This window comes from Pholcus phalangioides, unplaced genomic scaffold, assembly GCF_987345545.1.
Source record: "Pholcus phalangioides strain wild (caught in Gottingen) unplaced genomic scaffold, Ppha-v1.0 ptg000013l_1, whole genome shotgun sequence".
NCBI lineage: Eukaryota > Metazoa > Arthropoda > Arachnida > Araneae > Pholcidae > Pholcus > Pholcus phalangioides.
The window spans coordinates 22,835,355-23,067,204 of record NW_028301606.1 but is presented as its reverse complement, the minus strand read 5'-3'; the positions used below and the strand labels follow the sequence as shown (position 1 = coordinate 23,067,204).

The 231,850-nt window shown below is 38.8% G+C and overlaps 3 protein-coding genes across 11 annotated transcripts; 1 reads left to right on the top strand and 2 right to left on the bottom strand.

Annotated features, from left to right (window-relative positions):
• Window positions 1-42,311: 42,311 nt before the first annotated feature.
• On the bottom strand, window positions 42,312-141,657 carry LOC149078793 (uncharacterized). Of its 8 annotated transcripts, none has more exons than XM_089240907.1 (11): window positions 141,427-141,600; window positions 68,591-68,769; window positions 63,466-63,597; window positions 62,897-63,002; window positions 62,649-62,760; window positions 59,360-59,538; window positions 58,051-58,196; window positions 56,378-56,441; window positions 56,194-56,268; window positions 54,187-54,326; window positions 42,312-47,361 (listed from the first exon to the last, which is right to left on the bottom strand). In XM_089240907.1, the coding sequence occupies exons 2-11, from the start codon at window positions 68,756-68,758 to the stop codon at window positions 47,215-47,217; spliced, it is 1,269 nt and encodes a 422-aa protein (XP_089097033.1). In that variant the 5' UTR covers window positions 68,759-68,769; window positions 141,427-141,600; the 3' UTR covers window positions 42,312-47,214. The 8 variants fall into 8 exon arrangements, with proteins under 8 accessions (XP_089097033.1, XP_089097032.1, XP_089097035.1 ...); XM_089240906.1 differs by lacking the exon at window positions 141,427-141,600 and adding an exon at window positions 70,088-70,313; XM_089240909.1 differs by having other exon boundaries at window positions 46,134-47,361; window positions 62,897-62,999; window positions 141,427-141,657.
• Window positions 141,658-151,403: 9,746 nt separating this feature from the next.
• Window positions 151,404-180,168, top strand: LOC149078792 (uncharacterized). Of its 2 annotated transcripts, none has more exons than XM_089240904.1 (16): window positions 151,404-151,516; window positions 153,382-153,464; window positions 154,885-154,956; window positions 157,127-157,215; window positions 158,125-158,302; window positions 158,677-158,926; window positions 161,573-162,248; window positions 165,218-166,432; window positions 167,996-168,134; window positions 170,613-170,647; window positions 171,101-171,205; window positions 171,424-171,557; window positions 174,597-174,853; window positions 175,105-175,381; window positions 177,822-178,314; window positions 179,614-180,168. In XM_089240904.1, exons 2-16 carry the CDS (start codon window positions 153,395-153,397, stop codon window positions 179,737-179,739), a joined length of 4,116 nt encoding a protein of 1,371 aa, XP_089097030.1. In that variant the 5' UTR covers window positions 151,404-151,516; window positions 153,382-153,394; the 3' UTR covers window positions 179,740-180,168. The 2 variants fall into 2 exon arrangements, with proteins under 2 accessions (XP_089097030.1, XP_089097029.1); XM_089240903.1 differs by having other exon boundaries at window positions 177,819-178,314.
• Window positions 180,169-182,141: 1,973 nt separating this feature from the next.
• On the bottom strand, window positions 182,142-185,629 carry Dim1 (thioredoxin-like protein Dim1). Its single transcript, XM_089240512.1, has 2 exons — window positions 185,489-185,629; window positions 182,142-182,711 (listed from the first exon to the last, which is right to left on the bottom strand). The coding sequence occupies exon 2, from the start codon at window positions 182,693-182,695 to the stop codon at window positions 182,267-182,269; it is 429 nt and encodes a 142-aa protein (XP_089096638.1). The 5' UTR covers window positions 182,696-182,711; window positions 185,489-185,629; the 3' UTR covers window positions 182,142-182,266.
• Window positions 185,630-231,850: the final 46,221 nt, after the last annotated feature.

Here is a 231,850-nt window from a genome sequence, read left to right as displayed (position 1 = left end):
TTGGGTGACGTTGGACATCAGCGTATAAATCCGTTTTTTCAAACTCGCCATGTTTGAACTTCGTGACTTCGTTCGATTCGATTCCGGGGAAATAAGCGTTGTTCACAACAAAATTTTTCGAAAACGAATGGCCTTCGCTGGTGACTTTCTCGGATCTTCCTTGTTCGATAAATTTTGCTTCTGCCTCGGGGCCTCGATGATCTTCGCTGGTGACTTTCCCGGATCTTCCTTGTTCGGTACCTTGTGCTTCTGGCTCGATGATCTTCACTGGTGACTTTCCCGGATCTTCCTTGTTCGGAACCTTGTGCTTCTGGCTCGATGATCTTCACTGGTGACATTCCCGGATCTTCCTTGTTCGGAACCTTGTGCTTCTGCCTCGACGATCTTCGCTGGTGACATTCCCGGATCTTCCTTGTTTGGTACCTTGTGCTTCTGCCTCGATGATATTCGCTGGTGACTTTCCCGGATCTTCCTTGTTCGGTGCCTTGTGCTTCTGCCTCGATGATCTTTGCTGGTGACTTTCCCGGATCTTCCTTGTTCGGTACCTTGTGTTTCTGCCTCGGGGCCTCGATGATCTTCGCTGGTGACTTTCCCGGATCTTCCTTGTTCGGTACCTTGTGTTTCTGCCTCGGGGCCTCGATGATCTTCGCTGGTGACTTTCCCGGACCTTTCTTGTTCGGTACCTTGTGCTTCCGCCTCGGGGAGTCGATGATCTTTGCTGGTGACTTTCCCGGACCTTTCTTGTCCGGTACCTTGTGCTTCCGCCTCAGGGCCTCGATGATCTTCGCTGGTGACTTTCCCGGATCTTCCTTGTCCGGTACCTTGTGCTTCTGCCTCGGGGCCTCGATGATCTTCGCTGGTGACTTATTCGGATCTTTCTTCTTCGGTACCTTGTGTTTCTGCCTCGGGGCCTCGATAATCTTCGCTGGTGATTTTCCCGGATCTTCCTTGTCCGGTACCTTGTGCTTCTGACTCGGGGCCTCGATGATCTTCGCTGGTGACTTATTCGGATCTTTCTTCTTCGGTATCTTGTGTTTCTGCCTCGGGGCCTCGATAATCTTCGCTGGTGACTTTCCCGGATCTTCCTTGTTCGGTACCTTGTGCTTCTGCCTCGGGGCCTCGATGATCTTCGCTGGTGACTTTCCCGGATCTTCCTTGTCCGGTACCTTGTGCTTCTGCCTCGGGGCCTCGATGATCTTCGCTAGTGACTTTTCCGGATCTTCCTTGTTCGGTACCTTTTGCTTCTGCCTCGGGGCCTCGATGATCTTCGCTAGTGACTTTTCCGGATCTTCCTTGTTCGGTACCTTGTGCTTCTGCCTCGGGGCCTCGATGATCTTCGCGGCTTTGCGTAGAATTCTATAGCTTCCGCTAGTGCATCTCTCGTATACGCCATCGGCTACTCCCTCTTCGAGATAACTTTCTATCAGACTCCCAACGGCGACCGACCCATACCTGCTGAAAAGTTTTAGCTTCATCTTGTCGACGGTAATTCCTTTTTCTTGGGTGACGTTGGACATCAGCGTATAAATCCGTTTTTTCAAACTCGCCATGTTTGCACTTCCTGACTTCGTTCGATTCGATTCCGGGGAAATAAGCGTTGTTCACAACAAACTTTTTCGAAAACGAATGGCCTTCGCTGGTGACTTTCTCGGATCTTCCTTGTTCGGTACCTTTTGCTTCTGCCTCGGGGCCTCGATGATCTTCGCTGGTGACTTTCCCGGATCTTCCTTGTTCGGTACCTTGTGCTTCTGGCTCGATGATCTTCACTGGTGACTTTCCCGGATCTTCCTTGTTCGGAACCTTGTGCTTCTGCCTCGATGATCTTCGCTGGTGACTTTCCCGGATCTTCCTTGTTCGGTGCCTTGTGCTTCTGCCTCGATGATCTTCGCTGGTGACTTTCCCGGATCTTCCTTGTTCGGTACCTTGTGTTTCTGCCTCGGGGCCTCGATGATCTTCGCTGGTGACTTTCCCGGATCTTCCTTGTTCGGAGCTTGTGTTTCAGCCTCGGGGCCTCGATGATCTTCGCTGGTGACTTTCCCGGACCTTTCTTGTTCGGTACCTTGTGCTTCCGCCTCGGGGCCTCGATGATCTTCGCTGGTGACTTTCCCGGACCTTTCTCGTCCGGTACCTTGTGCTTCCGCCTCAGGGCCTCGATGATCTTCGCAGGTGACTTTCCCGGATCTTCCTTGTTCGGAGCCTGTGTTTCTGCCTCGGGGCCTCGATGATCTTCGCTGGTGACTTTCCCGGATCTTTCTTGTTCGGTACCTTGTGGTTCCGCCTCGGGGCCTCGATGATCTTCGCTGGTGACTTTCCCGGACCTTTCTTGTCCAGTACCTTGTGCTTCCGCCTCAGGGCCTCGATGATCTTCGCTGGTGACTTTCTCGGATCTTCCTTGTCCGGTACCTTGTGCTTCTGATTCGGGGCCTCGATGATCTTCGCTGGTGACTTATTCGGATCTTTCTTCTTCGGTACCTTGTGTTTCTGCCTCGGGGCCTCGATAATCTTCGCTGGTGACTTTCCCGGATCTTCCTTGTCCGGTACCTTGTGCTTCTGCCTCGGGGCCTCGATGATCTTCGCTGGTGACTTTGCCGGACCTTTCTTGTTCGGTACCTTGTGCTTCTGCCTCTGGGCCTCGATGATCTTCGCTGGTGACTTTTCCGGATCTTCCTTGTTCGGTACCTTGTGCTTCTGCCTCGGGGCCTCGATGATCTTCGCTAGTGACTTTTCCGGATCTTCCTTGTTCGGTACCTTGTGCTCCTGCCTCGGGGCCTCGATGATCTTCGCTAGTGACTTTTCCGGATCTTCCTTGTTCGGTACCTTGTGCTTCTGCCTCGGGGCCTCGATGATCTTCGCGGCTTTGCGTAGAATTCTATAGCTTCCGCTAGCGCATCTCTCGTATACGCCATCGGCTACTCCCTCTTCGAGATAACTTTCTATCAGACTCCCAACTGCGACCGACCCATACCTGCTGAAATGTTTTAGCTTCATCTTGTCGACGGTAATTCCTTTTTCTTGGGTGACGTTGGACATCAGCGTATAAATCCGTTTTTTCAAACTCGCCATGTTTGCACTTCGTGACTTCGTTCGATTCGATTCCGGGGAAATAAGCGTTGTTGACAACAAACTTTTTCCAAAACGAATGGCCTTCGCTGGTGACTTTCTCGGATCTTCCTTGTTCGGTACCTTTTGCTTCTGCCTCGGGGCCTCGATGATCTTCGCTGGTGACTTTCCCGGATCTTCCTTGTCCGGTACCTTGTGCTTCTGCCTCGGGGCCTCGATGATCTTCGCTGGTGACTTATTCGGATCTTTCTTCTTCGGTACCTTGTGTTTCTGCCTCGGGGCCTCGATAATCTTCGCTGGTGACTTTCCCGGATCTTCCTTGTCCGGTACCTTGTGCTTCTGCCTCGGGGCCTCGATGATCTTCGCTGGTGACTTATTCGGATCTTTCTTCTTCGGTACCTTGTGTTTCTGCCTCGGGGCCTCGATAAGCTTCGCTGGTGACTTTGCCGGACCTTTCTTGTTCGGTACCTTGTCCTTCCGCCTCGGGGCCTCGATGATCTTCGCTGGTGACTTTCCCGGACCTTTCTCGTCCGGTACCTTGTGCTTCCGCCTCAGGGCCTCGATGATCTTCGCTGGTGACTTTCCCGGATCTTCCTTGTCCGGTACCTTGTGCTTCTGCCTCGGGGCCTCGATGATCTTCGCTGGTGACTTATTCGGACCTTTCTTGTTCGGTACCTTGTGCTTCTGCCTCGGGGCCTCGATGATCTTCGCTGGTGACTTTTCCGGATCTTCCTTGTTCGGTACCTTTTGCTTCTGCCTCGGGGCCTCGATGATCTTCGCTAGTGACTTTTCCGGATCTTCCTTGTTCGGTACCTTGTGCTTCTGCCTCGGGGCCTCGATGATCTTCGCGGCTTTGCGTAGAATTCTATAGCTTCCGCTAGCGCATCTCTTGTATACGCCATCGGCTACTCCCTCTTCGAGATAACTTTCTATCAGACTCCCAAGGGCGACCGACATATACCTGCTGAAAAGTTTTAGCTTCATCTTGTCGACGGTAATTCCTTTTTCTTGGGTGACGTTGGACATCAGCGTATAAATCCGTTTTTTCAAACTCGCCATGTTTGCACTTCGTGACTTCGTTCGATTCGATTCCGGGGAAATAAGCGTTGTTCACAACAAACTTTTTCCAAAACGAATGGCCTTCGCTGGTGACTTTCTCGGATCTTCCTTGTTCGGTACCTTTTGCTTCTGCCTCGGGGCCTCGATGATCTTCGCTGGTGACTTATTCGGATCTTTCTTCTTCGGTACCTTGTGTTTCTGCCTCGGGGCCTCGATAATCTTCGCTGGTGACTTTCCCGGATCTTCCTTGTCCGGTACCTTGTGCTTCTGCCTCGGGGCCTCGATGATCTTCGCTGGTGACTTATTCGGATCTTTCTTCTTCGGTACCTTGTGTTTCTGCCTCGGGGCCTCGATAATCTTCGCTGGTGACTTTGCCGGACCTTTCTTGTTCGGTACCTTGTCCTTCCGCCTCGGGGCCTCGATGATCTTCGCTGGTGACTTTCCCGGACCTTTCTCGTCCGGTACCTTGTGCTTCCGCCTCAGGGCCTCGATGATCTTCGCTGGTGACTTTCCCGGATCTTCCTTGTCCGGTACCTTGTGCTTCTGCCTCGGGGCCTCGATGATCTTCGCTGGTGACTTATTCGGACCTTTCTTGTTCGGTACCTTGTGCTTCTGCCTCGGGGCCTCGATGATCTTCGCTGGTGACTTTTCCGGATCTTCCTTGTTCGGTACCTTTTGCTTCTGCCTCGGGGCCTCGATGATCTTCGCTAGTGACTTTTCCGGATCTTCCTTGTTCGGTACCTTGTGCTTCTGCCTCGGGGCCTCGATGATCTTCGCGGCTTTGCGTAGAATTCTATAGCTTCCGCTAGCGCATCTCTTGTATACGCCATCGGCTACTCCCTCTTCGAGATAACTTTCTATCAGACTCCCAAGGGCGACCGACCCATACCTGCTGAAAAGTTTTAGCTTCATCTTGTCGACGGTAATTCCTTTTTCTTGGGTGACGTTGGACATCAGCGTATAAATCCGTTTTTTCAAACTCGCCATGTTTGCACTTCGTGACTTCGTTCGATTCGATTCCGGGGAAATAAGCGTTGTTCACAACAAACTTTTTCCAAAACGAATGGCCTTCGCTGGTGACTTTCCCGGATCTTCCTTGTCCGGTACCTTGTGCTTCTGCCTAGGGGCCTCGATGATCTTCGCTGGTGACTTATTCGGATCTTTCTTCTTCGGTACCTTGTGTTTCTGCCTCGGGGCCTCGATAATCTTCGCTGGTGACTTTCCCGGATCTTCCTTGTTCGGTACCTTGTGCTTCTGCCTCGGGGCCTCGATGATCTTCGCTGGTGACTTTGCCGGACCTTTCTTGTTCGGTACCTTGTGCTTCTGCCTCGATGATCTTCGCTGGTGACTTTCCCGGATCTTCCTTGTTCGGTACCTTGTGCTTCTGCCTCGATGATCTTCGCTGGTGACTTTCCCGGATCTTCCTTGTTCGGTACCTTGTGCTTCTGCCTCGGGGCCTCGATGATCTTCACTGGTGACTTTCCCGGATCTTCCTTGTTCGGTACCTTGTGCTTCCGCCTCGGGGCCTCGATGATCTTCGCTGGTGACTTTCCCGGACCTTTCTTGTCCGGTACCTTGTGCTTCCGCCTCCGGGCCTCGATGATCTTCGCTGGTGACTTTCCCGGATCTTCCTTGTCCGGTACCTTGTGCTTCTGCCTCGGGGCCTCCATGATCTTCGCTGGTGACTTATTCGGATCTTTCTTCTTCGGTACCTTGTGTTTCTGCCTCGGGGCCTCGATAATCTTCGCTGGTGACTTTTCCGGATCTTCCTTGTTCGGTACCTTTTGCTTCTGCCTCGGGGCCTCGATGATCTTCGCTAGTGACTTTTCCGGATCTTCCTTGTTCGGTACCATGTGCTTCTGCCTCGGGGCCTCGATGATCTTCGCGGCTTTGCGTAGAATTCTATAGCTTCCGCTAGCGCATCTCTCGTATACGCCATCGGCTACTCCCTCTTCGAGATAACTTTCTATCAGACTCCCAAGGGCGACCGACCCATACCTGCTGAAAAGTTTTAGCTTCATCTTGTCGACGGTTATTCCTTTTTCTTGGGTGACGTTGGACATCAGCGTATAAATCCGTTTTTTCAAACTCGCCATGTTTGCACTTCGTGACTTCGTTCGATTCGATTCCGGGGAAATAAGCGTTGTTGACAACAAACTTTTTCCAAAACGAATGGCCTTCGCTGGTGACTTTCTCGGATCTTCCTTGTTCGGTACCTTTTGCTTCTGCCTCGGGGCCTCGATGATCTTCGCTGGTGACTTTCCCGGATCTTCCTTGTCCGGTACCTTGTGCTTCTGCCTCGGGGCCTCGATGATCTTCGCTGGTGACTTATTCGGATCTTTCTTCTTCGGTACCTTGTGTTTCTGCCTCGGGGCCTCGATAATCTTCGCTGGTGACTTTCCCGGATCTTCCTTGTCCGGTACCTTGTGCTTCTGCCTCGGGGCCTCGATGATCTTCGCTGGTGACTTATTCGGATCTTTCTTCTTCGGTACCTTGTGTTTCTGCCTCGGGGCCTCGATAATCTTCGCTGGTGACTTTGCCGGACCTTTCTTGTTCGGTACCTTGTCCTTCCGCCTCGGGGCCTCGATGATCTTCGCTGGTGACTTTCCCGGACCTTTCTCGTCCGGTACCTTGTGCTTCCGCCTCAGGGCCTCGATGATCTTCGCTGGTGACTTTCCCGGATCTTCCTTGTCCGGTACCTTGTGCTTCTGCCTCGGGGCCTCGATGATCTTCGCTGGTGACTTATTCGGACCTTTCTTGTTCGGTACCTTGTGCTTCTGCCTCGGGGCCTCGATGATCTTCGCTGGTGACTTTTCCGGATCTTCCTTGTTCGGTACCTTTTGCTTCTGCCTCGGGGCCTCGATGATCTTCGCTAGTGACTTTTCCGGATCTTCCTTGTTCGGTACCTTGTGCTTCTGCCTCGGGGCCTCGATGATCTTCGCGGCTTTGCGTAGAATTCTATAGCTTCCGCTAGCGCATCTCTTGTATACGCCATCGGCTACTCCCTCTTCGAGATAACTTTCTATCAGACTCCCAAGGGCGACCGACATATACCTGCTGAAAAGTTTTAGCTTCATCTTGTCGACGGTAATTCCTTTTTCTTGGGTGACGTTGGACATCAGCGTATAAATCCGTTTTTTCAAACTCGCCATGTTTGCACTTCGTGACTTCGTTCGATTCGATTCCGGGGAAATAAGCGTTGTTCACAACAAACTTTTTCCAAAACGAATGGCCTTCGCTGGTGACTTTCTCGGATCTTCCTTGTCCGGTACCTTGTGCTTCTGCCTAGGGGCCTCGATGATCTTCGCTGGTGACTTATTCGGATCTTTCTTCTTCGGTACCTTGTGTTTCTGCCTCGGGGCCTCGATAATCTTCGCTGGTGACTTTCCCGGATCTTCCTTGTTCGGTACCTTGTGCTTCTGCCTCGGGGCCTCGATGATCTTCGCTGGTGACTTTGCCGGACCTTTCTTGTTCGGTACCTTGTGCTTCTGCCTCGATGATCTTCGCTGGTGACTTTCCCGGATCTTCCTTGTTTGGTACCTTGTGCTTCTGCCTCGATGATCTTCGCTGGTGACTTTCCCGGATCTTCCTTGTTCGGTACCTTGTGCTTCTGCCTCGATGATCTTCGCTGGTGACTTTCCCGGATCTTCCTTGTTCGGTACCTTGTGCTTCTGCCTCGGGGCCTCGATGATCTTCGCTGGTGACTTTCCCGGATCTTCCTTGTTCGGTACCTTGTGCTTCCGCCTCGGGGCCTCGATGATCTTCGCTGGTGACTTTCCCGGACCTTTCTTGTCCGGTACCTTGTGCTTCCGCCTCCGGGCCTCGATGATCTTCGCTGGTGACTTTCCCGGATCTTCCTTGTCCGGTACCTTGTGCTTCTGCCTCGGGGCCTCGATGATCTTCGCTGGTGACTTATTCGGATCTTTCTTCTTCGGTACCTTGTGTTTCTGCCTCGGGTCCTCGATAATCTTCGCTGGTGACTTTCCCGGATCTTCCTTGTCCGGTACCTTGTGCTTCTGCCTCGGGGCCTCCATGATCTTCGCTGGTGACTTATTCGGATCTTTCTTCTTCGGTACCTTGTGTTTCTGCCTCGGGGCCTCGATAATCTTCGCTGGTGACTTTCCCGGATCTTCCTTGTTCGGTACCTTGTGCTTCTGCCTCGGGGACTCGATGATCTTCGCTGGTGACTTTTCCGGATCTTCCTTGTTCGGTACCTTTTGCTTCTGCCTCGGGGCCTCGATGATCTTCGCTAGTGACTTTTCCGGATCTTCCTTGTTCGGTACCTTGTGCTTCTGCCTCGGGGCCTCGATGATCTTCGCGGCTTTGCGTAGAATTCTATAGCTTCCGCTAGCGCATCTCTCGTATACGCCATCGGCTACTCCCTCTTCGAGATAACTTTCTATCAGACTCCCAAGGGCGACCGACCCATACCTGCTGAAAAGTTTTAGCTTCATCTTGTCGACGGTAATTCCTTTTTCTTGGGTGACGTTGGACATCAGCGTATAAATCCGTTTTTTCAAACTCGCCATGTTTGCACTTCGTGACTTCGTTCGATTCGATTCCGGGGAAATAAGCGTTGTTGACAACAAACTTTTTCCAAAACGAATGGCCTTCGCTGGTGATTTTCTCGGATCTTCCTTGTTCGGTACCTTTTGCTTCTGCCTCGGGGCCTCGATGATCTTCGCTGGTGACTTTCCCGGATCTTCCTTGTCCGGTACCTTGTGCTTCTGCCTCGGGGCCTCGATGATCTTCGCTGGTGACTTATTCGGATCTTTCTTCTTCGGTACCTTGTGTTTCTGCCTCGGGGCCTCGATAATCTTCGCTGGTGACTTTCCCGGATCTTCCTTGTCCGGTACCTTGTGCTTCTGCCTCGGGGCCTCGATGATCTTCGCTGGTGACTTATTCGGATCTTTCTTCTTCGGTACCTTGTGTTTCTGCCTCGGGGCCTCGATAATCTTCGCTGGTGACTTTGCCGGACCTTTCTTGTTCGGTACCTTGTCCTTCCGCCTCGGGGCCTCGATGATCTTCGCTGGTGACTTTCCCGGACCTTTCTCGTCCGGTACCTTGTGCTTCCGCCTCAGGGCCTCGATGATCTTCGCTGGTGACTTTCCCGGATCTTCCTTGTCCGGTACCTTGTGCTTCTGCCTCGGGGCCTCGATGATCTTCGCTGGTGACTTATTCGGACCTTTCTTGTTCGGTACCTTGTGCTTCTGCCTCGGGGCCTCGATGATCTTCGCTGGTGACTTTTCCGGATCTTCCTTGTTCGGTACCTTTTGCTTCTGCCTCGGGGCCTCGATGATCTTCGCTAGTGACTTTTCCGGATCTTCCTTGTTCGGTACCTTGTGCTTCTGCCTCGGGGCCTCGATGATCTTCGCGGCTTTGCGTAGAATTCTATAGCTTCCGCTAGCGCATCTCTTGTATACGCCATCGGCTACTCCCTCTTCGAGATAACTTTCTATCAGACTCCCAAGGGCGACCGACATATACCTGCTGAAAAGTTTTAGCTTCATCTTGTCGACGGTAATTCCTTTTTCTTGGGTGACGTTGGACATCAGCGTATAAATCCGTTTTTTCAAACTCGCCATGTTTGCACTTCGTGACTTCGTTCGATTCGATTCCGGGGAAATAAGCGTTGTTCACAACAAACTTTTTCCAAAACGAATGGCCTTCGCTGGTGACTTTCTCGGATCTTCCTTGTTCGGTACCTTTTGCTTCTGCCTCGGGGCCTCGATGATCTTCGCTGGTGACTTATTCGGATCTTTCTTCTTCGGTACCTTGTGTTTCTGCCTCGGGGCCTCGATAATCTTCGCTGGTGACTTTCCCGGATCTTCCTTGTCCGGTACCTTGTGCTTCTGCCTCGGGGCCTCGATGATCTTCGCTGGTGACTTATTCGGATCTTTCTTCTTCGGTACCTTGTGTTTCTGCCTCGGGGCCTCGATAATCTTCGCTGGTGACTTTGCCGGACCTTTCTTGTTCGGTACCTTGTCCTTCCGCCTCGGGGCCTCGATGATCTTCGCTGGTGACTTTCCCAGACCTTTCTCGTCCGGTACCTTGTGCTTCCGCCTCAGGGCCTCGATGATCTTCGCTGGTGACTTTCCCGGATCTTCCTTGTCCGGTACCTTGTGCTTCTGCCTCGGGGCCTCGATGATCTTCGCTGGTGACTTATTCGGACCTTTCTTGTTCGGTACCTTGTGCTTCTGCCTCGGGGCCTCGATGATCTTCGCTGGTGACTTTTCCGGATCTTCCTTGTTCGGTACCTTTTGCTTCTGCCTCGGGGCCTCGATGATCTTCGCTAGTGACTTTTCCGGATCTTCCTTGTTCGGTACCTTGTGCTTCTGCCTCGGGGCCTCGATGATCTTCGCGGCTTTGCGTAGAATTCTATAGCTTCCGCTAGCGCATCTCTTGTATACGCCATCGGCTACTCCCTCTTCGAGATAACTTTCTATCAGACTCCCAAGGGCGACCGACCCATACCTGCTGAAAAGTTTTAGCTTCATCTTGTCGACGGTAATTCCTTTTTCTTGGGTGACGTTGGACATCAGCGTATAAATCCGTTTTTTCAAACTCGCCATGTTTGCACTTCGTGACTTCGTTCGATTCGATTCCGGGGAAATAAGCGTTGTTCACAACAAACTTTTTCCAAAACGAATGGCCTTCGCTGGTGACTTTCCCGGATCTTCCTTGTCCGGTACCTTGTGCTTCTGCCTAGGGGCCTCGATGATCTTCGCTGGTGACTTATTCGGATCTTTCTTCTTCGGTACCTTGTGTTTCTGCCTCGGGGCCTCGATAATCTTCGCTGGTGACTTTCCCGGATCTTCCTTGTTCGGTACCTTGTGCTTCTGCCTCGGGTCCTCGATGATCTTCGCTGGTGACTTTGCCGGACCTTTCTTGTTCGGTACCTTGTGCTTCTGCCTCGATGATCTTCGCTGGTGACTTTCCCGGATCTTCCTTGTTTGGTACCTTGTGCTTCTGCCTCGATGATCTTCGCTGGTGACTTTCCCGGATCTTCCTTGTTCGGTACCTTGTGCTTCTGCCTCGATGATCTTCGCTGGTGACTTTCCCGGATCTTCCTTGTTCGGTACCTTGTGCTTCTGCCTCGGGGCCTCGATGATCTTCGCTGGTGACTTTCCCGGATCTTCCTTGTTCGGTACCTTGTGCTTCCGCCTCGGGGCCTCGATGATCTTCGCTGGTGACTTTCCCGGACCTTTCTTGTCCGGTACCTTGTGCTTCCGCCTCCGGGCCTCGATGATCTTCGCTGGTGACTTTCCCGGATCTTCCTTGTCCGGTACCTTGTGCTTCTGCCTCGGGGCCTCGATGATCTTCGCTGGTGACTTATTCGGATCTTTCTTCTTCGGTACCTTGTGTTTCTGCCTCGGGTCCTCGATAATCTTCGCTGGTGACTTTCCCGGATCTTCCTTGTCCGGTACCTTGTGCTTCTGCCTCGGGGCCTCCATGATCTTCGCTGGTGACTTATTCGGATCTTTCTTCTTCGGTACCTTGTGTTTCTGCCTCGGGGCCTCGATAATCTTCGCTGGTGACTTTCCCGGATCTTCCTTGTTCGGTACCTTGGGCTTCTGCCTCGGGGACTCGATGATCTTCGCTGGTGACTTTTCCGGATCTTCCTTGTTCGGTACCTTTTGCTTCTGCCTCGGGGCCTCGATGATCTTCGCTAGTGACTTTTCCGGATCTTCCTTGTTCGGTACCTTGTGCTTCTGCCTCGGGGCCTCGATGATCTTCGCGGCTTTGCGTAGAATTCTATAGCTTCCGCTAGCGCATCTCTCGTATACGCCATCGGCTACTCCCTCTTCGAGATAACTTTCTATCAGACTCCCAAGGGCGACCGACCCATACCTGCTGAAAAGTTTTAGCTTCATCTTGTCGACGGTAATTCCTTTTTCTTGGGTGACGTTGGACATCAGCGTATAAATCCGTTTTTTCAAACTCGCCATGTTTGCACTTCGTGACTTCGTTCGATTCGATTCCGGGGAAATAAGCGTTGTTGACAACAAACTTTTTCCAAAACGAATGGCCTTCGCTGGTGACTTTCTCGGATCTTCTTTGTTCGGTACCTTTTGCTTCTGCCTCGGGGCCTCGATGATCTTCGCTGGTGACATTCCCGGATCTTCCTTGTCCGGTACCTTGTGCTTCTGCCTCGGGGCCTCGATGATCTTCGCTGGTGACTTATTCGGATCTTTCTTCTTCGGTACCTTGTGTTTCCGCCTCGGGGCCTCGATAATCTTCGCTGGTGACTTTCCCGGATCTTCCTTGTTCGGTACCTTGTGCTTCTGCCTCGGGGCCTCGATGATCTTCGCTGGTGACTTTGCCGGACCTTTCTTGTTCGGTACCTTGTGCTTCTGCCTCGATGATCTTCGCTGGTGACTTTCCCGGATCTTCCTTGTTTGGTACCTTGTGCTTCTGCCTCGATGATCTTCGCTGGTGACTTTCCCGGATCTTCCTTGTTCGGTACCTTGTGCTTCTGCCTCGATGATCTTCGCTGGTGACTTTCCCGGATCTTCCTTGTTCGGTACCTTGTGCTTCTGCGTCGGGGCCTCGATGATCTTCGCTGGTGACTTTCCCGAACCTTTCTTGTTCGGTACCTTGTGCTTCTGCCTCGATGATCTTCGCTGGTGACTTTCCCGGATCTTCCTTGTTTGGTACCTTGTGCTTCTGCCTCGATGATCTTCGCTGGTGACTTTCCCGGATCTTCCTTGTTCGGTACCTTGTGCTTCTGCCTCGATGATCTTCGCTGGTGACTTTCCCGGATCTTCCTTGTTCGGTACCTTGTGCTTCTGCGTCGGGGCCTCGATGATCTTCGCTGGTGACTTTCCCGGACCTTTCTTGTCCGGTACCTTGTGCTTCCGCCTCCGGGCGTCGATGATCTTCGCTGGTGACTTTCCCGGATCTTCCTTGTCCGGTACCTTGTGCTTCTGCCTCGGGGCCTCGATGATCTTCGCTGGTGACTTATTCGGATCTTTCTTCTTCGGTACCTTGTGTTTCTGCCTCGGGGCCTCGATAATCTTCGCTGGTGACTTTCCCGGATCTTCCTTGTCCGGTACCTTGTGCTTCTGCCTCGGGGCCTCGATGATCTTCGCTGGTGACTTATTCGGATCTTTCTTCTTCGGTACCTTGTGTTTCTGCCTCGGGGCCTCGATAATCTTCGCTGGTGACTTTCCCGGATCTTCCTTGTTCGGTACCTTGTGCTTCTGCCTCGGGGACTCGATGATCTTCGCTGGTGACTTTCCCGGACCTTTCTTGTTCGGTACCTTGTGCTTCTGCCTCGGGGCCTCGATGATCTTCGCTGGTGACTTTTCCGGATCTTCCTTGTTCGGTACCTTTTGCTTCTGCCTCGGGGCCTCGATGATCTTCGCTAGTGACTTTTCCGGATCTTCCTTGTTCGGTACCTTGTGCTTCTGTCTCGGGGCCTCGATGATCTTCGCGGCTTTGCGTAGAATTCTATAGCTTCCGCTAGCGCATCTCTCGTATACGCCATCGGCTACTCCCTCTTCGAGATAACTTTCTATCAGACTCCCAAGGGCGACCGACCCATACCTGCTGAAAAGTTTTACTTCATCTTGTCGACGGTAATTCCTTTTTCTTGGGTGACGTTGGACATCAGCGTATAAATCCGTTTTTTCAAACTCGCCATGTTTGCACTTCGTGACTTCGTTCGATTCGATTCCGGGGAAATAAGCGTTGTTGACAACAAACTTTTTCCAAAACGAATGGCCTTCGCTGGTGACTTTCTCGGATCTTCCTTGTTCGGTACCTTTTGCTTCTGCCTCGGGGCCTCGATGATCTTCGCTGGTGACTTTCCCGGATCTTCCTTGTCCGGTACCTTGTGCTTCTGCCTCGGGGCCTCGATGATCTTCGCTGGTGACTTATTCGGATCTTTCTTCTTCGGTACCTTGTGTTTCTGCCTCGGGGCCTCGATAATCTTCGCTGGTGACTTTCCCGGATCTTCCTTGTTCGGTACCTTGTGCTTCTGCCTCGGGGCCTCGATGATCTTCGCTGGTGACTTTGCCGGACCTTTCTTGTTCGGTACCTTGTGCTTCTGCCTCGATGATCTTCGCTGGTGACTTTCCCGGATCTTCCTTGTTTGGTACCTTGTGCATCTGCCTCGATGATCTTCGCTGGTGACTTTCCCGGATCTTCCTTGTTCGGTACCTTGTGCTTCTGCCTCGATGATCTTCGCTGGTGACTTTCCCGGATCTTCCTTGTTCGGTACCTTGTGCTTCTGCCTCGGGGCCTCGATGATCTTCGCTGGTGACTTTCCCGAACCTTTCTTGTTCGGTACCTTGTGCTTCGGCCTCGGGGCCTCGATGATCTTCGCTGGTGACTTTCCCGGACCTTTCTTGCCTCGGGGCCTCGATGATCTTCGCTGGTGACTTTCCCGGATCTTTCTTGTTCGGTACCTTGTGCTTCTGCCTCGGGGCCTTGACTTTTCCGGATCTTCCTTGTTCGGTACCTTGTGCTTCTGCCTCGGGGGCCTCGATGATCTTTGCTGGTGACTTTCCCGGACCTTTCTTGTTCGGTACCTTGTGCTTCTGCCTCCTGGCCTCGATGATCTTCGCTGGTGACTTTTCCGGATCTTCCTTGTTCGGTACCTTGTGCTTCTGCCTCGGGGTCTCGATGATCTTTGCTGGTGACTTTCCCGGACCTTTCTTGTTCGGTACCTTGTGCTTCTGCCTCGGGGCCTCGATGATCTTCGCGGCTTTGCGTAGAATTCTATAGCTTCCGCTAGCGCATCTCTCGTATACGCCATCGGCTACTCCCTCTTCGAGATAACTTTCTATCAGACTCCCAACGGCGACCGACCCATACCTGTGGAAAAGTTTTAGCTTCATCTTGTCGACGGTAATTCCTTTTTCTTGGGTGACGTTGGACATCAGCGTATAAATCCGTTTTTTCAAACTCGCCATGTTTGCACTTCTTGACTTCTTTCGATTCGATTCCGAGGAAATAAGCGTTGTTCACAACAAACTTTTTCGAAAGCGAATGGCCTTTGTAACGGATGGTCGCAAACTACTAGAGTGTTGAGATATATATAGAGTGACCATGCGTCCCGTATTTCCCGCGATAGTGCCGGTATTTTCTGTCTTTTTGGCCGTCCCGACTTTTTAGGAAATGTATCCCGGTTTTTCCCGTATTTTACACGAAGCCCACTTGAAATTTATTCTTTGTTGAAGTCAAAGATTGAAATTATTTTTCAACTTATAAATTATATTATGATAATTACATAATTACAACTATAAATAAGAATATTAATCTCCCACATCTGTCTTGGTGAACGTTTTTTTCGTGGAATTTATTTTAATCCACTGCAATTCGCAGTAATGCTTCATTTCTGGGCATTGTGATTTTTGCGTAATTTCAACAATATTTGGCAACTTTGTTCGTTGGCGTCATTTTTGGAGACAATTGGCAATGTCCCGTATTTTCTCGTATTTCGCTCTCTCGAGGAAATATGGTCAACCTAGATATATATATATATATTTGATTTGAAACGTTTCTTTTGTAAATGGGGATAACACAGCACCACACAAATTTGAGAATGGAACTGAGAAGTCAATATCTACTCTATAATATAAAATCACAAACTCGAAAAGGGCCTGTTTCTAAGCAACCGAAATTAGTGACGAATTTATTTTATGGAAATGGGTGACGTTTTTGAGTGACGGAAGTCGGTTACGATTTTGGGTCAAGTATTCATTTACGTGTAGTGCATATCGGGGCCCATTTGGTCCATCGGGACCATGTTATGTGCATGTACCGAGAGGCTCCTACATCCTACAGCAGAGCCCTTAGGCTGGAATTTAGATAGCGAGCCCCCAAACCAGCTTTTCAGGGGCCCCTCTGTGATTAATTTATAGTGGGAAAAATCAAAAAAGTGATAAGAATCGTTGTGGCCCCTGTCAGCCCTGCCCTTGGGGGGGGGGGGTCATGCCGAGAGGTATGTATATGTATAATATACATGCAACAGCAGTGCTCCCAACACACAGGGTCGGAGTACCCGTGGGGAGGGGGGGAATTGCACGTATAAGTTAAAAGTTTTTATTTCCAGGGGCCCTTGATGGATCTCATTGTTTTCTTTCTGCTTTAACGTTGAAAAATTTGCGATAGCGGAAGCAAAAGATATATCCAGTCTGGGGGCCCCATAAAATTTGTGAATTCGGTCACGGGTAGTTGCGTGGGTGGGCCTGGATTTTATTCGTTGGAGGAACGAATACAAATGAAAATTTTTCATGGCACTCGCACCGGGGGATGACCGACAAGCTTCCAAGTCGATGGCCCCATGTTTACGGGTTTCATTTTGGGGGTCCTGGATGAATCTCATTCTTTTCTGTTGTAGAATTTGCAACAGCGGATATATCATCCCTCGATCTGCATACTGCTCTAGAAATGTAATCGCACCGTTGATACGACCAGTGTTAGAACTGGTTGTGTCAGAACAGAGAATTTGAGCCTTATCTTCCAATCTCCAATTTTTTAGAACATTCCATACAGCCATAGCTTGCTCCTACACCGAGTAATCTTTCTTGATCTTTATATGTAACAATGATAGGTAGCCCCTCTTTCACTTTATAAATCTCTCACATTTAAAGCAGGTAACAATTTACCATCCCAATGAACGGATACAATACTGGGTTCATTTTGCTGACTAATGTGGCATCGATCGAGTACAACCATTAATTTTGGAGTTAAAAAATATTTCCTCCCATGTATATTTTTCATCCCTAAACCCATCCACACATCCATGTTTTCCTCAAGAGACGTCTGGGTAATGTTTGATGAAGGCCCAGGCTGATCAGAAATATCCTCAATGCCTAACGATTCTTCTGATGAATCCATGAAATTGCCAGCGATCTCAGAACTACAATGAGCCTTTGCCCGTGTGTTTTCATGTTTCCTGACTCTCAATAATGACCTTTCTTCACGGTTTGCTAGCTTCATATCGTCCCTCCAAGTCATCCCCCCTTCACCCCGGCTCTCTTTGACTCAGAGAGTAAAATTTTTTTTGTCTCTCTTCAATTTTTATAATTTCCAAAGCATTAGCATGTGAGCAATGTCAAATAAGTTATTCAAATTTGATACAAACTTACGTTCATGTTCCTTCTGCGTGTCTGATATATGGCGGACATTTCTTTGAAGATTGCGCCAATAAGAGTACATCTTAATAATTTTTTCTACACAATGAGGTATCATTCTTGTAGGAATCCTTGCCTTCTTCCAAAAAATGGGGCATTCGAGCACTACTAAGTTGATACTTTCACTAAGGGACAGTTTAACCTCCCGTAAATTATAAAATAGCACCGATAGTACTGGCCTGTTAGATGGAAGTTCGCTTCCGGTAATTTGGTGACACTCACTGCGAATTAAATAAATATCTCGATTATCACTTCTCAAATTACAAGCCATAATTACACTTGTAGTTGGCTCGGACAGCAACTAGAGCAGACTGAAGCGTCGACCAGCTCTTTTCGCAAGCTACGGACCTCCTCTCTTACGCTTTGTGGTTGATTGGTCACGGAATCTCATCGGACCCGGGTTCGAAACCCACCGTCACCACGGTGATGGTCGGCTGAAGCTGGTTTTCTATGGTTCCCAAGTTTGAGGTGCGAATGCTAGCCGATCTCCCCATTCAAAAGTTTCGCAACTGAGAGCAACAGGCCTACTACGTCACATTCATTAATACATGAAACATCACTCACTTCACTTCTGAAATATAGATGGCAGCACTGAAAAATCAAACACAACGCTACATATGCACTCAGACTGTTTGTTAGGTACAAACACAGCTACACCTCCGGCACAACTCACTAGGTAGTAAATCGCCGATAAATGGTCATAGACCCGAGTTGTGCTCGGTTTGAAAGAAAATAAAGTGTTATTTTGCAGGAAAGAACGTAAACCCCCCTCCCCCCGCAGAAGGGAAAAAATTCTGAGACCCCCCCCTCGAGAAAATTCTGCGTACACCTATGGCTAAGGTAACCTAGGAACTGTCCCAGGGCCCCGAGCAGGATGGACTTCTCCACAAAAAACCTCCCCCGCCCCCCCCCCCATTTGGCATAAAAACCGTTTCGGGGTGCTTCGAAAAAGTCTGCCCTTTGGCTTAAACAAGGCACGCTACTTCCCTGTTTTGGCAACTGATAGTTTTAACAATGAAGAGGCGCTTTTAATACTAATGTCATTTTCAGAAAATTGACTTACACCGATTGGTTTAGGGCCCTCCATAGAGATGAATGTAAAATATAATAAAACTTCTCTGAAGGGCAACCTTTTCAAAGAAGTCACTTTTTTTTAAAGCTCTATACCGTTCGGCAGAATTTCATTCGGTGATTTTTGCATAAAAAATCTACAGAGATGCAAATTTCTCTATTTTGAAAATAGAAGTCAGCATATAATTCTCTTATCTAAATCTCATTTCACAGTAGTGAAATCTTAACGGGTGGATAGGGTTGTTGTGCATTTTAATTTAAAAAAATGTCGATTCTTTTTACTTGCTTCTTTGCTTACTTGCTACACCTATTAGGGCTGGGAATCGATTAAAATTCGTGATCAGAGAAACGGACCCGGGATTAAATTCCACCATGTCGCCACTGTGGTGGTCGGCTGATTCTATTCTGTGGTTCCCAACTTTGAGGCCCGAATGCGAGCTTATCTCCCCGTTAAACAGGCTCGCCAAAGAGAGCGGCAGGCTTACAACGGTACACATATTCAAAAACATCACACTGCATTCGGAATTTATAATATAGATGGCACCACGAAAAATGCACACAACGCTATATATGCACTCAGACTGTTAAGTACACGTACTCACACTTCCCGCACTTCAATCAGTAGTAAATTTCCTATGGCGATGGACCGGAGTTGTGTTTGATTTGAAAGAAAGAAAGTTTAAGTTTAAAATTTTTAACTGATTAGTCAAAAATTTGTAATCGATTAATCGAATACTTTTAAGTAGCTCTTATATGGCGTGTATAGCTGACATTGAAAAATCTTTTTGTCAGCCTCATGTCCATGGCATTTCAATTAATAACTCCACTGAACTCAACATCCTCCTGTACGCAGATGATATTGTAATACTGGGTGATTCAAAAATACAGTTGCAAAAAAAAATTCAATCTTCTTGACTCATACTTTAAATCTAGCCACCTCAGTATTATTTTAAACAAAACAAAAATTATTGTATTTAGAAAGTCTGGCCGTCTCGCAAAAAATACTAACTTTTTTTGAGGTAACATTGAACTCAAAATAGCCAGTAGCTATGTCTACCTTGGCCTCCCTTTTTCATCTTCAGGAAAATTTTCATTAGCAGCCAATTTCATGATTAAAAAGGTTTTCGCGGCCATGAACCAACTACTTGACTTACTGCGTGGCTCCAGAAACCCCTCGCTGTGTGTGGCATTCAAATTATTCGATAGCCTTGTACGATCTACTCTATGTTATGCTGCACCAGTTTGGGGTTTCTTCTATGCTAATATGCTGGAAAGGGTCCATACGAGTTTTCTGAAAAAGTTATTAAATCTAAGCAAATATTGTCCTGGTTATCTTGTTAGACTTGAGCTTGGTCGCCGCCCCATTGCCACTCAAATGTTCAACCAACTTATCACGTATTGGCTTAGGCTTCAAAAAATAGACGAAAATCGTCTACCAAAAATTTGCTTTCTTGAACTCTGCCGGCACGCAGATTCGGAAAACTGGGCAAATTTAGTCAAGACCCTTCTGAATAACTGCGGTCGATCTGATATCTGGTGCACACCCACTCCTTACCTCACTCCAGTAGTTCTAACATCCCTTACTAATAATTATACTGATATCTCTCTCTCCAAGAAGACAGATCTCGACTGTCTGCTTCAATATTATCCCATTTTGCCGATAATTTTGAATTTTCGCTGTCCCTACAGTCTTACCTTCTCTTCAACCTCCCCTTGGCGGTCCGTAAGAACATGGCCAGGCTTCGCCTTTACCCTTTTATACTTTATACTAACAAAGGTATATTGCACAAATTTAACCCTGTTGAACCTTGTCAGTATTGCAATCAACTAAATAGCCGACAAAAAGTCGGGACAGCCAAAAAAACAGAAAATACCGGGACTGTCCCGGGAAATACGGCACGTATGGTCACCCTAGGTGTAAGTCAGTTTTCTGAAAATGACATTAGTATTAAAAGTGCCTCTTCATTGTTAAAACTGTCAGTTGCCAAAGCAGGGAAGTAGCGTGCCCTGTTGAAGAAGCCAAAGGGCAAACCTTTTTTGAAGCACCCTGAAACGGTTTTTATGCCAAATGGGGGGAAAGTATTTTGTGGAGAAGCCCATCCTGCTCGGGGCCCTGGGACAGTTCCCAGGTTACCTTAGCCATAGGCGTACGCAGAATTTTCTCGAGGGGTGTTTCAAAATTTTTCCCCTTCTGCGGGGGGGGGGGGTTACGTTCTTTCCTGCAAAATAACACAATTTTCTTTCAAACCGAGTACAACTCAGGTCTATCACCATTTATGCGCGATTTACTACCTAGTGAGTTGTGCCGGAGGTGTAACTGTGTTTGTACCTAACAGTCTGAGTGCATATGTAGTGTTGTGTTTGATTTTTCAGTGCTGCCATCTATATTTAAGAAGTGAAGTGAGTGATGTTTTATGATTGAATTTGTGCTGTTTGTAGGTCTGTTGCTCTCTGTGGCGAGACTTTTTAACGGGGGATCCACTCGCATTCGTGCCTTGAAGTTGGGAACCACGGAAAACCCTAACTTCAGCCGACCACCACTATATCGACGGTGGGGGCCCGTGAAAAATCTGGTTCGGGGGGGGGGCCCGCCAAAGATCCCAGCCTAGGAACCCTGTACCAAGATGTGGGGGGGGGGGCCATGCTTCTCATGATCAAACGCCACGAAACTTTTAAAAGTCCCATAACCAGAAGAGATTTCAAATAAAAAATAAAAATTTTTGGGGGGTGACCGAAATGAAACACATCATTTGACGAGATATCTCGGGATTGCCGCTGTAAGGATTGAAATGGTGCGGTTTGTACCAAAATACTCAAGGCGTTGAATTTTTCTTGTCACGCAAATCGCAATAAACGCTAATCATGCACTGTTTGTGTCACATTTTATGTGATACGTCAAATTTTACGTGATGAAGCGCCATCTGTGAGTGAAATTTTGACATTTTTTTAAATTAATTCTTAAGAAGAACTACGTCTTGATGATCATTTTGGCTCAAACCACAAGTTTTTATGATCGATTGATTTTTTTAATAAATTTTTTTTAAATGTGTAAAGGGCTTCTCGTCCACGTTGTAGATGGAATAACAGGGTTAAGCTGATTGTTCTCTCCGCCTCTTTTTAGCAATAACATACATATTTGCTTGCAAACATTCACAAATCATAGTAACAGATATCATCGTGTAGGCCCCCGATATGATGTCGCGAGTCATGCCCCCATGGGTTGAGATGACCCCCTTTTCTATGGACAGCTTTGCTGGATTGTGAAAGTGACAGTTACATTTTTTCCAACGCATTATTTCACATGAAAGCTTTATTTCTTCGCCGCTCTCTGTCGCCTCTCTTGACCGCTGGTCGTGGCCTTCCTTCAATATGATTTTCACCGGTGGTGCCCCACCTGCAATATCTTAGGACGCAAGAAGGCCCTATGGCCCCTAGGTTGAGAACCACTGCTCTATACAAGGCCGTAGCAAGAGGGTTGAGGGTCCAGTTCCCCCTCCCCAGAAATTTGTCGAAATGACCTTTCTGGTTATTACAAGATGGACGAAAATTTCTGGGCACATTTTGAAAATTAATAAAAAAAATTTCTTTTTCCAAGTAATAAAAAAAATATATATATATATATATTTCATTCACAGATGGTGCTACTTCTCGATAAGCTTAACACATAAAATGCCACACAAACAGTGCGTAAGGTAATGTTTATGACGATTTGCGTTACACATATAACTATCACATTTCAATATGAGCGCTCTTTTTAACCAAGGATACATCGAAACGAGTGAAATGGTTCTTTTATTTATATGTGGCAGTTCTATTGTAACGCGAATTGCAATAAACCTTTATCATGCACTGTTTGCGTCACATTTTATGTGCTATGTCAAGTTTTACGTGAAAGGACCACCTGTGTGTGCGCGAGTGTGGAATTTTTACATTTTTCTATTATTTCTCCAAAAAAAAAAGAAGGAAACCTTGACGTCTTTATCAGCATTTTGGTGAAAACCGCATCTTTTTTACGTGCGGAGTGATTTTTTGAAACAATTTTTCAAAAGTGTCCAGGATATTTCGCCTACCTTGTATATGGAATATCATGGTGAAGTTTACTGGTCTCTCCCCAATACTCCAAAATACCCGTAGTCCCCCCCCCCCCGAAATACATTTCTGGCTACCAGGGCCGTCTTAACAGCATTATTTAGACCCCGGGCAGAGGGAGGTTGTGGGGGCCCTACCTACATGTAGAATAATTTTCCTTCCTATTTAAAGACTGGAAATCGTAGAACTAAATATTATTATGAGGCTTCCCTATGCATTTTAGGCCCCCGGGCGGTGCCAAGGTGAGCCCATACGTCAAGACGGCTCAGCTGGCTTTCTCACTGTATACAAACGTGATAATTATGTTCAATGAAGGGATTGTTATACACGGTATAATTTATTTGTAGCATACAAACTTTATTAGTTAAAAGAAAAAAAACAGGAGCTCGATTCTTTCTTTTTTTTTGCATTGAAAAAAAAATTCAGTTATACATTGTTAACATTAGCGGTTGTGAGCGTTTATTATCTGAAAAACCTGTAAACACCGGGCAGTTATAATCTGAGCAACCCGGATCAAGTTTTTTCGTTGATAACTGTCGAGCACATCCAACTCAGGGATTCGGACAAGGAATGACGGAAACTTGTAGTGTGCGGCAGAGTTGGGCTTCGTGTTCAAATAAGGAGGAATATTTGGAACATAGCTCGCCACGATATTTAGACAGAACTTCCCGATTACAGAGATGATCGCAACAGCTGGCCATTCCATTTGTAGGATAGTTTCCTTCACCCTCTTGTTATGAGATTTCTTCATCTATGGAGGCAATTATTTCGCGATGAAGGATTCACGATATGTGCATTTCACATCCTGTTGAAGGTTCGTGAGCAATTGAGAGCGATTTCAACGCCGTGCCCTGGTAGATATAGACGACGCGCATTATATTGCAAGATTTCCGACAAAGATCGCTGCGGCTTGGGGATGGCGTAAACCAAATGATCCGGAACATATCGTAAACGTGTCCCCGTCCGAAGGACGTTCATGCAGATTTCTGGAATTTTCGTAAATCCCGGCATTTTGTTACAGATGTTCATGAAGATTTTTAATTACTATATTTCTGAAATTTATTCCGGTATGGTATCCAATAATCTAGGAGCAAAGTAGCTCATAGTACTGGTCGATGAGTTTTGGACGAAACTTCGCAAACAAGTCTATCAATTGTACTGCTGATTTACGAACGTTGATGGACTCGTCGAGTAGTCTGCTCTGTGCAGCCCTGCGTACCGGTAGCTTCTCAAGCGTACTTGGATCAGCGTGGACTAGAAGAGACAGGCATTTAATTGCTTTCGCACGGACCGACACAGAATCATCACCCACAAAACTCAGAATATGCAACACGCTCGGCTCAAGATCACGCCAAAGACTTCTATTAGACACAAGGAATCCAGATAAAACTTGCATGTTTTTGTTTACAACGTCAACATCATTGTCATCTTGAAGGATCACTCGCCAGTTACACATCCGAATAAGAGACTCCATACTGTTTTCGACCTGGGATAATATTCTTGCTCTCTTCAACAGTTTTCTCCCCATCCCCGGAATCACTGATGGACTGGATCTGGTTCACCAGATTCTAGTTTGATTCCGTTTGACATGTTAGACTGTCCCTTCGCGGTGCCGTGGTGCTACGAAGTTTTCGAACAGGGATTCATAGTCTATATCGTCAACATCAGCGCAGCAGCACTTCTTTGAATAAGTGAGCAAGAAAACTTACTGATGCAGTTACAGCTTCTGATACGATGCTCTATACGTAGCAGACTTTTTTAGTCTTATGGTGTGTCTGCTATTTTGTTTGAATTTGATACTTTGAGATGGAGCAATACTACGGATTAATTGGAGCATCAGTGCAGTGAACACCTGTATGTTTTCTCCAGAGGCAAGTTTGTAGACCTGCTAATGCCATTTCGTATGTGGAGGGCCAAGATATCGAACATGTAATCGAACTTTAAGTGATATGAGTAGTTGGCATACACAGTACCTTCCTGAATAGATGTAGATGAGTTTGAAAACGGAGGAATCGAGTCCTTGTAAAAAAAAATATATACTTCACCACACATAAACAAGCATAACGAATGACTACATATCAAAAACGGCCGTGAAAGAGCCTATTCCCTTTCCTTCATTGGATACTTCGAAGTCGTTTCTTGGCTAAAGCCGTAGGATATTGCGTCCCTCAATCTGTATGTGCTGGTCCCGGCCCCACGATTCGTATTCGTTCCCACGTTTTTCTTATCTGTACAAGCAGATCGTAAAGTCATGTGATGATAGGAAGGCTTCCTTTTCGAGGGCCTGTTGGGTTGATTGCCGTTGTCTTTCTTCGGCGGGTCGATCATTATTACTCCTTTCTTTTCTTTCATCATGTACCCTCCGCTAGGACATTCGATGTACTCACCATTTGCCACGCCGTCTAGGACGACTGCTTCGATCTCCTCTTCAGTAGCGATATGGTTGAACAATGACTCCACCAATGACTTGATTTTCCTAATACTTAGGCCTTTCTTCTTTTTCACATTCGATATTATCTTCCTAACTCGTTCGTCAAGCGGCATGCTTCAAAATAATCAAGGATACGAGGTATTCCAAACGAAAAAAAACCAAAACAAAAGCGGTCTGTTTACACACAACGTTTTACTATAAGAAAAAGAAAAACGAATGTCCTTTATAAAGGATTGCGATTAGCTATTATGGTATCGAGAATTTATCTTGTATTGTTAATCGGAAAACATGAATCTGTACGTTCAACAGATTTTGATTCATAGCGCCACTATATCCCGTCTCAGCGCTTTATAAATTCAATGCCCGAATAATTTCAAAATTATTATGAGTTTTTTGCAGTTTGAAGCAATTGTTTGCTTTGTGGACACTGAAACATTAATAATATACAGACGAGTCATATTTTTGCGCAGTGCCGTCTGGCACTGGCATGTGACATGGTTTGCGCATGGGCCACCGGACACGGCCCGGAATCCTTAACTGCCTGGGGGGGGGGGGGACTTGTGATAATGCATCTGTCCGAGGACGCACGGTGCTACTAAAACAACGCTGTGGTCGTCGAGTGGCCATAGTGACGGACTCGTAACCCCACTGTCACCACAGCGGCGGTCGGCTGAAGATGGTTTTCTATGGTTCCCAACGTCGAGGCGTGAATGCGAACCGATCTCTCCGTTGAAAAGTCTCGCCACTGAGAGCAACAGGCCTGCAAGTGCTACAAATATTCAATCATTACACTATTTCATTCAATCATTACTTCACTTCTGAAATATAGATGGCGGCACTGAGAAAAATCAGACACAACACTAGATAGATACGCACTCAAACTGGTAGGTACACACACTTACACTTCCGGCACAACTCACTAAGTAGTAAATTGCCCATAGATGGCGATAGACCAGAGCTCGTTTTTTTTTTTTCACTAATTCTGAAATTATTTGTTTCTAAAATACAAAAATTATTTCTTTCATTAATTCTGAGTTTTCTTAATTTGTTCTAGAATTATTGTTTTTATTTATTCTAGATTATGATTAATTTCATTAATTCCAAAATTATTTTTAGAATTAATCGTTTTTCAAACATTTTTTTTGAAAATAATCGGCGGGTTATACATTGAAGATCCCCTGGTGTAGAGGCAATGGTCCAACATTGAAATCTGTAGTTATTTGAGGCAGCGTTGTGTGTGCACATCTATCTCATAGAACGATTCTTGTCAGCCGTCGGTGGTCCCGTTCCTTCAGGGTCTTTTTCCGCTGGTCAGGTACCGTTTCGTCCTTTCCCGATTCATCCTTATAGGTCAAAATAGCCCCGTTTCGTCCAATCTCTTTTTTCTCTCCCCCCCCCCCCACACACACACACACTTATTCCACACACCCTGGATTACTGTCAATCAAGATAAAACACCCAGTGGTCCCACACTGAGAAGAAAGGCGAGTGATTAACGTAATAGCAAAATGTCTTAAACAATTCACATTTGACCATATTACACAGGAATGTCCCGTATTTTTAGTCATATTCCCGTGTTTTCGGTCATTCTCACATTTTTATACGCTTTTCCAGTTTTTTTTTTTTTAACGAAGCATATTTGAATTGGCAATCTCTACTGAAATTATGAATGAAAATAATTTTTATCACTTGCAAATTATATTATGATATATGTATAATTATACGTATAACTAAAAATATTCATTTAAACATATTTGTTGTGTTCTAAGTTTTTTTTCCCCGTGGACTAAATTGCGATTTCCAGTAAATTCTTCATTACCCTCTAATTAATAATTTATAAGCAATAACTGGTAATTTCACCGTCTTTCGACCAAGTCTTTGATGAAAATTGCCGATATTCCGCATTCTACTATATTTAAGTTCCGAATTTCCTGTATTTTCCAAATGAAATATGTTGGGTGTATAATAAAATATTCACCCAAGTGTCATGTTGAAATATATTCTATTGAAATATATCTACTAAAATATTATTATTATTTTTTAATTGCGATTTGTAGCAGCTGTGTCCTTCGGGAATTTCAACAATAATTAGGAAATTCGTCGTGAATTGCAGTTTTGTTATTACAATTATGTCTCGTATTACGGATCGCAATTTCCCGCATTTTTCTCGTTGAGATATGTTCACCCTTAGAACGAAAATGTCTGATTTCCCATTTTAAATCATAAGGGGGGCATCATTACTGTAATTATATCAGGAAAATGTCCAGAACCAGTCTTGCAACCGGCGGAGCCGCACGGGTCGAATAGACGCTCACGGAATTGCTTCATTCACCACGAGTTTTTGGAAAACACCATAGTGGGATTCACCGCATATGAGCACTTCAATGTTATTACTTCTTTAAAACCAAGTTTTGTCACAAATAAAAGCCGCTGTGGTGGTCGAGTGGTCATAGTGACGGACTCGCATCGCGAGGATCAGGGTTCGAACCTCACCGGCGCCACAGTGGTGGTCGGCTGAAGTTGGTTTTCTGTGGTTTCCAACTTCAAGGCGCGAATGAAAAAGTATCGCCACAGAGAGCAACAGGCTACAACGTAAATATTCAATCATTACACCTCACTCACAATTTGAAGTATAGATGGCAGCACTGAAATATCAAGCACAACACTAGCTACACACTCAGACTGTTAGGTGCACTCACTTTGTTCCAGACTCTGCCACGAAGCTGGGCTGGAAGAGATCGCGGCAACGGGATAAGTCCGGTGGCAGAGCCACTGGCGTTCATTCATTCATGTCACAAATAAAATACAAGATTGTAATCTCAATATTTGAGTGTTCAAATTCGAAATTCAAAAAATTCCTGGTACAGATTGTTGAATATTAACAACACTAGCTACAATAAGCCTAAATCTCAGATATAATTTATTCAACAGTAGGCAAACACATTGTCTTATCAGAGAATTAACTACCGGGGCTGCAAGCAACGTAGCGTACTTACTATATGAGAATGATTCACAACTGATGCTTTTCATGACTGAAAATTTCGAAGTTCTGGAGCTTCCCCTAGGAAAACATCATGGCACGACACTTCAGAGGTTCTCAGGAGGTTCATTTAACACTCCAAAAGACAGTCGAAGTTGCCTTGCTCTGGGGCAGTCGTCATCTAGACATGTCCATGCTATAGGATACTATGAAACATCAATAGTCGAAGCACCACCGGATAAAACTACAAGCACTCGCCTTGTGCGCACTATTGGTACTTCCAGACCAGATGATGTACTGTAACGAGAGGGGAAGGTTTTCAAAGGAAAATAATTACTAGATTTCTTTTGTGGTGTCCCTTTTCGTTATTTACTAAATCCAAAATAGCGGTACCCTTAGTGTTCGGCCAACGTAAACAACAATACCTTATAATCTTTTGTATTCTACAGAAATGAATCACTGTATAGGTATTGTTGAGGTGGACTTATTGTAACAGTGGACTTCTCTCATTCCATTGTTTCCTTACACAAAAGTGTATATATTTCACAAAAGATTTTGTTTCACAATAATGGTTGCTTTTCTACTCGGAAAAATATGCTGTATAAAAGAGTGTTGTTGATTTACCTAGTCAGTATGCATGTAGACTGCTGACGATTCCGGTTTAACGCTCATTTTGGAGAGCAGCAAACCACTTAACCGACGAGCCGCGGGTTCGCGTGAATTGCACAAACATTTTTTGACATTGAAAGCAAGGGAGTTAACCCATGGCGGTTGGTCTGCCTGCCTGGCCGGTGGGCATTAATGGGGCGTTAACTAACTTGTTTGTGCTGTCCGAGTGCCAAGTTCTTTCTCTAGCATATAGATGTTGGAATAATGGATATGCAGACACTCTGGTGATCTTTCGATTGCCACAGACCGTAATCACGCGTGAAGTATGGAATCGCGGCCCCTGACTTTTAAAGGTGTCTCTACGTCCGAACGCGGGATCTAATAACATAGAAATCATTCGAATCGCCTTTTATTCGGAAACGAATAAAAGGAACTAATTCGACGTCGACCGCGTTAGTTGGTCCGGGCGTAGTAGCAAGATATAGGCTGCTGGTCAAATAGGTTGGGGAAACACTACGCTTGAGGAGCCTAAATGTGTGATGCTGGTGGGATATTAGGTGGCCATTCCCGAAGGTGCATTCGAGGAGCCTCGTTTTCTCTAGGACTATACGTTATCAAGCAAGCGGATGTCAACGTAATATATTCCATAGACTATACATCTGTGTATACGTGTATTCTAGTTATTCGGTGCCCTAAGAAGTCAGGGATACGTGTATACAATTCGAGGATGCAGAGCTCGAATTTTCAACTGGGAAAACCAGTCTTTTTCTGATACAGCGATATCAAGATATGAGGAAGGAAAAATTGATACGCCTTAATTAATTAATTAATATTCTAGTTCGTTTAAAAATAGTTTCATCATCAGTTTAGAAAAAAATGTTTCTTGCTTGCGTTTAAAATACGCCCGAACAATTTGTACGCATTTTTTAATCCCTATCCTCTTCGTTCCAGAGGTACACATGTAAATGTGCATACACATATGTTTACCTCTCTAGTGAATAAGATATCAATTTTAATGAGCAATTAGGAATATAATGAAAATTATGAGGAAATAAGGAATATAGTTAAATGAGAACCTCATTTTTTCATGGTATTAAATGGTTTCTAATGAATGTTTTTTTCAAGTTAAGACCTAAGATACACATATAGGTACCTAACTCAAATGGTCTGAATAAAGATATTTACAAAAATTAATTAACTAATGACTAATTTAATTTTTTAAAGGAATTTTGACATACAATAAGCAAAAATCATTCGAAAACAGCTTTTTTTTTTCAATATTCTGCTACGGTGACGGAAGTGCATCTGACTCCGTATTGATGAGATATAATTTGAGATACATTGTATTTAATTATGAGGTTATTAAAAACATTTACAGATACATATTTACGTGAGATTAAGAGAGAGAAAGACGACGTTGTGGATGTATCTCGTGTGAGAGCTGGAGCTGATCTGGTGTTCTCACATACATGGCCCTCCGGATGGTCCGAAGGGGCATCCGGTCACGTGATCATCCCGTGCTTTAGTAAAAAATGTACTGAGATTCTCTTAGGTGACCAGAGCCTGATTGATAGGAGAGTCAATGTGCAAAGTATAATGATAGAGATAAGAATATATTGAGGCACTACAACAAGTCAGTTTTGGGTCAGGTGCGAAGAGAGAGATCAGATATACCTATACTGTCCTCATATTTTTTGTACGTAAATGAGACATATTGAGAAAAACTTCCCAGCGGCATCAAATTTCCTTCAAGATACCGTATTTTCATTTGGTTAAGGTCGCTACACTCGTTAGAAAACACTCGGAAGTTGTTATTGTTGATTATACGCCGCTGCGTAATATCTACAATTTTTCCCCCCAAGGAGGTTGGAATGGGAATAAATAAATATATATGCGAATACCCATTTCCAGTTTCAAGAGGAAATATGAAAAGCTGGGTGGGAGTAATCAAGAAGCTATCCATATTCAAATCAAAGACAACCATATTTCTGTGGGCAGATTGTTCAGTTGTTTCAGTTGCCGCTGTGGTAGTTGAGTGGCCATAGTGGCGGACTCGCATCGCGAGATCCCGGGTTCGAACACCACCAGCGCCACAGTGGTGGTCGACTGATGTTGGTTTTTTGTGGTTCCCAACTTCAAGGTGCGAATGCGAGCCGATCTCCCCCCCCCCCCTCCCGTTAAAAAGTCTCGCCGCAGAGAGCAACAGGCCTAGAAAAAAAAAACGATACAAATATTCAATCATTACACTTCACTTCTGAAGTATAGATGCCATCCCTAAAAAATCAGACACAACACTAGATACGCACTCAGACTGTTAAGTATACACACACTTACACTTTTGGCGCTACTCACTAGGTAGTAAATTGCCCATGGCGATAGACCTGAGTTGAGCTCGATTTGAAAGAAAGAAAGTTGTTTCAGTTACTTTTTTCTGGCTTATTTTCATTTCCCCCGTCCGTCCCTCTGATCACGAATTTTAATCGATTACGAGCCCTAATAGGTGCAGTAAGTAAGCAAAGAAGCAAGTAAAAAATAATCGATATTTAAAAAAAAATTAAAATGCCCAACAACCCTATCCATCCGTTAAGATTTCATTAGTGTGAAATGAGATTTAGATAAGAGAATTATATGTTGACTTCTTTTTTTTCCAAATAAGGAATTTGCATCTGTAAATTTTTTTATGCAAAATTCACGGAATAAAATGCTGCCGAACGGTATGGAGCTTTAAAGAAAAGTGACTCCTTTGAACAGGTTGCCCTTTAGTTGTACTTTACATTCATCTATGGATGGCTCTAAATCAATCGGTGTAAGTCAATTTTCTGAAAATGACATTAGTATTGAAAGTGCCTCTCCATTGTTAAAACTGTCAGGGAAGTAGCGTGACTTGTTGAAGCCAAAGGGCAGACTTTTCCCAAGCCCCCCCCCCCTCCTTATTATGCCAAATGAGGGAAAGTTTTTTTGGAGGGGAAGGGCCCATCCGGCTCGAGCCCCGGGACAGTGCCTAGGTTGCCCCAGCCTAGTTGCGAACCTGTGACAAAGCATTGAAGTCGTTTTCTTTTTTCTTTGTATTCCAACAGCAGATAGCGCCACTTATCCCTTTCAGACCCTGATGCCACGAATGTGTGGGCTGCCTTTTCTCACTGTAGAATTTTTTTTCTTTTGACATCAGGGAGTTAATCCCGGACTTAAAGGATTGTGTAAGTTTTGAGTTAGAATTATCGTGAATATGAAATTTGGGGGCGGGTGGCTTTCATCAGAGTACAGCATTTAAAGTTGAATTTATGAGTGCTTTTTGAGATTGCTTCCAGGAGAAAGTGACTCCGGGAAAAGGGAGATTTATTACAAAAAAATTAGCTATAAAATTCTTGGAAAAAGTTGTATGTAAAGATGAATGTCTTGCATTTTGCTGAAAAAATTTAAACGAAATGAATTATTTCTCCGCATTTTTTGAGTATCGAAAATGCAAAAAAACATTTTGAAAATTCCAAAAAACCACAATGCTCATTTCTGAAAGGTTTGCACTAGGGACAGAATAAGAATCCTTATATGTCTCATTTTTAATATTTATTGACTTACACTGATTGTATTCTGAGCCCCTCACATGACGGATTCCAATACTCCCGAAAATTTCTGGACTTCGCCACCAACACATAGAAGGGAAAATTTATGCTTCAAAAAAAAAAGACAAGGAAAAAAATATATGACTATATCCATCTTCGATCCGACGGCAGACATGCGCGCTCACAACTTTCATTTTTTCCCACCGATCCACAAACAAAGGTTTGCTCGAAGGACCGACCTTAGTCCAGACGGAGCCACGATTTACTTACTATTCCGTTCGTTTCGGTATCTTCTCTTTTCCCCCCTACCAAAAAATAAAATAAATTCAAAAATAAATTGGATTTTATAGGAACAGAAAAGAAAGAGAAGATAAAACAAGTCAGACGTATGAATATGATGGTAAAGGATGCAGCCGCGGAGTTAAAATTACGACCTTTTCATTTCGAATGTTATACAGAGAAGCGAATCTTTGAAGGAAATCTCTCTCTCGCTATAGTAAATCACCATAGTACTGTAAGAAACAGAAAAAGATAGCGAATCTCTCAAATAGAGCCCATTGTCACCTGACTGTAATGGAATGTCATACTATGCGCCATTTGGTTTTATAAGTACTTGTTCTGGGAGAGTGAATGCTTGCGGGAACGAGTCCTTCATCAAGTCCCCTTTGTTCTTGACTTCAAAAGTGATATTTATTTTATTTTAGCACGGAAAATTTTCAAGACCCCGACGCCACTGAAGTTTCGTAACCGCTTGACAACCCCGTTTTTCTATAAATAGTTTTGTGAATAAATGAAATAACTTACCCTCCGGGGGTCGTGAACTCTAACCCAGTGTTTCTTAACTTTTTTTTTTGCCCGTGGCCCCCTTTGAACCATATGTTTTTTCTCGTAGCTCCCCTGTCTTACCCAGAGTCTTCAACCCTCATCTAGAAGCAAGATCCTTTATACGTATTGAATTGATTTTTTTCAGTGAATTTATACTGAACGAAAGTTTTGCAAAGAATATTGGCCTCCAGACCACTAGCCTAGAATTTATTGAGCTCCCCAATAGTCCGAGTTCTATTCAGCACCGTCTCAACATCATGCCCCCCCCCCCCAGGCAAAGTAATGCCATGGTAGTCCCATACTTATAAGAACAATACTTAAAGAAACAGCCTGCATATTTCCCACTTATTTTCAAAATTTATTGTACTATACAAAATACCATAAGATGGGGTCACTTATGGACATGAGACCCCCCCCCCCCCATCCCGGGTATGAACCCTCACAAGAGTGGGACTGACAGAGTTGCAACTCGGGACCTGATATGGTTTTCATCATTTTTGTTTTTCATACTATAAATTTTATATAGAAGGGGGGGGGGGGGGGGTCTGTGAAAATCTAGCCGGGGACCTGCGAAAAACCCCCATCTAGGGAAACTGCTGCAAAATGTAGGCGTGAGGCCCTGCTGGGTCTTTGCTATAAGACGGCTCTGGTTTTCTGGGTAGTTTTATTGGATTCTGTAATTGTATAGCCACTAATATAAAAGATTTATTTCTTCACACCTTAATTTTTCTTCTCAGCTCTCTGCATTCCCCCAAACCACCTGTCACGGCCCCTTTCTCCATTTTCTTCCATGGCCCCCCTTGAAATATCCCAATACTACTATGGCCCCGGTTGAGAACCACTGCTCTAACCCAAAAATTCTAGCACTTCAAAAAGAAATACGATAAACGTGTTAGGATAAATCAAAAGCTATAAGTACTTAGATAAGACAACACCACAAGTTTTCATGGGCAGTGTTATTTTATCATAATCATTTGTTTGTGTTAGTTTTATTTTAGAGTATGTATTTGTTTTCTCGTGATACTTGCTTTTATTTTGGGTTGATGTATTTCGGTTACATTCGACATCCCGTCTTCTTCTGGGCATCTCTTTTCAACCACGTCGTTGGGCTTTTTGTCTGTTGTAGCCTTTGTACAGGGTGGTTATAAATAAACTGACACTACTCAGACATATGTAGTGCCCATTCTGATGGAGGTATTTCGATGAAACTTGGTATATGGGATATACCGTATGTTTGTGTAGCTCATTGGGGAAAATAAAGATTCGATAAAAAATAGTTCAATTTTGAACCACCAGGTGAAAAAGACGCTTCTCTTTATCGCAATATCTTTTTCCCACGGTTTCTAAACAACTTATATACTAAGTTTCAATGGAATACGTCCGCTACAACGGACGCTACATAAATTGGAGTAGTGTCAGTATAATTCAACTGTCACTACTCGGCTTATTTGGGAGTCAATAATTCAGCTTGATAAGAATTGGCTGTTTCCGCTACTTTGTCCCTCTTTTTTTTTTAGGGAAAAAGTAACACTTTTTTTGGAGTTACAGTACTATTTTTTGATCTATGCATTTTACCAAAAAACCTTGTAGTTTAAAAAAAAAGCATTTTATACATTCTTAATCAGGGTGATATTGGCTTTAAAATTTAGTACTTACCTAGACTAAAACATGCACTGGATTCCAAGGAAACAGTTATTTTCCGGATATTATGCCAAGGCGAGCTCGGAAAGAAAAGTCATCACGTCTCCGCTGGGACTCGAACCCAGGCCCTCTTGCATACCGGGCGGTATGCAAGAAGGCCTGGACTCCCTAAGCAGGAGGACTGTTTCCTTGATATCTCTGGCTGAGAAAGAAGCCATCTATATCTCTCATGCACTGGATTCTTTGCACAAACGAAAATTTGTCAACAACAAAGCACGTGTATTTAACAGGGTTATGAAAACAGCACTGCTGTAACCTAGCGGTGAATATTAGAATTCTATCGAAGGTGGGCTTGCCTAACTAGTGCTACGCCCTGGCGGAATCTTCAGCTGCTATGCGAACCTTGTAGCAATCAGCTTGTGGCACGCCTGTTTTAATCTTTTTTTTTTTTTTTTCGTTTTCGGATAAAGTAACACCCCAGGGCAAAAGTAGCCCGTGTTTAAGGTAATTTAAAGGGGACGTTCTACGATTCCAGCGTCGTCACGCGGGCTAAGGAAAGGCAACGAAATGTCTCTGTCCGACACAAACCGCAAAATGCTTCAGACAACAGCCTCTGTCAGATCCCATCAATGACAGATGTTTCGCCGCTGTGGTGTTCATAGTGACGGACTCGCATCGCGAGGTCCCCGGTTTGAACCCAATCGCTCCACAGTGGTGGTTGGTTGAAGTAGGTTTTCTATGGTTCTCAACTACAAGGCGCGAATGCGAGCCGATTTCTCCGTTAAAAAGTTTCGCCATAGAGAGAGAGCAACAATTCTACAAAGGGTACAAATATTCAATCATTACACTTTACTCACTTTACTTCTGAAATATAGATAGCAGCACTGAAAAATCTAATACAACACTAGATACACTCTCAGACGGTTAGTTACGCACACTTACACTTCCGCATAACTCACTAGGTAGTAAATTGCCCATGGCTATAGAACTGAGTTGTGCTCGGTTTGAAAAAAAGAAAGAAAAGCAACAGCAAGACAATCTCTGAATTTTTTCTGCCCACCAAGCCTATTTGGTTTGAATACTTCCGATATTTGTGGTTGCTTCAAGGATTCTGCGGTTTGTGTCGGATAGAAACATTTCATTACCTTTCCCTACCCCGCGTTACGACGCTGGAATCGTAGAACGTCCCCTTAAAATGCTTTTTCATGCTGAGCATTTCAAAGTATCTCTGAAAGACTCTCGTTTGACCCTCTCGAAAGTTCTAATCCAGCGGTTCTCAACCTTTTCTGACTCGCAGAGCCCTTTTCAGTGTATAATTTCTATGGCGGAGCCCTGTTTAAGTCGAGGAGCCCTTTTTAGTATATTATTTATATGGCGGTACCCTTTAGGCCCCTTTTCTTTTGTTTGTTTATCAAACTTATTGTATTGTTTTATTATCCTCGAGTGGCCACGGAGCCCCTGGGAAGTGCATATGGAGCCCAAAGGGCTCCGCTGCTCTAATCAATGTGTCCCCCCCCCCTCCACCGAAAGGTAGATTCTACGTACGCTCCTGAGTACAGACGATATGTCATTGCAAATGACAGTCATCCAATTTATCCTTCCTGAATCAGATCTACACCGAGATTCGAAGTCGTTTTCCTAGAGTGAAGACGTTTTCAACGCATCAGCAAAAATGACACAGTCAAAATAAACCATTTTCTTCCGTTCGCAGCTCATGCGTCCCTTTTTAATGTGAATGTTCTCTTTCTCTGTCCCGAAGAATAAAATAAAACGCGTACAAGACACACACACACACACACACACACTCAAGTGTCCTGGCAAGTGTCCCAATAATTCCCTTCTCATCAGTTCCAGAATTTATTTTTGACTTTATGCTCTTGTCATCTGAACTGTGGCTGTCACAATTGCTTTCTTGACAAAATCTGAAATTTTCTATTTCATATATTTTCCTTTTTATTCTAGAGCAATTCACCATACACTGGTATGATGACTTGCACCGTAAGAACATAACGCCACCATTTACTGTAGGGGGGTGCACAACCTTTTCACAGTCTTCGGGCCTGATATTCAGTATTTCTGCCATTCGCGGGCCGGAAACTGGTACATACAGTGAAACCTCGCTACAGCGATATTCGATATAGCGATAAACCCCTCTACAATGATATTTTTTTTAATCTTGTTTGGAATTGCCTATAGTCTAGTGTTAAATGCCTATCGATACATCGATATCCTTTACTACGATATATCCCCCCCCCCCCCATGCCCTCATGACGATATTTTTTGAGGAGATGGTAAAACTGTTGCAAATAATTTTTATTATTTCACACTCAAAATCACCTTCAATATATTTTTAAACTCCTCATTAGTTTTTGTTCTTTTGAGGCTGCTTGATAACATGGGTACCTACCCTCCGAAAGTGTTAATGAAGTTTCTGTGAAACTATTTTCTGTGTATTGTGCAAAGTGTTGTGAAAGAAGCTACTTTACAGGGTGAAACAGCCAACTAAATTTTATTCATCATCTAATCAATTGGAATTTTTTGCTGCCGAATAAATGCTTGTAAATGCATTTCATATGGTGATATTAATAACGCCAATTCAAAAGTGATACCGACATTGTTCAAGTTGGGGTGTTTTAAGCCGTCAAAAAGTTTTAACTGCCAGTTAGAAAATTTTTAAATTTTAGGAACTTCTTATTAAGGGAATTTTCGAGAATTTTAAGAAGTTTTCTTTTCTAACTTATACCCGCATTGCTAGCTTATCATTGTGTGTGTGTTCGTCTCTCTCTCTATCTCTCTCAACCTTTTCTTCACTGCAGTCGAACTTGGTTAATTCGAGGTCCAAAGTCTCTGGTAAAAAGTTCGAATTATCTTAATTTAAGATATTTTTAGTGTGGTGGTGCCTAGATCCGCATAATGACTACTGCAGTCAAATCCCGTTTTAACGAATACCGTTATATCGAAAATCTCGTTTTAACGAACACTTTTCTAATCCCCTCCCCCAGATAAGTTTACGTAGGAACAGGGTCGTCTTAAGAGCATCGTGGGTCCCCGGCCAAGTGATTTTACTGAGGCCCTACAAGGCAAATTCTCCAATATTTCAACCACATTTCATTTTTGTGAGGTCCCCGGGTGAGCCCATGCGTTAAGACGGCACTGCGTAGGAATAATGCTAAAACCCACAGGATTCCTTTATAACGAAATTTCATTATTATGAAGTGATTTCTCCGGTCTCTTGGAGTTCGTTATAAATGAGATTCGACAGTACTACTTAGCCGTACATGCATGCACCTAGTACACATTCCTCTACGGAATTTCTAACGAATTGGCTCATGCCGGAATGCGTGTTCCGAGTGTATGTGCGGCCCCTAACGTAGGGTTACCAACTGTCCCCCTTTTTGATGTCATTTCAAGCGTCCTCCTACGTTTCGGAAAATTCGTTTTTTTTTGTCCTCCGCTTTTCAGGTTTCCAGAATTATTTTCGTTTTTTTTTCTGGGGAAAATTTTTCTCCCACTTTGAAACACATATTTCTTCATTGATATGAGTGTTTTTGTTTTTTTTCCTCCCACCACACATATTCGCCAATAGCCGTTGAAATTCCCAGAATTTTTTTTTTTTGTCTCTGCTTTTTTTAGCAGTTCTTGTTTTTGAGTTGGGAAAAATGATTGTCGTGGCTGGTTTTATTGGTTGGAACAGTGGTCAGTGCCGTCTTAAGGCCCATCCGGGCGCGGCCCGGGGGCCTCAAGCGAAGAGGAGCCTCACAAAAATGAGATCTGGTTGAAATTTTCGAGAATTCGTTCGGTAGGGCCTCAGAAAAATCAATTGGCCCGGGGGCCCATGATACTCTTAAGACGGCCCGGACAGTGGTGTCATCTATTGTGAAAATTGACATAAGTGACGGTTAAAAAAAGAATACAAGATAGAGTTTATACGAGAGTGAAATATAGAACCTATGCAGTGGGTCGTCGTTAAGGGGGGGGGACCCCCCCCCCCCCATGCATGGTTCGAAAAGAGTAGGCGTTTCTGAAAAGTGGCTTTGCCTGATTGCATTGAAAATGCCAACCCTTGTTCCTCGCCTTCTCAAAAACATGTTGGACGAAAAAAATGGAATGAAAAATGAGTAAAAAAATACATTGAAGAAATACAATATTTGAAAATATACAGAGCTCCAGGTTTTAGCCAAAATGAAGCATGAGAAAAATACATACAAAATTAAAAAAATTACAGGGAATTTTTAAAAAAATGACAAATAATAAATTAAAACATCCTATACATGAACAACACAATTCTTACCCAGTGGTCCACACCACATTCTCGATGCACTCCAGCTAAACAGTGTTAAAATGGACATTAAATTATCATAAAAAAACAACACCAAAACAAAATTTCAACTTTACAAATTAATATTTTGGTATTTTCCTATACTAACAATTCAAATTTGAGAAAAAGGTAGCTCACTCTTTCGCTTTTCTTTTGAAATAGCTCACTCATGACAACTTTTTTTTTTTCGAATTGAGTTACAATAATGCGAAAAGCAAATTGAATCTTGGCGTACGTTTTAGCGTACAGGGGGTGCCGTTTTCGAAGAAAAGATTACTCGATTTTTATCGAAAGTCTGTCATAAAACCTGGGTTTCTCTCCAGGACCGGCTCCACATTTCTTTACACGTTGCTCAGCAAACAGAATGTTAATATGGCAGTTCGAATCAAAAGTCAAGATCGAAAATACAGCATCCATAGTACGCCGAAATTTCGTCGGAATCATATTTTTAAACAATATGATGTATTTGTCTTTAAAGATTTGTTGTTTAAAAACTTGGTCGAAAGAAGCAAAGTCTGACTTTTTATAGAAATTATCCAAAACTAAACTTTCTCATACAAAAATCATGATTTATTCCCCTCCAACTTCGAATTATCTAAAACATTTGAAAAAAAATTCGAATTAAACAAGAAATTTTAACATTAAATTTGGTAGAAAACTCCTCAAAGTGGGTTCATAAAAGTGTGAATTATCGAAAATTCGAATCAACCAAGTTCCACTGTATATTGTGTTGAGTCGAAAATTTCGATATCTGTTATCATTTGGCGATTTTCTACACACGATGGCTGTGATAACGGGACCTACAATTTATTGCCGATTCCGAACGGCAGCGTTCGACATTTTGCCTTTTTGTATCTGTTATCACTATTTCAATATTATAAGCTCTAATCACGAAAAAGAATATTGATTTTTGCTGTCAGTATGCATGAAACAGTAAAACCGCATACGGTTTCGTATTAATTAAAGGATGTTTAGCAATGTTTTAATTGATTTTTTTTCTCTAAATAGCTTATTTCTTTTCGTAATGGAAAGAAAGTCCTGGAATTTACCACCAGCGGTCGCTATAAAACATCTCATCATGCAGCACGCGGTTGATTTGGTATATATAGAAGTTCACCCCGTAGTATAACGTTCTAAACACAGTAGTTCACGAGTTATGAGCACTTTAAAGACTTCACAGCCTCTCACAATCAATTCCAACCTCTTGGAATCATTTCGGGATACCCGGGAGCAAAAGCGTAAATATTTAAAGAAGAATTTAAAGAAACGAACATGATAATTTTCATGTTAACGGCTGTAGTTTTTCAGGGAGAATAGCTAGAGCCACAAAAATAGCATAATAAATTGACTACGCGCTACAAGATGAGACGTGTTATAGCGCTATCTGGTCATAAATTCTGGAAGTTTTTTATCACAACTATGGAAGTAAGAAAGACAGAAAACTTTTGAATCATAAAATTTTAGAAAGTTCACTACTGTTCATGTTCGCATCATTTCGAAATAAATTTGCATTCAATTCAAATTAGTCGCGTACATACGTACATTGGAAGAATAACCCTTTTTTTTACAAATACGTTTGTATGAATATACATCTACTCGTACATAAACTCCACCCAGGCTAAAATAAAAAGTACTTTAGCTTGAAAATTGCCAGTCGACCCGTATATATGGGATGACCACAGAAAAAGGTTACTACCGCAAGGAGTCCCACATCAAGGGGTTAGCGCACCTACCTCTCGACGAGTATAAAAATAATGCTGCCGTGCGGAATCGGCAATAAATTGTAGGTCCCGGTCTAATTAGTTGCCGTGTGCAGAAAATGACCGCGGTGCGACAAAAATGATCAAACTGGGGATTTTTTTTAATCAGTGTATCACAATAACGGTACCATCTGTTGTGAAAAATTGGAAAAGCGACATTACCAAGGGAAGCGCGTAGGCGTTCTCCTTTCTTAATTTTCAAACCTGGTAACCCTACTAGTGGGCAACTTGAACCCCACCGTTTCTGCAATGGTGGTCGGCTGAAGATGGTTTTCTGTGGTTCCTGACTTCAAGGCACGAATCCGAGCCTATCTCCCCGTTAAAAAGTCTCGCCACAGAGAGCAAGAGACCTACAACGATATCATTGTTCAATCATCATACTTCAGTCATAGAAAAATTGACGGCAGTTGACAGCACTGCACATAACAAGCATTACACAAAAACAAACTTTCACGTCAAGTTCACAACACATATATGAACTCCCAATATGGCCCAGGTTTTCCTCGAGCACCTGCTAAAATCTTTTCATTGAGAGAGTGGCGGGCCATGATCTGGTTAGGAGGGGGTGGGCAATCAGGTCCGCAACTAGTTGCTTGGTTAGCCCATTACCTTCTAGAACCTTTAGGAGGTAATGGTTAACCGAGGCAAGCACGGATTTTGGCGCGCCCCCTTGTAATGTTTAATAAGAGGTTAAAGGGCGAAATTTGTGCCCTTTAGTCCGGTGCCTGCGGGCACTATACCCGCTTGCTCCCCCCCCCCCCCCCAGTTGTGGGCCTGCAGGCAATTCACAAATCTTCTATAGGAATGAGGTCAAAAGTGGTCTGAAATCTCACGTTACGATGCTTAAATAAAATAACTAGTCGGTGGTGGATTTGAAATTGATTGTAGCCAATAATTGGCTTCATTATTGGCGTTTCTATTACGTTCCACTTCTTGTTTTTCCTTCTCCCATTAACTGGGCAAGCGAAAACAAAAAATTTCGGACAGTAACGGTCTTTTATTTAGAACGAACAAAACACGGTAAGTTCGCCTGCTGCTACCCCAGCTGAGATAAAATGACTCAAACTTGTTTTAAAAAGCGGGGGTTTCCTACTGGAGTTCCACTGAACCCTAGGGTTTCGTGACATCTTTTTTGGGGTTCCATATGATCAAACGCCATGGAACTCTTAAACCTTTTAAAAACGAAAACTTTCTTGTTACTGATACTCGCAAAGCTGTTTTTTGTTTTTAATTATAACGAGATAGTGTCGTTTAAAAGAAATCCAGGCCCTCTTGGGTGACTAACCTACAGAGTGGGCAAGAATTTGACCAAAGGAATGACCTGGTGAGCGAAGGATGAAAACAGTGACCTAGATTGAGTGAACGATCGGAAGAGTGACTCGGAGAAAAGTTGGGAAAAAACTTTAAATGCAGAAAAGAAAAATGATTTTACCCGCATTTAACGCTGTTTTTTCCTCAACTTCCGAATTTCTCAGTGAATATTTCATTCAGAAAGTGAATTTTTTGTTGTTGGCATCAAGAGACGGGCAACACCTTTCTAACTGGTTTTTTTGGGTGCACGGAATAAAAAGTTAATTTTTGTATTTTAATAACTATGCAATCCTTTGAAACAAGAATGGCACATCTGAGTACTATACTGGGTATTTGGAAACTTTTTTTAATTGAAAGTATACCTCTAGGACCAACGGTTCGTCATTAAAATTCCATACCCCCATTTGTTATGCACACTGTGTAATAGAGAAAAAAAAACCAGACAAAGTAGATATATCACATGAAAATTTTATTCGATAACCACAGTAAAAACAGTTAATCGGTCGAACTTGCAAATGTACAAAAAACACTGGTCTTCTATGAAAATTATCGTACCATATTGGGTTTATTTGAAAACTAGAACAAATTATTTTGTTCTTACAGTGTATGGAAGAACCTAAGCAGGAAAACAGAAGGGAAAATTTGGCTCACGATTTGTTTGTTTGTGCGTTGTAAATACAAGTTCCAATATCAAATGGATTCGACGTTATAGAAGACAAGATTTCATTTACATTTTCGTACACTGGCTTGGACAAGGAGAGGGGGGAAGGTTTAAATTTTCAGGTACTTTGTATACAAATATCCAAAACAATTCCAACAATTTGAATTATTAATAAATGAACAATAATCGAGGATAATAAGATCTATTGCAAAGCAAAAAAAATATATACACACATATGCTAATACATGAAACGCTCACACTCAAAGCGCTTAATAATCACTCACTAGAACATTTTTTTTAAGACCTCATCTTATTGTTTTGAAGTAATTTTTTTTAACATGTTTCAAATATGGACAGAAATTTGGAAACATCAAGCAATTTTCTATCAAACATTTTTTATATATAAAACAAAGGTTATTACAATCTTACAAATTGGTCTTGATTGGAATGTTTTATTTAAAGGGGATTTACAATTCAAATGCTATAGAAAATCTACTGCTAAATAAAATTTACTTCAAGAAAATATCATGGCACGATAACAAGACTTCTTTGAAGATTAAATTTCAGTTAAAGAAAAAATATTAATGACAAGATTTCAATAATAAAATCGAGGAAAAAAATCTATGATTTTAAGAAATTTTCATTGAAGCTCATATATAAAGTTTTGATACAGAATTACTAGAGAGTATACATGGACTTCTTTCACAGAAATCACTGGACTAGAATATGTAACTGGTTTCTTACGTTTTTTGGACGGTGTACTCATTAATTAACAAGGGGAAAATGAATTTCTGTGACACAATTTAAAGAAATCAGATTTTTTTTTTTTTTACAATGGGATAGATAACTATCGTTGAATCTTTTCCAATTGCCTAATTTTTGTAAATAAAAGAACTTGTAGTAGAAAAGTAATTTTACATTACATACCGTTTTTCCCATAAGTGTCTGTAAAGTAATTTTACTTGAAAAAAAATGTTACCTCTAAAAAGTATAGATTATCCAGAATTGCTCCAAAAATATTATACACCATCTCATAAAATTTTTCTTATTAAATTTCCCCAACTAGATGCAAATGTATCACATTTCTTGTTGTATAGTAAAGTGCTATTTAATTTTGATATTTATTATGATACTGGGAATGACTAAAATTATATCAATACAGTGGAAGAAATTGATTTTAAACTGATATGAAGTTTTCGGAAACGAAACTGGGAGAATTGATGCTTTCTCAAAGCAGGTGGAAGACATTAGGCAATAAGGTTTCACACACACTGCCTCTAATCCTGATTAGAATCTCATTTTTTGAAGAGAAAAATGAAGGCATAAAATGCGAAAATACAATAAGTCTTTCAAAGCCTCCATCACAACTGATCTCTTGACCAGTTATACAATACCCCAAGAATGATTTCTCATATTGATCAATCGAACCTTGTCATTTGATCCATCATTAAGCATTTGCACCATTGAAAGTTGCATATAATCACAAAATCCTACTATATATAAGTTGCGTGTAATCACAAACAAAAAGGAGTGAAAAAAAGAAACGCTCACAAAACAAGAACACGTTAAAAACAAACTAAACAATTAATCACTCGCATGCAACAAAATTAAATTTGTGTACTTTGGCTTTGAAAAAAAAATTAATCATTTGAGATTTAAAATTACAAAGAGATTGTTCTTTTGTTTCTTGTGTAATTTGTCAAAAAGAATGCCCAGGGGTATCGACAGTGGTGGACTGGCCTATTTTAATAATCTGAAAATTTCTAATGAAAAAAAATAATCATTGGGTATTATCTTCCTCTCGTTTCTCCGCTGACATTTTTTAAAAAGCAGTCTTATAAAGAATAATTACCATTTAATAATTCAGACGACAGACTTTCTTATATTTGGATTACCATATTAACACTCAAATGCTCAGTTTGCACATCCCAGCTTTTGATACAGATTTTAAGTAGCCCCAGTCAATTTAGCTTCAATGCTCAACTGTCCATAATTCTTAAGGATAGTTAAGAATCTATTTACAATACCCCATCCTGAGTTAGTTTTGATTCGAATAATAAAAAAATCCATTAATATCTCAATCAGTGACCATCATATATACACCAGTGTTTCTCAACTTATTGTCTGTGGACCAGAGCTGGGCTGTGAAGATGGTCAAGTGGTTTGCAGGCAGACTTGCTAGTTCAATTGCAATTGAATGAAAAATTAGTTAATTGCATGTAATTCATATTGGGGGTGCTATCCTTATTTGGCCAAATCAAAAAGTTAAACTTACACACTTGGGGTGACCATATATTTCATCTGGAAAATGCAGAAAATTGTGATCTTAAATACTGGATATCACTGATTGTCACCAAAAAATTAAATTTTTGACAAAATTTCAAATTATTGCTGAAGGTTGGAGGGAGGGGGGGGGGATATACAGGGCTACTGCAATTCACACAGTAAACAAAAATATTTTTTCACAAAAAAAATTTATCATTGCTAGGGTGGTAATATTTTATTGGAAAAATGCAGAAAATTAGCTTAAATACAGCAAAATATGGAAAGACATTCAGCCAAAAATACAAGAACGTCCCGTAAAATATGGGTCATATGGTCAAGCTATTCATGCTGTAAGTTAGTAGTCATCCACATTGTTTCAGCCATTTTACTGGTCCTTGTATTCAGAAAAGTTAAGAAACACTGATCCAATAACAGTTTCTACAAAGCATTAAACTTTGTTTTTCTTTCTCATGAAATTTACTTTTGAATATTTAGAAAAAAAAGTTATTGTCAAAAGCTTGGTCAAGTTCAAGTATATTTCTTTCCATGATCAATGTACAGGCCAGTCCACCACCGAATAACACACAATTTTAAATCGCAATTCATGCATTGCTACTTGAGTTTTCAAGTGGAGATCATATATACTGGACTGCTGTACCAGCCAATTTTGGTGATTAAGCAGAATAAGACTAGACAACTCTCACTCCCTTGGTCGGAAAAAAAAGAAGATAAAAATACTGCCAAGCATGAAAGTTGGAATTTTCTTTTTTCTTTTTTTTGCTTTGCACATTTATACCATTAGCATGATTCAATAAACAATACACAAAAGAAATCCATTAAGCTATAGATAAGCACATGAAAGGCATAATCCAAGCTATACATGATGATATGCATATCCAATATGAAATTACGAAAAACCATTTCAAAGATTCATATACGGTAAAAGACCTCCCAAATCTGTACACTTAGTCCATTTTTTTTTTCCTTTTTGCAAATGGGAACTTCTATGATACAATTTTCCTTCACTTAAATTCTCCTTCAGATTTTTATAACGCATCGGCCCTTTTATTTCTTTTTTGTACCACTTATTGTTAGTGTCAACACTGAGCGAGTATATTTCCAAACATGCCGAAAACATCAAGTGACATGGCTGGCACAAGGTGGAAATGGAAACACAGTGTTTTATGTATATTTGAGAAAGAGTTGAACTTTTGAAAAAACTTTAATGTGGAATACCAGCGCGAATATTGCGTGGAGAACATGGAATTAGCGAATCTATCATTTAGGATCTTCAGAAACAAGAATGTTTTTGAATCCAAGCAATGACTACAAATTTTTTTTGAAAAATAAGGATTTTTTTCCCATGAATAACAAGTAATGGTATGCAAATTAGAAATTATGATTTTAATTAAATTTACTACACATTACTAAACTGTTACTACGTGCAAATTGCTTTATTAATTTTTTTAAAGGAAAATATGAATCAAATTATTGCTTTAGATATGAAAACTTTGGATATAAACAACACCCAATCCATAATTCTATAATCCGGAATTACCTAGGTCACGAAGAGGCCGAGTTTGAGGTCTTACCGTACTAGTTATTCACGCATGATATTGAATCCAATCAAGTAAAACATATTGAGGATTAAATTTTAAACAAAATTGACATATAGCAGCATAACCATCAACCTTTATACAATGGAAAAAAAAGCTATTAGATTGTTAATGAAAAATCTGGTATACTAGCAGCCAAAATAGAGAAAAAAATGTAGCTATACAGTAAGTAAATAGAAAGCAGCCTAATTTTTCAAAAATTATTTCAAAGATATGCATTTCAGCATTTCCTGCTTTTGAAATGCAATCATAAAACAACGAAACAGAAAGAGAAGCATAGAATTTTACAAATAAAAAAACATTATTATAGAGAACAAGTTCTATTATTGCAATCACAAAGAGAACACAAGGTTAATAGCGATAAATATATTAAAATACCATTTCATGTGCTAATATCTATATAATAACCGGTACTATCTGATAAAAAAAAAAAGAAGATAAAAGCATTCAAGTATGGTACTGAACAAAAAAACACCATTTCACCATTCGGGAAAAGAAAAAGGACACATATACCACAACAACAAAAAGCAATTTTCCCCAATTTTTTGTGTTTCCTCTTTTCCGACAGATTACTGACATCAGTCATTAGTCTGTGAAAATCCATCAGAAATGATATAGAAAACAAGTAACAATGGCTAATCAGCTGTTACACTTATCCATTACGATGGCACAGAAGAAAAAAAAACCATTTCCATACAAACATTCACACACAGCCCAAGACTATAATACACCTTACACAGCAGCTATCGCCATATCACCATATCATATATTTTCTTTATGAAGTGAGGTCTGTAAACTCTGCATCTTGTCATCTCAAATGGGTCGAGATTTGACAAGGTCCCCAGTATTAAGTCTTCTCCTTGGTAGATCTCCAAAGATTTCTGTACCATCATGCACACTCGCACCTTCAGCAAGAGCTCGGAAACTTGCAGCAAGATGTTCCGTATCACGATGAACAACCTGAGAAGAGGGGAAAATTGAGAAATCAGTCAGTTCAGCATATTAAATTCAGCAAATATTAACTTTATGAATTATTTTCCTGAATATAGTAGAAGTCTGTTATAACGAGAGCAAATAATCACGAGGAAAATTGTTATAACAAACTTCTCATCATACACCAACTTCAAATTCTTTGCTCTGTCAGGTTATCAGTTGCAGAAAATTGCTGCTTTATCTGCATTAAAATGGTTTTTATATCATTTCATTCTAATATAAAACTGTCCCAGAAGTACAGTTGAACCCCGATGTAATGCCTCCATTTTTCTCGCAGATTACTGGCACTATAACAAGTTTGGAATTATATAGAATAAAAAATTAACGTGTATATGGAAGATTTGTTCACCGAAAAATTTGATGCTAAGCAAGGTTAGCAATAAAGTGGAGGTCGCTACGACGACGTTTATAGATAATCATTTTTCTTGAATAAAACAAACCTTTCCACACAACGATCTCAAATTTATTTATAAATGAACCCCCATGCTGCTGAAGTCATTTCACAACAGCTGAACAGATTTTTTTTCAAGAAATCAATTAACAAAAATTAAAAACAGCCTGTCTTAAAAGTATATAGACGTAAGAATAATTTTAATATTTATAGCTGCGCTATTGCCACAGATAGTTTGAAACACTTGATCAGGCATGCTGAAAAATTATTTGTGACATCCGAGCTGTTGGTAAAAAACTGACCTTTGGCCAGGCCTGTCATTTAGGGGGGGGGGGGGGGACTGGAAAAATTTGAAATGACGGCTCTGCCTTTGGCTTTCCTTGGACTCATAAGAGCGTAATCCAGAGAAAAATCAGCTTCACATAACTTGCTACTTCAAAATTGATAACATTGGGAATAAATATGAAGGGACCCCCAAAGGTTTCTATTAGACTTAGGTCTGGGCTTATAGCTGACCATTCCAACTCCCGCCACTTCCTTACACTGGTGGATGTAGATGTAGGAATAGGGAGCATTGACCTGTTGAAACTACCAACTATGACCCTTATTTCTGCTCCTGGTTGGAATTAGAGAGGTTCAGGGAATGTTCCGATAATCTTTGGACTTTTGCTGACCTCACAAAAAACTAATATCAATCGTTCCATTGATCCTATTCACATGACATATTCCCCCCCTCCCCTCGGCAATATGCAAATATTGTGATCTCTTGCTTTGCAAGTATTTTCAAGTAAAGTATATATACTTTTGAGACAGGCTGTTTTTAATTTTTGTTAATTCATTTCTTGAGAAAAATTACATTCAACTAAAGAATATTGTGAAATAACTTCACTGCATGGGGTTCATACATAAAAAATTTGAGATAGAAACGTGGAACGGTTGGCTTGTCATTCAAAAAAAGTGATTGCCATATACTTTTGCGACAGACTATATAAGCAACTGAACAGAATTGCAGTTGTGAAATTGGTTTTTGGTCCCACAACAATTGATTCTCAAGATCATTTGGTATAGAATTTCGTATTCTCAAAGTAATTTAGCCAACGAATTGAAAAATTTGCAATTATCAATTATTATAATCATTGCTCACTTCTATGTATGCATGAACATTTTTCTCTCGAAAAGTTAAATTTTTTCAAATTACCTCTAGCAGTGATTATGATCTTTTAGTCATTGGGAGAAATGAAAGTTGAACTATAAGGGGACGTCGAGTCGGAGGTGCGTCTCTTTTCCGTGAGGTGGCGGAATATCCCCAATCCCTTGATATAGGAGGGATGTCCAATTGGTACACGAAACTACGGAGCTTAACGAAGAAGACTTTATTTCGAAGCACACTCAAAACAGACAACTGTACAGAATGGAAGCCACATTCCAACTCACGTTCTCTTCTCTTGGAAGATAGATTTTCTCTTCTCAACTTCTTTTAATAACGTATAAACAAACAAAACGCATTAGGTGCTGTAAGGCCACAAGAGAGTTAGTAAAAATATCCATACTGGGAAAATAGATTCGTTACAATCTCCCCCTCTGGCTCCGACGACGTCTCGGCGAGGAGCCAGTAAGAGCCATCTCTTATTTGGGAGTAGTTCCTGACGAACAGAACGGGAAGCTCCAGGCAACTGCTGACACTCTTGTCTCAGGTCGAAGTTCAGTTTTCGAGTCACACCGGTTCTGGGGACGTCGACTAGGGTTCGGATGCACTTTTGAAGAACGCCACTCTCTTGGGGTCCGGGTAACCACGGTTGTGGTCTCAGCATCTCGTAATGGAGTCAACTCCCTTTGGAATCGGTACTGCTTCACGGGATTCAAGACGAGTTCTTGTTTCCTCCCGTTCAGGAAATCTTCAGCTTCCTGAGTAGATTCAACGGTTTCACTGATCTTATCCAAAACATCATTCCCACTTTGGGACTCGCGGAGAGTCCGTGAACTCTTCTCCACTACAGTGAAGTTCAGCAGCTCACACTGCTTGGCTCCTTTACCAATCGGGCTGGATAACTTATCAGCGTGGCTGCCTGGACAGTAACGGGCAATATGACCACGATTTTTACACTGGTAGCACACTATCAGATCCCAACATCTTCGGGAAACGTGTCCACGTCGACCGCAGTTATAGCAAGCATGCCTTCCTCGCGAGGTCGAGTGAGAATTTGAAACACGACACTTTTCGTAGCCTTCTCCAGGGCCACCTTTACAGCGGTATACCCTGTCATCACCACTCTTGTTGATCTGGTGCTTGAGGAAAGGTCTTCCTCCCCCTAACTTGGAACATCTATGAGATTCTTCTGAGAAGGAATAAAGTTCTCGCTGCTCGATGAAAGGTATCGGTCCTCCCCCTGGCTTGAAGCATCGCTTGAACTCCGCCGGGGATGAATCAAGTTCTCGTTGCTGAGAAGTAAGGTGGGTACCTTTATCTTCACGAAGTCGACACGATTGTGACTCAGCAGGTAGTGCCAGGAGGGCACTGCTTTCAGATGGGCCTTCGACGAATGGATGTCGCTTCTCAGGAGCTTCAGAGAAGTACCACTTTCCTTGCTGAACATCCAGGACGATACCAGCATCACTGAGAAAGTCGGTACCGAGAAGGGTTCGGTTTTCTCTGGCCTGTGGTAGCACCATCATCTCGGTGGGAATCACTTTACCTTGGACGTTAATGTCCACAGTCGTAGTTAGGACTTCGGCTCTACGAGCATATCCATCGGCTAGTCTCATAACGATAGTCTTGCGGGAAAAGGGCAAACCATGTTCTTGTAGGAGATGATATAGCTTCTCCCCTGCCACCGAATGTGTGGCACCCGTGTCAGCACACACTGCTCCGCGCCTGTTACAAATCATCACTTCGATAGCATTTTTTTGACGTCTCTCAGTTGAGAAACTGTAAAAGTCCAACTCGTCGGCACTAACTTCTGGGGTGTTCGTGGCAGGATTGCACGTTCGACATCGGGACTTGACGACACCAGGTTCTCCGCACCCGTAACATCTTAGGATATGACTGCTACTGTCATCTTTCGATTCCGTATTAGGATGGGATGATAAACTATATAAGTCCAAAGCGTTGACACTGGGTCCTGGTCTATCCGTTGGAGGATTACACGTTCGGCATCGGGACTTGGTAACACCAGGTTCCCCACAACCATAACATCTTAAGACAGGATGACGTCCTGCATCTTCCGATTCCGGATTCGCACGTTGATTAGAATGAAAGTCTCTTTGTCGCACTGGGGACCTAAGGGGTTCATGTTGCTTTGACTGCAACCTCTTCCTCTCATATTGGATCTCGCTCTTTTTGTTTCGAAGGTTATCATAAGCATCCAGCTTCTCCACGATCTCTTCAGGGGTAGTCCACTCGCTCCAAACATCCAGAAAATGTTCTTTAACTTCAGGTGGGATCCTCTTCTTCATCTGATCCGAAATCATCAGATCTTTCAGCTCGTCAAAGTTTCCAATGTTCAGTTCGGACAGCCAGCCTTCAAAGTAACTTTGGATCTCAAAGTGATAGTCCTTCCAGGTACTTCCAGGTGCTTTTCTGTGAGTAGAAAAGAGCTGCCGAAACCTTTCCGCACTCAGCTTGAAACGGCGTAAGAGAACCTCCCGGATGTGGTCGTAATCATGAGCCTTATCTTCAGGTTCTCGAGCAATGAGTTTAGCAACTTCATTCGGCAAAACTCCCAGCAGATATGCAACCCAGTTCACCTTCTCCACTTTCAAGAATTTTAGTTGTCTTTCAAACAACTTTAGGAATAGCGACATATCATCTTCACTCGGATTGAAATTCGGGATCAACCTCTTCACGTCGAACTTGGGCTGATCGATGAGAGCGACGGATGGCTCTTCTGCCGGTTGCGAGAGACGTTGAAACTCAAGCTGCAACCGCATCTTTTCAAGTTCAAACGAACGTTCTCGTTCCTTTTCTTCGGCGATCCTAGATTGTTCCTTTTCTTCGGCGATCCTAGATTGTTCCTTTTCTCTTTCCTCAGCTATTCTAGCTCGTTCTTCTTCTCCCTCTCTTTCTCCGATAATAGTAGCCAGCAGGGCTTTCACGAATTCTTCCTCATAACCGGAGGACTTTGTTATTATATGCTTGAGATCTACTACACGCGAATCATTCGGAACTTCCTCTCCTAATTCTAGAGCGAGTAGGATCAAATCACGTTTCTTACCTTTGGCCAAGTACGCCATTTCGATTTTAGGAGCTACCAGGAACCTCACAGTTGAGATCGAATGTCCATTTCGTACTGCCTTGAGTTCGAGCCACGACGTTGGGCGCCAGTTTTATAAGGGGACGTCGAGTCGGAGGTGCGTCTCTTTTCCGTGAGGTGGCGGAATATCCCCAATCCCTTGATATAGGAGGGATGTCCAATTGGTACACGAAACTACGGAGCTTAACGAAGAAGACTTTATTTCGAAGCACACTCAAAACAGACAACCGTACAGAATGGAAGCCACATTCCAACTCACGTTCTCTTCTCTTGGAAGATAGATTTTCTCTTCTCAACTTCTTTTAACAACGTATAAACAAACAAAACGCATTAGGTGCTGTAAGGCCACAGAGAGTTAGTAAAAATATCCATACTGGGAAAATAGATTCGTTACAGAACAAAATTTCCACTATATCCTGTGTGTATATATAAAGCTTAAAAACAAGAAAAGGTGGGGGGGGGGTAAAATATGACATTTCTGCATAGATTCCTTGCAAGAAATACAGCAGAATATATATAGAGAATGATATGGTTTTTTCTCAGCCAAATACATCAAGGAAATAGACATTTTTGCAGATATTACGCAGAGGTGAACTCAGAAAGAAACGCCATCTGGTCTCTGGCTGGAATCGAATTCAGATTCTCGCACAAACTGAGGAAGTGTGCCACCTTATACACCACTGGAGACATGACCCTGCCTTCCTTATTTCATACACTGTGGTGCAAGGTGCTGAATTAGTAGCCTTCCTTAACTTCAGCAAATGACACCACAGGTGGGGCGGTAGAGAAAGTGAGATAACTTTTCCTCAGCCCAATACATCAAGGAAAAAAACATTTTCTGCATATTACGCCGAGATGAAATCGGAAAGAAACACCTTGTCTCTGCATAATATTCACCTTATAATATACAGAAAATGTCCATTTACTTGATCCCTTAAGCACAGAGTATGTTTACAAAGAGTGTGTAATAAATAGGGCTGGTCCTATCAATTGGGTTGGTTAATCGATCAATTGTTAATCACAGTTAAAAATTTTAGTTTAATTAATCAACTCAATTAAAATTCAATTGAAATTTTTAATAAAATTTTGTGACTTAACTTGATTTCTTTTGAAAAAACCAATTAGATGTCATAAAAATCATGTTATATACAGAACATTTTGGATAAGCGACCATATTTAAAAATATTTGAATCAATGTTTTGATCAATTGCAATAAAAACTGATGATTTCAGTTTCAAATTGAGTGATAGGAGTGTAGGTGTCGCTGTGAAAGTTCTATATCAAAAGAGTTTTAAAAGAAGACAAAAATGTATTGTCTCCACTACTACTAAACCAGACATGCACCTCATCCATATTCCTCTGCGGAACTTCTAACGAATTGGTACATGTTGGAATGCGTGTGTATGTATAGTGAACCTTTCGTGAAGTTTGTTTCTGTGTAATGCTTGTTATGTGTAGTGGTACCATCTGCAATCAATTTTTTAAACTATGAGTTATGAACATATTATTGAAAGCATCAGCTCAAATACAATTTGAGAGGAGTTTATAGGAAAACAAGCAAAACAGCAACCATTCCAAAAAACGGCAAGATTAAAATAAAGAAATTACAGGTTTAGGCAATTATGTTCAGCATATTAAATTGCTTGAAGTGGGAAGCCTTAATTTTTTAACCTATTCCTATATTTGTTTACATCTACCAAATAGGCGAGCGCAATGAAAGATGCTATAAAAATATATTTCAATTTTTAATATTTTTTGGTCACAAAAACATTAGATTAAAATTTGATTAATCAGTCAAGTAAGCGATTAAAAATTTGATTAACTAGTTGAAAAGTTTAATCAGTTCCCAGCCCTAATAATAAGCGATAATAATCCGATCCTTTTAGTTTATTTCTTGAAATGAGAGAAAAGAAGCATCATTTTCAAAAAAAATTTACAATGCTATAACTGAATGCTTTTTTATATCTTTAACATTAGGCCTTTGACAATCACTTGTTATAAGCGAGATTCTCATTATAAGCTGTACTCATTATATCAGATTTTTTACTGTAATTACTTTCAAATATTGAAATTAGTAGTATACCTCCGATACCTCATTCAATATCCCTGACCTACAATATTGAAAACGTATTTCAATTCTTTGAAACTTACATGATCTTCTTCATCCTCATCTATAGAATATCTCGAGTAACTTGACCAAGCAGGAACACTTATAGGCAAAGATCCAGCACATACATGTTTGCTTGGAGGTCCGTCCCTTTTCAGCGGCACATTATCTTCAGTACTACTACCTGGATGTAGAGAACAAAAAGTTTCACATAAATTTTGTAGATAGCATTATCTAAAATGTGCATAATTTTTTTGGATAGATTTATATAAATACAGGTGAACTTGGCTAATTCAAACTTGGTTAATTCAAATTTAAGGAATTTCCCTTGAGGTTCTTATTCAATTTAATCTTAAAATTACCTGTTTAGTTCAATCGTTTCCCCTAATGTTTTGGATAATTCAAAGTTTGATTCAGATATGTCCTTTGCAAATTGTGCTTTCTCAGAATCATGTTTAAATGTTGGTCACTTTTCTTTATTCCATGGTTCACTGATGTTTTCTCATAATATAACATTTAGCCAACATTAAAAATTAGAAACAAAATTTAAACTTTTTTTATTGCGGCTTTTAGCAATAAGTAAGAAGCAATGTTTTCACATCACCAATTCCATACACTAACTTTTGTCTACCTGTGGGTAGCTGGAGCTTAATCTGTTCTTAAATGACTTCATTAGCACCTGCCAAAAAAGCAAATGCCACTACTGAGAACATACGAAAGTGTGTGTGTGAGAGCAGCAATCTCTACATAAATGGAATGTTTAAAAGCTGGAGTGCTGAAATCCCAGTCACTTATATGGTAAAATGTGTTGAAGATTCGTATCTCTCAATTGTTAATTTATTTTGAACATCCATGTAGCTTGGCATCATTTTTGCCATTTTCAAATCAATGCCCATACACCTGTTCAACTTGAGGGAAATCTGGTTGCCTTATGGTTGTGCACATTAGTGAAGAAGCAGAGAATATAAAGTCACGTAGAATAAACTCATGAACAGGAATATTCATAAACATAAGAAAGCAAATAGAGTTACCTATTCTAACACTTGCAGAAGCGACGGGACATGTTGGGAAAAAACAGGTTTATTTGAGCTTGAAAATTGCATCTTTTAGTCTCTAAAATAAATCAACTGAAAGATTTTGCCCAATATAGCTGCCAACTTTGGAGAATTATAATTAGGGAGGTCTTTACACAGATCCAAATTCTGTATAAAAATGAATTTAAAAAGGATTTTTTGGAAAACACTGTAGGGATTTTTCATTATTAAAAGTAAAATGGTAGAGATTTTCCCCTTTTGCAAAAACGTGACATAGTGCAAAGGCATCGCACAAAGTCGGAAATAATCACCAACCAGTAGGTAAAATTACCTGTTATTACTGCTTTCCAAATCATGGCAACAAAAAAATTGCCATCAACTCCAAATGGGACATACAGACTCAATGGGAAATGTGGTCAAAGCATATACAAGCCAATTTTGGATGTCACAAGGCCGAATTGATGCTGGCTGTTTGGTGAATTTTGTCGCCCCCCAAAAAGGAAATACTTTTTTTAATATTTGATGCAATGGTGAGAATTTGCATTACGCTTCCGACACAGTTTCAAAGGATTAAAACGGAAAGCATGTCTTTCTTCCAAGTAAATTTTTGGGAATACTTTTTTCCCTAAAAGTTGGGATTTCTTACAATCATGGTCAAATTTTGGGAGATAAAAGAATTTTTTGAGAGTCCGGGAGATGGAGTAAGAAGTTCAGGAGACCCCCCCCCCTGAAAATCCGGGAGACTTGGCAGCTATGCAATATTGAAGAGCATTCAAAAGAAAGAAAATTAAAATTGCAAATGAAATATTTTTTAAGTGGTCATTTATATTTTTTTAGGCACAGTAAGTGATAGCATTGAATACCTTTTCATAATTATTGAGAGTTTATTTTTTGGGAAAGTATTGTCCTATATATTGATGAATTGAATAATTCAAACTGTTTTCTGCCCCCTTCAGCTTCGAATTAACTAAGTTCGACTTTGTATTATACAGTAGAAAAAGTAAATAATACACTTACCATCAGTTTCATCATCAGAATTATAAAATGGAGGATGCATATCACCAGTTTCGAATCCTTCCATGCAAAATACATCTGCAAAAAATTATTTTTAATTTCAACTTAATGAAGTAATTATTAGGCATGTCAAATAATCAATACATAAAGATTGTGCTTTAAATCTACATGCTAAAATTTCACTCACCTCCGACATCAATAGTAGCATGCCTAGAATGCATACTTCCTTTAGATCTGGTACGAGGTGGGTTCTAAAAAAGATATTTAATGACAATTTTCAAATTCAGTTCCAGAAGTAAAAAATTATCACAGAAGATGGGGAAATAAGAAATTTTTATCTCTATCTGATATTATTAATTACAGACAGCTATTATTTTCATGTATTTTCATAAAGCAAGAAACAATTTTATATTCATTACATAAAGAAATGTTCTAAAGAATTTTGGAAACACCTTAACCTCTTAATCAAGATTCACAAAATAATGAATTCAATTTTGTTCAGTAAAGAATTGCACTGCAACAGAGAACACCTAATCCTATAGATAACTACTACTACTTAACCGTACATGCACCTTGTACACATTCCTTTACAGAATTTCTGTGTAATGCTTGTTATGTGTAGATCTGCCACCAATTTTTCTAACTGTGAGTGAAGTGTAATGATTGAATAATTGTACCGTTGTTGGTACAATGGATAACTGCAGAACTTTCCCAGGACATGCAGCACTCTAACTGTATTACTACTCAATTTTAAATGCACCTCATAAACATTTCTCTGAGGAATTTCTAACAAATTGATACATACTGGAATGCATGTTGCGAATGTATGTTTGTAGACCTAATCACATAAGTTATATAATTATTTCATGCTACACTGGTGCTACTATCCTCCTTCTATATTTTGAAGCAAAAATGACAAATGTCTGAATTTTTGTGTTACATGTTACATAAGCATCATGTTAAATGTCTGCCTGCGGAGAGACTTTTACACATAAGAGCAGCAGATTGCGTTCGGACCTCAGAGTTGGAAACCATTGACACTCCAACTGCAAGCAACACCAGGGAGCATAAATAGGTTGCTATATATATTTTCAGCTGAACAGCACTTGTGAATATGAGAGGTACAAAATTTAACCCTTTGCAACCTCTTGCATAAGTTGCATTAAAACGTAAGCAAAATAGCAGGAAACTTTGACCTACAAGGGTATGTAGAAGGTGGCAACATAATACAAGAATATAAACTATGCTAAAAAAGCAAAACAAATACATGATGCACCATTACTGCCCTGAAATTATGGTATCAATACAAAAGTAAGTCTTAACATATCATCAGTGGGAAAAGACTTATTTGCCAAATAGGGATAGTGAGGGGCAGCAAGCTTCTCACAAGCACAGAAGATTTAAATGTGGGCAAGAACATAATTTATCCCTGCACTATAATTTAACTGCAATATAATCAGAGAGAGAGAGAGAGAGAGAGACAGAGAGATGTGTGGGAAATACTTTTTACTACTTCTATAAAACAATGAGACACCATGATGGTGATGGGCTGTATACATCTGATTCTAAAATATCAAGATTTTACTGTACATGAAATATGTGTGGGGACTGAGGATCAGTTTATTTCTCAGATTACCCTCCACTATGTGTTCATAGAACTTAGATACCATGATGTGACTAGGTCTATCCTTCATTTTAAAGTTTGATCATGAAAGAATTGATTAGGTGGCCATAACTCTGTGTATTACATTAATTCCTGAATAAATAATTAATCACAGAAAATATCCTAAAAGGTGCATAATAAGTGATTGTGAAAAAAGGAAAAGATTGGAATACAATTTTTTTTTACGAGATACTCACATTGACTGAATGTAATCTACGGAATGATCGCTTTGGTTGTTGCTGTTGCACTGGAGTATCTTGCACCTTTTCTATCGTTTTCATGAGGATGTCCTGGGGCTTGCTTTGTACATTGGGAAATTCTGATGAAGAACAAGAATCATCGCCTGAGAACAAAATCAATCACAGATACAGGTATTTTTCCCCCTCTCGTACTGCAGATAAATAACTTTCTCAAATTCTACACTGTTCTAGGTTTTTTTTACTATACATAATTCATTTTTTATTTCTTACAGTAAACAATAATTCATGAATTCGGGAATTAAAATTTTGGTTGAATTTTTTAAAAAGCATTGGAAACAACTAAAGAAATTTTAAAAAAATCATGTTTCACTTCATTACTAAAATCATGAACATGAATAACGCATAGATTGGTTGAATTTTTTAAAAAGCATTGGAAACAACTAAAGAAATTTTAAAAAAATCATGTTTCACTTCATTACTAAAATCATGAACATGAATAACGCATAGATAAATACAGTAGACTCTTGCTTATCCAGTCTAGTTAAAAACTCATACAAAATAATTCTCTGCAATTTCAAAGCTGCTCGAAAACTGACATTAAGATGTAGCTACGCAAAATTTACCATTAAAATCTCCCGACCTGTGCTAGCCACACCTCAAACAGGTGCAAAACACCTTTTGCACAAGTTAGAGCACAAGTGGAGGGACATTACGTTGCAGAGGATGGATAAAATAGAGAAGCAGTTATCTATCATGGATTTTTTCAAAAAACAAAAACTGCTTTGACTTTTTCATCTCAGGACTACCTTTTGACATTTATGTCATCATTTATCAATGAACAGTGAACTAAGTTTAAACAATTTTTATAGGAATTAAAGTATAAATTAAAATGTAAGTTTATTTTATAAAACCATATGTATTTATACTGCATAGTATACATGATTTCGTTCATGTTTCCTGCAATCAATTTAGACATAATAGAATTTATCCTAAACTGTGTCCAATATTTTTATTCTTGGACCATTTATTCTGTAATAAATTTTTAAAACATACAATTTAGTGCGTAACAAGAAAGAAATTATGTATTTGCCTGTACTTAGAGGTCGGAAAATTTGAATGAGAGTGAGTTTTGGTATAAAAAGGGTGTTTTTGATAACAATGAGTGGGAAGGGAGGATAGGAAGCGAGCATTCATATAACTCTGGCCTATCAGATTTTTCTGTTCTCAGGCCCACCCTTCTGCCACATTATTGCAGAGTCTACTGTAATGCAAAGTAATTTTCAAAATGACAACATTTCATACATACTTGAATTTGGGTTAGGAGTAGTAGGTGATGGAGGTGAAAGACTGTCTTCATATATTTGATGGGCTTCCAGACTTTTTGAATCTTTCTTTTTTAATAAGAGATAAACCATAGCTTGTTTGTGTTTCCTCACTTTCTGTTGTAGAGACAGATACCTTGCTTGCTGCTGCTCTGTGAATATCCTAAACGATAGAATGACCAACAGGAAAAATATCAAATAAACATATCAGTTAAAAATGTGAAACAAGAAATATCAACTCGTCCTTCAACAGAGCACACTGATTTAAATCAGCTCGATGGAAAAAAAAAATCATTGATTTAAATCACACAAAATTCAAATTTCCCTTTTCTTTTATTTAGTTTCAATAGTATTGAAGGAAAAGTAACCTAGTATGGTACGCGTGTTATTGAAATGTGGTAAAGTTCTTGATTAAAAGAAATACAGCAGATCTGGTAAATATACATTCGAATCTAATCCCTAGATACAAGTACAGAAAAATAACTGTTCCAACTCTACATTTTGTGCATGGAAGAAATTGCAGGAAAAATATAGGGAGCTAAACGTAAATATAAGTGCACTAAGTATTTGCAATGCCTTACATTGAATCACTATAGTTTCCCTGATAAAAAAACAAAAAACATTAGTTTTTATATGAAGTCTTCAATTCTAGGCCCTAATTGCTAAATCAAAATATAGTAGATGTTGTACATACATAAATATCGTTGGACTTGAAATTTTAATATGAAAAGTGAAAGTAGAGTTTGATTATTTTTTTTGCTAAAACTAATAAAATCTGTGAAAGAATAAAGATGTGTAAATTATTAAGCAACATCATGCAAGCTGGAAGTGAAACTCATAATAAATGCATGCATCAATTGCACAAGAAACAATCTTGTCCATAGAATATTTTTTTTCACTTAGTTTATGCTGATGGGGGGGGGGGGGGATTTTGCATTTGTTTGTAGATCAAGTGAATTGAGGAACTTGTACCATATGTGAAAAATATTAATATATGATGTTAATTTGGGCTCAATGACCTTTCATGCCACATAACCACGGATTTTTGCTGTCTGTACAGTCAAATACCATTATAGCAAAAATCTAATTTTAACAAAACCTTTTTTCTAATCAGATAAGTTTTCATAGGAACAATGCAAAAACCTGGAATTCCTCTATAACAAAATTTTGTTATAACGAAGTGATTTCTCCAGTCTCTTGGAATTCGTTATAACAGGATTCTGCTGTATTTCTTGCTTACAGTTTGTTTGTTTCTTATTGTTTGTTAGTTTAATCATTAATGCTGAATTAAATATGAGAGATTAAGGGGAAAAGACAATGATTAACAAGATTTGTTTCAATTAATAAGCAGTCAGTTAATTTAAATATTAAAAAGAAAATCCAATTTTTTTTAAAATCATGATTTTTTTTATATCCTGACTTTCAATAAGACACCGAGAAAATTCTCAATTCGTACATGAGGGACAATTTTCTGATTTGGATACTGACTTAAATCAGAGATCAAATTATATCTTTGACATTTAGAAAACAAATGGGACAAATAATGATGAAAAACACATGAATAGATGATGGGTGTGTAGCTCCTTTATCAGAAATTTTTTGAGACTCATTTTTACTACAAAAATTGATTACACAAAATCCTTTATCTTCTTTCTCATACTATAATTAGAATTATAAAAAAAAAGAATTTGCTCTATACACAGGGCTGCAACGAAAAAAGTGCGGAGGGGTCTGGTGACCGGAATGTTGTACCACAAATGGTGACAAGTTTAACCTTTTTTCTACTTAAAATTATGGGGACAAAATTGTTGAAAAATGGGTACTGGTCATGGGGGACACAGTGAATTTTCATTTTTATTTGCAGCCGTGCCTATGTAGAACACATAAGGCAATGACTAAAGATACACTATGAAGAATGGCCTCTTGCAGATGTAATAAATATAAAGAGATTTTACTTCTACAATCTTATGAAAAAGTAATTTTTCCTAATGAAAATATGGGAAAAATTATCCATTTAATTATAAAATCACAGCAAGTCAGTAGTTGACAAAAGGCGTGAATGCGAGCAGATCTCTCCGTTAAAAAGTCTCGCCACAGAGAGCAACAGGCCTACAACGTAACAAATATTCAATCATTACACTTCATTCACAATTTGAAGTATAGGTGGCAGCACTGAAATATCAAGCACAATACTAGCTACACACTCAGACTGTTAGGTGCACTCACTTTGTTCCAGACTCTGCCACGAAGCTGGGCTGGAAGAGATCTCTGCAACGGGATAAGTCTGGTGGCAGAGCCCCTGGCGTTCATTCATTCAGTAGTTGACAAAGTGTTCAAACATCCAATAAGAACAAAAGTAGAAATTCAGTTGTTATTTTTAAGTTCACTTTAAGGGCCCCCCCCCCCCAGGACATTGCAAACCCTATGTCTGCCACCTTGGTGTATTTACAGGAAGAGGGGGAAAATTTAGCAAACTATTAGCCCAGGGTGATAAGTTTGGTGAGGCGGCAAATTTGAAGTACAAGTGGTCAATGGAATGGGAAAAGGGTGGCAAAATTTATATAGCCCACAGGTGGTAAAACCATAAATCCATCACCGCCTAGATAGCAAGAGACCAAGTAGGTCAAAGAGTGACCTAGAGAGTCATTTGCGAGCATCTGAGTGACCCCAATCACATGCTTTACCACCAAAACATTACGTAAGCATGTGATTGAAAGATCAAAAAGTGACAAAGTGACATAGTGTGCGAGGGACCAGATCAGTGAGTGACCAAGAGAGTCTGCTGCAAGCCTGTGAGTGACCTAGAGTATGCAAGAATGTGATTAATAAAAACAATATGCACATATGTAAATGGCACAAAAAGTGACGGAGAATGTGTAGGTACAGAAGCAATAAAAAAAATAAGTGAGTGACCAAAAGAGTATGGTGAGACAAAGGCATATTTACAGACAGCCACAATGAGATGCTTCGTCACTCGGGACAAGCATGTATTTTGGCACTCTCCTTGTAATGCTGAAGGGTGTAATTTGCACCCTATATGATCCTGCGCCAAGGGCACCAGACCCACCTGCCTTCCCCTCCTCTAGTTGCGGCCTGCTTACAAGGGTGGGGGGGGGGGGAAGGGTGGCTAAGTGGACTATATCCCAGGCCAGCAAATTTGAGGAAGCAGAAAAATTCATGTAGCCCACAGGTGGCAAAACCATAAATTCGCCTGTGGCAGACACTGATTTTTCATATTTATTCACGATTCTCAATAACTATTAGTATTATTACCTAATACGATCCTCCATAGCCTTTTGTTCTTCTTTAAGGTAGGCAGAAACTTGCTGTTGGATGTGTTTGAAAGCATGTTCTAAGCTCTTGCTACTCGATGACAATTCAACTCCTTAAAAGAAAAGATTTTAATATAAATGAAAATTCATTCAAAATCATGTGAAAACACATGAAATATTTCTAGGGTATAAAGTGTGTATATAAAAAAATTATGAATGAGGGTAAACATTTTATTCATCAGGACATACCTATGTTGTTCTGCATGAAGTTATCATTGACTTCTGGAAGAAGAAGCTTGAAAAGCGAGGAATAGTTTTCGGATTCCATCAATGTAGTGACTCGACTAGGATCCTTCTAAAACAAATGAAATAGTGTTAAAAATTATACAAGAAATATATATTATTCACCTATTATATCACATATAATTTATCATATTACAGGGCTGGACCAATTGCAAAAACCTAGAACAATTTTTAGGCATCAAAAAAATTTCCACCCAAAGAAAAAGGTCCAAAATAATGCTTCTTTCATTTTTTCAAAGCATAGTAGCATACCCTCTTTCATGTGTTGGCAGATATGCTGCTATACATTCCAAACATTTTATGCTGCTTTCAGCCTGAATTTAATAGTAGCTACATGAAGAAAAGTTCACGCACCAATACCAATTTCGCCACCTTAATTGCCATGGCAACCAGGTGCCTGGGATTTGCTCAGCCTGGTCATATTATATTCACCATATTTATTGTTATAGGTAGGATGCGATATGAATGATCCCACCAAAATTCTAATGAATTATCAATGATTTTAGAAAGTGTACCTCAATGCAGCAGTTGACCAGAACACGGTCGCTGTCATCCAAATGTTTTGCATAGACATCAAGTTCACAACCAATGCATGAAGTGATGACCCAACCATCTATGCATCGACTAGCACACAAACTTTTCTGGGCCTGAAAGAAAGAGTTGCACGTTTCATTGAAGTTATTATAAAACAGTCACTTTGCCATACTTAATAATCACCTATAAAAATATTTTACACAGAGTTTATAGAACACTTTAAACTCTAAATAAGCACACACAAAAACCCTGTGTATAAGCTTTCCATACATCCTAGATCAGAAAATGGGTCTATGCAAAGTAGGGCTGGGGAATAAATTAAAATTTTTAACTGGTTAATCAAAAAATTTTAATCTATCAATCAACTGATTAATCAAATTTTAATTTAGCCCCCATTTAGTAGCCTCTATATGGGGAGTATAGTATTTATTATTTTATAACAAACTAATTAGGCATCTTTTTTATATTAATTGATGCTACAAAAACATATTTTGTTCATTTCTCTCTCATTGACCTGTTTCTTTTGATGGGGACCCCCTGCGGAAGCAATTGTTTGCTGCGGTCAAGTCAGTTTTTTTTTGTACCACTGTGTCAGGAAAGTTTTTTGACAAGGACGTACCGGGTAACGAACTCGTGACACCTCTAAACATCCTTTGGTACTTTAGGCGAATATCTTATCGACCGGGCTACCGCACTCAAAATAAGTCATTGGATTTTCTCAAGATATACATAGTATAGGTGTCTGTAGCTGAAAAACTGCTAGGTAGAAATGTATAGGTGTTGGAGAAAATGACAACCGGCACAGACCTAAATAAATTTATGCAACAAAATATTTTTTCCAACAGTGAAAGAAATTGGATTAAATGATAAAAGCAATGGAAGTGATATAAGCTGCCGAATGAAAAACTTAATACAATTGAAAAAAGAAAACTCCATGGATTTGAGAATAATTCTAATCAAGCAGAGCCTGACAGATCAAAAGGGAAAAAATTAAATGCCAAATTAATTTCTTGGGAGCAAAGTATTTTTTCCTCAAGAAAAACTCCAAAATCAGTGATGTCACTGTCATGTAGGGTCTAGGAGAACCTAGTTCTGAACGAGTGAAAATACACAGTGGGATTTATGAATTTATTTGAGCTTCCTTCTGAGATTTCTGGTATTCAATAAATTATTCATATTCAATATCAGTGACAGTGCAGAACATTTTTCCCCCCGGGACTTAGTGACTCTTCTATGTTGATACACACTGATATTTAAATTCCCAGAAATGTTGTGTTGTCCTCAGCAATTTTATGTGCCTCCTCCAATTTTTCAATATTGTGTACGAAAATTTTATGAATGCAAGAGAATTTTCACTGTGTGCACAACTTTGAAAGCACACTGGTGCTCAGATTCAGTAATCACACATGAGAACTTTTTCTGCTTGACAAATTCCAAGCACCAGGTCGCCATGGTGACCAGAAAATCGGTATTGGAGACAAATTTTTTATATGCACTTGCTAAAATGGAGTTAAAAGAATTGAGCAAAATGTTCCGATTTTATGAAAGTTATCTTTTAACATGGGAAGGAGGTGTTAAGTTACAGAAAAGCTGAGAAAAAGCCTTATTTAAAACCAGTTATCTTGAGCAAAGATGGCTCTGAGAAAATTTGACTACTACTTTACCACACACCAAATCCAGTCATATTGCCATTCATAAATTAAATGCTAATTAAATTAACTGCAACAGTAAACCTGGTGCCGTGAATTTGTCGAAACCAGTCAATAAAAGACCAACATTAATTTTAAAAGCTGTTTTGGAAGAAATGCTGGAGTTTACTTTCACATTGAAAGCACTTTTATAATTAAAGTACAAGATCAAGACTTTAATGAATCTATTATATTTTATTTGCTTCAAATTCTATGTATATTACTTGTAATTAGGTTTGTTTAAAAATTTGAATGGTGCGTATAGGCCTACACAAGGACATACCCAGGATCTGAACTAGAGGGGGGCAACTCACTGGTACTAAATTGATATGTCTATGCGGTGTGTCAATTACAACACTTTAATTTCTCTTCTGCGGGACAGCCCCTCGCTGGGTACGCCCATGGGCCTACACTATATTTCCTAATATTCTGATAGGTGCAAAAGTTGAATTCTTTACAAACTGAATATAGAGAAACATGATCCAAAAAAGAAATTCAAAGAATTGAGCAAAATGTTCTGATTTTATGATAATATATCTTTTAACATGGGAAGGGGATATTATTAGGTTCCAGAAAAGCTGAGCACACACACACACACACACAAACCTTATTTAAAACCATTTATCTTGAGCAAAAAATCTATAAAAGCTCTTTTATAAAACTTAAAAAAATCCAACCGATAAGCATATCGGTTACATTCGAGAAAATGCAACTAATTATTTATTGGTTGTATTTTTCAAGTTTTATAAAATAACTTTTATCAAACAAGTTTTATAAAATAACTTTTATCAAACAAGTTTTATAAAATAACTTTTATCAAACAAGTTTTATAAAATAACTTTTATCAAACAAGTTTTATAAAATAACTTTTATCAAACAAGTTTTATAAAATAACTTTTGTCAAACTTTTATAATGTAATCATAGCTCAAGTCAAAGTTTTAACTCAGACCCAGATTTTTTTTTAGCGCTAAAATTTTCCCCCAACTCGTATCATTCATGCGTCCATTTCCATAATACAGTATGCACGCGTAGTTTATTCTGAATATTCTCATTTAATAATTTAATATGATTAAATTAGCATTGTCATTTTAACATCTTTTTCCCACTCTGAAATTCGAATTTCTGGTAAGTCAAACTAATGACAACTCTAAAGTTTTCGTCAGCCACTGCACATTCTATCCATTGAAATTTGATTTTGTATAGGGTCTTGTTTCTGTGAAAATATATCTAAATTTTTGAAAATACATCCATAATTTTGTGAAAACCATCAATAATTTCGTGGAAAGTAATTTTGTGAGAGATGAGGCAATGTAGTTAATTTCATACAAAACAAATGAAATTTCAATTTTATGGCACTCTTAATTTGTATTTTGTGAAGGAACAGTTTCTCAGATTTAGGATTTTGTGAAGGGTCTGGAAAATAGACCCGAATTTCAACTGGACAAATCTCTGTTTCATAAGCATACCTTGTCTAAGCATTTATACAGTATTTTGAACTGCAAACTGTTAAAATTTAAGCAGCCAATTTGCATATACCCTATACAATTTATAAATATATAAATTGCTAGTTCAGGTACTGCTTTTACAAATGCAAGCCAAAAATAAATGGCCAATTTTAAAAATCTTCATAAATTGAAAATGATTGAATTTCAGAAATACATTAAAACCATTTTGAAAAACCACCTCTGTTGGGCCTATTTTTTCTGGTTCAAAATTTTTCTCTATACATTATATTTAATGTCCATATTTAATAGGGAAGGCCAATTTACTGAGACCAGTTTTTCTGCGGAATGGAAGGCAGCTGTCTTGAATTGGTTCTCAACTGAATTTTAATTTCTACTAGAGCTACAACACAATGTTAAACAAGGATAGCCTACACATTGAAGGGCCAGACATACCCCGCTTTACATCTCAGAGAGATGAACAAAGGTACAGAAATAAAAAAAATCTTTCTTCTCTGATTTTTTCTTTCTCTGAAAAATTTCTTCCCAATAATGCTTTGGAAGATACCTAAATAAATACAGTAAAACCATAGGGGGAGATAGACTTGGAAGTCTGGGGGTGGGGGGCAAGACGATGATGACGTCGATTCATCTATACATATATGCATTAGATCAGTCGACTCAGATCACCTTTGATGCTGGGGGGGGGGGGTGCAATGTTCCCACCACACCCCCATATTTCATATTTCCGCCCATGAGTAAAACCCTTTTTAATGGTCACCCCTCAGATGTGGTCATCTCATTTCACAGCGAAATAAAATTTTCCATCAAAAACCTATTTAAATAATGTATTCCAAACCCCTGTGTAACGGTCAAAGACACCATTTCCATCATTTATTCATTTGCTCCATTAGACTAAAATTCCTGTACGGGCATGAATAAGTGTAATTTTGATTGAGACTGCTCACTAAATGGCAGCACAAGTTCCAGTATTTGATCTACTTTATGGCTACTTCTGAATGAAATTTTGGCTTGAAAGATTTATATGAAGTTTACAGATGTTTGTAAGCTCTGATGTTAATTAAGGATCTAAAATCATGGGTTGCTAGTATATTTTACACCTGATTAAATATGGCCAGCTGTAGTAATCGTCGCTCACTATCACTACGAGGAAAAAATTGATGTCATCAAACAAGTGGTAATTTGTGACAATATCAGCAGAAGATTATGCTTACAGAGATAATGTGAGAATAAAAGATCATACCACCAAGAAACATCCGACATCGTTTAGAAATTAGCTATGTCATCTTAAGAAGAAGATGATGCAGAAGTGAAGCATAAGGAGTAAATAAGCAGTGTTAAAAACTATTCAGTTTTTTAAGTACCGTATTGGAAGCATTAAATATATTTTCCTGTAAACACACAATGACAGAATGGCACTGGATTTAGTCTTGCAGCTTAAAATACATTTTGAGGGAGTTGAAATACTCAACGAAACCTACCAAACAGCGATTAATTAGTTTTTCGAATACATAGTCACAATTTCGTATGTACATATAAACTTTTTTAAGTAACCATGATCCTCGCATGTGTGTGTGTGTGTATTCCTAAAAGATCTATATAATCTGGGAATATGTTAGTGTTAAAAATCTTTGTATAATATTTCTTTCGTAACTTTAATTGTGCATCATTTCAATCATTATGCAATTTCATAACTTCGAATACTGAATATCTTATATTGTTAGAATTTCATTCATTTTCAAATAATTCAATTATTGTTGAAACAGTAAAATACACAGTATTAACAGGAACCCCACCAGATACAATCACTTCTCTTTAATGGACAAATTTTTTTGTCCGCAAAAGTGGTTTTACTGTACTTAGCAATTTTTACTCAAGATATTCGCAATTTTTTCAATAAAAAGAAAATTCTCATCCTGAACACATTTCCTATGGATGTTATTAAGACACTTACCTTTGTCACCCCTCCCAAATCCAACAAAACATCATACACTTGGGACGAGAAGAAATTATCAGTTAGGGCATCCTCAGACAAATTAAGAGCACAAGAATCTTGTAGCTGCACAGATGGTCCTTTAACATGTATCCTTACATTCAAGCATGGACATACCAGCTGTACCATGGTGAATTTTACTGCAATAAACAAATATGCAATGGTAAGTTATATTGAAAAAAAAACTGCAATTATTAATATGATCCGTAATTTAAACTGTGTGTGAACTTCATTTTACAATTTTCCGAACAATAATTGTAAAAAGGTAAAGTTTTTAACAATAATTTCAGTAACAAAAAAAACTTACAAGGATTTAAAAAAAGTTCTCAGTAAAGGTTTTAAGAAATGATATTCGAAAGAATCGTTTTAAAGGGAAAACATGTTCTCAACAATTTCAAAAGCAGTATCGAAGCAATGTTTCAAAACATGTTTGAAACAATAGTTTATAGAAATGTTCCGAAATAGTAGTTAAAAACACATTCTTTGAAATATTAGTTTGAAAAACTTTTTTTAAACAATGGTTTAAAAAAATTGCTTTGAAACAATGCTTCAGAACATTTATCAAACTAATCTTTAATAGAAATGTTCTTGAAACAATAGATGAAAAAACTTTCTTCACAACAATGTTTTTCATGGGTTAAATGTAATATTATTTGCAACAATGTTTCAAATTTTTGTCCCCTGAATTTAATTATCTGAATGTTGTTTTTCAATAACAATTTCAGAACCAATATTCTTTGAAGCATATATATAATTATAATGATAATTTCTTTTCGAAACAATAGTTAAAAACATGTTCTTCACAACAATGGTTTATGGACTAAATGTTCTTTTTTGCAACAATAGTTTTTGCAACAATATAATTTATTTTCTGAATGTTAGAATATTAAAGCAATGTTTTAAAACATGTTCTTTGAAATGAAACAATAGTTTAAAAACGTATTCATAACAATGGACTGTGGACTAAATGTTCTTTTTAACAGAGGTTCAAACATTCATGAATATTCTTTATAAAATTTTCGTTGTGGGAAGCAGTAGTTTGGAATCATTCTCTGAAATAGTAGTTAAAATAGTAGTTACTTCTTCGAAACAATGGTTTATAGAAATGCTCTTCACAACAAAGGCGGAAATTATTGTCCTCTGAAACAATGGCTTCATTGAGTGACGAGTATTCAAAAATATAGCAATTGAACTATTTCCAAAATATGACCGAGTATCAAAAGCACATCAGTATCAAATGTCAAATGAAATTTAGAGATTGACAACTGAAAATAGCATAAAGTCATATCATTTAACTCATCAAAATCATTCGAGCACTCCGACAATCCAATAAAATTGATTTCCGGTCCGATAAGAGTTTTGGATTATTGACAAATAAACATCAAAGATCATGATTTTCATGCAAAAACATATAAAGCACTTTTTTTTAAAGGGACCCCCTTACAGTAAACAACTTACCAAAAAACGTTATAACATCAACTGTACGACAACAAACTGGACTAGGATTATCCAAGCACGTATCACTCAACAAAAATGCAAAGTAGCTACAGTGTTTCTGAACATTAAAATTAAAAAAAAAAATGCAAATTAACCGATTTGTAATTGATCACAGTCTTCAATGATTAAAGAAGCAGCACGAATACGGATCCAGCCGGTGTGAAGAGCTGCCGCTAACAACAATGATCCTCTCTCGCTCTCTCTCTTGTCACGTCTCTCACCTGGTAACAACAGGGTTGCAGCTGTTAAAGAGCTGGTAGCATGATGGGGGGGAAAAACATCGCCAAATCATTAACGCCAAAAATCGCCTAAAATCGTACCGTTCTCTTCAATGTGTAATGGGTCTGATGCAATCAAGACTCGGGTACACGTCATTGCTAGAACCATTGCAGGGTCGGGTTTCTCGCATTTGCCATCGGGGCAGGGTCGCAACCATGAGCGGAGATACGGGGGGGGGGGGGGGGGCATTGCCCCCCCAGCATCAAAGGTGGAGTCGACTGATCTAATGTATATATGTATATGTGAATTGACATCATCATCATCGTGCCCCCCCAGCAATAATGACCTTGCCCCCACAGACTTCCAAGTCTATCTCCGCCTATGGTCGCAACTTGGGGGGAGCAGGCTGGGTCTCGTGCCATGGGCGCTGGACCTGAGGAGCGCAAATTTTATTCTCAAACCTCTCGTTCAACATTACAAGGGGGGCGCCAAAATGCGCATTTGCCCCGAGTGATCAAGCATCTAGTTGTGGCCCTGCATCGGGGCAAGTGCTTAGGGCCTAAAAAATTTCACCCCCCCTCTTCCCCTAAACTGCGGTTGCCTTCTGTATTTCATACATTTCAAAAATTCAGATTTGCCTAAAAAAGGGACTCGCGAGGAACGGGCCCTAACCGTGGTGGCTCCCACATCTTGCAGCCAGATCCCCTGGCTAAGATCCTTGAAGGACCTCCTGTAAAGTGAATTTATGGTATGAAACCCCCCCCCAAAAAAAGATTAGAATCGTCTCGAAGCCCAGGACTAGAGCTCTCTCAGCCCTGCAATTGTGGGGGGGGGGGGGGGCATGGCCCTAACCAGAGTTTTCACTTTCTGGAGGTAGGACTCTTTGTCTGGGTGGCCCGCTCCCCTATAAAGTAATTGTTTCACGAGAAAAAAAATGAACAAATGACCCTCTTTCAAATGCGAAATACCCCCCCCCCCCCCCCGCGATGAATCTTTTCAAGGGCCCCCTGCAAAATCATGACCTGGAAGTCCTCCAAAGCTCCCAACCTGCCCCCTTTGCGGAATTTCCACGGGCCCTTACATAGCGCTTTTATAGCATGAAAAAACAAAAATTTATGATTATTGTCAAAATATCCCGAGGTTGTCCGAGGCCCAAGGGATATAGCCCCGTTATCCCTACCCTTGTGGGGGCGGTCATGCCTGAGCCTAAGCAGCAAACAGGCGTGACATGAAGAAAAATGGGGGTGGGGGTGTCGCTGAAAGTTGTCGGTCTTCCCGTTTAACAGAGCCGGCTAAAATAGCATCATGGGCCCCCGGACCAAGTGATTTTCTGAGACCCTACCAGGCAAATTTTCGACTCTACTACTCATTTTTCTCATTCTACTACTCATTTTTCTCATTCTACTACTCATTTTGCAGAATTCTACTTCTTATTTTTCTGAGGCCCCTATTCTCTTGAGGCCCCCGGGCCGTGCCCGGATGGGCCCATGCTTTAAGACAGCAATGCCCGTATATACGGGACTGAAGTGCGTATGCAGGAGACTGAAGGTGTATTGCATTGTTTTGGAGGGGGCTCAGCCCCTTTACCAAAATTTATTGGCGGGCGGGGGGGGGGCTCAAATGATTTCAGCCCCTAGGTTCCTATGTGGAGTGTACGGTGCCTATGACGGAGCCTGATTTGTTCCAGAGTCCCGTCTAGTACAATTCGGGATCCGAAATCAAATACAAAAAAATTAGGTTCACATATTTCACGTTAAAAACAATAATTTTGTGCGCATGGATTACAAAATTAAGTTCGATTCTTTCCATTTTGAAGAAATATTACTAACCACACACACACAAAACTTGACGATTTTGGCGACGAAAACGGAAAAACATCGCCAGTAAAGGCGATCACCATATCTAGATGGTAAACGCCTAGCAACAGAGTCAGCTGTTCGTGAATCCGACTGTGTCGCCCTCTCACGGTAACCATTCGCCCTTGAGTTCAGCCGGATTCAGGGTGGGGGGGAAACAAAACACACACACACACACACACACAAGAGCCATATGGGAGAAGGAAGAGAGGTCGGGGTGGGAGAAGAGATGGTGTAGTTGATGTGAGGATATGCTTTTGCTCGCGCGTGCACGTCACAGCACGATATGTCGAGGATTCATGATGATGAAGGGAAGGGGGCCCTCGAGAGTTGCACGGTCAAGCCTGATGATGCTGATGATGATGGAAACAAGTGCTATATAGAGGGGGGGGGGGAAATGAAATGTACGAACCAGATCTGGAATTATTATTATTATTATTATAGGCAACGGGGTGGAGGGTTTCTTTTTTTTTTTCCAACATGTGAAACAAAGCAGCGATTGTTCTGTTGTGTAATGGTCGGCACTGGGGGGCCCCCAACTCCGACAAGACGCGCCGAATTATAAACACACACACACACACACGGATGATTGAACAAAAACAAGAATCGTGTCCAGTGAATATCAATCAGACAAGATATTTCCGATAACAATAATACATAAGGCAGTGAAACAAAAAAAAAAAAAATTATATTTGAGCACGAAGAACATTTCGAAGATTTCTTTGAGAGGGAAATGGGGGTCCGAAGAAAGCTTGTGGGGACGAGCATGTGAGTCGTGATAGGAATTACTTTTTTTTTGGACAACACGGTGTACATTGTTTTTTTGTTTTTTTTTCCAGGAGCGTGATAAGCCCCTGCTGTGGATATTGGCTACGGTTTATTTAAATCATGAGGCAATCATTCGGAACCGCATGATTATCATTTAATGAACATGGAGTTTTACATAATTGATAAATAATTTATCAGATTTTGTACGCCGTGCTCAACTTTGATCTAAGGGAGTCCTGTGTGTGTGTGTGGGGGGGGGGGATTTCCATTATTCGTTCCCCCCCCCCTCCACCTCCCAGAGCCACAACTAGAGGAGGGAGCAGGCGGGTCTGGTGCTCCAGGCGTCGGACCAGAAGGGGTGGGGGAAGCACCTTTCACTCTTCAACCTTTCCTTCAAAACTACACGGGGGTGCCAAAATGCGTTATTGACCAAGTCGCGGCCCTGCTTTAGCAGCTTCAAAATCTCTTCAAAAATTATCTCTTGCGGGATTTACCGTTATATTGAGTACCGCTGTAGCGAGGTTTCATTATAAGCCTTAAGATATATTTACGGATTAGCTAATTATTTCAATATTTCATTTCATTTATAGAGAATTTTACTTCACAAATGTTTCAGTTTAGTAGATGGCGCCCCAAAAATGCGTAAATAGTTTAAAAATTCATAAAAATGGAAGGAACTGGTGTATTCGAATGCGATTTGCGAAAAAAGTTTGTCACGAAAGAGGATTTTTTTTTTTGGTACAGAAAAAAATTAGTTCAATTTTTGTCATAGAGCGCGCTGCACGAAATCAAATCACTAGAATTGTGCAAAACACAGTCCTATAAAATGCAGGGTGTGCGAAAAACAGTTCATTTCTGAATTTTCCTGTTACTGGCTCTTACATAAGGCTTTCATTGTGATGCTGACATTGGTGGATAAAGCACAATTGGTGAAGTTGTTTACTTCAGCCACAAATCACCGGCTGAAGCTTCGCATGCAAGAAGGGCCTGATCTTGAATTCTGTGAACTACGCGGCCGCAGCAGGCTCCAACTGAAGGGGGCCGGCCCTGGCAAGCATGAGCCCCATGCTCAATTGTTGTATAAAAAAGATTACCTTTTTCCATGGTTGGAGATTCGCTGGGGGGGGGGCGGACCCATCGTAAATGACGGAGCCAAAAAAACTGTCTAAGGTAAGCTAAGTTGTCATTTATAACTACTTCACCACACACCAACTCAGGCCATATATCGCTATAGTGCAATTTACTGCCATCTACCGGTGATCACCTCAAGCTCGTTAAGGAAAATATCTTACCAATATTCTTCCCCCGGTTCGAACCTGGGACCTATTAGCAAACTTCACGGTGGTAGACGAGCATCTTAACACCACGCCACGCGGGCGCCTACCATTTATAACTGAAAAATTGCCAATGGAGGCGGGGAGGGGATGAAGCGCTACTTCAAGGATCGCATTCCACGATCACAAGGCTCAAGCTCATTCGAGTCAGGAGGCCTCGTGATAATGTGAATTTGTACTGTGATTTTCGAGAGTGAGGGGGAATTAGTGGGCTATAGCCCTTGGAGGAAGTTTCAGAGGGGGGGGGATTTGAGGAATGAGTGGCCAAGAAAATTAGTAGAATGGGAGAAGGGTGGCAAAATTTGTATAATCCTCAACAAATCTGCATCTGCCCAGACAGCTAGAGTCAGTGAGCGACCACAAAAGTGACTTAGAGAGTGTGGGAGCATGGGAGTGACCAAAAGAGTGACATGGGTGTATTTGCAGTAGTGGGGGGAGGGCTGCGGTTCCCAACTTCAAGGTGTGAATGCGAGCCGATCTCCCGTATAAAAAGTCTCGCCACACAGAGAGCAACAGACCTACAAGCAGTACAAATGTAATTCAATCATAACACATCACTCACTTCACTTCTGAAATGTAGATGACAGCACTGAAAAATAAAACACAACACAACATACACACTCAGACTGTTAGGTACACACACAGTTATACTTCCGGCACAACTCACTAGGTAGTAAGTTGCCCATAGATGGTGATAGACCTGAGCTGTGCTCGGTTCGAAAGAAAGAAAGAAAGTTGGGGGGGGGGGAGCTAAGCGGGGGTGGCGAATTCGAGGAAGGAGTAGTCAAGAAAATTAGAATAGAAGGGCGGCAAAACCATAAATGCGCCTCTGCATACAACAACCATCCTTGTCTTAGGGGTGATAATTTGATTCCTTGCGAAATTGAATGCCTTTGCCCATGGCCCCCACATCCTAGAGTGGGGCCCCTAGGCTGGGATCTTCTGCGGGCCCCCTGACCAGACTTTCACGGGCCCCTTTATAGTGTAAAAAACAAAAAATAATAATGAAAATCATCCCGGGCCCCAGGGCTGGAGCCTTGCCATGCCTTTTCCTACCTATTTCGAACGGATTCTGAAACACGGGGACTAGAATTTTGAGGAACAAAATTTTACCCCACACCCGGGACTCTTTCAGTGAATCTTCGCAGAATAAAAGAAATATTATACTTCTTTCTTCTACTATCAGGACGTACGGTGGTAGTCTCGTGTAGCGTATACAAGAAACACGAGGGCAAAACGTGATTCCGTGAGCCTAAGCAACAGGAAACGTTTGTTTGGGAAGCAAAAGTGAAATACACGTATAAATAAGAATAACGTTAAAAATAAAGGGCGAAAGGCGAACGTGTGTTTTTCGGACTGTAGAGCAAAAACAGGTGAAAATAGCGAGATGCGACGCTTCAATTCATAAACATGTTGCTGTTTTCGTTCGTAGGCTTAGAGTTTCTATTTTTTGCATACTCAGCCCTTTTCCAGGTGCAAAACAACACGTTCCCTCTCTCTCCCCCGATATCTATTAATGAGAGATTCTCTTATTTTCCCATGAGGAAAATTTAATGCCATTTAAAAGAGATTCCACTAAAATTAGACGCGTTATGGTTGTTTACATGCAAACATTCCAGCTAACGGGTTTGTTTTTCTTGAATACAATATTGATTCGTAACCGATTAGAAATATATTGTCAAGAAAAGAAGGGAAGAGAACATATAGAAAAAAAATGCGTGGCATTTATTTTTAATTTAACATACTTTTACATATGCTGTTGTTGTAGAACGTTTCCGTGCTATAAAGATGATCATCAGCACATTTTGTTTTCTCGAATCTTGAATCATTGCATGACTCATGAATTATGGCTTTTCTCGAAGGGAAACACGGGTTGCTGTAATCAAAGTCGATAAGCTGACTCGTCTTTAAGAAAATAACAAATAATTTAGAAGGTATTTTTGAGCTACGAAGGGTTAATGAGAATATGCATCGTATTTTGAAATTTCTGTACTTGGTCTTCGTCGCTCTTGACTTGGAGATTTTTAGGATGTTTTACTGTTTTTTGAAGATTATATCTGAACATTTGCTCCCATTTCTACACACTTCTGTGATTCAGATCTTCAATAAGCATCCGTCGCAGTGCCGTCTTAAGGCATGGGTCCACCTGGGCACGGCCCGGGGGCCTCAAGCAAAGAGGGGCCTCACGAAAATGAGATCTGGTTGAAATTTTCGAGAATTGTTTGGTTAGGGCCTCAGAAAAATCAATTGGCCCGGGGGCCAATGATACTCTTAAGACGGCCCTGATCCGTCGTGCACCTCTTTATTGGTACAGTTTCCAATTGATTCTTGGAAATTGTACTCCCTCCCCCCTCTATGCATCATAGCAACATACATCTGAAAAAATGGGTGCCGGCACCCTGTAGGAAAAAACATTGCAATATGTCTCTCTGGTTTGTTACATGTTATGTGTTGTGGATGGGGTGGCTTGAAATTTTCACCCATGCAAGGCATATTTTCAGCACCTCTCCTGTTGCTCAGGAGCCATAGTGTGCCTTCTCGTGGCCCCGGGGCAAAACTTTTCCTTGGGGCCCCTCCTGGAAGGATAATTATTATGCAAAACAAATGTCAACTTTTTTGGGGCTCTCCCTTCGGCTTGGGTCCCAGGAGCAGTGCCCCAGACTAGTTACGGCAATGATAAGTCACGTCATTAAAACAATCCAAAAGTATCGCAGATTTGAATACGCCACGTGTGTAAGATAACACGGGTAATTTAGTCATTGAAGCTCTTACCCTAGGGCCTAGGACAGTGGTTCTCAACGCACAATACTGAGTAGGGCTAGGATTTTAGACATAAAAACCGACAGAATATGCTCCATAAAAAAATGCATTTTTGCCCTAAGAAAACTTAAAATATGTCGTAAAAACCTGAAAGTAATAAGCCTTTATGAATAGGCTGACCATATTTCCTGAAGGAAATCACGGGAAATCGTCACTCATCGTCCAAAATGATGCCAAAGGCACACACACAAAGTTGCCAATTGTTGCTACAATCACCAGTAATTGTCATAAACGACACCAATGGTAAGTAAAATCGTCAATCATTGCTAACATGGTCGAAAAATTGCGAATTTTGGAAGTGAAGCTAATAGTGAGCTTGGGGAGGGGGGGAGGTAAATACGGCTTCATTGCTCAGCTGAAATTATATAAAATGCCTATAAAATATGAATTTATGCTTTAAATTCTGAAAATCATAAAAAATGCCCCAGAATTGCCAAAAAAATACCACAAAATCACTGAAAATCAAGAAAAGAAATGATCTATCGCGTAAAAGTAGCGTAAGACGCCGTCATAGAAACCCGAGCCCTAATAATGTGAGTATGTGATTGAAAACTCTTATTTAAATAAGAAACAAAATTTCCCAAGATTTAGTGCAATTTCTGTTATGAACTCTAGAAATCATCTCCAGGATTATTGTGCGCTATACACAAATAAAGTCATCATTTTCCTATTGACATAAAAATGACTCTTCCGAATGACTCGTACTGAAGTTTACCGACCTCTTCAGATGTCGTGACACTTCACCTGCTATTACATAAATGAAAGTCTTTTATTTATTTATTTATTATTTCCTACCTCTACAAACACAGAATTGGCACTGACATAAGTCATGCAAAACCATTATGTAAAGAATATTCACTATTAATAACCGAAAACATTAAGCGAATGAATAGCTGTAATGATAATAAAAGAATTCAAAATAATAACTCGTGTCCACGTCATAATGATGAACATCCTCTTTATGTATTCACGCATTCCGTGACTTAACTCGCTGAAATCTCCGATGGAGAAAATTGATTAATAGATGATATATATTGAAAAAAAAAATACGTTTATAATATAAGAATCGTGTGTTCGTATATGAATCTGATGGGGGGGGGGGGAATGAATTATATAAGTATGAAAAAGACTTTTAATGTGAATAAAATTGCATATAAAGAAGAAGTCAATTGCCCTTTTTAATAATGTAGAGCAGGTGGTTGGACATGGTGATAGTCTTGATGTCATGCGATTTCATCCTTTTATTTTTCCTCTCATGGGGTTGCTGAACTGGCGAATCATTGATGATTTTTGTTGCAGGTGCTGTTGTTTTTTCTTTTTTCGGCTGGGGGGGTATTTCGGCAACGAAATCATGCATGTTGCTCCTCATTAAAAGTGTGGAGAATCATCAGACGGATATTCTATACATAATTTGGCGTATAATTCATGTAATTTCATTCACGTGTATATAAATAATATAATGCACATTTGAAAATATTCATTAACTACTGTTCGACGCAATTTCTGTGTGACATTCATGTTATCATTTCCAGCCGGATACTTCGATTTTTAGTATGGCTTGTCTCAGGCGAATTCGAGGAGGGTGGACGGTGCTTAAAATGTTATGCGCGGGGGGGGGGTGTCAGTTTTCAGGAGAGTGCGGGCCACTCCGTTTATTTGAAAACGTCGCGGGCCACTCGAGTGATCTGTGAATGTGTGGTTGGTCACTTAATTGATCTGGGAATGTGCCGCGGGCAACCTGAGTGATCTAGAGCTGCGCCACGTGTAACTTGAGTGATGTGGAACTGCACCGCGGACCACTTAAGTGTTCTGCAACTGTGCTACTTGTCACTTAAGTGATCTGTAAATATGGCGTAGGTCACTTGAGTGATTTGTAAATGTGTCGCGGTCCATTTGAGTGACGTGGCACTGTGCCACGTGCCAGTGATTATAATTAAGTGATTTATAAATGCACCGTGGTTCACTTAAATGATCTGGAAATGCGTCGGGTCTTCTCAAGTGCTCTAGAACTATGCCATGGGTCACTCAAGTAGTATGTAAATATGTCGCGAGTCACTTGAGTGATATTAAACTGTGTCACACACAATTCAAGTGCTCTGTAAATGTGCCACGTATCATCTGTAATTGTGCCACAGGCTGTATAAGTGTGCTCTGGAACTGTGCGGTAGGTCACTTACGTGATCTGTAATTGTGCCACAGGCTGTATAAGTGTGCTCTGGAATTGTGCGGTAGGTCACTTACGTGATCTGTAAGTGTGCAACTTTGTTCACTTTCGCAAAATTAAGTTTGAGGTCACGGATCACATCAGATGACTCCGAGTGCCACATTTGGCCCGTGGACCATGGGTTGAGCGCATATGTATTAGGGGTTATAAAACCGATTAAAATGCATTGATCGAGTATTTCATGTTGATTTGCTTAATAAAGCAAATTCTTATGAATTTATAAATATGTCATACAGAAAATATATGCCTTATGTCTTATTAACACAGCTTTTCTCAACCTATGCTGCACCGCGGACCACTTAAGTGCTCTGCAACTGTGCTACTTGTCACTTAAGTGCAGGGACTCCTTAGATGGGCCATTAAAATCCACTTACAATTCGGTTAAAACAGTGGTTCTCAAAATCTGCGTCGCCAAACATTGTCAGGGAGTGATTAGGTGCTCTGGGCTCAGGCTCAAACTTTCAAGACGCCACCAACAGGTGTCTTACAAATTTTGAAAATTAAACATTTTATTAATGAGGAATAATAGTTAATAAGAATTTCAGATTAAAAATTGGCCGATGGGTCACGAAGTCGATCGTATTGTTAAATTTGGGGGTCGCAGCTGAATTTTCGGAATTTACAATCCAATAAAAGCATATTTGGCATGGAATTCGCACTTTACTCAAGCTTGTAAAACATTTTAAAAAATTTAAAATAATATGATTTGATGCAATAGGTGCAACCATTTCGAGACGAATTCGATTCAACACACAAGTACTTCAAAAAAAAAAAAAATTCGCCTCTTTAAGACCCTATTTTAGACACTTTTGGGATAAAAGGTTGGTATTTAAACTAGGAATGTAATACATATACAAGTGGAATGTACGGAAATGGTGAAAAATACTTATACAAAACATTTGAGCATCCTAAAAAAAAAGAGAGAAAGTCCGAAATAATTTAGGGTCCCTCTGTTTGAATCAGGGCCCCAAGTATGAATCTTCACCCACGGCGATCAAACCTCTTTCTACGCTGCTCACTGAAACACATAAGAGTGTTCGATGATTGTGATTGGACCAGCACCCCCAATCAAACACCCTAATCGAAGGATTATTCTCAACCTGTGGCCCTCGGAGTCATCTGATGCGACCCGCATCCTCAAATCTAAACGACACACTTACAGATCACCGAAGTGACAGTTTCCACATCACTCAAGTGTCCCGCGGCACATTTCTAGATACCTTATACAGCGGCATATTCACAGATTCCTTGAGTGAACCTCCGGCACAGTCCCAGGCCCTTTAAGTGGTCGTCCACAGCACAATTTACGGACCACTTAAGTGACCAGCGGTGCAGTTTCACTTCACTTAAATGGCCCGCGGCACATTCCCAGATTACTTAAATGACCCGTGGAATATTTACAGATCACGTAAGTGATCCGCGGTACATATTTACAGATCGCCCAAGTGATCCGCGACACGCCTACAGATCACTTAAGTAGCCCACGACACGCTTGCAAACCAACGAAGTGGTCCGCACTCTGCTAAAGGTTGAGCACCCTTGATTTACGTCAAATACAAATACAAATACAAATACAACACCACAACAGGCAAAATGCCCAACGAGGTGGCTGATAAAAAGATGCCCATAAAAATATGGTTGTCATATGTTTCAAAAATACAGCAACCCAATTAAAAATGCAATTAACACAAATTACAAACAATATATACACATGATAAAATATTATACAATGCCCATAAAGAATACTTATGGTTGTCTTATTCTAAGAATGGATAGCTTCCCGATTTACCCCAACATGTTTATCGTATTTCTTTTTAAACGTGTCAATTGTGTTACAATTTACTACCTCCGGGGGTAAGCTATTCCATTTATTAACAACCCTATTGGAGAAAAATTCCCTGCGACACCATAACCTTGCATTGTCCCTCACCAATCGATACTGGTGTCCCCTTGTAACAGCAGTCGATTGGCGGTGTACTAAAAGTTCATGGTCCATCCTATCCATCCCATTGAAAATTTTGAACACTTCGATCATATCTCCTCGACACCTGCGTTCATCCAATGTAAACATATTCAAAAAATGAAGTCTTTCTTCATAACTCAAGCCCTGTGTGCCAATAAGGACACGCGTAGCTCTTCTCTGCACCCCTTCAACCAAGTCTATGTCCCTCTGTAGGTATGGTCTCCAAAACCTTACAGCATACTCCAGTCCAGGACGAACTAAGCCTCGAAAAAGCGGAAGAATGACTTTAGGAGAACGCGAAGAGACCTTTTTGAAAATGAGACCAAGCATTCTATTCGATTTTTTGACAACCGCTGAACAATGTTCAGAAAACTTAAGTCGCTCGTCAATGAGAATTCCCAAATCGGTGACTCTAGTTGCATCCGGGATAGTGACACCATTCAACTCGTAAGAGAACCGTGGGTTGTTCGAACCAAAATGAGCGACCATGCACTTATCTACGCTAAACGTCATGCTCCATTCATTTGCCCATGCTGCAATCTTGTTTAAGTTGGTCTGGAGCAACTCCCTATCGCTTTCATTCCCGATTACCCCCATTAGCTTCACATCATCTGCGAATTTGCTAGTAATTCCATCGATACCCTGATCGAGTTTATCGATAAAAAGTGAAAAAAGTATGGGGCCAAGGACACTTCCCTGAGGAACTCCACTTGTGACGTCTGTCCAACCAGAGAATTCCCCGTTCACCATAACTCGTTGCGACCTATCTCTTAACCACGATTCTATCCAATTCAGCAAGTTGCCCCCTATTCCAATCTCGTGTAAACGCTTCAAGAGTCTGCCATGTTGGACCCGATCGAATGCCTTCTGGAAATCAAGGTAAACCACGTCGACATTTTTGCTCTTACCCAAAGCCTTAGTCACGTAATCATAGAAGCAAAGGAGGTTAGTTACACATGACTTCCCCTTCCTGAACCCATGCTGATTATCCGACAATACATTATTCTCGTCTATCCACTTCACAAACTGCCTTTTGATGATAATTTCCAAAATTTTCGAGAGGGAGCTCGTCAAACTCACTGGACGATAATTAGACACCACTTCTCTACTACCCTTCTTAAATATAGGAACAACGTTAGCCAGTTTCCAATCTCTCGGGACGATACCCTCAGCAACACTACTCCTGTATATCTGTGCGACTGGCCCCAACAATTCATTAGCACCTTCCCTGAGAACCCTGGGATAGATATCATCTGGTCCTGGTGCTTTGCTTGCACATACATTTCTTAGAAGATTTAGGACCTCCACGTCTTCCACTTGAATATCGTTGAGCGTTTTATTACCCCATGCAACACCCGTATATCGAATATCATTATCTCCATTAAAAACCGACGCGAAAAAGTCATTGAAAGCACTACACATGCCTACATTGCTCTCTACTTTTGAGCCTCCTATCGAGAGGGGGCCAACTGTCCCCTTACATCCATTATTGACGTATCGAAAAAATGATTTTGGGTCAGAGCCAATGTTATCTGCCAACCTAGATTCAACTTGCTTTTTACTATCCCTTATCGCTTTCTTCAACAGTCTTCTTTTATCAGTAAACAATGATAGGTCACCTCGTCCACTTTTATACTCTCTGAATGCTCTTTTCTTTTCAAGATAAAGGTTCCGCACGCTATCCGTGAACCATAGAGGGTGTGATGTACAAACACGCTTTTTTCGAACAAAGGGTATGACGTCGTGCAAAACAGAGGACAGCTTCGTACTAAATTCTTCCCATTGACTTACCACCCCTACTGATTCCAACCGGTCTTTGAAAACTTCCGCTAACCTTCTTCGCAAAACATCAAAGTTAGTTCTCCGAAAACAAGGAACCAGTCTTTTGTTATCAACCTTACCCGAGGAAAAGTTACAGAGAAATCTGACGATACGATGATCACTGGAAGAAAACTCTTCCCCCACCGAAACATGTTCAACTAGATCCTCAGAACTAGTAAGAACTAAATCCAAAATAGCAGTACCCCTAGTGGCTTCTGATACATGCTGATACAAAAAATTTTCGAGCACCAACTTAAGAAAGTCTCTTTCATACTGATTTCCAGATGAAAGGTTCTCCCAATCAATACCCGGGTAATTGAAATCCCCTAGTATGAGAACCCTCTTTCGCTTACACATGTAGGAAATTTCATCATGCATTTTGGCGATATAATTTTGATCCCTATTCGGTGGATTGTAACAAACCCCAACAATAAGCTTATGACGTCTTTTGTTCTCAAGTTCAACCCATATGGTTTCAATATCACTTCTCTGCACGTTACACTCTCTAGCCTTCAAACATGATTTCACGTATATCAACACTCCACCCCCTTTCCTATCAGATCTATTTCTCAAAAAAGTATCGTATCCGGAGATGTGTAAGAAAGATTCATCCCCATCGTTTGCCCAAGATTCTGTAATGGCTATAAGATCCAAGTCCTCCACAACTATCATAGTTTCTAAAAAATCTTTCTTGTTACCCAAGCTCCTGGCATTTATTAACACACATTTTAATTTGCCCGGTGGTTTGTTGTCAATCGAGAAGCCATCCAAGTCAGAGGTGGGTAATTCCCCGTCAGTACTGTTGTGATTATCATTAACTAACCCGCATTCCCGACTACGTGGTCTGGGAGTAAAAAACCTGACCTAAGACTATCGTAAACCTCCCAGACCCCTCTCTTATTTAGATGGATCCCATCCGAACGAAGCCACCTATCGGTAAATGCGGGAAGCTCCAAGAACGTGACCCCAAGTGAGGAGCAAATGTCCTTCAGGCCTATATTGAATTGGTGGATCCTACTCCTATATCCCCTACTACCCCTTGGCAGCACTGGAATCACTGCCACATCTGAACCCCCCTCCCTAGCGGATAATAGTAAATCAGTTGTTATATACGTAGTCATTTTTCTCTAAAGTGATGAATACTGACGGTGCTCGCGACTCGAAAATTAGTGAAGTTATTAGGTAGGCCGTATAGCAACGTCGGCACCCAGGATCCAAAAAAAAGTCACAGAAAAAAAAAAGATAATTATCAAGACCCCAAACTTTAGTAGAAATTGGTCCCCCTTCCGTTCTTTCATAACCTTTCTCAAAATCAATATTAGCATTCAGTCCGTATAACGTGCTTTAAAAGAAAAAGAAGCAAAAAAATCAGAGATCAGCGAAAACCATTATCTCTGTGTACAGGAGGACAAACCGTCTATATAACTATACGCTTCCGGTTCTCATCGGACGTATACGAACAAAGCGTCGAGGTTCGCACAGAAAAATGATTCTATTATCATCGTTATTATCATTATAAGGCATTCAATCTCTTTAATAGATTCCGAGTAAATTTATCAAACCGATTTCATAAAAGTTGACCTCTCTACTCCGCGAGGATCCCCCCTTTATTTTTGTTCTGAGATTGTGTGTGTGTGTGTTTGTTGATTTTTTCGGCCGTAACTCCATTTGTGTGATTTCCAGCTATTAATATACAATGGCAGAAGGACAACAGGAGATTTAGTGAGAGATAAGACGTCGTTGACTATATATTAACAACGAGTTCTTTTGTTGACCACCATCGCTGAAAAACAAAAAATTGTCTATTTTTCCTTGCACGCGTGTTATGTGTCACATCACGACAACGTGGCTCTCAGTTCCGGAATAGCGTTTTTGCACACAATTGCACGCGGCGCACCAATTTAAAAAAAGAAGAAGAATTAACATTGAACGAGTTTTACCGTAATCGTTGTTTTTTTTTTTTTTCTTGAATCGACTTCCTACTGCATCTTTTAGAACCGCGATTTCTAAAAGATTAGATTGAGGTTATTTTCCATCGTTGAATTCAAAATTGTTCCGAAATTACAGCATGGAAAATTGCTTTATCTCTCTCTCTCTCTCTCTTTTAGTATCCATCACTAGAACCCGGTCCACATATAAGATATACTAACATTATGTTAGTTTGGAAAAAATTTTAATCCTCTTTATGGTCTCTTGTATATTTGAATATACTTTTACATGGTTAAAAAACCCATTATATATATATAGGCTATATATACCAATTTATATTCAAATTTTTTTTTTTCGACATGATCACAGAAAAAAGATTTCTCCCACACCAAGAAGTTGGCGCACCAACCTTTCGGTGATTATAAAAAAGCTGCCGTTCGGAATCGACAATAAATTGTAGGTCCCGGTCTAATTAACCCTCGTGTGCAAAAAAAGTATGGTGGTGCGACAAAAATGATAAAATGATAAACCTATATATATATTTTTTGGTATTTTAGAAAGTACATCTTTTCGCGTTATTTCAGTGCAAAATACGCTGTCGTATACCCCACCGTCGCCAGAGTGGTGGTCGGCTGAAGTTGGTTTTCTGTGAGTCCAAATTTCGAGGCGCGAATACGAGCCGATCTCCCTTTTAAAAAGTCTCTCCACGGAGAGCAACAGGCCTACACACAACAATACAATTATTCAATCATTGCATTTCACTCACAGTTAGGAAAAATTGATGGCAGGTGGCAGCACTGAAAATAACAAGCATTACACAGTAGCAAACGTCACGTTCGGTTCACAACACGTACACGCACAATCACAATCCAACATGTATCGTTAGAAAATATTAATTCGTTAGGAATTTCGTAGAGGAATGTGGACAAGGTGCGTGTATGGTTTAGCAGTTAGTAGTACAAAATACGGCCTATATAAATGCAATACTTTTTTCTCTGGAAAGAGTTTTGGTTTTTTGAGAGCTGGAGAAGCTTCAAGTATTCAGAGACTTATAAAATCGCTCCAAATTGAGGGAATCGGAAATAAAATTCAAGATATATAGCTATTCAACTTCGCTGAGTAAAACATTTTATCTGTTTATGGATGATATTAAAATGAAGGCAAACTGTATATATTACCCTTAATTATTCATTTTATTTAATTAAAAAACTCAATGTAATTAAATTGATATGTTGATGTATTGTTTCAATCATAAATATGATGTTGTTTCTTTTAAACACGTTTTTATGGGGGCGAACAATAGAGGTTATTTGCACTTAAACGAGTAGCAAAACTGTATGCACATGTAACGTATTATTTATAGACTATTTTTGAAAATTAATCAACTCAGTATGAAAATGATATCTTGAAAATATTTATAACTTCAAGATGTGTTCCGATCAGCGGGGTGCTATGGGTGCTCGAGCAAACACAGTGCGGGTTTAAGCACCCTGGAATTAATTCAGAAATAAAAAATTCCTACATAAAGCTCAAAACGAGCACCCACGGGTCTTGTACAATTTTGACACCCCTGGTTCGGATAGAGAGAAATAGAAAAGAAGATTGAGGAAAAGAATACTACAAATATCGATTTAAGTAATTGGAAAAGATATTTTGGTTCATTTCATGGTGATTTTTAAAAGTATGAATACACTAAATTTTAAAGGCAGTTGAAAAATACAGTGGTATCTCGAGTAACTATTCTTGACTTGCGAGTGATCCAAATCCGATGCTGTTTCATACACATGGGCCGCACCCGGGTCAGGACATTACATGACATTCTCGAAACAGCCCTGTCGAAAAATTATGAGCACACAATATTTCTCCAAATGCCTAGTTACATTAATTTTTCAAATGCTTATGTTACATTAATTTTTCAAATGCTTATGTTACATTAATTTTTCAAATGCTTATTTTACATTAATTTTTCGAATGCTTATTTTACATTAATTTTTCGAATGCTTATTTTACATTAATTTTTCAAATGCTTATGTTAGATTAGACTTATTAAGCAAATACTATTAGACTTTCGTGTTTGAAAAGTACTAAAAAGGTCATTCGACAAGCACTTTCAAAACATATCAAAGCCGACGTTGATTGTGGGACTGTACTACGTTTGCATTGCGAGCATTACTACTTGTGTTCTTGATAGTAAATGTTGTAATGCATATGAGTCTTATAGGAAGACTCATACACGCTAATTTTGTTTTCACAACGGGGTTAATAATTTGTGGATTCGGAACGGATTCCAGATCTCTACGTGATTTGCTTTTTAGTGGGTGTATTGATCTCTACATTACTCAAAGGATACTAAAGAAATTAAAAAAAAAACATTATGAGAAGATAATCATGTCTTTCTATTGTTGAAAAATGTATTTTCTGAGAATCACGGTAACAAAATACAAACACTCTGAAAAAGTCACAATCGAAGTCGAAAAAAATTGTTGTCAGTTTTTGGATAGTTTCCCAAATTTTTCGAGTTCTGACAACGTTTTAAAAATAACCTATCACTATCACTCATGTCGAGTTCAGGTTGTCATACAGTACATGCAAAATGTACCGAAGATAAGGATCGCAAATTTATGTTGAGTACAAAAAAAAAAATAAAACACAAACAGAAAACAAATTTAATGCATTGCATCATTAGATTGGAAGCAAAAATCTGACTAGAAAGTATTCCAAAGAGAGCCATGTCTGATTTCTTTTTTTTTTTAAATTTCAATGTATATTATTTTTGGATACTATTTCTGAATTTCACATTTTAAATTTTAATCAAATTGAAACTATTAATGGGTAGGAGCATCACAATAAGCATAAACACCAACAAGTATGTGATAAACAGTTTTATATCTTTTACAACTCCAAAAAAAAATTTTTTTCCTTGAAATATAAGTTATTAAACATCAAAACTCACAATCTACATGAGAATTCCTTAAAGAAAAATCTTCCTTATTCTCTGCCAATAAACAATTTCTAAATTAATACGCAATTCCGCATTTTCCGCCAAAAAACACAAATTCTTAAAACGAAAAATTACCTAAAAATAAACTTTTTTAGAAATTATTTTAAAACATCAGATGTGTAATGGAGCGTATATAGCGTGTATTTTAAATCTTTTCCGCGTTTCAATGTCAATGTTATGCAAAGACGCATCTCTGTCCATTGCATTTACGCAAATGCCACGGTGAAAAATGTTTTACATGAATCAATGTCCTGATCTAACATTAGAGGAAAAGAGGCATTCAATATCCAACTAATTTGATACAGCTGGTGCGCGAACTGGTGTCGGTCCGTGAAACATTTCGTCCGATTCGGGTAGCCGCTACATAATTTTACATTTAATAAATAAAATACAGTATGCATACTACTACATGTTTATATATTTTTTTGCCTGCCCTCAAATTATTTCTCCTATTCATGTATTTTTGCTGGCCCGTAAATTATTTCTGTTATTTTTGCATTTTTTTCTCGATCCTCAAGTTGTTTCCCCTTATTTATGTATTTTTTGAAAGTTCTCAAATTATTTTTCTTATTTTGGTTTTGTTTTTGCCAGTCCTTAAATTATTTCTCCTGTTTATATTTTTGTTGCCGGTCCGCAAATTATTCCTCCAATCGTATGTATTTTTTTTTGCCGGTCCAAAAAATGTTTATCCAATTTATGTGATTATTTATTTTTGGAGAAAGGATAAGATTTTTTTTCCTCCAGTATTTATTGGTTTATTTTCTGCAGGTCTGCAAATTAGTCATGTTTACGTTTTTTTTTGCCAGTCAGCAAATTGTTTTGCTGATTTTTGCCATTCTTAAGTTTTTTTGTTTCTTATTTATTCTATCTATTTATTTTTTGCGTATGAAGGTAAGAATTTTTTCGCTTATCTATTAATTTATTTTTATAAATTTATTCCGCATATTATTTATCCTATTTGTATCATTTTTGTCTTTCCGAAGTTTTTGTCTTCTGTTTATTTTCTGTGTGAAGGTAAGAATTTTCTTCTCCTATCTACTGGTTTATTTTTCGCTGGTCCTCAAATTATTCTTTCTCTTTCTGGTTAGTTTTGCAGGTCCGCGAAATATTTCTCATATTTGTGAATTTTTCACCGGTCTAGAAACTATTTTGCGGTTTATTTTTTCAAGTTTCTCGGTCCGCCAATTATTTTTCCTATTTACGTATTTTTTGCCTATCTGCAATTTATTTATCCTATTTATGTGATTTTTGCTTTTTCAAAATTTTTGTCTCCTATTTCTTTATTTTTTGAAGGTCACAATTTTTTTTCTCCTATGTATTGATTTATATTTTGCTGGTATACAAATTATTCTTTCTGGTTACGTCGTTCGTGCCTTATTTCTCATATTCATGTATTTTTACTGGTCCGTAAATTCTGTTATTTTTACATTTTTTTGTCTGTCCCCAAGTTATTTAAAATATTTATGTGTTTTTGAAAGTCCTCAAATTATTTATGCTATTTAGGCATGTTTTGCCAATCCACGAATTATTTTTTTCTGTTTATGTATTTTTTGCCGGTCTGCAAATCATTTACTCTCTATGTGATTCTTACCTTCCCGAATTTCTTGTCTCCCATTTATTTATTTTTGGAAGATATGATTTTCTTTCTTCTAACGCTATTTATTTTTTGCCGGTCAGCAAATTATTTTCAAGTCCCGGTGCGTGAAATATTTCTTCTATTTGTTCATTTTTTGCAGGTCTGAAAATCATTTTTTCCTGTTTATCTATTTTATTTTTTCTAGTTCGCAAATTATTTTTAAATTTTCTGGTCCACGAATTATTTCCCCTATATGTGTATTTTTTTGCCGGTCAGCAAATATTCGTATTTTCAAAGTGTCAGTGAAATATTTCTATTGTTTGCGTGTTTTTGCCGGTCTGAAAATTGTTTTTCCCGAAAACCAATCTGTCTATTTCTATTGAAAATCTATTTTTTCCTGATCCGCAAATCATTTTTAAGTTTCCCGGTTCACGAATTATTTCTCCTATTCATCCTTTTTTTTCGCTGTCCCGCAAATTATTTTCAAATTTTTCGGTCCATGAATTATTTCTCCTATTTGTGTATATTTTGCAGGTCAGAAAATTTTCGTATTTTCATACTTCGCAAAATATTCCTCTTATTAGTGCACTTCTTGCCGGTATGAAAAATACATTTTAACGTTTACCTTTTTGTTTTTTCTGGTCCGCAAATAATTTTTCAATTTCCCGTTCCAAGAACTATTTCTTCTATTTGTGTGTGTGCTTTTTTTTGCGCCCGCCCACAAACTATTTCTCCCATTTTTGCCAGTCCACGAAATTTTTCACTGACAGTACACACTCGCAAATCCGGCATATATCAGACTGCGTGTGCCGGATTACCGAAACTGCCGAATAACTGAAAGTTAATTGAAAATGCCCATTTAAAAAAAAAAATACTTTTGCGCACAGACATGCAGTGACATTGTTTTTCTCTTGAATGGATTGGAGAAAACCTGCCTAAAAACGCCGGATTATCGAAATTCAAGCGTATTTTCATCGTCCCACAGCTGTAAAAGAGTTAAAGAAAACACATTGGTTCAATGCATATATCTAGTTTCCTCGCAGAATTTTATAATCTATAACCTCTTCGAACCAGTTTCTAGAGGTTATTTACGAAATAATAAGAATAATACTGATAGCGGAAGGAGAAACATGCCATTTTTTTTTCTTCAATTTTCTTATTGAATATAATCTGATCACATGGCTCTTATAAAGAAGAAGTAAAAGAACTTACGAAATATAAAAACTCTTTCGCCATAATCTTATCGAATGTAGATTAGACTGAAGAAGAAAAAAAATAACCAGACCATTCAGGTATGGGCCGGAAACAGTCGCAAAACACACGTGGAGTGACGATGGAAATGAGATGAAATATTGCTAGCAAATTTATTTTCCATGATAATTTTCTCATTCAAACGGGGTGTTTTCCACAAAAGAAAAAAAAAAAAGCTCCTTTTCTCTTCTCATCCATTTATTATACATATTTTTTTATTATATATATTTATATATATATATAATTCGTGCGTCACGTGCAGTTTATCAGTCCATCCTCGTGCGATCCCATGGCCACCAAAACGAACGTTGAGCACGATATAACGTTTCCAGTGATTTATGGAAGTAATTTACGTATCTCTTTATCACTTGATTCTCTCTTTCTTCTTTACCCCCCTTACTATATTTGGTTTGCTTTATCAAAAATCTACACTTCCATTAAAATGATATACAGGATGTCTCGTGAATACGAGTGAAAATACATAAATTTGATATAATTGAATGATTAATAGTCTAGCATGAAATAAAAGATTTTTCTGGAAAGTTAGGAAATTGGTTCGAGATTTATCCACGAGATGGAGTATTCAACTACAGAAATATAATTTTGTGAATCAGCTGAGTTTAATTATTATACGCAATTATTGGCATTAATTAGTTTATTAACAAATTTGATACTATTATTGAAATCACATTAAATTGCAAAAAAATATTATCTGTGCGAAATGAATTTTTCCGTTTTATCTATTGGAATTACCATCAGGGGCCGTTGAAGTATTACGTCATCATCGATGGCGGGGGGGGGGGGTCTCCGATTTGCTGACTTTCGATGACAGGGGGGAGGGGGGGGTTTGGATAATGCTTACGTCATCAATCACCCTTTATGAAAATATGAGTTGGATTCAGAGGGGCAGAGCTGATGACGAAATTTTGCTGACAAGGGGGGGGGGAGAGGGGGCCAAAAATGGCCAAAAATTTGCTTACGTAATACTTGAACTCATGCCTTCAATCAATAAAATTTCAAATTAGTTGAATTTCTTAAACAATCTCAGCAAAGTCTATCCCAATCCCGATCTCTTCAACTTTTTATCATTAGTGGGGCTTCAGTGAGTACCACTGTGCTCACGAGTAGTAGGTTAGAAACATGACTTTTCTAATCCAACCAATTTTCATTTGAACAAGAAATTTTCATTTTGGGTAAAATAGATGGAAAAATGTTTTTAAAATCAAGGTATAAAACTATTGTCAAAAGCAAACTAATAATATACTGTGTTAAAACTTGCTAAAATCTAATTAAAATGTATATTTTTTGAAGAATTAAATAATTCTCATGTTGTTCGCCATCATTACTGAAAATGTTTAAAAGACATTATTAGACTATATCGATAGACACGACTCTCTCCAACGCCATATTTAAAACCAAAGTATACCAAACTTACTGGTAATACAGTACCGTTCTTCCCTTTCAGGATCACAACTAAATACTCGTCCAGTCAGGGCAAGAATGCATTTTGGCACCCCATGTAATGTTGATTAAGCGATCAAAGAATGAATTTAGGCCCCCCCCCTGCCCTCCCCCGGTCTCCTGTCCAGAGCACTAGACCTTCTTACTAGCCAAACGATGTGCGCCTAGCCTTAGGAAACGTTGTTTGATACGTTGTCCTTAAAGTATCTCAGTTCGGACATTTGGACTTCACGTATCCCAAGGCGCCTTGTTGCTTAACAGATTAAGCTTCAGATGACTTGCAGCAATGTCAGTATAACTATGGTCACGTGATGCTTCCATGAGAAAAATCAAAAATTTAATGTTGCTCAGAGTGTACGCAAGACTGACCATTAGTGATGAGTCACCTAGGAAAGGGAGGAGCAGACATTGTCTTCCAGTTTTGAACAAAAAACTGGTTTGGGCACTCCAGGTGATGTCTAATTGTTAAAAGAGAGCAGGATAGGGAGCAAGGATTTGCTATAAAGGTAGGCGGACGTAACATTTTACACAAAGATGAGTCAGCTTGGGGGTTTCAAGGAGCTCTGCAAGAAAATGGTTTACATGGAACCACTGATAGAGAAATTCCAAGTCAATAACTTTCAAATTTTAAATTAATGGAAATCAATAAAATCAGCACGTGAAGATTATTTTGAAAGCTTTAATGTATAAATTTTTTTTCTTCAAATTCTTAAACCACCTGTGCGGGGGGGGGGGGGGGGAAGAAATAAATGCATTCCTTTTGCTTCTCCCTCCGTAAGACAGACATGGCCATTTTTTTTTTAATATTATTATTTTTTTTATTTTCGTACCCCTCTTTGAATACTGATATAATCTCCAGCAGCAGCGTTGATACAAAGTCTTTAAAACGATTACCATGGAGCGGACAAGGTTTCGGTCATTTCGATGTTATTGCATATTAGACCTCGAAACGCCATTGATCCATTGAACGAACACGTTCACTGTCACGTGTGAAGAGCAATTTTTCTTTTTTCATTTCAAATTCGGGACAAGGATCATCAATAAATGCTTAAAGATGACGCCTAACCACTGGATAATTGGACACGTTGACCAATCACGTGCAATCATCGTTTATCTTAATCACTGTAAAGATACTGACGACAGAAAAAAAGGGCATTTCACATCGTTGGAAAAGTTGAACTACGTAACGTACAAAAAAAAAGAGGTAACATCATAATCAACGTACACAATATCTGTTTTTATTCCGTTTATAAGATATGATCAAGTTACACATCGAACAATAATAAACATGACTAATTATGTAATTATAATAATGAGTTCTGACATGAACTTCTCTTGAGTTATTGGCGAGATTGAAATGAGCGTAATTCGCAGTATCGGATAACATCTCTTACTCCAAAGGAAAAATATTAATCTGTAATAATACGTAATATGTACTAAAAAAAAAATGAATGACTCTTGATGAAGTCATTTCAGGACTCATAAATACGCAACTGAACCAGAACTCAGCTGTAATATCAGATCTGAAGAAACTGTTTGGCTATTACAAATGTCTCTGGCTGTTGGTCATTTTATATAATGTTGCCAAAAAATAATGAAGAAAGAGCGTGCAAAAAAAAAAAAAAAGTCATGAGTATGAGTCATTTCACATATGGATATTTTCATATGTTGTTTGATAACGTTTTCGTGATGCGAAAAAATAATCATCATATTTTTTTTTTCTTGAATATGAATCATTGCATGACTCGCTTCAACATGAATGATGGGTTCTTTTCGAGAGGAAATGGGATTCACTGTTATCGAAGTTAATAAGCGCTGACAATTTTAAAAGAAAACAACAACAAAGAATCGGAACTGCTGGAGGTTTTCGGATGTATTTTCGATATGATTTAAGGATATCTCTCATACATTATGATATTCACGAAGATTTCTCCTGAATATCTGAATTCGTAATCATTATAGGTTCCCCCCCCCCAATGCCCCAATCCCCCCACGCGGGGGGGGGGGGGGGCGAATAGGACATCCGTGTCCCCCCCCCCCCCCTTCCCAAACCGACCAAAAATTAGAAGGGAAAAGATTTTTAAGCATTGAAAGAAAATACTATTTTTTTTTTGCCATTTTAATCAATTTCTGTCGATTTAAATGCTTTTTGAAGGTTGGTAACTCAAAATTTCTTGGGAAGAAAATTTTTGTGCCCCCCCCCCCCGAAAGTTCAATGCTGCGTACGTCCCTGCAAGGCAACGTACTACTGACGAGCCCACCAAAGTTTACTGATGTTAGTTTCAATGAAACATTGGGCTCCTCAATCAAAAGGATTTTCCGGGCTACGGTTGTGTTTATGCCTTCACGTTTTCACAAGCATCGATTTCTGTGACCTACGTTGGATTTATGGAAAATTCACCTACAAACAATTCTTCGACGACAGTTTGACATCAGCGAATGAGTGACAGTATGATTGAGAAAGTCAGCGAGTGGTTGAATAAGTAAGCGAATGATTGGACGATTCAGTGATTGAGCGAAAGAGTGAGCTTTCCCAATCACTCACTCACTACTACTACTAAACCATACATGCACCTCGTACACATTCCTCTTCGGAATTTCTAACGAATCGGCATATGTCGGAATGTGTGTTCTGAGTGAATGTGTGGCCCTAACGTATCAATGTTGTAGAGTTGCAATTATTTCGTGTTCATGCTGCCATCTGTCTTCCATTTTCTGAAGTAAAGATGGAATGCTTGAATTTTCCTGTTATGTCAGTATCGTGTTGTAGGCTTGCCTGCTCTCTGCAGAGAGACTTTTTAAATGGGAGACCGGTTCGCATTCGCGCTTCGAAGCGGGAAAACCGCGTTACTCACTGAAAATAGCTCGCTCACTAAGCTACTGACTGTGTTGGCGATGATATCCCTAAATTTTCCTGACACGCCTACGTTGACATCATACCATCGACATCTGAAACTTCAATTATGTAGAGGGTAAGGGAACTGGACTCTGGAACATTGAAAAACGGGACAAATAATTTTTTTTCCGGTGAATCTAGATACCATGCCTCCCCCCACGGTAGGGCTGAGAGGCGAGGCAAAAATTCTTTTCTTTTTCCTACTATAAATTCACTTTAAAGGGGCCCGTGAAAAATCTGACCAGCGGACCCGATCCCTAAGGGACCCTGCAGCAAGATGTAAAGGCCATAACTTGGGCCCATGATGGTTACCGGGAGTAGATAACCGTGCTGACAGCTATTTGAACCACGGCGGTCCTGTTATCAGCGTCAGAATTTGGATAATGTCATCACATTTCATTCACGCTCTCGTCTTCTATAAATCTTAGGCAATAGGAATTGTCGAAGTGGCATTCGTGAGGTGTTAGAACCAGAAGTCTTACCATTGCTATAGAGAGAGAACCACCCTGGGGGGCTACCTTCAAGCAGTATAACGCTACTGCCCATACCGATTGGATACCGTTTTTAAGCGTTTCTTGTGTTACCAACGAGCGTTATTGCTGCATTGGCCCTTATAGTCGTCCGATATGTACCCCACATCGAACATGTCACAACTCTCGACGACACGTGTTGTGTTTTTCCTCTTTAAAGCAGTACATTAAGCGTATTTTTTTGAAACAAGAAAATAAATAAATAAATTATGTGTGTGTTGCATCCCCACTCGTAGTGAGCAATCATCGAGGTTCGTCATCTCTGTGACGTGAGTTCAGAACATTCCAGTTAAAAATACGCGTAAACAAATAAATAACCATACCTTTTTCTCTTTTCCATCTTGACGTTGAAAGTTATTTTTTTTCTCCAATGTATGCGTTTCTTACGACGTGGGTGGGTTTTGGTGAGAAATTCTTTTTTTTATTTGTTTTCGAAGCATGGTGTTTGAATCATCCTGATATTGAATGTCATTGATTTACTGGAATGATGTGTGATTCACAACCAAATTAGCAAAAACGTTTTAAAGATTTGGTATTAAGAGCTTTACACACTTTCTTGGGTGCATGGAAATTCGGGGGGGGGGGGGGTAAACTCTGGGGAAGTTAAATTTTCAATGTTTGAAAATAGTGGTGCTCTGCCATGGTGTCGAGGCAAAATTACTTCTCTAAAATTTACGGAATAAATGAAAGTTCTGGATGAACTAACATGTGTGAAATATGGCGGAATTCTCTTAAGTACCACGAAATTAAGGATAGGCAACGGTATACAAATGTCGTAGCGCTACTCACTCACCGATATGAGTGTGGAGTTGGAGGAAAGCAATGCTGCCGTAAATACAAAGGTGAAACTGGTGAGCGCCTTCGATCGTGACTAAATATTACGTGCCCGATGCATGGACCATTTAATAGCTGAAATCATTAGAGCGTAGGTTTACAACTGGGGTTCCATGACAGTATTTATGGGCAGTATTTTTCGAGGGCCGGAGGCGCCGGGCCGGGTGGCTTGGATTCCAGGCCCTCTGGCCCGGCGTGTCTGGCCCTCTCCAGCGTGGTCCAACCCTCCTGGGTAAATGGCTTACATCCCATAAGGGACAGAGCCTGGACTACGACTGGCCTTTAAGTATTTATGGGCACCGCAGTGGTCATCGTGATAGACTCACCGAATAGCAGGTGGCTTCGATTCTCGAAGGTGCCACAAGGTCGACTAAAGTGTGTTTTCTGTAGCTTTTCAACTTCAAAGTTCAAATGCGAAATGGTCTCCCGTTTGAAAAAGTCTCTTCACAGAGAGCAGACCCTCAACACAATAGTTACAAAAACACGCGAATTCTGGCATCTGACATTTTCACTTCCAACATGGACGACAGATGGCTGAACATGAAACACGCATATCACTGATGCCATAAAACAGTGTTAGGACCACGTTTACATACACAATGGTTTCTGGTAGGAACAGTTCGTTAAAATTGTCCCAGAGGAATTGTACGGGTTTAATAGTAATAGTGGAAATATCATTGCAATCATCAAGTATTCTGTGTGAAACTAAAGCATTGGAAACTTCTATGTTTAGGGAACTGGGGTTTTCTACGTTCGACATCGTCATGAGTGTGGTAGACAAGAGCAGTTCCCCCCCCCCCCCCCAATCATATGGTCAAATCTGAAGCATACTAGAAGCCAGACTTCGAGCTTTAGCCAGTCTATTCATCAACTGAACAGACATCAGAAGTTGACCGTAGTCACATGACATGTTATGCCAAACGAAAGGGGGTGATAGACGAGCCTAAGTGGAACATGAAACACCTTACCAACCTTGCCCTATCTCGAACCATTTTCGAGTTATGGGGGAATAAATTATTATGGGGGGGGGGGAAATCCATCAAGCCTGAAAAAAACCCAAATTTGTGAAGTTTCTGAGGCACCTACACGCAAACTAATCACGTTTGGAAAGATCAGGAAAAAATCCCATAAGGTGACACCAATTTCATTGAAATTATCTGGATTGAATATCGAGCTACAAGTGCTGAAAGATTGCCAAAGTTCAAAATCGAACTGTCGACAAAATTTTTAATCACCAATTCCGCAAATACCCAATCTGTCAAATTTACCAAATACTTGTTCATTACACCAAATTTCGGAAGAGCCTACAATAAACCATATCTGGTTCTACATCACTGAAATTTGTGTTCGTCGTAGTAATTTTAGTAGGTTTTAGCGACAATTTGATTTTTTACGTCACCAATCTCTCAACGCCTGTGGCTTGCCATTAATTGCAGATATCCTTATAGAGAGGTGGTGTTATCTTATAGGATTTTTTTCTTGCAAACTCATATTGCCACTAAAATCTGTATCCGCCAATTCCGAATTTTCGTCGAATATCTACTTCAGCAAACGCTGATTTCAGTGATGTATAGCAGACAAAAAAACTAAATTTCTCCTGAACCCGAAAACCGATATGGTTTATTGTAGACTCTTTCGAAAGCTGGTGCAATGGATAAGTTTTTAGTAAATTCGACCGATTGTAGCTACAAGAGTATTTGCGGAATTGGAGATTGAAAATTTTGGTGACAATTTTCAATTTTGAACTTCACCAATCTTTCAGTGCTTGTAACTTGCCATTAACTCGAGATATTTCAATGAAATTGGTGCCACCTTACAGGATTCTTTCTGTTCATTCCAAAAATGTGCTTAGTTTGCGTGCATGTTTCTCAGAAACTTCACGAATTTGGATTATTTCAGAGAATTGACGTATTTTTTCCCCATATTCAATTATCCACCATAACTTGAAAATGATTCGAGATAGAACCGGGTTGGTTAGGGTGCTTCATGTTCCACTTGGACTCGTCTATCATTCCCCCCCCCCCACTTTCGTTTGGCATTTGGCATAGCATGTCACGTTCACCCTGTTTACTATATTACACTGGTTTACAGTAACTTCCTTCCACGAACTGAAGAAAAACTATCTTATTAATAATTCTGTTAGTACCCGGTACACTAAACCAAAAATGTACTAATGGCGTGTTAAAAAAAAAAAACTTCCCAAACCGTATGTATATAAAGTGTTGTTCCTCCCTTCTCTTCCTGCGATCTCATACAATTTAATGAAAAAAAAGGGTTGATTGCGAAGTCAGATTGAAGAGAAGATTTCCATCTCGTCGGAGTTTGCGGTTGAGATGTGAAGATGTTACAAGAAATAATGGTCTGGTGGTTTTGAATATGGTTTTCTCGTATTTCTCGTCCGTACTCCAATGTATTCAGTGGCTTCCGGCAGGGCTGCCTCAAACGTAACGAGAAGTTGCTAATAATGCGTTTGTTTGATATACACGTGTGTGTTGTATAATGTTCTCCCGGGGTCGGTCATCGGAATAAAGAAAATAATAACCATAATAATAATAATAATGACAAGAACACACTACAGTAGCAGTAACTATGCAGCCCTTTCCTCTCCAACCCTAACCCCCTCGAATCACAATTTCCTTTCTTTTATTTGCTTTAATCTCGTAAGCCTATTAAGTTTATACGAGTGTTGCCCGCGCTAAAGGCGTTCCTCGCATGGTCCTTGACCCTATCTCTGTTCAAACAAACACAATGCATTTTATACATTGCAATTTGAGCCGCAGACAAACAAACAAACAAAATGAAAAACCTCTGACACAATATCAAGAACTTCGTGGATTATTTACACGTTTCCTCTTGTTTTCGATGCCGCTGAATAAATGAATGTTATAGGAAATGGATTTCATCAATAGCAGCCATTACGAATGGAAATAATGTATATGATCCCCCCCCCTTTCCCCCCGATTTAATTACACGTCATTCATCTGTATTTCGTTTGTGTCATTACGTCTCTCAATTGTTTTCCGTGCCGAAATCTCTCGGAGTATATATATACATTATTGCTGATTGTAATGATCAAATATCATGTGTTGCCCACCGAATCGAATATATTATTGAAGTTCACTTTGCACCTGTTGTTGAAGGTTTAAATATTAGTCAGGGGTAGAGATGGCCTTTCTCCTTTCTTCCAAACCGAGTACAAGTCCGGTCAATCGCCATGAGCAATTTATTACCGAGTGAGTTGTCGGAAATGAGTCTATGCGAAGGTGCGTATCTAGTGTTATGTCTAATTTTTCAGTGCTGCCGTCTATGTTTCAGGAGTGATGACTGATTATTTGTGTACAGGTGTAGGCCTGTTGCTCTCTGTGGCGAGACTTTTTAATCGCGAGATCGGCTGGCATCGCGTCTCGAGGTTGGGAACCGCAGAAAAACAACTTCAGCCAACCACAGATAGACGGGTCTGCAATACGTACACAAGGGGATTCTCTGAATTCATGTCACAAACTTTAAGGCATACATGCTCAACCCATGGCCCACGGGCTAAGTGTGGCCCTCGACATCCAACCTAACGTTGTAAAAATGAACTAAGCGAAACATTCTCAGATCACTTGAATGATCCGCGGAAAATTTCCAGATCTTTTCATTGCCCTGTAGTACAGTTCCAGATAACCCAAGTGGCCCCGCAGCATATTTACGGATTACTCATGTGACCACGGTACTTAATAATTCCAGATAACTCCAGATTACTCAAGTGGCTTGCGGCGCATTTAACGATCACTCAAGAGCCCCGCGGTACAGATCACTGAAGTGTCCCGCGCCTCATATACAGATCACATTAGTGACTTGCGGCTCATATACAGATCACTTTAGTGACCCGTGGTGCATTTAGAGATCACTTAAGTCAGGGTTCTTAACGTTTTTCGGCCGCGACCCAAAATCAACAGCACGATCAACATCGCGACCCATCGGGGTCTATTTTTTAAATTAGTGATATTAGTAAATGTGGGTCAACATGGACCGTCGACATGAAGAAAACATTAGAGAGCCTGGAAGTTGCTGGCCGTCCCGTATATACGGGAATCAAGCGCGTACTCAGGAGAGGAAAGGTGCATTGCGTTGTTTTTTTCTGAAATTATTGGGAGGGCTCAGCCCCCTTAAAAAATCTATTGGTTGGGGCAAATGGCCTGTGCCCCCAGGTTCCGGCGCTTGTTTTGTGTGCATGTTTTTGGATAGATTTTTTTTCAGCATTCCTGTGCATGCTATAATAATTTTATGTCTTTTTTTACACTTCACTCCAAAAAATATTATACATAAAATCATGGCTCAAAAGAGGGCTCCCAAAATGTCCTGTATCCAGCAAAGACCACTGAAATCATTAGAATCCCCTGAAACGCAAAAAATAGATATATAAGTGGATTGTGTAAAATGGATTTGTACGACCCATTTCTTGAGACTCGGAGACCTAAGTTTGGGTCGCGACCCGTAGGATCAAGAAACCCTGACTTAAGTAATCCGCGGAACATTTACAAATCATTCTAGTAACCCACTGCGCAGTTCCAGATCATTTAATCAGTCCTAAAGGTTAAACACCCTTGCTTTAAGGGTATAACAGGCTGGGCATCATGGGCCCAGGGAAAAATGATATTCTGAACAAGATCGGATCTTTAATTCTGCGAACTACGCGGCCGCAGAAGGCACAAACTGAAGAGACCCGGTTTTTTACGGTAACAACTGAAGGGTAGCGATTTTTATTATCCACGAGATATTATTCGCTTACACTTAAAAAATGTCCAGAACCGGGCCTGATTCTGAGGCACTACCTGATTGGAAATACAACCGACAAATTTTCATACTTATTTTCGAAAACCATACTGCCAGATCTCTCTATGATGGAGGTTTCCGATGCCCATGAGGCCTCCGAGCATGTACGGAGATACGGTGGGACCCTCCCCCAACGTCAATGACGGAGCCGACTGATCTAATGTATATGCATATATATGAATTGGCATTATCATCATCATGCCTACCCAGCTTTTATTAGCGTGCCCCCTCCCAAAAGCCTTACATATCTATACTCTGCTTATGCCCCCAAGCCATGCGTTAAGCTGGTGTTTCTTTAATTAGGATCCACTAACCCCTTCGGATCCTTGGAGTGTTTTCAGAGGGCCCTTCGTAAGCTTAGAATGAGAAAATAAGATTTTACATTATCATGTGCTGAATGTTATTCTATGAGGGGGTCGTAGCCTTGATGTTATTGGCGTAAAGGGTCCACAAAATCAACGCGTTATAAAAAAAATTATGACAAATAACTAATCTCCCCTTCCCTTCACCCCTCTTCTGTAGTGTTACATTTTTTTTTTTTGTGAAGTAGGCCTTCTTCCAGTTGCGAAGTACGAGGGAGGGAGGACAAGAAGATATTTTCTACTGTAAAATGAGCTTTACAAAATATATGGGTTTGTCATTGTTAAAATAAAATACTTTTACAAAGGCGAGATAACTCGTCAACACCATAGGAGGATAGACCTGAAAGTATGGGGGGGGGCACGATGATGACGATTGCTGGGGGTAGATGATGTCAGTTCATATATAAGCATACAAATTAGATCAGTTGACTCCACCTTCGACGCTGAGGGTGGGCAGCCCCCCCCCCCCCGTATCGCCGCCCATGGTCAACGCCCGTTAAAAGGTTGAAAATAAACTATGATCCAATATTAAAATATTGCAGGCATTTCTAATCGGTTGCTCTTGTACCTGATGCATGTGTTGGATTACAATACAGTGCTGTCTGGTATGATTAGTTACCCTAATCAAACACCACATTGATGTTTCATTCAAGGATTAGAACATTTGGCTCCAACCTTTTGTTTCAACAAAAAAATAATAATGTTTATCATCAGGCCTTCAAACTCTGGCTAGTCTCATGGGGGGGGGGGGTCATTATAATGAGTGTAACATCTTACCAATTAATCCATTAAGCACACTACACGATTCTCCCATATAAAAGGAAACTTCTACGATAATATTAAACGAGGGGGGGGGGAAAAAAAGATAATTAGCCAGAGAAAGCCAAATCAAAAAGAAATGACTATCATCGTAAGTTGCATGCAAAATGCATAAAATAAAAGAAAAATCTTGGCCTCGGAAGGACTTCCGAGGACGTAAACGAACATGTTTACGGAAGTAGAAACCGTTCAAAACTACTGATAACTACACCAATAAAAATGATAACAATAAATAAATAAAACCCATAATGAACCGATACACACACAATGCCATTGTGAAATTAGGACCTAAAAATAAAAATTTTCGTTTCCATTCGCGATCTCAAAATTCATAGTCCAAAATGTTATGTGATAATATTGAAAAAAATAGATATTTTCAATCCAATGTTCACTGTGTTGATGTAGTAGCAGTAATAATACCTCTTTATAGTAATGGCGGGTGATGTTGTAACATCACTTTTATCTATGGTATATAATCAATGGAGGATATACTGGAGGTGGGACGAAACAGAATCAGAAACGGTTCTTTCCATCAGATAAACTCTTTAACTGGTATTGCGTGATCGGTTCCAAAAATAAAATAAAATAAAACTTGCATAAGAGTGTGGGATAGAAACCATTTCTAACAATAAATTTGCTGAGTAGGCTTCTTTTTCCCCCCACTTTTCAACAACGACGCCATTTCTTATCCCATGTTGTCACATCAGGTGGAAACAAAAAGTTACGAAACCCCATTTATTACATGAAAATAAAAAGAGTTTACTTTTTTGTACCTGTTTTTATTTTCCCAGCATGGAAGGGAACCAAATTGGCAGACCGGGATTCCATAGTTTTGCCACCCTTAACTCAAGCCAAGTGATTTCCTTTGATCTAATTTCCTAATTTCCTTGACTTCTCGAATTTGCCGCCCTAGGCTATATAGCTATATAGCATCCTCCCTGTAAATATGTCTCTGTCTCTAAGTCACTCTTCTGGTCGTTCACTGTTGCGATTCCTCACTCTTTCCATTGCTCCCATGCTTACACACTTCCTAGGTCACTCTCTTGGCCATTCACTGACCTATTCCCTCACTCTTTATGTCGCTCATTTGGTCATTCCTACACTCCAGCATTTTTTTTGTCACTCCCATACTTGCACACTTTGAATCACTCTTTTTTTGATCATTCACTGGCGTGATTCCGCACTCTTCAGGTCACTCCCTCGATTGCACACTCTCTTAGCCACTCAATGACCCTCACTCTGTCACTCATTTGGCCAGTCCCATACTCGCACACTTTTTTTGGTTACTCCAATGCTTGCACATTCTCTAGGTCACTTTCTTGGTATTCCTTGACCTAGCCCTTCGCTCTCTGGGTCACTCATTTGGTCATTTACATACTGGCACTTTTTTGTCACTCCCATGCATGCACACTTTTTGAATCACTCTTCTGGTCACACTGACGCGATTCCTCGCTCTCTATGTCACTCTTTGGGTTACTTCCATACTTTCACACTTTCTTAGCCACTCACTGACCAAGCCCCTCGCTCTCTAGATCACTCATTTGGTCATTCACATACTCGTACACCTTTTTGGCCACTTCCATGCTTGCACCCTCTCACTCTTTGGTCGTTCACTGATATGCATTCTCTACGTCACTGTCTAGGTTACTTCCATGCTTTTACTCACTCTCTCTTGCTCAATCCCATGCTTTTACTCACTCTCTCTTGCTCAATCCCATGCCAACACACTGTCTAGGTCACTTACTGACACATTCCCTCACTGTCTAGGTCACTTACTGACACATTCCCTCACTGTCTAGGCCACTCATTTGGTCATTCCTGTGCTCGCACACTTTAAGGTTACTCCTATGCTTGCACACTCTAAATAACTCTTTTGGTCGTTCACTAACGTGATTCCGATTCTTTACATCACTCTTTGAGTTGCTCCCATGTTTTCATACTTTCTAATGTCAATCACTGATCTAGTCCCACGCTCTCTAGGTCATTCACATATTCACTCTCGTTTTTCGGTCACTCCAACACTTACCCGCACTCTAAGTCACTCTTTGGCCGTTTACTGACGTTATTCCTCATTTTCTACGTCAGTCATTCGTTGTGCCCCCTCTCATGCTTGAATACTCTCTTTCCCACCTTCTTGGTAACTCACTGACATAGTCCTTTGCTCTTTAGGTCACTCATTTGGTCACTCACATACTTGCAAATCTTTTTGGTCCCTCCCATGCTTTGCACACCCTCTAGGTCACTCACGAAATTTACCTCGTTCTCAAGGTCACTCTTTTGGTTGTTTATATGCTTACACACTCTCTGGGTCATTTTTCGGTAACTCACGTGGTCCCTCTGAGCAGAGTCGGATTTATGGTTTTGCCACCCTTTTCACATTCTAGTCCAATTTTCTTGACCACTCATCCTTCAAATTTGCAACCCTGGAATACACTCCGTTTAGTCTCTACCCCCCCTCAGAGGCGTACGCAGGGAAGTACTCTCGCGCCCCATTCCCCCAAGCCGACCAAAAATTGGAAGAAAAAAGGGAACAAAATATCGGTGAAAAATTTTAAATATCAAAATAAAATACCCTTTATATATATGTGTGTAATATTAATCAAGTTCTGTTTGAAGGGTGGTTGCTCAAAATTTATCGGGAAGAAAACTTTTGTACCCCCTCCCCCTTCCGCAAAGGTCGATCCTGAGTACGCCTCCGCAAATTGGTAATATACAGGGTGATTATAATTAAAATTCCCGAACTCATACAGCCAAATTTTCAGGATATCTTAATGAGACCCGGGGGGGGGGGAAGAGAAGATTTATGCAATAAGAAATAATTCAATTTCTGATCACCGGGTGAATAAGTGGCGCTTTTTTATCGAATTTTTCTTTTTTCCCATGGGTCCATACAGCGTATATACCAAGTTTCAATGGAATAACGTCGACCAGAACGGACGTTACATAGGTCTATTGGAGGTATTCCATCGAAAATTGGAAAATACGCTATTTGGACCATGGAAAAAAAAAAGAAAAATTCAATAAAAAAAACGCCACTTGTTCACCTGGTGTTCGAAAACTGAACTATTTTTTTATTTTATAAATCTCTCTCTCCTATGGTGTCATTAAGATATCCTAAAAATTTGGCTGTATTCGGATGACTACTCAGAGCATAGGAACTTTAATTATAATCACCCTGTATTCAAGAGAGGGGGGTTTTTTATTTCTTTTCTTCACAAGATATTGTTCTTCTCTTTTTTCTCAAGAGACAAAGATTGGCTGCAATCCAAGAAAACACTTTCTTTCATAACAAGTATGTTTACCTTAATTATGTCGCAGCGGGAGATGAGATAACAGAGAACTTTGGTAGGAAAAAAAAAAAGGAAGGAGATATTTAAGATATACACATGGTGAAAAAAAAGATATCATGAAGGTCGCATCGTTAAAACACACACACCAGTTCCAGAGTGTCAAAGCTGCTGGTATTATATGCAGAAAAGCTGCTTCTGCTGGCAGACACATACGAGCGACAATCGACTGACATACAAATAAACACGACTTTGTGTTGCTAGTGTAGGAAAAGATCGACCGGTGAAGTGAGTGAGAGAGACATGATAGAAACACATTATTATTCCATACCTGTATAAAACCCGACGCATGTATTATTTCCGGTAGCTGAAGCGGTAGAAACTGGCGAAAACTGGAATATGCATAATCACAAAACTTAATAAATAAGTATCTTTTACCTTGAAGCATAACGGTGCCACTGCATCATGAGTATTTATATTGAAATGAAACAAAATACACATACAGATATATACAATATATATGGTCGGCTGGTTCGACTGATTGCATATTGGTTTCGAATCCCTGCAGCTAAATAAGTAATCATCATTCATCTCTGTGTAGACATTGAGACTATCATCTATCGGTAGGAAAGAAAAATTATGAGATTTGCATTCGAAATATGTGCGGTCTTCGAAATTATATCCACCGATTTCGATTTCATTATATACAGTTCAACGACAGTGAGATTTCTCTCTGGTATTTTGTGTTCGAATAATCATGATAATTTTCCGGGTATGAAAAGTTAATAATGACATCAGTAGATAGGGTAAGCGGAGAAGAATTACAGCCGGATTTATCCCGTTTCCGAGATCTCTTCCAGACCAGCTTCGTAGCAGAGTCTGGAACAAAGTGTGTATACCTAACAGTCTGAGTGCCAATATATTTCAAATTGTGAGTAAAGTGCAATGACTAAATATATTTGTACCGTTGTAGATATGTTGCTTGCTCTCTGTGACAAGACTTTTTAACGGGGGAGATCGGATTGCATTCGGGCCTCGACGTTTGGGAAACCACAGAAAACAAACTCCAGCCAACCACCACTGTGGCGCCGGCGGGGAATTCGTAAAAGCTGCAAAACATTTTGTTTTAATTATCTCAAATCAATATTTTTGCGAAATTACGACGAGAAAGGAAAACTACTATGCGTTCTTCTATGGGATTTCTAACGAATTGGAACATGCCGGAACGTGCTGTGAACTTAACGTAAAGTTTGTTCCTGTTTTAATGCTTGTTATGTGTGGTGGTGTCATAAGTTTTTCCAACTATGAGTGAAGTGTAATGGACTTAGCAAAGACTGACAAATTAAATGATTGAAAAAATTTAAATAAGATTATTTGTTTTTTAGGAATTATTCGTTTAAACCTTCTCTAAATTATGTGAGGAGACTATTTTTTGAAAATTGTTCTGAATCAGTGTTTTTAAGATTGTGAGAAACACAGGAAAATACATCACTTAAAGTATGGGTGGAGATACCGGGGGGGGGGGGGGGGGCAATGCCCCCCCCCCCCCATCGTCAAAGATGGAGTCGACTGATCTAATGCATGTATATATGAATTGACATCATCATCATCGTGCCCCCCACCCCCAGACTTTCGAGTCTATCTCCGCGGGTATATACATGTGTTTTAAGTCCTATCCCAGACTGGTGCACCAACTCATCGTTCGCAATGAGAATATTGTCCTCTAGCACTTTATTGAGTCGTTAAAAATTTTATTTGCGACATTCTAATTGCCTTACGAACCGTTTTAAGCCTGTCCGTTATCTTGTAAGTTTCACAGATCCGCATGATAACTTTCAAAGTGGAAACATCATAACCCTCTGTAAAATGGCATATTTTTTTTTTCAGAACAAGACATTTTTCTGATATTGTGCAGGTGATGGTTTCTCCCTTCCCCCAACCCCGAGATATAAAAATCTATATCTAATATAAATATATCCCAATAAACCAAGGAAGAAAAAATAATACTCTAGCCCTTTTTATTATTCATACTGTATGCGTATTCCTACTGGGCTCGTCACTGTCGAAACAAGACGGTTTTAAGGAGGCGAGAAATCTCGGGATTCCCAAAAGAAATAATCAAGTCAGGAGAGGTATCTCGTAATTGCCGAAGAGAAGATTAACTTCTTACCAATGTGGATATAGCACATCCCCAGATATCTGAAATGTTGCAGAGAGCAAAATTTTTGATGATCTAAGAACTCTCCTTAGGTCTGATTTCGTACTGACGACTACCTGATAGAATAGTATGACAATTGAATTCGAGTCGCCTTCAATGATTGGAATTAGCCGATTTCAGTTTGAAAACACGTCAGATTTTCAATGTTTGTGTTCTTAATATTGTGTAAATGGTGTTCGCGAATTTCTGTTCTGGACAGACGTTTCTAGTCTCTGAGAATTCACTTTACGCGCTTTTTAGTTCAGAATTCTATAATGTTATAATTAATGTAACTCTTAATGGGTATGAAGATGTTCCATGAAATCAAATTAAACATGCGTATCTGTCCGATTTCGAAATTTTTATTGCTACACCACTGAAAAACTTTTACTGCTTTCCATGTCACAGAGCTATAAAACGTTTTGATATTTTTGAAACTCAGAATATTCGGATACCTATGTGCTTTAGCATACATAATTATATCAAACACGATACTTACATAACATTAAAATTCAGATATTCGCCATTTTTCCCCTTTCTAAACATAGATGGCAGCACCCAGCACCAGTAGAAAACGAAATACGCGCATAACCCCGACAACATAAATACGTTAAGGCTACAAAACACATGTTCCGGCATGAACAAATTTATTAAAAATCCCTCAAAGGAATGTTTACGAGGTGCATGTGTATGGTTAAGTAGTAATAGTATATTATTATAACTACATTCAAAATTAAATTTTTTTCAAGTATAACCTTACATTTGCTAATAACAGCAAGAATATCGATGTCTGCCGGAATCTTAATGAATTTCGAAAAAGAAAAGAAAAACTGTACAAATATTTACAGGATTCAAGCGAAAATATATCTTGTGGGGATCTCTTTTTAATTTCTTCACTCAAGGTCCATCAACGATCTCATTCTTTTATCTCTATAGGTGTAGACAGACATCACATGAATATAAAAATAGTTTCCTTTGTTAACAAATTTTTCTAATCTGGCTTATATAAATAACTCTTAAGTAGTTTCCTCCATAACAAGGTCCGCTTTTTTTATAAAAATCACAGACACAAACAAAAACTCTAAGTTCAAATATTTGATGTTTGCATAGTGCATCTGATGTCTCGATTTCATATGTGAACAAACAACATTCTTTACTCCATTGCGTGCCCATTCATTTCTACCATTTCAAATAACAAAAACAAATCGATCGGATCTACATTATTTATTATCCAGATTCATTGCATACAAGTGTACAATAGTTTTTCCTCTATACTGAGATTTATGTTTTTCAATTTCCTACAGATGCCTCGCAATTAATCAGAAGATAATTCGTACGAAACGTCTGGCTGTTTTTATTTCGTGAGTGATGGCAACAGCGACAATGAGAAAATAGCACCTCTGTTATTGCAAAGAGGGGGTATTTCCACACACATGCACTCGACTAGACAAAATCAACTGTCAGGGTTGACGCCGATAATAGATCCCCAGAGAGGAGAGCCAAATGGCCTTTACAACCAGTGCCAAGTACAATCTGATGGACTGCTTACAAAACAAAGTTTCCTTCCTTTTGCAATTTTATTTTATTTTTAAAACCAGTGCCAATTCAAAGCTTGATTCCAATTTTAAAGAGAGAGAGAGAGAGAGAGATACAAAAACAACCAATGGAGCCGAATATCTTACGATTCATGTGCAAGGAGAAAGAAAACAAAACAAAAGACATCGAGGTCGTATTTGTATGGAAAAACATTGGCAACAAGTTTCAAAGTGGAGGCAAACTATTTTTAGGCATCCTGAAGAATTGATAGTGGGTCATCAACTTATGAATCATGATCATTTATATTCAATTCCTTTTTTAAATAAATATTTTATATGGAAAACAAAATACAAAACTCAGCTTTTTGATTCAAGATTTGTATTCGTTTCAGATGGCAATGAAGGACTGTTTGAGATCAGTATGAAAGGACACTGAACTGACCAGTCATTCCTAGAAGAAGATGAAGGCCAAAATGCTTGATGATGATGTAAATTCACGAATAGGCCATTGTTGTGTAATTGAAAAAAGTGATTGTCATTTTTCAAAGTACTTACAATTATGAACTATTCACAATTCCAGAATTTAGTTTATGAAGAAGACGCTTCATTTATTTGGACGAAACATTTCTCAATAGAGGAATCTAGAATTTTTCTTGACTAAAGAACGTAATGGACGTAACAGGAAGAAAAAATAATTGGCCAAACGATGTTACAAAATTGTGCTTGGTAATTATTAGTAATTATAATTTTTTTTAAATTATAAAAAATATTAAACCTTTAAATATGCTAAATTTCTCTTTCAAGTTGATTACTGAAATACATAAATGTATAAGAGGTACGCCATACTATATTTTCCTACCATTTTTTTTCCAGAAAAATATGCGTAAAATTATAAGTTTATGTGTGTAATTCAATAATACAAATTTAAAAAACGCTATGCACATATGCAAAGCTACGCATTTAACGTATAAAATTATAAAAAAAATATTCAGATTAGAATTTTGACCATAAAACCCCCATTGTAATCCAAACCAATAAAGAATAGTATCTCTTCAAATTAACGAGAAATTCGGATTACCGGGAGGGGGAAGTTATAATTTAACCCCTTAGCGTACGAGATATCTTGCCCTTATGTAGATGGAAGGAATGCATTCGAGCTCTCTCCCTCCCTTCTTTTCAGATTCTTCCTTCAAACGAATATTGTTATTTTTTTTACCTCAACATTGTCATTTGAACTTTTCTTCCTCGCTACGGTTTGGTGAGGAAAAATAATAAAGTATTAAATACACAGGGAAAGAGGGGCTGAAAGAGGGGGGAGAAAGAATGAAAAACCACCTTCAAAGATATCTTTTTCTTCCCCCCCCCCCTTCATTTCCTACGTACTAACAGTAATACTTATTTTTGAGATTTATCTCTGCTAATTTAACCGTAAATTGAACAAATTTGTTGCCAAAAACCTATACTAAGGAATTATAGTAAAGGGTTGTTACATGTAAAGGGGTTAAATATGATTTTCTTAATTTTTATAACTCACTAAAAGCCCCCCCCCCACATAGGCGGCTATAGACGTGAAAGTCTGGGGGAACACGATGTTGATTGCAGTGGCGGGGCAATACCCCTCATGCCCTCCCGTATCTCCGCCCATGCCTCCCAGGAACTCCCATGATAGCCCTCAATTACATATAACCATACATCATAAATATTATGGCAAAATTTAATGTCCCCCTTCCCCCAGTGTATAGGAACCTGTCATGATGATCCTGACTATAGGGCGAATTCTGTGTGTCAATCTCTTTTAATAAACAGTAAAATGATTATACCTTTATTGGATCTGTTTAAAGTAATAGGGAATCACAATAGCGGGGTTCCAATATATTTTAGCTCTGAATTTTTTTTAAATCAAACAACTTGGGAAACAAATCCATTTATTCAATATTATTCTGTAATTTTGATACAAAAGAAAAGTTTAATGTGATATAGATACGTATAATATTTTCGAGTTTTGGGTAATACTTTATCTGAATGAACCAAAAGCAAAGGGTTTGAATTTCAGTTGACCCAAGATAACGTTGCAAGGGTATAAATAAATAAGATTTAGTCCTTGATTCTTGAGAAGCGCTATCGTAGGTCAAGTTAATAAACTCGCGAAACAAAAAAGTGCTCGTCACAATAGTAGAAGTACTATATTGAATTTCCTGCATGTGGTATTAGTTATATCGTAGGATTTATTACGCAACGATAAGCTCGAAAGAATCCAGCTGTATTTTCATTAACAGCGCCCGGATTCTCATATTTTGGCCCTTTTTTTTAGCATTAATGCATATAAATGCATGAAATCAAACATTTTTTCAGAATAAGTGCATATTTTTTAAGTTATATTTAAGCTCAATCACTTTTTTTTAGTAACTTTTTTAAATAAATATTACTTTACTCATAATATTTCGGTTTTTTTCCCTGCAAGTGAGATTTAGTGAATTAATAGATGTTTGCAATAATGTATTTTTCAAATACGTAGCAACCGTTTTTTTAGTAAGGTTATTTCTAGAGATATGTCAAAATTGCTCATTTTTTTTAGAAATGGTGTTGAAATTCTTTTGTTACTGGTAATTCGTTACTGAGCAGCTACAAAAAACTATTATAGGAATTGAAAATTACTGAAATGTTGAAGTTATTTGAATATGCAGTGTATATATACTTATACATATGCGGGAATATTTTTTTTGTAACTGAATATATACTATGAAATAGAAAATATGCATTTAAAAACATGTTTTTTTTTGCGAGGTGATTTGTTTTATTGCATATTTTTTCATTTTTGGTACATATTTCGGAATAACTTTTAACTTTTTTCAGGAATTTTTAGTATATAACTTTTTTTGGATTTTTTTAATGCATATTTTGGCATTTTAAGTCCATGTTTTGGTATTTTTAGTGCACATTTGGGCATTTTTAAGGGCATATTTTTATATTTTTAGAGCATATTTGTATATTTTTAGAGCATATTAGTATATTTTTAGAGCATATTAGTATATTTTTAGAGCATATTAGTATATTTTTAGAGCATATTAGTATATTTTTTGAACATATTAGTATATTTTTAGAACATATTAGTGTATTTTTAGAACATATTAGTATATTTTAGAACATATTTTGCATATTTTAGAACATATTTTGCATATTTTAGAACATATTTTGCATATTTTAGAACATATTTTGCATATTTTGCCACTTTTTAGTGCATATAATTCGGGCTTTGTTCATTAATATAGACATCAACATCTCACATTTTAACCGAGTTTTAATTTTGCAGACGCTTTGACGAAGCTGGTGAATAAGAATCGAACCGAAGATTGAAAAATCAGTTCCTGTGAATCCGACAACAAACTAAAACTAAGTAAATAGATATGGATTAGTACGTCAACGATGGTGACAAATTCAATCCAGGGATAAATAATGAGTATTATTTATCCCTGTATACTATATAGAAAAAAAACTTCGAAATGATTATTACTGTTGTGATGTCATTTACAAAATAATGTCATACAATGGATCTCTCGAGAAACTGGCTTTCTTTCAATAAGGACTCATCCGAAGACCCATAGTCCTTTTCAGACCCAAGCATCCATTTTTTTGGAATTTTCAAGATATTTTTTGCATTTTTGATACTCAAAAAATGCATTAAAAACATAAATGGTAGCAAATTATTTTTTTTTTCAGATATTCAATTTTTTTTTTATGAAGAAATAATTCACTTCGTACAAATTTTTTCGGACAAGTTGAAGTATATTCTCATCTTCACATACAATTTTTTCCCTAATTTTATTGAGAAATTTTATGTAATAAATCACACTTTTCCCTCTGATGAAAGCCCACAAAGTTCATATTCACGATATTTCTAACTCCAAACTTACATAATCTTTCAAGTCCGGGCTTGACTCCGAGGCATAGGCGGATCTAACGAACGACGCACCGGGCGCGCCTAGGGCCCCCGACTTTTGAAGAGCCCCGAAAACCCAAACTTTACACTTTTTAAAATTTAAGAAGGGGGCAATGTTTTCTCTTGCGCCCGGGGCCTCAACCGACTGAAATTCGCTTCAGCTCCGAGGTTAAAAAAAAGTTCTACAGTGAGGAAAAAGCAATGAAAGAGTTAAGTGAAATACAGTAGAACAAATGGGGCCGCAGTGGATTGGAATAGTCACTCGAGTGGGAAGGAAAGGTGTATTTGTACATACTGTATATAAATATGGATCCCAGCTCACGGATTCCACTGTGCCCCCTCGTGGGGCTCGACAAAAACTATTTGAAAGCCACCACATTCCAATATCCGTGTGAATCTCCAAAACCAAAAAAATTTTCTCGATCCCTCTTGCAAACCGAGCAAGCATGCTACCATCTAAACCACTGGGGATACGATCCCGCCTTCCTTATTTCACGCACTGCGGCTGGCGTGAGGAGCTGAAGTAAAGACATTAGTAGCCTCTCTTAACTTCAGCAAATGCACCCCTCCCCCCGGTGGAACGGTAGAGATAGGGCCTGAGTTCGAGTCCCGGCGGAGACCATGTGATTTTACTTTACGAGCTCACCTCGGCATAATATCCAAAAAATACCTGTTTTCTTGATATGTTGGGCTGAGAGAGAAAGATAGAGAGAGAGAGAGAGAAAAAAAAAAGTTTTATCTCTCTCTCTCAACAGTAAGATCATTCTGAATAATTCTGAACATGAACTTCTGAATAATGCTTTTGTGTGAAAAAATTACTTTTCAATTCTATAAAGTCAAAAATTGAATTCGATGGGGCAAGAATGTTTGGTTTAATCCTTCTAACAATGTTTACTGGGTCACGAATGCCGAGAAAGTAATGAAAGAAAATTCCGTGCGTGAAGTCCTTCAACCACCAACACATTCATTTTCACAACGACAGTTATGCGCGAGTGCTTTAAGCAAAATTGATTTTGAATTTGACGAGTTGACAGCTTTCTGAAAGGTGATTGGAAAAAAAAGAATAATTTTACAACTAACACTTTAATAACTTAATTGCGGGGGGGGGGGAGAGGGCAGGTATAAATTCCGTATGAAAAAAGATATACAGCGAAACATGAATATAACGATATTCTACGGACCAACAATAAATTTGGAAATCCCAGTTGTAGAGTGATCGAGATATGATACGCGTGACCAAATTTATGCAGCTGTTGACATCTTTTCTAAATGAGTGTTGTTAGCACCACCAAAAAAAAATGCATTTTGAGTATTTTGCTCGCCAAAAAATTTCAATTGATTAGTTGATAAACACACTTCAGTTAGATGTAAAGAGGTCATACAGTCGAATACCGTTATAGCAAAAATCTCGTTTTAACGAAGGCATTTCTAATCCCCCAGATAAGTTTACATAGGAACAATGCAAAAACCTGGAATTCCTTTATAACGAAAATTCGTTGTAACGTAGTGATTTCTCCGGTCTCTTGGAGTTCGTTATAACGGGATTCGACTGTATATCACATCATCGCGGGGACCCGGATTCAAACCCCACCATCGCCACAGTAGTGGTCGGCTGAAGTTGGTTTTTCTGTGGTTCCCAGTTTCGAGGCGCGAATGCGAGTCGATCTTCCCGTTAAAAAGTCTCACCACAGAGAGCAACAGACCTACAACGATAAAATTATTCAATCATTACACTTCACTCGTACTTTGAAAAATTGATGGCAGCACTATAAGAAGCATTACACAGAAACAAGCTTCACGTTAGGCTCGCAATACATACACGCACATTTCCAGGCATGGCCCAGGTCTCCGACCACCTGCTAAAATGTCTTCTTCATTGAGACAGACGGGCTGGCCATGATCTGGTTAGGAGGAGGAGGCGTGTCTAAAAAAAAAAGTAGTGACACCGAAAACTTCAGCACTTTCGGTGATGAGGTGGTGCCAAATGTCGTTGTCATTAGACAGTCTCAAAAGAACAAAAACTATATAAAGAGTTTAGAAATATATTCGAGGATATGTTTTCGAGCGGAACCCACTGTTGCCACAATGGTAGTTAGCTGAAGTTGGTTTGGTGTATTACATCATCACGAGGACCCGTGTTCCAACAACACCACCAATAAAACATATGCTGTATAGGTGGTGTTAGTTCAACCCCCACCGTTACCACAGTACCCGATTTTGAACCGCGAGTGCGAACCGATTTCCCCGTTAAAAACGTCTCGCCACAGAGAGCAACCGGCCTGCAACTGTACAATCATTCAATCATTGAACAGAAACAAACTTCCCGTTATTTTCGCAACCCATACATAACGCACAGCTTCCAGCATGACCCAGGTCTTCGACCACCTGCTTAAATCTCTTCATTGAGACAAAACGCTGGGCCATGATTTGATTAGGAGGTGTAGTGGTTGCAAACCCCTAAGAGAGGGGTTTATCGTAGTAAAGGATTCAATTCATCAGGCCAAACAAGATTTGAAAAAAAATGTCGTTGTAGAGGGATATTTGCAGTTATATCGAGTATCGTTGTAGCGAAGTTTCACTTGTAATACATTTCTCATTTGGCATTCAAACACCGTTCTGCAGCTCATTCTCACCAAGGAAACAATTCTGTAAATTTCAGAGTTTCTAGCTTTTATTCTAAAATTTTGATTTTTGATTCGCTCTTTCGTTTCCTTTCATTTCAAAAATTTAGGTCAAAAGTGTTTTGATACGTGAATAAGTACACAAGGTTTTTTCAAAGAAGAGAAATGGTAAACATGCGGCAAAGTATTCCTGGCTTTCGAGAGAGGGAGAGGGGTAGTATACTACTCTCTCTCTCTTTAATAGCGTTTCTAGCCCTTCGAAATAGCATTATCAAAGAAGACGCTTAAATATATATATTTATGTGCTTGTATATCCAAGGACAAAGCAGAACCGGAGCCAAACGCCTGCTGTTCTTGCCAATAAAGTGTTTGTTGTTGGTTTTTTATTCACGCTTTGCGACGTCAAATGTCAAGTCAACGCCCGAAAATCTACGTTAAAAACAATTCTATGACAAAAACCCACCCTTTCTATTTATTTGGGAAAATTGGGGCGTCAAATCTGGGCAATGTTTTCCCTAAAAATTCTGCCATTACTTTAATGTATCATTACCGGAAATCTTATTTTTTGATTACTGAAATGATCATTTTCTTCGATAGCATGGATTTTAATGAACGATTCTATTTTATCTCATGATTACTATGAGAAAACAATGAATGCATCTGTTGTTGTTAATCATTCAATGTCAAGTTTAGTAATAGTATTGAAAAAATTATTAATAATGGCTGCTTATAATTATCTATTGTTCGATTGACTACGAGATGGTTAGGTATATTTTAATAATAACCTATCTTGGTTGTGCCTGATATAGCTATCGATGGTTTTTCAGCTGTACATATAATATCGACGGAAGTATTACCTTCACTAAAGTTAATGTACATGATGTCCCCATAATTTCGCAAGTAGTTTAAAAATTCATAAAAATTGAAGGAGTTGGTTTTTTGAATGCAGTTTGCGAAAAGTTATTTTCTCGAAGAGGAATTTTTTTTTGGTATAGAAAAAAATTAGTTAAAATTTTTGTCAATAGAGCCGCTGTACTTTAGTCCGGCTGGAGTGATTGGATCAGAAACTTCTTTATTCTCTGCTGCGTCCCAAACGTTCGTAAAGCTTAAGCCAGCAATTCATGGCTGAGGTAAAACAACTTCATTTCACCAATAGTGTTTTATTCATCAACGTCAATATTACAATGAAAACCTTAAGCACTCGCCAGTTTCAGAAACATTCAGGAATGAGCTGTCAATCATAACACTCTGCATTTTACAGGACTGTGATTTGCATATTTCCAGTGATTTGCTTTTGTGCAGCATCCTCCATTGACAAAAATTTGAAACAATTTTTTTTCTGTGCTTTTTCGCAAAAACCGCATTCATATATATACCAGCGTTTCCCAACCTTTCTGAACCCACGGACCAGTAAAATTTCTTAAACAAAGGAACAATTATGTCCCGTAATTACGCCTGAAATTACGGGACATTCTTGTATCTTTGGTTGTTCCGATTTTATTTTATTCATTTGTCTCGATTTTTCCACGATGCTTATTTGGATTCGTACGTAACATTCACTAAAAATTGTGAACAAAAATAATCGTCATAACTTATGACATGCAACACTTTGATGGAAACGACTAAGTTTACATTGTAATTTCTGCCAAAAATATTCCCGTTTGAATAATCCCGGTTACATAATCTGACAGGGCTTATCCCAAATATTCATAAACCGTTAAAAAGTGCATTTCGGAAAAAAAGTGGAAATGTTTCCTTTTGAAAATAAGCTCCTCAATTACGCGACGAAAAATATAAATTACAATGTTTTCGTAGTAAGCCCAATATTATTAAAACCATTCAAGGTATCCGACTAAGTTGAAAATGTCATTTTGGAAGAAAATAGCGATTTTCATTTTTTATGTAAGCTCTGTTTGTTGTAATTCCAAAATAGGCCTTGTTTCGTTTTATACGACGCTTAGAATCAAAGTTACGTCCACTTTAGTGTTGCGTTTTTACATGCAAGCAAACAGTGAATAAAACGCGTTATACGAAGAATGCTATTTTTGACATTTTACCTGAGTTTGAAACATGATTTATAAAAAATATATTCATTGTCTCGTTACTAAATTTTAATATGATATTATGCTACATATTTTTAAGGTGATGAACTAAAATATAAGGTCTGTCATATATACTCATGTCCATAAATTAAGGATAATTCAGAATCACACGGAAATCGAAATCTAAAATAAAAATTCCACCTGTAGAATTCTCACACACATCTGCAAGAATGATATGCAAATTTCAGGAAGCCACCAGATGATGCCGATAGTACCGAACGACACCATTACGGTGGTGCAGCATTGCTCGTTTGGGGTGGAATTATACTGGGTTCCAGAACAGATCTGCATGTTCAAACCGAAACCATGAAAGCCCTGATTTATCGGGACATCATTCTGGAACAACATGTACGTTTGTTTAGGGGTGCCATGGGCGCAGAATTTGCGTTTATGGATGACAACGCCCGTCCTCACCGAGCAAACATCGTAAACGAATGCCTTGAATCTGAGGATATAACCCGTATGGAATGGCTAGCATTCTCACCTGACTTGAATCCGATAGAGCATGTGTGGGGCATGCTTGGCCGACGAGTTGCAGCCCGTCAACCACCTCCTACATGTGTACCGGAACTTCGGAGAGCATTGCTTGCTGAGTGGAGTGATCTTCCCCAAGATCACATCGATAATTTGGTACTCAGCATGCCTAGGCGTTGTACGGACTGTATTTCATCGCATGGGAGACATACAATGTATTAACCATCATACCAACCACGTAATAGTAAGTTTTTGTAAAGGAGATATTTTTCACAATTGCTCCAGGGAGCAAAAATGGTAGTTTTTATGAATGGTATCGTACATACACCATCGTTTTTGTTCTTTATCTTTTGTTTAATAAATGGGCTTTATGAATAAGTAACGTTTGTTTTGTTTCTGAACCTTTATTTGACGGAGTTGGCATTATCCTTAACTTATGGACATGAGTGTATTTGTCTAATTACAGTGGTATATGCAGATAGGAAATTTCAAAAAATTCACACGTGCGTTAACTGATTCGAGTGTAACTTATAAACATACTATACACCCCTTAAAATTTTGGCTCATAACCTGCACCGTTATTAGCTAAATGTACTGAGAGAATAAAACATTTCATTCATGGAATTTTTTGTAATCGTGTTTGGAATATTACATGAAATTTGCTTAAAATTTGACTTATTCATAGAAAATGACATAGGTAGTCCAAAAATTTATTATTGTTTTCACCATTTTGGGGCACCTTATATCAAAAAATATTTTTGAAGTTCACTCCAGTACCATTCTATAGAAAAGTGACAAGAAAGGCAGTGGGGTACCTTAAAACGACAAAAAAAAAAAAAATCGAAACGCAGAAGAAAATCACGTTTCGGGAACACACGGGGACTGGTTTATATAGACACATAAACATAACATTACTTACAATGTCCGCAAGTATTATACGAAATTTAAAAGAGAGAAAAAAAGAGTTCAGTTAGTGAACCTTATCACTCCATCATCCATTATTCATGTACACAGAATTACTATAATTTCAAAAACGAAATGGATATCCAATCACAAATTACAGAATAAAACAACCCATACCCAATAAGAATCACCAAAAACTGGTGATTACGATTTAGCCTAGAGCCATTTAAGACAACAAAAAAGGGCTGTTCAAGAAACTTGGTACCCTTTTGGAACAAAAGCTCTCTCTCTCTCTCTCTATTATAATGTATTGTTATTTATTGTTACGGAAAAACATCGTTATTGTTGTTATTCGTGCACAACACACATCGGCAATGGGTGATAGATTTAGTGTGCACACACACACACACACAGTGTGCATGCATGAAAGCAACTAATTCTGTGTTTCTCCAAGGAGAAGGCGGGGAGAATCCACCAAAAAAATAATAACTATCGGTCAGTCTGGGGCCAGAGGATAACGTAAATACTACGTTATTTGAACCAAACCTGATAGTTTTTTTTTTTGCCTTGCCATGTCGTGTCAGGTCATTACACTACCAAGTTCAAAAGCCTTTTCTTGTGGCAGCACAACACATGTTGTGGTTGGCTGTGGCAGCGGTGGTGGTGGTAAAAGCGCAATATATGACTATATCTTTTTTTTTAAGCACGATAAAAAAAATTGGGACTAGATAAATTGAACTAGATCTCTCCTTGTAATATTAGATAATGAGCGTTGTGTTCAATGTCTAGACTCACCTCTCTTGTATAACGATCAATCTGATAACGACTTAACAGAGAGATAGAATGTCAGATCAGGCCGTTTTATGAAAAAATATATATCGTATCAAGTGAACTCTGATGATGACATATGGTTAGTTCTCATTCCTGAGAGATTAAGAATAATATCTGAGGAAGGCTTTCTAAAAAAACAACGAGAAAAAAAATGTCAGCGATTTTGCTGTCCGAAGGGGATTTACACGGAAAATTCAACACCAAGCAATTAATCGTCCCATAATTCACCGAAAGAAAAAGAGTCACCGGCAACAATTCATCGACAAAAAATTCACCGTAAACATCGACAAGTGAGTAGATGGCGAAGCCGATGAACGCTTATGTGAGGGAATGTGTGAGTGTCCGAGCGAGAGAGAGACCGACCGAGGCACTACTACTACGGACGATAGGGCCATTTAAAGCACAAGTTTGAGTGAGTGAGAAAAAAGAAACCCTTTCACTTGTGCTCACCATCTCACTCATTAACTTGACCACTAATTTACTTATTTGCTTATCCACTCACTTAGTTACTCGGCCACTCTCTTGAATTCTTTTGCTTACTCAACCACTCACTTACCCATTCACTTACTCGCCCACTCATATGCTCATTCTCTCTGTCCTGTGCCCACTTGCTCATTCACTCACTTCTATGCTCACTCACCCATTTGCTCATTCATATCTTCACCCTCCACACAACTCAATAGTTTACTCACTCACTCGTGTACTCACTTGCTTATTCACTTGCTTATTCACAGACTTCTGTGCTCATTCGCTCACTCACTTGCTCATTCACAGACTTCTGTGCTCATTCGCTCACTCACTTGTTCATTCACATGCTCACCCACTAACTCAATAACTTACTCATTCACTCCCTTGCTCATTCAATTACTCTTATTTGCTCACTCGCTTATCCACCCACTCACTTGCTCACTCACTGCTTGCTAATTTGTTCATCCGCTCAGTAGGTCACTAGCTGAAGTCGATGAATTTTTGGCCGGTGAATTTTCCCTGCGTTAAATATTCCTTTCGGTGAATTGCGTGGCGGTATATTGTTGTCAGTGAATTTTCCGGCGATGAATCGTTATGGGTGAGTTTTCCGACGATGAATTTTTGGTGGTGAATTTTCCGGTGATGAATTGTTATTTTCCGTACACGATCGAAGGGCACTTGATGATACTAATCAAGACACTATGTCTGCCTCTCTCTTTCTATCTCTCTAGACGAGGAATGTCCTTCTAAACTTCCTCTAAAATAACCCATACGTAGATGCTTTCTTATCTCCATGTCTCATTAAATGTACAGATGTTTCTTGCCGACTTCTGTACTTTATCGTCTAGAGCAGATACAGACGGGCAAGGACGGGCTCTACGCGTGTTCATTTGATGAGCACATATCGAGCTGTCTAAGAGAGATTACAAGAGAGGCCTCTCTCTCTCTGTAGCCTGTCTAAAAAGAGACTTTCGTTGTTAGTCTTATTTAGCCCTGAGTCTTCTTGACGTCAAGGCCGCACACAAGGCAGAGTTTAGGGTGCATGGTGCAAAATTCAAGATGTCGACAACACTTCGTACCTGATACATTTCTTTTTTTGCTCTCACCTTACTATTTTTAGCGTGACTTATCTCTTGATGATTCGAAATCACCGATTTTGCTTGAACTATGATCCATGATTAAGAAATTATGTAGTTATAAACGCATTCCGAATGATCATAAAAAAAATTATAAGAAGGCAGTCTTTGCCCTCTAGGATACAAAAACAAGCCGGTGATTTAATTTGATTAGAAATGTGTATACACATTCAAATTAATATTAATTTTTCACTTTGCGTAGCATGATAAAATCGCATGACATCAACTTAATTGAATTAAAAATTAAAAATGAATTAAACTGTTTTGTTCATCAAATAAAATAAGTTATGAATGAATCTCAAATATTTTTCGTTTCGTTAAATTTGATTTCAAATAATATTGAGTCAATGGAATTTTTGCCTTATTTGATGAACTGAACATTTTTCTTTATTTTGACTATTATTAATTTTTCTTTTTGAAATACAAAAAAGCCAGTGGTCAGCTCTTGGTTGGTTATGGTAAATTCCAAATTTGAAATAAATCAATGGTTAAATATTATTTTTAATGCTATTTCTATTAGAGAAATGTGTTTTATACCATATTAAAAAGATAATAGACCCCTTAACGGCCTTGGTGAGAATTCCTTAGCGCAGGGGTCTTCAATACATGGTGCGTGGGCCAAAATCGCCCTAGGAGTTTTTTGTCGTGCCCCCCACCCCCCGATCATTTTCAGAAAAAGGTGGTTGAAAAAAATTAAAAAGGATTAATTCTATAATTAATTGAAGAAATAATTTCAGAATTAATGAAGGAAATAATTTCGGAATCAATGAAATAATTAAATAAATATGAAATAATTCCGGAAGGAAATAATTTCGGAATTAATGAAGGAAATAATTTCGGAATTAATGAAGGAAATAATTTCGGAATTAATGAAGGAAATAATTTCGGAATTAATGAAAGAAATAAAATAATTCTAGAATAAATGACAAATAATTTTCCGGAACAAATTGATGAAAACTCAAAATTAATTAAATAATTCCGGAATTGATGAAAATTCAGAATTACCGAAATAAATAATTTCAGAACTAGTGAAAAAAAAACAACTTATAAATCAATGCGAAAAAATATTTTCGTAATTTCTAATAGAAATTATTTCAGAATCAATAAAAGAGTACGACTATTCACAAAAAATAATTTCCAGATACACTGAGAAGGAAAATAATTTCAGGATTACCGAAAGAAATAATTATAGAAAGTGATTTCCGATTGAAATTAATCTCAGAATTAATTAATTTAATCGGTAATTAATCAAAAACTTTTCAGAATTAGAGAAAAAAATTATTTCCGAGATAATCAAAATTGCTAATTAATAAAGAAATAATTTCAGAATAAATAAAAATCTTCAATTATTTTTGTCTGTGTTTAACTCGGGGCCCTATTGGCTCCTTCTATTGAGATGCCACTAAATCACATGAGGTGGTGGCCTGCGGACCTCGTGAGAAATTTCAATTTGGCCCGCAGAGTCTGAAAAGTTGAAGACCCCCTGACAATACTTTAAAGTACCACAAATTTTTTAAACCCCCCCCCCCAACCCGTAACATCTCTTACATACATTTTTGGGTGTTGGTATTTTGAAGTATAAAAGCTTATAGCCCTACTTTACGATTACCAGATGACAACACAGGTGTGGGACAATTAGTTTTTTAAATATGTTAATTAATAAAATTCAGTTAGATGTTTCGTCCCTGTAAAAGTGTTTACTGCTTTACATCTTTGTGTTATGCAGTGAAACACTACTATCACAAAAAATGCTCTCTTACAAATGTATAAAATGAATTATGGCTTTCTTTGTGGTAAAATAACCACATATTCGTTGTGTTCAACATATTTAAATTGGTGTTTTTTTCATTTTTAAGCGTGTAGAACCCTTTACCAGGTTAATTAACTCGTCGTTGTTTGTTTGTGTGTATGTGTGTTTAAATATTTTTCTCATTTTAGGGTGATTAATTAGAACTAAAATGAACTACCAAAAAAAATTTACATGATTATTATTTCATTTTTTCATAACGTGATAGTGAATGGGTCATTTCAGCGTAACATGCTAATGATTTTAACATAGGCTTTGGATCGACTTTACGCATTTCTCGTGAAGAATCCGCTAATATACAGGGTGTCCTGTAAGTGTTTATGCGACCTTTATCTCATAAACCGTCTGTCGCAGGAGTATGATTCCAACTTAAAAATGTTCTAAAGGTGTTAAAAATTACTCTATACCAGTTTTGAGAGTGAAAATACAGTGTGTCAAAAAATAAAAAAAAATCTAAATTTTTATACGGTCCCCTTGTAAAACTTTCAATTATAACGTTGTTGCCCTGCCCTGTTTCTCCTGAGGCCAACAGAAAATATTCCAAGTTTCAAAGTGGAATATCCGTTAAAATAGTTGAATTCAAAAATCGGAGAAAAGCTATGAAAGAACAGTGAAAACTAACGAACAAAGCTCCGTGCCCTAATTTATGCTGTCCTTTGCCAACTTTTCTACGATTTTGAATTCGAATATCTCAGTGAATATTGCACTTAGAAACCTGGCTTTTTTTGTTGTTGACCTCAGGAGAGACATGGCACCAACGTTCTAATCGCAAGTTAGAGGGAATGGGGACCGTATAAAAACTTATATTTTTTTATTTTGTGTTACACTGTATTTTCACTCTCGAAACTGGTGCAGGGTAATTTTTGGACGCCTTTCGAGCATTTTTTAAACTGGAACTATATACTTCTACGACGGTCGGTTGATGAGATAAAGGCCGCATTAGCAGCTACGGGACACCCTGTATATTGAATGTTTCGGTGACTTTCGTTTAAGGATTGAAAACTTTAATATCTTTTGTCTTTTCTTTTGTCATCAATTGCTCTGGTGTTTTAAAAACATCACAAAGGCCCAGTATTGAATTACACTTTTCTGTTTTTTAATAAACTGTTTTTGTTATAACATGTAATATCGTGTGACAAGCAGCTTCTCTCATAAAATGAGTCATTTCTGACATCTGAATGGGAAAATGCAACAAAAAATTACTGCCTCTAATCCATAAGAAACTCTTGAAATAAAAATCAAAACAGATAGCCTCACGGAAAACATGTTATCGCCACCGCATTCATATGTTAAATGTGCAGCAGGTGCTGAAGTGAAGGGGGATATGACTTTTCATCATAGCGATAAGTATCGCTATACGAAACCACAGAAAGTAGAATATAGGCCAGTGAAACAGAATTAAAAAACCGTAAGTACCACATCATGTTAAAAATGAGAAATGAAGAGAGAAAAACATGAATTTATGAGGCTATAGTGTGTGTGTGTGTGATATTCAAGATGAATAAAACAACCGAAATAATTTATTGGTGATTAAATAAATGCTTAAGGAAGGGAGGGACAGAAAAAACATTGACAATATCGTCGTGTATCTCTAATGTCGAGATAAATTATTATTCGTCGTTGAGACAATCGAGTCATACCCCCGTAATGAAATCCCAACACCAACACAATGTATAGCGAAAATGGGAGCAAAGGAAGACATAAAATTAATCACAATGTTATTTTCACATAATACGTGAGCCAGTCATAAAGAAAAATAAATAATGGCCACAAATGAAGCGGGTCATCCTATGGCAACACCAAAAAACGGCACGGATCTAAATAATATGAGAAATTATCATTGGCATAATTCTAGTCAAACTCAGTTATAAAGACATTCAAGACAATTGCGAAAGTTTGTCGCTCTGTAACCGTTTAACGTTTTTAAGATACTGGTTCAAAATATATCAAGAAACGCTATATGAAGTAGTTATTTCACTTTAGATACATCGTTTCTAAATTTATGGTCCGTGAATGGTCCACAGGAAGAAATACGGTTCGTATGTTCACATTATTCAGACTGTAAGTTAGTGTGCAGCCCACCGAATCGTTTCAGACATTTTACTGGTCCTTGGGTTAAGAAAGGTTAAGATACGCTGATTCAGGTCAGCGTATGTGTGTTTTTTTTCTCAACCAGGGGTCATATAGGCCTCCGTAGCGGTTCTGGGATGTTTCGGGGTGGGGGGGGGGATAGTTTAGTGGATTATGTTCACTTATAAAAGAACCACTTCAAAGCATAAATAGCCACTCAAATCAATATCACCAGCTCGCCGTGACCACCCTAGGAGGAGCCGTGATGTGCACTTAGAAACACTAGGAATTAGGGAACTACAGAGAGATGTGAAAAAAAATTCAGATCTGAAGAAATAAAGCTTTCAAATGAAATATTGTGGGAAATAGTATGACTGAATTTCAAAATCTAAGTAGAACTGCTCGTAGAACGCGGGATATCTCAACGCATGGGCCTTTCCGGGCATGTCCCAAGGGCCACAGCTTAATTCATCGGACCATAAGGGCTCGAATGCAGGGGAGGAATGCTCCATGATAATATCTTATTCTATGATTTTTTTAAAGTATATGAATTAGGGGCCGTTCAAGTATTACGTCATCATCGATGGGGGGGGGGGGGAGAGGGGGTTTCCGATTTGCTGACTTTTGATGACAAGGGGGGAGGGAGGGTTTGGATAATGCTTACGTCATCAACCACCCTTTATGAAAATATGAGTTTGGATTCAGAGGAGCAGAGCTGATGACGAAATTTTGCTGACAAGGGGGGGGGGGTCAAAAATGGTTAAAAATTTGCTTACGTAATACTTGAACGGTCCCTTAGCAGACTAGTATTCCAACCTGAAGAAGGGTCCCATAGTAATGTTAAGACAGCTCTGATAGTGGCCTCGTGTTCATAGAGAAGTGTTATATAATGAAAGCTGGTGGTATGATTTTTGAGTTCAAGTTCGCAAATATGCAGCTCATTAGCTGTCACTTCCAGCTAATGGACTTCTAGAAAATTCTGCCCCCCCCCCCCCCCAGAACATAATTTTGCTTGATGTGTATGATGTTGAGATGTGTGGCCTAGCATAAATCACCTGCATGACAATTCTAGCCTAGAGGGTCAGGACACTGACCTTATTTATAAAATTTAACTACTACTACTACTACTTAACCTCGTGCACATAATCCTTTGCGAAATTTCTATCGAATCGGTATATGCAAGAACGTGTTGTGTGTATATATGCTTGACCTTAACTCAATAGATAGAAATGATCTCGCTACTGGATGAGGGGTGGGTGCCCTGAATAAGACGAAGTGGGCCATGGGTGGAAAGACGTTAAGAACATTGATTTAGGTGATACAGAAATAAATGAAGCTTTTAACCATCATCAGAGGATGGATGACCTTCGTTTATAAAGGTAACTAACACCAATTTCGAAATTTCGATCAATGTATTGAACTAAAAATCTAAAAATTTCTCGGAATACACCAAAAAAAAAAAAAAAAAATGCTGAAAAATATGTCGTTACTTCGAGTTCGTTGCATTTCTTTGACGTTAAAAGCGAAGTTCATTAAAATTATTCTCTACACGTTGGGATATTGACACTTATTAACGTCATATCCAAGGCGTCAAGATAAACGAGGTCGTTATAACAGAGTTTGACTGCAGATAAAAAATTTATCAATTTTTTTGTCTCTTCAATATAAGATAACAGAGAAAAGGGAGGAATGACACCTATCTTATCTCTTAAAAGATAACCCATAATCTACAGAACGATGAGACGATCATAACTCATTGGATTGTACAGTAAAATAAATTTTCATTTACACGACTGTATCTTAGAATGTTCTGTTGTACATCAATAAATCAGAGAAAAATCCATATCACACTAATCTCAACAGGGAAACAAAAGTGCTGCTTAAAAGACAACACAAAAGAAAACAAGACGCCATTCGAATATGTTATCGGTTACTACGGACTTCAAAAACTGCTCTAAATATAAATTTCATGAACTTTTTCCTTCCTTTTCAAAAAAAAAATCAATGATGAATGCAATTATGAAAATCTCTCAAGGATAAATCAATTAGTATTTGATATAACAACATGATAAAAAAAAAGAAGAAAAAATTCATTCGAAAACACTACAACCATACAAAAAGTAAAAATTAACCCAATGACGCACAAATCACGCGTCATTGGCATCAATTTCATTTATAAATATGTATATACTACTCAAAAATGATCGATTATATTCATGTAACTGTTTTGCTTGGATGCATTGCCTCGTTTCAGTGAAGGAGGAAAGGATTTAGTTTAAACTAAACAAATAAACACTTACATTCTTCTACCTAAATAAAAATAGAAGAAAAAAAAAAAAACTATATATACATAGCGTTTTGAAGTTTTGATATTTTTCCTCTTTAAGATTCTAGAATAGAAAATAATAATTACAGAAGAACTTGGTTAATTCGAATTTTGGATAATTCGAACTCTTACGAATTTTTTTCCCTATAGTTTTCTATTCAATTTGATGTTAAAATTTCTTGTTTAATTCAATTTTTTTTCGAATGTTTAGGATAATTCAAAGTTTGATGTAAAGAAAATTATGATTTTTCCGCATAAGCAAATTTAGTTTGAAAACATTTTACAAGGCATAGGTAAACATTACATATATAAGGTAGACTTTACTCTTCTCCCATCTTGTTTTTAAAAAACAAATCTTTAAAGACCAAATGAAAGTCTAAATATACAGTTGATTCTCGACTATCCGGTTCACAATTAACCGGCCTTCATACTATCCGGCCTAGTTTAAAAATAGTTATAATTCTCCATAATGAAATAATGAATAATTTCAAACCTTTCACAGTTACAATAAAACTCACTAGACACACCCCCCCCCCCTCCTGTAAAATGTCGTATCTTTTTTTTAATAAAAAGGGCTTTCTTTTCGGATTTTCAGCAGGTGCAGAGTAATCCAAAGCTTTCAAAATGGTTTTCAAGGGGGGAAAGATATTTCGTCAATGCCACCGTGGGGGGAGGGGGGGGGGGGTTAAAATTGTTTGTAGTGATATCATACTTCCTAGAATCATTATAAAATTTATTTTGAAATGTGTGCAATATTTTTATTTTTGAACTTTTTCTGTAACAAATTTTTAAAACGTAGAATACAGTACATTATGAAGTACCCGTCTATACTAAGAGATCAGAAAATATGAATATAAGAGCGGGTTTCTGTATAAAAAGGGTGTTTTTGATGGTAAAGAAGTAAGCATTTATAGAATTCTGGCCTATCCGGCTTTTCTGTTATCCGGTTCAACCTTCCGCCACATTAGGCCGGATAGTCTAGTACTGTATTCTGTTTTTCCTCTCTACTGTTCCTTTGATAATTTAATACCCATTTAAACATTGATCAGCTGGAGTGCATCCTGAATGTACCACTTGCTATACCGATTATGTTGTTTGTTATGAGCATCGTTATATCGAAGTTTCACCGAGTTAGTGTATCAAACGTTTGAAAAAAAAGCTTCTTATAAAAGGAAATAGTCGATAGAGTGTACGTGTTTGAAAGCTGTTCTTGAAAGAATTCGTATTTATATGGACCGGGATAAAAATTATATTATTCATTTTATTGCAATTATCTGTTAAGCATTTGTTAGATATTAGAGTGTGGTTGAATAGAATGGATTTGAGAAGCTATACAGGACGGATACTATCGACCGCCCAATAATTACACACGTGATTCCTCGCGAAAAACTAACATGGAAAAGTGTTTTAAGTTTTTTTGATTTGATCAATAATTATGGAGTTATAACGCATTAAAAATTGATGACGTCCCTTTCGAATCCTGCAAAATTTACCGAACGTGCACCAAACGTATAACTTAGCATTTTTAAGCTGATAGCAGTTAAGAGTAGTTAAGTAGCTAATACTGTTCAAACCAGTTTTTCCCCCGCCACCTCTCGCGCACACCAACCTCTCGGTGATTATAAGAAAAGGCAAAATGTCGAACGCTGCCGTTCGGAATCGGCAGTAAACAGTAGGTCCTGGTCTAATTAGCCCCGTGTGCATAAAATAACAGTGGTGCGAAGGTAGCACAGCCTTAATAATAAGGTTAACGTCACTCTACACGAAGAAGGAGGAAAAGCGCCAATCGTGAAAGAAAATAACTGAACTTGATTTCTAACGGGATTGAATGTTTCAGTTCATTTTCAATTAGCGGCAACCCGCTACATGGAGGAATTTTTTTTTTCTTTCGTTGGGTATTTGGCGCGTAACTGACCGTTAGAAAATTGACACGTCACAAAAATTCAAAACGTTATAATTCCTTTAATATTCGTCCGATCCTAAAACGGAAAACACTTTTCTGTATCTAAGTTATAAAAATAACTTTCCGTGAAACCACATAATTTTTATTTTAAAATGTTATTTACGTCAAACAAAGAACTATTTCATGTGGCTCGTAACCAGCTAAAAAAAAAACCCTTTTCAGTGGCCCGGGACGAAGAACACTTTGGTGTCCCAATCTCTACAAAAAGTTGAGCACGCCTGATCTGGTTATCGAATAAAGAAAATATGCAGCGGCTCGACAAGGTAATGTATTTCTTACTCATCTTTGCAATCCAAATAGACATAAAACATTATAGCTTTAGCAGTGGCGGTGCTTGCACTTCAAAAGCATAATATTTATAATTCCCGTTACTGGATATACCTGGTATGAACCGGTGCTCAAATCTAGAGGTAGGTAATAACGACGACGATGAGTCAGGATTGAGAGAGACGACGCCGACTGTAACTATAATCACATGGTCTTATGGAATGGCCTGGCGGGTTTGTTAGTTCAGCCATTAGACCCCGAAAAAAGATCCTCTTGTTATGTGTAGTCTCGTCTCTATATTTCTTTTCTTATTTGTAAACCTTTTTATAGAAAGTGAGAGAAAAATTTGTGCTAAAGATGAAATCGCGATCCGTGTTTGAAAATTATTAATTTACTGAGATTTATGACGTTTTAATGTTTGTGTGGGAAAAATTCATCGCCAAAAATTCACCGACTCTAACAATTCATCGGCAAATTGGCGTAGTGAGCGAGTGAATGAGTAGGTGAGTGAGCCAGTGAGCACAAATGAGTGAGTGACTGAGCCGGTGAGCAAATGCGTGAGCGAGTGAGTAGAGCCGTCGGAAATGTTTTATACCTGTAGGCGCTCAACTTGATCTTTATATAGGAGATTTTCATTTCTGAATTAATTACGGGGTGCTCAGACCGGTACCACAAAATACTGTGGGTGCTCGAGCACCGACTGTCCCCCCCCCCTCCCCATCTCCGACGCCACTATGAGTGAGTAAATGAGTCAGGGAGTTAGTAAGTAAGCAGCATTAGAAAATCATGAACATGATGAAGCATGAGAAAATCAGCGAGTGAATGAGTCACTCACTAAATCGCTCGCTCACTTGGTCCTTCATACCGTCATTCACCCACTCACTTATAAGATCACTCACTCACTCTGTCACTCACCCACTAATTTGGTCACTCACTTTCACTCATACGGTCACTCACTCACAAGCTTGTCCGCTGGCTCATTCACCTCACCAATCCATCCGGTCATTCACTTGCTCACTCACTCAATGGTAACGAACGGTTGTCGGTGTATTTATTGTACGTCGGTGAATTTTCTCAGCTTCGATTTCTATGCCGTCGGTGAATTTTCCTATCGGTAAATGGCGTGGCAGTGAATTGTCGGCGATTAATTTTCCGTAAAAATCGTTAGTGTTACGATTTTTTTCATGTTCGTAACGAATCTTTAATGCTCTGTTTTTCCCCCCATGGCAAAAATTAGTTTCTTCCCCTCAACTCTTTCTCGAAAGTCTGAGCTAAATTTAGGACAATGTCAGTCTCTTTTATTCTACTCTTTATTTTTCTACTTTTTCCTTGTCTTTTTTCGTTGGTTTCCCACCTGTCATTGACTAGACATATGTTAAATAAGACACAATGCAAATAACATATGATCTAGGCTTTAAAAAAAAACGCCAAAAAGGGCTACTAATAAATTATCACGTTCTTCCGGTGATTCTTTTTTCTACACATTTCGATCGACTTCTTTTATTATTGTTTTGCGCGTTGCTCGAGTTTACTCTTCTCTACTTGAAAAATCAAAGAAACATGTTGGAAACTATTGTGTTGGAGCTACATTGTTGCGAGGCATTTTTGCAAAAAAAAAGAGCCGAGAAAGAATTGTTGCTGGACAGTTTTTCAATGATTTGTTCAAAATTTTTGGTGTAGCCTTTTGCTCCTGTCAGGTCTAGTTCGGCATTTATGCAAAATTAGGCAGAAACCTGGATAATTAACTTAGGCTTTTATTGAAAACACACACACAGACGGAAAATCAAATTCATATACAGGTCGAGAGAGATAGGCGACCTTTTTTCCCCTCAGCCCAATATATCAAGGAATCAGCTATTTTCTGGATATTATGCCGAGGAAAGAGAACTCATCTGGGTTTCAGGAGATTTTGGTTCCAGAGGATTTTATCCGTTTATGCAGGGTATCCATTTTTCCGAATAAGAGGGCACCGATCTGGAGCACCCTCCCCCGGTATGATGAAGCTGGTGTGCCCTTCCTCTCATTTGCGGCCCTGCGTCAGCCTATGAGATATTTTAAACATATCAAAAGCCAAATACTAATTTCACCTAATATCATAATTTTTAGAATAATACTAGCTATAATACCCGGCGCTGCGCGGGTTTTCTTCAATGAGGCTTTTTGGATCACGTGATATCCCCCCTCTTTGTTTGAGGGACATGCAAACCGGGTTAACCAATATGGCGACTTCCTGCGCGACTCATGAAAAAAACAAATCTAGATTTAAAAAAAGGTGAAATGAATATATTTTTTTCTCTTTTTTAAGGGGCACTAAGTAAGTTGATCCCCCCCCCCCCCGAACTTCAAGTTATGCATCTGCCTGTTTCAGCTTTCAAAAAATGCTTAATTAAAGCTGTGGAATTTTTTCGATGTACTTTTTACGGGCCCATAATTAATTTTAAAGCAACCTAAACTATATGAATTTATGCAGTTGAATATCAAAAGACAATACGGAGACATTAGTTTTCATGCTTGAGAAGATATAAATAAAAAGTTGAAATCAATGTTATTGCATGGATATCCAACTCGAAAGTAGGTCCGGCTAATTACTTCACATTTAATCTCATGTGCTTCGTATATCTCTACCCGAACTCAATGTTTCAAAAATCGAGTATTTAATACAATTTTTAAAATTATTGATGTGACAGAAAACCCCACCGAATTTCCGCATTTATACATTAAAATCGGCAATTTTAACACTGATTTCTATGAGGATCACCATTTTCCTGACCCTCAAAGCGATGCTGATGATGCTTTTATGACGTCATTCAAAAAGACCTCATTACTGGGAGTATTGAAAATGTGGCAAACCATTATAAAGGCATAAACTATTATATATGCATATACTAACAGAATTAAGGAAGTGACAAACCGTTGTAAAGGCATACACACGTCTTAAACGCATTGCTAGGGAACCACGGTAACCAAAGTAAACGTTCGGAAAGTGATTGTTGAGGCCGAGAAAGCATTGCTGCCCGACAGTTTTCTGCCCATTTGGGGCACTTGCCCTGCTCTGACGAAATTTTAAAGTAGCCTATCGTTCAAGTCCGGTCCCATTTGGTATATATGCAAAATTTGGCGACGATCGATCTAAAATTGTAGATTTGTATAGAGAACATACATACACACACAGACAGAAAATCAATTTTATATATATAGATATTCAAGATACATCGCAAATACAGCAAGAAATGCATTTAAATATCCTTTGTTAAGGGGAGACAGCACGTGTATGTACGACGTGCCCCGACTAATGACACCAAAACACTATTTTACCTATATACTAGACATTTATTTATTTGTGATACCTTCGCGTTTCCGGTACGAAGGCTGCGAAAACCGGAAGAGGAAATGATAGCCATCAAATCAGCGAATAATTCTTACAACAGCGTATATTACGCAATATGCATATTAATGCACGGTTTGTAATGAACAGCATTATTAGTGTAACTTCCTACTCAAATATCCTGTTTCTTTGTGACAATATATAGCATATTGGAATTTCTTTTCAGGAAGACCGGACGTGAGAGTCCCCTGCTGAAATCGTTTTTGTCAACATGGAAATTTTAGCAAGTTCGGAATAACCAATGATGGATCCACACAGTTTTGTTATGGATACAGTTACGATTGGAGCTGGAGGTTTTATTGGTTTTGCTACCTGATAAGTTTCTTCTATGAAGAGATCAGAAAGACTTCCGTCTCCTGAGGTACGTCTGCATATTCATACTAACTTTGACCGTGAGGTAATAAATGAATACGCCGGACTTTGGTTTTCTTTTTCAGTTACGATCGCAGTTCCGCAGCCTTCGTTGTGCAAAATCCAAGAGAAGCAATGCAAGTTTCTTTGATCTGCCTACCTCCGGCGGGTCCCAAGTTTGACGTTCATCTAGTGCGCGTTGCTTGGCTAACAATGAAACATTTTGCGACATCCTTACGCACTGATGAAAAATTTTAGCAAACACTGCTTAGGGGCCGTTTAAGTATTACGTCATCATCGATGGGGGGGGGGAAGTGGTTTCTGATTTGCTGACTTTTGTTGACAGGGGGGGGGGGGTTTGGATAATGCTTACGTCATCAACCCACCCTTTATGAAAATATGAGTTTGGATTCAGAGGGGCAGAGCTGATGACGAAATTTTGCTGATAAGGGGGGGGGGGGGGCAAGGGGTCAGCGTTTTGCTGACAAGGGGGGGAGGGGGTCAAAAATGGCTAAAAATTTGCTTACGTAATACTTGAACGGCCCCTTATGGAAAACGCATAGCACGTGGATGTAGACCCACGTTTAGAAAAACAGTACGATACTTGTTTGTGCTAGTGGGATCTCTCTCACTGAACCTAAGTAACCAGATATACTCAGGTTCCCTCAATTTGAATGATTTTGAACCTTCCCGCAAAGGTGGCTCTTGGACTGTACGACCAGTGTGACCACGCAGGGTGCCACTTGGGAAGAGGCGCTAAATCAGCTATAAATGGAAAAAAGTAACTACTAAAAAAATGTTTTGTTCGCAAAATTTTAACTATGCATGCATGTATTAGACTAGTGTTTCAAAAAAAAGGGAGAATATCATCGTCGTCGTCCCCCGGTGGGCGAGGAAATGGTCTAGGGAGGCGGTAGAAGCTACAGGTATGGTATAGTTTGGGTTGGCTTGAGTTGGGGGGGGGGGGTGTGCGATAAGAGGAAAAAATTTTCGAAGAAGGGGGGGGGGCATGGAACAAAATGTTTGGGAAACTCTGTATTAGATGAAATGATTTGTAGAGAAAACAGCAAGTTTCAATGCGTTTCATCCACTACCGTGAACACAGCTGCGAGTTGAAATGATCGTTTGCTGGCACGGCTCAAACACCGGAGGAAGGGACGCCGAAACGTTGTCTCGAACGGGTGGAATATCGGAGAGAACAAACACATAATATAACTAAACACCAACCAATCTTGAAAAATCACAGTGGAAATATTAGGAAGCCGTTGTTCAATATAATAAGCTGCCGATTATTTATACTTCATCAATGTGTACCAAACGTATCAATGATTGTTGAAGAATGCATTTTACGTTTCCAAGAAGTGCTGCCCCCGTCTTCTAAATTCAGAAGCAATAAGTTAAATCGAATGGCTATTACCTATACTCCGTTCTTTCTCCCTCTCCCAGCTACCCTTTCCGTACGTATGTTATTAAAAAATAAAACATACTACGTATGGGATATTTTTTTCAATCGTCAAACCGTAGTGAGAGAGAAGAAATAAAAATATAATGCTGAGTTACAAGTATTGAAAAAAAAAATTTACAGGGCTAGCAAAATGAAGTCTCCAAGAAAGGGGGAGAGGGAGCTCGAATATATTTCTTCCATTTACAAATGGCCGAGATAACTCGTTCTTGATAAGGCGTTAAATACTGTTAGCCCGAGTCCTCGGCCACTGCAAAGAATGAGTATCTTCTTGTTACATTGCTGTCTGTCGATATAAAAAGCTGTTTATGAATAATTGGCGCTTAAATCAAGGACAACTTCTGCAGATATTACCCGACCTTGAATACAATTTATCCTGCTCAAGGATTTCCATAAGCAGTGTCGTATGTAAATGACCCAACAATTGAATATCAGGTATAACTCTCCCCAGCAATCATTTCTTTTGTCAGAATAAATCAATCAAAAAAAGTTATCCTCTCTCTCTCTGTGCACGAGAGAAATTACTCATTGCTCGAAACATTGTTTGAGGAACGCTCCTCATTTCGCTGAGATTCTCATGAAAAATACATACAAGGCCGTCTTTTAGGGAACTCTGAGCTTTAACACTGGGTCAGAAAGTGAGGAAACCTCCATCAAGGCCACATACGATCTCCGAGACTCTTTAGAAACCTCGATCGTGTGGTTTTATCATAGAATAAAGAAAAATAATATTTCTTCTAAAATCCACGATTTTTAAATACGCACTTGCTTAGGACAACGCCAGTCCTTGAAAAAATCTATAGAAGCTTAAGCTCAGATAATAAGTTTCTTAACCCCATAGCTTCTTTTACAGTCATTTCTCGGTAATAGACGGTGTTCGGAAATCGTCAAAATCGGTACTCGTCACATCGCATACATATAGTAACGGTACTCGGTTATATCAGCATTCAAGGTACTGCAAAATTTTCGTCTTTTCAACCGAGTTTGAGGTTTCTGAAATACTGGTTCGAAGTTGATATCATAAATACGTTATTTCAATCTAATATGATCAATGAAGAGATAAACGAAAAACTTGCGCACCACTCCGAAGAGGTGGCCGTGTACAGAGATAGGAAATATATCTTCGAAATCCGAATCGATGATAAAAACGACAAGTATGAACTGACCCTGACGAATTCTTTGGAGTTGGCCCTGAAAATCCTTTAAGTCAAAGCTTAAAAAAAATGTATAATGAATCCACGGATTAACCTGATTTAAGATTCCCGATCCCTGCAGCTCTATTTAATATTTGCGATATGGACATTAACGCCTTTACGATCACGGACGAAGTATTTCATCCAAGCACCAGTGAAATAAATTCAATCCAGTTCTCAGTGTTTCCTTTCCTCTCTCTTCATCATCACGAAGCTTTATTGTAACCCTATGAACAGAAGAGTTGTTTCTTTCCTTCCCCGTTTTTCCCTATACTCCTATTAGTGACCCTCCAAACATAGTGTATTTTCCTACTATATACATCTATCGTAGTGAACTTAACCGAACATGCACCTCGTACACATTCCTCTACGGAATTTCTAACGAATCGGCACACACCGGTATGTGTGTTCTGAGTGTATGCTTGGCCATAACGTATTTATGTTATCGAGTTGCGCTCGTTTCGTGTTCATGCTGCCATCTCGCTTCCATTTTCTGAAGTTGGAAAATGCTTTAATTGTCGTGTTCCAGGCCTGCCTGCTCTCTGCGGAGAGACTTTTTAAAATGGGAGACCGGCTTTTTGCTTATTAGATACATCTAAGAAGCAAAATAGAACGCGTAGGGTGAGGGTGAAAAAAAGAGAAATCTACTGTATACTTCTCTTATCTACTCCCCAGAGTTATTGAGAAAACGGGGGTATTGAGGGGAACTGTAAGGGGGGACAGATCTAAATATGTATATCGCGCCAATATATGAACTTAAATACAGTGTGTATATCGCCAATCATCACAAAAACGTTGCAATAAGTAAGTAGAATCACCAATTTATTGTTAAAATTGCGAAAACAACGTTGAACCTGATAAATCTGTCAGATGAATATCTATAACCATAACTATTACAATATGTAATACGAGTAATGAAAATGTCTTAAATTAATGATTTTATTAAATTTACAAATAAACATTGTAAAAAAAACCGGGACAAATGCTTAAAAAAAATCGCAACAACCAAAAAATACAGGAATGTCCCTTAGAATTCAGTGGCCCATCAAATGGTTTCAGATATTTTACTGGTCCTTGAGTTCAGTCTGTAGCAGCAGTTCTCAAACTTCTGTCATCCGTGGCTCCCTTGCTCAGTTCATGGTTCATCTGCGGCTCGCCAGTTAGTAGATATTTTCACTTAAAAAAAGAACTACTTCAAAGCATAAATAAGCACACAAATGAATATCTCAAGCTCGCCGCAACGCCCCTAGGAGTCGCGACGCACACTTTAAGAAACAATGAGGGTTCAGAAAGGTTGAGAAACGGTATGATACAAGATTTGAAAAAATCCTCAGGATCATTCATCAGTTGGTAGAGTACATCTCGTAAGAAATGTCAAATCTTCTTTTCTAGAACCGTGAAATTGAACAGGACCAGAAAACATGTAAATAAATAAATAAATCACGACTTCTCTCAAGGATAATCTAAAAACACACTTTCTAAGTGTCTCTTTAAAAAGTGCGCCAAAAAGCACGAGTGAACAAAGAAATCAAGAAGCCAAATGCAGTTCTTTCCCGTATGAAAAGACGCCCCAGCATTTGGTAGACTCACTTCATCTCACTTTTTTTTTTCTTCACTTTTTCTTTCTTTCTTCTCGTTAACCCTGTTTAATCGCTTGTTTTTCATCTGGCAGAACTCAAGGCCAGTAGCTTGAAAATATTATATAACTCGTAAATACGGTATATTTAGGAAAAGAAAACGATTAATTTCATTTGGGGGAAGTCGGAAATACACGGTAAAAAAAAAAAGACTAATATGATGGAAAAATCAACAAGGTTGCACGTACGCAAGTTTTGGTGCGCCTTCGTACGCAATGTAAAGCATCGCATGCGTAGGGGAAAAAAATACATATTTTTGTAAGAAAAAATAAAAAGAGAAGAAAAGAACTATTAGTCACACATCGTCGATAAAATAAATAAATAAATGGAGTTGTGTGTATGCATGATGTAAGATAAAGTTTCGTTAATTTATTGTCATTACATATTTCTCTTCTATGCATGCTTCCTGTATTTCACAATGTAATTTCGTATTCTTCTCATTCCAATTGTGGCCTTAAGCCATATCCTCATTAAAAAAAGTAAGAGTCTATGAGTTCTTATTAATTATTAATCAATTGGGGTTTTTTTTTTCCAGATCGAAACAACATTAAGAAGAAAGATAGATATGGATAGATATAAGAACTTCAAGGGCGAAATTTTTTCAATAGAAATTATTATGTTTTGCTTTATGGTGGTGTTTTAACTGGGTGGGGTTCAAGTCAAACAAAAGAGCGGTCTTTTGCGTTATTGAAGATTAAAAAAACCCTCTGATACCCATCTCTGCAATGCAAAAAAAACAAGCACAATGCAAATATTGGAAGGAAAAGTCGATATGATGGTAATTAGTGTCATCGGTGTCTAATAGATGGCAGTACAAACAAGAGCACTTGCAATTACATCAAAGAAATTTTTTGTACCGACGGTGTATTCCAGGTCTCTTTCAGTTAAATCAGTCCTTCTCTTGGTATAAAATGTTTATGATGTGATAATATATGACTAAATGACTTGAATAAAATTTTTGTTTGAATGATGTAGAAATTTGTTTTTTTTTTTGAGAAGGGAATTTTTTTTTTTTGTGATTTCATAAAGAATATCCACATGTAGATACAATTATTACTGTAACCTGGAAACAATTATTAATTATCAAGTCCAAAGGCAGGACATTCTGCGAAGTGGTCGGCAACTTCTCGTTAATCATTTTTGTCGCACCACAGTCATTTTCTGCACACGAGGGCTAATTAAAGAGGGACCTACAATTTATTGCCGATTCTGAAGGGCTTTTTTTTTTCGTACTCACCGAGAGGTTGGTGCGCTAACCAACGACGTGGACTCCCGTACGGTAGCAATTTTTTTTTTTGTGGTCATATGTCGCCGTTTCTGTTATACTCCTGCGTCAGGAAACTTTCTGGCAAGGACGAACCTGGTATCGAACTCTGACGAACCTGCGATACTTCTTAACATCCTCTGGTACTTTAAGAGAATATCTTATCGACCTGGGCTACCGCGCCCCCTGGAAACTTCTCACGTTTCCCAGAATCAGACACTGGCCAATTCGCGAAACATCTAGGCTTCGGACGCGGACCCTTAACATCATACACTGTATTATAGCTTTTCTTGAATTGCAGCTTGTCTTGAAAATTTCAATTAATTCAACTTGTTCCCCCCCCCCCCACGCCCATGGACGAGCCATACGATAAGTATTAAAAGCATTAAAGTGGTTTTTACAGCAAACATGTTTTCCATAGCCCCCCCCCCCCCCCCCATTCCAATCCAATCGATCAACTGACAGTGGGCGGAATCAGCTTTTGTTCAAAGTTAGATACAAGGGGAGACAGAGAGAAAGAAAAAAAGAGAGACTGTGCTTTCCTCCCTTTCTTTCAATACAGTAAAGAAATACAGTATATAAAATACGCTCAATACAAAACAATTTTTTTCCACAAAAAAAAATATTTCTCTTCCTAGAAAGTCACACACGTGGCGGGTGTCTTTGTATCAGGGACAGAAATAAAAGCTATGGGCAGAGTCAATTTTCTTCTTTTCTAGTTGGGGGAGGGGGGGAGAAGTATTCACATCAGCTAGAATAGGAAAAAAAAATCATCTTGAAAATAAGTGGCAATTTCTAAAGAAAGTTTATATAGTGGTTTCCAATGTGGCAGTTATGATGCGGATCAAGAAAATTTCAAAAAACCTCTTAAAGGGTTAAACTATCTAGGAAATTATGGGACAACCTATATAAGTTAAAAATCCTGCATAAAATATTTGACGTCCGTCGAATAATACGAGGAGTCAACCCATAGTTAAAACACAAAGAAATAATATATAAGCATTCATTAATTTTTTTTTGATAAATTCTGAAGGGCTCATCTTCAGTAGAATAACTCCACTGTCGCTTAGGAGGGTTAGCATGACAAATTCAGCTTTACGTTCGAATACTGGTTCGTCCGCGGACGTTTTGAATCCGCTTGAAATTGCTGGTCAGCCAGAATCCAAAAAAAAAAAAACTGTTTTTATACGCAATAGAATGTACATGCGACCAGATTATGAATTATTAATCAGATAAAGACAGATAAATACACGATACACGTACGTAGATAATCTTTCACCTGATGAGTGATGATTGGATAGTGCGCAGTCTTTACAATCTGGGTCGGAAGAAACAAGTCTCAAATGGTTAGTATTGTTTGTAGAATGTGCCTGTTTAGTGCACAACTGAGCATACTGTACATCAAACACGATCTCTTGCAAGATAACGTTTCGCGGCCTGGAGAAAATGTTACCGAGAGATGCAAGAAATCTGAAATTTTTATATGACATCTGTATTCGGATTTCCGCTATGTGAGGATTTCCCATCGACACATACCCCCTAAATAATTCATTCTAGAATTAATCAACAATCAGAATAAATCAAAACAATCTATACACGTACCTCGTGTTTGTTGTTCAAACAACTTGAAGAATTTTTTCTTATCGATTGATTCCCGATTCCAGCTGCTTCCTCAGGGAAATACTATACGAAGAGGTCTTGGAATGTTTTCTGATGCAATGCTGTTTAGCGCTGCATGCGGTTGTGTGATCTCGGTTTATACCACGTGCTTTTTTTAAAGCGTAAATATAGTTCGAGAGCTGCGGTATTACTTACATAGTATGCCGAAAGGATGCGGGGGGGGAAGGGGGGGGTATAGTGTAAAGATAAGATGGAAAAAAAAGTAATTGGGAGAAGGAAAAAGAGATAGCTGACGTCATAAAACGTGTGATTCTTCTCCGACCAATCGCGATTGATAAACTAGAACACACACTCACAATTTTTGGACAACAGCCAGTTGTTCGCTACATATAAGCATTTTAGAATATTTTTATTTATTTACAAGTGATACCTCGACTAACGAAGATTTTTTTCGGTATTTTTCTGCCTCGGCTAACGAATACGGATTTGGCTTGATATGGATGCAAGTAGAAAATCTACATCTATTCCTTCTGGGACACCCCGAGGGAAAAACGGTTAAATTACCAATTTTTTCATACCCAAAATGATATATATAATGGATTTCGTACAATCAAATTTCCGTTCAAAAATCAGGGAAACGGTCACACTTTTTATCAGGCCAGTGTGAGAATTTTTATCACCCTGGAAAAAAACTCCCACCCCGTAACACCCCTCCTAAAAATCAAATTTTGGTAGGGCCGAGGTCTCCTTTTTACGCCTCTTAAAGAGGCGGGGGACAAATTGTCCTCACCTTTAAAAATTTAAATTATAAATAAAAAGATGGAGGAGCTTTTCGATTGAATACGAGAGGAACAAAAAAAAGTGAAATTAGAAAACAATAGATTATCAAAGGAGTTGTAGGATTGATGTTCATGGATTGAGATTTAAGAGCTGACCAGATGACACAATGGCATGGATCCGCGATGACGAAGATGAAAATTATTTCAAATCTCTGCATGATATATGCATAGTGTATATGTTATAAAGGTGGCATCATGAAGAGCGAAATATTTGAAGAACTTGGAATACCCTCGATAGATTTAGATTTACCGAAATGTCATAAAATCTTGGGAACAAGATGCTCTATGTATAGGTGCACGTTCTATAAGAATTTAATTTCAAAAAAATAAATTATAAATAAATGGATTTATTTGGCGATCTGGGAGTCTATGCTGTTCTCCAGAAGATGAATGCAGCAATGAAATATGTCACTTGAGTAATTTCTGCGAGCATCTATTATACACGGTGATTATAATTAAATTTTCTGAGTAGTTTTCCTCAAAAACTGCTTATCCGAATGCAGCCGAATTTTGAGGATATCTTAATGAGACCATGGGAGAGAGATTTATCAAATACAAAAAATAGTTGAAATTTCTACCACCAGGTGAATAAGTGGCACTTTTTCATTGAAGGAAGTTTTAAGCTATTTTTTATTAAATTTCATTTACCTTCATGGACCATGGACTGGATATAGCGTATATACCGAGTTTCAATGGAATGCGCCCTCCATTATGGGCGCTTCATAGGTCGGAGTAGCGTCGGCATACTGACGGGTGCTACATTGGTCTGGTCAGTGTACTGAAACTGCTCAGACCTATATAGCGCCCGTTCAGGTAGATGTATTCCATTGAAACGTGTATATATGCTGCTCGTGTATGTACGTAAATCATGAGAAATGCAATAGAAAAGTGTTACTTTTTTACCCGGTGGTCGAAAATTGAATTTTTTTTCATAAATCTCTCTCCCATGGTCTCATTAAGATATCATAAAAATTTTCTGTATTGAAAAACTACTTACACACACACGCAGAGTACGGGAGCTTTAACTATAATCACCCTGCATATACAGTGCTTTTTTTCATGTCTGTATACACTTGTTTAATTCTCTCATATTATACCATTGTTGAAATGATCTCATTAATTACATTCTATTAGAAATCACCAAGATGGTCACACATTTTGAGACACAACATGGAGGGAGGGGGGGGGGTTCCTCCACGCGAGGATGGTTTTTAGCCTGACCGGCTGTGGGCCCCGACATTTTTTAATGAAAATTTGATATAAAATACGTGATTTTTGGTATAAAAAAATTGGTGATTTGACCGTTTCCCTCACTTCTCAGAAGGAATAAATATATACTACTACTGCACATGTTGATATGGATAACACTGCCACGTCGTGAGCTGAATTTTAGTGCTAATGATTATCAGAATTACTGTCACTTGAGCTCGACTAATTCATGTCCAATTCGCAATTTTTTTCCATATGCACCAGTACTTCTCTTTCTGAAAGTTTTTGAATCATTTCACATAAAATGAAAGATTCAACTAGATAGAAAATGCATTGAAAAAAAAAATCAATATTTTCAGACCAAAGCGTTCTTTCATTGCAGGAGCCCTTGCATCAAACTGCAAAATCTGAACAGGGCCGCAACTAGATATACTAGGTCAACCGGGGCAAGCACTCATTTTGGCACCCCTTTCTCCTGTATTTTTGAAATAATAGTAAAAGTATTGCACGTCACCTCTGGCCCAGCGCCCGGGTCTGTTCTCCTTCCCCCTAGTTACGGCCTTGCCTGGGCTTTCTAGGAACTTATCTTTTCCATCTGCATGTATCAGAACTGTTTTAACTTCTGTCCCACGTACAAAGTGATATTCTGGGGGGCCCGTAATTAGCTGCTAGTGCTTGCTGACAAATTCCTTTGCTTACACTCGAAAATCATAGCACCATATCTCACTATCACGAGCCCCCCCCCCCCCCACCCTTATGCACTTGAGGCTCCCAGGGGAACCTATCCGTTATGACAGCACTGGCATGTATCAGGAAATGAGCTGACCTTCGATTCGTTTTTGTCTTTTTTTTATAGCCCTCCTCGATATTTTACAAAAGTTTATCTTTAAATTTTGGACAGTACGCGAAACTAATTAAACGATTTTCAATGGAAACCTATAGGAAATCGCGTTTCGGTTAACGAAGATTTCGGCTAACGAACGTGATTCTGGGACGAATTATCTTCGCTAGCCGAAGTATCGCTGTATTATTATTATTTTTCTACTTCTCAATGTCTTCCCTCCTCAATATCAATGACAGTTTTCTTCAGAGGCATTCTTGAAAATAATTAGCATTCAAGCCGGGAAGCAATGCTTATGCAAGCTAAGCATCCGATTGCGTCGTCCAAGTTCATGTTTTTCCAATCTCAAAAATGTTAAGACCTCGCGCTGCTTCTCTCTCTCTCTCTTCCTGATTCATTACTAACGCCCTTGAAAAATTATCCTCCTTAATTTTGTGTGTGTGGTGTTTTTTTTTGTTTTGAATGTAATTTGTGGTAAATAAAGCTTTTTCTGAAATACCAAAACGATATGGGGTGATATATGTAGGGGAAAAAAACTACAAATATATACAGGGTGATTATAATTGAAGTTCCCGTACTCCGTTTTGTGAGTAGTTTTTCTCAAAAACTACTTATCCGAATACATCCAAATTTTTAGGATATCTTATTGAGACCATGGGAGAGGGCTTTATGAAAAAAATGTTCAATTTTCGACCACCAAGGGAAAAAGCGGTGCTCTTTTATCATTGCATTTTACATTTCCCATGATCCATATAACGTATATACCATGTTTTAATGGAATACGTCTACAGAATGGGCGCTGTATAAGTCTGAGTAGTTTATGCTGACACTGCTCAGATCAATGTAGCACCCGTTAGTATACTGATACTACTCCGACCTCTGTCGTGTTCTTTCTTTAGACGTATTCCATTGAAACGTGGTATACACGCTATATGGTACATGGGGAAAAGAGAAATTCAATAAAAAGGTACCCTTTCTCACCTGGTGGACGAAAAATAAGGAATTTTTTTAATCCCATAAATCTTTCCCATAGTCTCATTAAGCTATCCTAAAAATTTGGCTGTATTCGGATAAGCTGGTTTTGGAGGAAAAACTACTGAGGGAGAGCAAGGGACTCGAACCAGATTCTCTTGCGAACCGGGCAAGTATGCTACCATCTACACCACTGGAGATATGACCCGGCTTTCCTTATTTCCCGCACTGTGGTGTGAGGCGCTGAAGTAGAGGCATTAGTAGCCCCCCCCCCCCCTAACTATTTAAGGCTATTGCTTCCTTGGCATATTGAACTGGAGGGGGAAAAGCCATCTGTCTATCTCTACCGTTTCATCTGCGGAGCGGGGCTATCCATTTGTGGAAGTTGAGAGGGGCAAGTAATGCCTCCACTTCAGCGCCTCACGACACAGTGCGTGAAATAAGGAACTAGATGGATAGACATTTTAGAACGTTGTGAAGCATTCGTAAAAAAAAAAAAAAAAACTTTTTAATTGAGTTTTCTTGCTAATATCACTAATCTCGACACAGAGCTGTCCTTGCCAGACGCGGGGCCAGATGCAAAAATAATAGCCGGGCCAGAAACGTCTTTATATTTCCGGGCCCCATAGCACCGAATTTTATATTGGAAGAATGTGTTCTGTGAGAGAGGAGAATAGAAAATTAAAAAAAATCATGAAAATTCAGATCGAATACAAGAAATAATTCCACACACACACAGCATCCGTCAAAATTCAGAACAAATGCAATAAATAATTCCAACACTCATGGAAGTTCAGAGTAAATGCAAGATATAATTCCAGAAATTGATGGAAATTCAGATTTCCAAAAATGAAAATGCAGAAAATTCCAGAATTATGAAGAAGAGATGCAGAAGAATGCAGAAGTTCAGAGATTTCAGAGTTGTTGAAAGAAATTATCATTATTGTAATTGTGTGGTTTCCCAATACGTGGGGCCGTGTGCGACCGCACCTATTGGGACCTTAGGCCGTGCACATAGTTAGGCGCCCACGAGGTGCAGGAGTGCATAATAGGGACTAGCGACGAAAACAATTGCATTGTTTTGTTCTACACCGCACATACCCGAGAAGCGAGGCGAAAGAAAGAAAGAGTCCATTCAACAAAGTGCGTGATTTGAACAGACCTGTTTTTTTTTTTTTCACCTCGATCTCCTGATTTTCGCCATCTACTGATTGGTTCGTTTCTCCCCATTGTTTTTCTTTCCCCTTTTCTACGGAGGGATCATCATAATAACATCCATGCATTTCAGGACCCTCTTCGGCCATTTCCTCTCTATCCTCCTCCTCTTTTAATATGTGCTGGAATCTCTTCCTCCGCCCCTATGAATTTTTTTCTTCCTAGTCGCAATTCTTGGAACTTGTACCTCTTTGGTCCACTGTGAACGTAGCCCAGGGCGGCTCTGTCTCGATATGTTACAGCTCATTCAACATTTTACGTTCACGGCACCCTTGGGAATGAGAATTTTAATCTAATTACTGCTTTTACTTTGAAGTACTGCTTTTGTTCAGTGATAAATTGTTTCGAGCTTCTGCCATCTATTGATGCAATAATGTGATTTCAGGTTCGACACATTTTGAAGCCCCGTGTAATGTGGAAGTAGTAGTCAAAGTGTGAATTCAACGCCACCTGTATTTTAGCACCCAAGGAACCGGATCCACCCACCTTCTTCTTCTTACCAGGCAGGGACCTGGCTCTGTCCCGCTAGGGATATTAGCCATTTACTCGGCTGAGTTGGTCCGTGCTGGAGAGTGCTGAAGGTGTCCGACCGGGAAGCCCTCGAGATACATTCGAATGCCATCCGGTCCGGCACATCCAGCCCCCTTTCCTCTTTTTATCCATGATGAGGGCACTATCCAGTCCCCCCCCCCCCTCCCATCAAGCAGCCTAGCATTAGTGGTGTCCCTGTGGGCCGCTCGTTCCGACCTGATTTGATGCAATCCTGCCATCTGGCTCCTTACCAAGCTGTGGCTCCCGATGTTGCACATGCGCACCACCCAGCGAAGCCCTACCTCTCCAGAATTTCTTCATCATCAAATATCATATTTAACAATTATTTACAAAAATGTCAGAAACTGCTTCGCGAGCATTCGCCTCCTCGGGGCGCAGCGTTTCCTGTGTGCAGTTCATCTTCTGCCTCGCGACATTGTGCCACTTCGGGGGCAGATGATGTTGTCGGTGCTTGTCGTTTGCTTTCGTATCTAAGCTGAGAGTTGAAAACGTATCTTCGGATGTGTTGGAGGGTGGTTCACTGGCGATGTCCTTTTATCACTTTATTCCTCCACCTCGTCTCAGTCTTCCTCTGACGAAGCAGCCATCGAGGGTTTTCTGTTACTTTGTGGACGAGCTTCTATAGGCATGTAGTCGTTTTGGTTATGTTCAAGAAGGCGTATAAGTTTTCCTATTTTCTCCGTGCGGTCTGCCCTTTTCAGAAGTTCCGCTCTCCATAAAGATATGTTTTCTTCTGAAGGCGCACCAAAATGTAACTCCTTTGTGAGGGGGCATTTTGTGGAGTAGTGCATGGGGGTGCCTCTTTCCCCGCACTTGCAGCTGTCGGTTGATCGAACATGAAATCTTTTGAGGTAGGCGGGAAAGGGCCCGTGCTCTGTAAGGTACAGGGTCATTCCCCTTGACCAGCCATTGTCACCAATCTTGACCTTCGGAAGGATCTGATAGATCTTTCTTCCTGTTTTGGTGTTGGTTTCCCACTGTTGTTGCCATTTTCGAAGCATGGTTTGCTTAAACTTGTTTTTAACCCATGCTCTGGGGAACGGGAGGTGGTGATCCACGGTTTCCTTCTTGGTGGCCTGTTTAGCCAGTGTGTCTGCCTCCTCGTTTCCCCAGTTGCCTTCGTGCGCCTTCACCCAGGAGAGCGAGATGTTTGAGCTATTAATAAGAATTCCTCTGATAATTCTGGCTGCTTCCGTTTTGGATAGCGGGTCAGCAATCGATTGAAGTGATGAGAGAGAATCCGTTATTATTCTGACTGGTCGATTCATCACTTGGGCCTTTTTGACTGCCTCCAGAATAGCATACATCTCTGCTTGGAAGACCGAGGTCTCGTTATTTAGTTTATGGGCCCATTTGTGTGTAATTTTCTGTTTTTCGATGATGACGAGAGCTGCCGCCGTGGCTTCATCCATTCTAGACCCGTCTGTGTAAATCTCTGTCTCTGTTGTTGGTTGCTCCTCTTTCAGACAGATTTGTCCCTGCTTGGTGCTGGTGGCTGGGTGGGCCGACCATCCTGTAGCCTTTTGGTCTATTTGTGAGGGCGTGACTATCCCGCAGCTTCTCTCCGGTCTGGCGGGTCTTTTAAGCCTGGTCAGCAGTCCTATCTTGGCTTCAAACTCTGTCCAGAGACTTAGTGGGGGGAGACCCGTGATCGTCTGAAGGGCGTTGGTCGGGGTCGTCGAATATGCTTTCGTGATGTATAGCAAGAAGCCCCTTTGCGTAGAATCCAGCTTCTTTTTGGCTTGTTGGGACAGTTTTTTCCCCCAGACTGGTGCCGCGTATGTGAGAATTCTTTGGATGACTGTGATGTATAATATTCGCCGCATTCTGCTGTTTATTCCCCAGTTGCTGCCCGCACAGCTGAGTAGAGTGGGGAGAATTCTATTGGCCTTGTCTCCTTGTTGCTGAATGTGGTCCACAAACGACATCTTTCCATCAATGTGTACTCCGAGGTATTTAAGTACCTTGGTTCTCTTTATTAGTGAGCCATTCATTCGGAGCGATATGGGGTTTTTGGAGGAGATCCATAAAAATTTGGATTTTTCCGTTGCCACTTCTAATCCATGTGCCTCCATCCAGTTATGTATTGTGTCGAGGACCCCCATAGCCCTTTTCCTTGTCTTTTCTTTGGTATGATCCGATACCAACACTGCAATATCATCAGCGAACGCTTGTATTCTGGTGTTGTTTAGCCACTTTGTTTTAAGTAGGCTGTCTATGACTGCGTTCCAAAGTGTTGGCCCGGAGCAAGAGCCTTGCGGGCAGCCCTTGGAAAGGTCGTGAGTGGCTAGTCCGTCTTGCGTCTGTATCGCAACTTTTCTTCCTTTCAACGTGTTGCATGCTATTTTGAAGAGTTGGTTTGAGATTGGCATATTGTTGAGTTTTTCTATGATTGTACTGTGTTTGATCGAGTTGAACGCGTCTTTGATATCTAATGAGATAAACACTGTGTCGAGCATAGCCTTTTTTCGTTTGCCGATTTCTTCTTTTATTTCAAGCAATGCGTGCTCAGTTGAGCGTCCCTGGCGGAATCCAAATTGTTTGTCGCTCCACCAGTTCTTTTTCTCGGTGTGGTATATGATACGTTGGGTTATGATCTTCTCCAGCGTTTTTCCGATAGTTGGAAGAAGATGTATTGCACGGAACGAGTGTATGTCCCTTGGATCCTTATCTTTCTTGAGGATAAGGAAAATCTTCCCCAACTTGAAGTGCTGAGGGAATACACTCAATTGAAAACATTTATTAAACATAGCGGGCAGGAATCCGGGGAACGTTCGGTTAATGGATTTGAGAAGTTTATTATTGATGTGGTCGTGGCCCGGTGCTTTCTTGTCATTGAAACGATTAATAACTCTAGATATTTCTGGTTTCGTAATCGGCCTTTCTCTGATTTTATTGTTCCTGGGGGTACTTAAAAGTTGTTCGAGATGGAGTTCCCTGGATGTGTTGCAAGCAGGAAACATCCTCTCCAGTTGGCGTTTTGCTGCGTCCATTATCGTGAGATTTTCTCCCTCCTCCATCATAAGTTGGGCTGGTCTTGCTTTTCTTTTTACTGTGCCTTTATATATTGCACCATATGGATCCGATGCCTCCGTGCAAAACTTTTTCCATTGATCTCGTTTGGCTTTTTTAATCGCTTTTGTGTAAGCTGCTCTAGTTGCCTGCCCCCCCCCCCCTCCTCCTAGTTGTGGCCCTGAATACACACATTCACGGTGCCGTCTTAACGGATGGGACCACCCGGGCATGGCTTGGGAGGGGGGGAGGCTCAAGAGAAGGGAGGCCTCACAAAAATGAGAACCTATTGAAATTTTCGAGAATTTTCCAGATAGGCCCTCAGAAAAATCACTTGTTCCGGGAACCCGTATGCTCTTAAGATGGCTCTGATCCGTCACCCAAGAAACCGAAGGGTTATTTTTCAATTGTCGGGATTATGGGATGGTCCTGAATATTTTGGGAGTCTGGCAATCGTAGCATTGCCAAATTGACATTTTGAGTAAACCTTTAGAGGGAACCGCAACTTGGACAGCCGGAGCAAGTGCGCATTTCGACGTCCCCTCGTAATTTTTAAAGAGAGATGGAAGGATTAAATTTGCTAACTTCTAGTTGCGGCCCTGGAAGGGTCATGCACCATTGCATATTTTGGGTTACTAAGATTTTAAAAACTGAAGACGCGTACACATGACCAATATCTTTGAGAGTTATGTAATTCGGAACATAGATGGCAGCACTAACTGATGTCATTATTCACAGAATTTAGGGAGGGAGAGAGAGAAGAAAAAAATCTTTTTCCCCTGTCTTCACTTCAGGAGATGACGCAACCTAGGGTTAATCAGAAGACCTCTAGGAAGACATGTCCTCTTTTTTGATGTCATTTCAAGCGTCCTCCTACGTTTTCGAAAATTTTCCCTTTTGTTTTCTTTTTCAGGTTTCCAGAGTTGTTTTTTCTCTAGGGATTTCAGTATGGAAGAGGTTGTTAGACAAAGAAAACCCCCTCGTCATGTTTCTGGCAAAGCATTAAAACTGACCAGCAACAATTCATTTTTAGCGATATGAGACAGAACACTATTTGTCTTTTTCTTTTTTTTTCCGGTTCTGTTACGGTTCGGAAAAATTATTGTGGTGTCGGTATTTTTTTTTTAGTATAGTAGCGTCATCTGTTGATGAACTTTGGAAAATTGACATTACCTTTGGTGCGTGTGCAGGCGTCCTTCTTTCCATTTTTTCAAATATAGTAATCAAGAAATCATCAGAACTTATTTGAATCTGGAAGATCTTCGAATACTTTTGAAATTCCATACCGCCAGACGGCTGTTGGAATAAAAACCCTTTCTGATTCATGCCTAATCAGAAAATTATGTTCACCTCCTGTTTTCTGTAAAGTTTGGTAATTATGGCTAATTTCCATAACAAAATGATCGTTTAATTGGTGTTTTTATTTGAACAGGTACTTAATTGATTCTATTTTGAAGCAGTGGTTGTTTTTTTTCAATTCAATTTTTGCTGTCAAATATTAGTTTTTACATGTTATGTTGGAGGGCCCATCATATGCCTATTTAAATACATATTTGACTCTTAAATTTATTCAGTACTACTTTTTCAATATGTGTCATGCTTAACACATGCTTTTTGAAACGGAATCATGTGTAAGAAATGCTCCTGTTCACATTGTAATGACTGTTGATGGAAATACAAAGAGTGTGGATGAATGTATTGTTTATTGCATTTCGTTATGATTGAGTGGTTCCCATCGAATTCTTATGATCCCCCACCCCACCTGGAGGTACGTGGCAGGCTATTCACAAAGTGTGATGCGAATAATCATATTTCTGTGGCTACACATAATTTCCATGCTTTCATATGTATTTCCAATCCCAGATAGGAAATACATGTGAAAGCATGTACATGTGTTTCCAATTCTAGATAGGGCACAACACGCACCAGTCTTAAGGCAATGTCGAAGGATTGGATTGGACAAATGTGATGTAGATTTGATGTAGAATGTCTGATCGTTTCCCATTGTTGGCTAATGGTAAAGGTATCCCCCCCCCCCCGCTTCATCCTGTCATTACTCAGTAACAGTGGTTCTCAAAGTGTGCATTGTGGCTCCTAGAAGGATCGCCAACCTTTGTCAGAGGCATCACAGTTAGCTGGCGATATTGATGTGTGCCTGTTCTATGCTTTGGGAAAGTCTTTGTTAGACTATTCTAGACAGCAGCGGATGAGCATTGGCTAAGACAAGTGAGCTGCAGTTAAAAAAACTATGAGAACCACTGCTCTATGGCCTTAGTTTTGAAAACCATAAAATGATTGCTTCCAGAGGCTTAAGGTGACCTGTACATCTGATCTAACTGTTGGACATCTTCTTCTAGCAGACCCCGCCCTATGTATTTTAAACAGATGTACTTGCTTTATACACATTTGACACTAGTTATAACAACCCCTCTCAAAATTGGACATTATATTAAAGGCTGTGGTTCCCAACTTTGAGGCATGAGCTGATCTTCCCGTTCAAAAGTCTCGCTGCAGAGAGCAACAGGCCTGCAATGGTACAATTATTCATTCATTACACTTCACTCACTATGAGTTGAGAAAACTCATAGTTTAAAAATTGATTGTAGATGGCAGCACTACACATCATTACACAGAAACAAACTTCACGGAAGGTTCACTACACATTCCAACATGTGCCAATTCATTAGAAGTTCCGCAGAGGAATATGGACGAGTTGGATGTCTGGTTTAATAGTAGTAGTTATATTGAAAGGAAGACATAGAGGATAGTTGTTATGTGAAAACATTTGGGGTCTTATCTCACTGGTAATTTTAATGGAATGGTTGCTAAAACATGTGAGGTCGTTATAATGATTGTCGACTGTATAAGCTCATCTTTAGGCATTTCAAAAGGGTGCTTTTTTTATGGGGGAGCACATATTCTATGCATTTCTAGTGGGTATGTAGATTTTGATGGAAAAAAGTACTTTATATTCAGAATTAATGAAAATTTTAGAATTGATGAGAAGTAATATCCAAATGTCTAGGGAGGAGCAAGACTTGTATGGGTTAATAGAGTGATACATAAGTCTGTATTGGTGAACACTGGACATTACGTCAAGGAAAATATTCAGCACTAAACAGGAGGCATAAATTCAAGGAAAATTTTCCAGACAAAAAAAAGAGACAGATTATGGAAGAGTACCAAAAAGGTCAAACCTGCAAAAGATTATTCTAACACTTAATTCTTATTAATTTCATTGTTGCACTGCTTATTGCATATCAAAATGTGTGTACTAATAATTATGTTATATTTTAGTAAAGGTACAATAATGGTAAAGAGACATAAAACTGGGAGGAGGCAAATATTGCAGCTTGAAGACAAGAAACCACCACCACCAGGTAATGAATAGTGACACCAGATTCAGTTATAATTACTAAATCTGTGTCTCTCGTTTTAAACGTCCATTGTTTCTTATTGACAGTCAATATATTATTGTCATGTTATGTGTATACAGCAGGCATCGTCAACCCGTTGCTTATGAGCACCGCAGTGCTCCCTGAAGCACCCAGGGTGCCAGGGTTTAAGATACGGTTGCATTTTTTGCAAAAGCTTAAACGAAAATAGTAGTAGCCACTTTCGCAAAAATGCGTACAGGAGGTAGGCAACGAGTAGACATCCAACCATCAATCAATACATTAGGGGTCATTCAAGTATTACGTCAGCATCAGGGGGGGGGGGGTTGAAGGTTGCTTACGTCATCAACCCCACTTTTTGAAGATATGAAACATTCTAAGCTGCTAACTAAATTTTGCTGACAAGAGGTGGAGGGGGGGGGGGGTCAGTGTTTTGCTGACAAGGGGGGAGGGGTCAAAAATGGCTAAAAATCTGCTGATGTAATACTTGAATGGCCCCTTAGCATCGTAGCATTTTGCTAAAGCTTTTCCTCCCATTTTTGCTTTTTTGCAAAAGGAATTTTTTATCCAGCTTAAACCCTGCAGGGTGCTCAGTGCTCGCTCTTGATCAACGTTCCAATTAAATACCTTGTACAAATTTCATTCTGGGATAGAAATCATCCTGATTTCATGCATTCGTATGTCAAACTTGCTAAAAAAAGGTGCTCTTCTTTTGATGATGCATACAGCAGTGTTCGCAACCAGAATAAGGTTGAAGACCTCTGGTATACAGTAACACCTTATTATGTATCGGAGTACAAAGAAAAGGAATTATACTGGCCAACTACCTACTATACTTGGCGGAAATCCCAAAATGTATCTATACACAGAAATATGAGGCATTGTCAGTTATGGGCAAAATTCTTAATTTATTTGCTTAAAATTGTCGATGGGTGGGAAACTGAGGGCTTCAAATCTTGATCTTTATAATAATTTCATGAAAAAAAAGTTTAACTTAATGATAATGTCCATTAAATATCACAAATTCATAGAAGCATTGTTAAAAAATTGAACATTTCTTTAGAATAGTTGAACACCAAATGATGAAAAATAGGACTTAGTGAAATATAGGCAATATGGTCACCTTATGTATTACTTTTCTTACTATGATTCTTATTATGTTCATAAAAAATTTTAAACACTCAAAGGTAAATTTGCCCAGATTCTTAAATAAATTGCCAGATTTCCACAAGAAAGTTACAGGCTTTCTACTTTCTGAAGCTTGGCAAGTCTGCATGATAAATGTAAAGTCAGGATTTCAAACTATTGATGAAAACGATGCATCATTTTTTTTTTCTTCAATCTACTAGTTGTTTGTAGCATGGTAACAATATTATGTGTAATGTGTGAAATGTTTCATTTATAGTGACATCTAGTAAAGTGTCATCAAGAATACTTACACAGTATAGTGACAGTGACGAAGATGATAAAAATTCTAGTGAGTGTATTTCTCTGTTACGTTCTTATGGAATGGAGGTCAAATTAAAAAAAAAACAATGTAGTTTCATGTTTTTTCTTTAATTTATATCTTTAATGTTAATCTTTGACTTTATTTTTATGCATCCATATATTCTATTCTAGTTATGCAGGTATATAACCCCCTGTGAACACTGGGGGCCAACTGTACTTTTTTCTCTTTTTTTTTTTTATAGTAGCATTGTAAAAAAGTTTTTATTTCTTATAATATATAATTATGAAGGTTAGCAGTAGGCCTACATATATGGGACAAATATTCTGCTTCTATTTGGTATTTGCCCATTCGGCCCATTTGCAGAATATTCGGGTCGCCCCAATAATGCTTAGTTATTCGACAGAATATCTGTATGAATCTAAGCATACCAAACTAATTTTAAAAAATCATATTAATTGAAATTTTTTGCATAAATTAACAATTTACTGATTAAATTTTATTGGGTGGTGCATACCCATCCTTTTCTGTGCAAGAGGCTACGTCAGGGTGAATTTTTGGGATAAGTGGAACATGAAACTGAGAATATAATTCTACTGCATTAAGGTGGAAGTGAGCATGAATTACACGAATTCACTAACTGTAGGATGTACCTAGACAACAAATATATTGAGCTACTGAAAGGAGCATAGAAAATCTAGAGTAGAAAAATAAATCATAAATTTTATGATGCATTAATACTTGAGAGTAAATGATTGACATTTTCTTAATTATATGCACAATTATAACAAGTGTTGAAGAAAAAATTTGATTCTGCAAGTACAGTGATACTTCTGCTATTGAACGGCTTGGCTTTATGAATTGTCCAGCTACCGTAGATTTTTTTTGTAATTTTTCTGTTTTGGCTAATGAAAATTTTTTATGATATGAATGCACACACTAACATAAAATATCTGCATCATGAGCTGAATTTTCACACCACTCATCAGAAGTACTGTCACTAGGGCCAGATTAACTCATGTTCACCTCAGAATCTTTTTTCAGATGTAGCCACACTTCTCTTTTTGAAATTCTTTGAGCAATTTCATATGAAATGAAGATTCAGCCAAAATAGAAAATGCATTGAAAAAAAGGTAGCTTATGTCTTCAGAGCACATGTTCTTTCAGTGCAAGCCTCTTAGCATCAAGCTGAACAGTCTTGGAGATTATCTTTTCCATGTATCGTCCACAGAAATGAGCTGACCAAATCACAAATTTTTTAAAGGTTGTGTACATAATGAAATAAAAAAGATCTTCAGCCTCTCTCATCTTTCTGTATATTTTCATTTATACAATTTTGGAGCTGTTCATTTTAGTCTTCAATCAGTTTTTGTCTTTTTTTTATAGCATTCCTTTTTTAGAAAACTTATTTTTTAAGTTTTGGACAAAACCTGAAACGAATCAAATGATTTTCCATAGAAACTAAGGGTAAATCATGATTTGGCTAATGAACACGATTCCAGAACGAATCATCTTCATTAGCCGAGGTATCACTGTAATATTAAAATACAATATGTCATTATTAAATTTGATTGTCGGTATCAAGGCAATAAAAATCTTTCAGTTACCAGTTTTTAATATTTAAATAATAAATTGCATAATTAAAGTTCAGTATCGATTGAAATTACCAATAATTTTATTTTCAATTAAAAACACCAACTTTATTTATAATTGTGATGATTTTTAAGAAAATTGGTATTTGGTCGCCGAGTATTCGGCTATTCTGCCAAATCACTATTCATCCCATCCCTAGTTAGCAGGAATCGCCTGCAAAGACTTGGGAAGAAACAAACAGTTGAAATGATCAAAGTTAATAACAAAAGAAGCATTTCAGTTAATCAATTGACATTTCAGTAGCCAAATAACACTTAATAACGATGACAATAGGACAAAGGAAGTCTATGGTTGTTTTGGAAAATAATGATTTATATTTGCCATCGAAGTGGGTAAAAAAGGTAGCAAAATCTTAAAGACAACATTTAAATTTCTGCTGAGACATTGTCTTATTCAATGTGGGAAATTTTTCTTTTTATGGCCGTTAGGTAGAACTATTCATTTTTGAACCATAAACACATCTTTTTTCAACCATTGACAGATATTGTTTTTAATGAGAATGTACTTTTTTACTCATAAATTTAATTGGTTGATTTTATTTGACCAGATGAACCAGAACCATCTATTTCATCAGTTACAGAAGCACCAACTAATGCTGCTGCACCCATCGACTCTCAGTTGGCTGATTTCCTAAAAGTAAGAATGATTACCATGTAATCCTAAAAAATGCTCTTATGATCAAACTTTTTAAAAAAGAAAAAGATTACATTATCATAAAATATAATGTAAGGTGGAACATGATTTGGAAAAAAATTCAAAATGAACTTTAAAAGCTTTAGCAGTGTCCATATGAGCAAGCATCTGTGCTTATTTGTAATAATCCACCACAGCACTTACAATTTTAGAAACATGATTTTACAGGGTTGCAGTTCTCACTCCTATGTAATGCCTATGGAATTTTTTCCCCTTCAAAAGAGCGCAATCTTCAAGAAATTTGCCATCTAGACATCTAGGCCATAGCGAGAGGGGGACCTGAGATGTGACTTCCCTGAAATATTAGGAAATGACTGCTATAGTGGAAACACCTGTATAACAATACTTAAGGGACCATAAAAATGTATCATTATAGATATATTGCCACTAAAAAAATTAATCGTTACTGAAGAGTGATATTGTTATAAAGGTCTTACACTGTAGGTCCCCCCAAAAAAAGTATTAGTTGTCACCCTCTGTAAGAAATTTCTAGCCGTGGTGCTGATGAACAGTATCATATAACATTCAAATATCAAATGACTAAATTGCATGTCAATAATTCAGAAATGGGTCTGAGCACTTGCAACTATTTTTATGCAGATATCTTTGTAAAATACACAAAAAATAGTAATTATATGAAGGTTTAATCTGCCCTAAGTAAAAATGTGGCCTTCATGCTGATATAGTGAATACTTGACAAACTTTTCAGCAGTTGATTTTATTTTTTTGGCACTCATGCCCATGTGGCAGATAGACCAAAAAATACAGCAGGTTTTGTTGTTGAATTTTTTCTAAAAATATAGCTTTTATCAAATTTAAATTCATATGGCATGCATTTATATATTCGTTTAGGAAATAGATGCACTTGGAGTAGCAGAAGAAACTGAAACCAATGGATCTTCAGAAGCAGAAGCGAAAGCACATAATACCAATGATGACGAAGACTCTGAAAATGCATCTGAAAACTTGCAGCAAGTTTCAAGTGACACTTTTAACAATAATGATGGAGGAGAGCAAACAAGTGAAGCAGGTTAGAATAAAACTGTATATTTGATTATGCAATAAGTGTTTGCAGCTGTGTATATAAGATAAGCTTGCATGACCAAATTTTTTGTCATGATAAATGCAAAATGCTATAACGAGATATAACAATTATATGAGCATTTAACTTATATATAAAAGTTTGATTTCAATTTAAAATAATTCTGTTTGGTTCCTTTTTCAAATATTTTTGAGAAAATAAAAATTTGATATATTTTTTTAACAATTTTTTATATATAAATACATATATTGATAGTACATATATATTGTAATATGTACTTCCCAGTTGAATGAAATTGTCAAATTTATTTGCTTAATGTGAGCACATGTAATCTAATTGGCATGTCTCTGAACTCATTTCAGGCCAGGAAGTTTATTGCCTGTGGCAACAGTGTCATGATGAAAGCACTGGTTATTCCTATTTTTGGAATATGCAGACAAATGAAGTAACCTGGGAATGTCCCCCTGAATATTTACAGTACGTTGAATACATGAATGCAGCAGCTGCTGCTGCCTCTGCTCAATCATTGAAGGCTTCAACTTCAAATGAATCCTCTAAACCAGACATCAAGAAAAAGACAAAGAAAAGAGAGGTTCCTGTAAAAGTAGAGGGGTTTGTAAAATTTTTAGTTGCATTTTAATTTAGTTTTTTTATCAATAAAAACTATGCTTTTGCTAATATTTATTGAACTTACATACTCAGTGATTCCCTTAAAATTAATCTCTTTGATTAAACTCTAAACAAAGGAGGGGGCATAGAGATAGGTTTATCTGGATGTTATTCACATGAAGACATTGATTTTTCTTTTTTGAAAAGAATGCTATACACTCACAGTTGAACTTGGTTAATTCAAACCTCAAGGGGACAGTAAAAAAGTTTGAATTATCCAATCCATCACTTTAAGACAACTGTACTTTTACTAAAAAAAATCAATACTTTTGATAATTATAAAAATGTATTGAATGCTATTACTTACCATGTCAGTTTCCTCATTTTTGCAACCAGTGACAATAATTAGTTTAATTAACTTTTGTAGATCATTTACGTTTTATACAATTTCATTTGTGAATTTGTAATTTTTGTTTCCTTTTTGATGCTTTTAAAGATTTTTTAAAATATTCAAGTTGTTAAAAAATAAAAGATGTGATTTTCTAGCTTCCACAGCCTTATTTTCTGTGACGTCTGTAGCTTCTGAAAGTGTTTAAATAAAGAGTTTAGTAGCTTTTTTAGGTTAGTTTTCGTCTTCTTCACGAAACTATGAAACTATTCAATGTGATTTTATTCATTACTTCACCAACGTCTACATCCATGAATTAACCACTTCCATTTTGTTTTTTTTTTAAGCATTAAACTAGAAGCAATTGGACATGGTTAAAAATGTTACTAAGCTTCATTAGTGTTCTGAAATGAACAAGCAATAATGCTGAAAAGCCATGAATCTCCAACAAACTCTCAAATTCTACCAAACAAGTGACTGGATCCAGCACTTAAGCTTAAAAACATTCCATTTGTGGAACAGTGATTACCCACATACACGCAAAATTTTATATATGCTGAGTAGTAGCACTTACATCTGTAGAAAAACAAAAGTCTGTGTGTGTGGGACTGATAACAAAAGCATCGCTTCTAACTTACAGCCATAAGAAAAAAATTTTCAAATTTGGTTAATTTTAATTTTTTTAATGTTTTCATGCTATATTCTAGAAAAAGATCAGCATATCACTGAATAAAGAAAAAAAAACAAACGTTAGCTAGGAATTCAGAGAGGAAAAAAAAGAAATTTTGCAAATTGCATATCTGACTCAAACTTCAAATTATCTGAAGCATTAGAAAAAAAAGATCAAATTAAACAGGTTACTTTAATATTAAATTGAACAGGAAATTCATGGAGAATTCCTAAAATTTGAATCATCCAAAAATTGGAATTAACCAAGTTTGCCTGTATATAGTTACAAGTGCTGTTCAATAAAGCAACGAGACTGATTTTCTAACAAAAATGGTATGATTTTTTCTCAACTGTCTGAACAGAAATTAATTTTTTTTTATGAAACGAAGCATGATGCAGTCATTCTTAAGTGGAAACCAAAGTTTCCAACTTTGAATTCTACACTATCACTGCTTATTTGAATATCACATCAATCATTTTGATAATTATAATAGTATTTAGAGATGTTCATTTCTGTAGGATTGATTGGCATATGTGCTTTTCTTTCCTGATCAATTTCTTTCCTGGGAAATTTTTATGACATCCTGGTTGTCTTATGTATTATACACAAGGGCTTATTAGATCATAACCTATTGTTTAGAGCTGATTGCAAATGGCTTTTCTTTCAAGTCTCGAACTGGAATTGTACCTCTGGTGTAGTTACCTCTTGTTACGAGTACTTCCTATGATAGCAATGTGCTGTTTAATCATAGTGGTAGCATCACCCTTCCATTGGTGAATATTACCTTGTTTTATGGCTATGAAAGATTCTGGCGAGTTCTCTGAACCAAACCCAAACATCTTATGATACAGCAGACAAAAGTCTTATCACATTGGCTATAGTACCTGCCTGACCATCCATAACTCTGGTCTGTACAAAAAAAAGTAAGAAAAGGGTTGTTACTGATAGGAGCACTCTGGGGCTGTGCGGCTGCATGTGGTGTAAGGGGCACAAAATCAGGGATAAAAAGGAAAAAATTGCAAAATTGCAGATTGTTTTTTTAATTTTCTGAGAAATTCTAAGTATGTATGGAGTGATTGATAAAAAAAATGTATTTTTTATGCATTTTATCGGGTAACATATAGCTGCAAGTTTTTTGTTCATTACAATGGTGTTGCTGGTGTTTTTTTTTTTTAATTGGGTTGCTATATTTTTGAAATATGACATCCATATGTTGCCTGTTGTGGCGTTGTTTTTGTATTTGTATTATATGTCAGATCTATGTCTTGCGTAGGTGAAAACTTCTCGACCCGTGTCTGATTATTGAGCTGCAAGTTATCAGAGGTTGGGGTAAATTATAATTTATTGATATCTATAGGAAAAACATTTTTTGGGATTGTTTTTGCAAATTTTTTTTTTTGAATTTAAAAAAATGCTTGTAATAATGAAATTTTCTAAAATTAGATTCCTTGAAAGTTGTGAAGCTTTCAAGTAATATCCAGGTAGCATGTTGAAGAAAAAAAGAAAGTTGCAACTTATTTGTCTTGTAAGCTTTAAATTCTATATAATGTTTTCACAGTGTTTTATCTAAAAAAATGTTTTATTCTTTTAGTGCGATTATACCCATTTCATACTTTGGAGGTACTTCATCATCAGGTTCTTCATCTGATGACGATGATGATGATATTGATGGGAAGCCTCTTAAAATGCACAGCAGCTTGTCATCTTTGCCCAGCAAGTCGAACAGTGGTCCTGTCACTCCTTCAAAGAAAACTTTGGATCGAAATACAAAAATCAAGACAGTTAAAAAGGATTCTCCTGCATTGATGGGACCACAGCTACCCCCAGATTTCCAGTTTCCAAGTGAGGTTCATGCCTCGACGTCCCAGTCAGATTCAAAGGATCAGAACTCTGGTACAACCAATGGGGACACTGGAATGATAGGTCCCCAGCTGCCCACTGATCTGGATTCACCAGAATGTGATAACTCAAATATTGTTTCGGAAGATATGAGAAGCATTGGGTCACCTTTTGCAGTTGAATGTTCTGATGAAAATAAGACTATTTCTGCAGAAAATGGGGTTGTGCATTCCTCGGTAGAAGACGCTGAGTTGAAGCAACAGTATTTGAAACTCCAGGCAGAATTTCAGGTGTTAGCTAATAGCAGCCTCGAAACAGATGTGCCTGACTCAACCACAAGAAAAGATGACACTGACACTTGTTCGGTACATCAACCAATGCCAAAGGCTGAAATCAACGAGGCCACTTCATCAGTGAGTTCATCAAAGGTAGATGTCACTGATTTTATTCTTAGGCAAATACTACAAAATTTTAATAAAAGATTTCTTATAAAACTTGAAGAAAACCACTAAAATAAGCATGTCATTACATTCAACGAATGTAACCAATAGGCTTATTGGTTTTTTTAGTTTTGTAAAAGATCTCTTTTATCAAACTTTTATATTGCAATCCTGGTCACACATATACATAATACCCGGTATACACATTACAAAAAAATCACAAATAGCTATATTACTGTAATTTATAAGAATTGAAAATACTGAATATTGATAAATTCAACCTAGTTTAACACTTTTGAGTCTGATTTCTTTTCTTGTTATAATTACAATCAAACCTCTCTATCTTGAAACTGATGGAACTTGAAAAGATTTTGAGATAGGGAGTTTCTGAGAAATCAAGTGTTTTTAGTAAGAAAGGAAAAATTTGACTGATAAAGACTAAAACAATACTATACTATATGATACCAATGAAATTATTGGTTAAGGTACGCAATCAATGTTCAATCACACTATATGTAAATATACTAAAATATGTTCAAATTTTTGTTTCATTCAATTTTATCTACATATCTTATTCAAAATAATCTGTAAGTTTAGATTGATGCATATTTTTTGCTCTTTGAGCTTTCACAATTTCATCTATACAAGCAAGAGCTATAAATATTTCGGGTCCTATCTAGTTTGCTCTAAAAACTGGTAAAGCATTTTTACAGCATGTGCTCAGCATTTTTCACTGTTATTTTTTTTTTTTCTGATTCTTCTGCAGTATTTTCGTCACCCAAGTCAGCAATAATTTTATATCAGTCAAGGTTCTGCAAGTTTGTAGTGAACTGTCCATTTCCACAAAATCGGAAAATGAAATTTCTAGCTTCAAGTGTTCTTAATGTTCTGAAATTTCATCTTTAACATCGTTCTGACATTCTTTAAAATTTGAATGAACCACTAGATCTAATCCTTCACCACTGAGATGACCGGTTCCAAACCCATAGCTTTCTTAAAGCAATTTTGAATTGTGTGTTGGCTGACTTTTTGCCATGCTGAACAAAGCTATCCACCCTTTGGCAATCATAGTATCCACCTGTGATTGACAAGATCCATCAACACAATGGGCTGTGATATGAATAAGCCTTTCTTATCAGTTTCTTTCTCCTCTGAAGGAAAGCCAGATTTGCACGAAAGAAAAGGAATGTCTGTTTTCTTTTTACTATCATTGGACTTAGACTTCGAGATAAAATTTTTCGAAAATTACCTCAAGACCTAGTGGTGCAAATGCAAAGATTTATGTATAGTACAAGTAAATGCAAGGATTTTTTATTTTTTTGAGAAAGATTTGACTGTATCTTGACTTATCCTGCTTAATGAGCTTTAGTTCAAATTCTTACATCCCTAGTGAGCTGCAATTTACACTTTTCCTTCTCTTTGAATAATCAATAGATATTAAAATAATAATATAATATAATAATATAATAATATAATAATATAATAATAATATAATATAATAATATAATAATATAATAATAATATAATAATATAATCACAAAATATTTTTTCAACTAGCACTTTTTTAAGATCGCTTCCTTGTGTCCTGAAAATTGCCCCATGTTGGCAAAATGAAATGAATCTATCATTTGTTCTAACACAATTCTGATGTATTATATAGAATATAAATGTGCCCCTAAAGCAACTTAAATATTTTATTAAATAGTACAAACACAAAAAGAAGTAAATAAAAGTGTGCTTTTGCACTCACAAAATGTGATTTATTGCCTCGCATCTTCAATTTGTTAAAGCAATGACGGGGAGGGGAGGGGGGGGCTTTTAGAGAAGGAGCGTCTCTCCCTAAAATTTTATCATTGATGTAATTCTTCAAGTGGATTTGATACAAACTTAATGGCATTGAATCACTTGTATTTAAATAAATTTGAAAAAATTAGAAAATAAATATTTTCCGAAAATAAAAAAAGTCCCTTTCTAAAATATGGGTCATTTGGTCACTCCACATTTTTCTAAATACTGAAGTTCGGCAGCACGTTTGAGCAATAGCCTGGGTAGTTAGAAACATGAGAAGGGGGGGGGGGGCTTGTTACACAGACTATTATGCTTTTTCTGGCTGTGTGGAAAGAAAGAAGAAAAAAAAAAGCACTTGCAGATAGTAGTGCTGCCATCTATTTTCTATCTTTGAAATCTAGTCTATCTTTCAAAATCAGAATATAATTTAATATAAAAATATAATACATAATTACGTATTATATATATATATATATATATATATATTTTATATTGGAATACAATGCATCTTTTAAATTAGAAAATATTGAAAGAAGAGTATGAATTTTTACAATTTGTCAAAAACAAAAGCCAATGGCAACTGCTTAACCTAAATTATTATTTTCTATGTTAAGGTATCGATTAGGCTTATTGCAAAAATTATTTACATTAATGTTGCATTGATAGAGCATTATAATTTTGTAATGTTCTATCTATGGTATGGATAAACATAAGATTACTCATATCCAAGGGTCCGATTTTGACTTCAGTAGGCCCCTGGGTAAAGCAAAAATTTGTGGAGTTCCCCTAAAGCTGGGGTCAAAGATATTTGGTTAGTCAGTGTAGGCCTATATATGTTTGTTTTGGGGCCCCCAAAATCATGAGGCCCATGTGAAAATTTGGTTCCACCTATATCATAATACAATGCAAAGCAATTTGCCCCCCCCCCCCCATACCAGATAGTTTTGCTACAAATTCCAGTTGCTATCTTTTGTGCTTGAAAAAAAAAGAAAAATGTGAAGTCAATGTCTCCTCTCAGAGAGAAAATGGAAATGATCAAATTTTTAGAGAAGTATCTTATAAAAACTAATAACATGACATGTGCAATGACTTGGAATTGAAATTCATATTTCTTAAAGACTTCTCTCACACAGTATCAACAGTATTTTGTACCATTTAATTTTTTTCAGGTGAGGGTTCGTTCGGTTGTGGAATATGATAGTTTTACTGAAAGCGAAGATGAGTCAGATTCACCACGTATGTCATCTACTAGCATCCAGTTGGAAGAGAGTGATCAGCTGAAGCCAAATATAGCTGAGTCATCTGAAGACAGCAGCAAAGTTCAAGATGTTCTTGTAGAGCAGCATTGCATGCCTGAGGAAGTGGATAAACCTCAGCCACTGTTTCCTATCACGGCATCAATCAGTAGCTCAGAGCCAGAGGTTCTGCAGCCGAATAAATCTCAAAGCAATTCATTGGCTGAAGTCATTCCTGATGACTCTGTGGATGGTATCAGTTATTCCAGTAAGGATAGTATCTCTTGCTCCAATAAGGATGGTATCTCTTGCTCCAATAAGGATGGCATCTCTTGCTCCAATAAGGATGGCATCTCTTGCTCCAATGAGGATGATATCTCTTGTTTCAATAAGGATGGCATCTCTTGTTCCAATAAGGATATTATCTCTTGTTCCAATAAGAAGAGTTCGGAAGTTTCTCAGCCAACTGATCAGAGAAGCTCAAGTCATTATAGTGTGGACATAGCACCTAAAGATATCGTTGGGCACATGTTTTCTTTTGCAAGTGAAACGGGAGGTAAATTTGGCTTCGGTTTCAGCAAGGAGAAACAACTGGAGCTTGAAAATGAAGCTTTTAGTTCTGCAGACAAAGATGGAAGCTTCGGCAGAAGGAGGTTGAAGAAAAACTGTCTTCCTATCGCATTTGTCAAATCTAATGACATTTTGAATCTTGGTGACCTCAATGCTCTTTCCAGCATGAGCAGTCAAAATGAACCAGAAGAAACCAAATGTTCTGTGCCATCTACCAAAATAGTGACTGATGAAGGTTTAGAAAGAAAAAACTATTCTGAAATTCCAAAGACCAATGAAAACATTGACATTCCATCCTGTGATGAGCTGGCTTCGTCTTTGGCAACAGCAAAACAAACTTCAGTTGCATGCCCAGTGGAAAGTGATATCAGTGCAAATCATCTGAAACAAGAATCAGCACCTCAAAATATTGAAAACTCCACACCAGAAAAAAGTTTCAAAGTCAAGTCCAAGAAGAAATCTAAAAGCAAAAAATATAGACAAGAATCTGAATCTAATGATGATCAGCAGTCTTCATCCATGAAAAATGAGAGCATAGAAGACATTGATGAAATTCTACAGAACATCCTGAAGGAAAAAGTATGTATTTTTTTAATGCAGAAATTATATAGGCTTCTTATCTAAATAATGATGTTTGTAAAAGTGTGTGTTTTTATTGTTGTAGAGCAAAATTGTGTGTTGAAATGTCCATATGCAATTTTTTTTTTTTTTTACATATTGACCTACATAATGTTAAAAATGAAAAATGAATGTTGGCAGCCATCATAACTTATTAATCAGTCAACTGTCCAATTAATTTCTCCGAGCATTACCCGCAGTGCCCACTTTTTTTTTTTTGAAGATGCATGCACTTTTCCCCTTTTTTTTCCTTTTCTTGGAAGTTTGAAATATTAAAATATTTTTTTATAGCATGTTTGTTTATAGCTCGAATGTATCGAGACATAATATGCCACCCCAAAAGTGGGGTCATAATGTCCTGTGACTAGAAGAAATGCCATTGATGGATTTATGTGGAACCATAGTAGTTGAACCTTTGCTAAAAGATATATGAGTAATAAAATAGATGCATCTTTGCAAGGGAATCGGAAATCGAAGAAGAAAAAAAGCGATGGGGATGCAGCTTTGCAAAACATGACAAAGATAATAGTAATAATAATCTCAGACCTTGAAATATAGTTGTTCAACTCCATCTAGTGATGAGATAATAAAGTAGAAGGATGGCTCTACAGATAGCAGCACATGTATGACAAATTATTTCGTCATATCTATGTGAAAAAGACCAAAAAGTCTGTGCGTCTGCAAATGCTGTCGTAGGCACCACCATTACGTATGGCAGCGGTGGCAATTGCCGTCGTAACCACTTGACTGGGGAAAAAGACCAAAAAAAGTCTGTGCGTCGGCAAATGCCGGCGTAGGCAACGTCATTACGTATGGCAGCGACGGAAAATGCTGTCGTAACCACTTGACTGGTTAATTCATACTGTGTTGTTTTTTGTATTATACATATTATATTAATTTGTTTATTCATTTGCTTACATGATTCATGCCGCCAAATTGTAATTTGTGATTGCCAGTAAATTCACATATACATTAGCATGCAGATCATGCAATGTAAGCATTCACAATTGGTTGTTTAGTAATTTGTACAGTGTTGTGAACGACTCTTGAGCTACTTGAACTGAACTCACCTGGAATCAGTTTTTTCAACAAAGAAAGGAAGTTTGTGTACCTAAGAATGGACTTGAACCCATCCGGTGTGGGGGGGGGGGAGAGTCTTACATTGCACGTTTTGCTCTCTAATATATATACCTACTTCTTAAGGACCAATTGGCTTCTTCATAATTTTTTTTTACTTTCTCACTATTCCATATATATCACTAATAAAGTGTTGTAATAACCACAAGATATACAGAAAAAGTAAAAAACCATCCAAGTGTAATGAAGTCATTCCACATGCAAAAGTTTTGTTGCAAACTAATTGAGGTCTTTAGTATTTTGAAACTAGTGTATACTATATTTGAAAGTTACTCTTTTCTCCTGCAAGGGTTTCACTCTGTATTCACCACTACTCTGTATTATATTGCTTGTAATAATTACTTTTATACATTTTGTTGCATAGATTTTTCTTCTTCTTTGGCACAGGAAGAAGCTGATCGTTTACGTCTGTCAAGGGAATCCGGTATTGATACATCAGAGGCATTAGCTGTGAAACCTCAGAAGCACTTGCTGGATGAGCCATCTCCATCTACTTCAAGCCCAGTGAAGAAAAAACCCAAGTTAGGTAAATAAGATCTCAAGTTAGAATATATATTTTTTCCTGTTTATAAATAACTTAAAAATAGTACTGCTGAAAAAAAAATTCATGTTCTAAGGAAATTTTAATGGTGTTAGGGTATATTGGGGACTGCTTATTTCAACCAACTAGTGTCAGTTTTGCCAAATTAGCTCTAGTTTTTGAGATAATGCATACTCTCAACAATGGGATTTGTGCGCTTCTTATGGTATTACCATTGAAATTTAATTTTCACTTTATCTCAGAAACTATAGCCAATCTGACAAAACCAATGCCAGATTCAAAATCAGCACCTTAAAATTATCATGAAAGCACTGAAATATCTTTAAAAGCAAAATCAGTGTTGAGACATTAAACTTAACAGCCTTTTGGCAACAAATTTGGATGATCTCTATTTGATGTATTGATGATAAAATTGGTAACCTTGTTCACAAATTTTGAAAAAGGAGATGGGGAAGAAAAATAAATAAAAGAGAAAAAATAAACAGTGTAGTAGGTTAACACAACAGCTTCTATCACAAATGAAAATATGTATACGGTATATGTATTATGAATATACAGTGCGAGACATAGTTATAAGACGTTACAAATATTCGCAAAAAAAAAAGAAAAGGAAAGAATATTTCCACAATAATGTAATTCCACAATAATAACTCTCTATGTATCGTTCGTGTTGTGTACAATTGTGAGTGAAATTACGAGGATGTCGAAGAAATAGTTTTTGATATCTTAATATTTTTGTGAATTGCAGTAAGAAATTGGTGGGACAGATATATGACATTTTCATTTCCATCATTTTATAGTAGTGTAGCACTGTTACTTTATGTAAATAATTTTGTAACATTATTACTGGATAACAAACTAATAATTATATTCCCCTTTTTACAAGTACCTCATCAGTAGAAAAAACACCATGGGGGTACAATAGTGCAAAAAAAAAAAAAAAAATGCTATTGCATAGCACCAGTGTTTCTAAAACTCGTATATAGCACTGTTACTTTATGTAAATAATTTTTTTAACATTATTACTGGATAACAAACTAATAATTATATTGCCCTTTTTACAAGTACCTCATCAGTAGAAAAAACACCATGTGGGTACAGTAGTGCAAAAAAAAAAAAAAAATTGCTATTGCATAGCACCAGTGTTTCTAAAACTCGTATAGCAAATAAAATTGGATGTTCTTGATTCCAATTGTGCTGTCACAAATTTTTTAAACCGTGGAATATATGATTTTGTAGAAAAACGATCTGAACGCACTCCATGCTTGTCTGCCCATCAAAGTGCAATGTTTGTGCTCTAGCATTAAGAAGCAAAATGTCATCCAGAAATATAAAATCTGCTTTACAACTTCAGTGCACACAGCGAACAATTTCTAGAGTTTTAAGTTCTACAAGTAACATCAAATTCATTAAAATCAAGAGAAAACCTCCATTAACTTTGAAACACAAACAGGATCATTTGCCTCTCGCAAAATGTACCATGCCTTGGGCTCATCAGTGGTATTCTGCTCCATTCTCTGATGGAAAAAAAATCAATCTTGATAGTCCAGATGATTTTCATTCATATCGGCATGTTTTGAGGTCTGCAACACCACGATTAATGAACCGTCAAATGGATGGTGCTTCAGTGATGATTTGGGGAGCATTTTCTGTCCAAGGAAAGACTGGCATAGTTTTTTCACTCTCAAGGATGAATTCAAAAAGCTACATAAAACGTTCGCAGGAACAATTTGGTATATATATATATATGAAGAAGTTTTCTTTGGGCAAATATTGCATATCCCAACAAGATAATGTGCCAAATTCATGTGTCAGGTCACACAAAGCAGTGGTTCAAGCAAGAAAATATCAATGTTCTTTCATGACTGGCTTGTTCCCTTTACCTCAACCCTGTGGAAAACTTGTGGAACATGCTTTGCAGATCAGTATACGCAGGTAGGAGGCAATTTTCTTCCATCGAACATCTAAAAGCCGCCATATAATAGGCTTGGAATGATGTCTCGTGTGACACTCTCATTGATTTGGTTGAACCCATGCCAAATATTGCAATTTTGCTTTGATTAGCAACAGAGGTGGTTGTACAAAATATTGATTTTGATTCAGTTATATGTAATTTTTTTAAATTTTATTTTACTTTTCCTTCAAAAATCAGTAGGTGTCTTATAATTCTGTCCATACTACATTTTCTGTATTTCCGTAAAATAACGTGGAAATTTTTTTTTTTTAATTTCCAATATTTGGTATAAAGTTATTTTTTGCCGTCATAAAACAGCTTGAAATTTTTATTTTTTACTTTGCTCCTTGTGATTTCGCTAAAATTTAAGAGTCTTATAATTTTCTCACACTGTAGGTGGTTTTGAACTCATTTCAAGTTTAATTTTTCAAAGAAATTAATGAAATTCCTTATTTTAATGCTTAGTACTTACAAGAATCAAACAAAACTTTTTTTTTCTTTTTTTCCAGAAAAGAAAGAAAAGTTGCCTGATAGAAGTGCTCCAGTAAGTTTTGTATTTTTAATGATTGAGCTTTACAAAAAATTTTATATTGTTTATTTCACCTCTTTTATGATGAGCTAAATGAATAGTATGATGCTTTGTTCATTGGCGTAGGTTTTCCCACATAGTATCTAATGAAAAATAAGAGCTTACTGGGCTGTTTGGCTGTGGTCTTCTGTTAACTTCTAATATTTTGCCCACAGCCGCGGCTGGCATCGTGAAAATGTAGGTTGCTCATGCTAGATTAAACGTTAGAAGTTAAAAGAAGACCAAAGCCAAACAGCCCAGTAAGCTCTTTTTTCATGATGCTTTGCTCATTTAGATTTTGATGAAAATTTTTCTTATGTATTATTGCAGTTTAATTCATTAGTGTTTTGTATAGATAATGCTAATAATGTCAATTGGTGAAAATGTGCATATTATTCTTTGTATTGAACTAGTTTGTTTAATTTTCAGTTGGATGTTTCGGTTTTGTCCTTGATGCTGATAGATAAACTTACATTCCTTCTGTCAAGTCATTCTTCAATGGCAGCTTTAAGCACTTTGGTGGTACAGATACAGGTAAAGCTTTGTTATGTGAATAACAATATACATTCTACAGAGTAATTAATGACTTTGTTCCTAATGTTTGTGTATATACATTGTACATAATGTCAACATAAGTATTTCATAAATTTTAATTTTTTTTCCTCTAGTGGATTTCTTTTCTCTGTATCTGATCATCAATTAGAATGTATGCGTTAATCGGTCTATGGTAATTTTTTTATTTTTTCCCTCAGACTCGACTTATTGACTGGCAAGCTGGAGCTTTGGAATACAAATATTTCATGGATCGTCTCAAAGATGTGAGCGATTATCTTCAACAATATGAAGTGTCTTGTGTACCCCAAGAATGGACTTGCCAATGGGACAGGTACGGGCCAATTGAATATAATAAATCAATACCTCACAAGACACGAAAAAGAATAACTTGTCACAGAAGACTTCATTGTTATTTAAATTGTAACACATTAAAACTGTGTTCAAATTTCTTATTAAATTCATTAGAAATTTTTAATAGTATTTCTTCTAATTCTGTTGAAAATAAGCCATTTCGTGGACATGAGTTGTATTATTTATTTATTGAGAAAAAAATTATATTTGTTACATTGTGGATTGGCAAACACTAATGTTTAAAAAAAATAAGTGATGAACTTGGTGACAAGAGCCTTTTAAGAATATTTAGCTCATGGGATTATGCTTTTCTGCCATGATTTGTGTAACAAGAACTATATAGTAAAGTGAAAATGGAGCAGCAGCCTTACCTAAGAGGTGCGTATGACTTCTATCAATATCTATGTAATAGTAATAAATAGTTATCTGATATTTTTACTGACTTATCAATTTAATTTATAATAAATATTTGTATTGAAATCGTTCTTAAATGTAATTAAAGTTTCTCATATATGCTGTGCATTGTTATTACTGTGCCAAACACCAACTCTGGCTATATTGCAGTTCAGTTTACTGCCATTAATGAGATGGGTTGGAAATGAAGGTGGTTTATTGGTGGTTGCCTCAAGCTTGTTAGGGAAAATTTCTTATCTATATTCTCCCTCAGGTTTGAATCTGGGACCTTGACAGCAACCTACATGGTGGTAGACAAGCATCTTACCACCACACCACTCAGGCGCTGTGCATTGTTACTGACATAATTTGGTTGTAGGGTTTTTTTCATAATCCCTTTCATTGTACATTGAAAAATTTTCTCTGCTAGAGGATTAGATTGATTCAGTTTTTGATGGATTTTTTTTTATGAGAGCTTACAGCACTGGCTTCTTTTTGTAGCTTTGTAGTGCTGGCTGAGAAAATTTAGAAGAAAATTCAGTGTTAAAGTTTTTTTTAGGGTTTCTCTATTAGTAACATGCAATAATTTTATTCAATTCTTTCTTATTTCTGCATTTTGGATAGTAATAACTCTATATGGGAATATAAAAAATTTTGGGACTGATGACTTATTAACAAACTTCTCAAATTGTGTGGGCAGGACTTGACCTTTACTTTCACAAGGCATGATTACCCTCACTTTTTTGGGAAAGATATTTGAGCTCATGAAATTTTTTTTTCACTTTTCCGTAACACACACGTGAAAACTGGAAGTTGTTTATTCTGATTTCAGTGTCTTATTTCATTTTGTTTTCCACCTCAACTTTGTCTGTAATTGAGCAGTGCTCAGTTTTTATTCAGTTATTTGGTTCTAAGCAACCCCACCTTGATTTGAAAATTATTTTTTCTGATCTTCAATGTTCACTAGGGCCTACAATACGCTACATTCTATGGAAGATTTTTATGCCACAAAACAAATCTGTTTAACGATTTTCAGGTGTATTCAATCTTGGAACGTATATCAAATTAGGAGCAATGAATGAAGCAGAAGCAATATTGACTATATGTGGCATGGGGGAAAAATGCATAGGAAATTTTTACCTGTTATGAATGTGAATGGAAACCTTATAAGAGTGAAAGTTTGAATTCGTATGTTGACAATAAGTTAATGTCTGTGTCTTTTTTCTTCACAAAAAGACTTATTGGACAATTATATAGGGATCAATTCATATTTTTAAAGCTAAGCCATAAAATTTAAAAGATAGGGTTGTTTTGTATCATTAAGATAGCTTAGATTGAATGCCCTAGTAATATTTTGTTCTTGTTGCATAAATTTCTGGTTCTAAACAGTTTGTTTTTAGACAATACGTTTTCACAGGTACTTCAGATGTTCTTTGAAGATCTTCTGTTATCCAATTTACTTCATTACATTGTGAAAACTTCCTGTGACAAACAGGTACAGTATAGAGGAATATTGATCAGTTACAAATGAAAGGTAATGGGTATGTATTAAGAATGAGTATTCAGCATCTTGAAAAGAAATCATAAGTGAATGGTCATGTGTTGATTTTATAATATTGGTATTGTTTTTTTTTCTTCGTGCATATGAAATTAAAAAGTTATGGTCAAATTTTTTTCATTGATGGCTTCAACATTTTTACTGCCTATAATCAAACACTTTCAATCAAATATGTCTCTGTATATGATATGAAGTCAATTCTTATTTCAAGGTAAAATTCTGAAGTTACAAAATAATCGATATGCACAAAAATTACATTACAATTTGTGTTTGGTTCATTTCTTTTATATCACTTTTCTTTACTACATTTGATCTATCACTAGTGTTATTCATAACTTCTTTCCATAAATTCTCAAATTTGGGAAATTATTGGTTTTCTTAGTGTGTTCCAACACTTTAATATGATTTCTGAAGGTACACCAGATGTTCTGAAGATTTTTACTTTTTCCATTCTTTTGCCCCAAATTCTCATTTGTGTAAAGGAAAATATTGTGTTTAGAATTATCTATCATTACTGTAAACACTTCCTCAGATTAAAAATCTTTCTAAAAAAAATTGCAAGTTAATAATAGTTGGGATTTAATCCAATGAATTAAATGAATGGAATGTTTTTGGTGAAAGTGGGCGATATCGGCCCCTGGAAGTGATGGAACATACAGAAGGGGGGGGGGGGAAATAATAGTTTCAGACACAGTATAGGATTCCATGAGATTAGTCAGGAAGGGAAGTTATGACAAAAAAAATCTGGGCGGGAGGGGGGGGGGCGATGAATCAGAAGTTCGGGGAACTAATTAGATTTTTAAGTAGTTTTTTCCCCATCACTAGTCATGTCTCAGTCATGTTTCTTTACTGATATTACACCTTCGAAAATTGCATATTTTTATTATATTTCGTATTTAAGCAGATTTAATATTATTATACCTTGTTATTGTTTCACATGTACATTTCATTATGCGCAATATGTCTTCTTTTGTTTTCCAGGATGGTCTTTGTAATTTTTTCTTGTTAGAGATATTTCACTGCTTTTTTTCTTCTTTTTTTCTTTTTCTTGGTCCACGTTTATCACAGAGAGAACAAGAGATACTTCTATACCAACAAGCAGACGCAACAGTCTCAGTGGACATTTCCTGCCGAATGTAACGCTGTACCATCCGAGCAAACTAAGCAGATTTGGGACATGCGAGAGAGTACAGTCCAAACTTATCAATCTTCCAGTGCCCAGTTTCCATTAGTTTCATCGTCTATGTCAGAAGAACATGCTCAGAATGCAAGTACTAGCGCAACACCAACCGTTATTGTCCGAGAACAAGAGAAGCTTAAAACAGGTTAGTGTCAGAAATCTTTTTTTATGCTTGTTCAACCCACTTATTTAAACCTTCTATGCAATGCATCTGATTCGGTTTTAGATTTTCTTTTTACTTGTGGTATTTTATCATAATTAACATTGAATTTAAACATTCTACTATCTATTGATTGATTTTGCTGCAAAGGAAAATGTCATTAGTTATATAATTATTTTATTCCATCAAGTTTCAAAGTTATAACACAGTTTTTTTTTAATTTGTCCATTGAATAGAGCAACAAACTAAGGAATTCTCATCATCTTGGTTGGATGTATCTTCACAACTACTTCCTGAACCGTCACCACCTCCTCCGCCTCCTGGTGTTGATTCACCTCCTCCACCACCCCCTCCAAAGACTCCGCCTCCTCCTCCAAAGACACCTCCTCCACCTCCAAAAAGTCCACCACCCCCACCTCCTGATAGCACCGAACTGGACGATGGGGAAGTTGTTGATATGGATATGGATTTAGATGACTCTAATAGTTCTGATTCCCTTATATTTGCTAAAAGGTGAATATTCATCATTTTATTTATTTTGTACATGTATGTTCAGTTATTCATGTTGGTATCTTTCTTTAGTTTTCCTTGTGGGGGATATTGCACTGGTGTGTAAAAATTAAGGACAAGATTTTTTTTCGAATGTAACGTCATGCAAAAGTGTTCAAAATCAACACAAATACCATGAGATCCTCAAGACATAAGAACATGGGAAAAGTAAAAAAAACTTTCCAAAAAAGAAATCCAAAGAATAAAAAGAATTTTATCAAAAAAATTAGCTTCGAGCACAATTGGACAGAAGACCAAAATGTCCATGTGACAAGCGACTGGCAAGGAAAGTCCAGCCTTTAATAGGGGGAATATGATCACCCCTGACTGCTATGCAAGATTTACATTGTCTCCATGCTGAGCACAAGATTGTCAACAAGCTGTTGAGGCATTGCTGCCCACTCCTGTTGTAGCACCAATCCTAGCTCCAGAATCGTTGCTGGTGGCTGGTAATGTGCTGCCAAGCATCTCCCTAGAGTGTCCCACTCATGTTCAATTGGTTTTAGATCCAGGGACCTTGCTGGCCAATCGATGCATTGAATATCTTCACTCCCCAACAGCCATTGTACGATGATGTGCATCATTGTCGTCCATGAAGGAGTCCACTGAGGACCCATAGCACCTCTGAAAAAATGCAAGTGAGGAAGGGGAACCTCTGTATTATAGCGGGCACTAGTGACTGAACCACCTTGGAAAATGTGCGGGTACCAAGCATGATACCTTCCCAAACAAGAACTCAGCCACCTACAAGCCAGTCCCTTTCGATGATGTTAGAGGGCTTTATTGCATATTCCTCTCTCTCTCCAGATGTGTGTGTGTGCCCAGAATCGCTAGTCAGACCACTTTCATCCATAAGGAGTACTCGACCTCAATTTTTCCGCTTTATTCTTTATTTTTGCACACCAGTGTATATAGGGTAATTCACAACTATCAAGACAAACTTTAGAGAGTAATAGAATACACAAAAATAATTGTTTGTCATAGAATGTATGATTAGAAATGAATCTAGTGGATGAGTAGCAGTTCCTACAATTGTGTGGTTTGTTATGTTTCAATTTCTTGTTCAATATTTTGGCAAATAAAACACATTTTCCTTTGTTTCCAGTCAACGATTCGTTAAGATGAAATAAGACTTCAATCAAGAAGATAAATAAAAGAAAGTCAGTTATACCAAAATAGGCATCTTCAATACTGTTAGTGTTTTAATAAACGAGGGCATGGCAAATCTCAGGTCACTATGGTGACTGAAAAAATTGGTAAAGTGAAACAGGTGTCTAAGACAGACACACTGTACGACACAAAAACCTGTCTTGGACAGAATCAAAAGATAGTGCCATTGTTGATTAGTGTTTCGATGTATTTCTTTATAGAATGGAAACGGAGTATTATTTCAGTCTCAAAATGATCCGTTTTGTATGGGTATCGTTGAAACTTTCGATGGGATTACTAAATTTTATCGTGAAGACAATACAAAAGATTTGGAATTTATGTCAGTGTGCCTACTAACATAGAAAGGGGAAAATGAAGCTCTGTAAATGTACAAACAAAAGAGACTATTTTGGGCGTTTTCTTGAAAATAAATGTTTGGCTCCTAAGAAATTCAGCTGGCACCCATTTTTGTGCGTGAGATTTGTAAAGCCCTGAAATAAACATATTTTTTTGTTAAGGCTTCTCTCTTGTAATTTTATGTAGACATTTGATGAGTATCGTTTATGTAGAGCAGTGAGTGCTAGTTGTTTTGGATATTTGATAAATGTTTAGGAAATTTCAGAATACAAATTTTCATACCTTGCTTTAATTGATATAAATTATTTTATGGGAAAAATGTTTTGTGAAAACAAATATATTTATTTTTTTTACAAAACTTATGACAATGAAACCTCAATATAATGATACTTGCAGACCCCCAGAAAAAATATTTTTTTAGAGGAATTATCACATATCAAAAGGCAGTAGTTTAACATTAGAATATGAACATTTTCCAAATAAGACGTGAAAAAATATCATTGTAAAAGAGATTCACACACATTGCTATATTGAATATCGTAGTCAGGGCTAGACATATCCCAGATTGCCATGGCAACTAAAAAGTTTGGATTGGAGCCTAAAAATTTCTATGTGATTATTAAATATGGGGAAAGACATCACAAAATTTTTGGAATTCATATCAGCATATGTATTAACATGGAAGGGGGTCGCTATGACCTGTGAAAGTTGAAAGAAATATAATTTCAGACCTGTTTTTCTTTAAAAAAAAAAATTTTTTTTTGGCTTCTACAATTTTTTTCTGGTGCCTAAATTTTGTGATTTGCCATGCCCTAGTAGTAGTGAGGATTCACTGTATTTCACATATTTTTTTGCATATTTAAACCATTCTTTTTCTCTCTCTCACAATCTATAGCAGCATGTCACCTACTCCGATGTCTTTTATGGCACATCCTATGCCATTCATACATATGATGGCAGAATGCTCATCTACAAGTTCACCAGAACCTCATCTCACCAAGAGTCTGCCATCAAGTGCAGTTTCTTCAACTTCATATGGAAGTTCAGAGTCTGTTGTCATTTCCAAACCTCCACAGCCCATCTCATCCGCCAGTGATCCTTCTCTTTTTGCTACGAATGGAACAATATCGTGGTTAGCATCATCAGCTGCCGCACCATTATCTCCTTTACAAATTGCTTCCCAGAGCTCCAACCAGTATGCATCTACAAGTGTTAGTGCCCAAATGACCCATGATGGCAGCTCTGTGAGCAACCAAGCCACATCTGCTGAAGCTGGTTCCTCATATAATGAAGCTGACCCACCATTGGCTTCAACTAGTACTGGCAAGGCAGCTGGGAAGATTGCTGTTGCGGGTTCTTCACCAGCTGCTCCCAAGAAGGAAAAGAAGAAAGTAAGTATAAAAGCTAAATAATGATTTTAGCAAAATAGGGCAAGAGTCCTTCTGTCAACTAATGGTCATATGCTATTCAGAGAAAATGTGACTCCAGAAATAATTATCAGATAAACGCTCTTTCCAAAAGTTAAGCATGCGATGGCTTACGTAACATTTCACTTATTATAACATACTATTTTATATTTTATACACCATTTCAATCTTGTTGCTCTGGATTAGACAGTTAGTTGGAACACAAACACATGATACTTGGTTGTACAGTCCCTTCATGTGGGATCTTCGGCGCACAGTACTAGCATATATTGTCTTACTAAGTGGCACTGCAACTGTGGATGTAGCAGTTGTAGCTATCGCTCACCGATTCTGCAAAAAATTCCCATACAATTTCAAAATCGAGGCATGATGAACACTTTCACATGATATGAATTTTATTCATTACATTGAGGAAATTGTTAAATCGGGGTAAAATTGATCAGAGAGGAGCATAAGCAAACTAGAAAAGGCAAATTTTAAAAGCTATTTATTTTAGGGGTGTGGTTGTTATGACTTATTTCTGATAAATATATATATAAATGTAAGAAAGTCAAGATGCTTGAAAAAAATTGCTTGATAGCAGTTACTTCGGTATAAAGGTTTTCAATAGCTGGTTGATGTGAAGATGAATTTAGAAAAGAAAAAAAATTCATCGCATCAGCCAGCTGTTGAAAACCTTCGTGCGGATTGTGGAGAGTGACATCATCCTTGGATGTTTGGTATGTCCTATATTTTTGTCAAATTCCTCCGAAATTGCTTTTTAATCACTGTTTGAAACTAGGAGCATTTGATCCAGACATCCTGTACTGCTGATGTATTCAGGTGTCTATCCAGACTTTTTGTAAAAAATTTTCCTTTTTTAGTGAAATGGGCCATTAATTTTGTGGGAAGTGAAATAATATAGTTAACCTATTGTAAAAAAAATTAAATGCCAAATTTATGGTTTTATTCACTTTTATTTTGTGAAGGGTCCGTTTTCAGATTCAAATTTTGTGAAGGACCGGGAAAACAAACCCAAATTTAAGCTGAACAGATCCTGGGTATTACCAGAAGCTTCAACCATTATTTCATTTGATATTTATTGGGAAAATTCCTACTATTTTACATTCATTTTTATATTTGTCTGGGTAGGAAATTCATCATATCCTCCAAAACTCTGATTCTCATTTTCTGAAATTGGCAGCTATACTCCATGAATCTCAAATGTCCACGCTTATTTTCTCATTGAAAAAATTTCATCTCATTTTGGCTTTTTATTTTTAGGCGACAAAATTGTCCACTGGATTAGCTTTCAAGAAGAAGAAGATCCCATCCCTGGTGCAGAAATGGCAGAAAATAAAGGCTGAGCAGGCAAAAGAAGAGAAATTGCAGGACGACTTTGATGACTGAGCGATTTGAAACAAAGTATACTGTATAATAGATGGAATAATATATTGCACCATTATTTTACCACTAAATATTTTTGACGAGCGCTTTTCCATTGTGTAACAAATTCTGCATGAATAAAGCATCGTAAATTAGACTAGTTTGAACAAAGCTCAAGACATTGAAAGCGTGAATTCCAAAAACTAAATTGTGTGTGAAGATGATTTTTTTTTTCATTTTCATTCCGTACTTTGTACTTCGCATATCAATGTGATATGACCTTCAATTTTGGTCAGTCTCTGAAATGGCTTGTGGCACAAAAATAAATTTATCATTATGACAATGACGATTGATGATATTGTTGGTAGAAGTGATGTGTATAGCGACAACTTATTTGTACTCTGACGCTCTGCAAATATTGTAAATAATGTAATAAATTATTTGAATATCTTTTTTTTTTTTTTGTTATTAATTCAAATATTTGGTAGTTGTGTTCCTTGAAATAGAGCAAGTGCTGTAGAAAACTGATTACACTGTGGGTGTTGTAGTTTATTTCTATAGTATAATAGAATATACAGCAGTGCATCACAAATCTGTTGACAAATTAATTTTAAATTGTAGGATAATATTTTATATACCAAATCTCTATATATCTAAGTCTTTATATAGTAATGTATCACTATAAAAATTGGATTTCATTACTTCAATAAATCTACAAATGTAAGGTAAGGCTACTAGGTAATAATGATTGACGACACCTACACTATATCTATGTCTGTAGTTCCGGGTGAATCTTGATTTAGTGGCAGAAATTTTATTTTCCAAATATTTATTTATTTGTTTCCAAAGTTAAATAATACATGAATACATTTTCAGCAAATATCTTCCATATGCAGTGATTTCGATTGATTTTGCTGAATTCTATGTACAGTAGACTTTTGGTAATCTGGCCCATCCAGTAATCCGTTTTTTAGGCAGGTTTTCTTTGAGCATAGAAAGAAAACATGTCACTATGTCTGTGCGAAGTTGTTTATATTATTAAAATGGGCTTTTTCAATTGACTTTCAGTGATCCGGTGATTTCGATAATCCGGCACACAGGTGTCTTATATATGCCAGAGATTAGTGAGAGTATTTTAGTTCCCCCAAACTAAAACGGTTCTACTATACATTCTTAATATGAGCATTGGTTGTGATTTAACCTGCTATATAATATAAAATGCATACACTGTGGGCTGGCAAAAAAAAAGTCTCGTATCCTAATACAATGAAACCTCTCTACAACGATATCCGATATAATGTTAAAAAAAAAAACCACGATTTTGTGCGATTTCAAGCATCCTCTTAAGTTTCTGAAAATTTGCCCCTTTGTCCTCCTTTTTAGGTTTCGGAAATTTTCCTTTTTTTTTTCCTCTTTGAAACACATTCATTTGTTTCGTTCAAACATTTTTTTTGATTCCATCTATGGACAGGATGGAAAACAAAACTTTTGGAACAGGTACCGTCATCTGGTGTACATTTAAAAAGGAAAACACTATCATCTGTTATAGATGGCATTAAATACCATTTATCAAGGAAATTTGCGCACTATGAAGTAAGATAAGTCAAAGCCGTACAGCTTTCTGGAGAAACTACAGTAAGTCAAGACCGACCATGTTTACATCAGCGATGGATGTCGATAGATTATTTTTTATTTATCGGTCAACGATCAACACATTTTTTTCCCAAATGGCGCTTCGAAGGAAAAGTCTGTTACATCCATTGTAGCCTGCATCAGCAATATCAACAGGAAAAACTGCATGAGGGTCTGGCTAGAGTTCAATACACGGGCAGCAGTGTTTGTTGGCGTATGAAAATTTGGACGGCCTTGACCGATGGTAAAAAATATCCTATATCGAAAAATTGCTGCCATCTATAAATACTTTTTTTTATATAGTTGATAGTTTTTTCGCGTTTGCTTTCTAAATAGATAGCAGCATAGATCCTACTTTTGTGATCAATGCAGTTCTCAAATCCGTAAATAGATGGCAGCAAAACCAGCAGTATCGGGACGTGGACGCAGCTATATTTTCCCAGGAAGTAAAAATAAAAACATGGGGAAATTGCCAATTGCGCCAAAAATGATGCTAAAAGTAAACAGAACAGCTAAAATTGCGACACAGAAATCTTCGAAAAACTGTCAAATGACAGAAATGAACTTCAACGTCTTTGGGGGAAGTACGATGATTTTTTTTCAAGATAAAAGTACATAAAAGATATATGCACATATATCATTTTTTTTTAACTCGTAGGCTTACACATCTTTGATGTTGGCGGGGGGGGGGGTGGCATTAAAACATGTCTGTGAAATGTGCCATATATCTAACGTGGTGATCTTTGAGGAATATACGCTCGAGAAAAGTGCTGCAAAAATATTACATACCTTCATAAGGGTACCATTTCTTTATTCTCAATAATAAAATAAACAGCTGGAAGAAATGTACATGACAAATGGGGACTCGATCCGAAAAGAAATATGATAATACGGGGAAAAATACACAGAGACAACACGTTCAATAACGATATTTGGTAGAATAGTCCTTGGGTGATATCACCAGACCCCTTCCCTTCCGGGCCCCACGATAGACAACCTCGAGTATGTCTATCATTTCATTTTTGTCCTCTATCGCCCAGTTTATCTTGTTGTTGTTACCGGTCCCCAAATCGATCTGTATGTGCTTGTTACGGAAGAAAAACATCAAAGTACACGGATCGTAGAGTTCGTACATCTTGTTGAAATCTGGCACCTCCGTCGTGTCCACAAGATATATCACTGCAAAGTTTTTGATCCTCTGGGCGATCTTGTACAGCGTCTCATCCATTTTCATGCAAGTGGGGTCCCAGTCGTGGCCGAAACGGATAACGACAAGACGGTCCTCTTCGGAGAGTATGGCCCTGTCTACCTGCCATCCATTGTGGAGATGCTCCAACATGTAAGACATTTTGGAGGATCTTCGCCTATGTAAAGATAGAGAAATAAAAATATAAGAATATAAAAAAAAGAGAAATAATCAATGATTAATAAATTTTATCAATATCTAACATGTCCATGGTAAAAGTGTCAAAAAAGTAATAGCTAAAATTGACTGAACCGCACATGAAAGCGTTGGTCCATTGATAGGGTATTGCCCCAAAGAGAATATGAAGAAATCTGGAAGAATTTTAAGAAAAAAAACAGAAAACACTGTTATGGGAATTTTAACCGCAGAACATTTCCAGTCAGCCGAGGGCTCGTTAAAGAACAATGCAAAACATTCTGGTTTGGGGGAGGGGGTATTGCTCCAACTTTTTTACGCCGGTTACACATGTGTACTGCGAGTAGCTGCTTTGATGCTTTTCATAGCAGTCAAGCACTGACTGCTAATCATCAGGGTCGCAAATAGATGCTTGGTCAGCCAGGACACTCACATTTTGACGCCCCTGCTAAAGGGTGAAATTAGCAGGCCCCCCCCCCCCCCCCATCAAGTGCATGGAGCACCAGACCCACGTGCTCTCCTCTAGTTTCAGCCCTTTTTTTCTTTCAAACCGAGTGCAACTCCAATCTATCATCATGGGCATACTATCGATTGAGTTGTGCCAAAAGTGTGCATGCACCTACCAGTCTGAGTGTGTATCTATGCCGTGTCTGATTTTTCAGTGATGCCATCTATAAAGTATTGTCTGAGGCTTTCATGGTCGGTGTTCAATGAGTTGCAAGCGGTTTCTGGCATTTTCTTCCCGACATTATTCCCACATCAGTGGCAGGCACATCTTGAGGTTATACGAACATAGGTTTCTGCGACAAACAAGAAAGGCTTTATACATCTAGTGCCATCGAGAGTTGTTCTGCATATAGACTTCTGAGGCTTGATCGGCCGCAGAAGAGCCGCATTTGCTGGCTTGAGTGGATGTGTCGGGTGAGGTGGGGAGTCTAGTGATGAAGTGATGATTGGCTGTCGAGGTCGTTTCTTTTCTGGCTCTCGTCGAGGGCGCATCTTGGCTCTCTGGCCACTGAAGTAAAAGGACCCAAGTGGAATGTACCTTCATCATCTCCTCCTTTTGATTTATATTGTGGTGCTTGAATATTTCAATAGCTTCTCTATGAAGGCGAGCATAGTTGTGCACCTTGGACGATAATACATCTGCATTTTAATATTTCATTTTGTGACCGCTTTCCCACATATGTTCTGCAATGGCTGAACTGGTCACAAAATTAAATTTGAAAATACAAAAATACCAAGGTAATATCGTCACTCCCATACTCACACTCTTTAGATCACTCTTGGTCACTCCTATGCTTGCAGTGTTTTGGTCTCATGCATGCCAACTCTTTTGGTAGCTAACTGACCTCATTTCTCTCTATATGACCATTCACATACTTGTACACTCTGTAGGTGCTAACTGACTTGATCTCTTGGCAGAAGTGGATTTAAGGTTTTCCCACCTTTCTCCCACTAATTTTCTCGACCAGTCATTCCTCAAATTTTCCGCCCAACTCCAGCATTTCCACCCCATAGCACAGCCTCCCCCCTGTGAATGTGGCACTGAACATGTAATCAGTGGCATATTTGCATGGGAATCCCCCCCAGATAGTAATCATAGACCCGCCTGTCTATAAAGGGAAGAACTAGGTCAGTGAACGACCAAAATAAGTGGCCTGAGAATTTGTAAGCATGTGAGTGACCTAAAGTGTGTGTGCAAGCATGTGAATGGCCAAAAAAGTGAGCAAGGGACCACGTCAGTGAATAACCTAGTGGATGTGGGAGCATGAGTGACCCATAGAGGTAGTGATCAAAAAAGTGATCTAAAATGTGAGAGTGAAAAGTGACCAAGAGAGTGCACGAGAGTAATGAAAAGTGTGAATTAAAGAGCATGAGTGAGCATTGGAGTGATCTGCAGAGTATGTGTCAGCATCGTACCACTAGGGGCCATGGCCAGTCCCCCTAGTGGTATTGGGATACTTCAAGGGGACCATGGAAGAAAATGAAGAAAGGGGCCATGAATAGTTTGGAGGGCTGCAGAGAGCTGAGAAAAAAAATTAAGGTTTGAAGAAATAAAGCCTTTATTTATATATATGCCGCTGTGGTGGTCGAGTGGTCATAGTGACGAACTTAGTCCCAACTTCGAGGCGCAAATGTGAGCCGATCTCCCCGTTAAAATGTCTCGCCACAGAGAGCAACAGCCCTACAAACAGTACAAATATTCAGTCACTACACATCACTCACTTCACTTCTGGGATATAGATGGCAGCACTGAAAAATCATACACAACACTAGATACGCACCCAGACTGTTAGGTACACGCACTTACACTTCCGGCACAACTCACTAGGTAGTAAATTGCCTGTGGCGATAGACCTGAGTTGTGCTCGGTTTGAAAAAAAAAAGTATTGCAGTGGAGTGATCAAAAGAGTTTACAGGAATGTGAGTACCCAAAAGTGTTGTACAAATATGTGAGCGCCCTACAAAGTGTGAGTGACCAAAAGAGTATGCAAGCATGTGAGTGATTCAGAGACAGAGGGGTATTTACAGGGGAGTGGGCTAAGGGGGATATGGCCCATGGCGACAAATCCGAAGAACGAGTCCTCAAGAGAATTGGGCCAGCATGAGAAGGGCGGCAAAATCATAAATACGTCTCTGCATGTAAATCGCAATTAGTACTTTAGTTGCGATCATGGGAAAACATGTAATGGATGTTAGCTTACATTATCAAAGTCTAATGTACAAAATTAATGAGGAATCTCAATTTTATATTACCTGAAACCAACCAGAGAGATGAATATTGAGACTACCAAATAATTTTGTGTCAACAAAGCAAATATTCTCCTATATTATACAGGATTCGGTAGTTGTTAGGACTACTTGCTGTAAGTTGCTATTTCCCGGTTTCAATTTTCTTTTTCCTGGTACATATGAGAAAAAGAATTTTAGAAATTAAGCATAAAAAATCAAGAGACACGATAAAACTGGGTTATTGAGAATTTTCATTAGAACAAAAATTCCATTTAGAGAATTAGTGTTTAAGCGACATCTGTTAGCTTGTTTGGTAAGCATTATTATGGTTACTATTTGCTGGGTAGAATAATATGTCATGTGACCATATAATTGATATTTTACGGGACATTCAAGTTATTTGGCTGTCCCCCCCCCCCCACATATTTTTTTATTGAAAAGTCCCTTAGCAAAGCTTGCTTGAATTCAGAATCTTTGCTCAAATCATGAATGAAGATGATTTTGATAACTAAATATGATATTATTGTAATTACGACTATAAATATAAAATGTTCATCTCACATCATTCATTTTGTTCCCCCCCCCCCATGTTTTTCGTGAAATAGAATTTAATTCACCGTGATTTATCGTAGCACTCTATTTCAATCCATATTTTTACTTATTTGGGTTCTCAATTTCCCGTATTTTCCTCAATAAAATGTGGTCAGCCTATAATTATGACTTCAGAAGTTATTGAATATCACTACTTCATACACCTCCCAACCATATCATGGCGCATTCTTCTGTCTCAATGAAAAGATTTTAGCAGGTGATCGAAGGAGACCTGGGTCATGCTGGAAGCTGTGCATGTATGTGTTGTGAACCTAACGTGAAGTCCGTTTCTGTGTAATGCTTCTTGTGTATACAGTGCTGCTATCTGTCATCAATTTTTCAAGCTATGAGTGAAGTGTAATGATTGAATAATTGTATCGTTGTAGACCTGTGTTGCTCTCTCTGGTGATACTTCTCAACGGGGAGATCGGCCAACGCCAGCTATAGCAGACTACTATAGCCGGTGTTGGATCGGCTCGCATCCGCTCCTTGAAGTTGGGAACGACAGAAAACCAACTTAGCTGACCACCGACACTGTGGCAACGGTGGGGGTTCGTATCCGGGTCCTCGCGATGCGAGTTTGTCATTATGACCACTCGATCACCACAGCAGCTACTTCATACATCTGAAGACCAGACAAGACCCGGACTCTGTTCCTTAAGGGATATAAGCCCTTTACCCTGTTGGGTTGGGTGATGTTGTAGAGAGACGGAGGTCCGAAGCGGGGCGGAGTCCCCCACAGGTAGGTGTGCACCTTCGGGACACATCCACTAGGGGCCTAGTTGCAGCCCTGGGGGGGGGCGCAATTAGGGGGGGGAGCAGGCGGGTCTGGTACCCCGGGCGCTAGACACGAGGGGGACTCAAATTTCATTCTGAAACCTCTCCTTCAGCATTACAAGGGGCGTCAAAATGCGCGCTTGTTCCGGGTGACCAAGCATTTTGGTCTTGGCCCTGGCCTCTCCATCCCTCGAGTACCCTCTGTTTCTGTATACCCAGTCCTCCCTACTCCTCTCCTACCCTCTGTTTCTGTATACCCAGTCCTCCCTACTCCTCTCCTACCCTCTGTCAGTCCAGACAAGGTCCTTGATCTATGGTCTGTACCTCATCGGCTCTAGGCGCCCCTAGCCGCACCCCGGCTCCGAGTCATACACGTACCGTCACTTTCATTTCGGAAGCTGGATGGTACCCCTCTTCGTACAAATGGATATTATAATTCAGACACAATAACAATAATAATACAAGCTCTTCGAACACATCCACGTAATCAAGTCGATTTCCTGCTTGCCCTTTTCTGAATCTCTGGCCACCATGCCTTTATTCATAATTCCAATCCCGTTTGCCGTTGTCAAAACTTCCAGTTTCCTTTCTTCTTCCCTGTATTTGTGTCGTATTCTACTGTTTTCCCCCGAAATGTCTGTTCGCTTCTGTTCTTTTTCCCTTTAATTATGTCTCCCCTTCCGTCTCTTTTACGAATCGCCCTTTTCTCCGAATTTCTACTTTTTTTTTTCCTGAATTTTTGTCATCTTGATTACTTTCTTTCCTCTGAATCATCGCAAGATGATCCACTTGTGTTGTGATCAAAGCTGCTACCGGCTTTGAAAGCGATCGATTAATGCTTGCTATTCTCCGAGTTTATACCTTCTGACACACATTTGCTCTTTTCAAAAAAGAGTTTCTTTTGCTTTTCAAGAATTTCAACTTCCTTGTTTTTTGCCCCTTGATTCTCGCTATACCCCCCCCCCCCCCACCATTTCTAAATTCTGTTCATCCGCGCCATTTTCTGCTTCTGTCGTTTCTACATACACATAGGAGGATACGGGTGCGCATTTTGGGTGCGATGTCACCCCAACCCTTCCTCTTCACCAAAAATACGTTTGGGGGCTTAGGCGGAAAAGTGGTACAATGGAACCTCTCCGTTAGCGGACAACACTTTTCTGATACCCGGTCCCATAGAATAGGACTTTAATGTATTTCACTCCCCGTTAGCGGACACTCTCGATAGCGGACAGTAAAATATCAGGCAAACTCTAATTTTTTTCACAACTCTAATTCATTAATTTTTGACCATTAATTGAGAATTTGTTATAGTTAACGGTGATTATGCATAATCCCAAGCTTGTATTGGTAAGGATGATAATCCAGCAATCAATTACTTGATTAACGAAACTTAACTTATAGTCCAGGATGGTGAATTCGAATGGTAATGTGTTGGTTTTGTTTGTTGTTACGTGTGAAGAAAGCCAACAATACAAGTTTGATAATGTTATAAATGTTTTTATCTTCTTCACACTTGTTTTAATTTAATTCAATTTTTTATGTTAAGATACGTGTAGTGCACGTATGTACAGGTAAAAATAATTAATTCGTTTAATTGGGGAAGGAAGGATATAAATTTTTACATATTTTTATCACTTTCTATTTTTATTTGGGAATTATGCATAATCATAGGTGATAAAAATGTGATGAAATTTCAAATCAAGCTTTCTTTATCGAGACAACTGGTAATTACGCGAAACCACCGCACCGCACTTTTACATACACAGTAACATATACACTGAAGAGCCAAAAAAACTGGTTCACCTGCCTAATATCGTGTAGGGCCCCCGCGAGCCCGCAGAAGTGAAGCAACACGACGTGGCATGGACTCGACTAATGTCTGAAGTAGTGCTGGAGGTAATTGACACCATGAATCATGCAGGGCTGTCCATAAATCCGTAGGAGTAAGAGGGGATGGAGATCTCTTCTGAACAGCACGTTGCAAGGCATCCCAGATATGTTCGATAATGTTCATGTCTGGGGATTTAGGTGGCCAGCGGAAGTGTCTAAAGTCAGAGGAGTGTTCCTGGAACCACTTTTTAGCAATTCTGGACGTGTGGGGTGTCGCATTGTCCTGCTGAAATTGTCCAAGTCCGTCGGAATGCACAATGGACATGAATGGGTGCAGGTGATCAAACAGGATGCTTACGTACCTGTCACCTGTCAGAGTCGTATCTAGACGTATCAGGGGGTCCCATATCACGCCAACTGCACACGCCCCATACCATCACAGAGCCTCCACCAGCTTGAACAGTCTCCTGTTGACATGTAGGGTCCATGGATTCATGAGGTTGTCTCCATACCCGTACACGTCCATCAGCTCGAAGCAATTGGAACCGAGACTCGTCAGACCAGGCAACGTGTTTCCAGTCCTCAACAGTCCAATGTCGGTGTTGTCGGGCCCAGGCGAGGCGTAAAGCTTTGTGTCGTGCAGTCATCAAGGGTACACGAGTGGGCCTTCGGCTCCGAAAGCCCATATCGATGATGTTTCGTTGAATGGTTCGCATGCTGACACTTGTTGATGGCCCAGCATTGAAATCTGCATCAATTTGCGGAAGGGTTGCACGTCTGTCACGTTTAATGATTCTCGTCAGTCGTCGTTGGTCCCGTTCTTGCATGATCTTTTTCCGGCCGCAGCGATGTCGTAGATTTAATTTTTTTCCGGATTCCCGATATTCACGGTACATTCGGGAAATGGTCGTACGGGAAAATCCAAATTTCATCGCTACCTCGGAGATGCTATGTCCCATCTCTCGTGCGCCGACTATAACACCACGTTCAAACTCACTTAAATCTCGATAACCTACCATTGTAGCAGCAGTAACCGATCTAACAACTATGCCAGACACTTGTTGTGTTATACAGGCGTTGCCGACCGCAGCGCCGTACTCTGATTAGTTCCATATCTCTTTATTTGCATACGCATGCCTGTACCAGTTTTTTTTGGCTCTTCAGTTTATATTTTAACATTATCATTTATTGGAACTAATTGCGACCGAATCCAAACGTCGTATAAATGTGACAGTAGTATGAACGAGGTTCTACTGTGCATCGTACCTCCCCATCAGCGGACAAAATTTTTGGTCTCATGGGTGTCCATTATCGAGGGGTTCTGCTATAGTATCACACCCAACCCTCCCCCCGTTTGAAAAGTCTGGAGATCCGCTTTTATACTAATACCTGTATTGTATAGTTACAATACTCATATCATAAAACAATAGGTTTTGTTTTCTGAAGCATAATCGGAATAGCTGATTGTTTTTTTCGGAACGGAGGAAAAATTTACAAAGTAGCTAAAAAGTCCCAAGGACCTGAGTGTAAGACACTGAAATAATCACTTCAAGTAAAGCATCGCATAAATTTTATACTTTGAATAAGAAAACTTGAATTTAAAAAAAACTCTACACAGGGAATTTATTTATAAGGTTCAGGGAAAACCAGTAGAAGCACCCGCACGTGTGATTTCAAGGAAGAAAAAGTCACACACACACTTTGGCAGTTTCAAGAGAGGCAACATTTCGTTTTATCGGAGGAAAAATCGGATTCGCGAATTTTTCAGCAGCCAAATTATAAAACTCCACAGCTATTTCCTCGTGGTCACATCCCAAGTAGCACAAAGATATAGATCTATATCGTAAAATTTCAGTTTCCAATATAGATCTATATCGGGCCACGATATCGTTCTGGCTAAAAAAGGCATAGTCGGAGATAAATAGATCTATATCGTGAATGCGATATATTCAAATACTTCAAATTTTGGACGATAGATGGCGCCCTTTCGGAAGAGATTTAAAAAAAAAGTGTAGCTATTCGGAGGTGGGTGGATTTGAACCCGTGTACCCTGAACTCTTCCCATCTCTCACTCCTTATCTTACGAACCCACCACTACAGCACCGGTTAGAGTTTTTTATTATAACATTAAATTACAAGTAATCTTTATTTTACTTGTATTTTCAATCAAATTTATTCATTTTCATGTATGCACAAAAATTACAAAATAGAAATTGTGAGACATATTTATCATTTTGAGGCAGATAATAGAAAAATGATAATTGAGGAAATTATATATAATACAAAAAACACAAGAAACAAATTAATGTATTGTGTAGTATATTATTTATTTAAAATTATTAATTTATATGCTAATAAAACAAAAAATACAGAATAAAAAATATGCATCACAAAAGAGTTAAAATTCTCAAATTATGGTAAAAATGAAAACATCAAAGGAAAAAAATAAATAATTTTAAGAAAAACACACAACAAAAACAAAAGCAATTTTTTTTAATTAAAAAATATGTGCAATTATAAAGTGGCAATTAAAGTTACAGTGGATAAGTTCTCGCTCCTTCTAAAATACCAACATCTACGATGTAAAACATACACAGTAAGGATTCAATTATAACTGACGAAATGATTTTGATATATCAACATAATTAATCCTATTAAAATCAAAATTTCATATGAAAAATTATTCATTCAAACGTTTTTAATTTCAATTCAAACAAAAAATTGTACACTCGACTTTAAATTTTCTCCAAATTTTTATTTGAAGGCAATATTTTTATTTAAAGGCACACAATATGGTGATATATCAGCATATTGTGTATCTGATATATATCTTTGTCAGGTTCACGATATAGATGTATGTCATGCTCAGGATATAGAGCTATGTCGTCTTTGATAGATCTATATCAGGTCTATATCGAGAATCTGATATAGATCTTTGTCAGGTGCACGATATAGATCTATGTTTTTCAAACTATATTAAAATAATTTATTGTCCCAAGTTGTTGTCCTTCAAAGTAGAGATTATTCACATGGAATCAAATACATATTCGGCTGAAAAATTAAAGATTTGATCAATTAACATCATAAATAATTTGCACCATATAAGACGAGATCGTTCTATATCATAGTTATGACATCTGATATTCCTCTGACATTTCGATATATAACGATATGGTTCAAATATTGTACTATATCGTTGTGCTACTGGGGATGAAGAATTTGCTGGAGCAGCAGCAACTTCGACAACATGGTGGAGTAGTGGAGTCGTAAATAATTATCTTCATTTGTCATAACATCACTGTTTGTAACTTTTCTTCTTACGTCATCATATTCAGAGCCGTCTCATATAGTAACTTGAAGTGATTTTCACGAGGCAAACTATGTAGAGTTTTGAGTGATGTAGTGCGTTTTTCCAAGTCCACACCACTGTTTTATGAAATGAACGAAATGTGTCTTTTTTTTTTTTGAAAAAAATCATCTAAGTTACTCCCCGCCATACGAACACATTCCGTTCCGAACGCGGTTCGTAAGTCGAACTGTTCATCAGTGGTATACTCGGAATAAGCGTCTAGCAAAGTGGTTCTCTTAGAGGAGCTGTATAATTTTTCCTTCAGTCCTCTTATAAAGTGTAGTTCCCAATTTCCCATTTTTGAAGTAGCCTCTGGAAATGTATAAAAAGCTTTCAACCCAAGGTCGCAACTAGAAACGAAAGTATACTCTGTCGCCCGAAGCCAGTATCCATTTAGCACCCCACTTTCGTTATTTTGAACGGAAAAGTGATAAACTCGGCACGCACCCTTCCTGGTACAGCACCCGAGGCATCAGATTCCCTTGTTCCTAGTTGTGGCTCTATTCGTACCTCGGGGTTGGGGGGGGGGGGGGGGTAGACAGGAGCAACTCTAAAAATGTAAAGGACAAATTTTTACCTCTAGAAAAGTGATAGGAGAATGCGTAACTCTACGCAGGAGGTTTTCGTACTACTAGAAATGAGAGCAGGCCTGCAACCAGAAACAAAAACCTTTTTGTACGAGACCCTAACCTATTTATGCTGTCAGACTTAATCTTGTTTTGTATTATTGCTAGTGCTGCCATCTGTCTTCTATATTTTGAAGCAAAGACGACAAATGCTTGAATTTTTCCTGTTTTGTCAGTTGACGTTGGAAAACCGCAGAAAACCAACTTCAGTCGACCACCACTGTGCGTCAAAACGGGGTTCGAACCTGAATCCCCACGATGACAGTCCAGCATGATGTCCTCACGACCGCATAGCAGCCAAAGGCAGTTTACTATCATTTCACCTTCGAAGAAATGACTGCATGAAAAGAAACATGCTTTTTATGAAACCTAACGGTCAATATATGCGTTCGGTTTGCGCATGTATTTAGGTATCTTTGAAATTGGAAAGAAACTGATAATGGACGAATGTTCTTATGCTTGTATTTAAGTGCTGCGAGGTCTGCTATAGAATTTCAACGTGAAGATAGAGTCAAACTCTTTCAAAGTCCCCATTTTTACGGCCGTCAGGGACTCGTATATCGGTAAAGTGATTTTATGACCACCTTGTATATTAATCTGAATTATTTGAATGAAGTTCCTTTGATCCTCTTTAAGTTCCTCAGGGAAGTGTCCTTGGCCCCATACTTTTTTCACTTTTTATAGATAAACTCGATCAGGGTATCGATGGGATTACTAGCAAATTCGCAGATGATGTGAAGCTAATGGGGGTAATCGGGAATGAAAGCGATAGGGAGTTGCTCCAGACCAACTTAAACAGGATTGCAGCATGGGCAAATGAATGGAGCATGACGTTTAGCGTAGATAAGTGCATGGTCGCTCATTTTGGTTCGAACAACCCCACGGTTCTCTTACGCATTGAATGGAATCCCGGATGCAACTAGGGTCACCGATTTGGGAATTCTCATTGACGAGCGACTTAGGTTTTCTGAACATTTTTCAGCGGTGGTAAAGAAAGCGAATAGAATGCTTGGTCTCATTTTCAAAAAGGTCTCTTCGCGTTCTCCAAAAGTCATTCTTCCGCTTTTTCGAGGCTTAGTTCGTCCTGGACTGGAGTATGCTGTAAGGTTTTGGAGACCATACCTACAGAGGGACATAGACTTGGTTTAAGGGGTGCAGAGAAGAGCTACGCGTGTCCTTATTGGCACACAGGGCTTGAGTTATGAAGAGAGACTTCATTTTTTGAATATGTTTACATTGGATGAACGCAGGTGTCGAGGAGATATGATCGAAGTGTTCAAAATTTTCCATGGGATGTATAGGATGGACAATGAACTTTTAGTACACCGCCAATCGACTGCTTTTACAAGGGGACACCAGTATCGATTGGTGAGGGACAATGCAAGGTTATGGTGTCGCAGGGAATTTTTCTCTAATAGGATTGTTAATAAATGGAATAGCTTACCCCCGGAGGTAGTAAATTGTAACACAATGGACACGTTTAAAAAGAAATACGATAAACATGTTGGGGTAAATCGAGAAGCTATCCATTCGTAGAATAAGACAACCATAAGTATTCTTTATGAGCGTTGTATAATATTTTATCATGTGTATATATTGTTTATAATTTGTGTTAATTGCATTTTTATTTGGGTTGCTGTACTTTTGAAATATATGACTTCCATATTTTTATGGGCATCTTTTTATCAGCCACCTCGGTGGGCATTTTGTCTGTTGTGGCGTTGTATTTGTATTTGTATTTGATCGATCAAGACCTCAAAATACGCTGATTGATTATAAGTGAATCGTCCCTTATTTGTTATGTATTATTGTTTTTCTTCTTTCTTTTATTTATTTTTTTTCGTTTTCAAGGTTGATATGCCTTTGGCCAGTAGAATGAATGTCCTTCGACCGCAAAGAAAAGGAGGAAAACACAACCGAGAATTAAACTGACTTTTCTCTCGATAGAAAAAGTCTTTATGAGAGAAAGAAAAATTAATGGCTGTAGGTGTTGTTTTGCTGGTCTGGCAGGTCACGTGACTGGTCGCGATTTCGATCTTGATTTCTCTCTCCCTCTTCTTTTTTTTTTCTGAAGAAGACCAGTCATGAGTGTACGCAACATCACAAAGACTTGTTCAAGGACAGCTTCCTCAAACACACAAAACAAGCAAGCAACCTGTGAGAACCAAAATCCCTTTTGTCTTTCGTAGATAGAGGTTATTACCTTCTCTTCGCCAGATCAAGAAATGTTTCGGTTGAATATAAAAACCAAATTTCATGCAAAAAAACCAAATAAAATTTTTGTTAAATTGCTTGAATAACGTATATTAAAATGATCTCGATACGATCTTTGACAGATCTTCGTTAAATTTTGCTTAATTTGAAAGATAAAGTGACTTGAGCGATAGGTTACTTTTAATATCCGACTTCGAAATCAACAGAACTGACAGGATACAGTGGCTTCGAATAAGTTTTCTAGATATTTCCATGATTTATAAATGCAGGGCCATCTTAAAGTAGGGGGGGCCACCCTGGCATGGCCTAGAGACCCCAAGTGCATGGGGGCTCTTCATGATGATAATTTTTGGTGCTCTGATTTTCGAGCGCAAGTAGTATACGTATATGAATTGGTAGGCTGGCATTTTCAGTCAGGCAAAGGCCCAGAACATCACTTGGGGGGGGGGGTGAACTGTAAAGATGGCTTTGCCTGAACAGGAGTTTTATAATACCGAGACGTGTTCTTCACTGATGCATTTGTTTTTCAATTTCTGATATTGTCCTTCATAATGTTATGAGTATAGAGAAGCGGTGGGTATTTCTTAAATACAGTAGATAGCTCTGGGTATATTTAGCATCACTCAATAACGGCACTGAATGAATGAACACCAGAACTCTGCCACCGAATTTATCCCGTTGAAAAGATACAGGACCGTCTTAACAGCACCAGGGCATCACGGTCAGTGATATATGTACTATCCAGTGCCGTCTTGTCTTGACGCATTTCCCCCAACCCGGGCCGCTCCCGGGTGGGCCTCATGATAATGAGATTTTATCACAAAAAAATGAGTAACTTTGCCTGGTTTTAATTTATACAAAAATTGCCACGTTTTTAAGACAAATAAATTACACTGGTCGAATGGTCGACGCGTTTCGGCTCTTCAATGGAGAGCCGTCATCAGGACCTCGTGGTCAGAACTCACACGAATGAAGAGTGATGTTTACGTCTGGTCAAAGCCGCTTGTAAGTTTACTCTTAATGCAGCTTTGCGTCTGGTCGTCCGAAGAGTTCGCCTTTGTATTTGCTGCGTCCGAGTGGTCTTTGGATGCGAATTGGGGAGCCATCTGTTGTAAAGTGTTGAAAGTTTTTTCACGACTGAGGTTAATAAAGCCTGTCCAAGCTGACGAAATAGGTGGTGTGTTTCTTCCATCATTAACGAGGAAATTCTGGCATGTTCTGATGAAGTATCCCTCGAGAAAATTCAATTCCGAATTGTGTGTTGCTTTTTTAAAAACAAATGCTTTGTCAAAATCAAAATGATGTGAATGTTGCCAGCAGTGTTGGGCAATAGCCGAATTATCCGTCCGTCCCTTCTCAACATGCTTTCGGTGTTCGAGAACTCGAATATTTAGATTTCTTCTAGTTTGGCCAATATATCCATTTTCACAATTCTTGCATGGGATGAAGTAGATACCAGATTCTTTGGAGGGTGAGATAGGATCTTTCAGATGGGAAAAGGTGAGTATATTTGTTGGCTAGAATATTGTATGGAAGTCAAATTTCTTGAAGATAGAAGAGATCATGAAACTTGAAGAAACGAATGGAAGAACAACGGTATTAGAAAACTGTTTTGAGTCAGCTGGGAGCAGGTTCGTGGTGCATGTCTGGGTCATTTTTCTGAGGACCTTGTCGATGATAAAAGGTGAAAAACCCCGATTAGAAGCGATGTCACGATCACATTCACATCATTTTGATTTTGACAAAGCATTTGTTTTTAAAAAAGCAACACACAATTCGGAATTGAATTTTCTCGAGGGATACTTCATCAGAACATGCCAGAATTTCCTCGTTAATGATGGAAGAAACACACCACCTATTTCGTCAGCTTGGACAGGCTTTATTAACCTCAGTCGTGAAAAAACTTTCAACACTTTACAACAGATGGCTCCCCAATTCGCATCCAAAGACCACTCGGACGCAGCAAATACAAAGGCGAACTCTTCGGACGACCAGACGTAAACATCACTCTTCATTCGTGTGAGTTCTGACCACGAGGTCCTGATGACGGCTCTCCATTGAAGAGCCGAAACGCGTCGACCATTCGACCAGTGCAATTTATTTGTCTTAAAAACGTGGCAATTTTTGTATAAAATAATGAGATTTGGTTAAGATTTTCGAGATTAAGCCTCTGAATTGATAAGCAGGCATTTACAGTCAGATAAGGGAAGGGAGCTCAGAAAAATCGATTTGACCGAGGGCCCATGATGCTCTTAACACCCTACGCACATCCTGCATATGATTTCCTGCCCGGCATCGTGGAGGAGTCTGTCAGACCAGACAATATTCTGTCCTTTCCGGGATATAAGCTGGGATGGGCCATGCTGGGGAGGACCGGGGTTGCCGGACCAAGGAGCCCGCTGGTGAATCACCAGCGTGAGCCCCGCACCAAAACCCCGATCCTCTATCTAAGTCCTAGGTGCAGTCGCGGAGCCTGGTCCTTGGGTTGTTGTCCCCTCTATTATCCCCTACCCCGGGAGAAGCCCAGGATTGACCCGAACAACGGCCACAGGATCCCCCAGCCACACCCCGGTCCCGAAACTCCCCAGTTGTTTTATTTACAACCAAATTTTAATTTAAATTACTGTACATGAGTGGACAAACAAATTCATGAATTAAAAAATTAATTTAATTACATGGCGGCATTACGAATTCGTGGAAGAGTCTGGAACAACAACAATAACGGTACTGATACTGTACCTTCGAATGAATATTTTAGTTTAGGCTAATGAAAATTCACCTCGGAAGATGTCTTCAGCAATACCGAAGGAAAAATTTATAGTGGAAAAAAAAGGCAATCGACACCTGGAAATCTCAACTTTCACGCAGAACCATGGAAAATATAGGAACAAGACTGAAATTTTAAATATCTTGCAGCACCTCTGCCCTACCTCGAAACTTTTCATTGACACTCCAACAGCACCGTGGTACACTGATTAGGAGAGTCACATCCAAATTAATACAATTCCTATTTACAAAATCAATGGCAAAGCATAGTCAAATCACTGGTTTAGGCAGAAAGATTCGGGTCCAGAAACGATGGGTGGTTCTTTGAAAAAAAAAAAAATGGTGATATTGAGATAACTTCTTTATCATTCACCAGGTTAAAATTTGACCTCCCACCCTCCCCAGCGGCATATTTTGGAATCAATTCTTTTGATACCAGAAGAATTCACATTGTCTCAGGAATACATATTCATACAAAAGACCCGAAAAACCGTTCCTACCTATAATTCTTTTTTTTTTTAAACATTAATTTAATAATTGTTGTCCCCATTATTTCCAATAATCTCTTCGATAAGCGTGACCGCTAAAGAAAAAAAAATAATAATAATAATTTCCTTTTCGAAAAAGTTGATAAGGTGTTATTAATATTACCGTAATAAAGTAGCATAACAATAACAGTAATAATGATAATAATAACGTGCGCGTGATTCTTTTATATCGGTAATGCAGAGTGAAATACTGGTCACGGGGTCTAACATAGAATAAAAAAAGAGAAAATGAATAAGTATAATAAGTTTTTTTTTCCGTGGCATGAAACACTTCATTTTTCATGGTTTTCCATTGTTGTTCGTGCAATAGGAAGTGAAAGTGTGCACTGGATTCGCCTCGAGCGCATTTCATTATTATCTTTTTTGGTGAATAAGTCACGAATCAATGCACCGTTGAAGAGATCTTTTCCATTATCTTTTTTTTTTTTTCTTATCCGGTAGAAATTCCGGAAATACTCGTAGTATTTTGATGATTATTTATTGATACTTTGACATCATTATCTCACTCAAAAGAAAGAGCATTTCAATGATGTAGGTCAACAAAAAAATTTATGTAATGGTCATTTGTGTCTGATATTACCTGAGCTTTAGTGGAGCAAATACACAAATATTTTTTCTTTAAGCCTTTTCCCATCATAATTCTGCGTCCCTTCTTGAATTTCCAGTTTTCTGTCTGATATGATAACATGACCTGGATGATGTCCTGGGTTCTTGGTGATTCTATATTGTAATACTGTGTAAATATGTACCGTTTATTATTTAAAAATAATAATAATAAATTATAAAGTTTTCTTACAAGATCCATATTTGTTGAGAGATATTTTGATAAAAGATCCATCTTTGTTTAGAAAGAGCATTTTTGTTGAGATCCATATTTGTCGAGTAGAAGCTATTTGGGGTTGCGGGATCCATAGTTTTTTAAAAGATCCGTATTTGTTGAGAGCTTTTTCTTCTCTTAGAATATCTACATTTGTTGAGAGCATTTTTTTTTCTTAGAATATCTACTTTTTTTGAGAGCTATTTTCCTCCGAAATCCATATTTATTGAGAATCATTTTCTTAGACTGTGTGTCACTATCCCGGATGCAACTAGGGTCACCGATTTGGGGATTCTCATTGACGAGCGACTTAGGTTTTCTGAACATTGTTCAGCGGTGGTCAAAAAATCGAATAGAATGCTTGGTCTCATTTTCAAAAAAGTCTCTTCGCGTTCTCCTAAAGTCATTCTTCCGCTTTTCCGCTGTTCGTCCTGGACTGGAGTATGCTGTAAGGTTTTGGAGACCATACCTACAGAGGGACATAGACTTGGTTGAAGGGGTGCAGAGAAGACCTACGCGTGTCCTTATTGGCACACAGGGCTTAAGTTATGAAGAGAGACTTCATTTTTTGAATATGTTTACATTGGATGAACGCAGGTGTCGAGGAGATATGATCGAAGTATTCAAAATTTTCAATGGGATGGATAGGATGGACCATGAACTTTTAGTACACCGCCAATCGACTGCTTTTACAAGGGGACACCAGTATCGATTGGTGAGGGACAATGCAAGGCTATGGTGTCGCAGGGAATTTTTCTCTAATAGGATTGTTAATAAATGGAATAGCTTACCCCCGGAGGTAGTAAATTGTAACACAATTGACACGTTTAAAAAGAAATACGATAAACATGTTGGGGTAAATCGAGAAGCTATCCATTCTTAGAATAAGACAACCATAAGTATTCTTTATGGGCATTGTATAATATTTTATCATGTGTATATATTGTTTACAATTTTTGTTAATTTAATTTTTAATTGGGTTGCTGTATTTTTGAAATATATGACAACCATATTTTTATGGGCATCTTTTTATCAGCCACCTCGTTGGGCATTTTGTCTGTTGTGGCATTGTATTTGTATTTATTTGTATCGATTTGTAACGATCCTTGTTTGTTCATCAGGGCTTTTTCCTAGAAGATCCATGCTTGTTCAGTTTTTTTTTCTTAGAAGATCCATATTTGTTCAGAGCTTTATTTTCTTAGAACGTTCATATTTGCTAAGAGCTATTTTCTTATAGAAGATTCATATTTCTTGAGAGCTATTCCCTTAGAAGATTCATATTTCTTGAGAGCTATTTCCTCAGAAGATCCATATTTGGTGAGCGGGAGCAATTTTACTCAGAAATTCTGATTTGTTGCTCTCATTTGTTCTCATAACTGTGTAATTGTAATCTTTACGTTTTTATTATGATTCAATATTAAGGGGTGTCACGACCTCCGAAGTTTCAAAAAGTTGGTTTTTCAAAAATGGCTATAAAATATTTCACTTAATTCCAAATCAAATGCAAAAAAATTTCATGTGAATTGGTTGCTTGGTTCTTTCGAAACAAGGAAAAAAAAAAAAGAAATGAATGGCAGTGTAAAAGTATCCAAGGAACAAACTTTGAACGCGTTTTTCTCAGATCGACATTTTGCGGCGTATCCGTGAGATTAAAGAAACTACGCCACTAAAAATGCTGACATTTTTTTGGAATGTTTATTTAACATGTGTTAGTTTTTATTTTGAAAGAATCAACTATAACCCATTCAGATGAAAGTTTAGCATTTGGTTTGAAATTATAGGAAACATTTATTCACAGTCGTTTTTGAAAAATCTAATTTTGTAGGTACAGAGAGGTCGTGACACCCCTTAATACCATAATAAACGTATAAACATAACATAGTGTTATACATTTTTTCACAAACGTTTTCTCAACGAATATTATGGATCTTCTCTGAAAATAGCTCTCAACAAACAGGGACCTCAGAAGAAAATAACTCTTTCTAATCAAACATGGATCTTTTAAGAAAATAGCTCTCAACGATTAAGGAATTCTGCACAAAATATAGCTCCCATTCAGCAAATATGGATGTCTAAACGAAATAGATCTTCCAAGAAAACAGCACCCTTTCAATAAATATGAAAATATATGATCTAAGAAAATAGCATCCTTTCAAATAAATATGGGAAATATATGATCTTCTAAGAAAATAGCTCCCTTCCCAAAAATATGAATCTTTTAACAATTCTTAACAAATAATGATCGTCTGAGCTCTGAAAAACATAAATTTTCCAAGAAAATGGCTCTCAACAAATCTGGATATTTTGATATCTCTCGACAAATATGAATCTTTTAATAACTCTCAAAGAATGTGGATCTTTTAACTGCTCTCAACAAAATACAGATCGTCTCTGAACAAACGCTAATTTACCAAGAAAATAACTCGCAACAAATATGGATCTTCTAAGAAAATAGTTCCCAACAAATAAGTCACTCTCAAGAAAATAGCACCCTCTCAAAAAACATGGATCTCTCTCTCTTCAAAGAAAATACAGTAGCTCTCAACGAATACGGAATCCCTCAACAAACATGTATTTCTCAAGAAAATATAGCTCCCTCCCTCTTTCTTTCTGGATTCTGAACAATTCCAAGAAGTAGTTCAGTTAATGGTTAGAAGTACATAGCATATAATATGTACAGGGTGATTGCAATTAAAGTCCAGATTTCAAAATTGTATGAAATAAGAACCCACTAGCCATAATGTTTCTGAACTTTGCATTTTGAAACAATCGAATTTCATTTGTTGAAGGAAAGAAATGCATTTAAAAAAACTAGCATATGGATATAGGGCAAACAATTTAGTAGACCTGCTTATTAAAATAGCATTTAAATACGATCTGAAATTTGAAAATTTCCTTTCAATGAGAGATCCGGGTTTTTCTTTCTGCAAAGCTTTATTTTATATGATGATGAGAGATGGCAGCTTTCATTCTCTAAATTAGGGGTCAGTTCCACTAAATTATAGCGAGTATTTATTCCTTCAAATGAAATACTGTGATCAATGGTCATTTCTTCCCCCTTTCCTTCACATAATCTCACGCTCTGTTTTTGGCCTGTTTTTCAAAAGATTCCTAACATTGTTTTTTTCTTTTCCCTCTTTCTTTCTCCCGTTGATGGCATTGGTCACAAAGGTCACTTCCTTCCAAATCACGCGCTTTATACAAATACAAATACAAATACAAATACAACGCCACAACAGGCAAATTGCCCAACAAGGTGGCTGACTTAAGAACATCATGGATCCCCGAGCCCCTACCTACTACTGCTATACCACACATGCACCCCCCCCCCCCGCGGAACCCCCCAACGAATCGGTACATGCGGGAATGTGCGTGTACGTGTAGTGCAACCTGACGTAAAGTTTGTTTCTGTGTAATGCTTGTTATGTGTAGTACTGTCATCTGCCCCCCAGTTTTTCTAACTATGAGTGAAGTGTTATGGTTGAATGATTTACCGTTGTAGGACTGTTGCTCTCTGTGGCGAGACTTTTTAACGGGGAGATCGGCTCGCATTTGCGCCTTGAAGTTGGGAACCACAGAAAACCAACTTCAGCCGACCACCACTGTGGGGTTCGAACCCGGATCCTCGCATCACGAGTCCGGCACTATAACCACTCGACCACCACAGCGGCCAATGGAGGAAAACGCGGGATAATAATCAATGTTTGTGTTTTGAAAAAAAAAAAAGTGCCAAAACGGTATAATACATATACCACGCAATCGATTTTTATCACCATAATGCGCATTATATACTTTTCAACGCAAAGAAAGATTCTGATTTCGTAGATTTTTTTTTCTCTCCCCTTTGGAAACAAAAGGAGATTTATTTCGTACGTTCTTTTGTTCCATCGAAAAGAAGTCATAAATGATTGATTGTAGTTTCAATTTCAAAATGTGAAATTTAGTGGCAATGTCAGCTGAAATGCAAGAAAGCCATAATATTTAAAATTTTCGCGTGAATATTCGTGAAGCAATGGAAATTTGATTACGGAGAGAAAAAAAAGTTTAAAAACCCAATAAAATGCGTATGAGGCTTGTGCTTCCCTAGAAATGCGTATGAGGCTCGTGCTTCCCTAGAAATGCGTCCTAGAAATGCGTATGATGCTTGTGTTTCCATAGAAATGCGTCCTAGAAATGCGTATGAGGCTTGTGCTTCCCTAGAAATGCGTCCTAGAAATGCGTATGGGGGGGGCTTGTGTTTCCCTAGAAATGCGTATGAGGCTTGTGCTTCCCTAGAAATGCGTCCTAGAAATGCGTATGGGGGGCTTGTGTTTCCCTAGAAATGCGTATGAGGCTTGTGTTTTCCTAGAAATGCGTATGAGGCTTGTGATTCGTATGAGGCTTGTGTTTCCCTAGAAATGCATATGAGGTTTGTGTTTCCCTAGAAATGCGTATGAGGTTTGTGTTTCCCTAGAAATGCGTATGAGGCTTGTGTTTCCCTAGAAATGCGTAAGAGGCTTGTGCTTCCCTAGAAATACGTATGAGGCTTGTGTTCCCATAGAAATGAGTTTGGATCTTGCGTATCCCCAGTGCGTCTCAAGCTTCATGGGTGCAAAGTTTCATGTGCCACTCCTAATATAAGTATACTCCTTGTATAAATGATTCTGGCGGGAGGATGACCATATTTTAGCCGAGGTGACTCTGGGATACAGTACCTGATTCTTTTAACCACACAAACAAAATGTCCGCGACCATACGTCCCACTTTTGAAGGAACTGCCCCGTTTTTGATCCAGAATTATTTTACTGTTCTTAATTGCGCCAGGATTACTTGATCCACACTACAACTCTATTGATGAGCCATCATTACTTACACTTATCCTGTAAAGAGGAAGTGCAGTAAAACATCGCTTTTGCGGACACCGGTGGGACAAAAAAAAACTCGTCCATAAAAGAGGGATTAGGGATTAGATTAGAGGATCAGGGGTTTGAAATGCGTACTTTTTATTATACGAGGAAAATTATAATTTGGCTGTAAAAGAGGGGCGACCGCATTTGAGGGGAGTCCGTTGAGAGGGGTTTTACTGTATATATGTCACTGCCAAAAGCCGAAATTGGTCAATTCGTGACGGGATCAATTTCGCTAAATATTTATTGACTCAATAAATAGTTAGTCAATGTTAGAAATTCGTCATTGGCAGGCCAGTTCGAGAAGTGGCCGGTGATCCCTGGCCAAAAGACATGATTCGGGTTCACCGTCAAGTTGGCGTATTTTTTAGTGATAATTATGTACACGTTGGTTATGATAACCCATCAAACCGCGGTCACGATGCCGTAATAGCTTTTTTTCTTCAAAAATTGGCAGAAAAACCTACATGTTTACATAATTATTTTTATTGATTTTTTCTCTCGTCACATAGAGGTAATCCAATGCAGCTGCTATGTATGTAGACATGTATCGCACGTTGGAGATTAAAAAAAAATGTATTTGGCTCCTACCGGGCCGTCTTACATCGGCACATCCAGCCACTTCGCGAAATAACTGGCCAAAGTCCAAATCATTTCTTCAATTCGAACTTTGACCAAAACGCTTGATAAATTCGCGAAGTGCCGTCCCCGTCGCGAATTAGCCACACTTTGGGCTTTGGCAGTAACATGTATAACTATGCTACTTTTATTAAGAAATTTATTTCAAATTCGTTTCTGGTGCTCCAGAGCCGGACTTGCCATTACTTGACCGTTCCAGAAAAATTACTGGGTGGGGGGCACCAACATGCACACACCACACCTTACCCTTTTAACAAAGTACATTCCCCTTTTTCTGCTACAGTATTATCACCCCAAGTCCTGTCTGTTCCCTCAAGTTTTCCCAAAATCTTCCTTGTCGAAGTATGGTCCAAAAGCATGGTGTCATGTAAGTTTTTAACATGGGAAAGTTTAAAATTTTGGTGCCTATAACTAAAGCGTAAGCTGCAGCCCCTTACAATCTGCCACCCGGATGCAGCGCACTCCTTGCACCCTCGATTGAGCTGCCTCTGCGTATCCCTAAAAATGCGTACTGGGCTTGCGTATCCTTCGAGATGAGTATGAGGCTTACGCATCCCTAGAAATGTGTAGGAGACGTGTATTTCTCTAGAAATGCCTACAAGGCTCGAATACCCTAGAGCTCGGGTGTCCCTAAAAATGAGCACGAGACTTGTCTTTTCCTATAGACGCGTATGGACGCTTGAGTGTCCTTACGATACGCACGAGGTTTTCGTTTCCATAGAAATGCGGACTATAGCTTTGTTTCCCTAGAAAATGTTTATGAGGCTCCTGTATCCCTAGAAAATGTTTATGAGGCTCCCGTATCCCTAGAAATACGGACTATGGCTGTGTCCCTCAGAAATGCGCACAAGTGCAGTCTTCCTCAGAAATTCGCACCAAGTCCGCGTTTCCCTATAAATGCGCACAATGGCTGTGTTCATCAGAAATTCGCACCAGGCCCGCGTTCCCCCATAAATGCACGAGACTTGTCCTCTTGAAATCCATACGAAGCTTGGATTTCATTGAAAAATTTTCTCTAAGGATGTGCATATGAAGCTAGGTGTCCCTGGCATGCTTAAGAGAGAGGGGGTTGCGTACGTCTTCAAATACTTAGGAAGCTTGCATGTTCCCCCCTTCCCCCCCCCCACCCCGTATGGCAGTCTGGACAATGCCTAAGAGACTTGCTTACATGTAGGTATGCGAAAGATTTTTGCTTACTCCAAGAAATGCCTAGAAAGATTAAAAGTGCCAAATGTAATGCAATTGTTTTTGTTACTTTACTCGTTTTTTCCAAAATTGCGTATTATTTCCAGCTTACCTCTAGAAAAGGGCCGCGTGGAATGTTTTAGACTAGAATCTTTTGCAGAACATCTTCTGGATATCCCCTGTATGCAAAAAATAATAATCCAAGTAGTATATCTAGAATTTTTCGTAAATTTCGTGCACTTGGTTCCATACGTAAGAATCTCCGAGCTGATGGATTTGCATCCATGCTAATCCTGACCGAGAAAATTCCAGCATAATCTTCTCAACATAGAGAAAAACACAACCACGAATAATAATCCATCTCGGCTATTCAAATACGATGTATTTATTGACGAATTCAGTGCACGATGGAACACACGCGTACATCCGGGTAAAATCCGTGTACATCCTTCCAAGCGGCTTATTATCAGCGTTATTATTTCGGTGTCACCTTGGTCTAATGCTGCAAGCACGAACTCTCTCTGTCATCTTTACGAGTTTGTTGCGTTTCGACATGTTGTTTTTTTTTTTCTCATGGTCGATGATTACGAAAGACAAAATAAGAACCGAAATTATTTGTTCATCTGGATGCGAAAAACACGAGCACACACCGTATGTGGACTAATGCAGTTCCTTTTTACTTAGTGTTATGCTATACCGAGAATTGAGCTATAGTAGGCTCGATAATCCCACCCATTCAGTAATCTAGCGTTATTTGGGGGGGGGGGGTGGCCGTTGCCTCCCCCCCCCCGGTTTTTGAAAATACACTAAAAATGGTATATATATATGCATACATTGAGTACATGTTCTTTGCCCCCCCTGGAAAAAGTTGAAATGACGGCCCTGTATAGGCGTGTTTTCTTCTAACATAGAGAAAAGGAAAACATGTCACACTGTATGTCTGTGCGAAGAAGTTTAAATTATTTAAATGGGCTTTCTCAATTGACTTCTAATAATCCGGCACACCCTAGTCGGATGCGTGCGATTAGCGAGAGTTTGCTCTACTGTGTGAGTAAATACTACAAGGACATGGGATATGTGATTATCGTGTTGGGAAAAACGGAAGTCACGTATAAATGAGAAGGCGTATTATGGAAACGCGTATGAGGTTTGTTTATCCCTAAAAATGCGCACTAGAGTTTTCCCAAGAAATGCCTATACTAAGTTTGAGTACCAGTAGAAATATACATTGGGGAGGGGGGGGGGGCTTGCGCTTCTTTATAAATTCGCACGAGGATGTGAATGCCTTAAAAGACTGTGCAAGAATGTGTATGACCAAAAGAGTGTGAAAGAATGCGAATGACCAAAAGAGTGAGTAAAAATGTTAATGGCTAAAAGAGTGATTTATAGAGCGAGGAACCATGTCTATGAGCAACTGAAAAAGTGACTTAGAGAGTGAGTGTGAGTACGGGAGTAATTAAAAGGGTGACCAAGAGAGAGTGGGAGCATGAGAGTGGCCAAAAACAGTGTTCCAGCACATGAATGACCAAGACAATGGCCTAGGGAATAAGGGAACAGGTTTGTGAGCGATCAAAAGAGTCACCTAGAGAGTGTGCAAGTACATGAGTGACCTAAAAAGTGACTTAGAAACAGAAGCGTATTTAGAGGGGTTGCGAAGCTGCCTACAGCCCAAGGTGCCAAGTTTGAGATACAGAATGAGAGACTAGAATGGAAGAAAGGCGGAGAAATATTTGTGTAGGGGCAACCGGCGGAAAAACCATAAATCCGCCTTTACTGGATGCACGAATCATTTGCTGATTTCCAGCTGATTCATCATCTTTGTGACCCAACTCCTTGGGGTAAGGAGCTTATATCCCTCATGGGACACAGCCTGGGTCCTGGGCCATCTTAAGAACATCATAAACCCCCCGGGCCCAGAAAATTTGAGGCCCACCAGACAAATTTACATGCTTACTCTCGAAAATTTCAACTAGATCCCATTTTCGCGAGGTCCCCGGGCCGTGCCCGTGTGGGCCTACGCGTTAAAACGGCACTGCCTGGGTCATGTCTGGTTCTACAGCTGGTTCATCAAGCTGGAAATATAAAAGAGATAGATTTTCGGATTTATATTGAGAAGAGCTCTGTCGTAGCCACACTACGGACGACTCTTGTTTGCCCGCCGTGAGAGGCATTGAAAATGATGAAAAATAAACAGAAAAAGCGCATAACACAAAAAAATCGAATGTTGTCTTCCGGTTCGACTTAAAATGTGTCTGTCCTATAATTCGGATTCTGTATTGGATGGGCTCTATAGTAATTTTATTCCCCCCGCAGTAATAATTCTTGACTGGCATTGCGAGTGACAGTAAAATTGCACTGCGTAATAAAGGCACTGTATTGTACGCACGTGTTTGTTTTTTTCGGGGCACGTGACCAAGAAGTGGAAAAAGCAGGGTTTTTTTTTGCATCCATTCTTCTTATATATATATATATATATTTTTTTTTAATGTTCTTTGCTTGAATGGTGCTTCGCGTGATTCGAGCTCACTTTTATCCTTGGTTGCTGTGGCAGTGTTATTGCATTCACAAGCTACACGAGGCTCGTTTTATTCCGCGTTTCGTTTTCACGATCCTTTGGCGTATTTTTTGAAAGGGGGAAAAAAACGAGTGTTATATTACCAGTTTTTTTTTTATTTTATTCTCCTAGTACACCACTGTGTAAGGAAATTTCACATCCAAGAATAGACCGTAACCATTATCGATTTCCCTTCCCGACTATAGTGAGAAAAATATATTGATTGGCGTATCGGAAATCGTTACACACACGCACAGTGATGCCAATAAAATTTATGTTTACAGTCAAAACAAACTCAGCTTTCTTTTCTCGTAAAAATAATAAATACGCGTGTACGAGGTGGTAAAAATATTTAATGCGGTGGGGGAGTGATTTCAAAATGAGTTCTATTCATTGAGTCAATTATGAATCCGGGGGAGGGGCTCGACTGTCCCTCCCGAGAGCGGGATAGTATGGAAAGCGTTGACCTGTCTCCCGTAAAATACGAGATGATCCTGCGAACATACAAAATTAGACGCCTCTCCCGACACATTACCCTTTTTCCGCCCCTGCATGAAGGAAAACACACTGGAGATCATAAATGATTTTCTACCTGCATTCAAAGTGAGCAATTGGAACTTTATTTTTCCATGGGAGAAAACCATCAACTTCATGTTGCATGGCCTGTGGGAAATAGATCTCACGGTAAAGATTCCCACCGAAACCACTATTAGCAGTGATGCAGGTGTGACACTTCAGTTACTAGATGGCACACCAGTCGTCGTGCATTATCCTTGAATTTTGTTCAGAAGTGTAGATCCCCCCCCCCCACCAACATTAAGAACTTTAACCTTTCATCTATGAGGCCCGCGTGCTCATTTCTGCACAGACATTGCAGAAAGTAGGGCCTCTTGAAACTTTAAGCTGGCTTATCCACCATCTTTGAACTCAAATGTGACGTCAGTATTTTCGCTATAGCCAATCGGTGAAGCGCTTAGAAAGAAGAGAGGGAGAACTCATTATCCTCTCTGAACAAAAAGCTAGCTTTACCGCTTAAAGTGACTGCTGATCGTTAAAAAAAGCAAGGGAGGGAATATCGATTAGGCTATAGCAGTGTTTCTCAAAGTGTGCGTCGCTGCGATATGGAAATACTACTCAACCAATCATGCACCTCGTACACATTCATCTACGGAATTTCTAACGAACTGGTACATGCTGTAATGTGTGTGTGCACGTGTTGTGAACCCAACGTGAAGATAATTTCCGTGTAATGCTTGCTAGGTGTAGTGTGTTGCCATCTATCATTAATTCTCAAAACTATGAGTGAAGTGTAATGATTGAATAATTGTACCGTTGTAGGAGATGGAAATATTAATTTATGTGCCTATTTATGCCTTGAAGTGGTTCTTTTTATATGGGAAAATATCCACAAAATTATTCTGGGGGAGCCACAGGTGAAGCATGAATTGTGCAAGAAAGTCGCGGATAACAAAAGTTCAAGAGCCACTGGGCTACAGCTATAAGACTGACGTCGCATTTGTGCTCAAAGATGGCGGATGAGTCAGACTAGGGTTTCAAATAGCCCTACTGTTCCAGCTCTTTTTTGAACGCTTAGACGTCACTGGCACAACCAGTTTCTTGTACGAAGAAGGGGGGACCATGAGCCCGCTTTCCTTTCTTGCGCTTCAGCAGAAGGTAGCTTCAAACTTAACTTTTTGCTTGCGTCATATCATTGTTAAACAAATTAAGGCTCCTTGAAACCCCATATCCGTCATCTTTGAGTGAAGTGTGACGTCAGTATTATCGCTATACAGCTAATCACTGTTCCCTATCATGCTTGTGTTTCACGATTGATGTCGCTTTCATTAAAAAAAAAACGATTTGCGGCTCCAAGATGAAAGACGATGAATAGGACCACTTTTCTAGACAGCATAACACAAGGTGACGGCACTCAAGGCCGTAGTGAGGGGCAGGAGACTTAAATGACCCACGGCACAGTTCAAGATCACTTAACTGAGCCGCGGTCGTTTTACAGGTCACTTAATTAATTGTCCCACGACACGTTCCCAAATCAATGAAGTTGCCGCACTCTCCTGTGTGTGTGTGAACGCCCCCACTACCACTTATATTCACCTTCTCCGATAATGAAGGATCCCTGAGCCATTACGAGACACACCCTGGCACAAACAGCTGCTACAATGGTATTTTCGGATCAACCAACTGTCAAACCTTCGTAGAAAGTTGTTGCTCTGTCTCGGAGTAAAAATTAAAAAAAAAACGCGTTTGTAAGTGCAATATTTGCTGAGATATCTGAATTCGAAAATCCCTGAAAATGAGGGACAGCACCACATAAAACAGGGGTTCTTAACCTGTGGGTCACAGGGGCTTCCGAGATGAGTTGTTGTTCCACTCCAAACAGTCCTAATCCACGCACAACCAGGGACTCGGGGCTTTTTGGTCCCGACTCAAGCTTGGTTGAATTTCGGAGAAGGGTTCTACGAATCCACTTACAGCCACGGATTCTTGAGCTGTGAATCAGGACTCAATATCCATTCACAGGGGCTTCCGAGATTTGGGTTGTAAAAATCCGCTAACAACCAGGGATTCTTAAGTTATGAATCACGACCAGTGCTGTCTTAACGCATGGGACCGCCCGGGAGCCTCAAGAGAAGGGCCTCACAAAGATAATATTCTGGCTAAAATTTTCTAGATTTTACCAGGTATGGCCTCAGAAAAATCACTTGGTCCGGGGGGGGGGGGCACGATGTTCTTAAGACTGCCCAGCCTGGAAATTCACTTGTTAGTTATAAATGCACTTATTACGTCACACTGGTTTCACTAATTTCGAAAAACGGAGTCCCATGGGTCTCGAAGTTGAATTTGTTGCCGATTTTGGGTCGCGGCTGAAAAAGGTTAAGAAACCCTGGCATAAACTAAACGAACAAGCGTATTCTCCGTTTCATATGCCGTTCTTCCCCTCATTTTCCCAGGTTTTTGAATTCAAATATCTTAACTTAAAAACATTGATTTTATTTTTTTGGTCGGAGAAGAGACAAGGCAACAACTTTCCAATTTGAATTTAGAGAACAGGGCGACCAAATAAATAGTTAATTTTTTTTAAAATTTTCATAACTATACAACTCTTAGAGCGATATGAATGACGTCTTTGAGGTCCACACGTTATTTGGATTCACCTGTAGGTGTGCTTCTGGAATGAACGGCTCTCGTATGCATCGTGTTTACATTTAACGCACTGGTAAATAAATGATAATTTTAATTTGATATTTATGGATGATGAACACCACAGATGACACTATTATCCATACATACAATCACGTGGTTAGTAGCACAGATCGCAATCGGCGCATTGCTCCCCATTTACATAAAGCACGAGCATCGAAACGCTGCGAATTGCACAATATAACCAAGCATTCACGCTTATTTTCTCATTAAAAAAAACAACAACTGTAAAAATTCATTTAAGCATGCACCAGAGAACACGTGTTGAAAAAAAAAGAAAATGTTGTGTAACGTGTGTCGGAAAAAACGGCACGTTTCCTGCGTTAAAAAACACATCGTCATCGAGAGCGTATATTTCTCTCTCTACCGTCTGGTGGCTCGTGCACAACACGATTCATGCATGACTGTGCGTGGAAACAGAAGAAAATCCAAAAGAGAGTTTGTTGCGTCACACCATCGACATTTTCTACGGAAAGTGAAAAATAATATTAAAAAAAAAAAAAAAAAAAAAGAGAAAACAAATCGATTTCTTTGCGGGTCACTTGCCGTTCACTCTCGGAACTGCATTTTTCTCGGCGCTACCTTTTTTTTTTGTAATTCTGTTCCCATGACATGGATGTGATTCACTAAATGGAAAACAGGGTTAGACAGTGGAAAAGTACCAACGGTAATAATATGTTGTACGTGTGTGTGTGTGTGTGTGGCGATGATGATATTTCCACCGACAAAAGCTGAATAATGTGGGGAAGAAAAGATTATTTGTGTGGTTCTTCGCACGTGTCATTACTGTGGAAATGAGAGAGTGTGTGCCAGAGAGAAATGACAAGCAGAAATGAGAGAAAAAATTTGTTTTCACCCATTTTTTTTTGAAAGAACAACCGGTAATTATCGCGCTCGGTTCTTTGTATTATTCGCCCAAAATTGTATTCAAGTGAAATTCCAACGAATGACTAGACTGGAGCGTTCTTGGTTCAGGGGTTGCGTCATCATGGGAGGATGACACGTCCGAACAGATGATATTGCATACTGTACCCTTACATCAGGCCTCTTCAACCCGTTCCTCCTGAAGTACCCAGAGTCCAATTTCTTGCTCACGAGCACTTGATTAACGCTCCAATTAAACACCTTAGAGGATCATTCAAGTATTATGTCAGCATCGGGGGGGGGGGGGTTCGGATTTGCTGACTTTTGATGACAAGGAGGGAGGGGTTTGAAGGTTGCTTACGTCATCAACTACCCCTTTTTGAAGATATGAAATATTCTAAGCTGCTGACGACATTTTTCTGACGGGGGAGGGGGGGGGGAGGGGTTGAATCAAAAATGGCTGAAAATCTGCTTACGTGATACTTGAATGGCCCCTTAGAGGAATTGCGTTCAAAGATTGAATCATCGTCATTTCATTCATTCGTATGTTGAACTTGACGTAACTTTGATGATGTTGTGTTGTGATGCTGTATGTTGAACTTTTGATGATGGGTACAGGCAGTGCTCACGTCTGGAAAAAGGTTGAACAGTTGCATAATCTGATGATTTTTTTACAATTACAGTCGAATCCCGTTTTATATAACGAATACCGTAATAGCGAGAAAATCTCGTTTTAACGAACACTTTTCTAATCTCCCTAGATAAGTTTATATAGGAGCAATGCAAAAATATCTGGAATTTCTTTATAACGAAATTTCGTCATAACTGTTGTAACTAATTGCTCCGGCCTCTTGGAGTTCGTTATAACGGGATTCGACTGTACTTAGTGACTTAGAGAAATATGAGAATTAAAGTCCACCAGTTATTGTTGACCAGGTCCAGAATATAGCGATCACGAGTTGGAGTGGATAAGAAAAGCCAGTGGAGGCAAAGAAATGCAGTCCAACGCCATTTTGACTCAGCTTAGAAATATGATTTTCCTTAAAGCTGTATCTCCTAATGATGATTCCATGGAGGAGGAAGGGGGAGGGTTTGATCACCTCTCTTCCAAGTACAGCATACATGCTCAACCACGGGCCAAACGTGACCCTTGGAGTCATCTGATACATAAATCTGCGCTCATATAAAAAAATGAGCAATGCGGCATATTAAAAGATCACTTCAGTGACCCGCGGAACTTTTATAGATCACTCAAGTGACCCACACCAGATCATTTACATTACCCGCACCATGTTTACAGATCACTTATGACGACCAGGACAGGATCTTGAATCCTGTGAACTACGCCACCGAAGGAGGCGCCAACTGAAGGTGCGGGGTTGATTTTTCATCCAAGTATCCAGAACAGACTTTGATGAGAACGGCATAGTTTTCCATCTCTTGACCCACGGCATTTTAGATCACTTAAGTGGACCGCGGCACATTGTTAGATCACTCAGGTGACCCAAGGCGCAGTTTCACATCACTCAAGCGGCCCGTGGCACATTTATAGATCACTTAAGTGACACACACACTACTGTTCCAGATCACTTAAATGACCCGTGTGGTATATTTACAGATACTTAAGAGACCCACGGCACAGTTCCAGCTCAATTAAATGACCCTTGGTACATTTACTGATCACTTATGTGAGCCACGGCACAGTTCCAGAAGACTTGAGTGGACTGCGGCACAGTTCCATATCACTCAAGCAGCCCGCAGTACATCTGTAGATCACTTAAGTTACCCAACCTTACAGTTCGAGTTCACTTAATGACCCGTGGCACATTTACAGAGACTTAAATGACCCACGGCACAGTTGTAGATCACTTAAGTGAGCCGCGGCCGTTTTGCAGGTCACTTAATTAATTGTCCCACGACACGTTTTCAAATCAATGAAGTTGCCGCATTTTCCTAATGGTTATGTGTGTGTGTGTGAACACCCCCCCACTGCCACTTATTCGCCTTCCCCGGCATATAGCCCTAAATCCACGCATGAGCTGCAGCTAAGGGTGGCAGCTCCAGCGCTTTGCAACCTGTGCTGCCACACAGGGCGACATTGTAAAAGGGGGTGCCAAATCAGAGTTAAGGGAGAAAAAATAATTCCAGAAAAATTTGGCAAAAAATGTTTTAACTGTAGACTCAAAATATGAATTATAGAGTAATTAGTAAAGAAAACTAATTTTTTATTCGTATGACGTGTTTAAATCTTCGACGTTCTTTGGTCATTTTGCGGCTTATACCCCGGAAGGGCGCCGAAAAGATGTCTCGCACGGGGTCAGAATTTTGTCGCAAGCTGCCCCCTAGCTGCAGCATAGGACTCCAGGATAAATCGTAAATAATCTTTGTTTTCATCTGATTATAAATTCACCAATGGGGAGACCCATGTAAAAGCTTTCAATACCGAGGCAGGCGTCTTTCCCTTCTTTCAAGCCGAACGCAACTCCGGTCTATCGTAATATCTAAGATAATAACATTATCCGAAGAGTCGACAACAATCGAATTTTTTTTCATGTTATGATATTGGTCCATTCCGTTCTTTGTAAAAGTGCTAACAATACCCGAATTATAACATTATATCCGGGATTCTAATAAGCAGCATCGACTAGGCAAGTACTTAGTACAATTGTCATTTTATTGATAATTTTTTAGTATTTTTTTAATTGTACATGAATAAGAATGGCGAATTTTGATAATACTGCACTGTAATGGTGTCTAAGGACAATAATTTTCGGCTGCTAATGCCTCCCACACGAGTTTCGACCATAATTATGGATTCGTATTAAGAGCGGTGTTGGCAAGCGAGTTGCTGCTGTTGCTATCTGTAGTCGTTTAGACCATGCTCGCCTCCCCCATAAGAAAGGAAAGGCTAATGGGGCTCTTGTGATTCGCTTACATACTTTTGATTTTTTTACTTGGCCGCCCATGGGTTCGACGCACTTCGCATCACGTTTTTCGTTACTTGCAAAACCAACTTTGTTCCCAACTCGAGTTGTGATAGTCGGGTGTGTTTTGCGCAAAAGGCGTTTGGCATTGCATAGAAATAATCGAATCTTTTCAACGTTATCGAAATATCATCTGAGAAATTATCGGTGAAAACCAAGGCCGCGATGAAAGTTTTCAAAAAAAAATAAACGAGAAAAAAAAGAAGCACGCTATTAATATTGCTTGAAGTTGATAATATTGAAAATGAGTACATGAACGTTTTGAGTTCAATCCTACGAATACAATTGAGCTTTCTACAGGCGTGGACCCAGAGGGGCGATTGCTCCTCTCATGAGTCAGATAATACAGGGAAAATTGGTCCTACAAAGTGCGGGACGATCTAACGGACCGGCACAATAAATCGCCCTTCATAGGAGCACTTCAATAAGCGTTAAGTTATTGGAAATATTGGAAGGGCTCACAAAAATATTGGGGGGGGGGGGGAGCCCTCAAAAACGCAATACTGTATTTCAATAGGCACTCAAAATAGAAATGGTGGCAAATTTTGGAGAAGTGGGGAGGGGGCCTGGGTGCATATATTTTTACGCCTCTAGGAGTAATATTGGGATATATTGGGGCACACCCGTCCGATCTTTATGTGCTCTGGAGCAAATACCTTATCTAAGAACAGAACCGTTTTGACAGCATCACGACATGGCAGGCCCGTCATTTGGGGGGTCGGGGGGGGGGGCCGTTGCCCCCCTGGATTTTGAAAATACACTAAAAATGTGTGTACATATATATATATATATATATATATATATATATATACACACACACACACACATAATTATAAATACATTGAGTACATGTTCTTTGCCCCCCCCCCCACCGGAAAAAATTGAAATGATGGCCCTGTGTGACATGGTCAAAAGTATCTGACCACCACTTTACATATTTACTCATGAAAATCATATTTAACATATCTGAAGTCTATGACTTACAGGCGTCAAAAGTAGAGTCCCTCAAGGAAGTGTCTTTGCACCAGTACTTTTTCACTTTTTATCGATACACTAGATCAGGGCATTGATGGGATTGTTAGCAAATTCACACAGATAACTTAAGTTACAGTAATTGGGGTAGTCGGGAATCCAAGCAATAGGGAGATGCTACAGACAAACTCGAATATGATTGCAGCATGGGCTAATGAATGGAGCAATGACCTTCACTGTGGATAAGTGCATGATCGCTCATTTTGGTTCGAACAACCCACGTTTCACTTACGAGTTGAATGGTGTCACTATCCCGGATGCAATTTGGGAATTCCCATTGACGACCAGCTTAGGTTTTGTGAACATTGCTCAGCGGTGGTGAAAAAATCGAATGGAATGTTCGGCTTCATTCCTAAAAAGTATCTTCGTATTCTCCTAAAGTCGTTCTCCCGCTTTTCGGGATCATACCTACACAGGGACAAAGCTATTCATATTTAGGCTAAGACAAAAACAATCTTTTTTTATGGACAATGTATTATTTATTATTAATTATTAGTTTTTTCTTTCGTGACAAATGCTTTTATATTGGGTTGCTGTATTTTGGTTATACTCGACATCCATATTTTTTGTGGGAATCTTTTTTTCAGCCACCTCGTTGGGCAATTTGCCTGTTGTGGCCTTTGTATTTGTATTAACATGAGGACCACTCCCCTTCTGTTTGGGAATCAACGACTCGGAATATTAGTGATTATGTGTTGTTTTTCTCATGCTCATTCAAGATTTAACACGAGTAACGTGTAAGATTACACAAGTGTTAATACAGTGGATACCATCAGTGCCGTCTTAAGGCATGGGCGCACCCGGACCTCAAGATAAGAGGGGCCTCACAAAAATGAGATCTGGTTGAAATTTTCGAGAGTTTGCCTGGTAGGGCATCAGAAATATCACTTGGCCCGGGGGGGCCTATGTTGTTGTTAAGACTTCCCTGGATACCACTTATAGCGTTTTTCGAAAAACCGTCATGAAAAAACGCTGTGAGCGGGAAAACGCTTTAAACGTATAACGGAAAACTCGACGAGCATTAGTAAGAGAGTGGAGCGCGAAAATACGTCGTGGTAAGCGGGAAAACGTTGTAAGTGGGATTCACTATGCTGTCAATTTCTGATTGTAGTCTTTCTTTCGCAATCGATGGCCAAAATTTATATAATCCAAAAAATTCTGCTACATGAACATATACATGTCTTGTGTGTATCGATCCTGTGTCGCGAGTATCACGCACATGTAATCTATTTTCGGAGGGAACCACAATTCTGGAGTGGGCCCTCCACGACAGAATTCCAGTCAGACCCTCTCTGCTTAGCAAATTGATTTTCCCAGTATATTTATAGTGTAAGAAAAAATTGCAAAAAGATCGAACATTGAACGTATATTAAGAGATGAGAAACATCAAATAGAAGCTTTGTATTGGAATGGAAGAGTATGTGTACATGAAAACGATCTCGCGAACCCCTCATAAAAAGTACTTGAGGACCCCCAGGCGGTAAGCGGACCGAAGGTTCAACACTGATTTTTAGGACATGAATAAGTTACATCAGCGTTAGAAACCACTTAGAACAGGCGTCTTCAACGTATGGCCCACGGGCCACATTTGGACCTCGGAGTTTTTTGTCGTGGCCCGCCGATAATTTTCAGAAAAATGGTTGAAAACATTGAAAAACGATTAATTCTAGAATTAAAGAAAGAAAGAATAAATGAAAGAAATAATTTCAGAATTGATGAAAGAAATAGTCCTAGAGTAAATGAAGAAATAATTCTCCGGAACAAATTGATGAAAATTTATAATGGAAGAAGTAATTCCAGAATTTTGATAATTCAGAATTAATGGAAGAAATAATTCCAGAATTTTGATAATTCAGAATTAATGGAAGAAATAATTCCAGAATTTTGATAATTCAGAATTAATGGAAGAAATAATTCCAGAATTTTGATAATTCAGAATTAATGGAAGAAATAATTCCAGAACTTTGATAATTCAGAATTAATGGAAGAAATAATTCCAGAATTTTGATAATTCAGAATTAATGGAAGAAATAATTCCAGAATTTTGATAATTCAGAATTAATGGAAGAAATCATTTTTGAATTTTTGAAACAAATAATTTCAAAATTAGTGAAAGAAATAATTCTAGAATAAATGAAAGAAAAATAAATATGAAACGAAAATGAAAGAATCGATTTCAAGATATATTGACAAGGAAAAATAATTTCAGAACTACAGAAATATGTAATTAAAGAATCATTTGAAGTGATTGCAGATTAAAATTAATCCTAGAATTAATTATATTTTAATCAGTAATTAATCGAAAACCTTTTCAGAAAAAAGTAAAAAAAATTAGGAACTAATAAAAATTTAAAATTTATAAAATAAATAATTTCAGAATAAACAAAAGTCTTTATTGAGCGCCCCCCATTGCCCCCCCCCCCTTCTCTATTAAGATATCACTAAACAACATGGGTTGGTGGCCCACGGTCTTCGTTGGAAGTTTCAAGTTGGCTCACTGTGTCTGAAATAATAGGTTGTAAAAAAATAGGGTTTGAAGACCCCTGCAAACAACGTGAGTATGTTTGCGGGGGGGGGGGGGGGGGCATTGGTATTTTACTGGTGAACCGTTGATCCTAAAGGCATACTTCCAATTAGGAAGTGTAATATTCACTGAAATATTCGAAAAACGGAGGAAATTTGAGGGAGAAACCGTTTTGGCAGCATTTAATGCTGTTTTTTTTTTTTCCAAACTTTTCTCCGTTTTTCGAATTCGAATATCTCAGTGAATATTGCTCTTAGAAACGTGGAATTTTTTTTTGTTGGCATCAAGAGAGACAATGTAATAAATTTATAATTGGGTTTTGGGGCACACGGGGACGGTATAAAAAGTTAATGTTTTATTTTATTTTAATTGCTATACAACCACTTGAAACGTGAATGGCATATCTGAGTAGTACGTTATTTGGAAACTTTTTCTAACTGGAAGTATGAATCTAGGATCAACGACTCATAGTAAGTAAAATGCCATACCCCCTGTTTGCCGTACAAGGAAAATGCCATGTCCCTGTTTGCCATACAAGTAAAGTGCCATACCCCCCCCCCCCCCCTGTTTGCCATACAAGTGAAATGCCATACCCGTATACTTCTTTATATATCGAATTATATTAGGTATAGTTCTTGTATCGAAAAGTAATATGAATGTTTTAGATCCCATGCCCTTAAAGGTCTTCTTACTCACGTCAAAAATTTCACCACAGGGAAAACTTTTGTTAAAAATATTTCCCCTCAAATTACGTATTGTAAACTCTTCGTAATTATCAATTATGCTTTGAAATGAATGGGGAATTTCGACATATGGAAATTTCCATAATAGTCCTCTCTTTTTTTAGATAACTTGTTTCCCGCCTTTTTATTTACCATTTGCAACAATAGATCGATTTTTTTGTTTTTACTACTGATGCAATGGCCTTCAACTCATTTCGCATGGAGGTAGTTGTTTTTGCTCGTCGAGGAAAACACCATTTACATAATGCATTAGGATATATTTAAACGTGAGACCCGTATTTTCTCGTCAAAATTTTAAAAATATTGCCTCCAAACGGATATGTATTGTTTAAAGAAGAAGAAAAAAGACAATGTGGGGGACAACTCGTGGATTAATGGTAAAACAAAATTGGAGGTGTACCATCATGTGCTGCAAAACGTGTCATTGGTTATATCAGAATGACGGGATGGACGTGAACGGGGAAATGAGCAGCTATGACAATAGCAGTTGCTTCGTCTTAGGACATAAATATCTATGAATAGACACTGTTGATTTTCATTCCGATAACCCTGTGATTGTTACTAACGATAACAGTAATTTAGAGAGAGAGAGAGAGGAATATTTACTATCATAAAATTTTCCTGAAAATTCAAAATTTTGTTTTCTTGATACTTTCCTCTATAAATGTGAATTCAATACAAACAAGCTAGCCCGATAAACATTTTTTCGGGACTGGGATATTGATAGCTATTAAATATAATATCCCAGTCCCGAATCGGAGTAAAAATGTCATTCATTTCAACTTAATTTACTCCGAAATTGATTTTAATCTAAAATTCCATAGCTCAATATGTCTGATGAACCTTGACTGCTCCTGCCAAAAAATTCAGCAGGTAACAAAATATCAAATATCTTGGACTTAATAATGTATTAGCAGCAATCTAAAATGAAAACTTCATGCACTAAAAATAGCAAAAAAATTACGTTTTATTGTATATAAATTCTATTATCTGAAACAAAAGGTAACGGCTGAATTTCTGAGAGAAATTTACTATGCATGGTTTTATTCAATTGTCAATTATGGTATCATCATCTGGGGGGGGGGGGGGGGCAATTACAAGACTAATCTACAGCCTATTTGTTCTATTCAAAACAGATGTTTCAAAACTATTTACAGTGCTCGTTCTCAAATCTCAATTTATAGAGATTTAAATCTGCTCCCCCATAAGACATAACGCCATCTACCGAATCATACTCTACATATATCGTAATAAATCAATATGCACTCAGAGTCCATATCACTGAGAAGACCAAACGAAATTTATTGCATACCCTCATTTAGAAAAGAAATATTTCGCAAACATTTTTACTACCTCGCTCCTAAACTATTTATTGCTTTACCGTTGGTAATACAGAATATATCTAGGTTTGCGTCATTTAAAAAATCACTTTTTGAATTTCTAATAACAATAGACGATATAGATGTATATTTTCAATTATAGAAGCGAATTATATTATTATCAATACGCATGTAGTTGCCTCATATCAATTGTTATTATATCAAATGCTACTGTTATGTGAACATGTATTTCAGTATAATTGTTATAAAAATTTATCCAAATTCATTTTATTATTTAACTTTATTTTTTATTATGAGTTTTGTGTTATTTTTTTGTTTCTTTCGTCTTTACCTTCAATTAGTTGCTCTGTACAGGCTCAGCCCTCTAGACGACAAACATTGAGATTTGGCTGTTTCACGTATTATTTAACTTTGGAAACAAATAAAATAAATTGAATTTGAAAAAAAAAATTATAACAGTCACGAAGTTGAAAAATTTTTATAAACTCAGAAATTTATTTTCATGATTCTTTCTCAAAAAAGCAATTGAAATTCAGATCAAACGACGTATTAGGGTGACGACTTGGTGAGGTTTTACTGTATTCTTACTTTTTCGATCGATAAAAATGCGTACAATTCATAAACGACAGTGAAAGAATCTTCCGCTGCCATTATAGCCTTTATATCCATTTTGTAACAATAGCTGATTGAAACCCCCGCATTTCCGCAATGTCTCGGTAGAGTTTCGCGTATCATGACCGGCTCGGATGATGATGATTACTTTGATCTGTGATCTCAACCCTTCAAAATGACTTTTTTTTTTCCCTCACGAGCCCATGATTTAATTCTTCGGAAAGAACTTTCCTCGCTTCATTGCTTGTAACAAAGTAGCAAAAAAAAGAGAGAGCCAGTTCCCAAATTACTTTCTCCACTCTCTTCCGGGGCCATTATAAGCTAGGAAAGAGAAAAAAAAATCGCTCTTCCGGGTATGACCGGACAGATGCGTTGCTTAATTATCGTAAGATGACCCGACCTTTAGAGGCAATGGCTTCAATTATCCTTAATAAGTCTCTTTCCTCTCTTCTTCCGATCATCTTTGAATATATTACAACGAAAGATGAGCTCTTCATTTTACATTCAAATTAGAAGAGTTAAGAAAGATTCATTTCAACGGTCTAATTTCAGGCTCTTCAATATTGAAAATTCGAACACCGTACATCTTTGATTATGAATGAAACCCAACTTTTCTTAGACAAATATCAGTAAAACGTGTGAAACAATTTGACGGACCATTGGTGTTCCCTTATTACGAGGCATTCCCGTAAATTTGATGGTTCCAATTATTTTATATATTTGTCCCGTTTTTTCAACGATGCTATTTGGATTTGCAATATTTACCAAAGTCGTGAATACATGACGTTTTCATACTATAGTATATAAATTATATTATGATAATTATGACAAAAATATAGATATATTTATCTTACGTATTTTTCAGGTTCAATGTTTTTTCTGCCGTTTTTTTACCGCGTACCTACTGTACCTACTTCCGGCAAATTTTCTGATGACAATATTTTACCCTATTTAAGATCCCAGCTTACCGTATTTTTTGCAATGAAATTTGGTCGTCTGATCATTAAATATTTTATTTTTCGTGGAATGCATATTTGTTTAGTGCGATTTGCAGCAGCCTTTTATTTTCCTCCTCCTCTTCAGCAATTTCAGAATTAATTTGCAAATTGCATTTAAGGCATTAAGTTGCATTTTTTGGCAAAATTTAGTGATATCCCGTATTTACGATCGCGATTTCCCGAATTCTCCTCGATGAGGCATGGTGAACGTATGAAGCTATAATTTTAATTTGAATCCATATGGGTATTACTAATACCCCAATTACACAGTTGAATAATTTTCAATTTATTGAGAATTAAATTGTCGAGTCTGCCTGTGGACCACCTCTGGTGCGTGGACCATAGGTTGACAAACGCTGCTCTATAAGTTTTCATGACATATTCAACTTTTTTCCTTCCCCAATCTTTAATGCTTCAAGTCGGGCCGTCTCAACAGCCTAATGAGTCCTCGGGCAAATCGATGTTCTGGGTGGAGGGGAGCTACCCGGCAGGAAATACCAGCCTACCAATTTGTATAATTATTCCCGAAAATAATAGTACAAGATCTCATTATCGGGGATTCCCCCACTCTCCAAAGCACCAGAACCATGCGACCCCAAGCCCGCGCGTTAACCCTACAGTGCATATTGTTGCCGATTGGCAACATCTACCTTACATATGTTTCTTTTCTCGTTGCCTATTGGCACAACTTCATGTGTTTGAGACATTCATTATTCCCATTTTTCATTTTCGATCGAAAGCCATTCATAGATGGCAGTAACACTCTTCAATTAAAAATAATAATAATGTAAATTTTCTGCAAAACCTGTCAAAAAAAAAAGAAAATCACGCACTGTAAAAGGGCGAAAATGATTTGTTTGCATTTTTTCTTTTTTTTATGTTGAAGTTTGCACAACCCAATTTTTTTTCCTTCTATAGTTTGAATCACAAAGAAGGTAGTTATATATATATATATATATATATTATAAGCGTTGAGTACCCATAAAGTACGTGTATGTGTGCGCTGCGTACTCCTATAAATAAATACATATGCATGCGTTTGTTGTGTACTCTTATAAATACATATGTATATGTGCGTTGCGTACTCCTACAAATACGTAGGTATACGTTACGTTCTTCTAGAAATGTGTAGAAGCGGTGTGCACTCGTTCATCGCTTATGTATCAAGTTTTCATGTTCTTAGAAATATGCCGGATGCTTCTTGTACCTAGACGTACGTCATAAGTAGAGAGCCCTATAGAGAAACTTAGGGAGACATGCGCATCTTGAGAAACATTACTTGTAACTAGACATTCGTCAATGCTTGCCTTAATCCTCATATGCGTCATGCTTGTAACTACGCTAGCGTAGGAGTCGTGTGTATCCTTAGCCATGCTTAGGAGGCATGGGTATCCTTAGCTATGCATAGGAAGCTTGCGTACACCTAGAAATGTACAGGAGTAGTGTGTATTCGTAGGAGCTTGCACACTATAAATGCGTAGAAGGTGTGCATAGAATACTCTCTTGGAAATGTTGCGTACGGTCTAAAAAAATAATTTAATGCTGGAGAGAGAGAGAGAAATCCTGCCGCTGCGAAATGATAAAAATTCTTAAATCAGTGGCCACACAGTTGATGCCTGTGTGTCCATGAGGGTCATTGTGTCAAGTCCCAGTTTTAAAGCAACTTTTTTATTTCGGAATTTCTTTACATAACAAGGCACATAAATTTTCTAGGGCCAAATTTGAATATACGTAACTGTCACACCCTTCATATGAGTAATTTCCCAGAAAGAATTTCTGTACCATGAAGGGGAAAAAAATATAGTGACTGGTTCCGGAGGATCGCGTGTGTGACTCCGATCTTTTTACTTATTTTTTTAGTCATTGTAGAAATGCCCAACGAAAAAAAAGCCTTTCACTACTATTGCGAAAGTGTTCACATTATTTTTGAAATCAAGGTTCGTGTTGTCGATTCTTATCGCGATGAAATGTTTCTATCTCTCTCTCTCTCTCGTTTGTGGGTAAATAAAAAAAAAATATACTGAACCCATGACCCAACCCAGGGCCTCCTCTGACCAGACACGCGGCCCGGTGTGAAAATATCAGTGGGGTCAGGTGCGTCTCAACAATTTCAGGTCTCCAAAAAATATTTTGGATCCTAACCCCATTCCCCCGATTTCATATATTTTTAGTGGGGGAGGGGAAATCAGCCTGTATTATTTAAGAATGTACAGGAATGCTGAGAAATATCCGTAAAAAAATTCTATTGATATTTCACACACTATAGATATTTAACACACAATTAAATGCAAATTATCACAAAAATTAATGAAAATTCAGTGGAAGCAATTTTAAACTAATGAGAGAAAAAATTCCCTAACTAATGAAAATTTCGGATTTGATGAATTAAAAATAATCGAAAGAAATAAATCCAGCACCAATGAAAAAAAAATCAAAATTAATGAGGGAAATTATTCCAGAATTGATGAAAATTCAGAATTGACGGAAGAAAAAATTTCAAAATGGATGAAAATTCAGAATAGATGGGAAGGAAAAAAAAATCCAAAATATTGGTGAAAAGTCAGAATTGTACCGAAGAGAAATCCAGAATTGTGAGATGAAAATTCAGAACTAACAAAAGAAATAAATTTAAATTTGGTGAAAGCCTCAAACAGTTTAGTGTGAGTGTGGGGCCCCACAAAGCAAGGGACGTGGTTTGACAGCACCTGTCGCATACCTCCTTTACGGGTTTCTACAATCCCTACTACGGGGTTCACAATGGATTTTTCCAAATTGCAGCACTTTGGACAATGAGACAAAAAAAAGTAGTCAAATTCGTGGAAAGGTTAGCCAAACTGATATGTATATATATATATATAGAGCAACAACAAACTGTATTAAATAGTAGATACTTGGTCATTCCCCCACGCCATATTTAACTGTAAATTTAACATATTTAACCAGCTGCATATTATGGCTACACACTGGTCTAGTCTAGCCCAACGTTTCTTGGCGAATATTTGCTTGCAGAACACTTCCCGTGTTGTGACTACTGGCGTTCTTCGACAAATATCTAGCCAAACGGATTGGAAGATCGGCTAGTAAAGCGGCTCCTTTGACTAGGATGGAGGCTGGAAGGCCCTGGTAACTCCCTTTTACCAGCCTCCCAATACCTTCAAGCCTCTAACATTTAACGATCATTGCCAATGGTGAAGTGGCCATACAACTCACCCATGATCAACCTTCGAACGTGTTTGGCTAGGCTGGACACGAGTGTGGCCTCCGCTGTATCAAATTTTAAACATAGAACTGACTCCGCTGACTGTCAATTGATCTGTTTTACAAAGTAATAAGAGGGTTTTAAGGAAGCGATATATCTCTTAATTGCCGAAAGCATCAAGTCAGGCGAGATATCTCGTCATCACCGCTGAGAGCGTTAATGAACATTGAAAGTTGAATTTTTCGCCCTCTGGTCTGGCTCCTGTGGGGCACCAGAAGTTTTCCTTTCCAGTTGAGGCCCTGAATATTCAACATATCCAGGGCCCGATTTCCACATGGGCAACATGGACATTTCCCAGGGTTCCCATGTTTTTAGGGCCTCCAAATTTACAGTATATAAATTTTATTTTGTAAAATTTTGGAAAATCAAAGAATTTTTCCTAAATTACATCATACGATTTCAACGTGCCCACCAATAGTAAAGCCTATTAAATATCAATTTTAATCGACACTTCCAACATTCTAATTAAACATTCACATTTCTCTGTTAGACTCGACTCAACCATTTTCAAAAATTACAGCCCATCTTTGCTTCTTTTGATTGTCACAAATTTAGCTTCTAAGAACTATTATCAACTGGAATAACCTACCACCAAATATTGTAGATTGTACTACGATTTCCGAATTTTCCCGCATCATCAATCGTCATTTTCGTCATACATAACTTCCGCATCCTCTTGTACAGGCCCCGACCAAACAATATTGAATAAATAATACTATATGATACCAATCAGCAATAACTTTACACAGCATGTACAATGCAAATGCAGCCAGCTATTTCGATGTTAAATCCACGATTAAAATATGTTTCAACATGTCAGTCTTTTGCTCGATTCCTCAATTTCGCATCTTTTTGACTGTAAAATAATGTATGGAAGAAAGTTTAAATGTTTGGTCAACGTGAAATCCTCAAATCTTCATGAAGATTTTGTACATTTTTGCAATTCAAAACTCTACTGATCTTTTGCAAACGCTTTTTTCTAGACGAACTACAACGGTTTTCATCCTTGGTTCTAGTTAGGGACACAATGCCACAAATATTAAATAATGCTAGCGGTTTCTCTCCAAATGTTGCGACAGCATTGAATTATCATCGACATCTTCACCAGACTGTTCTAGAGAAAGATCATTCTTCTTATTAAAAAGGATTTCACAGTTGACTAAAGTCTTTTACAGGAAAAACTGTCATCTTTAGCTTTATTTTGTGTATTGAAGCTGAGATACCTCAAAAATTAGATTTCGATGACATTATTAATGATTTTGCTCATGTGAGAGTGTGAAAAAAGCATTTAATGTGCGTAAGATATTTCCAAGCGCGGTTCTAGCGGAAGGGAGAGGGGCGATCGACCTTCCCAAGAGCCGGATAATAAGGGAGAAAATTTATCTGTCCCTTATAATACGGGATGATCTAATGAACCTACAAAATAAGTCACTTCTCTGACACATCACTCTGAATCCACTTGCCTCCGCTCCATTCACAACTGAATATGTTTGCCTACGCTCCATTCGAAAGTGAAGATGTCTGCCTCCACTTTATTCACAGCTGAAGATGCTTACTTCGGCTCATTCGCAGCTGGAGATGCCTGCCTTCGCTCCATTCACAGCTGAAGATGCCTGCCTCCACTCCATTCGCAGCTGAAGATGCCTGCCTCCACTCCATTCGCAGCTGAAGATGCCTGCCTCCACTCCATTCGCAGCTAAAGATGCCTCCCTTCACTCAGGCACGAATCCGGGGGGAGGGGGAAGAGCAGGGTTGATAGGTACGATCGCGCCCCCCCCCCCAACAGCAAATAATACTATATTGGAAAATTCATCAGTTCCGTAAAATACGGGACGATTCAATGAACTCATGCCATTCGACTCTCCCGACACATCGTCCTGGATCCGCACCTATATATATTTCATGGAGAATTTTATAATTTGACATTATATTTCTCAGTTAAAATAGTGCATATCCTTTTTTAAGTGTTTACAAGTGTACTATATTTGCTGACGTACACCTATCAAACCTCTTCGATCACAGTCGGGGGGGGGGGGGCAATACCTCTTTTGGGTAAAGTCCCATCAATTCAAAAAAAGTCGGGCCTTAAGCATATCTTTACCACAAACCTCTCATCCATTTAGAGATTGAGTTTCTCCCTCAATGATACTGATCTATCGATCAAAATCTCTTCAATCAAGTCATCACAGTAGATATATTCACGAGCATGTTTTTTTTTTCTTCTTCTAGATATGACCTCTACATGATACTCCCAAAAGTGAAAAATTAATATGATTTTCAAGCTGGAAGAGTGATCAAAGATAGACGTGAGGGAGAAACATGGCAATCTGCCGCTCGCTCGTATTCCAGAAAAGATTAATCGTTTTGATCATCTCTCTCACACAGTCATACACAGTTTAGTATTTCTCCACCAGAAAAAAAAAACATGGTGGAAAAAAGGATTTTTTCGTAGGTGTTGCACAAGATACGGTCGAGGTCAGTGGCTCTACAATAACGTGGGAGGCGTCAGCGACTGCAGCACCGACCGACGAAAGACGAGGAACGTAGACACGTTCTCATTTTCGTACGAGAGATTAATTTTTTTTGTTCTCTCTGCCAAAACAACGTTATCTCCACCACACGACTTCCGATTTCTTTTCTTTTTTTATTCCATCATCATTTTTGTTATTATTACGCATTATTTTGGAACTCTCACCGTCCGTAAACAGCTGCGGAGAATCAAATCCGGGTCGGCTCAACGTTGGACGTCACATTTTGGAGGAATAAGCATCAAAAATAGCACGTTGGGAGAGCGCGAAATGATCTAGTTCCTTCCTCACTCGCTTGTTATGGTCTCGAAGCTGTTTCGAGTTATTACATAAGCTCTTTTGTTTTCCTTCTAAATATTTCTATTTTTTTAAATATTTTCAAGTACGGGGAAACAACCGTACTCTGAGTAATTTTTCTCAAAAACCCGCTTATCCGAATACAGACAAATTTTTAGGATATCTTAGTGAGACCATGGGAGAGAGATTTATGGAATTGAAAAAAAAAATTAAATTCTCGGCAACAAGGTGAAAAAGTGGCGTTTTACATGGAACTTCCCCCCCCCCCCCCCATAGACCATATCGTGTATATACCAAGTTTCAATGCAATACGTCCTCCAGAACGGGCACTAAATAGGTCGGTATACTGACGGGTGCTACATTAGGCCGTGCACATAGTGCGGCGACCAAGAGAAGTACGGGTGCGTGTAATAGAGACTGCCGACGAAAACAGTTGTACTGTTTTGTTCTACACCGCACACACAGACTTGAGGAGCGACACAAAGAAAAGAAAGAGGCAACTTCACGAATCCCGCGAGTTGAACAAACCTGTTTGTTTTCACGTCGATCGGCTGATTTTCACTATCTGTGCTCTGATTGGTCTTTTCTTCCCTTTTTTTTCCTTCCCTCTTCTGCCGAGCGGTCATCATCATCATCACACCCTTACATTTCAGAACCCCCTCCGGTCATTTTCTCTATACTCCTCCTCTTTTACTATGCGCGGAGATCTCTCTCTTCCTCCACTCCTATGCATATTTTCCCTCCTAGTCACAATTCCTGTAACTCGTACCTCTTCGCCCCACTATAAGCGCAGCCTTAATCTGAGCAGTGTCAGCAGTATACTGAAACTACTCAGAGATCTGGTAGACGCATTTCATTGAAACTTGGTATTATACGCTATATGGGCCATGGGAAAATGTAAAATGCAATAAAAATGCTCCTATTTTTCACCTGGTAGTCGAAAATTGAACTTTTTTTTTCATAAAAACCTTTCTCTCCCATGGTCTGATTAAGATATCCTAAAAGTTTGGCTGTATTCGGATAAGCAGTTTTTGAGAAAAAACTACTCAAGAGTACGGAACTTGAATTATAATCACCCTGTACATCGCCACTTGTTTTTTTTTTCTTCTAAGAATGAAACCTATTCGGAGAGTGCGTACGCACTCAACGCTCTCACTTATTAAGTCATACGTGATCAACCGATCAACCCATGGCCCGCCGGACAAATATGACCCTCGGAGTCATTTGATGATGCCCGAGACAGAGACCTCAAACCTAATTTTGTAAAAATGACCAAAGCGGCACATTTGCAGATCACTGAAGTCACCCGCAGTGCAGTTCCACATCACTCAAGTGAACCGCAGTGTATTTACAGATCCCTTGAGTGATTCGCGGTGCAGTTTCAGGGCGCTCAAGCGCAGGGCTACAACTAGATGCTTGCTCAGCCGGGGCAAGCGCTCCTCAATGTTGAAGGGGAAATTAAAATTTGAAATTTGCGACTTCTCTGGTCCAGCGCCCGTGACACCTCCGTGGTCGGCTGAAGTTGGTTTTTGTGGTTCCCAACTTCGAGGTGCGAATGCGAGCGAGCCAATCTCTCCGTTAAAAAATCTCGCCACAGAAAGCAACAGGCCTACAACAGCAAAAATATTCAAACATTACACTTCACTCAGAATTTGAAATATAGATGGCACCACTAAAAATTCACACGCAACACCATATATGACCTCAGAATGTTAGGTACACACTCACACTTCCGGCACAACTCAATCAAATTGCCCATGGTGGTAGACCGGAGTTGTGCTCGGTTTGAAAGAAAAGAAAGGAAGACCTCCTCCCCCTAGTTGTGGTCCTGCTTAACGGCTCGAGGTACATTTTCGGAGCACTTGAGTGATTCGCGACACAGTTCCACAGCAATTAAGTGACCCGCACTCTCCAAAAGGTTGAGCGTCCTTGTGCGCTGCAGAAAAGCGCAGCCGGGTTTATGATTTTGCTGCCTGAGGGATATACAAAATTTGCCACTCTTCTCCCATTCTTGTCTAATTATTTTCTTGACCACTCATTCCTCAAAATTTGTCGCCCCGGCTATAGATCGTTAGCTCCCTCCCCTCCACCCCTGTAAATACGCTTTTGTATATAAATCACTTTTTTTTGGTCACTCATATGATTACACACTTTCTCTTGATCACTCACATGCTTACGCACTTTCTTGGTCACTCACATGCTTACGCACTTTCTTGGTCACTCTTTTGGTCGCTTACTGACCTGGTCCCTCGCACTCTACGTCACTCTTTTTGTTATTCAGATGCTTGTACGCTGTTTTGGTTACACATGTTTGCAAACTCATTAGGTCGTTCACATACTTGCGCACTCTTTGATCACTCCATGTGTACACACTCTTTGGTCACTCCATGTGTACACACACTTTGGTCACTCCATGTGTACACACACTTTGGTCACTCCATGTGTACACACTCTTTGGTCACTCCATGTGTACAATGTGTACACACTCTTTGGTCACTCCATGTGTACAATGTGTACACTCTATGTCACTTTTTTCGTCCCTCACCGACCCACTACCTTGGTTTCTAGATCATTCCTTCCATCATTCACCTGCTTGCATACTCTTTAGGCCACTCATGTGATTGCACACTGTTTTAGTCACTCACATACTTGCAAACTCTTTAGATCACTTGTTTGTACCTCACTCTCTACGTCACTCGTTTGGTCGCTCACTGACTTGATCCCTTGTTCTCTAGGTCATTCTTTTGTTCACTCACATGCTTGCAAACTCTCTAAATCAGTCGCTGCCCTAGTTCCTCACTCTTTCGGCAGAGGCGGCAGCATTGTTTTATCGCAAGTAGAATATACATACACATTTTTTGCCGCCTTTCTCCCACTTTAGAAATTTTCTTGCCCTATCATTCCTCAAATTTGTCGCTCCCTCCGAACATGCCGCCTTGGGCTATAGCCTGCTAACCCCCCCCCCCCCCATCGCCCTCGTAAATACGCTTCTGAGTATATCGTCACCTGGTTTTTTTTTAAAGCATTAAACCTTGTCGAAGAGAGTGTGTATGTACTCAATGCTCTCACTTATAAGCAGACACTTTTCTGCAAGGACACGCCGGCCTCGTTTTAACAGTGGAAATGGAGTTAGGCTTACTAAAAAATAAATAAATTACTGAAGATTATATACATTTTTTCAACTATTCATAGCGAGTCAAGGTT

Coding starts and splice junctions, on each gene's coding strand:
- LOC149078793 (XM_089240907.1), bottom strand. CDS start 68,758: ATGGTACAGCTGGTATGTCCATGCTTGAATGTAAGGATACATGTTAAA. Junction 62,761..62,896: donor CTTCATGCAGAACAACATAG/GTATGTCCTGAT, acceptor TTTTCTTTTAAG/GAGTTGAATTGTCATCGAGT. Junction 56,442..58,050: donor GTAGATTACATTCAGTCAAT/GTGAGTATCTCG, acceptor TATCTTTTTTAG/AACCCACCTCGTACCAGATC.
- LOC149078792 (XM_089240903.1), top strand. CDS start 153,395: ATGGTAAAGAGACATAAAACTGGGAGGAGGCAAATATTGCAGCTTGAA. Junction 171,558..174,596: donor TGGACTTGCCAATGGGACAG/GTACGGGCCAAT, acceptor CGTTTATCACAG/AGAGAACAAGAGATACTTCT. Junction 178,315..179,613: donor CCAAGAAGGAAAAGAAGAAA/GTAAGTATAAAA, acceptor TTTTATTTTTAG/GCGACAAAATTGTCCACTGG.
- Dim1 (XM_089240512.1), bottom strand. CDS start 182,695: ATGTCTTACATGTTGGAGCATCTCCACAATGGATGGCAGGTAGACAGG.